This window comes from Catharus ustulatus, chromosome 4 (assembly GCF_009819885.2).
Source record: "Catharus ustulatus isolate bCatUst1 chromosome 4, bCatUst1.pri.v2, whole genome shotgun sequence".
NCBI classification, from domain to species: domain Eukaryota; kingdom Metazoa; phylum Chordata; class Aves; order Passeriformes; family Turdidae; genus Catharus; species Catharus ustulatus.
Genome location: NC_046224.1, coordinates 6,323,855 through 6,588,721, shown reverse-complemented (window position 1 = coordinate 6,588,721; position 264,867 = coordinate 6,323,855). Strand labels below are relative to the sequence as shown.

The 264,867-nt window shown below is 40.3% G+C and overlaps 5 protein-coding genes across 11 annotated transcripts in view; 2 read left to right on the top strand and 3 right to left on the bottom strand.

Moving 5' to 3' along the window:
- LOC116995170 (probable 2-oxoglutarate dehydrogenase E1 component DHKTD1, mitochondrial) overlaps positions 1–11,570 on the bottom strand; it is a 13,326-nt gene extending 1,756 nt beyond the window's left edge. The window contains 11 exon segments of the mRNA XM_033057566.1: positions 16–172; positions 175–326; positions 1,588–1,786; positions 3,321–3,492; positions 6,540–6,809; positions 7,111–7,305; positions 8,881–9,092; positions 9,566–9,586; positions 9,589–9,720; positions 11,412–11,519; positions 11,522–11,570. Coding sequence (XP_032913457.1) covers positions 16–172; positions 175–326; positions 1,588–1,786; positions 3,321–3,492; positions 6,540–6,809; positions 7,111–7,305; positions 8,881–9,092; positions 9,566–9,586; positions 9,589–9,720; positions 11,412–11,519; positions 11,522–11,570 — 1,667 coding nt within the window.
- Positions 11,571–21,342: 9,772 nt separating this feature from the next.
- LOC116995871 (regulator of nonsense transcripts 2-like) lies at positions 21,343–67,608 on the top strand. Its single transcript, XM_033058948.2, is given in 24 exon segments — positions 21,343–21,704; positions 23,352–24,131; positions 27,949–28,109; positions 29,081–29,278; positions 30,433–30,582; positions 30,979–31,029; positions 31,032–31,081; positions 31,395–31,480; positions 36,609–36,717; positions 37,794–37,907; positions 39,131–39,247; positions 44,047–44,188; positions 44,191–44,231; positions 44,764–44,967; positions 45,496–45,715; positions 45,718–45,770; positions 47,149–47,332; positions 49,798–49,937; positions 50,953–51,057; positions 51,958–52,056; positions 52,733–52,900; positions 57,339–57,480; positions 61,106–61,226; positions 67,221–67,608. Coding segments are annotated over 24 exon segments (3,807 nt in total). The 3' UTR covers positions 67,231–67,608.
- A 10,429-nt stretch (positions 67,609–78,037) lies between these two features.
- Positions 78,038–101,428, bottom strand: LOC116995892 (proline and serine-rich protein 2-like). Its single transcript, XM_033058983.2, is given in 5 exon segments — positions 78,038–80,897; positions 80,900–81,012; positions 81,842–82,094; positions 91,942–92,139; positions 101,315–101,428. Coding segments are annotated over 4 exon segments (1,398 nt in total). The 5' UTR covers positions 92,104–92,139; positions 101,315–101,428; the 3' UTR covers positions 78,038–80,027.
- A 19,499-nt stretch (positions 101,429–120,927) lies between these two features.
- LOC116994888 (enoyl-CoA hydratase domain-containing protein 3, mitochondrial-like) lies at positions 120,928–126,522 on the bottom strand. Its single transcript, XM_033056843.1, has 5 exons — positions 126,321–126,522; positions 126,113–126,234; positions 123,919–124,016; positions 122,891–123,091; positions 120,928–121,412 (listed from the first exon to the last, which is right to left on the bottom strand). Exons 1-5 carry the CDS (start codon positions 126,446–126,448, stop codon positions 121,083–121,085), a joined length of 879 nt encoding a protein of 292 aa, XP_032912734.1. The 5' UTR covers positions 126,449–126,522; the 3' UTR covers positions 120,928–121,082.
- A 19,402-nt stretch (positions 126,523–145,924) lies between these two features.
- Positions 145,925–257,625, top strand: USP6NL (USP6 N-terminal like). Of its 7 annotated transcripts, none has more exons than XM_033058087.1 (16): positions 145,925–146,031; positions 147,217–147,352; positions 151,032–151,121; positions 197,391–197,464; positions 199,498–199,580; positions 216,986–217,025; positions 221,624–221,704; positions 230,026–230,133; positions 232,025–232,134; positions 234,282–234,330; positions 235,937–236,057; positions 239,157–239,251; positions 240,817–240,882; positions 240,969–241,068; positions 243,166–243,318; positions 254,083–257,625. In XM_033058087.1, exons 3-16 carry the CDS (start codon positions 151,118–151,120, stop codon positions 255,504–255,506), a joined length of 2,508 nt encoding a protein of 835 aa, XP_032913978.1. In that variant the 5' UTR covers positions 145,925–146,031; positions 147,217–147,352; positions 151,032–151,117; the 3' UTR covers positions 255,507–257,625. The 7 variants fall into 7 exon arrangements, with proteins under 7 accessions (XP_032913978.1, XP_032913977.1, XP_032913979.1 ...); XM_033058088.1 differs by lacking the exon at positions 145,925–146,031 and adding an exon at positions 146,633–146,732; XM_033058086.1 differs by lacking the exon at positions 147,217–147,352.
- Positions 257,626–264,867: the final 7,242 nt, after the last annotated feature.

The following is a 264,867-nucleotide window of genomic DNA, read 5'->3' as shown; positions in this document are numbered from 1 at the left end:
TGATGCTCTACTCACCTGTGCATAGGTTTCAGGAGATGGCTGTGCATCTGGAGCTCTTCGGGCACCTCCACGGACTTGACTCCAATGAACTGCAGGAGAGGCACAGGCATCCCCGTGTCCCAGGTGGTGATTCTGGCAGAAGGCTCCACAAGGCCTTGCCAGTGACCCTGCAGTTGGTAGGAGGTGGATTGTACGAAGTCATGTTGGCAAGGTGATCATTCAGCTTAGAATAGTACGTGGTCTTTATCTCAGCCACTTCAGCCTCAGTCATGAGCCCAGCAGCCATGAGGTGTTCTGCATACGTGTCCGGGATACTCTTACGGGATCTGCCAGGGAGGGAATCAAACCACATAGATAATCAAGCCTAAAAACAGTGACACAGTGATGCCTTGGGGTTTAGCTTTTATATTTTTCAGAATCCCTTTTGCTTATAGCTCCCAAACTTATATTAGGTGTTAGTAAGGTCTCTTCACAGGGTATTTAGACAAAACAATTCTTTTCTAGCTAGAGAATCAAGGACAACTGTACCCAAAAAGCATAAAAATTGGGGAAGGAAAGGGGGTGAGCCAGGGGCTGAGACTTCATAGCCTGGGGCTGTGGTTGGAAAATTGACCCCAATGTGTAGATGAACCAAAACTTATAAAAGTGTAAAAACTCGTGACCTGGATCCATCTTGATTTGGGTGTAGCCCCAGCCGGGCTCTTGCACTACCCAAAGTGTATCATTTCAATAAATACCTATTTTATTCCTTTTGCCCTGTCTAGTCTCTGTTCCAGGTCAGCCTTTCCAGGCAACAATAGGAGAACAAGGAAATACCACCTTACTATAATCAGGTACCACGGAAAACTCATATAAACGGTGTCCTGGTGCATAATCCTTATTAGCATGAAAGTTCACTTTCCTGGCATTTTCAGAAAGATAATAGTTCTTTTAGAGATGTGTCTTTAGTCCTTTATTAAAAAAGTTAAAGTGCTATAGTTAAAAAAGTTAAAGTGCTATATTTGGCAGTTACAAGTAAAAACAAGTCAAAATCCCCTCCATGCTACCATGCATATTTTCTTCAGAGAAATTCACAGTAGGATTTCTGCATTGGAGAGAATCAAAGCAACCATTCCATAAATGCTTCACCTAAAATACCAGAATTCACTGGCAAGTGAGTTTTTGTGTGTTTTACTTAAGGGATAAGGATGAACTCTGAATACATTTAAAAGCTTTATAAAGATGAGTCCCCACTGGAAACAGTAGAACAGGCAAAGACAAGACCAACATCATGCTGGCTTCCTGCCCCTACTCCCACATCATGCACACTTCCCCTTGGCACACAGAAGGCAATTTTGCCCTCTGATTACCAGTGGTCACAAATTTGAAATCCAAGAGCTGTGTCCAAGATTGCTCTCCAAAAAGCACCAAGCCACACATTCAAGAGCCAACAGTAATGATTGCTCATTAACATCTTATTATCACTCATACTGTAGTCAAGGGCTGCTGACAGTGTAGCTGCACCTATGTAAACCTGTGGATATGTCAAAGGATCTCACACAGAGACTTCTGTTGCAGCAGCAAGACTTGAGGTGGTGCCACCCTCACCTGATGATTTTGTACATGCTAGGGTTGGTGAAGAAGGGCTCATCAAGCTCATTGTGGCCCCACTGCCTGTAGCACAGCAAGTCCACAATGACATCCCTGCGGAACTGGCGCTGGTACTCCACAGCCAGTCGTGTGGCACGGACAACTTCCTCAGGATCATCCCCATTCACATGGATAACTGCACAGCCAACGATTTTACCTGCCCAGGGGTTCAAAACACAACAGAAATCACACTTCCAAGAAAGCAGACACACACTGCTCTGCTGAAACTACAGACAGCCCATGTGAAGTAAGTGTAATAAAAACAAATTAAAAAAAATCTTCTTTGCCATGAGAGCTGGTGTAAGAAGAGGAGTCTTGCCTGAGAGAACATGAAATTAGCCCAACCATTATATTTGCCACTTGGAGCACAACTTCTTTACAAGCACTTTGTTTCCAGAGGACTTTTTATATACAGTTCCTGCATCATATTAATCTGGTAGTGTACAAGAACTGGGAGAGAACTATTTGATTGCTTCTCTTTCAAACAGAAATTGAATTTTATTTCTTTTATCCTAAGCTATCACTACTATGAATTCATATAGACCAAAAGTAACTTTCTCCCTTATTAGCAGGGAGTATCATTCTGTCCACTGCTCCTCCAGGCAGAAAAATCTCTTCATTAAGGAGAATGCTGTAAAATTTCAATATTTAACACCCTCTCCAGTATGACAATTTGGCTGCAAGGCAACAGTGCTCCTTTTGTACTTTATGTATCCAAATTCTGGGAAACTAAGATACTTCAGCCATTCCTGGCTCATGTCAAGTTTTCCTCCCAGCAAAATACTAAAGCTCAGCTACATAACATAATACTAAAGCCCTTCTCACTGACAGGTAAGAAGAAAGGAAAACTAAGGGTGCAGGCAAAAACCAAACCCACAAAAAAACAATCATAACACAAAACCAGCCCAGAGAAACAGTAAAAACATATGCTATCTACCTTATCAGATATAATGAATCTACTTGCTTGGTTTGATGAAACCATAAGACAAACACTTGATGTTAGGTCAAAAGCATACAAAAGTATATTTTTACTTATAGGAAGACATATACAAGAATATACAAGAACTAACTGCTATGTTCTGATCTTACTGATAATACATCTGTTTATCACTAAGAAAGATCAGTCCAAAACAAAGCTTCCAGTTCAGGCACAGAAAAGTCTTGAGCTTAATCTTTAAACTGAAAGCTCAACAGGCTCACATGATGACAAACGAAACAGCAAAAATGGAGGAGTATCTGACCTAAAAATCTGCTCAGAAAACATACTGTGATGATTTTTATGAAATTTAACAAGATATATTTAAAACAAATCTGTTATATACTCCATTGCACTACCTTTTTAAAAGCTGTCAATAATATGACAGAAACTGAGTTTTAAAGACTTCACAGAAAACTTGCAATTATTTTATCACATCCTGAAAAATGTGACAAGATTTTCCCTTGATATGTAGTCTTTGCCATAAAGCAGATAGGGGAGGGCATATTTTTAGCATGTGAATTGTTGCTAGTAGGAGGGAATAATAATAATAATCATTTTAATTCCTACTCTACCATGAAACTGGAGTTATAATAATCTCTCCCTAGAACTGACAGGCACTTGCTATAAAAAGTCCATTGCAGAGCTTACACTGGAGTTAAAAATCCTTTCTGACATAACAAGCAATCTTCCTTGTGATTCAACCCCTACCTACCAATGTCACTGCAGTACAGAGATGACCTTCCTCGCTCTGGAGGAGTTGTATAGCCCAGCTGGTTATTAACAATCAAATGGATGCTCCCACCAACTCTGAAATGTGGTAGATTAGAGAGGGTCAGCGTTTCTGGAACAATCCCTTGCCCAGAGAAAGCAGCATCGCCATGAACCTGTAGCAGGGAAGAAGATGGAAAAGTCTCATTAGGAAACACTGGAGAACAGCAAAATCAAAACCATACTCATTAAGTAAGACCTTCTCAATTGGGTACCTGGAACAGACACAGTTCCAGCTGGACCTACTTTCAGAATACTGTTTCCATGACTTGAGAATTTACGTAGCCTTATCACTAACACAAGGTCACAGCAGCCAAAATATGTACATGAATGTGTGATGTAATCCCTACCTGGAACTGACCTATAATCTCTTAAAAGTGATCACCAGTATCCAGGTGATGCAAGTGTCCTGGCTATGGCAAAGCTGCAGCAGTCAGAGGCAAGCTACTGACCCCTGAACAAAGGGAGCCACTCACCACAGCATTCACTACACCTTTGCTGAAGCTGAATGCTGGTGAACTGGGACTTATGCCCATTTCCATCTTATCAAACAGATAAGAACAAAAAACAAGTGGAAAATGAACCAAATGGAAGCACTCAAAAGCAAAGAAAAACTTTCAGAAGGAAATAAAATCTAAGTTAACTTCTTAGTTACATTTCAAAATAGCAATAGCAAATAAATGTTGCAAATTAAAAAAACAGCTTTGAAGGGAGAATACTGTGATATCCAGCCCAGGTTTCCAAAAAAGACTAGAGATACTGGAATGAATACCATCTAACATTTCAATGTTTTGAAATTGGAGACAGTTCTCCAATGAATATGACCAGAGCTTTCTCAGAATGCAGACTCAATCATTTGCAGATCAAAGACACTATGCAGATTGATGCACTTCCTTATTGAAACCAGATGACAGTTCTACTGTCTAGCTATGGCAAAGTGGTTTCAAGCCTTAGACTTTTGCAAGTACACCAAGATAACAGAGGTGCCATCAACCAGTGAAACGGCAGCACTGGGTTTTATACCATTCTAATACAGATTTTTTAAGAGGTCTCACAGCCAAACAAAGGAACTACTGCAAGAGAGACAAGCCAGCATTTCCACTCTCTCCCTTACCATGCTACACTTGTTCCTGAAGTGTTGAGTTTTCACTTTTCCCTCCTGGTTTCTTCTGCTGCCTAAGAAGGCTACATATCTCGGTGAGAGCATTTGAGTGAAGACCCTAAAACATCTGAGAAAACTTTATGGCCTTTAGCACATCCCAAAGCATTAAAGCCTAAAGACAGCGTGACTATCAACTACACAAAACTGTTCATATGTATCTCAAACCCCAGAGGATTCAATTCCTGTGGTGCAGGTAGGATTTTACCCATTCTACCAAAAAAATGAAGACAGTTTCTGCTAGGGCATGTTTTCCTCTGGGCTGCATTAGCAAAAAGCTAAAAGCAAGGTCATCATCAAGTTTAATTCACCAGAGACCCAGAGGGTGGAATTTATTTCTGGGAGATCTTATGCTCAGATTTCATTTCAATTCATAAACATCAGTATTTGTGTGATGTCCAGGAACCAGAGTTAAGGTATGTGAGAAGGTGAAAAATAAACCACTGTCCATGAGAGATGGACAATTAAATACTGCAGAGATGTCCATCTCCTTGGTAGTTAACCAAGAAGAGTTTCATAATCCTTATAAATTCTGAGCACACTGAAGTTCCAGAAAAGAAGACCTTCAGACCCTGGACAATGAAGTTCACCACTGACAATGGCACCTTAATTCATCTTTACTCATTCTCCCCTCAAGTTCTGGCACCGAGGCTTGTGCAAGAAAAGAAAAATTGCCAGTATAAACCTCAATTCAGAGTGCCTACACTGACATTTCTCAAGAGAAAGCACTCCAAAAACAGAAAGTTCAAAGACAAGCTCCCAAGCCAAGATTCTGAAACACAAAGTGCCTGCTTTCATCTCTTTCTTCTCAATTAGCAGAATGAGAGCAGTTAACAATTTTAGTTTAGTTACAACTAAAAATTTGCTGTTTTCAATCTCACCTGTGTACCTCCTAAGGACACAGTCACAAGTAATGACAGTAAGGTTACATTATACATCTTCTTCCTTTTAGGAATACTTTGAATGAGTTTACTAACAAGGAGGTGTTTAGGACAGAATCAAATGTTTCTTTTCTCTGCTATGCAATCTTCCCTACCACTTATCCACAAAAATCCTAAGAAGTGAATTTTTTCTTGGATAGGAAGAGTCCATTTATCCTGAAGAATCTTTGTGTAAAGTCATAGAAAATTCATTACTACATGGTGAAGATCTACTATTACGAGAAAGACACAATAGTATCTTCTCAAATTAAGATAACTGCTCTGAAAAGTGGAGACGCACTGGGCAGCAAAAGTTGGCTGCACTTGCAAGCTCTGCAGACTTTTTAAAATAAAAAATTAAGAAACCCAACTTGCCCAGAATATTTTGTATTCTCATGTCTGCTTTTTCACAATATCCACACCCTTCCAGAAGAAAGCAAAACATTTTTTTAACTGAAATACATTTTCACTTCTACATGTAACTTCCTCCCTGTTTGTTACACTTTGCAGAACATTTCTGCCCAACTTGTTTTTACTCCTGGCTTTAAAATGTTAAGAGTTCAACTCACTTGTTTTCCAAGTTGAAGTCAACGCAAGAGAAGAAAATTTATCAAGGAACTATTTAGGATTGCCTCTACAGCTATCTAAACAAGTCAGTTAAGGAGTAAAAACTAATCCAGCAGAGTCTTCAACAGTACCATGACAAAATTCTAAATCCTCCTGAACATTTTGCAGTCTTGTTGATAGCTTTTATCCAAACCCATTAATTTGAAAGAAGGATTCCGGTGGCAGTATAAATGCAAAAGTGAAAGGCACACATGGCTCTCAATGCAGAATATTATTCAAATAAAGGGAGGTATCAAAATCAGTTATTCAGAAATCTTACAAGTGCAATTATTTAAATGCCAAATCATCACAAATGCTACCTGGAAATCTTCCTTGCCCTCCTCTTTTCCCATAAAGAGATCTCAGTTCTTGACATCATACATTAACTCAGTTTTGTTTGATATTTCTATGTACACTCCTGTTCACATTCTATCAAGCAAGTCTTACAAATATAAATTATAATATGTGAGCATAATACCTGCAGGCAAATAACTTTGTCCCCAGGCTGTGCAGAACTCTCTGGGGAGTAATCACCATCGAGCAGAGTCTGTTGCCTGGCTCGTGTCTTGCCCACAGCCACTGGGTTGATGGCTTCTAAGTGGGAGGGGTTGGGGAGCAAGGTGACATGCACAGGTCTGTGGGAGCCAAAGTCCAGATCTACAGAAGATGTCAGGTGGGAGAGGACATCCCCAATGGCTGCTGAATTCTCTGGAAATTCACTCAAACCACGCATCTTGCGGAACATGAGCTGCATGGAAATACAGATTTGGTTAAAACCCTTTTCTGATTCACTGACATGTTGAAAGAAAAACACTCTCCCACTCCTGAAATTGCAAGGATGCTTCTAAGTAACAGCACATAAAACCCTTCATTAGAGCTCTTTTAACAGTCTCCTACAGACAGTTCACTGAGTGCTGACAGGAAAGGAGAACACTCTCACACAGGTAATATTTTATTACTCCAGCATTTACAACACGGCAAACTTTAGAGTTTGTTTTTTTTACTGCAAATACACCAGGCAACTGCCCATGAGATTATAAATGCCTTACCTCAGGAGGAAGCTGAAGCAAGCCTGCAAGCAGATTAAGCCTTCCCCGATGAGGCATTCCGATGATGATATCTGTGACCCCGCTGTACGCACACATCTTGAACAGCTCGTGGAAGAAGCCCATCATGCTCTCTGCTCCCTCACCACCATATCGCTTCACTGTGGCAAACTTGGTGGCCAAGAAGTGATCAAACTCCTATTAAAAACAGGACAACTTCAGTATTGTGCTATTTTAAGCAGCAGCCCTCTGTTTATAAAATTGAAATACAATTTTGTTTATACCCTTGAGGTATAAACAAATCTAAATCTAAACATACCCCTGGAAAGTCTCAGCTCACTCTCCACCCACACAGTCTGAGAACAGAAGCTATGATGGCTATAAAAAAATCAGCTCTAAGCAGAAAAACTTGCATTGAGGACCAAACTTTGTCTCACATGAAAGGTGCTTCAAGAACTATAAGACCAGACTAATTTACAAATTCCTTGGTAGTTTACCTGTTTTAGGTGGAAATTTAGGAATGGTGCTCTTTTACAGTATAAACCATAATGATCTTGAGATACAAAGTGCTAGCAGAGCAGTGATTCATTCTGATTTACATTAGGCACAGTCCTTTACATAGATAGAATGCTTGAGAGAAGAAAAAATAAATGAATCTGTATTTACTTTATTTTCTTCTCACTTCCCTCCATTCACCTCCTCCTAGAAAGTTCTAACAAGTGACCAAGTTTTGGAAGCACTGGAAATTTCTTCAGATTTTGCAACTGAAGACAGAAACTAAATGAAGTCTGTAACTGAGAAGGGAAGACTAAGACACACCCAAAGATCTGAGGCAACTGCTAGCTGAGCTATATTCAGTTCTAATCAATAATCTATACAAAACTAATCACATATAAAAGAAGTTTTATTCTGTCAGGGTTACAGTCTATACTCTTAGTAATAAATTACTGAAACTAAAGTAGAGCACCCCAGGGTCCCAATATCAACCTCCTGTATCACCTTCAAGTTCCTCAAACTGCCAAAGAGGCAACAAAAAATATGAAGTGGCCATATACTTCCGTTTAGTCACTGGTAAATATTACATTTAACACTCCTTCCACTTGGAAAACTGGAAACAGGGACACTTTCAAGAGATCCTGCTCTTCTACCTTTCCAACCTTCACAGATTCTGCTCTTCTACCTTTCAATCCTTCTGGATAACGTGGGAAGAAAAGGGGAAAAAATTAAAACTTTTCACAGTACAGAAGTATTGGAATCACTTTTCTCTATATATTTAAAAAGTGCATAAATATTTCACTTGCTTATAAAAAAGGTTCTTGCTGAAAAGTACCATATTTGCCAGCGCTATAAGATAATAGTTGAACTCTGATTTGCTCTTCCAAAACCTTGAGGGACAGCATATTTTAAGGAGAATAAAACAGACCAGCATGAGGGTGAGAGGAAAACACAGAACAGCTAAGCCAGAGCACAAGATTTCACAGAGCTCTGCTCAACCTTGTTCTCCTATCAGTAACATTTAATATGAGCTGTCAGATCATTAATCTAACACTATCTCACTTTTGATGACTGATTATTCATGGGTTTATAGCTTCATTATTTCAGTAATGGCTGGTAAGTAAATTCAGCATCAAACTGCAATGAGAATCCTGCATTGCACTGCTTCAGGTTCAGGACAGTGATTGTTCTTTTTCTGCTTGCATCATGTCCAGAATAGTAAAGGATCAAATGACAGACTCCATGATTATTCCAATCCAGTAACAGGCAATAAAGTACCTGGGACTCCAGCATCAGTTTGCACAAGTGTTTTTTCTCTTCAGGTGTAAATGCTTCTTGCTTTAGCTCTTCAAACCTTTTAGCAAACCATTCTCTCTCCTCCAAAGTTGGAAGCTGGCTTGTTTCTATGGAAATATGCCCGCAGTATATATGGTCAAGATAAGCCATCACATCCTCTACAGAAGCCTCCTCCTTTCCCATGTTTAGAAGTCCTGGTGGGAAATAAATGTTATTAGTCACTTTGGGGGAAAAGGGGGTAGCACTAAGGCCTGTTTTGGAGAAAATAAAGCAATGAGAGAGACCCCCTTCCTTTGTTTAAGGCTGCATCAAGGCTCTTAAGAGAGCCAAGAAAAGACAATCCTTGACTTCTGCCCCTGTACTTTCAAACCTTCATGACCGTGTTAAGCATTATGGTAAATCATAGAATGCTACAGTAACACATGAAATTAATGTTTAACCTCAGTAGTTCTAAGAACAAGTACAAATTTTCATGATTTCTGAAGATGCTAGAAGGCAGCCTCTCACTGCACTATGACTTCTAACAGACTGAAGTTGACAATTTTCTATCCAACAGTTTTCATCACTGATTGAGCCACCACTCAATATCTGACTCTTCCACAGAAGCCACAGCCCCTCAATAAGTCATCCATGAACAGAATTTGCTGTGATAAGGCCGTGGACTCACCTGTAGTAACAAGAGGACCTGAAGAACTTCAGCCAGCTCTTGGATTTCAGGTACCATGTTCATAACAGCTCGGCCAGCAAACAGTGGGTTTATCTTGGCTGCTTTGTGGCCATGTTCAGCATAGGCCGTTATTAAACGAGCAAGTCCATGGTCAACTAAAACCAAAAAGAAAACAGATCAGTATCAAACACATGCTCAGATTAAATCCACTTACAGCATCAACACAGGAATATTTTGTCTGCTGGCAACCATCAAGGTTCTGACTGGAAAGAGAGCTTTTCTATGCAGTTGTTTCTACCTTATTACCCCACAACAGCCCCATCAGCAAACTGCTACATCTGCTCCCCTATGCAATTTTCAAGCAAGTACACTCTAGATTTCCCCCACAGCTCCCCTCATAGGTTAGCTCCTGTAAACATAGACAAAGTTACTTCATTTTACTTTGAATCTCTTTACAACAGTGGTGAGTCAAAACCACTACAAATAGGTACATCCAAGTTGAGATCAGCACATTACCAGGTCATAGTCTTACTTCCTAAGCCAAGTGAATCCTATCACTTATGCTTCCTTGTTCCTTGCTGGAATGACAGGAGGATTGGGTTTTAACAATAATTCAGGTCCCGTGACTTCAAAAAAAACAAAGTCTGTCTGTGGGAGCCAAGAGCATGTGCTGAGCCAAAAATTATTGACATGGGCAGAAATGACCAGGTGAGAGGTCACTGAGCACAGCCACAGACCAGGCTGATACACTGCAAACAATAAAACATACTGCAGGCACAACCTGCTACAAATCAATGACGTGAACCAGCTTATAAAGCATTCCTAACGTGGAGGGGTTTTTCATCCTGGTAAAAACCCAGCAATTATGACAGTAGCCAGGTCTGAAGGCTTTTGTTTTCCGAAACAATGCAATTTTCAGACCATATCACAAAAGATATTTCTCTGACACTTGTATTTCTATTGCTGACACTCTGTTCCAGCCATTACAATCACACAGCTATTTAAAACAGTCCCTTTTCTCTACTGGGTTCTACAGCAGAGGGGCATAATCCAGACATAAGGCTAACACTGCCCACAGGGCTCTCAGCAAGAAGGCCATTTAAAGGCAATTTTTAAATGTTACATAAAAATAAGTTGATCATTAACAAGGAGGCTACTTTGTGATGGGCCTCGATGTCCAGGAGCTGCAAACTGGTTTAACTGCTGCTTCTGGGCAAAGGGTTTATTTCTACCAGAGTAAAGCTAATGCAAGGACCACACTCTTACCTAGAAGAGTTTTCTACTTGAAATCACATTTCTGCACTATGAAATGGAGCTAAAAGCAACACAGGATTGCTACAGGAGAGAGTTACCTATACGTAATCCTAGACTGTTAAGGGGTTGGAAGTTTGAAAGGGACCTTACAGACCGCCCTGCCTTGGGCAGGGACACCTCCCACTAAACCAGGGTGCTCTAAGTTTTATCCCATCCGGCTTCGAACACCGTCAGGCATCCACAACCTCCCTGGACAGCCTGTCAGTGTCTCACCACCCTCAGTTCGGCTGGTCCAAGCACCGTGATATAAACGGAAAGTGAGAAGCGCGTGGCAGAGCTATCAGCAGCAGAACTCTCCAAGAGCCCAGCGCTGAGGAAACTCCAGCAGCCGGTGCTCTCACAGCCGGTGCTCTCACAGCTGCTTCAGCCCGTGGAGCGGGGCCAGGCACCCCAGGCTTGCACAAACCACAGCCAAGAGCACTTGGAGCGGGTCTGCTCCGCGCTCTGTCCCGCCGGGAACAACACACGCAGCCCGCTCCGTCCCCGGGCCCGCTCCGGGGCAGCCCCCGCTCCGTCCCCGGGGGTGTCCGACCTGCTCTGCCGGCGCCGCGCTGCTCCTCCGCCCGCCCGCCCGCCGCCTTCCGCGGGTTGTAGCCGTAGACGCCGCGCTCGGTGCGGTACCAGCGCCTCGGGCCGCCCGGCAGAGCGCGCAGCGCACGGCCCGAGCCCCCGCCGCGGCCGCCATGGCCATGGCCGCGCTGCCCCCGCCACCGCCCCCGGACCCGCCCCGAGCCCGGGGGCGGCGCCCGCAGCGGGGCCCTCAGCGGCTCCTCGGGGGCGGACGGAGCGAGAAGCATCTGATGTTCTGGGCTCCGGCCAGGTAATCCGGAGTGCTGTGCCCAGTTCTGGGCTGCTCAGTGCAAGGGAGACAAGGAGCTGCTGCGGAGGGTCCAGCGGAGCCACAGAGATGAGGAGGGCTCTGGGGCATCTCTGCTGTGAGGAGAGACTGCGGAAGCTGGGCCTGCTCTGTCTGCAGAAGATGGGTACCAAGAAGTTGGTGCCGGAGTCTTTTCGGTAGTGCCCAACGACAGGACCAGGAGCAATGGCCATAAAATAAAACTCAGGAAGTTCCACCTCAACACGAGGAAGAACTTTTCCTTGAGAGAGGCACAGCACTGGGACAGGCTGCTCAGGGATGTTGTGGGGTCTCCCTCTCTGGAGACATTCACAACCCACCTGGATGTGCTCCTGTGTCAGCTGCTCCAGGTGACCCTGCCTTGGCAGGGGGTTGGACTGGATCATCTCCAGAGATCCCTTCCAACTCCAGCCTGGTGAGACCCCATCTGCAGTGCTGCACCCAGCTCTGGGGTCCTCAGCACAGGAGGGACATGGAGTGAATCCAGAGGAGACCACCAGGATGATGAGAGATGGAACACCATTCCTATGAGGAAAGGCTGAGAGAATTGGGATTGTTCAGCCTGCAGAGAAGGCTTCTGGGTCACTTAACTGTCGACTTCTAGTACATGAAGGGAGCCTGCAAGAATAAAAGAGATGGATTTTTTTACAAGAGCATGTAGTGACAGGACAAGGAGGAAAGTGTAGTTTGGATTAGGTGTTAGGAGGATGTTCTCTGCTGTGAGCATGGTAAGGTACTAGAACAGGCTGCACAGAGAAGTTGTTGCACAGAAGTTGCACAGGGATGCCCCACCTGTGGATGTGTCCCAGGACAGGTTGGATAGAGCTCTGGTCAACCTGGAATAGTGGAAGGTTGATGGCAGGGAGTTGCACCAGATGTTCTTTAAATGTCTCTTCCAATCTCAGCTCTTCTGTGATTCTGTAAACTTTGTGTGAATGCAGGCCTGGGGTACTGGCAAATTCCCTTTCCATAGGCTTGGTTGTGCTCCTGTTACCTTCACAATGAGGGAATCAAAGAGCATTTTTTGTCCAGATCAAACCATGGTATTTGCCTTTGGAACAGGTGGAACTGGATTTCAGAACTGAATCAGTTCCAACACTCCAGTTGGTCTGGGATTTTATGATATTCACAGTTCTTGCAGAGGGGCCACTTGTGTTCCTTGAGGCCTGTATGGTTGGGTTTATGCATATTTATAAAACTCAATTTGGGAGAAAAAAATAAAAATAAATGACCTTTAATGCTGCACGGAGGGCAAAAAGATAAAAGGAAAAAGGGATAGAAGAACAGTGGATGTGTGGCCCATACAATAAAGTGTAGTAGAAATGTGGCTGTGAATATTCATATTTTTTAAAATTAGAATGAAGGAACCTTGAATGTAATCCTGCAAGATTATGGGACTTTTTGAAGCTGACAGTGGAGAGGGAGAAAACACTGATATAGTTAAAAATTTCCATTCTATGCTTGGGGAAAAAGACAAATGTTGCAGGCAGATCACAGAATGATGAAATACTTGTCCACAGTTCTTAAGCAAATACCAGTCAAACAGCAGATATCAATGTGGTTTTGAATCAAATAGGCACTTAGTTGAATATTTCCCAATTAGCACTGATAGGAATAGGCTTGAACATTTAAAATTTTCCATTTTCTCCAATGAGATGTTTCAGTTACCCAATGTGGATCTTAGAGAACTAACTGAATATTTGTATGTATAAGTTCACTTCATAAAGGTTTAATAAAGTCTAAGCAGGTGTTTATGAAATACATCTCATCACCTTGTTATGATTTTTATGTGACTCAAAATCCAGTTGATAAACATGTAAAGTAATTCACAGATTTGCCAGCACAATCATCTTGAGTAGCACACAATAACATGTGGCAAAAGCATTGCTGTGGCTATATCTAGGTCAAGGAAATGTTTTGTTGACTTTGGTTGATGTCTAAATGTGAGAAGGTGGTGCCTGTGCCAGCAGAAACACCATTGCTGAGGGTGTAGGCAAAGTGCCTCTCCCAGCCTGACTCTTCTGGCACAAAGCCTGTCCTAGAGAAGGCTCCTGAGTGAGGCTGATTCGGTATTACATGATGCTCTCACTAAAAAAACTAGAAATGCTCCAAAACCAAGGCTGTACATTACACATTGAGTGTCTGACTACCTGGCAGAATAGAAAATCAGCAGCACTGGGAATATTTCTAAAGGAATCATCCCCCTTGCCACTTCAGTAGTTAGATCAACCCAAAAAGCTGCCCACACCTTGAGTGATGATGAAGTTTGTCAGCTGAAGGTAAGTGGTGAAGAGAGGTTACCTGAATGAGTCAAGATGGAGATAAGCAAACACAACACAGGATGAGGTGAAAGTATGTGCACTAAAATGTAGCTCTTTTCCAGGAAATGGTGGCTACAGGTAATCTTCAAAAATCATGAGAAGAAAAGCAGATGGGTCTAAAAAAATTTTCTGAAAATCCAGTCACTCAGAGAAGAAGATAATTTGCTGGATTTGCCTACAAGGAAATATAGAGGACACCTACAGATTCTACATTAGGCCAGTATTTGGCACAATTTGAATATTGTGTGCAAGTTTGGTGCCAGCAATTGAGGAAACATAAAAAAAATGGGAAGAAAGCTTCATGAATTAAAAAATAAAATATATATATATCTGAGAGTCAGGAAACAACATCTACCTGGTTTTGGTAAATCAGTACAAAAGCTTGATTAGTATGTGCACAAATGAAACAGGTACTTTAGGAGGAAAAGTTTTCTGAGGTACCAAAGATAAAACAAAATTTGCTTGCATGACCTTTACAAGAGAGAACTCCAACATAATTATAGATGTGGGAGTGTGGTATAAACACAGGAGCTTTTGCTTTCCTTTCAAAACTGTAGTGATCATGCTTTTTATTCATGTTGGAAAGGGCAGCAACAATGTGCTTCAAAGGAAAATAAGCCAACATCTCTTGATGTAATGCCAGTGTCACTGATACTTAACCCAAGTATAACCCAATTCCCCCTAAAAAATGTAATCCAAAGGTACCCATTGACAGGCCTTTGGAAAATAAAGTGCCAACACTAACATGGATTTTCTCTCCCCTTTTTTACTATGTTCTGCCATGGATCTTCTCTACTCCAGTGAATTAGTTAATCCAGCTTGGTAGTTTAAGATATTTTGGCAACAAATGAGATCTTTGTGAGCAGGGAATGATCTGTGCCAATAACAAGCACAACTCCATCCTTTCAAACTTGTCCAGAAAGAGATTTTTAAACACGTCTGCAAAATGAGCAATGAAGTTAAACGGCAGGGAGGAGAGCTCTTCCCTGGAAAAAAAACCCCAAACCTGTCTAGTCCTGTACCAGCTGGCAGAACACACCTAAAGCTCTGCATCAGTAAACAGTGTCTTCTGTTGGGGCCAACTCTTGCCTCTGAATAAAAAGCAACTTTAACAGCTGAATAACCTCATTATGTTCACCCAGGCCTTTGCCTGCTGTCACAGTCCAATATTGCTGAAGGCTTGTTCTAAGCCTGGAGGGGTGTAAAGGCTTTCCCAACCTAAACAAAAACTTCTGTCAGAACCTGGATTCAAAATGTAGAATAAACAGCAGATTCTCACTCTGCAGCTCTGGGCTGTGCCAGCTTTTTCCAGCTTAGGCAGCTTTAGAGTTGCCCAAGAGGTGATGCCGTGCCCAGACACGCTGGCAGAAAGCGTTTCCAACAAATCTGGGAGATTTGTGCCACTAAATTCACCCCTGTAAAGTATCCTCGGATGTCCAGGTAGGAACAGTGATGGGACAGGAGGACAGAGCCAAATTTAGACTAGAAAACACACCCAGTAACACAATCACAGAATGAGTGCCTTTGGAAGGGATCTCTGGAGATCATCCAGTCCAGCCTCCCTGCCAAGGCAGGGTCACCCACAGCAGGTGACACAGAAACACATCCAGGTGGGTCATGAATGTCTCCAAGAGGGAGACTCCACAGCAGCCTGTCCCAGTGCTTTGCCACCCCCAATATAAGCAAGTTATTCCTCATTTGAGGTGAAATCTTGTCCATTTTATTTTATGGGCATTGGTCTGTTGCTCAGCAGCACTGAGATGAGCCTGGCACCATCCTCTTGGCACCTGCCTTGGAGATATTTACTTGCATTCATGAAATCCCCTCTCATTCTTCTCTCCTCCAGACTGAGCAGGCCCAGCTCCCGCAGTCTCTCCTTATAGGAGAGACGCACCAGAGCCCTCCTCATCCTCCACGGCCTCCGCTGGACCCTCCGCAGCAGCTCCTTGTCTCCCGCGTACGGAGGAGAGCAGACTGCGCACAGTAACGGACGCCCATTAAAGCAGCACCCTTCAGGCCGTTAATTCGGGGTTCAGACACTGCCACCCCAACGTTTTATCGCGGTGACGCCTGAGGGCCCCACCCGCGCCATGACGGCCGCCGTGACGCCCGGCGGGCGCAGACACGTCACTGCAGTGACGTCACGCGGGGCCACAAGCCGAGTCGTACGCTGGGGCCACCAAGGGAGCGACATTCAGAGGCTATTCCGCCCTTCCCCGCCGCTGTGAGGGACGTGGGCCGAACCCTTTTCCTCTTCCATTCCCATTCCCATCCTCGTTCCCGTTCCTCTTCCCCTTCCGCCTCCGCACTCCCGGTAACCCGTCCGCCGCCAGGACCCCGCGCGGGGCTGCCCTCTGCGCTGCCTAACCCCCGCCCGTCGGAAGCGCCGCTCCGCGCCGCCCGCAGCCGCAGCTCCGCCGCCGTGAAGCGGCGCCGCTCCTCCCTTCGCGCCCGGGCGTGGCGGGGCGGGCGCGGCGGGCTCGGCCGGGGTGGTGCCGTGGGTCAGGCAGCGCGGCGGCGGCCCGGTCGCCGTGAGGGCAGAAGCGCTCGGGGGCCTCCGAGGGGCGGAGGAGGAGGCGGCGGCGGCGGCGCCGGGCGGGCCCATGTCGGCACCGGGCACAGGTACAGCGGGCACCGACGGGACGGGAGGGCGGTGCGGGGCGTGTGTGAGGAAGGGGTCTCGGGGATGGCCGGAGGAGGGCACAGGGGCCTGGCGGGGGCACGGGGGGAGGGGGTTCTGCTGGCGGAAGGGCCGTGGGGCTCGGAGTGGGGAAGGCTCGGGTGGCGGTGCCTGAGAGCGCGGGAGAGGGAGGCCGGGACGGGAGCGGAAGCTGCTGTGCCCGAGCTGCTGCTCCCATCCGGGAAAGGGCCTGGGCTGCGGAAGAGCTGCGAGCGGGACTGGGTGCTAGCGAAAGAGTCTTTTTATACTTAGTGCCTTGTCTATAGGCCTCTGTTTCACGGTGGAAAGCGCGTTCATGCATGTTCCGCAGCAAAACATTCTCCCGAGAGGTACAGAAGCGAAAGTAAAAGTGCCCGGCTGTTGGACAGGCCGGCCAGATGTGTCAGTGGCCTGAAGTTCTGTCAGGGGAAGTTTAGGTTGGATAGCAGGAAAAGGTTTCTGCACCCAGAGGGTGGCTGGGCACTGGAACACTCCCCAGGGCAGTGGTCACAGCACAGAGCCTGACAGAGCTCAGGAAGTGTTTGGACAGTGCTCTCAGGGACAGGGTGTGACTCATGGGGTGTCCTGTGCAGGGACAGCAGTTGGACTTTGATGATCCTTGTGAATCCTTTCCAAGTCAGGATATTCTGTGAGTCTGTGAAACTTCCCTGCCACTGTGTGGGGGACTCCTCTCTCTCTGCACTACGTTTTTTTCCTGTGTGCTGTATCTCATCTTCCAAAATCTCTACGTTTATTTTCTCTTCACTGACTGGGTATTTTTCTTATGCACCTTCCCTTGCATTAGGAGAACCTTAATTACATTTCAGTTCTTGAAACGTTCAACCTTCTAGTGGTGTGATAACTAGTGATGGCGTAGTTTGTTGCTCTTTTGAGGTTTTTCAGTCAAAGGTAGCACATCTTGCCTACATTTGTTATCTCCCATATCTCTTTTGTAACAGAGTAGCTGCAGAAAGGACTGTTTATATAATCCATTTAACTTCTAGTGAAAAATCTCATTGTGTTTAGTTTAATGGAACTGTATTTCCTTCCCTCATACCTGTGTTTGTAAGCATGGGGATTCTGGATCATGTTACTGCAGGCTTTATTGACTTGAGAGGATTGCTTTGAGGGCCAAAGTGTTGATGTTTATTCTTTTATTCTGAATTGTGTGTAGGTTCATGATACTGAATGTTACTCTGTTTTCCTCAAGACAAACATAAATGGTTTTTCTTAAATGCTACTGCTGTATTTCAAGGCTATTTCTTTAGTCTCCAAGCTCTGGGTATCACAAACCCAGTCCTGTTCTTTCAAATTCCAAGATTATTGTTTAAAAAAAAGTAGAAACCTAAGTACAATAAAAATTGACTTAACTACAATGAGTCAATGTATGTCAAATATTGAAAAATTAGGAGAAATAGTTCCCTCTAAAAACATATTATCTGTTGGTGCTGAAACTGAGAAGGAGTGTTAGTGTAAGTGTCACTACAGAAATGGGCTGCCAAGAGCCCAAAGAGATTTTGTGTCTGTTTTCTCTGTCTTCCTAATTTTCCAGTGTGAGTGCTGGTTCGTCCTGTCTGTTGGCTTATGGAGTTCATGTCATTATTATACCTTTCATCAGTACATTCATGTAAATGTGAGATAATAAATAGAATAAAGTTTCTCTTGATGTTTCCATGCCATCTTCAGCCTTGTTTCCTACGGAAATGGGGCCCAGGTGAGCCAGCAGTCTGTTTCCGCTTTTCCCTGCTTCCCACAGCTTTTGGGAAAGTTGCTTGTGGGACAGTTCTCTGTGCCTGTCACGGGGGCTGTGCGCGGCTGGGAGCTGAGCCCGTGCGGAGCTGTAGCTTGGAGGCAGCCCCGCACCGCCTCCTCCTGCCCCGGGCGTTTGGTGTCGGCATAAACGAGCTGGCAGAGCCATCGGAAAGGTTTGGGAGATAAGGAGCTGTACACGTAGCAGGTACTGAGAAGTATTGCAGCATACCTGTTCTGGGATACAGAACAGAAACCTACAGTAAACGAGATTTTTTGGGGTTTTTTGGACTCCAGTGTTCACTGGGAAAAAGCAGATAATACTGTCTTGTGGTTGAAACCATAATGTGCCCAATTATGCTCCATCCTTTTCTTTTTTTTCTCATCTTCTCTGGTTTGCTCTTATAGAAGCAAACATCAGATCTTTAAAACAGAATTCTGAGTTCCTAAATTTAGTAAGAGCTCAAGTACCATAATGTTGTGGTAAAAGACCATGTTGTTAAAAGTTACATGTGTAGCTGGATATTTTGTTCAGAGAATTGGAATTGTGACATGCTGTTCCAGCATTTCCTTAAATATAGGCAACCCCTTCCCTCTTTGGTTAAGTACTGATTTTATAATAATACTGTTTTAAGATCAGTGTTTTTGAAATTGAAGTAGTTCTTGAGGTCTGAAATTTTATAGTTGTAGACATGCATTAGGGAGCCACATGTGCTACTGCTTGTTTAAGCAATGCTGCTTTGATTGCCATAAATCAGTGTCAGAGACATTTCTCCATTGGTGCTTTTGCCAGTTGCTGCCAGAGGCCAAGTCATGAGTAGGTTCCCTGTTGGTAAGTTGTCACTGCCCATGTGTGAATACTGATACTGTAAATTTTTGCAGACCATTTTTTCTTCAGAAACCCCAGATGAGCACCTTAAATATTGTAATATTTATGTAGCGTTTCATCTGGGTGGGATAGACAGTAATCTGTCATTTTATTGTTTGGGAGATGGCAGAGGGAATGTGCAATGCTTTTTAAGAAACATGTCTTCTTTATCTTATTTATAAACATATTTCAAAATAGTTAAAATTAATACCATAAACACTCTGCATTAGATTGGAATGCAAGTGTCTCATTATGCACTCTGAATAGATGCAGGAAATTGGTGAATCTAGCATGTTTTCATCATTCAGAGTAAAAAGTTAGAAAGACAAAAGTAGGGGTGGCTATTGGGAATCAAACTGGTGTTCTAATGAAAACAAGTGATGGCTCTTCAGAAGGAATCACTTGCAATGGTATCCCATCAGTCCCACCTATGCATGCATTTAATTTGAAGCTTGTAAATATGTGAAGATTATTTTAGGTTTTAAGAAATAGATGTAGCCTGAAGTAAAAGCCTAGGTGGTTCTAATTGCCTCTTGTGGTCCTGCCTGGCCCACCTGACCCTGACATGAGTCAGCAGAATGCCCTTGCATTCTAGGCTGTAGTACCAGGAGTTAACTGTAAGGCTGAAGAAGGTGAGTCTTCCCCTCTGCCCAGTACTTACCACATCCAGCTGTGGGTTCTCTGGTTCCAAGAAAGCCATTGGCACACTGAAATAGGTCCATTGGAAGATCACCAAGAACACAGGGAGGCTGGAGAACATATCTGAAGAGAAACAGAGAGAACTGGGTTCGTGATCTGTAAGAAGAGAGGGGGAACTCTTATTGCCATCTTAGAGCAATCTAATGGGAGACCATAGTGAAGATGAAGCTTCTCTAAGCTGTGCAGGGATGCGATGAAAAAAGCCACAGTATGGAGCATGGCAATTTCCAAGTTGGTATTTGGGAAAGTTTTTGTCAGTGTGCCCAGAAGGGACCATTGCTTCTCTGTTCCTGGAGATACTAAAGCCTTAGCCAAGCCTCTGATCTGCTTGGAGCAGGGGGCTGAATTAGGTGCTCATCACAGTTTCTTCCTAATCAAAATTGTACCGTGATTTTACCCTTTTGTGTTCAGTATGTGTTACCTTTTCCATCCTTAGCAAGTGAAACCAAAGCTTAGAGGGCTGGAAACCCCACAGAGGCTAAAGCTCCTACAAAAACGTTGGTTGAGTAGAAGGAGAGAGAAATTGTAGCCTTTGATAAGTCTTGATAATTGCAGCCTTTCTGGTATTATTTCCATTTGCTCTGCTGACAGGGAAGTTTGTGTGTACAACTTAGTCAGCACTGCTTGCTCTTCAGCTGCTACTTGTGCTGAGTGCTGGAGATTCTGGGGGAATCTGGGAAGGGGTGAGGAAAGAAGGAAGCAAGTTGTGCCTTTTCACAGTGAGGATAATCAAGCATTGGAGCAGGTTGACCAGAGAGGAGCAGTTTCTTTCCTTGACGCTTTTCAAGACTGGAACAGTCTTGTCTGAACTCATTACTGACCCTACTTTGAGCAGGAGGCTGAATCACTTGAGGTCCCATCTAACCATTGTCCTGTGAGCCTAAGTAGTGGTAGTGGAAGGGGGAATATTCTTGGGAGATGTGTGGAAAGGTCAGTGAGGTGCAGATGTATCAAGCATGTACTTATTTGTAAGTTGAGGCTGCTTTGTTTTCATCAGTCTTGAATTATTTTCTTTCAGATGGACTTGTTTATGTTCAAGATCTTAAATTCCTTGTGTTGTAGAAACTTCACAATGCTTTTATTTCACAGTTCGTGCTGAAGACAGCTTTGCAGAACAACATGCTTACAAAAGGATTCATTTTTACCTGTCAGGTCTATTCTTTAGTTCAAGAAAACATAACCTTTATTCTGATGAGTCACACGTTTGTGAGTTAAGGGAGTATGGGTGGGCTGTAAAAAATGACTGAAATATCAACAGCAATTTAAAAGTAATTGTTTTCCTGTGGTTCTGCAGGTTTGCCTGGGTACACAATGCCAGCTGAGCGCAAGAAGTCAGCAAATATGGAAGAAAAAGAATCTCAGTTAAATAACAAAGAAAAAGAATTTAGTGAAAGGCGACCGGTGAGCAGCAGGGAGAAGCCAAAAGATGATGTGAAGGTTGGCATGAAGAGAGAGACTTTAAAGGTTCCTGAAGATAAAAAGAAAAAAATGGAAGAGGATAAAAGAAAGAAGGAAGACAAGGAGCGGAAGAAAAAAGAGGAGGATAAAGTAAAGGCAGAAGAGGAGCAAAAGAAGAAAGAAGAAGAAGAAAAAAAGAAACTTGAAGAAGAGGAGAAAAAGAAACAAGAGGAGGAAGAGAAAAAGAAACAAGAAGAAGAAGCTGCTCAACTGAAGTAAGTTATCTTTTAAAGGTTTAATTGCGCCAAATGCTGCAGTTCCGTTATCAGGAATGTGGTCAGAGTTACAAAAGATGAAGTGCTGGAGCTACTTTTAAGAAGCTGCATGTAGTGTTAGCAGTCACATTTTATGTGGCTGTCTGTGTTTTATGACTTCTAAGAGGTTTTGAGTTTTCACTTGTAATCTTCTGTTACTTTGGTCTCTGTTATGGGGGTTTGATAGTGTTCAGCATGTGATGACCATGGAGACCACAATTATGCTTGAGTAAATGTTATCATTTAACCCCAGCTGGCATCAGCCCCACACAGCCACTCCCTCCCCTCAAAAGGATGGGGAGGAGAATCAGAAGAATAAAAGTGAGAAATCTCATGAGTTGACATAAAGACAGTTCATTGGGTAAAGTAGAAGCTGTGCAGGGAAGCAAACCAAAACAAGGAATTCATTCCCCACTTCCCCAGCAATCCCCAGGACAGCAGGGCTCTGTCAAATGTAGCAGTGACTTGGAAAGACAAACATTATCACTCCTATCATGCCTCCCCTTCCTTTTTCTCAGATTTACATGTTGACCATGATGTCATATGAACTGGGATATTCCCTTGGGTCAGTTGGGATCACCTGTCCTGGCTGTGTTTCTTCCCAGTTCCTTGTGCAACCCCTGACTCTTCCATGATGGGGTGAGGAGCAGAAAAGGCCTTGACTGTGTGTAAGCCCTGCCCAGCAATAGTGAAAAACACCTGTGTTATCAGCACTGATTCCAGCACAAATCCAAAACACAGCCCCATACAGGGAAACTCTGAAGAAAATTAACTCTGTTCCAGCCAAACCAGAACAATAAAGAAGCACAAATGCATTTAAGATGAAGTGTTATTGTCCAAAAATTGGGAATATAGACTTAACAGATCTACAGACTGTACATAACAGGAGTAAATCTGACGTGAGAAATGGACTGTCATTTCTTTAATCAGTCACAGACTGATTAAATATTTCAAAAATAGATACCTGGATGGCAAACTCAGAATAGAAACTGGCAGTTTAATATGTGATATTACCAAGACCACATTTCTTAGTATGCTATCCAACGGTAGTACAGTGTTGAAGATGGATCTTTAGACCAGTAAAGCTGAGATTCTGGCCATTCTGAGGTCTGAAATATTTCACTTTTAAGATTGAGGCAATGTCATAGCCAAATTCTATCTGGGACAGATGTATTTCACCTATTCCAAATTTTCTGTGTAATTTCAGTAGTCTGGCAATAAAAGGTTTTCCTTAAAGTGTAATGCAGTAACCTGTTGAAAGGCTGTTTCCTCTTCCTCTGTCAGACTTTCATCTCTATCTGTAGTAAGTGGAGTTTTGTGTTTATATTTTCAAAGTCTGTTCGGATTAATATGTTCAGCATATTAATCCCAACAAATATTTGAGAAATTTTGTTTTGTAACAAGTAGTACTTGCCTTTGCAACACAAAACTTAAACAGAGTTTCTGAAGCAGTTGCTTTAGCTTTCTAGGATTAACTTGGTAGATATTTAAGAAGAGAGTAAGGTGTTAGAACTCCTGAAGATTTTCCAACTGTGACCTTTTTCCTTTGAACTGCTACTCTGAGATTAAGGCTCCATAACAAAAATGACTAATTTTTGTGTCATGCAGGGAGAAAGAGGAAGCACATCAGCTCCATCAGGAGGCTTGGGAACGCCATCAGGCAAGAAAAGAACTCCGCAGCAAAAACCAGAACGCACCGGAGAGCCGTCCAGAGGAAAACTTCTTCAGCAGACTGGACTCCAGTCTGAAGAAGAACACAGCTTTTGTTAAGAAGCTAAAAACCATTACAGAGCAACAAAGGGACTCCTTGTCCCATGACTTTAATAGCCTGAATTTAAGCAAATACATTGCAGAAGCAGTAGCTTCCATTGTGGAGGCCAAACTGAAAATATCGGATGTGAACTGCGCTGTGCACTTGTGTTCCCTCTTTCACCAGCGATACGCTGATTTTGCTCCTTCATTGCTTCAGGCTTGGAAGAAACATTTTGAAGCAAGGAAAGAAGAGAAGACTCCCAACATTACCAAGTTAAGAACTGATCTGCGTTTCATTGCAGAATTGACAATAGTTGGGATTTTCACTGACAAGGAAGGTTTGTCTTTAATCTATGAGCAGCTTAAAAATATTATTAACGCTGATCGAGAGTCCCACACTCATGTTTCTGTGGTTATCAGCTTTTGTCGGCACTGTGGAGATGACATTGCTGGTTTGGTACCAAGGAAAGTAAAAACTGTGGCAGAGAAGTTTAACTTGAGCTTTCCTCCTAGTGAGATAATTAGCCCAGAGAAACAACAGCCCTTCCAGAATTTGTTGAAGGAATACTTTACATCTTTGACCAAACACCTGAAAAGGGACCACAGGGAGCTACAAAATATTGAAAGACAAAACAGGTGACAATTGAAAGTTGCTTTCTACTTATGAATAAAAATTAGTTTCTTTATGAAATGCCTAGATTTTTTGCAGTATTTATAAACAAAGTCTGTTAGCAGTGTGTAGAAAATAAGTGTGTTCTGCAGTGTTTCTAAAAAAAATCTAAATTTGTTCTGAATACTTAAAAAGTAGAGACAAAACAAACTCTTTGAATATCTTTTAAAGGAAAAGGAGGTTGACCTTTAGCTGTAATTCTCTTCACTCTGTTTGGTGCTGTTTCCTTTATCAGCATGAGAGCAATGCTGCTTTCCCAGCTGGTACTGTCCTTTTCCAGTTGGCACAATCTGATTTCTCCCTTTTCCACCCACACTATCGTATCTAACGAAGCATATGCCACAATTGCTTTGGCTTGTTTACTTTTTTTAGTGTACCAGGATGAAGGAAAACATAGGTTAAATTAAGAAGGTATCTGTTACATTCCAAGGTGGCAAATATATATTAAATAAATGTATTAAAATGTTGGAGAGCATAGACAATTTGAGGAAAGTCCTTCTGAATATTTATATGTAGTACTAATGTTGCAGGGTATGAATATGCAGACCTTGAGATCTGAATAATTTTATTTCTGCCATGTTCACATTGTTTAATACTTGTTGGCTTTAAAGCATCCTGAATTCTCATTATTGGAGCCAGCCTAAACCCAAATGCTATTCTTAAAATTGTCATGCTTAATTTCTTCTGGAAGCATTCCAGTCAGATAGAAACGAGCATGATACTGTGTATAAACACATATTTTGGCTGAAAGGCTGGACATCCATCCAGAACCAAATGTATGCTTGGAATGCATTAAATTTTTATGTTTCCTAAGCAAGAACTCATTGTGCTGATGAGTTTTGTGCTGCAGTCCTATCTGGTCTCAGCCAAGTGTTGAATTTCACAGGATCATAAACTGACTTTTGAGGTACTGTTATTTCTACAAGTACCTTACTAGTTCAAAGTGCATTACTGACTTAGGTGTAATTTTTTCAAAGTGAATGAACATGAACCTTTATACTTTCACAATTGTCATTGGTTCTGGGCACATTGGTTCTAGCTGGTATTTCAATGAGTGGGTGTTACAAAGCCTGTATGATAGGAAATGGAGTGAAAAAAGTTCATGAGAGGTATAAAATATGTTAAGAAACCAAGAAGAAGAAAGAATGTAAACGATCTGTGACAGAGAATTATACTTTAATATTTATTATATACTTTAATATTTTTACAGCTGGATAAAAATGACTGGACAGGGCCTGAGCAGCCTGGTCTGACCTCATCACTGAGCCTGCTTTGAGTAGGGCAGATGAGGCACCTCTTTGAGCACCTTGTCATGTGAATTATCCCTGTGAACTTGGGTGCAAAGCTTTGTTAAGGGGAAGGAAAGGGAAGAGCTATAATTTATCACTGGATTAAGAGAACTCCGTTATTTCTGTCTGTGGACTTTGAGGTGTTTACTTGAACTCCTTAACAGAAGCTTTGTTAAGGAATAGGTTTTGTTAAGTAAGACATCAAAAAACTTTCCTACCAGATTTTGTTTACAACATCTAGAACAGATTTGTAGCATTTGATTGCTTTGGAAGTGCAAGGCATGAGGACGGCAAGACAGAAATTTGCTGTGTAAGAGATCTATGAGTATTATAGAAATCGTCCTAAACTGTGGATTTTGGAAAAATGATTGTGCAGTTGATTCCTTACTTGCTTTTGATTTTTTTTTTTTTTGTGGGTGGCAGTTTTTTGGGGTGTTTTTGTTTGATTGGGTTGGTTTTGATTTTTTTTTTTTAAAAACAGTAATCTTACTGGTTAAAGGAGTTCTCTGTATTAAAAATCAGATCAATTTTGCTGCAGTTTTTATTTATAGTGTATTCCATAATCAATGAAGTGAATAGAGTGAACTGTTTCCTTTTGTTCATCAACTGCATCACATGTTTAGGTTATTATATTTTGTCAGGTAAATAACTCATCAATTTATCTCTGTCAGGAGAATGACAGTGAAATAATTTAAGCTGTAGAGTTCGGTTGAATTAATTGAAAATTACTATGCTAAATTAACAAGGCTTTAGTGCTGTGTCACCTGTGGAATCATTTAGGTAAAATTAAAACAGACTCAAGCATTGCTGGTTAAATGGATATTTAGGAAAAAGTACCTTGAGTTATGCTTTGACTTTTCTATAGACTTTAACACCGAACCTGGTGGTCATTTGGTTACACAGCTGAGGGCACAACAGAACTTGCCAGGTGGTGTTGTTGGAAGGGAACACCTTGATTCACAATTTCTGGAGAGTTTTCAAAAATAAGTGTTAGCTATGGAAGAAGCTTCTTTTGTCTAAAAAAAGATGTGCTGAACTTGCCTTGTGCTTTGAAGAGACATAAAGTAAGACAAGTACTGTGTGCTGTACTTGTAATTGTATTCAGAGGTGAACTCTGCTTTTTGAAGTTTGCTTCATTTGCTTTAGATTCTTTGAATTTGCTAGCACTTGTCTTCTTGGAACTGAAATTGAAAACTGAAAGTATTGTACTATTGTTACAGCACTTCGCTTTTTTTGTTTTTTAATAATAGCACAGAGCTTCAATGCTCATGTTTATCAAACTGAAAGTATAAATGCAGTGGACAGCTGTCTCCATGGAAAAACTATGAATTGTCACTTAATGTGTTTCCTGAATCCAAACTGATCTACTGCACTTCACAAATAGGCAGTGGTTATTTAATTTGGTAATTTTTCTTTGCTGTACTTTGCAGGAGCAGGCAATACATGATAAATAAGTGTGTTTTGTCAGAGAAATAGAAGTTTTGCCAGCATTAATACTTCTTGCTCTCTAGCCAGACACTTGTGTCCACTTCTGGTTCTGGGCAGGGATAAGGGATTTTGTTGCTCACCCTGTGAGTGTGCAATTACTTTTGTTTTACAATTAACCTGGAACAAGAAGACTGACATCCCTCAATTTACATTGCCTTAGCTATTTCAGAATTCTTATACCACAGAATGCTTGTGTCTTTTGGCAAGACTGTGGCTGTTTGCCAATTGCATAATAAAAGCCTAATGGTAATGGAATCCTACAGATGATAATGTAATGATACAGCCTGCTTTGGGAATTGTGGCATTTGCACCTTTTTTCAGACTTCTGATGCTTTCATTTCAGTACAGGTTGTCTGATCAGTGGTTCCAGCACTTGTAAGCAGTGATTAGGGTCCTTCAAATGCAATACTTTTGACAACAAATTTAAATTTTAAAAATTATTATTTGAAACAAATATGAATATTTTTGTAAAAGGAAATAAAGAGCAACTGAAGAAACAAATGTAACTGCTCATGATTTGGACTGATAGCCTTGAAATATCTTGGTTTGTTGGAAAATCAGTGGGCTGCTTGCAAATTTTTTGACTCTCCTGTTGATAATAGCTCATGTAATCATTTAAACAATATGGCAATGAATTGTTACAGGTGCAAAGCAACTTTTATCCAGTTTGTTGATAAAGTTGAACATTTTATTTTACTCTGTAAGTCTTTTTAGGACTATTACAGCCTAATTGTGGCAGAGAGTAAGTGGACCTTTCTCTTTGGACATGGAAGCTGGAGCTTCTGTGACTGTACTGCCCTCAGTGGGATTGAAGTTGGAACTTCAGTGTGGTTTGGAAAAAGAATAGTGTCACTTAAATGTTTGCTATTGTGATCTAAACTAGAATTGTTACAGTTCCCTCAAAGAGGGCAAGTTAGCTTTGCTGAGAGAAATTTCTAATGGTTCAGCATAGCTCAGAAACATTTTAAGGGAAAAGGTGGTCTTACTGCAAGTTTGGTTTTTGTAGGCGCATTCTCCACTCCAAGGGAGAGCTAAGTGAAGACCGACACAAGCAATATGAGGAATTTGCAATGTCCTATCAGAAGCTATTGGCAAATTCTCAGTCTCTGGCTGATCTTTTGGATGAGAACATGCCTGACCTCCCCCAGGAGAAACCAACGCCAGAGGGTAAGCCAGATTCTAAAGCAGGTCAACAGAACCCTGGACTTGGGTTGGATGTGGTGGAAAAACTAACCAAACCCTTTGTCAGTGTGTTCTTTCTGCTGATTTCATTTCATTCAGCCTTTCCCCCTGAAGGATAGCAGCTAATGAATAGTACTTTTTTTTTTTAATTAAAGTAATTATGTCTAATATGTAACCATAACTATTGTATATTCCATGTAGTTATGGAAATGTAAATAATATCTCTATAGATTTGTTTCTGGGGATAGAATAATAAATGGAAAATTAAAAATGTTTTTAACCTGATCCTTTCCTTTAATACTATGCAATTTTTAGTATTTTAAAAGCTGGTACTGTTAAAAAATGCATTTGAAGTGTATTTTGGGTCATGATGTTATGGGCAGGAACATATTGTTGAGCCAGGTAAGTCACTAGGTGTGACTGTCTGGCCTCCTGAGCAGAGGTGCAGCTTTCAATGCCTCTAAATCTAAACTTTGAGATGTTGTTGAAACCATGAGTATCTTTTGCCTTTAATTATCTTGAACTTTAAAAATTTGTATTTCTTGAATGCTTCTAAATACTAAATTCTTCTTTTTAAACTTAATTCTTAAAACTCAGTGGGGTACAGTTCATTATACCCAAAGTGTAATTACTTTTAGTGCTAATGTTATTAAAGTGTGTTATAATTTCTAATACCACATAATGTGCTGCATAGTTTTTCTTGATTTGACTTCCTCTGATTCTGTCTGTATTTTCAATCAAAATGAAATTTATGATTTTAAGATAATTTCTTGATGTTTAATACTAAGATTGAATTGTTAAAAACACTTTCAAGTATGTGTTGAAATATTTAGGTTAAAACAGAGGGAGCAATAAATAGTTTAATACTTTCCTAAAAGTTAATCTCTAATGTGCCTCCTCATAGAAGATTGTAAATTTGTGTAAATAACTTTCTTATGGTTTCACTGTTTTTGCAGAACATGGACCTGGTATTGATATTTTCACACCAGGAAAGCCTGGAGAATATGACCTGGAGGGGGGTATCTGGGAAGATGAAGATGCCAGAAACTTCTATGAGAATCTCATTGACTTGAAGGCTTTTGTGCCAGCAATTTTGTTTAAAGATAATGAAAAATATTCCCAGAGCAAGGATTCCAGCAAAGATGAATCAAGAGGTAGGATGCTTAGATTTTCTTCAACATCTCTTGTCCAACAGATAAACAAACTTGATGAAAGTAATGAGCCTTTAATGAAATAATTTGTGGTAATTAGGACAGTACACCAGTTTGGATGAATTTTTAGGGAATAAACTAGGTGGGGTAGGGATTATATCTGGTTATTAAGGAAAGAGAGAAGTAAATGCATTTTTATATGGTTAGAATTGTAAGTTTCAAGAAATTGGAACTTAACTGGTGTGAGTAAATACTTTTCTGTGAGAAATGAGAAGAGTTTTCCTTTTTTTTGCAGATTTTAGTGGGGTTTTTTCCACTGTTACTTTCTTATTAAATTATTAATGGTGACTTTTTAGGCATAAAATTTCACTAGATTAGAAGACCTGGGTGGTTCCTCACTTCTGACACATCTCTCAGTTCACAACCAGGTAGAATGGGATAAAAAGTTGTCATCCCTGCCTCAAAGTGTAACAGAAGATGCATGTTTGGAGAATTCTGACGTTTCCCTGGAAGGATCTTTAGGTGTAGCAGCAGCTTGCCCAGGGAGACTGGAATCTCTGTCTTACTATTTTAAAACAACGATAAAAATACCTGAGAAATCTGGTGTGGATAGTGTTCATCCACTTTGAACAGGAGGTTGAACTGGGGATATCACCAAAGTGCATTCCAGACTAATTTTGTCTGTGATTGTAACCATGTTATTTGTGAGTCTATATTTCCATATGATGTCTGCACTGTTTGGAAGTTGTCACACTTGACTTTGAAAAATTATAGAATTTTAATTAGATTATCTGCCTTGAAATTTATTTTTTTTAAATTAAGCATAATCTCTTGGAAGAATGCTCGGTGTTGGACCAGTTTTGTGGTCCAAGAAAAATATTAACTATTCTTTTCTGCATCTTATCAGATTCAGGTATTTTGTTCAAGGAAACTAATAATCTTTATTTGACTTTTTATATAGCATGTTATTTCATCAACACCTTCCTCCTGTTCTGCTTTTTCCTTTTTTTTTCCTACATCTGTGTAGAAGATTTTCTTTTTAGACACTAAAGAGATGTGGGTTTAGCAGCATTAATCTTTCTGTATTCTAATAATGACTGTGTATATTTAACAATTTATTAGTATTTATTTGGTATTTCTATATAACTTGTAAATAGATTCAAAAGATGCCAAAGATAATAAGGAAGCAGCTGGGAATGAGGATCTGGAATTGGAACTGGAGAACCTGGATATTAATGATGATGCACTGGAGTTGGACTGTGGAGATGAGGCAGAAGATCTTACCAAGAAGCTTCTTGATGAGCAAGGTAAAAAGAATTAATTTTAAGAATTCTTTTCCTTCCTGATTTTTTTTTTTTAACTTGTTTTAGTTTGTGGATTTGTAGAGTGCATTCAGGACAATTTATTTCTTTATGAAACTAGTAGCTAGAAACTTTTATGATAGTGATCAATGTTTTTGTGGCAAGTCATTCAGATACAAGTGAAAATTATTTTAAAGGTGTTTATGTAGTGAAAGTTACCAATTCCTTCACACAGCTTTTAAAAGTAAGAAGATGTAAAGGCAGTTGCCTGAAAAGTGACTACAAAGAGTAATGAATACTTAACAACTAAGCATTACAAATGCACTGCTTGGGAAATGTGTTTGTAAATTATTGTATTTCCTAGCTTAAAATGTCTACTGCTTGTTTATTTCCCTCTGTTAGAACAAGAGGATGAAGAAGCCAGTACTGGATCTCATTTAAAACTCATAGTAGATGCTTTCTTCAGCAGCTTCCAAATTGTGTCAACAGAGACCTCATAGACAAGGTATGGTCATAGTTTCAACTTTTTGCACTCTTAAAAGCCATAATGCTAGATCAGATAGATAGAAATAAAGATTTCAAGCTTTGGAGTCTGACAGTAGCTGAACTAATTTTTAATCATTCTGTATTCCTCTCAGTGGACATGTTTTCTATGCCAGTTCAGCCAAAACTGAAGATTTTTCTTTATGGTTGTTTTAAAGCAGTTGCATGTAGTAGGAATAGCTCTGTAAATGCCATGTTTAAACACCATTCTCTATTGCTTTCTTGAAAACCCACTGCATTTAAGTGAAGTATTGCATTAACTTTCCTCTTTACAGGCAGCAATGGATTTTTGCATGAATATGAATACAAAAGCCAACAGAAAAAAACTGGTACGAGCACTTTTCATAGTTCCTAGACAAAGGTAAGAACAGAACCAAGCTGGATCCACCCATTTATGATTTAATTTATGATGTGTCTGTATGTTTTAAAAGCAGTGTATATTCCTTTTGTTTATTCCTGAAGTGCACTTTTGGAGTGGCTTATGCTGAAGCACCAAAGAAATATTTATAATCAATGATCCAGCCTGCTGGTAATCATGAACTTCATCAAAACACAATGTGAGAAGAATTTCTTTTTCACAGCTTAGAGCATCTACAGCAATGTAAATCAGCAGGGACACTTAGACTTTTTTCTTCAGCTCTGCCATAATAGAGAACTTTCTGTAGTTGTAAAATGGAAGTGGCTTTTTGGCTGGTCTGTGACCATACAGTGATGTTTGAACCACTGCCCTGTATTGTTTCCTGCTGCTGTAGGTTCCAAATTACTGAAATTGATTAACTCTTTGAAAATCTTTTATTCTCTTTGCATAGTATGCTAAGTTGTGCTAGATGACAGTGATGTGGAGGAACTTGTAGATGTGCACAGTGAAAGGAGGTACTTTCAAATAGGAGTAGCATGATAAGGCTTGTAAATTCAGCAGTGTGATTTCACAGATGGCATGAAAGCAGAAGTTAAATTCCTGATACATGGCACTGTTAAAAAATGTGTCTGTGATCAGGCTGTACTGTGAACAGAGTTAAGAAATTCCTAGAGCATACACAGTTTCCTCATTGCCATTGATTTGTCATCTTCCCAGTGGTAATTCCATTGCCCTAAAGATTTGTATTAAAATTAATAGTAATTTTTAAATATTAACTTTTCTCACAGACCTCAACAGAGCAGGATAGGTGGTGGGATATCCTCCAGGAGCTGCTACTTTTGTGATGGTTCTGGTCTCCAGTAGTTGGAATTAACACTGAAGTGAATGGCTCAGCTGATCTCACTGTTGGTCTTTGATTATAAATATGAAGGACTCCTAATATAAAGAAATATTAACATTTGATGTACAATTCTTTTTAATTCCTTTTCCTGCTGTCTGTTTTTGGACATTCTTGACTTATAAGAACTCAAACCACCTTGATTATTTTAAGAACTTAAGTTCAGTTGTGTTTATGTGCCTGCCTTGGTGACCCCATCTCTGGGCTACTCAGCTGAAGAAACAGGATGTTGCCTGAGCTGCTTGTTCTGAACAAGCAATTGGAATGTAAATACCAGCTGAAGATAGATGCAGACAGCTACCCATAGATGCAGGCAATTTGAAAGGGCAACCTATCCCAATATTTAAGTAAACTCTATTGCTGTGGTTAGTAAAAGAGCAGTTCTGCTGTGTGTCTTCAAATCAACATCATAATCCTTTCTGATGTAGAAAATTCTGCATATTCTGTAACACACTGCTTCAAGGCTTTGTGCACTGTCCATTAACAATGATTTTTTTTCTGTGTATCACTTCACTGAGCCATAATGATATGGTTTTACCTTCCATTATTGTTGTTCCATGCTTGTTTTTACTAAACCAGGAATTTTTGCAATATTCCTGTGATACTGTTATGCTAATGTTTTTGAGGAAGGTTTTTTTGTGCACGTTTCAGAGGAGTGGTGTCCTTAAGGATGGAGATAAAGCAGTATGTTTTCCAAAAGCATTTAGTTTCCAAGCGTATCAGTTAATGTTGTTTTAGTTTTGCTGCTTTATTTCCAACCATAATGAGGTATTTCAAGGACAGAATAAGCTCGCTTTCTTCTTCTGAGATCACTTTTGGGAAATGTGCAGGCACAAGAGTTTCATCAAAAAAGTGTAAAACTGGTTTTTTGTTAGAGGTGTGAAACAGACACTGTGAAATCAAAGTCATTATGTGGTGTTGCCAGGGAGCTTTCTTGCTACCACTAGGGTTGGATAGATTGGGACAAATCAGGATTCTTCAGGACAGAAAACTTAATTTGACAAAAGAGGCCATTTCTTCCTCAACTAACTGTAAATCAGTGTTAGAATACATCTTTGCCCTGCTCTGTTGAATACTGATGAATGGATCACATTTACATTTTCAGCTGTGATTTGAAGCTCCAACCCAACAGAACAGAAGGCCTTTTAAAAAGATTTTTCAATGCCAGTATACAAGTGGCTTTCACATTTGCATTGGAGGATTGATTTAAAGCTAAATATTAGCCTTTTCATCCAGAACTGCAGACTGTGATTTAACCCATACTGCTCGCAACTTTAGGACTTTTGTGTGGTTTTTGCTGTTTAACTGAATTAGCTTCCTGTATGCAGAATGATTTAGGTTTACCAGAATACTGCAATTCTATACATTATTTTCTTTTACTTCAATATGAGAAGTTTGAAATCTTTTCTTAGGCTTTAAATTCCAAACAATTCTAGATAAATGTTAAGCAGTATATAGGGGCTGTTGTGGCTTATGATATTTTTTGATGTTCCCATCTATGGTGATCTGTGAAGTTGCAAGTTTACCTGCAGTTGTTCATGTGGAGGTTTTTAGTGTTATTATTGGATGTTCTTAATTCAGAAGTTAGCTGCTTCTTAAGTGTTAAATAGTAGTGCACATTTTAGCTCAAAAGCTACAAGCCTCCAGTGTATTTACTGTCATCTTTTCATCCTGAGCCTTCTCTGTACCAAGGTCCTTTTTGTTCAGTTGAACTTGACTCATTGGTGTTTCAGTGGCCTGTTTCAGCTGAGGGTAAAATTGAGGGATGTGCTTGAGATCAAGGAGTTTTGTGTCCTTGCAAAGAAATAAAAGCCAAAAGTGCTTCCCTGGTAACATTCCAATTCCACATCATCCTTCTCTTCCCACTGAGCAGTGTGGGTGGCACTTAGTACCTGTTCAGGTCTCTGAATGCACTGCTTTTATCCATTATGATTATGCTTGTGAGGCAGAAGTTCTGGCTCCATTGCTTCATTCTTTAACTGTCTTGTAGAATCACAGAAATTAAGAAATGTACAAAATGCCCTCTTTGCTCTTCCTGGGCATAAAATTTTGAATGCATCTATTTTAGAGAGATTGCAATTAGGACTTTGAGAAAAGTTTTTCTGTAAGTTAGTTTATGATGGGTTTTGTTTGTTTGGGCTTTTTTTAATAAACTCACATTTGGAAAGGTAGGAAAAAAGATGTGCTCTTAGCTGTTTTACTGACATGTAGCTCATGTGAGCCTGAGATCCACAGGCTAGATTTCAGTCCATGGTATGTGGTCTAGATGACAGTGGTCAGAAATGGTGCTTTTTGCTACTCAGCATGCTTAACATGGACTTCAGAGAGCAACTCACTCATCCCTGATGCCAGATCTTGCTTCATAATCAGAACAGTAGGAAGATAAACAATACTGTGGGGTTTGTGGGGGTTTAGCTAAGTTATTCCCCCTTCTCAAGAGAAGGAAATTATTTTTGAGAGAAGAAAACAGTACATGTACCAGTAGATGGTGCCACTGATACTGGAATGTCTCCACTGCTGAACATGAATTTTTGTCTCCCCTGAGAGGGAACTAACTCAATCTCTGATTGCCAGTTTCAACATAATTAACCCAAGGCTTTTCCTTATTATATTTCACCTATTTAGAAATACCCAGTCTTAGAATGCTTCCCCATGAAGAAACCTTTTGTATCCTGCAAGGGAATAACAACAATGTGCTCTAAGACTTTAATTTTCCCCCAGGTATACTCAGTTTACAGAGATGAAATTATTAGCTCTCAGCAGGCAGGTACTTGTTGACACCAGAATAAAACTTTCTGGTATTTGTCTTAAAAGAATTGCCGAATAGAAATCCCCTCAGCTAAATGCACCCTCTAGTTCAGCCACAGTCCTCTCTTAGTTTAGCTTTTGTGGGTGAGTGTGAAGTAGTGAGACTTTCACTTCTCTCAAAGTTAATGGCTAAATGCTTAATAACATGGTAGTAATTTGCTGTGGTGTGTTCCAACCAGCTTGAAAAATGTAAATACTGCTCCAGTTATTGATTAACAAAAGAGATAAAAACTGTTAAATAGGTAACTGAGGTAACCACAATGTTTCACCAGGAGTCTGCCTGGTTATGCTTTTTGAGGGGAGTATATTCTGCTGCTTCTAACCCACAATTTAAAGACATAATTGTTTTTTTTATCTCTAAGTGGGTATTAAATGTCTTGGAAATGGGCTCCAGTGACACAGAAGCAGAAAGGAGAAAGGAGGCAGTTGTGATGGCTTTGTTTGGGGTTTTGGTCTTGATGCTTTGTGCCAGGACATGCTCTGTGTATCAGCTGTGCTGTTGGATTTTTTTTTGTCAGGGTATTTTTCTTTTTATTTCCTGAACAGGGAAAACCTTAATCCTTCATAAAGTGTAAACTCAAGATGCATTTTTCCTTACAGGCAATTTCTCACTAGAAGCATGCAAATTTAGGATGTTCCTCTCCACTTACTTTGGCTTGTTCTAGAGTTCATCTGTTTACTGCATTAACTCAACATTCTGAAAATAAACTGAAAATACTTCCTTCAGCTTGTTAAATGATATTATGAGGCCTCAGAGTGCAGTTAGTTTCTCTGCATTTAAAACTGATATATACACAGCTGGTTTGCATAAATGTGCAAAGGAAATGGGTGTGAAGGCATGTAATTAAGGCAAGAGAGAAGGAAATAAGGAAATTCTGTAGAAAACTTGGACATATTAGCATTTGTGGGAGTGCTGGCAGAGTTTTTGGCAAAAGGGTGGCCACATTACATCTGCTCAGCTTTGCTTTGTTAAATAACTACTACATTCATTCAGAATTCCCACCTTACAAGTAAAGATATTCTCTACCTTCCTGGCTATGTCTACTGCTTTTCAAAAAAAATTGTAATACCTTGCCATAACCCATGACCTTGTCTGTAAGAACCCTTTTTGCATGTTGAGATGGATCTGAATTTTCTTTCTGTTTGGTAATTTATTGAAGGTCAAATTCTGTAGTTGATGGTATTCAAGTTATTTTTCTTTTTAACTTCTACCATAGTAAATGCTGAAATATCCAACAGGATATGGTGGTTACTTTTTGTATTATTTTTAAATGATACTGCATTCTGAAGTGGCCAAAAAAATTGCATGTATGTAGTTCTGTCAGTGCACTGACTCTTTTCACAAGTAAAATGGTACCCATATTTGTACACATAAATACATTTTTGTCTATAAATTGTCTATTTTATCCTCTCCTTTGTTTGCAGATTGGATTTGCTACCATTTTATGCAAGACTGGTTGCCACATTGCATCCCTGTATGTCTGATGTAGCAGAGGATCTCTGTTCCATGCTGAGAGCAGATTTCAGATTCCATGTATGTTTTGGTGAATTAGTTTTTTACTAAAACCAGGTTAACCAATCTCATAAGTCGTCCCTTGTGGTAAAAAAATATTGTGTTGTGTAGCTACTACTTCAGTGAATATTTTTCTGTCAGTTCAGCAGTTCTAGAAAAAAAAGAAGAAATTTTTGTAACTTTTAAAGTCCTTGTAAAAGAGAAGTTTTGCTTTTGCAACTTTCCATATATGCTTACATATTTTTATAAATGAACTATACAACAGTTACAACAGAAGTTACAAAAATTAGAAATTCTGCTCCATCTGTTTTAAGGGTTTTCTATAAATTAATAATTTGCTTTTAAAATGAGACATTTCCCACTACAAGGCTACTATTGTAGTGATCATTATTATCATATAGTATTTACTTCAAATTAGATTTTAGAATTTTCTTCTATCAAAATTTTCCACAGAAATGTATTTTTCAGTGTTGTTTCACTTTCAAGTGTTGTAATCAAACTTGTTATGGTGCACAGTGATAATTCCTTCACCATTTTCTGATTTTGTGGCACAGATTTCAATTTCTTTTTTTTCTGATATTGACATTAAAAATGTAGAAATTGCTCAGACTTACTTAAATCTCAACTATGTTAACTTTCTCAGAAAAACCTCTTTCTGTTGGGGAAATACAATTTTCTATTTAGCAGATTATGTTTAGACATATATTTGTGTTTTGTTCCTAAATTTATGCTAAATGCCAGCAATTTTAAAAGTCTGCAAGTGACCCTATTCACACAGAGACTTCTTACTGATTCTGAAAATATAGAATCTGAATAATTTATCACTACTTCATTGTGGTAAAGGAGGAAGATCTTTGGCTCTAGGTATGTAGAGGAATTATTGTTTTGGGGTGGGAGATTGGGAAAAGAATTGAAAATCTGAAGAAACAAGGTCATAGGAGAGTTTTAGGAAACCCAGTGAGAGGTAAAGGTGGAGCTGGAGAAAGCAAACCAATACCAAAGCTGAATTCCTAAGTATTTTATACATGTTCAGATCAAAGTAATTTAGAAGAAGTGGTATTTTTGAGGGCCTACAATCAATTTTGGTTGTTTTTTAGGTAAGAAAAAAGGACCAGATCAACATTGAAACAAAGAATAAAACTGTGAGGTTTATTGGTGAGCTTACCAAGTTTAAGATGTACTCCAAGAACGACACTCTCCACTGTTTAAAGGTTGGTGTTGATAGTCCTGTCTCCTTTGTATGCTGATACTGCATCCCCATCCTATTCCCCTTCACTTCCTGCTGCTGATGTTACCTGAATTCATTACATGGGATGTTTGAAACCTGGTGTCTGTGGCTGCTGTGTATGAGGAGACTTTTACAGCTGCTATAGAAGTTAGAATGTTTTACCTCTTCTACCTTTTAAAATAAACTTCTACGTTTGGACATAACCAAACTGCTGATCATTTTCTTTGTCAGTATGGCAGTATTGCTGCTTATTAATCTGCTGTACATTGCAAAACTTCCATACATTGATTTCAATTAGTGTTTTTGTGGAAAATAACAGTAAGGGAGAAGGACTGGAGGGAAAAGCATTTCAGTGATGCAAGGAGAGGCTTTTATGCCATTTTGGCAGGTGCTTTGGTTTATTGAGGACAAAACATTTCTGGAAAGCATTAATTTCTAGGCACATCATCTCACTTTGCATGCTGATAAACATTCAAACCTTGATATCAATCCCAAATCAAAAATAGGTTTAAAAAATAAAAGTGTCTTAATAAAAGGTGCTTGAGACTCACAGCTTAACCTCACTTTCTATAGTGGTTTCTGTTAATTGACTTGTTAGATATCAAGCTGATTCCTAAAGAAATCATAATCCTCATAATTTCACCTCTCCTGTCTATAAAATGCTGTAAAATGTAAAACTGTATTAATTATAGTTATTGCTTAACTTGATGTAGTTAGGTGTGCTCTGAGGTTACTGTGCCTTTGTGCAGTATTATTGGGTGGTTTGGGTGGGGTTTTTAGGCTGGTCTTTCTAAACATCCTGTTCTTCAAGCCTAAATTTAGGGTCTGTAGACTGTTCTTAGAAGAATTTTAAAATGAGATTAATCTTTGGAATATTCATAGAATGTTTTGGGTTGGATGAGGCTTTAAGATCATCTGGTTCCAACCCCCTGTCTTGGACAGGGACACCTTCCTTCTCCTAGACCTGGTTGCTCAGAGCTCCATCCACCTGGCCTTGAACACTTCCAGGGATGGGCATCCACTTCTTTGGGCAACCTGTGCCAGGGCCTTGCCATCCTGACATCTGATCAGTGAAGTCCATTTGCATTTATTCCATAAAGATTTTAGAACACCAGCATGATGTCCAGTCTGGTAGATATAACTTAATGCTTTCTGCAGCTGAAAATGATGTTTAACAAGGTGTGCTTTTCTATAAATACATACCAGATGCTTCTGTCAGACTTCTCTCATCACCATATTGAAATGGCATGTACCTTGCTGGAAACCTGTGGAAGATTCCTCTTCAGATCTCCAGAATCTCACTTAAGAACCAATGTTCTTTTGGTAAGAGAAAACTTGTCTTACGGGGAGGTTGTGTGTCCTGACTTAAACCAATTACTCCTTTTGAAACTATTTTATAAACTCCAGTTGCTGAACAATCTCTTCATGACTTGAAAGAAAATGTAAAAAAGAGAATTCAATTTCTGAAGTTAAAAAGCAATTACTTTTGAACTACCAGTAATTCAGCTACAGGGCAAACCCAGAGGATTAGATTGAAAGAATATTGTAGCTGTACTGAACATGGCTGAAATAGTGTTTGAGAGGAAAAATAGCAGTGAATGGAACCAGGCATGATTTCAGTTGGGAGTGAAGACATTTGTGCAAGAGGTGGTTTCTATGCCCTGTATAATGATTGGAATTCTAAATGTGAAAAAAAGTTTATGAAGCAGTTTTAGAAATACAGATTGGGAATTAAGATTAGAATTGGGATATGTAAGTCTGAAGAAGTACTGTCAAAGACTTAAAAATAACAAGAACTGATAAAAAATAACAAGAACTGACTTGGGAGGCAATCCTAAAGAGACAGTCAGGCATGATTGAAGAAGACCTTCAAAGATAGATTCACTAAACCAGTAGTCTCTCTCTTCTCATGCTCTAGTTAATGGAGGTGCAGTTACATATTTGGGTATATTGTTGACTAATTTCTTTTCCACAAAATACTGTTTTTTTCTGAACCTCTTTGAATGTCAGAACATCTGTTGAGGTGGTACAGTCATGAGAGGAAAGAGACAGTCAAATTAACTGCCAATTCTTTGGCTCTTGCTTTTTGTAGCAGTGTACTTTGTATCCTGAAAGGTTTGAATCTCAATTTTCTAAAGGGTTGACAGCTGATTGGTTGTATTGTGAAATATATTCCTTTCCATAATCAAATATTTTTCCCTTGAAAAGCCCTTTCCATTATCTTGAAAAGACATTTTACTCGTTACTATCACTTTTTGATAGTTAGTAAAAATTTTAGAGATCAGGAAAAATTAAATACTTATACCAGAGCTGGTTTTTGTAACTGACTACTTTTAGTGTTATGCACTACAAAAATGCTGACTGTTAGCTGGATTGCTGGAATCTGCTGAATGAATGCTAAACGTGGCTTAACTGTGAAGTGCAAGACAAACCACAAACACTGTGTGAATTACTGAGGCTTAAAGCCACACAAGGTTTTGGATAAGTAGTCTTTTCTATGCACTGAGGAACCAGGAGAGGTGGAAGATGGCAAATAAGTTTGGAATATCTATTTATTAAGATGTAAAATAGGCTAAATAGATTTATAATCTACATCCATCTTAATAGCTGTATCTTCTAACATTCCCCTAAAAAACCTACTGAGATTAATTTTGACTTAAATAGTTTTATACAAATTGGATCATGGTCTTATGGCACAAGTTACTGTGAACTGTGGAAAAGATTTCTCCCAAAGCAAGCTGATCACAATCTTGTGGTAAAAATGTAAGCAATTGTAAAGCTGATCTACTCTCATGGGTAGAATTAAGGCCTGTTGATCCTCTAAATAATTATTGGTTTTAGTCTTTACTGCTGAGGATGTATTTTGTAATAAGATTCCAAGCAGGCTGTGTGCTACTACTATTAGAGACAATGTTACTTTGTTCTGGTGTGGAAGAAAGTCATAGTTAAGAATGGATTTTTAAAAGTAATTAAGGAAAAATTATTTATTGAGAAGTGTTCTATAAGGACATTGCAAATTTAGTGGCATTAAGGAACTTACTCTAGAGAAACATTTTGTGATCATATCCTGGTTTTGTGGAACTACTTCATGTTTTGCAAATTATTTAGAGATTCTTCTTTTATTAGGACAATGTTTATTTCTAGTAATGGTCTTCTTGGCAAATCTTTCAATTCAATGTCCTTTATGTAATTTAAAACACTAATGTAAAACTAGATTGACTTTAGGATTGATCAGTTGATAAATGAATTATTTGAATTGGATTATTTGAATTGGAGTTTTGAAAGGAAGATCAGCTTCATCTTGATCTATGTTCCTGTAACATAATCAAGTTAAAATGTCAAATTCTTGTATTATACTGTTGTGGTCTTGCTGAAAGAATATTTGAAATTCTGGTATTAAAAGCTTCCTGATGCATTTTTAATCATTTAACTTAGACAATTGCCTTAAGCCTTAGGGCCAGATCACTTGTGTTGATAAATATACAGAATTAAACTACACGGTGGCTTCCTTCTTGATGTGACTGCTTTTACTGGTGTATTGAAACTGGGAGATGTTGTTTGTGAGGCAGAGGCTGTGACAAAGTAAATGCAGTTCATGCAGAACTGTGTTAATTCACTACAACAATAATGTGCTTCCAGGAAATTAAAAATTTCCATTTGAGCTGTTGGAATGAGTAGCAGGGCACAGGAGTGCAGATGTTAAAGGGAAGGAGGAACTGAACAGGTTTCAGTATCTTGCTATAATCTGATGTTTAAATGTCAGTCATGCTGAAACTTTCTAAAATTGGAATTCTTATGATGCTTAGGTTTTGATTAGTTGCTTCTTTTTTTTTTCCTAATAGTACGAGATTTTCTTTTGAAATGCTTCTGCAATATATGCTACATGCAGAGAGATTTTACTACTCACCAAGAAAACCCAAACAGTTTTAATATTTTAACATGGTACTTTAATGCTTGTGGTCTGTTTTAAAAACATAAACTGATCTTCAGATGTAATGCTTTACCTTTGTAGTTCTTCATTTTAGCCTGGTAAAACGTGCACCCAAAGTAGCTGATGAGCTTAAAGCATTTCGGACTGCAGGTCTTGCTTTTTTCTTCTGAATTGTGTCAAGGTTTTTGCTACTACAAACAATGTAGTGTTATGATTATCTTTCCTGCCTATCCATCTGATGCCTTAGCTGAAAAAGAATTGGAACAGTTTCTTGAAATACTGAAGATTTTTAATAAGTAGAGATTAAGACTAATGCAATCCACTTACAGTTAGAACACACACTCAGGGCTGCTTGAAACCCATTACATTACAGTGATGTTGAGAGTTCAGGTAGTGCATATTGTCTCTTCTGGGAAGAAACATTTTAATCATGAACTGTTATTTAGAGTATAATATAAAACTTTTTGTAACAGGAAAATACACAAATTGCATAGATTTAGGGTTTTAAAGTTTTATTTGCAAGTCCTTCAGCCATTTTCTCTGTTCTGCTTCATTTTGACCCACTTTATTTTTCAGTTTATAGTATAGCATGATAAATCCCTTTAAGGCAGCAAAGTTGTATTTTCTCTGGATCTATCTAGAAAAGGTAAAAAATTTTCAAAGGTAACATTAACATGTATGACATGGTAAAGTTTGGGAATTCTCTAATCTATTTTTTCCCCCACATAAACCATTTATGTAGTCAGTTGTTAAGTGCTGTGTGTCTGTTAGGTGCCTGTAGGAAAGTGTGCTGCTACTGAGAGAAATTTCCCATTTGGAAAGGAACAGTCTCACAAGGAACCAAAGGAAAGAGCATTTGTGTGTGGAAAAGGTTAAGAATGAAATGCCTTAGGGTTGGTGTCAGATGGAGACCTTCCTGGTGATGACTAAAATCCAGGAGGAAACTTGAATTATTTGTTGGGTTACTATGTTACACAAAGCTACCCTTCCTCATTGAATTAGCAGCTGAAACTCAGGGTTCAGGAGCTGTTGAGTACATTGACATTTCACTGAATGGAAATGTCTGCCTTGTAAAAGAAATTCTAAATTATTCAGGTTTAGTGGAAAGGACTTCAGCATGAAAAATAGTTCTTTCTCACCAAGAATCAAAGAAGTTTAAACTCTTGGTTAGTTGACTGGGCTGCATGAATGGATATACTGACATTTGTGTGTAGGTATGAAACAGAAGTTACATGTTTATCATTTTGCCAACCTCCAGCAGATAATGAAGTTTCAACAGGTCCAGTTTCCTGGTGACCCACTACAAGTGATTTAGAATATATAGGATCACTTACAGGATTACACCTATATCCATATAATTACACAGATGCATACTTGTAAGTATTTAATAATGGAATTAAGCTCATCCTCAACTGTAAAATCAGCAGCTTAGAACTGCTATTTTTGTTCTTGTACAGAATTTTTAGATAAAAGAAAATTTTAAACCCCACAAAATAACCCTAACTTACATGTATAAAAGAAGTAGGGAGAAAAGATTGTATTAAGTGAGGAAAATCAGGACAATCCTGAAAATCAAGCACAGTAATTAGTGCTGAGTTTTACTTGTCTGATTTTTCCTGAAACATTACTTTATGGTAGGTACTGTTTTTCTTGCAGTCAGTTCTGCTTGGGTAAACAGCAGTAATGGACATGGAATAAGGAAAATTCTGTTGTCTAAACCTTTGGAAGTTCATGTGAAGTCATCAAAAAATCAGTGGAGTTACATGCTGATGTAAAAGTAGATTGCCAGTCTTATGATGATTCACTGTGTTTGTGCCAAGATATCAGTATTTCAGCTAGTTAAATAAAATCTAGTTAAATAATGTTTTAAACAGAGTTGCTGGTAGTCTTATGAACCATTTATCTGTACAGTAACATTAAGATTTTGAGTTAAAGCTTAAATACTTCTCCAAAACCTTTTTTACCACAGGTGAAGTATTATAAAAACAGGGATCAAAAGAAAAATGACCATGGAAAGAGAAACACAGAACCATATATATGTACTTTGTCTTTTTTTCTCTCTACCCAAGGTTTCAACTTACTTTTCTGCAACCTTTCATATTTACTGTATCCCAAATGTAACTCTAAAAGCCTTTGACTTGAAAATGTGGTATGTCAGCATCTCTAACTGGTCGTTTGCATTTGTTTCCAGGAACAAATGATGAGGAAAAAACAAGCAATGCATCTTGATGCACGCTATGTTACAATGGTAGAAAATGCCTATTACTACTGTAATCCCCCTCCAGCTGAAAAAACTGTGAAGAAAAAGCGTCCTCCTTTGCAGGAATATATCCGTAACTTCTTTACAAGGATCTCTCCAAGGTCACCACAGAGAAGGTAAATCCTTTCAAAACCTTTAATGTAGTTTTTTTTACTGAAAGTGGGGTAGTAGTAGCTTTGGAAAAGGTTTGGGAAGGGCTGTGGTTTTGTCAGTTGCAAGGAAGAGGGATCATTTTTTGTATTCATGAATAAAGAGTTTATTTTCTTTTATTGAAACGCCAGTTGAGGACCTGTTGTGTTCTCAACAGCATCAAATGTTGAACAAAGGGAGATGAGATGAGAATGTGGTGTTCTGTACATTGTGTTGGGAGAATAAGGGCAAAAGCCTTCAGTTAAATACAGACTGTAAGAGCAAGGAAATTATGGAACAGCCTTGGACTGCTTGATCAGTAGCTCAAGGACAGCAGTTGGGTTATGTACATAAAGTCTTCCATTGCTACTGCAGGTCTGGAGGATGCCTGGAAGTGAGAACTAGGGTGTTTGCAGGTGCTAACAGGATTTCATCCCAGCTAGAAGAGAGGGGGATGACAGGGAGCATCTTGATATTTTACCTGCTAAAATGTGAAGCTTGTCTTAAAATTTGGTTTAGGTCCTGAGACAGATGCGCAAGCTGCCTTGGCAGGATGCAGAAGTTAAGGACTATGTTATATGCTGTATGATCAACATCTGGAATGTGAAATATAATAGTATTCACTGTGTAGCCAACCTCTTAGCAGGGTTGGTCCTTTACCAGGAAGATGTCGGAATTCATGTTGTGGATGGAGTGCTAGAGGATATTCGACTAGGAATGGAGGTAAACAAACAGTGTTCTTGCTAAGCTATGCTCATCTACTTACCTTGAAAGGAAAACTCAAATAATTGTGCTTAAGGAAAGGAATCCTTGGAGTCTTTTTTTTTTTTTTATTACGTACCAAGAAAAACCCCAACAAAACCAAACTAACAACATTACTTAAGACAATTGTTTTACCTCCTTTATCATAGTAAGACCATAGAATTTATTTGACATTGTAGAATTTTATACAACTTCAAGTAACCTTGGAGATGAGTCAATATTTTAAGAGCTGTTATAATTACAAGAATTCTCTGGGTGATGAAAAGTCATCATACATTTAAGATGGAGTGTATGCTAAATGTATTGGAACTTAAATATCAGCTTTCATAACTATTTAATGTTTATTTTTTTATAATGTATGTAGCCATAAATAACCATTCTGTCAACTTTTTATGCACTTTTTTGTAAAAGATTCGTTGGGTTTGGGGTTTTTCAAGTTCTGTTGTGTCTGCATGATAGAGTGAATTTTCTTGTTCTTTTTTGATAAAGGTTAATCAACCAAAGTTCAACCAACGGCGGATCAGCAGTGCCAAGTTTTTGGGGGAGCTTTACAATTATCGAATGGTGGAGTCAGCTGTAATATTTAGAACTCTGTATTCCTTCACCTCATTTGGTGTGAACCCTGATGGCAGTCCTAGTCCACTGGACCCTCCAGAACACCTTTTCAGAATCAGACTTCGTCTGTACTATCCTGATACCTGTGGGCAGTATTTGACAGAGGATCCAGCAAGCGAAAACTTGATTGCTTCCTTGTATATTTTCAGGTATTCTAAATTTTATGCAGATCTGAAGTTCTTTAACAAGCTAATGTAGTTAGTCTGGTATGTATTCATCTCATTGTTCTCTAGCACTGCAATTTGTAAATCTTGTCTGTCTGGTAGCAGTTTCAGTTTCAAGTGATATGTTACGTTGAGTTATGCCAAAGTGATCAGGAGGTGCTCAGTGCTCACATTAGGGCTTGCTGAACTTGAAGAAGAGAAATTATTTATTTAGGCTGCTGCCTCAGCTAATGATTTTTGTAGAGAGAGAGGAGTCATACTTCTCAGGCATGCATGGTGAAAGCTGAAAGGCAATGGACACAGTTGCAAAAAAAAAAGTTCTGACTCAATAAATGTCATGAAGTGGGGAAAAGATTTCATAATGAGTGTTTAAACACTGAAATGAAGAATTCTAGACCATGGAATTCATGCTAAAACTTGCTGGATTTAATTTCTCTTTCTTTCTGCTGTTCTCTATAATTTATGCTAAAATAAGGGTATTTAAAAAGTAAAATTAAGGTGATTACTTATTTCAACCTTAAGGATATAAATCACTCATCTGCATACAAGGTGTAAAATGATGTTTTGAAGTATAGAATCTCAGAATGTTTTGGGTTGGAGGGCACCTCAAGGATCACCTTGTTAACCCCCTGCCATGGGCAGGGACACCTCCCACTATACCAGACTGCTCACAGTATGATATGTCTGATTTTTAAATGCAAAGTAAATGTTTTGGAGATGATATCATTATATTTGTGTTACACAAAATTTCAGCAAACCTTCCTCTTGAGCATGTCATCTTTTAAGTAAGATTCTTTTACTCATACTTCACTTTCAGATCAGATTTTGCGGCACTTAGTTCTCAAGTTCTACTGTTAGCGTCACTTAAAATGAGCATTTATTTTTTACAACATCACTGTAAGAGGTATATGTGAATTTGTTGTAAAGCAAACTGGATAAGGCACTTGAAGCTGGCTGCAGTCTAAAGATTTTCTTATGATGTTTTCCCCACTTTCCCCATAATATGCCTTTGGGGAAATTAATTTTCTTGAAATATTTAGGGGAAGGAATCAAAGGCTGGCTGGTTGTTAAGGGTCATCTCTTGTAGAAAGAGTTTACCCTGAGAAGCCACTTTCTTGTCAGGGCTTTTTTGTTCATCTTCATACTTATAACAGTAGTTATGATTCTAATGTTTGTAATATCCAGTGTTATCAGACAAGTTTTAGTGATATCAAAATATATAATAGTTGTGTGAAACAGGAGAGTAGTGACATGAAAGCTTCTGCATTTTTTACTGTACAAACATGGCATTTTAAACTTCGTAACTTAAATGGTTTATAAACATCAGTGTGCATATAATTGATTTCAATATTTGGTATTCTAGCGCTATGTGTGGTGGAAAAAAAGTCTGGATGTTTGGACAAAAGACCACCCTTTTCCTATAGACATAGACTATATGATCAGTGATACACTGGAACTGCTGAGACCAAAGATAAAGCTCTGCAATTCTCTGGAAGAAGCTGTCAGACAGGTGCAAGACTTGGAACGAGAATTCTTAATAAAATTGGGTAAGAAAATGTGCAAAGGACATTTTTGCCAACTTCTGTAGTTCTTAAAGTTGTCTCTTTATGATGGTAATAGGTGACTATTGCTATTGTTATGATCATTTATTCTCATGATAGAGATATTTTTGTAACTTTTTGCATGTTTCTTTCTAATCATCATCGATACCACACAGAATCTTTGTAACTCTGAAATAATAGCTGTTGTAAAAAATTGTCATTATGAATAGTCTTAATGTAATAGTATTTGGAGAGCAGTGTGTGTGTGAATTAAATTATGGAGTCACATGATGCAAGTGATGAGGAAAAAAATAGTTAATTTTATCCAAAAAATGTAGGAATCACACTAATATCAGGAGAAAACAGTTGGGCTGGCAGCATAGCTCAGTTGAAAATAGACTGATTGGTGAGTATCTAAAACTTGTCGTCATATTAACCTTTAAACCTCTTGGACATATTTGTTCTTAGAAAACACTGGATACTACCGTGCTCATTACTTGTTAAATGGAGTTGTTTTCTCATCTTCCATTTTTTATTTGAAAACAAGCTTGTCCGTTGTAAGATTTTATATGAAAATATTAGTTAACACTTTATCTACTTGGAGACCTTCAATTTTTAAGAATAATCCTTTAATTCAGTGGGTTGAATATGTCTAATAGCCACATAAAAGGCTGCAACTTCTGTTTTAGGAGGAACTTTTTTTTTAATATGCGGTTTATTTAATTGATATGCCCTGAAATTCTCTATATAGTAACTGAAAAGCAGATTAGATCCCCTGTGGTGTGATCTAAACTCCTGATTTTCATGCTCTCAAAATCATAACCAAGAAGAAATATGTGAGTTACATAAACTGTAATATTCTTTTGAAAAGTGAATTCTTTCTTTCCTACAAATAACAGGAGCTTCACAAAACTTTACACTAATGACTGACCCAAAGTGCAGCTGGTCTGATGTCAAAAAAGGAGTAACAACCTGAATAGTGACTGTGTTGACTCCTCAGTAAATTCCTAGAAAAACCAGTGGCCTAGAAGTCTGACATCAGCAACCCCCTGGAGGATTAAGTGGCTTTGTAAATTATGAAAAGAAATAAAGAGAATGTGTGAGAACAATAGTGTATGCTGGAAGTTCAAGGGGTTTGCATTGGATGTCTTAAATATTACAATAGTCATTCTCTAAAAGCAGATCTTAATTTTTTTTCCTGAATCAGCACCATGCTCAGTTCTTAATAACATTCTGATTGAAATCTGTATCTAAGACTAAACTGGCACTGAAAACTGGAAAAAGCTAAAACTAATTTTTCAGTTCTGTGGAAATGGTACAAATAATGGTGTTAGATTGAAGGATGCCTTACTGAAGAAAGGAGATCTTTATGTTTGATGTTTTACACACAGAGTAAAACTAAAACATCTTGAGAGACAGAAGGCAGGCAGGTCAGCAAGAGAAACAGCAAGATGAGCTAAACACAGTGTAAGAATTGTCAGACCTGTCTGCAAGGAGAATGAGCACACCATTAGTTCTTGAGGAATAGACTTTGCTTTCCCAGAGATTTCCTAGAGGCACCTGCATCCTCATAGGTTCAATTACAGCCTCAGAGCATTAGGAGAGATTCATAAAGGTTTATTACAGGCTGAGAAAATTGTGTTTCAAAACTGTTAATTGACAGTAAAAGGAAGTACTGCAGCAAAGACTGCAGGGCCTTCATGTCTCTGGGTTCTGCTGGATTTGTGCAGTCTGTAGTTTGGTACTCAGATTATCCTAGACAGATAAATTATAAAAGAAAGGCCTCATAAAATCAGGCCTGCTCTGCTAAATTAAAGCTAACCTCTCTTCTAAATGCAGTTTGCAAGTTCCCATGTGAAAAGTCTTGGTATGAAAGGTTTATAACACAACACCTATTCCTGGGTGCAAAACAAGTGCACTTGCATAAGGAATAAGGTTTGCCCATGAGAACCACACAAAGAAAAATGTAAAAACTTGTGTAAATACAAAATCACCTTCTGACCAATAAATTAAGTAGTAAGAAAACTTAACAGCCAACTGGAGTCAAACATGAGATCTGTAAAAACTGTATAAAAAGGCATTATGTGAATAAAGAATTGGCTTTTCCTGCATGAAGAAAATTAATTTATTACAACACTGTGATTTATTTACAATCACGTGATTTATTACAGCACTCATATTTTGTTGCATGTTTAAGGTCCACATTTAGTTTGAGGATGTTTTGAGGCAATTTGCACAACTACTTCTGTTCTCTGGGAGATTTTAAACATTCTCTCCAATGTTTTCCTCCTTTACTGACAGGTCATTATTACCTTTTATGCCTAAGTTAAGTATATAGAAAATGTTTCCTTCAAAAGTCAAATATTATAACCAATGGGAAGTTTTAATGCTCAGTAACAATGGACTTTTGAAGTGGTCTTCCACTTATGTGTTCTAATGATCTAAATCTTTCTCTTTTTTCCAAATTTCAGGAATTGTGAATGACAAAGATTCCAAGGAATCCATTACGGAAGGAGAGAATCTGGAAGAGGATGAAGAAGAGGAGGAAGGTGGAGCAGAGACAGAGGAACAATCTGGAAATGAAAGTGAAGTAAATGAGCCAGAAGAAGAGGTGAACTTAGTAATTTCCCTTGCTTCATGTAAAAGAAATGATTTTGATTGCTTGTTACTTTCTGAAGCCCTTCTAAGTCAGAGTCAGAGGTGAAATCTGGGTGTGCACAGCCCAGTCAGTACTGTGAGGATATTCCCAGTTCCATGTATGTGGAAAACTGAGTGTCTGAGCTTAGTCCTTATTTTGACAGAAATTTGAACCTTACAGCTTTGCTCAGGGTATGTGCTGCTTCTCAACAAGAAGATGCCTTCAGTTTTTGGCATAAAAAAAACTCACTTTCAGATGACTTTTGCTATCTGTTGTAGAAGCAAATGTATTGACTAAATGTCAGAGCAGTCATTAGGAAAAAAATAACAGGTGTTCAGAGTATGCCTATGCAATGTGAATAAATAAAAGATTTATGGAGCATAAAAACCTTCCTTGTTTACTGTGCTAATATATTTTCAATCAAAAATGGTGGAGCCAATAAAAAACCCACAACTACGTAGAAATTCTGAGTTGTCACTATGACACAGCAAAGTTGATGTGGTAAAAGTATTGTTACAAGAAAATGAGTTCATAAAGGAAATAGAGAACAGTTTTTCTCCATATACTTGGGCTGGTTGATTTACTAGTAAACTTCCTTTCAATAGATGTCTCTCAGCATAAAGGTCCTGAAGTTTGGCTGGGTTTGTGCCTTCACCCATAAATTAGTATCAATAGAATCAGAAACTGTTGCAGGGTGGGGAAAGCACTTCTGGAGATTTTTGTATTTCCTTTCTTGAACTTCATGAGTTCTTGCCAATCCATTTCCTCCAGCTTCTGGAGTTCCCTCTGAGTGCAGCGTGTATTGCCACTACTCCCAGTTTTCTGCTGTACATTTGTGAAATTAGTAAAAAACTGAGTGAGTTCAGACTGAAACATTAAATAAAAACCAAACAAATTTACAAAGACTTAACTAAGTAACATGAAGAGTTTGGAAATGAGGAGTCTGTTCTTGTTTTAAAATAGTCAGCAGTTAAAATTGACTATTCAGGAGGGCTCTGACAATGAGGAAGAGGAAGGTGAAGAAGAGGAGGAAGAAAACACCGATTATCTTACAGACTCCAATAAGGAAAATGAAACCGATGAGGAGAATACAGTATGTATTGAGATGGAGATAAGTGAATTGAATTTGCATCTTTGGTTTCCTTTACTCAATGGTTTTTGTGAGTGCTGCTCGTAACATACCTGGGAAAATACAGCAAGGACACTTCCTGTTGTTTTCAAATACATTTTATAGCTTATTTTCATGTTTGCAAACTTTGGTTATTATACCTTTTGAAAATTTTATGCTGTCAAATTTACTGCAACATGTTTGCACAAGACTGTGAGCTTTCACAGGTAGCTGCATTGGAAAATAGTATGTAAATGATGGTTTTGCAATGCCAGCAATGGTAGCAAACTGACAGGATACAACAAGGTAAACTGATTACACTCCACTAGATCTCAAAACAGAAAAGGAGAACCAAGAAGTGCGAAATTCTACAATACAATTTGGAATTGACAGATTTATAACATTTGCAGCTAAAGAGCCCATCTGGTTGAGCCTGAATTGCAGTTACATAGTAAGAAAATAATGAACATTATGGAGCAATGTGTTGGTGCTGACTTCTGACATTTTTGTTGTCATGTTGTGCTTTCCAAATAATTGAAGGGTAGTTTTTGTCTTGAAAATACCATGTAACTTTATAGACTTATGGAAAATTGAATTAAATAGGTGTGTTAAGGATAGAGATTTGTTTTATTGTTACCACATCTTGAGTGTGTCCAGCACCTGCACGCACACACATGTGAGTCTGTCAGAATGAATGACCATAATCAGGAAATATGCCTTCCAAGAAAATAATCAAAGCTGAAAACTTTCTTGAACAATTTGGTTCTGTAAACCTTTTGATTGTGTATGATATAGAAGCAATAAGGATATTTTCCACTTATTTCTAGACTGACTATTCATATTTCTGAAACTTATGCTGTGGATGATTTTTTCCCATTGCAACAGGAAGTAATGATTAAAGGAGGAGGACTGAAGCATGTCCCTTGTGCAGAGGATGAGGACTTCATTCAGGCCTTGGATAAAATGATGCTGGAAAATCTTCAGGTATAAAGTTATTTTCTTAATTTAATGTACAGCTAACTGGTTGACTTTTTTCTTAAAGTAGATAAGTGATTAATGCTTAGGTTACCATATTAAAGGAACAAAGATTTTTTTTTTCCCTTTGTTTTGGACTGGTCTCTGCAGTTGACTTGTTTGGCTTTTAGTGAAATAGCTGTTAATTGTATTGGTTTGCCCAGGGAATACATGGCATACTGACATATATTTTACAGAATCAATAATGAATGCAGCAGATACTGTGCAACACTTCTGACTTTATCTTAGGTTTTAATAGGCTTAAAATGCATTTAAATTTACATCAGCTTTTAGTACTTTGTTTTCTTAGTCACATCTGCTAAGTATTTCAGTATTGAATATAGCAAACCCTGTATAATATATATATTGATCAGATGTACAAAAAACCTCTTTAATTAAGAATGTACATTCTGCAGTGTGTCCCATCAGGTCTCTAGATTTCTTTCCCTAGGAGATTGCTGTAACTTTCTTCTTCACAAGTAAGGAAAACAAAAGGAAAAAGCAGTAAAGCCTAATAAATGTATTTCTAGATTTATTCATTTTCCTGGAAGGTTAAGCCTTTTCTCAGTTGTGAAAATCTGAATGTTGCCAGCCTGACTGACTGTGTCAGCATCTGATCATTTACAGAATTTACTTTTTTTTGTAGCAACGGAGTGGTGAATCTGTTAAAGTGCATCAGTTGGATGTTGCTATTCCTCTGCATCTCAAAAGTCAGCTGAAGAAGGGCCCCCCACTTGGAGGTGGGGAGGGAGAGTCAGAGTCTGGGGACACGATGCCATTTGTCATGTTAACAAGAAAAGGCAACAAACAGCAGGTAAGGTACAGATGCTGTTTAAATAAGTAAAGGCCTTTCACTTCAAAAAAAGTAACTCAGAATTTATTTCTTCTTTCATTTCTGAAAATGAGATACAGACAACTTCATTTTGACACATGGAAAATACCATATATAATTCTTGGAATTCTCAGTTGTTAATAGAAATGACATAGAAAAATTCTATGGTCAGATTATACCATTACTATTTACATTTGGTGATTCTACCAGTAGGTCAGTGGTATGTCTTACATGTTTTTAGATATAGTTGTGGAAGGTGAAGAGATGTGGTTGGTGGACTGCCACTGAACACTGAAAGGAGTAGAAATAAAAAGGAATATTCCAGAATCTTTAAGATTGTATAGCTTTTCCTGAAAACACTTTAGCTTCAAATCAGGATATATGGTCATTGTTAAATTCTATTTCTTAAGTAACTGCCACTTGGCTGAATTTATTCAAATTGCAAACTGGAAAAAAGTCATTATCCCTGAAGACACTGTTAGGGAAATATTCCAGAATGCATGGAATGAATCTTTTGAAGAAACTTAAATGGAAATCAGGTTGATAAAGCAAACTAACCCTTTGCTTCATACAGCTAAGCTGTATGTTAGTTGGCTCTTTTCTCCAGTGTACGTTTGAATTTTTCCTAGCTCAGCAAATGCACAGTACACAAATCTCTACCTAACACATTCCACATGTATTTTTTGTCATGGTTTAGGGCTTATAAAGAAACCTTTTCATTTTGGTTGTATAATTTGATAAAAATAAATTACTCTGAATTGATACAGAAAGCATATCCAAGGAGTTGTTTCATGCCATGTAACTGAGCCTTTCAAGTGTTTAGATCAATGTCATTACTTGGTTTTTACATTTTTTACCTAAATTGTGACAGTAGTGTAGCTATTGGGGTGTATAAACCTAAAGTATGCTCCTTCTCTTCCTTCATATGAAACACATTTCAGAAATCCATGTAGGATGTGGTGTGCAAAGTTCTACAAAAGCTCTGAGTGGGAGATTTTTAACTGTGGTCATTGGTCTGAGAAGAGGTTTAAGAGAACTCCATTTTTAAAAAAATGTTGTTTAACTTTTTCAGGATAATTTACTAGGAGTTATCTGTAGTCACAAGGAATTTTGGGATCTTCATATTCCATGTAAAAGGGAAAATGTTGCAGAAATGTGACTTTGAAAGAAAGCAGAACTTGTTCAGGAGTTTTCCCTGCTCCTCCCCCAATATTTGGTTTTGGGAGTAGGCTCTTCCTGCCAAAACTCCTCTCAGTGTTTCTAGAAATGTAGAAAACAGTTGCTTTATAGACTACTTCAGCTCTTGAATTAATGAAAGGCTTCTTTGTCCATAGTTCTGTATTCAGAAAAAAAATGGTTTAGTACAGAGTTTTAATAGAAAAATAAGCAGGAAAGAAGAGGTGGAGTTGAAAAGAAAATAATTATTCCTTCTTACGGTGCTTTATTTTAAATCTGCATGAGCAGAATGTGCAATGAGTTTTGAAGTGATGGAGGCATAGTTCACTGTTAAGTTATAGCTAAACTTTCACTTTTAAAAACAGTCAGAAAAAGTTGGCAGCAACCTGGGAGGCTGGAAGTAACTTCATCTGCACAGTCACCAGAGTGATAAATGACATCAGCCTACTTGCTTGCTGTTAGTAATGATTTCAGTCTCTGTTCTTTGTCAGTGGTGCTCCTGAAACAAGAAATGTTAGGAAAATGGATTGTGCTGTGCTTCCCTCCCAAGGGTGACATTTAGTAGTGGAGGTCCAGTTGGCAAACACTCAGTTTACATGTCTGTGTCCACCCATTTTAGTGGACACTGAGAATAGTTTTTTTTAATACAAGAGCAACTGACTGGTATTTACCAGCTGCATATATCCAAATCAATGGTCATTGCAGGCTCTTAGTCACAAGGACACCATATTTTATTTTAGCATCAAAACTTAGAAACTAGTAGCAATAGAACCTAATATGGTTATTTGAAGTTAAGATGATGGCATTGTAATTTATCCCTAAGTCATGAGGGAGCAAGGAGAAATACTGTTGGCATCATAGGGGATCAGAGCTGAGCTGTATCTAGTACCATTTGGTTTTTCTAAATCAAGAAGTTTTATGCCAGGTAGATATGAACTAAAATGAAATACAGACAGTAAAAAGAAAGTAAAGAAATTTGGTTACTACCTAAGACAAAAGATTTTCTTCCCTTTGAAAGATTTTTACAAGGCTCCAGAAAAGAATGAATATCCATGGAATGGTCAAATCTGTCCTTCAATGTGAATTTTTTAATCTCATTTATATCTTCATGTCTTTATCTCATGGCATTTTTAAACTCTTTAGTCTAGTCTTCTGAATAATGATTTTTGATCTTCCTTCAGTTTGACATCTTTAAAGAAAATCCTCCATCCTGCCCCATGTCACAGATTTGAGAAGAGGTTTTTGATACACCTCTTCACTGTTTGCAAATTGGAAACGTTTCAGTTGCTCACTAATCATCATATCCTGTAGTAATTGTCATCAGTGACTTGATTTCAGGTGGCAGCTGATTGCCTTGAGATAGTGACTCAGTGGTATTTTGTTAATTGCCGGGCTGTTGTTTTTTCTGTATCTGTTTCTCTCATTTGCACCCTTCTGTAGTTCAGTTTTCTTTTCCGACTTTAGGCATTCTGTCTGAAAACACAACTCCCATTTAGCTGATACATCCATAGAACAGAGAAAATATAAATTAAGAAAATATATTAAAATGGGTGAGGAGCTTAATGGTGAAGATTAGGAATGATTTTTATCATTAAATGCTGCTAATACATTAGATATTTGTATAGTTTACGTAAAGTTCATTTGATGATATCTTGGAACCTGCACAGCCTGCTCAGCAATAGATAAATAGAGCTTACTTTGCTCTTGGAATTTCAACTTTCATTTCTTTTCTTCCCTGCACACCATAATAACAAGCTCATATTTATATTCAGTATAATATGCTATTCTCTTCACCCTCAGCCCCAAAAAAATGTCATCTGAATGCATCTTGTAGTTGGTAGGGTTTAGGGATTTACTGTACCCAAGTTCTCCTTGGGTTTTTGCAAGAGTCTGTCTTAGCTGTTTCAAAAACAGTTTATTTTCAAGTGCTTAACCTGAGTCTTCTCATGCTCACTCACCACCCTGCTGCTAGTGGGGCATTACTCTGAGATACCTTGAGACTGTTTATGATTATTGCATTAAATACTAACCACAGGTGGTGAGGATTTGCTTTTACTCTAAAGCTTCTCAGCAGAGGTGTTGATAATTTATCTCTCTCTGCAGCTTTTGACAGTGTAACAGAAAAGAGCATTTAGGAATTTACTTCTGTTTCTTTGGAAATACATCTCCCATGATGAGTAACAATGAGCAGGACTCAGAGTAGTTCGTGGAATATTGAGAGTGATTATCCTTAAATGCATTACCCTTCTTATGGCACAGAAATACTTATTTCTAATGGACATGGAGCTGAAGGAGGAAGTGAGATTTTTCTAAAAGTTTGCAAACTTTAGCATTAAGGATTTTCTGAGAACTGTTTTTTCAGTTGTGGATAAGGTTAAGAATTATTTCTCTGTTCTGGAACAATTGTAAAACAAATTGATATATAGAAGTAACAGATTGGATTTTCTGAGTCTGGAGAAAAAGAAATCACCTTCCCTACACCTTCCTGAAAATACCAGCTGGATTTCCAGAGAGAGGGTGTTTCTGTGGGAGTGCCAGGCTTACCTGGTGTGCCTTATGGCAAATCAAATAATGGGTGTGTGCATCAGAATGTGTGGTGGGCACATTCCTCCTCCACTATGGGGGAGGAGGAAAAGATCCATCTGACACTGAGGTTATCTCTAGACTAAGAGCAGCACAGGAGCCGAATTATTCTCAAAAAGAAAAGTACTGGCCAAGGAATTCCAGGGAATGTCCAAAATGCTTGAAATTTTTCCTCTGTTATATCACAAGAGATAGTAGTAAATTCTGCTCAGGGGCTTCATCTCTTTGGGGGGGAGACCTGAAGAGGGAGATGCAGCTTTCTGAGCCAGCTGTGGTACTTTTACCTCAAGACCAGGGTGATTACCTGTGGGCAAATCAACTGGTATGAAAATAAGAAGTAATAGATATGGCTATGCCTTCCTAGGGAAAGACAGTTTTGTTCACATGAATACTGTGTGTAATAGGCTTTGGATTCAGCCTTTTTTTATGTTCCCTGTGTCTTTAACAGGTCTTGCATTTTCTCATGTTGCTTTATGTGAAATAGAGGTTCAAAACAAACCAAACCAACAACACACTTCACAGTAGAAACTTCTCTGGAAAGTACCTAATTTAAATAACCTAGGAATAACCATAGCATTTCTGTGTTTTGGATTGTTTTGTATTGGTTGGGGGTTTTTTTTTTGCTCTCATGGGGAACTTAAAAGCTGATTTTCATTTGCAGTTTAAGATCCTAAACGTGCCGATGTCTTCCCAACTTGCTGCAAACCATTGGAACCAACAGCAAGCGGAACAGGAGGAGAGGATGAGGATGAAAAAGCTCACTTTGGATATCAATGAACGGCAGGAACAAGAGGATTATCAGGGTAAGAAAATCAAGTGTTTAGTTTTTATTTTCAGCCTTTGTGGATCTACAGAAAGCATTACTTGTGATGATTAGCAGCTGAAGCTCTAAATATTGATTTGCAGTACTTATGGGAAACCTGTATTTTGGTTTTAGTCATTCATTGTTTCCTCCCTGGTGTATATACTTGAAGAAGTTTTTGTAGCTGTTCCATGAAAAGGAATTTTCAAGTGGGTCTCAAATTTCAGCATTTCATTTATTTTGGGAAATGAGAAGAACTGAGATTGTTCTTTTAAAATTAAGATAATACAAAATCAATGTGATGTTTACAGTAAGACAGTTGAGTTGGATACAAGATAATTATGTGAAATTTAGACTCTGCTTTTAATCTATTAATAGGTGATTTAGATATTAATAATATTTAGATGCTTAGTCTTGCTGAGACTTGCAAGTCCTGAGGTAACCTTCACCTGAGAAATACAAACTGTTACCTCAGCTACATATTGTAAAGTTCTAGGAGTCCGCAAATCTGGAGCATAAGAATCTGTTAACAAAATTAGGGTTTCATACAGATTACATGATTCATTGGTATTTTGAAGACATGCGAGTCGGCATTTTGGAACCTGGACAGGTTAAACAAACAATTAATGCAGCAGATCATACAGTCCCCAAACAGGTGCATTTGAAGTGTTCAGTTGTTGGGTGGTTTGTTTTGGGTTGTGGTTTTTTTAGATTCACTTCTCTTGGCTTACTCAGAGAGTAAACAAAGCCAGACCAATAAAACTGATGTCTTATGTTACTGTTTCCATTTAACATCTCAAAAGTTTTTGCTCTGCTTTTTTTTTTTGTAAAGATGTTGTAGTCTGGTGGTAATCACAGTGTAAGTAGTTAATTAGCAGGAAATCTCATTTAAGGTATTTAGTGAAAGGTCATTGTTCATCAAGTAATGGGAAATTAAAACAGTTCTGATTTTAAAACACTGTGGAATCCAGTACTTCTTGCAGAACTTCAATAGTACCCGAACTAAACTTGTAATTGTAAAAAGGAGTATCTTCCAAAGTGGGTGTCTGCAGAGCTCTGAAGTGGTAACACAACATATTCTTAGTGTTAAACATGGTAATTAGCTCAGAAACTTTCTGAGACACTCAGCTCTTACAAAGCCCACTTGTGAAAGGAAGAGAGGGACTCTAGAATTAGTCATTTTCGTCCTTCTTCAGAGTTTTTGCAGGTTTTTCCTCATTAGATACTTCTGATACTTCTACTGGTCAAGGCATTTGGTTTTTACCCTGTTGTGTGACTTTAGTGATAATGAACCTGTTTAAGATTTTATTGTGAGCAATTGTGCTTTTTATCCAAAAAAGGATCATATTGATTTCTTTCTGTTGGACAAAATCAGACAGCTGATATGATTGATAACTGGAAATAGGCTTTTTAAAATTTTCTTATAGATTCTTATGTTAATTATTTATTTAGATTATTTTTTTATTTTATTTTTATATAGTTCCTGTGTATGAAACATATAGGAAGGAAATAGACACAAAAAAACATTTTTCCATCATTTACATCCCTTTTCAAAACTGCTCTTGATGCATCTTGTTAACCTGGGTAATATACAGAGTAAAACCAAACTAAAAGACCTTTTAATCAGGCTAAATTAAACAGGCCAAATTACATTTGCCTTTGGAATAATTTTTATTTAGATTTTGTGCAGTTGATTGTTACTTTTGAAGAGTCATCCTGTCTGTGACAAGTTGGTACCTACCCATTGAATGAAAGTATTGGGTTTAAATTTCTGTTTCAAGCTTTGAAGTTACCGAGGGAGAAGAATTCTCAATTTCTGGAAGAATGCCTCAGGGTTGTCCCAACGTTTCACATGCACTTGTTCTTTTCATCTGCACAGGGTAGCTAATAGATGGAAATTCACAGTGTACTTCAAAGTAGTATCAGATAAAGATTTAAAGTTTCAGCAATGCTTAGTATATTACAAACATTTTTTAATTTAAAGAACTATTAGGAACTTGGGTGGTTCTCTAGTTTAGACTGGTATTTTTCTGTGCAGATGATTTTTTCTTCACTAAAACAGCAAAGAGGTTTGGTGATGTGCCTTCAGCCTAAGAAAACACACTGTGCTCCCCTGCCTCTCTGCCTTCTGTTACCTTCTCCAGTACAAAACTTTCCAGTCCCGTATTTGCTTTCACCTGCTGTGTGCAAACAGAAGAGGCAGATTTGCACATCCTTGTTCATTCACTGCTTGCTGCTCACACCTGGCTGGCAGGGTACCCAGTCTGGTTTTCCTCCTGAGTCTCCTCATTGCCCCCAGAGCTCTCTCGTGGCTCACAGGAACAACACTGGTTGTTGGGAAGGCTGATGATTCTGTCTGATGTTTCATGATGTTTACAAAACACGTGCTGTCAATGTGTTCAGTGCTGCCTTTGCCACTGCTGAATGAGTGTCCAGAACATGAATTCAAGGGTCACTGACTGCTGATACAGATATGGAATATTAAATCAGTCACAGATTCCCTGTTTCTCTGAGACTGAGTGAATAACTTTACTGAACGTTTCACCTGCACTTTGTAAATGTTGAGGGAACCTCATCAGTCTCCAGTTTGGCCCCACTGAGAGCAGCAGGTGATGGGTGTGTGTCTCCAATGAGATTAGCAGAGATTGGAGAACCAGACAGAGCAGACTTTCAACCATAATCTGTTTAACAGCTTATTCCACTTTTCCCCTTCATTTATCCCATCTGTCTGTTTGCTGAGTAATGTAGATCCCTGCTCAGGTGGACTGTAGGAATACTTTCCATTAGATGAATTAACAGATTGGCAGAGGTTACCTGCTATGATGTATCTGTAATTGTATTGGCTATGTAATAAGCATTAACTTAGCCTGGTAAAGAACATTTTTTTTATCATTGAGAAAATGAAATAAAGTTTTTAGAAACTAAATTTTACCCAATGTCAAAATACAGTACTATCCTAGTTTAAATTGCCTAAAAATTGGCTATCCAGGGCTAAACTGGATAGTGTGGCTGCTTTCTGCACCCAAATTATTCCCACTGACGATAAAATTAAAATCTCCATCCGTGGGACAGCTGGTGCAATGTAGGTCAGCTGAGTCACCTTCTTCAGGTGCCTGGCTTCCCTGGAAAAGGATCCAATTATGCCAAGCTTAGACTTAAATACCTGAGTGGCAATACCTAATTTTAGGACAGGTTTCTTGCTGAGTCTTTTAATTGGCAGCAGCCTTGTCCAGTTGTTACTATTCTGGGGTGATTTGATGTTGAAGCTACTCATGCTGCTGTGAGTCTTTGTTCCCAATCATTGATGGAGAAAGTGGTGGCTGATGTGTTTAGAAAGAAAAGGGCAGGCCTCTTGAGCATCTGTGATGAAAACTGCTGGCAGTTCCTTCTGCAGGAACATCTGGAAATGCAAGTTCCTATTGTGGGTAGCTCGGTTTATCAAAGGTGTGGATGCAATCTGTAACTTTTTGTAATTAACTTCTGTGAATAATTTAAGTATTAACTCTACAGCAAAGTATAAGTGTAAATGACAGTGAGATGTGCATATGTAAATTCCTGTGTAAAATGATGCATAGAAAATGTATTTAACTTTCTTGTGTTTACTTTTCCTCTGCCTGAAATCCCAGAAATGTTGCAATCTCTGGCCCAGCGTCCAGCTCCAGCAAATACTAATCGTGAGCGGCGGCCTCGTTACCAGCATCCGAAGGGAGCACCTAATGCAGATCTAATCTTTAAAACCGGTGGGAGGTAGGACAATCTTCCTTTAAATGTGGTAATTCTGGTTCTAGGAAAGTAATTAACTTCATAATTGAAACAGATAATGATCTCTGTAGTGAGTGTTTGGCAGTCGTTTCTATTCTAAAGCATTCTCTTAAAATGCCAAGCAGTGTTTTGTGCTTCTAATGCGGTGTCTGTCCTCCTGAAGCCAAAAGATTGTTTTTCAGTTATGAAGTGGCTGCTAGAATCTGAGCCTCTTTTTGTAGGGGAAAAGATACAAGCTTTCTCCATGAGAGGAGGAGAGGATTTTTTTTTTTTTTTTTTTTTTTTAGTATCTGCAGAAATTCTCATTATGGTCTTTCTGTGAAGTGAATTTGACAGCTATTCCTCTGTATTTGATGCCCTGAATGGAAAGTAAATAGTAAAGGTGGGAAGACAGAGGAGAGCTTTCAATTTATGGTGTGCAAGAGCCTATCAAAACTAGCATTTAACATGACAAGTGTCCCAATTGCTTAATAGTTGTTCTGAGTCCTCAGTATGTGTCTTTTCTCACTCAGAGTAACTGGCAAATAAACCATTAAATGTGTGCTGCAGGGCTAATTTAAATAGAGTTTTGGGTGAAATGCAGTCTTGCTTTCATGTTCCTCTTTTCTTTGCAAGTCGATTTTGAAGGTGGATCGATGGGAGTAGCAACCGGGAAGGGAACAGTTTACCTCCTAATGGTGGATCTGTCTTTGTAAACTGCAAATAAGTTAATGTAATGTACTATTTCTGTGTTCCAGTAGTATTTCCAACCTCTTCAAGGTATATTTATGATCATTTGATAATGTCCTGATGATCACTCACTCCATTGAGACCTCATACAGACACTGCTTGTACAAAAAAGAATTTTTTAAAAGATTACGTTTATTTTAAATGTTTATAAAAAATGAACCAGATGTAACTCAAAATGACAGTGCTTTCCATTTAGCTTTTTCATATCGCTGTGACCTGCTGTTTTAGGAATACAAAGTGTTCAGTTACACTGAATTGCCACAATACTTGCAGGTGTTTCATGAACAGCTGCAGCCTTCTGTTCTTTCAGGCACGAGCTGCATGCTGCAGTTATTCTTTAAATACACAGCCAGACCAGTAGATGTTGCTATCTGTAGATTTCTTTTAAATTATTTTCTTTAGAAAACTTTTTGTATTCTGATGTTCTAGGGAAAGCATCATTTAGGACTTCACTGTGAAGTAGGTCAGATGTTATCCAGCAGTCTGAGTAGTGTTTGCTTATTCAAGTGCCATGCACTTGCAGTTCTAATGTAGTTTTGTATTATGGAGTTTACTGTTTGTTCCTTTTAATCCATAAACTCCTTGGAGCAGAGACCAGGATGTTTGTTTGAGCAGGTATATTTTATTTGTTGTGCTCTGCAGTGCTCTGCCTGGCAGTCATGCCTCGGTTGAGCCACCTCAGCCTGCAGTAAGGCACCAGTACTTTTCCTAACACATTTATTTATTGGACACTGTGGGCCCACCAATAGATTCCACTGGCACAGTGTTACCTACATTCTTAGACCCTCTGATTTGTAGGATATATTAAAATTGTCTTCTGACTTTAAAGGTCGCACTACAGTCTCTGCCCAGATCCCCCTCCTGCTTTGTTAAAAAGTTACCCTGTGGTTTCTGAGGATGCTGGAGATCTCACTGAGCAAATAGGACTGAGCTGTTAATTTTAATATCTGTGTAGGAAGGTTTCACATTCCTACCTGGTAGAATGTTGTAACACAGATATTATCACTTCCATAAGGACACTGTGTTGTGTTGCTGCTCTTTGTACAGGAGCACAACTGAAATGTTATTTTCTTGCAAAATAACTCAAACTTACTAGAAATAATAGTTTGCTGCTTTCTTCAAGGTATACACTTTTTATTTTAAAATTATTGAGGTTAGGGATAAACTAAGCAAATAATCTCCTGGTTGATTCCACTGTAATGTACAATGACAGGTTCTGATGGCTGGTAGGAATGAGGCCTTTCTTGCATTTCAGGGAGTGTTGAGAGTAGAGAAATTGATTTGTTGTTTTTACCTTTGCATTTGTTTTGTTAAACATGCCCTAAGCACTGTGTTTCAAACACCTTTTAGGAAGCTGTATCAGAATCTTCCTATTGTAACAGTTCATTTCAGAAGTTAATGAAGGTAGCATTAGGTTCTACCATATGTTTTTGGCCTTGAACAGCTGGATCTCACTCAGCAATTAGCCCTCTATATGTTTTTTAAAAAAGAGAAATCTTCTGCAGTTTTTACTTTCTCCTCTGTTAATGTCCTTGTTCAGTGCTAAAGTAAATGCAGTGAGATTTGCAAGCTTCGTCAGATTTCTTATTATTTCGTATGTGCAAAATGCTGAAACAAAAATTGGGGTTTATTCCTGTTTGTTTGGAATTGCCTACTTGTATTGCCTCAGGTTTTGATACCTGCTTATCCTGTAAGGAGGAGATTCTTTGGGACTCATACAATTAAGGCTGACTGCCTTAAAGATAATTACTGTGACTCCATTGAAAGTAGGATTCCTTGATTTGCTTCAGCAGAACTGGGAAGAAAACAATTTTCTCTCTTGCCTCTAGTTCTGTAACCTTTGTGTGTTAAGAGAGGCCTTTGGCTCTTCAGGCTATTAAACGATTACCTTCAAGAAACACAAAATTTACTAAAGTAATTTATTTTTGGTGATGGGATCATCATAAAAATAGACTTTTACCATTAGGAACAGCTTCTTAAAATATAAAGTAGTTTTCCTTTGTTTAAGAGGATTGAGATCCACTGAATGCTTGGTTTTAAAAGTGAAATGAAAATAACCACATTATATAAAATCATTTTAAAAACATTGATTACCAGGGAAGTGAAATTTCTCCCTGTAATTCTTCTGTTGAGAAGCAGGGCCTTATCAAGGATTTTATCTCATTAAACCTCTCCTTATTAAAAGAAGTAGCCTCAAAATCTGTTGCTGTTTTGAAAGTATAGTACAGGACCTGCCTGTGTCCAGAGTTCCCCTGCAGATGCAGGTATAGGCTGGCAAACCAAATCATATTCAAGTTAAATGGTGATCTCAGGTCTCCTGTTTACATCTGACTCTTATTTCTCATTAACCCATTTAATAAAGAAAAATGAAGCATAACAGTAATAACAGGATGCTGGGATTTTATTAGCTAAATATTTTTATCATCAAGAACATTGCATTAATGCTGAAAAATCAGAGTTTGGATAATAGAAGAAATGTGAATTTAACATGATTTCCTGTTTCAGCTGGACCAACACAGTTCATGCATCACCTGTCATGAAGTTGATGCATTGACAACACTGCTTTATGAAGCTTTGAATTCACTTCTCACTGAGATGAACCTTTCAAACACAGCTAAGAAATGCCAGACCCCTTTTCAGCTATTTCATGGGAGGGAAGCAAAGGGAGGAATATGGGAGGAGGGCTCCAAATCCTGCAGCTGCTTCTGGTGGACAGCACTGGAGCTGAAAAAAAGGATAGAAAAGCTTCAGGCACTTGCCTTGGCAGGATGGTGCTTGTTGAGCTCTGAAAGCTGGATGTGAGTTTGACTCAGACACCAAGTTGGAGAGACACCTGATCACAGTTCAGTTCAGGGGGAATGGAAGGCAAAATTGTATTTATAAGCCATGCTCAGTTAGAAAGACTCCTATATTTGAAAAGGCTCTTTCAATATAAATAATAACAACTACCTACCAAAAACCCCTGCAACTTTGTGGCCTCTGGAAACCAGCTATCAATCCCCAAACATCTCCCTGCTCCCAACCCACTACACACACTGACTTTGATTTCACTTTGTCAGAGCATTTTATTTTTGATGGATAATGAGAATATAAAATAACTTCCAGAAGTTAAGATTGTCTTACCTAGGCAAGTCCAGCTTTTGTGGTTTATTTGAATTTTGATGTTCACATATAGAATATGATAAGTCAGATGTGATTGATTTTTAATGAGCACCTTGGTGTTTTCTGTTTCTTTTTTGTGGTTTTGGGTGATTAGGGGAAAGAGAACAAAGAACATGGAAGCTAAGATTACTGAGAAGAGCAAAGGCAGGGAGTGAGGTGGGAGAGGAGGTGTTTGGAGCTGGAAGTTTGTGAAGAAATGCAGCACTGCAGAAATGCACAGTGTTGTGGATTGGAGGACACCAGGGGATTAGGGATAAGTGTGAAATCCAACTTCAAAGGTCTCACATGTCAAGAAATAAAGAGATTTTTGTGATCTTGTGATGTCAGCAGCATGCAGAAAGGAGTTGATTATTGATATTATGCTGGGCACTCTCAGTTTAAGCTGTGAAGTTGTGTTGCTGACTGAGCTCTCCCAGCTTCACCCGTGCCATGGCTTTGTGATCATTTCATAGCCTGGTGTGATGTTTGTGTGTTTTCATGGCTTCCAGTTTTCTCCTCCTGCCATGGTTTGTTGCAGAGGTTCTGCGTATTTCCTGTCAGTCACGGGTAGGCAGTGTTATGTTCAGCATGGCGTGAGAAGCTGACTGTATGAATTTCATACAAATTAATAATGTGTCAGTGGCAGGAAGGGGAGTGTGGGAGGAGACTGCAAAGAACTGATTCATTTTACACAATGAGCTCTAGATGGTTTTAATCACATCTGTGTGCCGAGTTTGACCTGCCAAATACAGGTTTGGATCAAGTTTACTAGGACGGACACAAATGTGAAATACCTGGTTTGGGGAAAACACTGCTGCTATTTTTGGCAGCAGCACATGTCTGTAATCGCCTGAAACAGGGATCTCTACCAGCTTGTACTGGTAGCTGCTGGTTTGGGTGAGAGTCATTTTGACCAAGTTGGCGACATGCAGCCAGTCCCAGCATTTTTCCTTCCCTCCCCATCAGGAGTAGAATTATTTTTTAAGGGGAGATGGAGAGTTAAAAGCAGGTCCTGCAATTCAGTGATGTCTGCAAGTGAGATGTCAGTCTACTAAATAAATAAAAATTAAAGTTCTTTTCTATTGAAAGCACATAGCCAGTATTCTGATGTTGACAAAGAATTGGAATATTACATTATGTAACACTAAAAGGTGGTTAGAACCAAATAATAGAACAGTGATGCAGTGAGTTCTAATGATGCATCACTCAGGACTTCCTGGCAAAAATGCACAGCATTTTTATATAAACAAATACTGGACATTAGAACATAGAAACGCATACAAATACAAAATTAGTGTGAGAGCTTCATCTGGTACAAGAGATGCAAAATTACTATGTCCAGTTAAGTACCTGTAACATTTTTCTTGCAAGATCTTCAGTAAAAACCAGGTTTAGATCAAATGACTGTTGAACAAGCACTGGAGGATTATGCACTGATGTAAAAAAATATGAACTGTTGTGTTTACATGGAAAAAAACCTGCGTGTGTAACCCTGGAGCTTTCTTGGAATTGCTAATGTTGAAGTTTTATTTTGCTGTCTAAAATCAGCTGAAAAGGAGCCCAGATGCAGTAACTGCATTGTGCTGAAGTTAGTGACACTGGGGTGGCTTTACTCTGCTGCCTGTCTTGCTGAATCCCCTGCCTACAACCTGGTGTCATTCTTCAATGCATTTGTATGTTAAGAGAATTAAATGTGACTTTTTGTGGTAGGGGTGTGTTTCATGAACAACAGATGGTGGAAGATTTAAATGCACCTGTTGACTCTAAAAAAGGCTCTAACCAATAATTTGCCTATAGAAAGCCCTTTGTAACATTTCTGCAGAGCTTCTGCTGCACAGAAAGATGAAAACATTTACAAACTGTTTTTTCAGCAAATTCACAACTGTGCTTCAGCAGTTCAGCACCTCATCTGGGATGATCAGGTGCAGGTTATCCCCTGCTTTTGTCTTGTGTGTTCTTTTGAAATAGTTGTGCAGAAAAGAGAAATGTGTAACTTTCTGTTAGAGGGTGAAAGAGTATCAGAATGAGTGGCACTGCTCTGGGGGCTGCTCACCCCAGAGTTCTGGGCACCTCAGACTGATGTGATTCCTCTCTCTGCTCTTCCTGCAGGAGACGCTGATCCACCGCCAGTGTCATTTCATTAGGTCCTGTATCTCTGGTGTTGTGGAGTCCTCCAGCGATTCAACGAGAGCAGTGGACACATCTCAGCATGTCAGTCTAGAGCGTTCAGAAGCGAAACCTGGGACAGGCTGGGGCCGTGGGGCACGAAGAGCAGCCTCCCCTCTCCCCCCCCACCCCCCCAAAAAAAGTTTTTTGTTATGGGAACCACGTTGAGGGTCAATCTTCTTATAGGAGCAGAAGCAAACGAGCGAGATGGGGAACTTGACCTGCGAGCAGCTCGGTGAGAGCCGGCAGCAGCCTGGAGTTTGGATGGTTACACTGGAATGGGAAAGGCCTTTGGCAGCTCAGCCTGCAGGGAAATAAAGCTCTGAACGTGGCCACAAGTTACGTTGTCTCCTACTTGAGCACTTGGTGTTGGAAGGATGTTCTTGGGGGCTGCAAATCTACAGTAGAAAAACATAGAGCAAACGGCAAAATGCAGAAGAAAACCTGCCGAGTAGGATAACTTCTCAAACACTCCTCAGCGAGGATGCTCTTGGTAAGGAAGAGCCTTTTGCTGCCAGATGTGCCAGAAAGGGGGTGGGGAGGGGTGAAAAACTGAAGAGCCAAGGACGGTAAAATGTTTGTTAAGGTTTAAATAGAAAGTGAAGTTGATGAACACGGGGTGTTGACTCGTACTGCTTGGAACAGCCTGACACCAGCCTAAGGACAGGGATATAGTTGAGCCCATTGTATGTATCATTGAAAACCAAAATGTGCCAGTCAGCATAACAGGAGGATGTCAAGGAGCGGATCCAAATATTTTGTTGATCTTCATGGGTTGATAAGCCTCTGGGTCTATTGAAACAAACAAAAAGTTAAAAAAAAAAAGATTTAAGTCTGGAAACAAGTAGAATTTTTATTTTTTTTCTAAGTAGAAATGAGGTTTCTTGGTCTGTTTCTGACAATCTGTTATTTATTAGCATAGGGTTTTTGTTTGCTTTCAGGTAGAGATAGTTCATTGAGTTAAAGAGCCCATCTGTATGGTTACTACTAATTCTTTTTTCTAGTTCTTTTAAAATCCTTTTTACCACTGGTTTTGGTTTCTGCATGTAGGAAGAGAGACTTGTAAAATTGTAACATTTCATACAGAAATGCCGCCCGATCTTCACCAGCTTCAGAAATCTGACCTTTGCCAATGCTGCAATAAAGTGTTGTAATTTAGTCGGTGTCTGCCTCTTGACATTCACTTTGTTCTTTGGAAATGATGTTTTGAAGGGTTTGTGGTGTATTGTGGACTGTAGGTTTTGTACAGGAATCCCAGGTCTTTGTGATTTTTTTTTGTATTGTTTTCTTTCCACATGAAATTCATGGGTGCGTTTATTAATCACGTTTGTAACTCTGGGCTCCTCCAGGAACGTCTCCTACACCAATATGACCATATCCACTGGTCAGGTGTAACTTCCACTTCCCCAAAGAACAATGCCTACCAATTCCTAATAGCAAATTAAGCATCTAATTGTGGTTCAGACTAGACTCCGCTTCCTTTTCTCAACATGTTGCTTAGTTTCAAAAGCATTTACTTTATCCAGATTGAGTAACTGCGTAAAAATTAAATGTTAGCTCTGTGTTCTATGTGTCAATCCCATGCCTTGGATAGAATTGGATCAATGGAAATGTCTTTATAAAATTATTTGCTAAAAATAGTTTAGGGTCAGCTGGGGATTTTCCTGACTTCAGACTGAAATCAAAAAACAGTTCAGTGAAACCTTCTGAAGCTTAATTGTAAAATTAATTTTTCTAATGCTGTGCTGAGTAAAACCTCAAAGATTGTTGTGAGTGAAATAATCAGGGTTGAATGCACAGGGACAAATGTTTTAGCAGGGCCTGTTGCAGTAGGACCAGGAGTGATGGTTGTAAACAAAAGAGGGTTGACCTAAATTAGATATAAGGAAGAAAATTTTTACAGTGAGGGTGATGAGACTGAGATTTCCCGGAGGTGGTGGGTGCCCTGTCCCTGGAAACATGCAAGATTTCAACCTGATGTATTTGAAGCTGTCCCTGCTCATTGCAGGGGTGTTGAACTGGCTGACTTGTGGAGTCCCTTCCCTTCCAACCCCAACCATTCCATGATACACAGAAAAAAACCCAGTTTGCATCCACTTTATTCCTTGCCTTTCCCATGCACACCATCTCTGGATGTGGCTGGATGCTGCTCCTGCTGCTGGCACAGCAGTTTCACTGCCTGATCCATGTTGCAGGTTCTTGCTGCAGGAATTGCATGGCTCCCTCTCATATCTTTAGGATCCTTTGCCTTCCTTTAGAGGGTGTTTAATTTAAATTGTCATGTGTACAGCCTGGGGATTGATACAGAATGGAGAATGGCCTCTATTTTGCTCAGTGTCTGCCACCTATGAATATTGCTGCTTTACCAAGATTACATGATGTTTATTTTGATGTCATTGCTTCTCTTTCCCTGCAGTGCAGTGACCCATCCCACATCCAACCTGTGGCACTGTTGGATGGGGCAGAGGATGTTCCCTGGGAACCTTTCTCGTGGGATGCTGGTTGAAGGTGCCCTTGCAAAGAGCATTTCTGCAGCAGTGTTCCTGACCCTGCAAGCAAGGAGTTAAGTCTGGGAAAACATATGTAGATGAAGGAGAAACTGTTTCATGTCCTTGGTTACGTAAAAGATTTTTGTTATCTTATCTTTCTGTGGAAAGAACTTGGGCTAAAGTCAGGCCCTGGCATTCAGGGTTGTCTTCACTGATGTGAGTGAAGCTCCTTGAGCTGACAAAGCGTGCTGTAGGTTTGTACTCAACAACTGTGCAGTTGTTGATGGTAACTTCTCCCCTATCTCTTCAGCCTCCGAAGCTCAAGGCAGGGCCTTGGGGGAATGAAATCCTTCCTGTCATAGGAGACAGGTTTGTGACCACCTGAGTACCCTGAATGTGCCTGAGTCCACCTGACCTGCCAAGATGGGTCTGGGGCCATCCCAGGCTGCTGTGAGGGGGCTCTGAGCAGCCTGCTCTGGTGGAAGGGGTCCCTGCCCATGGCAGGGGGTGGAACTGGATGAGCTTTAAGGTCCCTTCCAACCCAAACAAGTCCATGATTTATGATGCATCACTTGAAAGCCTGTTGAAGCTGAGGTGCTGTGTTGACTCGAGGATGGAGTCAGGGTGTCTGGGAAGCTCTGGAATTGGAATTTGACCCAGGAATGTCAGTACTTGCAGGCAACACCTTGAACTCCAGCTGCTGCTATTGGGCATCTTTCTCAACCCACAATGATGTAATGTGATAAAAAAGGTATACATCTTTTTTTCATGAATTGCTGAGTTTGCAGACTTGCTGTAATCTCAACTTCCCAGGCCTTCAGCATAAGAAATCTCTTGGGCTGTTTCTGTTATGTCAATTAAATACAAAGCAAATCCATGCACATGTACCACAGCACACATACTTTTATGTATATTCAGGCTTAGAAAACCACCTCTATTGTGGAGTCTGTGTTTTCCTCAAGCTCAGCATTTTCCCTTTGGCCGTTGCAGCAGAGCAGTCACTGTGTGCTTGGCAGGGCAGCAGGATGGGCTGTGAGGAGCTGCTGTATCCGGCTCAGGCCCCGTGTGTCCTCACCAGCCTGAGTGAATGTTTTCAAATCCAATCCATCCATAATGATGCCACGAGCCTGCTGTTTCCCCCTGATAAATACATCAATTTTTTTCTTCGTTTTTCCCTTCTTTGAGCTTCACTGATTTGCTCGACACTGATGTTTTCCTCAGCTTTGTACCCTTCTGCCCTGCTGAAGGTGCTCCTCTGAGGTGACACTTTGCTGCCTCTTCTCAGAGCTCCACTATAAACAGGGCTTTTTTCCAGCTACTCCTAAGGAAATCCCAGTGTACTGGGAATAGGAAACTAATTGAGCAGGAATCAAACAAATGAGCAAATGTCAAAATATTTACTTGCATTGTTTGAACTATAAACTTTGCTTTAAAGTTATTATTGTCAGGGTGTGATTGTGCTCTTAAAACACTCTGTGTTTATGATCCTTGTTAGAAGAGCTGTGTTCTCTAAGAAGCCTCTTGCCCTCTCTTCTCCTTTCCTTCCCTCTATTACCTGGATCCAAGTTGTCAGGCAAATGAAAAAATGGCTGAGACACTTAAAAATGAGGAAGACATTTAGCTATTGCTAATGTTAATTTGTTCTTTGACATTACCTGCATAAAGAAAGTTTCTGTTGTGCAGGGGATAAAGGGGAGTGATGTTTGCTGCTGAGAATGACTCATAGTCAACAGCCCAAGAGCTTGAAAACTTTGCTGTAATTACCCCTTAATTGTTTTGGGATTTTAAAAGTATTTTTAAAGTATTTACACTATATATATATTACATAGATATGCAGACACATGGTGAACTAAAAATCAGAAGTTCTCTCCTGGGAAGCAAGATTTGAATATGTCAGTGAGACTTTCAGAACCCAGCTGGAGGGAGGTTTGGGCTCACTGCTGTATTAATCCCAAATTGAATTTCTACAAGTTGCTGGAAGTTTCCTCCCTGGAGTGATGGCAGTGAAGATAACCAAGGGATGAGAGGGAGCTCAGAGGCAGCTTTGGCTGTTCTTTATCTGTGCTCTGAGCAGCTTTTAAGTGGTGATGGGAGCTCTGGCTTCCTCCTTGGGCTCAGGGCAGGAAGAGCCTTTTCCTGGGAGGAAGACACAGCTTCAGTCCACTTCTGTCTGGGAATCCATGAACTGTTCCTGGCAGACACTGGCTCCTCATCCCTCCTGTGCAGACTTTCTTTTCCAGTACCAAGATGGACACAGCAGCAGGACTTACACAGTGTAACTCTGCCTTTCCTACTGAAATGTCCAAGAGGGGTAAATAAACAAAGTTTATTATTCAGGTTGGTCCCAAATCCCACACCCATGAAAACCAGGGGTTTATTACTGGCTGTGAATCTTAGCTAACACAAAATCAGAGCAGCTTTTGGGTTCACAGCAGGCCTCACTGTTGGTGCAGGGTGACAAACTGCAGAGAAAAGTCTCTGCTCTCAGCATGGCCAGCACAGAGCAGAGGGCTTTGTTACAGGATGCACCAGGAATTGCACACAGTGCCCATTTTCTGGGCTTGAGCTCACTGGAAAACTCATGCCATAAATAAAAATTAAACCTGATCAGGCAAACTAAAATCCATTTAGGAGGCAGGAAATGTTCCACAGTAATGAAGTTTGTGTCATGAAGCCTGAAGACCCTTTAGATCCTCTGCTCTTGTGCTGACAACTGTTTCCTAGTAGATTTTAAGTATGAAGAAACAGTCTCCCCTCCTGCCACAATAGCTTGTAGGGATACTGTTTTCCTTCTGGTGTCATTCCACCCTCTGAGCATCAGTACAATGGGTGGCTTATCTTCATTAATTAGAGTACGAACAACTCCTGGCACATGTGAGTCTGAAGTTCCAGGCTGCTGGATTTTTCTCCTGGGCTGGGAAGGGAAAGCTACCAAAGGGACAGGTGTGGTGGTGGGAGAGGAAGGGTGATTCAGGATTACTCCATAAGCCTGGAAACTCAAAGGTCAAGCTCATCTCTCCTCTTTTTCCTTGGCTTAACGTCACTGCCCTTGTTTCCCAGCTGGGAAACGCAGCCCTTGCCCTTCCTTGTGGGAATGGATAAGCAAGCACAGGACAGATAAAAAAGTTACACAATTTTCTGATGCTGACAATAACAGAATCTCAGGGAATTAAGAGCTTCCTTTGAAATGATGGGAAAAAGTACATCATGAGCATTTGAGGGTGCAGTTGACCTCCCCAGCCCTGTGAGGAAATGAGCAATCCCATCCTACCAGAGCAGGGAAGGGACTTGCACGGAAGCCCGAGCCAGCAGTGAGGGGGGGATGCTGTGACAGCTTCCCTGGGCACGAGCTGGGGCTTTGGCAGGGAGTGTGGGGACACTGGGAGAGGAGTGTGCACTTACTGGGAGAGCAGGGACACGATTTTGTGCATCACCTCAGAAAGAGAAGGGTGATGTGCAGCTGTAACCACTGAAGCAGTCATACCCCAACTCTGGTGTCTGAAACTTCCCTCGGCTGCCCCAGCCCCTGTGCCCAGATGCTTTTCCAGTAACTCCTGTAATCTTCCATTTGCAAAGCAGGAAAGGGAGAGGAAGGATGTCCTGGCTCCTCTGCTCCAGCCCTGGGGATTCTCTGTTCAGTGGGATCAAAGGCACTGCTGAGCTGCACTTCCCAGCCCCACCTGCTCCAGGCGCCTCCGAGCTGCACACGGGACTGACAGCAAACAACTCAGGAGAGCTCTGCAGTAGGTAAGGTGAGCCAGCCCTTTCCTTCTGCCTGCTGCAGGTTCCAGTGCTCAGGTGGCTGCTGGAGCACGTGGAAGGGCGAGTTTAGGGTGCACAGGGTGACACTGCTGTGGGGTCAGTGTGGACATTGAACCAGGGGAGCACTAAGGCCAGAATCTGACAGACCTGGAGTCAGGCTGGCTGTAGCACAGGTGGGGCATTGGAGCTGCTCCCTGACTCAGTAGTCAAGTAAAGGATTTTATGTATTTATTTTCTTTCCAATTCATACCTTCAACATAATTTTTTTTTTTTAATAGGATGGGGGAAATTTCCCCAAACCCAAAAACTTTGCCCTTCAGGTGAGGACACTGTAACAGCTGCATTTCTTTATGATATACAGACACCCCCCTGAGAAGAAAATAATGGTCCTAGGTAAGAGTGCCTCAGCAGCTTTGGGAATTAGTTTGTGATTCCTGGGGCTCTGTGAAACATTCATTAAAGCTCAGGGGCAGGTGCAAAGACCCATGAACAAAAGAGAAATTGAAGCTGAGTCGCTCCTTCAAGGCTGCCAGCTGGTTTATCTACCACTTCTTGTGCTTGCTCAGTTTAATCCCAAAGTTACTGAAGCCTCTCCTGGTGTTCTTTTTTTGGCCAGTTGGAAGTAGCAGCAGGTAATTAAGGCCCAGTGGAAAATAATCTTTCCTGGCAGTTCCTTTGAGGTAAGAACACATCTGAACCTTTGGTGATGTAGTCAGGGATGCACTGAGGACTTTTCAGGGAAGGCATTTCCTCATCTGGGAGGAGTCACCTAACATGGGAAGAGAAGCCCCATTCTGGGGAAGAAAAAAGGACCAAATAAAAACAAAACACACAAGACAAGGGTGTGTTCCCTTGGAAGGGTTTGGCTCCATCTAGTCTAAGGACCCTCCTTACCACAGAGGAAAAGGTATTTATAGTTAGGAAGTCAGCACTGGGATGAAGACTTGTCTCCCTTTGCCTCTATGAGATGCAGGAATTATCTGAAAGCAAGAGCAGGTGGAAGAGGGCTGATGAATTAAAGGCCTCCTCTCCATTGAGAAGGGTGTCAGACTCTCTTGGGAGGTAACACTGGAAGGCAAAGGAGTGCTGGATGTGCTTGTAAGAAGGAAATTTTAAAGGCACAGAGGCAGATGATCCCACATGCTGGAAAACATTCCAGCAGGGAAGGAGGACCAGCCTGTCTAGCAGGGAGCTTTGTCTGGAAGAAAAAGGAGTGTATGACCTTTGGAAGAAGGGATTCAAGGGTATCAGGGTTAGGCAGGGCTAAAGCTTAACTGGAACTGAATCTGGCTATTGCTGTAAAAGAAAAAAAAAATTCTATAAATACATCAGCAACAACAGCAGGGCTGAGAAAAATCTTCATCCTTTATTGGATGCAGGACAAAACACAGTGACAAAGGATGAGGAGAAGGCTGAGGTCCTTCCTGCCCTTTTTGCCTTAGTGCATAATATCAAGAGCAGGTGTTCTCTAGGTATTCATCTCTTGAGACGGTGATAGGGAGCAGAAGGAAGGCTCATAATCCAAGTGGAAATGGTCAGTGAGCTGCTACAGCACTTGGACACACACACCAGGCCCTGGGGCTGGTGGGAACCAGTGAAAACTCCCTGAGCCCCCTTCCATGATTTACCAGCAGCCCTGGCCAGATAGTCTGGGCTGTAAACTGGCAAGTGTGACACCCCTCTGGAAGAAGGGCTGGAAGCAAAATCCACGGAACTACAGGCTGGTCAGCCTGACCTCAGTGCCAGGGAAGGTCATGGAGCAGAGCAGCCCCAGTGCCACAGCATCAGTTCCTGCCAGCAGCACCTTGTGAAAGGGAAACGCTGCCTGAGCAACCTGAGCTCCTTCTAGGGCCCGCCCTGGGGATGAGGGGAAGGCTGTGCCTGTGGCACCCTGGACCTCAGCAAAGCCTTTGACACCACCTCCCACATCACTCCCCTGGAAAAGGTGTCAGCCCAGAGCTTATGGCTGGGTTAATCCTGCCTGGATGGCCAGTCCCAGGGAGTTGTGGGGAATGCTGCTGGACCCAGGTGGCATCCAGTCACTGTGGTGTCCCCCAGGGCTCAGTGCTGGGCCAGCCCTGGTTAACATCATTATTGATGAACAGAGGGACCGAGGGAGTGTGCTGCTGCCATGGAGCTGGGCAGGAGTGCTGGACAGCAGGAGGGCTCTGCAGAGGGATTGGGACAGGCTGGAGCAATGGGCCAAGGCAATGCAGTTCAACACCAGCAAGTGCCAGGTCCTGCCCTTGAGTCACAACAGCGTGGATCCCTCCAGGCTGGGGGATGAGTGGCTGGAAAAGTGACCAGTGGAAAGGGAGCTGGGGGTGCCCAGAATGGGCCACTGCTGTCCCTGAGCCGTCCCAGAGCTGCTTCCCTGCTCCAAGGCCCTTCCTTTGTAGCTGCCTCCAGAGCAATCCCACTGGAGCAGGTGCTGCTGTGCCTGAGCTTGTCTGGCTCCCTTCTGCCAGGAAGGACAGTGAGTAGCCAGCTAAGGAAGGGCTGTGATTTTCACTTCAGTGAGTTCAGCTACACAACACTTTGAGCTTGTTCAGCAGAGCTGTAAGTTACTCTCTGCTGAGGCACAAACAAGACTGAAAACCTGCCCAAGTTGCTGGGTTAAAACTATCACCTCCCTTCAGCCTCCTGCCCTCCCTGATCCCTCTATGGATAACACCTTCTGAAGTCTAGAGTCTAAAGGGAAAAACCAAATTCCATATGTATGTGTATAAAACAGGAGTCAAAACATCAAAAGCTTCTTCCTCAAGCTGCAGCTACTTGAAAGGCTGCAGGTGCTGGGGCAGCTGTGAGGCTTCACCTCGAGCACAGACGGGGCACTGGAACCTCCTTTAAGTTTCACTGCAGATTGAGCCAAGTTAAATTCTCTCCCTCTGGCTCCTGGCTGGAGCTGGACACAATTACAAAAGGCCACCTGCCCTGCCATGGCTGAGACATAGCTGAGCCCTGAGGCAGCCCTGGAGAGCTTGGAGACAAGGCTGCTGCACCTGCTGCTGCTTTTTGGCCACCACCACATCCAGCCTCAGGGATAAAAAAGTAGCTCAAGCAAATGGGAAGTATTTCTTTTTTCTAGAGAGATTTCTCTTCTCTCTTTTATGACACATGATGTTTGGACAAATGCTCAACAACACCTGAATACTTAGAAAGAAGTCCTCCTTCAAAAGACAAACAAGTAACAAACACAGATGTAGAAGGGATGGGCAGGAATGTTCTCTGACGGGAACTTTGACCTGTGCAACAAGGAAAACTTCCACACTCAGCAGGACCACGCTCACTTATGGTAACAGCCTTGGAAACAAAGATGTTATTCTTCTTTCACATATAAAAAAAAATCTTCTTTCCTCTTGGAAAGGTCATTTTAATAATGCAAAACACTGTGAGAGAGGGGCTTTTGTCTAATTCAAACACTGTTCAGGATGAAATTCATTCCTGCAAGGACCCTGATCACAGCTGCTGAAGCCCAGCTGTAAGAATACACATCTTGTCAGACATAGCCTTTTTTTGTTTTGTCCCTCCTCCAGCACCTGACAAGACAGGGCTGGGCTCTGGCTCACACACACATCTACAGTTGCAAAATGAAAGGTTATTAAATCAGTATTAGCCATTAAGAAAAGTCATCTCCCTCCTCCAAGAAAGAGTCATGCTACTGGGTGGCAAAGAACACAGTGGCACCTCCCATCAGCCATCATTTCATTTGGTTTATTCTAATTTAATAGATGATTTATCAGATTTGTGCAAGACATTTCCTCCAGCACAAAGGGGAAGAAAGTAAAATCACAGCAACATATACACACAAAACAAGATACACAAAATAGAGCTAAATTTATATACAGGTTATTAGCAGCTAGACTTAACTTCATTTAGTACATGGCTTTACTTACTACAGTTTTAGGCACAGAGAAGAATTTATCTGCTATGATGAAGGGCCACAATGAATACCTCGTTCCAAGTCCTCCCTGGGCAGAAACTGCTTTACCTAATGAAGATCTTACTCTCACTTCCCACCAGTTGAGGACACAGCCCTGCACAAAGGATGAGAGAACATGATCCAGCTAATTCAGCATACAGCAACTTTAGATATTTAATAACTGGGGTATTTTTAAGTGGGGTGACATTACAGAGTTATTGAACTGGACTGAATTTCAATGAAACAGTGCCAGGGATTTTTTCCCCCCTATTTGCTTAGCAAGGACTCTCAGCTGTAAACAACTCAAAGAAGAGCTGGCAAGAAATGATTAGATGTGGAGATTGCTTCATATGCACTTCACATTCATAATGAAGAATTTGCTTTATCAGGATCTAAAAGCACAAAGGCCATGAAACATTTAAATTTACTTAGCAGGTTATGTTAATAAATTTTGATTTATCATCCACATGTCAGCCTCCATTCCAGCCTGCACTGCAGCACGTGCTTGGGTGTATTTTCTGTGCTCTCTTGTCTTTCTGATTTAGGACTACAGACTCAGAGCCAGCAGAACAAGCCTGTGCTTTACTCGCAGCACACAAGCAGCCTTTTTTGTTTCAGCAGCACCTCTCACGTTTGATTATGCATGCCCAAGTGCTCTGCCAGCCCAGGAATGGCCACATATTTTAATTACTGATTGCTTATGTATAGCAAGTCTGTCACCATGAGGAACATGATCGCTTACCCAGGGAAAACGCTGAAAAGAATAACTACATAACAGACCCAGCCAGATACCATACGAACATAATTAAAAATTCAAACACAAGCAGATAATGAAAACGAAACAAAAAAACCCTTAACTTATGAGGCAGATTGAGAATGACACAAAGGTTTTTCCTTCACAACAGCTTCGTTTACAAGCACAGCTCAGCAAGTTTGAAATACTTTATCACAAGAACTACAAACTTGTTTATCACAGTTATGTCAGAGCTCCTCACCAAAGGGTGTGTCAGTTTCTGCTGTAGCCACCCCTCCTCTTCTCCAAGGTTTATTGCTAAGTACTGGAGAAGGAGTGGGTTGGTCGAGGCTTTACAAAGTGCAGTCAGTCAGTTTTTCCCTTTAGAAAAAAAATCCAAAACACCGAGAAATCAAATGTGGAGTAACAAAAAAACAAAACAAAACCCCCCCAAAAAAACCAAAAAAACCCCCACACACAAAAAAATCAAGAGTTTGGCATTTGATTTTAAAGTGGCTATTTGTGATGTTTTCAGGTAATACAAAATGGGAAGGAGTTTCAATGTAGAAGGGCAGCTTTGCCATATTAAAAAAAAAAACAGACCCAAAAACATACCAACACAAGCACATTTTGGGACCGTCTTTACAAACTTGTCTATTGAACAAAGGCAAAACACCACCAACTTGGACCATTCAGGAATGATGTGCTCCTACATGCAGCTCTCCTGAAACTCCACATAGCCTGCAAGAATTTTGGCTGTAACTTCTGTTATGCATTGGCAGGGCAGAATCAAATAAGGTTGTGAACAGAGGATTATTAGGGCTGTCAAACTACAGGAAGACCAAATGACAGTTTTAGAAGTAACAGAATTTATAATTTGCGTAGTGCAGTTACTGTTCAAAAAGTAGCAGTTCTTTCCCAAGAACCCCAATGCAAAAGAAGACTTTTGACATACAGGTCTCACTTTGGGTACAAAGTTAACTTGCTCCAATGGCTGCTCTGCTGCGAGAGCCTCCCTGGGACAGAGCAGTTGGGGTCACAGATTGTCAGGGACTCTTTGGCTGTCAGTGTGAAATCCGGTGCTCGGTGCATATCCTTGAGGCCTTCCTGGTGCCTTTCCCTGGACACTTGGGTCGCTCAGGCGTGACAGAAGCAGGTGGCTGGGAAGGGAGGGAGACTCCAGGTGCAGCAGCAGAGTGAGGCAGTCACGCATTCAAAGCTTGGGCTGCTCTGTCCAGGAGAAGGTCGAAGCAGAAGCCACCCTGTGCACAGTTTTGAAGTCAAAGGCAGAGTGAGGGAGCAGAAGACTCCACTGCTGGCAGGGAAAGAAGCCAAGCCAGATAACACAGACAACAAAAAGTCACAGAAGGGTGTCACAGAGGCAGAAATTTCAGCTGTGACATTATCTCGAGCTCCCATGGACAGACATGTGGGCAGGACAGACGGAGCTCTTTGTTTTGGCTTCAGAAAGAGCAAAAGCAAGACTTGCCATTCAGTTTGCTATGTACAACAATACTGCACTGTACACTTCATTAACGAGATGCTGCCTGCTACGGTCCAGCATTAATTAAATAAAATTCCTCTTAGTCACAAAGAGCAACAGATGAGTATCTCTGTAGGAAGGAGAGCCAAACCCCACTGCTGTACATGACCCTATGTGGTGCCAGTCCTTCTGGGATAAACATAAGTGGCCATTCCACAGTGTCTACGACCTTCCTGGCTTGCCTGAAGCAGGGAACTTTCCCTTCTTTCTTCCAATCCACTTGATCCCAATCCTGTTGGGACTGTTCTAGCACAAAGCCATGCTATGACTTTCCCTCCACTGCTACAACATTCCCATCCAGTTATGCAGTCTCTTTCAGCAGTCCCAGTTTCCGGAGTGCCTCTCTCCTGGCCTCTTCAGTTGAGCCACGTCCGGAAAACTTCACCGTTATCCCTTGGGATCGAAATCCTGAAGGTCTAGGCAGTGAACCCGACCTCCTCCTCATGTCCAGGCTTACACCAGCTTGTTTATAATCATTACAGCTTTTTTCTGTGCTCTGCTGTGCGCTGCTGACTTTGTTAGTGGCAAGAGCCACCTCTGGTCTGATTGTTACAGTTTTGCCCATAGGAAGGAAAGGGCTGGGCTCACTTTTTAAAACCTCATGGATGTTTTGGTATCCATTGGTAACAGCCTGTGACTGCTTGGGCTGCACATCAAGCTGCTGAGTGCTTGGGGCATGGTCCACTTGGTCCTGAGCTGGCTTTCCCTTAACTAGACCAAGTTTTGTCAGGGCTTCATAGCGTGTTTGCTCGGAGGAGAGATCCCGTAAGGAAGAACTTCTGTTCCGTGACAAGAAATCGTTTTTGTGCAGCTTCTCCTCCAGTTCAGCTGCCAGAAGAGCTCCCCCATTGATGTTGGCCAGCACCTGAGCCCGCCGCTCCTGGACGTTAACCGCTGCTTTGGAAATGGTCTCGCTGAATTCCTTGCCACTGACATTTGTTATGTTGATGTTGCTTGGGAACCGGGGCAGTTTGGGGGCGGGGGCAGGAGGGTGCTTGGGTGCTGTGGAATGATCACCGTTGGCTACCGGGGCTTTCTTCCTGTCAGAATTCCCTTCCTTGAGGGCGCCGGGGAAGCGCGCCCGGCTCTCCACCTGCTGCTCACAGATCTTCTGGGCCATGATGAGAGGAGTGGGGACGGAACGGAGCAGCTTGGGATGCTGCACTGGAGGGGTGGAGGAGGAAGAGGCAGGGCCTCAGACACGCTTGGCAGTGCAGGGGGGTGCGGGCGAAGCTCAGCAGGTACAGCTGGCTGAGGGCTCTCAGCTTGCCGAGTGGCATCCAACACTAAAAGGCAAAGCAGCAGAGACATCATTAACTCCTCACACAGAGCAGAACTCAAGCTAAAATGCTTCTTTTAGCAGCATTTTCCTCTTTCCCTACCTTTCCAACTCAGCCCATGTAACCAGAAGAAACTATAACTGAAGCCTCAGCTCAAATCACCACGTTCACCAAGTGTCACTGTCACAGCCCTCCCTCTGCCTTTCACTCATAGGCTGCATGTTGCTTCACTGTGCTTCAATGGCTGCTCTTCCATAAGAGTTTTGTAGTTCTTATTTCTTATTAAAACAATCAAGAGAGGATGCATTACATCCCACTGTGTGTACTAGCTGATAGATTCATTGTCCAAACACAGAGAGAACACACTCTACAGGGTGACAAAAACAACATGCCACGTGCTATCTTGTCACAAACTCACTGATAGGATCGTGTGCCTTTCAGTCTCACACAGAGCAACACTAAAAACAATCTGCTATCTTAAAACTCTTGGAGAAAGAGCAGAGCATGAACAGGTTGACGAATACAGTCTGCCTTGTTTGCAATAACTGTGCCCAACAGTGACAACTCTGTGTTCAGACAAACCAGCAACTTCACTAGCTGCATGACCCCCAGGGGGAAAAAGGAAAAATTAGAAAAAAGTTACAGTAGCAGCAAGAATTTCAAACCCCCCCAAGGCAATTTAAAATCCTGAGGCAAACCAGAGCTCCTGATGAGTAACAGATTTATCTTGAGGTAGTAAGGAAGATACAGAATTTCTTTAGCTGTATCTATGGAGAACTGGAATAATTCAGGACAGGATCAAAGGAAAATCCACACTTGCAAGAAACACAACTACCTGGTTCTGTATCTTTGCTGGAAGGGCCTTCATGGTCACTGCTCTCAGGTGTTGACTGCACCAAGTCAATGATATCTTCAGTCTCTGAATGGCTGGACACATTTTCTTCTGTTGACCTTGGGGACTGACAGTGAATGCCACTGTCACGTAGGGCCATCTCCTCCAAGTCATCTTCTAAGGCATCTATGGTTTCCTCAAAGAACATGAGAACATCCTGTTCTTCATGAGTTAAGTATTTCATACTTTCATCATCCTATGGGGAAAAAGAAAACCAGGAAAACTGACACCTTCCCAAAGACATTTAGACATTACAATGCTAGAGTACAAAAAAAATTTAAAAACCAAAAGAGCAGCAATTGATATTACATAATTTAGTTTAGCAAAGAAGTCTTCATTTGAGTTCTACAGAATAAATTACTAAAAGACCATAAAAGCCATAAGAGCTACTAAAAAAAAAAAAAAAAAAAAAAAAGAAAAAAACAAGTACACCCTACTCTCACCTGTGCCTTTGCAAGGGTTCAGATGGCTTCTTCTGATTCCAAACTGGGGCAAAATGTGTTCTCTGTCAGATTCAGGGACAAGGCTTGGGGAACAACATGGGAGGGAAAGGGTGCACTCAGGACAGTCCCAGAAATGGATTGATTCCCGTTTTTGCTCAAGTCCAAAGGATGACTTGGATTCTAGAGGCAAAGCTGAAGCTGAGAAGTGTCCCTGTCACTACAAACTAGAAATTATCCAGAGGTACACAAGAAATTACCAAGAGATAATAGTAGTAATAGTAAGGAGGGAGAGGGTTTCTAAAGATTTTACCTTAGAGTTACAGAAAGGAAAACCCCAGAATAAATATGAAGACCTGTTCCCCTAGCAGTATAGTGCCTCAAGCTATTTTCTTCAGTAGGAAATAATCCTGTAGACCACAGAAGTGATAAATACTCGCTTGGATTATCCAGTCTTCATTTTCTCTGAGTCACTGCTCCTAATTAACTTGATTAGCACATCATCACTATGCAAAGCTGGGCAGTAATGCACTAACTCTTTTTCCTCCACCCTGAGAAACACTCACTTTTCCAGAAACTTGGAAATGACAAAGAATGATTAAGAAAGGCACTGCATTAAGACAATGGATACAGGAAAGACATTTCCCAAGAGACCTGTGTAAGTTCTGGAATGCAAGTATATATTGTTGAAAAGTAAGTGAGGTTTTTGCTTTTCTGGACTGAATTTCTCCCCTGCCAAGCATATACTGGAAACTTTGCTGTCAATAACTCAACGAGAAGCAGCAAGGACACCTCACTGCATGTGCAGACTGGGTAAAAAGGCTACTTCTCAGTGGAGGGCTGGGAGAGTTTAGGTAAATACATAAAGGTATGCAGTGCAAATATCCAAGAGGTAGCACGTTCTTGCTAGGGCAGCACAACTTGCTTCAAACTCACCATGCCTGTTCAGATCATCTTACATTAGATTAGACTAAAAAAAAAAAAAAAACAAAAACTGTGTGCAGCTCTACCTGTTAACTCCTTGCACAAAGCTTTTATCCCCATTCTCAGCATTAAAAATAAGAACAACATAGCTCTGTAGCAAAGTATGCCCATAGATTAAGAAATATAATGTGCTGCATTGTACCCAGTGGCAATTGATCTCCAAGCACTCAGTGTTACAGATGAGAAAATAAATACTTTGAGACTCTTAGCTGCCTTTGCCTGTGTGGCCAATAGAACATTTGGTGGGTGGGAAAGATGCACAGAGGTGTGGTTATTTCTAACTTAGTCTTACTGTCCACAGTGTACTGTCAGAATAAGTAACTTATTCCAGCTTGCAGCAAAACTGCTACAAAAGCTAAAATTTGGATGCCATTTGCCACTGCCGGTTTAAAAGATGAACTTCAAAGGCTGACGCAGTCCACAGCTTGCACCCACCACATGACAGTTTTCAAAGGCCAAGGAAAGTTTTACAGCTGCACTTGAAAAGCAAGAGACAGACAAGCCTTCCTTTTCTGTTTTTTGGTTGTTTTTTTAATGTGTGTGTGTGGGTTTTTTTTCCTTAATGGATGTTGCAATCTCCTTCCTTCCCCACCCAAATACTCATAGGGCTGCTATGTCTAGTAGGCGAGAGAATGACAGGAAAGGAGCCCTTGTTAGGTAGCCCTGAGCTGGAGCTGAACAGGGCTCCAAGAACTTTTTGTTGAGAGTGAGCTCATTGCAAGAGCCAGACTTACACAGGCAAAGAAAAAGAAGAGAGGGTTGTGTTTAAGAAGTTCAGTGGCAACAAATCCAGAGCATGGTACAGGAATTACTGTGTGCAGCTAAAAAAATTGCTCCTACACGAGCTTAACTTGTTTGATCAAGAGCTGAACAAAGAAAAAAGCAAGGAAGCAAAGACTTCCAAAAGCACTTCCTTTCATCCTTTTCTGTGCTGCAAGACTGAACATTTTTCCACACCAGGTAAGATTTGCAGGAGAGCTTTGCCTGATTTAACCATCCCTCATAGATCTTGCTGAAATGAGCAGTGTCCCTTTAGGTAAAGAATCTAAATTGAGTAACCATCCCTTTGCTAACACATTTGTAATAAATAGCATACCAAGATGTGAAAGGCCAACTTCATCTCTGTTAGCACTTGGATCTGTTTCCTCATGCAGTTTCCCTTCAAGATGATCAATGACACATTTCATCAGAAAAACAAACAAAAAAAACAAAACTAAAACCAACAGCTCTGGAGAACAGGCAGTGTTAAGCCAGGGCACTGTACTGAGATGCAAGGCATCCAGTCTGGATAGAAACTCCCTCAGGCAAGGCATGTTTCAGTTTGCCAGCCAAGGAAACAATCCCAATTTAGACACACAATCACAGTGGAAAATAAAAACCTACTCAGGCTGGTCAAACCAAAGGAGCTCAGAGATGTAAAGCAAGCAGTGACTTGCTTTATTCCCACCTGTATTACTTGTATTATAGTAAAGCCTTCAGAAACATGGGAGGAATTCTTGTAACTTAAAGATGCCAGTTTTAATGAAGGTTACCAAGTCTATTTGCAATTAGTTCATTTTCCATATATTCCAAGTACTGGAACAGGTCATATTCTTTCCAGGCTGGTTTTCCAGGTCTCCCTTTTTCTTGATGAATCTGTGCTTTTTAACAGTCAAAGAAAAGTCTTTTCAGCTACTCGAGTTATTCACCTCATAGTTTCCATCTGCTCCCTACTCTTGATACACAAACACAGCTCCCTAAACTAAACCTCACACACACCTAACACTACAAACTTTAAAACTACTGTCCAAAGACAGCCTGAACTTGAAACTTGAATATTGTGCCTCAGCTTAAAATTACATTAAATTGGGAGGATGAAAAAGACTGCTTGGACAGAAGAAATTTGGGATGCAAACAGCTGAAATAGCTGAGTATGCTCAGCTGGCATTAATATTTTAGTTCTCTGTGCAGCCAAACATTTCCTGCTTACGCCAAACAGGAAAGAGTCTGTTATAACAGTGTTTGGTATAAAAGAGGAAAAAGAAGAAATAAGAGAAAGGAAAGAAGCATAGAATCTATTTCATAGAAAAGATTTGTTGATTCCTTTCCTACCTGTTCAAAACAATAACTTAATATCCAGAGGCCCACAGTTTTATACACATCTGAAGAAATTCTGAACATCACATCCAGATCTAAAATCCTAAGACCAGCACAGCTTTGACAGAAACAGAACACCACAGGAAATCCCAAGACACCTGCAGTGCTTAAAAAAATCTTCTAAAACCTGCTAAGGAACCAAGCTTCAATTAGCAAAATACCAGGAGAATGCCAGATTCAACTGATTTATCAATCACTTGACAGCACTGAAGAATTAATGGGGACAATTCCATGGGAAAGAAGTGACTGGATGCTTCTCAAAAGAACCATGAAGAGAGAAACCATTCTAATGTGTAGCACAAAGGCCAGTGTAGCATCACTTGGGCCACAGTCTGTTAACAACAAGGCAGCTCTACTTTAACACAGAAGAAGTCAAGTACCTCTGACTAGATTTACAGGAAAGGGAAATGGAATGGATTGTAATGCTGTGTTACTGAAGCTGGAACCAAGTGAATTATAGCTAAGAACATGAACTACTACACAGGATCAGACCAAAAAGCCCATTCAGCTCAGCAGTCTTCAGCAGCTCTGAACACACAGGATTAGGGAGGGAGGTTGGGGGGGTGTTGCTGTATATTGGATGGATATAGTTTTTTCCTCCTCTAAATCCTTCCAGTTTCCAGCCATACATGGCTTAAAGACTTCCCCACATCTGTGTATTTAATAGCCCTTAATGAGCTTTTCTAGCATGAATTCATCTTATTGTTTGAGCCATGGAAATGACTGGCATTCACAGCATTCTGTGGCAGGGAGTTCCAGAGTATAATTGTGTGCTGTGTCAAAAAGTGCTTCCTCTACAACCCACTATCTGATGGTTTTGATAATACCATTCATTTGGTGAAGAAGACTATAATACTGAGTGTTGTTTTCTTCAGTTTACAAGCATAATTGTACCCGTGTTCTTCGTAAGAGGTAGCAAAGCATATAATCAATAGGTCCTAAGTGAGGAAACAAATTATCTACAAGTACTTAAAAGATAATCTAGATGAGTTGAAGTCATAAACTGACAAAATTAGTGCTAACCTACTTTTAAAGAAAGCAAGCTGAATATCTGCTTAAATTCTGAAGGCCTCTTTGATAAACAAAATTAGGCTGATCAGCCCATAGACATTAAAGGGAAAAAGAAATTGTGTTAGAACAACATTGAGAAAAATGGGGAGACATTTCAGGCAAAAGTCACCAAAAATTTTTCATTAAAAAAAAAAAAATCAAATAATTTCACACCAAGCTCATTTCTCATGAGAGGATTATTGACTTGACCAATAGGTGCAAGCACAAGATGTCACATACCTTGATGTGAAATCTTTATGACACAGCCCCGAATAATGGACTCACAGATGAGCAAAAAAATGATGCTGTGATGAAGTTACCGCAAGGTACTGGCAATCTGTGATTCTGTCAGTTTAAATGCCATAAAGAGGGGAAAAATCTGCTGTTCAGGGATGCAGATCTCATTCTGGGATATATTAACCAGGGTGATGACATGACAGCACATCCTTATTCGGAACACAGAGTTCAGGTTCAGATTGCTGAACTTTGGAAAGGATGCAGCCAGGCTGGACAGGGTCCAGAACAGAGCACGGAGTGCTGTGAGCTTAACTGCACAGGAAGGCTCAGATAATGGAGCATTTACATTTAGAACAGGGGAGGATGAATGGGTGGTGGGCAGATGCAGCCCTGAGTCACTGCGTGTATTTTAATACATAAAAAGTTGACCACCCATATAATCAGAACAAATCTTCTCTACATTCACTGAAGGTGAGACAAGTAGATGATAGCTTTCACATTACAGAAACTTTAATGCAAGTATTCCATGAAAAGTAGTGGAATATAGCAAAACACTCTGGAAGTTCAGGAATGCCTGTCAGCACAGTTTAAAAAGCAGATTTGCCCACCTGCTGGAATAAACTCTATCTACCAGATCCTGCTTTGAAGCACAATGATACAGTTTGTGCACAGAGCCCAAACTGCCTTCAGGATCTATATTCTCACTAGCACATTTTACAACAAGACCATGCCTAGCTGAGAGTCAGGCTCTTATTTTTCCAAGGCACACTGCTTCCAGGTCATACTAAGATCAGTTTAAAGTGGATGAAGCATAGCACAGCTCTCCCCACACCCTGTAAGGAATGGCTTCCACCTGCCCCAAGGCAGCTGTATCCATACAAAGCAAACAGTAAAAAATTCTTCTCATTTTTTGTGTATTGTTATTTGGCAAAGTCCCTGGACACAGTGAAAGGTCTTGTAGCACAGTAAAGCCTGTGGAGTATCAGTGTCAAGGGGGAAAAACACATTAATTTTATTAAAGGAGTCTCTCAGGACTTTCCCTTGAATGTACCTGAAGTGCAGCTCAGCATCACAAAACTCATTCAAATTGTGAGGAAAAAAGGTGGCAGTGGGCTAGCAGACACATGATCTGTCCTTTTCCAGAACCCCTAAATCCACACTGGATTCCCAGTGGATTCTCTTCAGGGAGGTTGAGGTAAAGAGATGTCAAGAAGGTGCACTCAGAATGCCAGGTCTGTTGTATCTGAATTATCTGTACTGATCCAAAACAGGATAAAGATCATAACAATGAATTTTTAGGCTACAAGAGACACCATAACTACAAAACAAACAGATCACCCCTGAGACAAAAGGCTGAGTGTGTGAACTACTCAAAGCATAGTTGCTCTTCACGTCTATGTAACCAATGTCAGCTGTACCATACAAGGGATCCAGGAGTGACAAACCATCTCCAGTGCCTGGCTATGAAGTCTTGTTAGAGCCAGAGAGGAAGCTTGTGAAAAAATAACAATCAGTACAAACAAAAATCTCTTTTTAGAGTCATGGTCTCTCCCAGTTTAAGCCATTTGATTAGTGATCAAATGAAACAGTCACTTGAACAAGTTCTAGAGGTCACCACTGTCCCAAGAAGAGTGGTGGTGAACTGTAGCATTAACCAAGGATCTGTCTGATCCAAAGGCAAAAAATAAAATACAAAACAAGATCCACCAAGAATAACAAGAACTCACTATCACTCAAAGCTATCATTCAGTAAGATGTTCAGATACAGAAGGTAAAGTACTGAAGTTGTAGCAACAGATCCAAAGCACTGACACAGCTCATTAGTGCAGCTCCAACTAACACAGCTCACCTCAGGTACAACCAGCACCTCTGCCATGGTTTTCACAGGTAGCACAATTGTCCTAGCACATTATTCACACTTAGGAACTAAAGCAGTTACTCATGGCTGAGAATAGATACCCAGTCCAATTATCAGAGAGAAGCACTGGAAGAAGAACTGGCTTTAAGAAGCTGGTCTGTGCCTATTCAGTCAGTGGAACAAGACAAATTGCTTCAAAAAAACCCAAGACCTAGTTTTATCTTCAAATTAAGTGTCCTTAAATTGCTGCAACTGTATTTCATGGCAAGTTAATTCTTATACCACATGTCAGGCAGTGTCATTACAGACTGGGTTCTGGAAGCTAGAATTGCCAAGAACAGAGTGCTTCTGTTTGCTCTCATCCTTGGATAAGTGCAACTGATTCCGTGCAGCGAGAAAATTCACTTCTGTCAAACAGATGTATGGATACCTCTTCTTAAAAAAGAAACCAAAATATATGTGCAAATTAATGTCCTCATATAGAACAGCTTTTATGGTTACTAACATTCATGTGAGATGAACATATCAAGGCATACATTCCTCCCATCTTAACTCAACCTCCTGCGACAGATTTGGCAGAATAAATCCAGACCTGAACATCTATAATCCCTATGGAAATACTCTTAAAATCAAGGCAGCATCTTGCTTTCCATTAAAAAAAAAAATAAAGTTGGCTTAGAGGCCTGCAGTTGTCAAAGATTATCTGAAAGCATCACTAATTATAGGTAAGAGAAGCTGAGAAATCTGGCAAAATAAAACTGAAGTGACAAGAGCTGAGTGGGAAGGATCCCACAAACAGGATTTTAAGACCTTTTTAGCACATGGCAATTGATGTCCATCTCCTAGCCATTCCTAAACTGACAACCAGTTTCCAGCAAGCAATGCCTGCACAGACACACAGGATGCAGGACCAGCCAGGAGTCAGCCAGACCAGCTGTGAGCAGTCAGCAAAGGCTAAAGCCAGTCCAAGTATTTGTCCCTATTATCACATCCCTGGGTTTGTTTAAATTCCACAGATGCAATACAAAGGTTATATTTAGTGACTAAAGCAGTTTGACACTGAGAAGCTTAAGAGCCTGTTTTTTTACAATCAAGTAGGATGAAACCTGCAGCAGTACAGGCCTGTCATAAGGAGCATTATCACACTTCTTTCCTTTGCAATGCCATTATAAAGACCCAAAAAATCAAAGCCAACCCTGACCTTTCTTGCCCTGTCTCTAGGTGAACAGAGTCAGGAAAGTGATAAATGAAGAGGCAGTTAGGTCTTTAGCTGCATCTGCTTCAGGGTCCAGTGAAGGTCCAGTGTACCTGAAAATACATCCCCTCCTTTCTCAGAACTGGCATAACAGAAATTCTTTCTCTACACAAAGTTACCTATCCCTTTCTTCTTATTAGGCCATCAAAGCTTCTGCATCTTCTGAACTTTTATAACAAAAGTACTGAAGCAAGAACATAATGTCTCTAGGATCATGTTCTAGCAATTAGCAGAACAGGCAGAATTTTCTTCATGTTCAGTTTAACACAGACCTCTTCTCAAATTCAGAAACTGAAATTACGCCTGTATTGAGAAGAATTGATGTTGTCCAGCCTGTTACTCCACACATGCAGGTTGCCAGCCTTATTGGACATGCTGCCTACTACACTGCTGGAAGAAAAAGAATGGAGAGGGATCTGTGACATCACAAATTTGTTGATAAACAATTCCCTGTCTTTATGCCAAACTCCAACAAGACAAACAAAAGGCTCTGAACTGCTAATTCACAGGGCTGATGGGAATTGCCTAAGCCTGCAGCCAACTTTTACTCCATCTATAAATTACTGCATTACACAGTAGGAAGGGATTCCAATTCTAGCTGATGCATCATCATATGGGCTATCACATGGCAGGATCTAGTTGGACCAAGGGGATTTACGTCATTTTCTGACACAGCAGACCCAGGATGAGACTGTACAAACAGGCTGATTTATACATAGCTTTCTTATTCAATACTGATTTTTTCAAATGTCTAGTCTCATGCCTGCTACTGCAGCTAAGAATAAAACCCAAGGAAACATGATTGACTATTACAGTGTTAACCTGGAAATAGTGATAGAGTAATAAGTAAAATTAATTTGCAATTCTGTGTGAAATTAAATTGCAATTCTCTAGCACAGTACTACTTCCACCATAATTCTCTAAAATTCAACTAGCTTTCATAAAATAAACATACACTAACTTCCTGAGTCCAAATGATATATTTAACCTCCCCCACCCTGACCCTTCATGACTTTTTTTCTAGAACAGATCAGAAACAGTTAAGGAACTGAATTTTTTCATACTTGTTTAGTGTGTGTGCTTTTGTTATTTTGTGTTTTGTGCTTGTTTTAACTAGCAACACAGCTGAAGGATACAGTGTCATTTTAACAGTAAGTATTTTCAGTAGAAACAACAAAAAAAGGAACTGCATTCAAATTGCCTCCAGGTGCCAGAAAGCTCACAAAGTAGCACAAAACCATGAGTGTGTCAGAGGTACACAGGTAAATACAGGTTTTGTAACTTTTTCACAGAAAACTACCACACTGAAAGGAAACTATTAGGGAGGGCAGAGGGAAAGAGACAGAAAGCTTAATTCCATGTTTAAAGCAAGACAGAGATTCAGATTTCCATTTAGAGCAAGCATGTTTACCAGAATGCTCTCTTCTCAATTAAAAATGGATGCTTTTCAAATGGTCGGGATGATAAAAATTCAGAAAGAACCATACCTGCTTTCTAGGCTTAGCCTGTCACAGTACAAAGTCTACTGTTGAGTTCACTGCCTGATTCACCCTGCTAATTGGGAAAAATGCAGAAGTGCATCCTACTCCCTCAGTTACTCACTCACAATTTAAATGGCCACACACTCATACACACCAATGTGAGCACAGCTTTGTTTATGGTGACATATTTGTTACTCATCTAATTAAGGTGGAATAAGCTGAGACCTTTATTCAGGAGTGTCAACAAAGAGATTAAGCAAAGAGCAGTGTGTAGAACACACTTATCCTTAAGTTTCTTTATGAGCTATTTAAGAAAGCCAGGGCAGAGCAGCACTTGCTGCCATTCCTGGTTCTCTGGGAGGAAGGGCTGGAGAGCAGCACTCTCCAAGCTCTCAGAGACAATCAGGCCAGAATAACAAGCTGTTATACCAAAGCTGAGAAGTTATTTCTGGCCTTTGAGTTTAACAAGCGAGACAACACCAGCAACCACTCAGGATTAGAAATGGCAAGAATCAACCTTAATAAAACAAAAATTGTGTGATGTGGGACAGAGCTGTTAATGTAATCTGTATCGCTAAGCACAAGGCTCATTAAATACTTACCAAAGCAAGATTTCTGCATCTAGCTTGGCTGCCATGATTCTCCACGCTCCCATGTGTGTGCTCTGGAGAGATTTCAGATGCCATTTCAGGAGAATCCACCAGGAGGTTCCTAGGCATCACACCTTCTTGACTTACTGATCCCGACGCAGCACAGGATGCCATCAGTGTGTTACGTCAGGCTGCTCGTTTTATTCATGTCTGGAAACAGAACAACGTGCTATGGGGTTAAATCTGCTTGTTAAAACACTTGGAAAGGAATGGAAAATAAATGGCAGAAAAAGATCCCACACAAGTTAATAAGGGGAATATCTTTATGCTCTGAAACACATCTACCGCTTTACAGGCATCTTTTTAAAAAGTGGCTTTGTTCAGAAAGATGACTGAAAATCCAACCAAGAAAGGTTCTGCACCCCATCTGTCACGCTTCCAAACCAGACATCAATGGACAGGTAGAAGCAAGGACCCTGCATATATGCTTATCCTACAAATTCAGTTTGTGTTTTCCATTATGGCACATCATTAAGAGTAATAAAATCCCACTGGCTGAGATACCAGCTGGCCCAGCTCAAGTACCTTTATCTTCATTTGGTTTTAAACAAGAATTCTATTTATGGGATCACATGAGGAAATGAACAGAACCCCGTTCATTTCCTAACAACTGCTGCAGTTAACTTGTGCTACTGAAGCAGCTCTATGCCACCTGCTTCTGGTGAAAGATCCACGAGCAGAACTTGGTGCCATTTTTGCACCAGCGCATTACAAATTGCATTTTAAAGCTTCAAGAGCTTTTATTTCACTCAGCCATGAAGAAACAGTACTTGTACATTTGGAAGACACTTACTGAAATAGACATATGCACCAACACTCCCTGGAGCAAAAGCCCCCAGTTTTTTAAGCTTTCCCAATGCCCAGGACTGTAAAACTTCTGAATTGTCATCATCTCCCAAAACACTCTGGCAGAACTTTCTTTTATTCTCAAGGACATAAACACAAAAGTCATCTTAGTGCACTAACAGCATGAGCAGGGGATAGGCAAAATGTAGAACCTGTCTCATTTCTCACTCTGATACATTAAACCACCCTTTGCCACGGGAAATTGCCTTGCTTGCTAACAGTCCATCCTTTCACCCACCCTGCCTGTGACCCGTGAACAGCAGTGACACACTCCTCAAAACAGCTGGTTCTGAGGTGCCACATTATATGCAACCAGCTGGGAAATGGACACCATTCCCCTGACACTGCACAAATTAAATGAGATGCTCCTGCTTCCCAAGCGCTTCTCCCTTTATTATGGCTCAAGAGGCGACACGAGAAGCAAAGTCAAGCCTGCATTTCCAATTCAATCAGATTACTTCTTGCACCCCACAGCTGTGGGCTGAGGGCTGAGAAACCAGAGCCTTCTGGTAAGCTGATTAGTGTTTCATAGCAGTGAGATAACATCTGCCAATACAGAGCAACAATTCCATCCCGCTGCTCCCTCCTCCCAGGAGAGGGCTATGACATTACCAGAGGTGCGTCCCTGTGCCGCAGCTCCAGCACGTCCTGTGGGAAAGCTCCCACACAATGCAGCTAGGCTGCAGTCCAGCAAGTCTTGGAAGCACATCCACAATCCAGAGCACTGGGTTGCCACAACAAAAACATCTCATAGCCCTCCTTATGAGCATTAGGTCTAACGATCAAATTGAGCCTTACCTGTATATAAAAAGAACATTCTTTTTTTTTTCTATTAAGAACTTTAGCTATCAATGATACAATGCATCCTCAGGATAATGGACTTAAAGTGATGCCCAGAGAGGTAGAAACATGCTCATGGTCCCGGTTTTCAAATTCTCAGGGCAGGCAGACACAGGAGCACTGAGGCAGCTGCTGTACCTTTGGTTGTTGCAGAAAGTTAAACAAGAAAACAGCAGCCCAGGCATGGAACATATCCTGCAACAGCAGTTCCATCTACAACAAACCTCTTGGTGCTGAAAAGCCACACACAAACATCCACACAAGAAAATCTATGCAATTTTTGGAAGTCAACATTATCAGTGAAAATCTTGACTCCTCTGAAATCCTACACGTGAACAAGCACATAAATACATGTATAATTATTAGAAGGCAAGACTATCAGAGAATCATGACACCTCTCAAATTCACAGAAAACTCCCACTGACTGCAGATTCCATCCTATGACTGTCAAGGTGATGTTCAGATGGAAAAGAGACCAGCAAGAGGGAAGTACTTCTACTGACATTCAACACAAGCTAAGTATTATTTCTCTTCAGCACTTTTAAGTTGCAGTATCAAATTTTTATCCAGGTGTCCCTAATATAAACTGAATATGGCTTGTTTGTTCAGTCCCTCAGTGGTGCTAGAGGCACCTAAGAGATTTCTACAATTACACTCAAAACTATGAACGTTTTATGGACTGCATTATGAGAGGTCACTGCTGCAGATTACAATAGATATCATAAATAAAACCTACATTTAAAGACTAACCAGGAGAATATATTAATTGATGTTACCAAGAAACAAATCAAGAGGCCCAGATTTTGAGGGAGAAGTATTTATGAGTATTGTCCTGCTTTCTCCAACAGCAATACCTCAGCTTAACCAGGACTAAGTTCATGGTAGGCTATCTGCATTCATGGCAGCAGGAACACTCAGATTCACCAGCAATAAACATTAAAGGCATGAATTCTAAATACCAACAAATAACTCTGCTCCCAGCAAGCTGCCATTACTCATTCTGGAGCTCCAGTTCAGATGTTTCACAAAGCTCCTGAACAATGACTAAAGGCAGTGAGGGTGACTGGTTCAGAGAGCCGCCCACACAAGAGCCAGTATCAAACATTACAGCACCAGTCCTGCTTTTGTGTTGGGAGCTGTGACTTCTTTGGGAGTTTTACTCATTTCAGAAAAGCTTGGGAGTTGTACAATGGCCTGTGAGCCTGCAGAAAAGGTTGGGGGAAGATTTTTTCCCCTTCTATCTTTTGCATCATCTTTAACCCATCAAAGGTACACTTCAATAAAATCTCAATCCATTCATATTATTTCTTCTGCCCTTAGCTGAGGTTTTTATGCTTTGAGAAACTTCTACACCTTTGTACAGTGTCTAGAGCTGAAGCTGACATGAGGCTGCCCAGCACTGCTGCAATACATACAGCATGTTTTACAGACACATTCCTCTCCTAACCATGGTTAACACTCAAGTCCCTTCACCCTCTTTATGTCATCTCTATCAAGTGGAAGTCTTTATAGGTTTAAGATAGAAATAGTCAAGAATCTAATGCATTTCCAGACCCTATGGTTGGTTTCAGTAGGATTGCCAAGGTAACAATCAAGGTTCAAAAATAAGGCAACCTTGCTCAGAGAGCAGGAGCAGCAGGACGACAAGCAGCTGTTCCTCCTGACCTTCAGACATTCATTAAATATGAAAGTTGTTCACAATGGGATTTGTTGTTCAGTCATTGTAGCTGGGTATTTTTTAGCTTGGCTTAAGAGATGTGTGCCTATACCACTAGGGATTAATAATAAAAAAATATCAGACTATGACACAGGAGCACACAAGTGTGACAGGAACAGTACTATTTGGAGAGAAGATCCCAGATATTAAACCAGAAATGCATCTTAGGGCAGATGTGATTCTATCATCTAAAGTGATCACTTCTTGGTTACACTAGAGATAGCCTTCATGAGATATTTAAAACAACACAAGTCACATATCATGCATGTTTTTCAGAGAGTAGAAGGAGGAAATTGAAAGATTCTGAAGTTAGCACTGACTTTCACCTCCAAAGATTTAATTTTGCTTTGACAGAGGCAAAGAATTCAGAGAGAATGTATTAAGTTGCCATCAAAGATAAGGTGCGGTCTGTCCTTTCAAAAAGGATTTTTTTATAGTTTTGCTGACTAAGGTTACTTCTTCACTGAAGCTCAATGTTAGCATTTACAAGGGACTGTTTCTATAGTAGCAGGAGATTGAAAGATTTTTTTTTATTAACAATCCTGTTTGAAGACTAGCTTAATAGGCAAAAAGATCAATCCCACAAAAGTGCAAGACATTTAAATGCTAAAAATCAACTGCTACGTAAGCCAGGAGCCAGAAGTCAGCAGACAGCACCAGGCCATTAACTGCACAATATACTTAAGGTGAGTTGACAATTTTTAGAAAATTATCATGCATTTTTAAAAGGGCACAAGATCAGTCTGTCCCTTTCACTATATGTACAATTTCTAGAACACTCTTTGCATGAAACATTTCAAGATAGATTTCTAAGCCTCATTGTACTCTGAGCATCACACAGACTTTGCCTTTGTTCTTAACCAGCTCTTTCTCAGGGATTCAACTGAAACAAGAAGTGGAAATGAACTTCAAGGTTGGTTTAATCTGTCAGCTGTGCACAGACATAGCAATGCACACGCTCAGCTCTGCACACACTGTCAGTCACTGGTGGTTGAGTTTGGAGAGTTAAGCATCCGGAAACACTCTGTGGTCGTTAAAAGTGTTACCATGGGATGGGTTTTACAAAAATGATGGTAGAGGGGCAGACTGGAGACCTTTATCAGCCTCTGACAGTTGGCAGCAGAGCAGTAAAACAAGGCAAAGGAGAGCAGGAATTAATTCAGATTCCTGCGTGCTGTGGTCAGGAGACCACAGGGCTTCCCTAAACAGGCCAGGTATTTGTGTCTAATAACCTCATGAATTTTTCCTTGTATTAAGTGCTCCTGCAACATACCTTTGAACCAGCTGTACATGACCAGAGCTGAACAAAACTAGCTGGCCCATGACATGCCTTCACCGAGCCACTGCTGTTCCAAGCTCCTCAAAACTAACTGATGGTTACTTACAGTGGGCACATTTCCTCCTTTTAAACAGGGCTATTAGCAGCTGAATTCTTACCTCCTCCAGTATGTGAAATACTGAGTAAATCCTTGACCTTCAGGGGTAACCCTACTCTTGTGATATACAGTAAGATTGAAACTTTCTGGTAAAGAACAGACAAATTAACAGTACTGACTACAGGGGCCAAACCTCACAGGCAAGTTGACTAATTCCAGGAGTACAGAGGATAAACTGATGAGGTTTTGCTGAATTACATAAAAACCCCACAGAATCAGACAGTAAATTTACAAGCTGTTCTTACAGAAAGAAACAAAACAAAAGTAACAACAGACAACAGCTGATGTTTAGGAACCAAGGTAAACCAAAACTTACCAATGTGGTTAAATTCTGACTTTTCATCTCTACATTATAAATGTAGAAGCTTGTGATAACATTTAGTATGATTCACAGTCTTTATCTGCTCATGAAAAACCTTGAGTATTCAAAACAGTCATGGCTATTTAATATTTAATAACCCAGAAACGTTCCTGCCCTTGTTTAGAGAGGCATTGTCCCCACAGTATGGCCAGACAAACAGAAATGCTGAGCATTAATGGAAAAAGAACAACAACAAAAAAAATACACAGACAGAACCCACAACAGTAAGATCTGCTAAATGAGAGCCAAGCCAACAGCATTTTTATAGACACTTCCTTGGACATCAATATTGATTTGCAGAACAGGTGACTGGTAGGACTGAACAATGTTTAGCCAAGTGTGCACTCGGGGGGCTCTCATGGCAGATATGCAACTACATCAAAGTAATTAAAGAACAACAACAACAACCATACAAGTCTCCCAGAATTCAATGTATGTAACCTCAGTATTTTGTTTTAAACTTTCTGGGTTTTGTGGCACACTTCTGACAATTCAAACTTTCCTCTAAGGCTGGGGAGGTACAAAATCCGTTAGTTTTAGAGCTAAAAACAAAGATTCTCTCAGTCCTCTAAAGCTGGAAGCTGGACCCTCAAGAAACACACTGAATGTCATTCATACAACTTGCACTAGAATTTGTGAGAGCTGCCAACAGTGAAATAACTAATCCTGTGTACATACATTTTTAAAAAAAACTAGATGGGCAAAGCAGCAATTCAGTGAAACTTAAATCTGTCTGACTTCACTAGGACATTCCATCAAACGTTTAAATGATTCTGTGAATTGGGTCTCAAATGTAGCAACCACTTTAAAAGAAAGGAAACAATCACAAACTAACATTTTCATCGCCTAAGTAATAATTCAGTTACTACACTGAATTCTCCAAATCATGCTTTGCTCAGAAAAAATGCCTAAGGTCACACCTTTGACCATGTTTGACATCCAAGCCTGATGATACCAGAAAATGAGGATTCCATACTGTGCTTCATTCTTAACCGGTCTTTCCAGATTTTCAAGAACATCCTTTCCATTGTTTTGAGACCCAATGCTTTGGAGACTTTGTTACATACGACCAAGCCAGCATGAGAGCATAGCTTATCACTGCCTCATACTCCTTCCCCTCTGCAGTGTTCGGGAAGTGCTCCTTCTTTTAAGGCAGTGCAGGATTTGATGATGGTCCATCCTCAAGACAGAATTTATCAGGGTAAAAAAAAAAAAATCTGTGATGCATGTGCCCACACATCTTTGCCTTTTCCCTTGCAAATAAACTCTGATCCCAGTTCACTACATCAGCAACAGCACCAGCTGAACCTTGCTGCCCAAAATGAAGGCCAGTGGCAAAGGTTCCTATACAACATTGTGGATAAAACCACCAAAGACCCCTGAAGTGCTCACATTTCCCACTCATTTACAGTGACAGAATCCCTTCCTGCCCCAACTAAAAATAAAACTACAAGTAGTTACTTTCCTGTAGATTAAGGTCTTACCTAGGGATAACAATAAGGGTCTCACTGGTACTGTGCAGGAGCTGCTCAGTGGGAAAACCAGCTGTGATACCCAGAGCTGCCTCATCCAGTCCTAGATGGGGTTTTAAACACATCCCAGAGATGGCTGAGCTCTCCTCTGACTTTAAATGTCCCTATGCAAATTTCAACAAGGAAAGCATCCCATTCTTTTCAAGTTACTCTTTTTAAAATCTCCCCTGTTAACATCAGGGTGGTGCTATCTGTGACAGCCAACACTTTAGAACCATGAAGTGTACATAAACAATTTCAGGCACAGACGCCTCTGTAATTAGCCAACTTCTGTCTTGTTACAGGTGCAGCATTGCTGGGGTTTAGGGTTTCATTATGTAACTGCTGCTACAGTCATAGCAATGGTGAGCCAAATCCTGTTTTACACAGTATTTAGGATAGCAAGACAATTTTCAGCCCCAGTACAGCTGCGTTGCAGTCTCATAGCTGGATTTTAAGCTGCTCTCCTGTGTTTCTTTTTGTGACTGCTGTGCTGGTGTGAGGAAGAAAGCAAGGACGTCTGAAGCACAAAGCATGAGTGTTTACTTTAAAAATTAACTAATTTTGGACATTTCATTCCTATGTAAGTACATAAAGGTCTTCCTGCCCAAGGTAAACAAAGCTGAAAACAGCACTGGCAAAACAGAGCAGTAGAGTCTTGGCCCTGGACTTTACTTGATACAGGGATAATCCATACACACCCCATTGAAAAGAATATACTTAAGCAGTTAGTTATACTGGAAATTAAAATCACTTGCTTTTATTCTTTAATTAAAAAAAAAAAAAAAAAGGAGGAGGGAGGATTTGGTAACAGTAACAGCCTGGCTGGCTGGCTTTGAAAGCCACATTCATATGCTCATTTCTTTTCATGCTCCAGTATTTCAGAAGGTCAGTCAGCCTGAGACTTGTCAACTGCTCAGGAGTTAAGTTGTTCCAGTTACTATATCCAACCAGCAATCGTCTGCCAACATTCTTGGTTAATATTTCTCTCAGAGGCATGCAGAGAATAAGCAGCTATAACTAGTAGGGTGAGAAGAGTTTTACTACTGACAAAACAGAGGTGCAATATAGAAATCTCCCTGTTCCTTTCTAATGCCAGGCATTACTTGTACTTAGTCATAAAACTTCATTCTACTCATTCACTCTCTATAGTAAAACCTCCAAATAAATCCTTGATAAGAAAGACACTGCTGAGAAAACCTATTCAATAACTAATATCTTCATTTATTAGAGACCCAAGAAAGCAACATCTTTTTCCCCCCTTTTATTCTTTAAGCATCAGCTCCTCCCTTATACAACAATAATTCCTGCAAAGGAAGGAGAAAAGCCACTATCATAATTCTTTAAAGCAGAATTTGTATAAGGAAGGCTATCTACAATGCTGTATAAGTCAAGGATCTGTGTCAAACTCTTAAAATAATACTTTTTTATTAGTATAAGCCAGCGACTGCAAAAGCTTTTAAAGCCAAGACTTATGCTTTAGGGTTTGGAAAGAAGTCTTTCCTTCTGTGTCTTTCCTATAAAGGAGGAGAAAGGAAATAACTGTTACATTTCTGATACTTGTTGTAGCTTAAAATCCTTGGAAAATGTTTAGAAAGATACAGAAGAGGCTGTCTTATCTCTCTGCTATTTCAGCTGCATGCTTGTTACCACAGGAATCATCTCTTGCTACACCCATACACAGGACCGAGCACAAGAGAGCTCCACTTCCAGCAACCTCCTCTCACTGCCACACTAGAACAAAAACTACTCAGGAAACATGCCCTTGAGATCCCGGATTAATGAAAATCCCGGGAGTGTTTTTAAGGCTGTGCTTTTTCTTCACAAGCACTACACCTCGCCTGAACCACCTAAGAAGCACCAGCCATCCCACGCTTACCACCTCCAGACGGAAAAGGCACCTGACAGGGGGAAGGGGAAGAAAGTATCCTGAGCTAGAATCTGCGGTTTACACCAAGAGCTTTTCCAAAGGAAACCCGACATTGCAGACAGTCGGAAAGCAAAGAGGAGGCACAAAGCAGCTGCTCCTCATCACCCTTAGTCAGGCAGCAACAGCACACATCAAAGTTTCACCGGTACGAAACCTTTACTTAAATTTATTTTCTTGAAGTTGCTGGTTAGCAGAAGCGAATTTTAGGTTATGCTAGGGAAGAACAAGAAATCCACAGGGGTAAAAAAATCCTTAACAGCTCAGCAGTGGGAACCAAGCCTCACACACGGCAGGGCACAGTTCGCTGATAGTTTTTCTCCTCCCCGCCTGCGAACCAAAGCTAACCCGAGCCCAAAGCCGCTCTAGGGGCTGTGCCGCTCTCTGTGCCGGTCTCGCCCGCCGCCCAGAGCCCGCGCAGCGCACCGAGCACCCGGCGTCCCGGCCGCCGCTGCTCCCAGAACAGGAGGGAAGAATAATTAAAAACCTATTAGTGAGTAATAAGAGCAACGCCGAGCCGTTTCCTTGGCGGGCTGGCAGGGGCGCGCAGCTCCGCGGCCTCTCCCCACAGCGAGAGCGAGCCGGGGGCAGGCAGAGCGGAGCGAGCTCGCCCCTCACGCCAGCGGAGACCCCTCAGGCGGGGGAGCGCAGGGCGAGGGGAGCCCCCCGAGGAAGGGCGGCACTCACCGGCTCTGGGGTCCGCGCCTCTCCCAGCCGAGGGCGGAAAGAGCCCGGGCGGAGAGCGGGCAGGTGGCCGGAGCGGCTCCGCCGAGCTGCCGCTCCGAACTCATGCGCACTGCGCCGGCCGCCACCCACGGCGGGCGGATAAAGCGGCCGGGCGGTGGCTCAGCCCGACCCGGCTCCGCCTCGCCCGGGCGGGACCGCGCCTTTGTCCCGGCGCTTGGGGCAGGGCGTGAGGGAGGGCTGTGCCCTCAGCTGTCGGGGCTGAGGGGTTGTGCTGCCCCAAGAGCGGAGCCCGGTGTGTTGGAGCTACGAAGTTCGTCAAGGGTCTGGAGAATGTCACTTGTGAGGGACATGGGCCTGATCAGCCTCGAGAAGGGGTGGCTGACATGGGACCTCACCAATGTCTGTCACTATCTAAAGGGCGGGTGCCAGAGGATGGATCAGGCTCTGCTCAGTGATGCCACTCAAGAGGCAAAGGGCAAAACTGACGGCCAGGCAGTTCCACCTGAACATGAGGAAGAACTTCTGTCCTGAGCAGTGACTGTGGAGTCTCCCTCACCGGGGATACTCCAGGACTGTCGGGACACAACCCTGTGCTTCACCACTGTGATCCCTTCTGACCGATTGTGTGATTCTGTGTCCCTCCACTGTGTGGGGAACATGGGTCTCCACAGCCACCTGTGAGGGCAGAGAGCTGGGTGCCGTGGTGGGCACAGTGCAGGAGGGGACAGTGACACCTTTGGCTGCTTCAGAGAACCCTGAGGTAAAACCTGCCCCGATCATACCCAGGGAAGCTGTGAGTGCCCCATCCCTGGAAGTGTTCAAGGCCAGGCTGGATGAGCTCTGAACCTGGTCTAGTTTAAGGTGTCCCTGCCTGTTGCAGGGGGTTGGAACTGGATGATTTTCAAGGCTTCCTTCCAACCCACACCATTCTATGGCTCTATGATTTTGTGAGGCATAACTTGTGTTGGTTCTAGTGTCTGATGGGCTTGTCCCTCCACTAAACTACTGAGAAAAGGTGAAGGAAAAAGAGAAAATCACAGTCACAACTGTCTGTCTGCTTCCTCAATGGGGAAAAGGTTTACATGCCTTGTTAATCTGTGCCACCCATATACTTAAGAGCTCAATAACAAATATTGCCTATTTGTACTCTTATTTATTACTAATATATTGTCACAGTCACAGGTATTTATCAGGTGACTGTGTCCTCTCCCTTCTTCATTGTGCAAGGCCATGACAGCCAGCAAATTATCCATTTGGCTTATATTGCACTGTAAAAATTTCAAGCTGCTCCCAGAAATCATTATTTTTCACCCATGCTGTGGTGGCTGAAATATTCCTAACGCAAGAAGTACCTCAAAGTGTGGAAGATGGGAATGTTTCAAAAAGATGTGGCCCTACCCAAATAAATGGCGTGGCAGAACAGGGAAGGGGAGCTGTACAATGTGGGTCAGTGAGGGTTGACAAGGTAAGACCATTCCCAGTCTGTAAATGTTTTTTTCAAGGGTTGTCTGAAGCTACAGGAGCAGTGTCCAGGAGGAAAGCAAATGATTAAGACTCCAGTTATGTAATTTTTGGTTATGTTAAAGCTGGTGCCTAATCTAAACTGTTTGGTCATTCTACAGCCAAGGGAGAGAGGGACTCTCCACCAGCTTCAGAGAGGCTGGGCAAATCACATTGTGAGGAAACCTGTTTCTAGTGGATTTAGTGGTGAAGCCTGACCTGAGTCCTGTGTGTCTCTCTTGACTAGGGGCTTGGTTTAGACCTTGCTGATGTTAGGTTAAATGAATCCCATCTTTCTCTTTTATTCTTGACTCTGGTACTCTGGTAACAACCTGGTACAGGATCATATGCCTGTCCTGTGTAACAACTCTTACACAACAGCACAGGAGAGGAAAGCTCCTTATTTCATCAAGGAGCAAAGTGGGAGTGGTGTCTATTGCATATAGCATGGACATCTCAGCTAAGGAGAGCATCTCTATTCTGGGAACATTTAATTCAAGAATATACTTAAAAGCAAGCATGTACGTTACAGAATTCCAGAGTGGGACTATCAATACACAGAGGAGGAGTGCTTTGAGATTAATCAAGGTGGAATGTTAGATAACGTCAATGTATTATTTTTACAATGTATTATATGCTAATTCAACCTGCCTGAACTAAAGTTCCCCTTACTAAGTAGGACATCATTCTGAGGAACATTTTACAGTTCCAGAGCTTTATCAGTCCACAGTATTGTTTTCTTTATTTCTTGATTTCTCTCATCACCTTGTAATACCAGGTGTAGTCTCACATTAAAAATGTTCCCTGTCAACATTTTTCTACCCCAGGTGAGTCCAAAGGAGTTTTTTGTCCTTTTGATCATAATTTGTATGTTTTTCCCCCCGCTTTCCTCAGCATTACTGATTACTAATCCTGGCACAGAGTTTATTCGAGGAGACCAACTGTGTGTTGACACATTCTGTCCTGAAGGTGGGGAAATTTATGGAGCACAGTTCCAAGTACACAGCCCATTACTGAGTATTATAGAGAACTTCCCTCCTCTGCTCGGGGAAAACTCGTTATACCAGTTTAAAAATATGTCAGGTATGCATCTCCTTCCTCCAGCATTAATCATTAATTAACATGTGATACTGACATTTCTGGTTGCTACTTAATGTAGCAAAACAATATTTTATGTGCATTTCTAATTTCTTCTATCATCCTCCTGCATCAGTGGAGGGTGACACATCCAGCTGTCAGTGTCAGTACACTGGTAATGCTACCCAAAACAAGCCACAAGAACAAACCCATGTTTGTAAAACTCCTCTTACCAATCTGACTCCTTTGCCTTGTCACAGGTCAAAATTCATTTTTCTTCTCACAGAATGTGCTTATGTATTTGCTACTGCAAATAGCTGAGAGTAGACACACTGAACTAAGCAACTGTGATCAAAGAGGTTCTTATTCACCTGGTTTGGACTTTTTTTCACAAACAGTTTTCATTTTGGGTCTGTCTTTTCTTTTTCTCTATGGGTCCTGGATTTGATAAGAATTGGTAGAACTCAGCAGTCAGAAAGAAAAGATAGACTGATGGGAAACTATCTATTATTTACTTGAATTTCAGTAGGCTTAGAAAGCCCCTTGCGTGAGGCAGTGTGTGTAAAGTAAAAGAACAGGCAACAGACAAAATAGGGAAATAAATGTGTACTGAGATAGGAGATAACCATGAAAGAAAGAAGGTTTAGCCAAAGTGAAGGTCAGGTTACATTTACAGTCATTATGGTTGACTTAGTGTTGTGATAAATATGGTATTATCATGACTTGTTATTTGTATTACAGTGGCCGTAGGAAGCCTCCAGACAAGAGCCTGGCTTGTTGTACAAAGTACTGTGCCAACAGCAGGTCACTATAATTGTTTACAATCAGTAATCCCACATGAAACGTGCTCTGGGACTGATTCATACAACTTTTCCCCATGATTGACCACTTCTGGTTTTTTGGCAGGGGACTTACAGCCAGAGCCAAAGGAAAGCTTCAGTGTCACTCCTTGCTTTTCAGTGCCCAGCTGGCAGAATGCATTTCCAAGCAATGAGATAAACTTGCAGTAACCAAAACTTGGGGCTTTGCCTGTGACTCAGTAGCAGTTAAGTATCCCAGCCCAGATGTCACTGCTGCCTCCCTCCTGCCAACTCTGTGGCTTTTGTTTTGTGGTCAGGCAGGTTTGTGTAGTGAAACAGTTTAAAACCAACAAGACAAGATTGAAAGCTCCCTCCCCAAGTTTGCTGATGAAACTAAACTGGGTGGTGAGGTGGACGTGTGAGAAGTGACAGCAATCTTGCAGGCACCTGGAAGGGCTGGAAGAGTGGACTAGCAAGAACTGTTTATTTAACAAGAGGCAAGGTCCTCCACCTGGGACAACATAACCCAAGAACCCATTAGAGGCCAGGCCACACCTGGAGTATTGTGTTTGGTCCTGGTCTGTACAATTCAAGACACAGTCAGATGGGAAGGGTCACCATGATCAAAAGGCAGGAAAGCTTACCCTGTGAAGAAAGACAGAACCAAATAGGTCTTTTCTGCCTGGAGAAGACTTTGGGAAGACCTCAGAGTATTCCAGCACTTAAAGGGTCACTACAAAGAGAGTGGAGGCTCTCTCTTCTCGAGGAGCCACAAGGAGAAGGCAAGTGACAATGAGTACAAACTGCTCAAGGAGAGGTTTCATTTTCATATGAAAAACATTTTTTATGGTGAGAACAGCCACTCACTGGAACAACTCCCCAAGGATCCAGGAAGAGCTGGAGCTTTTCAAGATGTGACTGAACAGGTGCTACATAATCTCATCAAGGCTCCATGAAAAACTGGACTTGATGATGTTTTGAGGTCACTTCCAGCCTGGGCTGTTCTATGATTCAGTGATTATTTTTGGGAGATGCTAGTATCTTTTTTTTTTTTTTTTACCCAGATGTTTTTGCATTTTGTTTGGACTGACTGCTGTGGGACAAAAACTTTAGGTTGAGGGAGACAGATCTAAAACCAGATCCACTGTTTTAAGCACAGGAATATCTTTGAGCTGCAGAAAGCAACTTCCATCCCTGCCCTGGGTACAGGGTAGGTGTGTGGAGAGTGAGAGATGAGTTTGAATAGTCTGGTGGTTCAGAGACAATGGAGTCTTCTAGATGAGCATTTCCTAGGCCAGCACTTGAGATACCATCACTTGCTGTGAAAAACAGTCAAGATAGGATCTGTGGAGAGCAGAGACAGTCAAGTATTTATTTGGTGCTCTTTAGGAACACCTTTAGTGTTTAGCCCTGTTTGTGATTAAGCCACAAGAATATCTAATTTCCAGGTTATGTTAGAAATTAATTGAGAAATGGCCCTGAGGTGCTGTGGTTCTTTGCCTGTACAGAAGCAGAGCTGGAGGCGCTGTGAGCTGTATTTATTAACATCTCTCCAGCCAACCTTCACAGTCTTCCTTCTGCCCTCTGGATATGCAGATTCCCTGCTGTCCCTTCCCTCTTCAGTACCTTTTCTCCTCCCTGCACTGCAGAGCCCAGCTCACTGTCCCCCATCCCTTCTACCTCCTCCAGCAGCACCTCCACCCCACTCATGCCTCAGGACCTACCCTCATTCCCCAGAACTCTCACTATTGCCTCTGTGTTTTTTCTGCTTCTCTCTCCATGAAGCCATGTCCCTCCTTCTTCCTTGCCTGATCTCACAGGCATACCAGGGAGTTGTCTAGGAAGTCAGACCTAATTTCACCCCTCTCCTTACTTCTGGTGTTAGTGCACCTCACCGGTGAGACAAGATTTGCAGGTATGAGGAGAGGGCTGCAGAGGAAGAGTAAGTTCCCTAATGAGTTGTGCTGCCTTCAGGCTTTGCAGTTCACCTGGGGGGAGAGAAAGGGGACCTGGAGTGTACAGTAATTTCACGAATACAAGCCGCACCAATTTGACCAAAATTTTGGTGGAAACCCGGAAGTGCGGCTAATATTCCGGGGCGGCTAATCTATTAACAAAATTCTAAAAGCTGCCAACATGGAAGTGAGAGCCCGCGGCAGCCCCAAGCCAAGCTGGAGCCCGGCCGGCCCCGGCTGAGGTGGGAAAGCCTGGCAGAGGCGGGGCCTGCAGTGTGGGGGGCGGGCGGCAGAGCCTGAGCCAGCATGGCGGGGGAGCCCGGGAGAACTGGGGCTAGCAGTGCAGGGGAGCATGGCAGAAGCAGGAAGGCCGGCGGGTGGGGCTGCCTGGCAGCGGGGGAAGCCCAGCATAATCGGGGCCAGCAGCGTGGGGGAGCCCGGCGGTGCGGGGGCCTGCAGTGCCGGCCAGGGCGAGGAAACGCGGCGGCGGTGCAGACGGGAGGGGGCGGCCGGCGAGCCTGGTGGCGGCGGCGGCAGCCCTGCCGGCGGGGCGAGCGAAAGCGCCGCTCGGCGAGCCGAAGCGGCGCTCGCGAAAGAAGTGCCGCTCGGCGAGCCGAAGCGCCGCTCGCGAAAGAAGCGCCGCTCGGCGAGCCGAAGCGCCGCTCGCGAAAGAAGCGCCGCTCGCGAAAGCGCCGCGGGGCGGGGCGGGTGCGGCGCGGGGCGGGCGCGGCGCTCGCGAGGCGCGGCGCAGGGCGAGCGAAAGCGGCAGCGGGGTGAGCGAAAGCGGCAGCGGGGCGAGCGGCGAGCCCGGCGGCGGCAGCCCTGCCAGCCGGGCGAGCGAACGCGGCAGCGGGGCGGTGCTGACGGGAGAGGGGGGCCAGCGAGCCCGGCGGCGGCGGCAGCACCACCCGGCCAGCCCCGCCGAGCCGTGGCGCTGAGCTGGGCCACCCGGCCCCGTCGGCAACCATGAGCGGGCCGAGCCTTCCTGGCCCCGCCCCGAGCCAGTAAAGCCCGCTATGCCGCGATCCTGTTACTAATTGGCCAATTTGTGAAAGCTGCGCACGGATTCTCGCGACGAATGAAAGTGCGGCTAATATTCGGGGTGCGGCTTATCTATTGACAAAGACAGCAACATTGTCGAGGCACCGGGGGTGCGGCTTATAATCCGTGCGGCTTGTATTCGTGAAACTACTGTATTTTTGGCACTTAGTATCTCACTTTCATTTGAATTCTAGTTTCGGATCTTAAATCCTCTACTAGATCTAATCGTTCATCTTTTCCTTCAGCAGATCCTACTCTGGGAGCAAACACTTCCCTTTTCCTGTGTTTTATTTAGAGGGGGGTGGGACAGCTTTCTACTGGTGTTGCAGTATCTGGTTAAGTGGCCTGATTTTAATAGCTGTTGATTGGCTTCTGCTATTTAAAACATATGTTTTCTGACATTTAATGATAAGTTTGTTCTCCCATATGTCCCAAAGAGTATAAACAACTGGTTATTTTCCAGTGTCAGTGAGTTTGAAATTAATGCAACTTTTTTTCCTGTGGGGAATGGAGACATATGTCACTGAATTGAATTAAATATTTATTGCATTATTTCCAAAGGGGAGAAGTGCAACTAAAATCAAAGAAATGCAGAAAATTATTTATTCTGAAACAGCATAAAATACATATACTTGGAAATATACCTGTCTTTTAAAATTGCTGTGGGGTTTTGTAGTTTGTGCTTTTTTATTTTATTTACCCTTTGTGTTTATTTTTTTCTTTATTTTTAAAATTTTGTGGTTTGATTCCTCAGAACAGAAAGTTAATTCTTCTAATGGTATTCCATTGGCCATGATATGTGCCTGGATGATCTTAATTCCAATTCCCAAGGACAGAGTGTCCTGTGATACAGCAAGCTGTGTTTCGCATTTGAGCTGTATTTTCTGTTTCAGCAGGACTGAATGGTTTATGGAGGAGGATAGCAGGATGGAGGGGTTCCCTGTAGATCATGTTTGAGGGAAGGACTTGACATTATCATTCAGGATGTTCTGGAAAGGAATTCTGGTGGGGCTGGGGGCTCTGCGCAGGGTCAACTTCAAGTCAGCGGAACAAATCCCAGTAATTTCATTAGGAGCTGAATCAGGCCTTTACTAGATCAGAAAAGGGGTTTAGACTTCTGTAGCAGAATGTAGATGGACTTTAGACATTTAAATTTCATCTGCAATCCAAACAGTCTTTGCTTATCAGCCATCGAAACCCGGTTCTGCCTTATCTCTTCAGGAGCCTCTCAGTTTCCGTGAAGTCCATTGGCTACATGTGCTCTATGAGGTGAACACTTCAGCACAAACTTAACCTTGTCCAACAGAGTGGCTCACATTTTCCATCCTCAGTGTCCCTCAACTCAGAGTGTCCACAGTGTGTTTGGGGACACTCAGGGATATTTACTTGTGAACTTGGGTTTCTGTGACTGTGCCTCCATAAAAACTGGATTGGGGGATACCCTTCATGGTTCAGAAAGTGAAAGCAGAGATAAAAGCTTCTACTCAAGGCACTACAACAAGAAGATGAAAGGAGGAAAGAGGGATGGAAAGCCTCACCTGCAGATCTTCAGGGACAAATCATGTATTTTACATTGCTATTGATGGATAAAATAATTCCCCATTGTGGCAAGCCCCTAATCCCATAGGACAAGGCTATTAGAGGATAATCCTAACCTAAATTGCAACCCTGTGTTTGAGCAGTGGTTCTCCTAATGCTCCAGGATACAATTACAGAACAAGGGCCTGGAAACCACAGCCTTTGTTCTGCCTTATTGCTTAATTGTTTAATGAAGTATTCACTTCATCTAAGTGAGTGCTTTGTAATTTTGTGCTTGCCTGCAGCTGGCAGAGGCAAAGAACTGGCTTTTTTACAGAATAACTTGTTCTTTTGGTGGAAGAAGGTACCATTAAAAATATCAGGCTCCAATAGTAAATAATTTGAGCAATCTCTCCATAAAAAGGAAATCTCACCCATGAAAGCGAGGAATGAAAGCACATTTGTTACTGCTGGGTTTTTATCCCTTTTCCTCCTTGATGCTGTGCAAAAACAGATGGAAGAGGCAGTGAGACAACCAGTACCAGATCTTGAATTAACAGCTGTGTTCTGAGGTCAGGACAGTGCTACCATGTGCATCTCTCAAACTGGAATGGGACAGGCCTTCCCAAATTAGGAAGAAACGAAGTAACCAAATAAGCCTTATATCAAGATAAAAGCAATACTTGGGCCATTAAATAAGTGCAAAGTCACTACATATAAGTGCAAATAGCATGAAAAAAGATTTCTAAAAACTTCTGTGGCTTTCAACAGTCTCCCTGTTCTACTCTTGAAAATATTCCTGGGCTCAGGACAACATGCCAGGCTCCAGCTCCTGAGTAGCTTCCTGATGAAGGTCAAATGCTCTGAGGCATCCATTCCCTAGCTGAGCTGTGGGGAGGCAGCTTTGTACCTCCCAGCATTTCGGGTATTTTGATCTTTTGAAGCTTTTCTTCCTCTTTATAACTGTAGAAGGAGCTTAGACAATTAGCTCTGGGCTTGGATATCATTTTTGGCTGGCGACCTGAGCTTCAGACACAGGATATCAAGAGATTTGCAACAGGGTAGTGAGAGAGAATGACCCTGGGAACAGGAGAAAATAATTTGAATGTTGAAGGCTTTTTTGAGTTCCAGCCATGCAGGGTCCCTTGCAAATGCTAAATACCAAAGAAACATTGCCAGTCTGTAATACCAAATTCTTCTTCAATAGCTATGAAAGCTAACATCAGCACAGACAGAAGAGGTGAGGTCACCTGTGCATTAATCCCTTCCTCTCGGGTGGTAGTGCCTATGGATTCTTTCAGGTGGCTCACAGTGGTGCTTGGTGCTTTCCATGCAGACTCCACTGCAGGTGCTGTTCTTGTCAAGTCCATGCAATGCAGATGATGGGAAGGAAACCATCACCAACAGAACAGTATAGGGCACCTGGATGTGTATGGTAGATGCAAATGTATATAGTTAATACATTGTTCTTGGCCCCCCAGAAGTGACAAATGGATTACTTTTAACTGCTATGTTCCATTTGAAAGCAAGTACAGGGCAAACATTTTGTTTGTCAGGACACTTTGTAACTTGTTTTCACAGAACTACCATTTTCAACATCATTTAACAAGTCATTATAGACCTTTTAATAAATTATAGTCATTAACCTTGCCTAGGGTAACTGAGGGCAAGATTTTAATTCAGGCAGTGAAGAGTCTGTCCTCTAGGCCTGTGTTCAAGATCACAAGAGTGTCAGAGCCAACATCAATTCAGGGACCAACAGGAACACACCTGGCTCACAGCCATCTGTTGTACCTTTACAGTGCTGCTGGTTCCTGCTCATGCCAGTGCACAGAGACTTCTCAGGCTGCTGTTATCCACACGTACTCCAAGCTGCCTCTGTGACCTGTTCTTGCAGTTGGAAGTGCTAAAGCCTGAGAAGATCCTGGTTCCTTTGCCTTTAAGGACATACTTGGCAGCTCCTCTGCAGGGAGTTTCCTGCAGAGGCAGGGATCTGACTCATGGCTGCTGGAGACACCTCCTGGAAGAGCTGTCATGGAATAGCCACAGGCAGTTGTGATTCAGGCCCGAGTAGTCTCATTAGCACCTGATTTCTTAATGGCATCCCTTATACACTTATATTACCAGCTATTTTTGTATCCTCCATGGAACCAACCACTGCCTAAACAGGAATGCTCTGTCCACATGAATGTTTTGGTTTGTTTTTTTTTTAATTTATATGGAAATACTTACATAAACTTTCATTTAAACCTTTCAAAATTTGTTTGTAGTTAAGAAGAAAAAACCCCTTTGCTTAAAACTGATTTTCTGAATGTTTTTTCCTAAAACCAACACTTTAACTTTGTTGAAGGAAATATTCAAAACAGGCTGCAAAAGTATTCATTCAGCATATTTTTGGCTTAAAATATTGTCTTGCCAGGTCTGTTGTTACTGTTACTTATCACTCTGAGGTAACATTTGCTTTTTGTTCCAAAATTTCAGTTGTTTGCTTTTAGAGATGTTGCTGCTGGTGGCTCAATATCTGTGGCTACAGATGGCCACAGTCTGAAATGGCTCCTGCCTGAACCAGCTTGTCCCAGTCAGGGAAAGCTCAAAAGTGGCAGGGAGGAAAACAAATCCAAGAGTACAGGTCACCCCTGCCGTGGCTCTGTGGGAGCACACCTGCGCAGCAGGGCTGACTCTGTCTGGTGGAAAAGGTGTTGAATCACGTCTGACTGGTCTGAGTGGAGCCTTTGTAGTGAAAACTGGCAAAGCAGTTAAATTACATCTTCCACTCAGTCCACTGGTGAGAGTTGTCCAGAAGCTGCTGGGCACAAAGCTGGCATAACCTGCAGCTCATTGCCATGGCTTGGCCGGGGCTGGACCCCACTTGCCACATTATCGGTGTTCTTGTTGACCTGGCTGGGTTCACTGCATTCCAGAGCTGGTAGTTCAATGTTGTTTGTTTGAATTCCTCTGCTGCTCCAGCATAGCCCACTGTACTGGCTCTTTTGGTGTTTGAAGTTGTATATTTCCCTCACTGTGGTGCCTTGAACAGTGAATGTGCTCCCCATCCTTCTTCTACCGTATGGGAATCTCGGGAGAATTGACTGATAACCAGTGTTCCCTGAAATTACAGCTACTAAAAGTATCATCTCTTACTTTTTATGAAGCCAGGAGTAAAACTGAGGCTCAGATAGAGGCACTTGACATTTGTATTTGTTCATATTTACAACAGTGTAATGATTACCTTCACAGACTAGCAGAGTGCTCACCTGGCCTGAGGGATGGAATGACTTGGTAGGGTAACTGCATTACAATTGGAATATTGTTCCTGCTGGGAGAGGACTTGAGAGAATTTTTTTGTTTTTCAACAGCTCCTCCTGTGCCTTGGCATTTACAGTCCATCTGGACTAACACCTTCAGCAGTTTTTTCTCTGCCCAGCAGACTCTGGGGCAGCAGTGACAAGAACATTAGTTCATCACCAAGCTGTGAGTAGCACAGTTGATTAATTCTTATCATTCACTGCTTTTAGTGTGTCACACAGAACTTTAGAACTCCCTTTACAGCTGGAGAAACTGAGTCACAGAGAGAAGAGATGGTGCCACTTAGTTCACCTGTTAAGGTGGGTGGAAGAGGCAGCATTGAGATTTTGGCAGGCTGAGCTCTGGCTGGGAGGCTCATGCTCTGGATCCTATTCCTGAAAGCCTGAGGCATGAAGGCATCATTGTCGCACTTCACTCACCTCTTCCACCTGGCTTGCTGACACAGCCTCCTTGGGAGGTCTTTCTGAATCACTTATTCCATCCAGAACCTCTTACCATTCTTTCTACACAGACCCATTTGGATCTAAAATTAAGACTCCTCAGGAAAGCCAGAACAAGACAGTCTTTCCCGAACTGTGCTCAGCTGAATGGTCCAGCTGCCCAGACACAGCTGTTTTGCTCACAGATGTGTTCCTTAAAGCAGAACAGGGTCTCCTCTTGCTTCCAAAGATCTCCCTCGGATTTTTTACCGAGTTGTCTGTCTTGAATCAGATTGCAACCACTCCTCCAGTGTAATCAGTGGGGAAAAGTGGGAGAAGAAAGCTTGGACCCCTGACTCACGGGGCTGCCGGGGGTGCTTTCTGACACGTGCTGTTCAGAATAAAGCCGGGGCTCATTCCCTGGGAGCAGTCCATTATAAAACAAGGCTGGCACCGGCCTGGCGCAGGTCCGGGAGCCGCTGCGAGCTGCGAGCTGCCATTGCCCTCTGCCGACAGCTCGGGTACGGTGTCCTCACTGCAGAGCGACTGTCTTCTGTTCCACGGCAAACAACGAGGTCTGGGGATCTGCAGAAACTGAAAGATCTTCCTTCAGACACAGATTTTTGGGGTTTATTGCTTGATTTTTTAATGTCCTTTCTCACTGTCGTAACTTAGCTGCTACACATGTCAGTCAATCAATCAATCAATTACATATCAATCATTCTGCATCAAAGGCAAGTCCTGTATAAGCTGTTATACAAGGAATGGAGTGTACAGGGAGTGAGATCCAGATTTCCCGTGTAGAGGTTATGGTGTACAGGGACAACTCAAATAAAACACAGTGAAAAAACCCAGTGATCAGCCCCATCTTACCTGTAAGTCACTGAGATACTGAAAGGTCTCTACCTGAGCCCACAAAAAGGCAGCTCTGGTTCCCTGCTGGAAGTCAGGTTAATTAAAAGCAGAAGTAAAGCACAAGTCCTGACTGCAAGGAGAATGGATCACTGTTGGAATCTTCTTTTATTTTGCTTTTCAATTTTTTTCATCATGAGTTTAGATATTTCCTTAGCTCACTCAAAGCTACAATTCAAATGTTGTCTGGGGGTAAAGCAGGCAGAGGCAATGACTTGTGATAAACAGAAGTTTGGACTGGATAGTCACATTTCTTTTCTGCCTCTCTCAGTTTGCCCAAGGTCAAGAGTGCTCAAAGAGTGGAGTTTTGTGAGAAAGCCAGGAAGTGAATCAGAGTTTTTTATTTGTTTTGGTTTTGTTTTGTCTGAAGTTTGTTTTGTCCAGGGCTTTAAAATTATCTAACAAATTATGTACAGAAATATATTTAAATATTATAGTGAATGGGTCAGAAAGGTCTAGGACAGGTGGGTTTTTCGCCCATGAACTTCCACTGAGGTCTTTCCCAACTTTTCCCGTGGTAAATTCACTGTTTGTGTTTGTTATGAGTGCTGAATAAATTGGTGTTGCATTTCAACCATCCAGTACCTCATAAAGATTTCAGGCTGTCAATGGAAATATTCTTGGGCTGCTTGCTCTGAATAAATGCTCATGTGGAAAAAGACTAAAAGCCTACAGGAACATCCACAGACAGCAAAGAAAAAGGACTTTTATCTTTGACAACTTCCATTTTACTGTGATGAGTACATAGTTGGGACTAAGTGTTTTTTCATATGCACTATAAAAGGATGAAGTCTTCTCTTGCTGCTAGATAAATGTAATTCCCCATTTCAAGCAGAAAAGGCTTCTGATTTCAGTGATTCAGATAAATTTCCAAGCCCATTCGTGGGGAGGAAATATCAAAATCTAAATTCCTGAACTTTAGAGCTGTCATTTTATTAAATAGATTATAGCATGAATTAGAGCAACTGTAAAAATAATTAATGGTATTGATAATTAATAATAGTCTTGGGCTAATGAATAAGGGGCTGATCATCCTTGCATGGTCCTAATGAAAAAGGAGTAAATTAGGTCAGTTTTCCAGTCCTCTGTGTGGGTGCACTGGAGAGCACCTCAGTGTTTCTCCTGCTGGGCCTTCTTTCAGAGAGCCAAATTCTCTCATTACCCTGCTCTTCTATCTGTTATGTCTCAGATTTATGGACCCATGTAAATGATTACTTTGGTCATGTAAGAATCTCAGCATTCATTAAAACAAAATTAAACCCCAAGGAGGGACAGAAAAAAACAAAGTAAGAGTTCTGACTTCACACTGAGGTCTCAAAACCAAACCAACAAACAAACAAAGAAAAAGCACACTAGTGAGGTCCTAAAAGAGAAGGGAAATTAACTCAGAATTATTCACCATGTCTATATTTATACAATATCCTATTCATTGGATATTCAGAAAGGGGATTTTTAAAATAGGATTGACTCTCTTAAACAAACAGATGATAAAGTTGTATTGGCATGAAGGGTGTATTTCATCAAACAGGTACAAGAAACAAAATATTCGTATCGAGACTGAAGACCACATTAGGAGAATGACTTCATGTGTTCATTTCCTTTTTTCCTTTCCCCGAGTTCTATATATGATTTACTAATTCTTTATTGTTTCTTTCCAGAAGCATCACTCACTGTCTACACTGAGAATGATTTTGGGTCAGGAAGTGGAGAAGACCAAAGCAGGTACATATATCACTTTATCCTTGATGCTGACAGGGCAGAGTGGACAGGGAAAACATCACTCATCTTTCCAAACATGATTTCATCCACTGTAATTGTTTATAGGAGGACAGGTCTGGAATAAAACCTGAGTGCCACTTTGGAAGACCTCACGCCTTCTCTGTCATCAGCAGCTGAGGCAGCCTGAATGTCAACATTCCCTTATTGCAGGGAATGTGTCCTTAAAAACTCCTTCAGGAAGCAGAGCTGCTTCTGCTCCCTCAGACAGGCCATTACATCAGAGCTCCTGACAGGGCTCTAACGAGCCGAGTGACAGACTCAGACACTGCCATCCATACCTGTGCTGCACTTCTGGGAGGGGATCTTCCCTCAGCAGGACTGCTGGATGAGACTGAGACCTAAATCTGTGTTAAATCAAACAGGTTAATTTGCACTGCCATGAAAGTGAGGCTAAAGGGTTGGTGGGAAAGTTTATTTTTAGTTAGAGTCCACAGCATTGTAAGTCTTGGTTTTTTCAGGCTGAAAACACCACCCTGCCTCTAGGAGGGAAAATTAGTCTCTCATATTAAGTAGCTTATGAACATTAGTCATGAGTCAAACCCATTTTAGTAGTAGAAATGCCATTAATTATCATCTGGTTCTGTTTTAATTTCTTTGTCTATAACAACCATAATCAATGAAATACACAATAGCCCTATGATGTTCCCACTGTCATGACTCCAGGATACAAATATTTAAAATAAGTGTTAATGCTTTAAAACTCATAGCATGAAAATTACTACAGTTGGGCACATCAAAGTTGAATGAACTCTTTCCCCCTTTCCAAATACACAGTGGTATTAGGGGTGTATTTATACTATTTTCTTTTTAGAAGATCTGTGGTTTTGACAAAAATAATTCCTAATATTGACCATAAGCAGCCAGGAGATGACACATCATACTGTGGAGAGGATCCCATACACTAAAGCAGGATGAGAATGCATTATTCAGCAGTGAAATTCAGAATTAGTATAATTGAGGTGCAATGCCAGTGGAATCAAGAGAAATGAATCCTACTCATTGCAGTATGAAATTTGTTCTATAGCTTTAGGTCCTGATGGAAATTTAACCATTTGTCTAGTCTCCTTATTGCTCAGATACAGCAGCCAGCTTTTCCATGAGATTATTTAAATGTAGAATTATTAGGAAAGTTTGCAGCTACAGAGATAGATGGGTTTGACATAAAATCCCTGCTCTTTGTAGCAACCCAGTGTGATATTGAGAAAGATAATGGTCAGAAAGTACATTGCCAGGCTCCTAATGAGAAACTGTTGACAGTAGAATTACCCCAACATTCATCAAAAAGCCAATAAATGTCAAGCAAGAGGCCTTTGATGCAGTGGCTCATAATTCCTGTTCAGAAGCCTTTGCAGTCACTTCAGGGCATGCTGTCGTCCTGCATTTCTGCTGATTTTACTGAAAACTTTGTTGCTGAAGAAATACAGGGAGCAGGTGTCAGCATTCCAAGTGCTACTGCCACAGTGCCACAGGCTCACCACGAGACCTCAGGCACGACACATTTGGCCTCAATTTCCCCATCTGCAATACAGGAATGACAACACAGGAATTACCCAGAGGCAATTCTGTGAAGGACACGGTGCTGCCATCCAAATGCTCAGAAATCATGAGCTAGGTGGTAAAAACTCTGATGCTGACTCCTGCCAATGAGATAGCCATGTATTTTTAATATTAGCTAAATGGTTAGTTTAGTCCAGCTTTTTGGGGCTTTGTAGGACATTATTTCAAGCTCTCTCCTCCACAGCTACAGGAGATTACTTCAAACTAACCCCAAACTAATTCTTATCCAGGCTGCTGAATTCTAGGTTGGATGGCCTTAAGGAAACTCCATGAAGTTTATATAAAAGCTTATATAAACTGTTCTTGGGCTCTGTGGAGCACACAGGGTATAAATACCTTGTCCATTACCCAAGTCCTCTATTTAACTCTACTTTCAGTACATATTCCCCAAGTGATGTGGTGAGGCAGGTCATTGCTTGGTCCATGAATTAGGAATAATCTTGTGCCATGTGTTATTTGTCACTGCTCACTGGCTTTTCATTTGCCTTGTTCATAAGGGGCTGAAGCTACATCACAAGTGATATGATCATACCCTCTAGATTTTGCCTTTGTATCTTTTCTAAAATTTCCAGGTAAAGGCTCAAAGCTTTCCTGTGAGGCAGTTTGTTGCATTTGTGCTGGCAGTTCCTTCCTTGCATATCATGACTGGTTTCCATTCCAGCTGTTCCTGTATATATGGATAGCAAATGTGTCCCTCTTGGTCATTTCCAAGGATAAGCTGCATCCTAGAGGCTCTGTGCAGATGGAGTTGCACTTAGTTTCCAGAGCCACATGCTGGTAGGTTGACTTGAAACTAGGCTAATTACCTGGCAGCCTTTGCTGCAGAGAGATTCTTTAATAAAAATGGAGGGGGTGACAAGGGATAGGCTCCTTGCTATTTTGGGACAAACTCTTCCCTCAGGCAGCAGATAACCATGGTGGTAAGGCTCCCAATCTATCATTTGGTTTGCTGTTTCTTGGCTGTAGTACTTAATTAACAGTTCTGGAACTGCTCTGTTTCCCAGGAATAGACTGTAAATCCATTAAATTAAACAATAAGGGCAGATGTGGGCAAAAATAAAAAGCCCATGCAAGTCAGAAATGAAAAATTAAGTTGTTTTGTCAGTCTTCAGGGGCCAGTGTGAGAATGTTATAAAACCTTCTGAAGCTTTTCTGTCTAGTGTTCAAGCAAGAGGGAAATGTTCCCATGGATGCCAACATTTTTAGAACTGATGATTGCTAATTACAAAAGCACCACTGACAGGACAAAGCAGAGTGGTTTGAAACTGAAAGAGGGTAGGTTTAGATAGGGAATTAGGAAGAAATTCTTTTATTTGAGGGTGATGAGATACTGGAACAGGTTTCCCAGAGAAGCTGTGGATGCCCCATCCCTGGAAGTATTCAAAGGCAGCCTGAATGGGGCTCTGAGCAGCCTGGGATAGTGGAAGGTATCTCTGCCATGGGGTTGGAATCAGATGGCCTTTAAGGTCCCTTCCAACCCAACCCATTGTAGGAGGGTTCTATGATTCTATAATTACATTATTACTTTACTACATGAAATAGTACAAATACTGTGGAAACTGAGTTAAAACAAAAATATATTTTCTCTTGAAGATCTGAATGGAGTTAATAATAATGTGAAGATGGCAATCAACTGCAGAAGAATTTCTGAATATCTGAATATCTGAAAGAGTGTGCTCATCTAAACTGTCACTCATGCTTTAAGATGGCCAGTGAAACCATTTTATTATTGCAGTTAGCTGGAAAGGGCACTGTTCTGCAAAAATCAGATAATGTACTTATTTCTAAAAGCCTGGAACAAAAGAGCCAGTTGAGATTTGCTGAGTAGTTGCAAGATAGCCATTAAATATAAATATTTTTAAAAACAATTTACTCTTTCCTAATGCTTTTAGAGCAGCGTGTGGGAACAGAGTCTAAGTGCAGCATCTTACTGCATTGGAAAGGACATGATGAAGGTTATTGGGCTCCAGATTTAACTCTTCCATCTCATAATTGTTCATAACAGTTTCTAACCTATATAAACCATGTAAGTTTGTAAGAAACTTACCCATCTTTCCTGGTGATAACAATAAAAAATTGTATTTTTAAAACAGCTAGTACCAACAATGCACATTTTTCACATTTAATGTGAAATAGTTTAATGGTGAATTTAAGTTTTCACTCTTAAAATGAAAACTTGCAGCAGAAATGAAAATCTTGTTTTTTGAAACTGTAGATGGAAAAGGGACTTACTTTGTGGGGCTGTATATGTATAATTGATATTTCCACATTTTAGTAGCCATAGGTAGGATTAATTTGATCTAATTTAAGACATCCAAGTCTGCACCAAGCCCTTTAGGCTGCTTCTACTCTCAACAGAGAAAAAAGGCCCATCCATACTGTGATTCACATGGTCTTGCTTAGATGTCTATTTAAGGATGAGATGGATGAGCCCTCATGATTTGGCTACATGGAACTTCAGGAAAAATGTGTTTGCTGGGAGGTCATCCCATACTGATCACCATGGATTGATACCAAGGCTCCTTTCATCCAGTACTGCCATCAATAACACATCCTAAGCAAATCTGCAGATTCTGCAAAACTGGGGCAATGGCTGACACTCCAAATGGCTTCAATCCAAACCAAGCCTGATCCAAAGGAGAAATGCAGGTTTTTTCATCTGGGAAGAATTACCAGTACAGGATACCAGAGAGGTGAGGAGTGGACTGGCAGGGCAGAGTCCTGCTGGAAATGGGCTCCCAGGGGATTGGAATCCAAGCACTCTCATCACAGAGCAGACAAAACACACTGAGCACTGCTCACAGACCAACTCATGGAGGGCCTATTTGCTCTGTGCTCAAATCTGCTGAGGCCATATTTAGGATACAGCCCAGATTTGGCACAACCAGTACAAAAGGGATTTGGAGAAACTGGAACTGATCCAGCGGAGGGGTGCCAAACTGGTTACCCAGAGAACATGACCTACAGGGAGGGTGGAGGAAGCAGGGCTTGCCAGTCTGGCACAGAGGAATCTAAGTGTGGTCTACATGCAGCCTGTGACTGCTTAAAGAGAGTTACACAGATAATGGAACTAAACTTGCTCAATAATGCCAAATAATGCAACAAGAGGGAATGGCCAGAAAATGCTGCTTCAAGGCTCAGGCTGGACATTAATAAAAAATTCACCTGGAGGGTTGCAACTGATTACCCAGGGGAGCACCTGAACCCCTATTTTTGGAAGTTGTCAAGTCTTTAAATCCATGTCTGAACTGCTGGTAAAAGCCCAGCTTTGAGCACAAGGATGGACTTCCCAACTAACACACCAGCTTGAAAAGTACACTGCCTTTCACCCCACCCCATGCTCATCCTCCCTGGGGTCAACAAAACTCTCTAGAGCTGGGACAAGTGCTTGAACTGATGGTGGGAAATCAGGATTTGTGGGGGACAAACTGCTGACACATACAGTTCACAGGAAGATATGAACTGTGTTACAGGCTTCTGTCTGTAACACTCAAACAGTCCTGGGATCCTTTATTATACCTACTAGCATCATCTCTGGAATGTGTCCAAGCCCTTCAATTATCTATTAATAAATAGCAATTCTGATCCAGAACTATGGAGGGGAGGCTCTGAACAAGGTATTCTGGGCTCTCTCTCAGTCCCTGTGACTCCCTATGTAACCTGAGACATGTTAAACTGGTTTTTGCAGCACAGTTACTTCTAAAACCACAGATTAAATCCACTGCTAAGAAAACCCATTTTCTTTCATTTTTCTTAACATTTATTACATACTTAGAGTAAATTTATTGTGTCTGGCATTTGTAAGAAGAGAAATTTAACTTTCAGTAAGAATAAAAATATAGTTCCCAAAGGCAACTGCGTGAAGAATCATAAAGCACAGTTTAGGTTTGTTAAGAGACAGGACTCATTTCTTCTCCTCCTGAGAGTGTGACCAGACAGGCTTACGCTTCTGAACAAAGGCTTCGATGCCTTCCTGCCCATCTCTCAAAGTCAAATTATCTACCATGACCTTAGTAGTTATTTTGTAAGCAGTGTCAAGGTCCTGGGTTATCTGTCTGTAAAAGGTGGCTTTCCCCAAGGCCAGGACAGATTTGCTGCTTTCACATATCTTCTGAGAGATTTTCATGGTCTCTTCTTCCAGCTTGTCTTCTGGTACCACCTTGCTGACGAGCCCGTGCATTAACGCCTCGTGGGCAGAGAGAGGTTCACCCGTGAAAAGCATCTCCAGTGCCACCTGAACAAGGAAAAATGCTGTATTAAGTCCACCCAACTGCCTCAGTGCTTTGCTTTGTTTGGGGAATTTCAGCCTCTTCCTTCAAGTACAAGTTATTTTTTTCACAAATGTTTTAAATCTTTTGGTCTTTTAAACTGCCAAGGACCTGTTGAGGTCTCAGCAAAGAGAAGGACAGGGTCTAAAGCTGGTCTCTTCCAACCTGCCCGCTGATGCCAGCTCTCCTAGGCTGACACCCCTGGGTTTCTCTTCAAAAGCTCACAATCTCTAGTGATTGCTGTAGGAATTAAAAGAGAGGTTTATCCTCTACAAAGTCAAATGACTGAACTTGGTATTTTAAGTTGGGCATATATACAGTTTTTGAAAACACCTGTCCCAGTTTTAAGTTTAGTATGAGTGGTTTTAAATATAGATTTTTTAGAGCCACATTATTTCAGTCTCCTGCTGCTTCCAGCAGCTGGTGCTTGAGGTTTGAGACTAAAAAATCCCCCAAATACTCAGTGACTATCCAGTGTTATGTATCAATAAAGATTGTTTTCCAAGACTCCTGGGCAACTGACTAATGCCCAAATCATGAGAGCTGATTACCCTCATTAGCATCTTTGTTCTGGTAGCTACAAATGGCAACTTCTTTGGTTAAAATGTAAAAATCAGCAATGCTGGGAACTGTAGAGAATGTTCTTATTGCTTTGAAAAGTGGCACAGAAAGAAGCATTTCCCACACATTTTAAAAAGGTAATCCTACAGCCCAGAAATACTAATTCAGAAACAGCTACAACTGCACACAAGAGCAGACTTGGAAAAATCCCCCACGGACACTATTTGAACAGGATGTCCCTGCAGATGGGAAATTTCAAGCTGAAGCTCTTATCCAGCAATGGGATGTGTGCAGTTCAGTCACTGCATCTCAGCAGAGCCCTGCTGGGCTTGGACCGTCTGCCTGCATGAATCCAATTGGCTTTACAGATTGTACTATTTTTTATGCAGTGAGAGATGTGCAGCCACAATCAGTAGGAAATAAAACAGAAAGACAGTATAGGAGGGTTTTAGATGCTATTTAAAGCATCTTGATCTACAGCCAGGCAGATCCTGCTGGCAGTGAAATGTCATTGCCTGGCAAGAATTGATGCCTCGGTGGGATTGTTATCCTGAACTTGCAGGGGTTTCCTCCTCAGGGGAGAACATCATTGGCTAAAGGCCTTGAGCTGTCTGTTGGAAAGGAAAGGGATTGCTGAGACTGTGGGCTGCTGGGACGAGCTCGTGCTGGTTGGAGTCACATCAGTAGGAAGCTGCCTTTCCTAAGCAAGAGTTCACCCTTTATTATTTTTCCCAGTCCAAAGAGTTATGAAGATGCCTTTTGAAATGAAGTATTTTGAATGTTGCACTATAGGAAAATAAAGTTCAGGGAGTGAAACTAAAACTCCTAAGATGGGAACCAACTTTCTGCAAAATTATGAAGAATATCTGGAAAGGAAGCTTACCTTTCTTGGAAGAGATCTGCCCAAGGCCACAGCTGGTGTGGAGCAGAACAGCCCAATGTTTACTCCAGGAGTAGCAAACTGAGATTTCTCACTTGCCACTGCAATGTCACAGCTTGCCACGAGCTGGCAGCCGGCTGCTGTAGCCAAGCCGTTTACTTTGGCAATCACTGGCACTGGAAGTTTCTGGATTAAAGTCATAACCTGCATGCAAAAAAGACAGGGGTCAGTGTGGAAATTCAGGAATCCTGTTTTGGAAGCCATCAAAAGTACCTTCCTCTCTATTTACCAAAAAACCCCCAAACTGTTGGATCTCGGCTCCTTTCTGATGAAAGGATGATGAAGGGCCTGGAGCTTTCACACCTGGCTTTTTCAGCATTCCTTACATATGGGCTTGGCAATGCCTCAGAGATCCTTAGTACTGGAGGATCTAGAACCGAAGATTTCAAAGTTCTCACTGTTGTCACATTGAAGAGGATTAGGGGTCAAATTCTAGCTCCACCGGTATCAAAGGGGAATTTGGTGTTCTCTCCAAAGGCTCCAGGATTCACTTTAAATTCCCCACCTCCCTGACCTGTGCCTTTAACAAGAACTTGGACAAGCAGTGAGTCAGATCTTACTTCCACATTGTCTACTTGATGTTTAAGCTGATCCTGGACTTTTAACTAAATAAACGCTGGGAAGGAACATTTGACCACAAGTGATTTGAAGGTGGTTATCCTAGACTTTTAGAAAATATGTTGCCCAAATACTCATCTGCAAGGAACAGTGGCTAAACTAAGGAACACACCCTGACTGTGCCCATTGTTGGAGACATGCACATTCTAGCCCTTCTGTTTACATATAGAGAAGTCCAGGGAAAAAATAATTTCACCAGGATCAGGCATTAAAATAACAGAGCAGCAAAAAACAAGGAATCTGAAGGAATAATCTGTGCTTTAGCAAGCAGATGACCAATGCTGTCCCTCCTTAAACCAAAGCTTGCTCTTAACACCAGGCAAAGGAAGAGGCACTCAAGAAGAAGTGCTTACCTCTGCACATAATTCAAATACTTGGGAATGATGCTTCACATCATCTTCACTTGACAGTTCCTTTAAGTCATGGCCAGAACAAAATACAGGTCCTTCAGCTGCAAAGAATTTCAGGGAAAGTCAGTCTGAATTAATAAAGAAATCAGGGGTTGCAACATATCAATGTCCCAGGTATAGGGGTGTCAATAACATGTCAATGTTCAAAAAGGAGTTTGAGGAGGTTGTTTTGAACAGAATTCCAAAATACTGCTTTCAGGGCTTTGTGATAACCTTAAATTGCTGCACTGCAATATTTAAGCACAGTAACACCCATTATCACTTTTCAAGGTCTCATTTTACTTACATTGCACTTAATTCAGTCAGAAAGAATGCACTTCACACCTCTGAGCCCAATCTTGTGTAAGGATGTTCAAAACTGCTCCTTGGTACAACACAAACTTATCAGCTGGAGTGCTTTGCTGTCAGACTGATAAATATACTTAGTCTCTATTTATTGTACTGAGAATTAATTATTAACTTCTGCTAAATAAGCATCAATATTTTTTTCTGTCATGGTGTTGAAGGTCAATGGAAAAAGAAAGAAAAAGGTTATTCTGCTACAGGAGGATCAGATGGGTTGTTGGAGTGTCTTCTCCACTAAAATGTCATCTAGAGAACCCCCAAAAGCATATTCAGGGTTTGTGCAGCAAAAGAGGAGGCTTCTGAGGAACTAAACTTTGGATTTGCTAAGATTAAAACTGTTTACAGGTACACAGTCTTTACAATGGTTTTGTCATACAACCTGCCATTAGAATGAACCAATGTGATGCTTTCCAATCCTTCAGAACTTCTCAGATATTTTTATGGATGTGACATTTCCACTACACCTGTGCAGACCAAACCTAACCTATGGATTTGTTTCTTTTGACTCAGATTATTGAGACACAATCTATCCAGAAATAACCACGCAATTGTCAGTCAACTCATGGGGTTGGCAGTATATATCTGGAGATTAATTACATCTGCATTTGAATCTCATTGCAAATTCTGTGTGAAAAGCCCAAAGCATTCTCCGAGGAATCTTTTATTTCCTTGAAATTTCTTCTTTTGTGTTTTATTCAGCAGAGGAATTAGAAATAAATAGGAACATGCAATTTCTAAAAAAACCAAACGCAATTGTGCTCACAAACTCCCAGAGCACTGTACTCCCAAAGAAGAGCCTTCTGTGTTTCTCAGAATTTTTAACTGCTGTTTGAAATGAGGAATATGTATATTTAAACTCACCCCTGTGAAATCAGCTCTCTTCCACTCTTGTGTGTGCCCTAATACACAGAACTTTCCCCTATGCATCAGAAACAGCATGATCCTAAAGTAATAAACCAATTTATCTGAGATGTTTGGAAGGGGGACAGAGGAAGGCTGTCTTAAAATAGCAGAGCAAAAAAAGATGGGTTAAGTACGGCTCAAGTTTCATTATCTTTATGAATTTTACAGCTTAATATACAAACGGAATGAAACTGTAACAGGCTCTGAGGGAGACTGTTTTACTTCCATGGGTCATGGGTGTCCGTGGTATTGATACTGTCGTCTCTCCTTTACTGGAATATTTTTGAAATAGTTCTGACAAACCACTGGCAACGACGAGGCTGATCCTGGCTCAGAGCAGGGAAGCTGAGCACTTGATTTGCAGAAACCCTGTTTTTTACCACAGTCTATACCTGTCAACAGGGCAACAAGTGCCATCCTAGCTTTGCCCGCTCCTGCACAGAACCCCTATGTGAGGATGTTAATGTTTTACTTTGAAAACTCTTAGAACTCTTTTGTTTGTTTGTTTGTTTAAAGTGTTCTTTACATACAATCTTAAAACCTATTACCCTAACTGCCGAGTGTAAACATCCTCATACCCCGACTGAAATGCTGACATTTTGAAGCGTGTTCGTGCTTGGACATGTTGGCTAAAACCTAAAGCGTAACAAAACCCCAGTCAGTCGTCAATGCCGAGTTAGGAATGAGTAACAGAGTACGGGAGAGGGGAAGCTGCGGTGAGTGTACAGGAAGAGCGTGTCAGGGAAGTCTGCGGGGCGCAGGCAGCTCGGGAGCCCACGGCAGCATTAGGGGAACACAGAGCCCTCCCGGCCCCGTTCGCTGCTGTTCCCAGCGCGGTTTGGGTTCCAGCTCCGCGCTCCCCGGTGCGCCCCTGCCCGCCCCGCGGTACCCGCGATGACGATGACGCGGAGCTCCCGGCTCTTGACGTCGTGCAGCAGGTCCCGCCGCAGGCTCTGCAGCATGGGCAGCGACAGCGCGTTCCGCCGCCGCGGGTTGTTCAGGACGATGGTGCTGCAAAACCCGTGAAACACAGCGGGGTTACGGTCAGCGAGCTCCGAGCGCGGCCGCGTCCCGCAGCCCCCGGCGCCCCCGCTCACCGCACGCCCCCCGCCTGCCGCCGCTCCGTCAGCGGCTCCGCCGGCGGGGCCTGCCCGGCTCCCGCGGCCGCGGCGCTGCTGAAGGCGGCCGTGAGGGGCCTCCGCAGCCGGCACAGCTGGGCCGCCATGGCTGCGGGCTCGGGACGGGGCGGAGCGGGCCGGGCCGGGCGGGCGGAGCGCGGACCGGGCTTGGCAGCGCGGACCGAGCCTGACCCGGCCCGAGCCTGACCCGGCCCGAGCCTGACCCGGCCTGGCGCTGCTTGCCGGGGCACAGGATCGCTGGAAAAGACCGCTGAGATCATCGAGTCCATCCTATGACCAAACACCACCAGACCATGGCACTGAGTGCCACCTCCAGGCTTTCCTTAAGCAGCTCCAGGGACGGTGACACCACCTCCCCGGGCAGCCCTAATGTCCAGTCACTCTGTGAAGAAATTCTTCCCAATGTGCAACCCAAGCCTCTCCTGTCACAGCTTAAGATCATGTTCTCTCGTCCTGTCGCTGGTTGCATGGGAGAGGAGCCCGACACTCAGGGAGTTGTAGAGTGAAAAAGTGCCCCTTTAACCTCCTTTTCTCCAGGCTGAGCCCCCCAGCTCCCTCAGCTGTTCCTCTTCAGACTTGTACTCCAGCCCCTTCCCCAGCTCCATTGCCTTTCTCTGGACATAATCCAGCACCTCAATGCCCTTCCTGAGCTGAGGGGCCAGAGCTGGGCACAGCACTCGAGGTGTGGCTCCCCAGTGCCCACACCCTGGTGCTGCTGGACACATTATTCCTGGTACAGACCATCCACACAAAGCCTCCCTCGGTCCTGCTCTCAGACCTGACTCCTGCACTGGAAGGCCTGGGTGGGCAGTAGTATAACTGATGAGTAGCTGAGGTGTTGGGGAGCACTCAGAAATGTGATAATTTCTTCAGATTCCACGGGCACTTTCATCTGTGACCGTGGGATGGAGATTGGGGCTGTGCTGAGCAAACTTGTCAGTGGCACTTGGGTGGGATCTGTCATGACAGAGGACAGTGGCGTCATGCAGAGAAAATGGCATTGTTTTGAGCCCCAGAGTAACTGGCATGAGATGAAATTCAGTTCTGCAGGGCTACTTGGGAGCTAAGAAGATCCTAATTTATTCACTGGGAACTCATCATCTAGAAATTGTCATGGGAAAGGTGTTGGGTTCTAATTGGTTCAACAAAGTCAGTCTGTAGTCCATATGATGCATTCAAGAAGAGAAAAAAAGGCAAATGTGATTTTAAGAGGTGGTTTGATGATTTTAAACTTCAAATGTAATTTTAAAATTCAGAGCATTTTAGGGACTTACAGGTACATTCACAGCTCATCTTGAATATTGCTTATGCTTTTAGTCACCTGTGTTCCAGAAGTCAAGCTAAACGAGGGGCAGCCATGTGGCTGTGGCAGCTGAGGAACAATCTCATCTGTCAGGAGATGCTGACAGGCCAAAAGACCAAGCAGCCTTTTTCCACATGATATAGGTACCCTAAAATGGAATAGATATATGTCCAGCATATGCTCCTTGTAAATGTAAATCTGTGCTTCTGCTTCCTGATCTCCCTGTTCTTGTGAGTTGTTGCAAAGTACTTGTAGGTTCCCAGATGTGTCTCCAGTTTTCATCAGTGTCTGTTAAACCCCTGCAGCTTTTTTGAGTGGCAGTTGAGGATTCTCAGTTGTGAGCATCAGACTCATAAGAGAACCATTTGAATTTTGTGTTTAGTAATATATTTACTTACACAGATATGAACAGCTTAGTGTAGGAATGCACTTACTGCTTATTGATTTTGTTGCCTAACACACAATGACCCCTCAGATCCCTGGGCTTTGTGGCTCTACAGTAAGAGGCACAGTGGGTTTATGTACATTTATGTACATTTTTCAGTGTTGAAAGTCACTGTGAGACCTGAGACCTAATTCTGCTCTGGGTTTTCCCCACGCAACCATTTTCTTTTTCTCAGGGTTGTTTGTACCTCATGGTCATTTACTGAAAAGCTCTTCCAAAATTTACTTTTAATATGCAGTAGAAATTTGCAGGAAAAAAAAAATCCTGTTCAGAAGCAAATGAGATTATCTTATATAGACCTCAGCAGTTTCAAAGTCCCTGCTTGGTTTGACAAAGGCCAGCACACCGAGAACACAACATATGTGTTTGCTTTGGGAGGAGTTCCCAATCCCCTGAAACTCTGACCACTGACCTCTTTCAAACTTGTGAAAATCACCTGTTTTTTTTCTTCCAGTTCCTTCTCTTTCTCCATCTGCTTGTCCTTTTTCTGTCCATCTCAACGGAAAGAGTATTTTTGTGGTCTTCTCCAAAAAGCTTATTTTTTATATAGTGTTTCCAGCTCTCTGGAAATTCAGTTCTTTTTAACTTTGATTGACAACCTCAGGTTTCCTTTCACACCCACCCCCATTACAGATTGTTTTTTGGCTGCAGCTTCCCCAATGCACTTAGCAGACCTGCTGCTGCCTTCTCTGAGAAAGTACTGAAAAAACTTTCTGATTTCAGGCAGATTTCCTTTTCATAGCATTTGCCAGCAGCATTGTGGTTATGGCTGAGCTCAGCTTCAGCTGGAGACAGCCAGAAGCCAGGACTGCAAGTACCAGACAGGGCTTTTCCAACCTTCAGCTGTATTGATCTCCATAAAAAATAAAAAGGGAAATGACAAAGGACATGATGTGACTTCATCCTTAGATAATTCCAGAAACTATCAGGGTATCACACTGTGAAGGAAAAGATGTTTTGAGATTCAAGTGTGTTTAGCTGCTATAAAGCCCTCTGTGCTCTCCATTGTGAGGTTATTACATAGCATACATGAAGAATAAAGATACAGGATCCCTTCCTTTATGAAGCACAGGTGTTTATTTGGGCCTTTATTTCCTTGGCTTTCAGCAAGCCCAGATGGGATATGAATCTTGCAGGAGCACCTGCTGCTATAAATAGCAGGTCCACCCAGGGCAAAGGCAGACCTTGTTGGGATGCAGCTGAAATGTAAAATACATCCACACACCATGTATGTAAATTAGTAACTTTATCCATAAAGACATTTCTATTAATTGGAATGCTATGATGGAAACTTGGGACTATTTTATGGAACATGAGGCAGACATATCCTTAGTAGAGTTTCATGCAAATTATCCCTTGTCAAACGTTGGCATTCCCGGAGGATCTTGTGACCTGATTTTCAACACTGCTGAAGGCATTCAAATCCCACTGGGAGCCAGAGGGGTTTGGCACCTTAGGAACTCAAAGACTGCTTAATTCTGCTCAGGTGTGTAGTAGTTCCAGGATAACAGGGAGAGCAGGGTCTTGTTCTTGCACCCAGGCCAAGGAAAATCATTTATTTCCCTGCTTTGTAAATTCTGCTAGCAGAGAGATAGACTAGTGCATCTTGGTTTCTCTGATGTGGAACCCTCCAGGACTGACTAAAGAAAAGATGAAAAAAGATTTTGCATTTTTGTTTCCATTTAGCAAGGATTCCGAGTTGAATCATAGCACCACAGGGTGGGTGCTGTCTGTGTAACAATTTTATTGTGTCCTTAGACAATTTATGTTTTCTATATTGCTGTTAGGATAGAAATAGCAGAGAAACATCAGGAAAATACTTAATTGTGCTGGGGTTTTCTAGGGGCATGAAAGTCCTTTACTCTGTCCACACCTCAAATTCCCATGAATCTGCTACCAAACCTCCTTTAAATCCTAGCCCTGGGTTTTTTTCTTTGAAAAGTCTGAGAAAGGTAAATTTATGTATCAGCCTTCTCTTTATAGAGGCTCTACTTACTAATTATGAAGTAGTAATTAAAAATCAGTTAAAGGATTAATTAATGTATGACTATCAGAAATTTTAGCATCTACTTCAAGAGAAAATTATATTTTTTAAAAAAAATACTGATTATTCTGCTAAAAGAAAGGATTTGAACTCAGTTTTAAGTCCATGAGTGCCACTGAGAATTTGCAGCAGCCTGTAAACCAGGCTAATCACCTGCAGTCAGGCCCAGATCAGGTCCTTCCCTGGCAGTACTGCTGCCTCCTGCCTTTACATTTAGCATTCCTTCAGCAAACAGTCCAGTGTCCTGTTTGCTCTTGACATTAAACATAAAGCTCCCAGAGTCACTTCTGCAATGTTTTGCAGTTACTGCTCAGAGCAGTTTCCTGTGTTTCCTTTTTCCACTGTGTGGCAGCACTGCTCCATGTAATGGGTGCTGATTATTTTCCCTCCTGCTTGTGAACCAGGTGATCAACCAAAGCCCTTTTGTCACTACACCCATTCCTGCTCCTCTTCATTTGCTGTCATTCTCTTGCCCTCCCACACTCATCTTTTATCCTATATTGTCCTCACTGTTAAAGTGATTTATATTTCCCTGGTGTTAACATTAGATATTTTTAATTTTTTGTATGTGAGAGTCTTAGATGTGAACAACTGGAATTATAAAATATGTGAGGCTGTAGCTGTCTTGGGAAAAAGGTGATGTTCATTCCTTCCCTCAGAGGAGCTAACCTTAGGTCCCCAATTTAGATACTTAATCCTGCAAGGTTCCCTACACAATCAATAGAGACATTCTTTCCCCTGCAGGGTCAGCAGTGTCTAAATTAGCTGCCTGCTCCCAGTCCAGGCTCCTCCTTGCACCAGGGTCAGGATCTATCCCCAGCTGGCAGCTCAACCCCACGCAGCTTACTTCCCCAACAGGAGCAGGGAGAGAGTCAGAAGAGTGAAACTGAGGAAAGTCATGGGTTAACATAAAGACAGTTCAAGTGATAAAGCAAAAATGGTGCAGACAGGTAAAGCCAAACAAGGAATTCGTTCTTCACTTCCCATGGGCAGACGGGTGTTCAGCCATCCCCAGGATAGCAGGGCTCTGCCAAATGTAACAGTGACTTGGGAAGGCAAACCATCAATCAGAATGTGCCCCCCTTCCTTCCCCCAGTTCTACGTGCTAGTCATGACCCCATATGGTCTGGGATATCTCTGGGGTCAGTTGGGGTGAGAAGTCCTGGCTGTGTCCCCCTGTGCACCCCTGGCCTCCTCACTGCTGGGGTGAGGAGCACAAAAGGCCTTCACTGTGTGTTGGCCTTGCCCAACACCAGCAAAAACATCGCTGATCTATCAGCACTGATTCCAACACAAATCCAAACCAGCCCCATACAGGGTACTGTGAGGAAAACCAGCTGTGTCCCAGCCCAAACCAACAGCAGGGAACCAAGGCAGACTGGTCTGACACGTCTTGCAGGGCATGCGAGCTTTCTCCTCACCCACATGAAAGGTGCAAATACTGACCTAAGCCCAGGGACTTCAATGGAAGAAGGGAGAACCAGAATCCTCTCAGCCTGTTGATTCTCTGACTGTATCCTAGGATTCACTTCCAGACGTCAGTGCCTCTCACCTGTGGTTACAGACAAAAACATTGCTGTGAATGGAGAGGTAAAGTGTAGCTACTGTTTGGGGCCAAGAGCAAAAATTTTCCTGAAGTTGTCCGTACTTGGGGACACCCTCTATTGTGGCCTGATTTTGCTCCAAGCCCCTTCTGCAACTGACAGTTCTCACCACAGAATTGCACCTTGTACCCAGCTTATCCCTGCCTCTGCTAGTAACTACTTTACTGTAGCAAAATACATTGAATTTTCTGGACTCTTCAAGTTCACCTGTTTCCTCCCCCTTGGCCAATTTTCAACCAGTTTCATTTTCTTTCGATCCTTCTCATCTCATTACAACCATCATATTAGAACCAGGGAAAATATTTGTTTTTCAATTGAATTGGATTTTTATCCAATAAGAATACCAGACTCTTACAAATGACCACGAGAATGACAGAATCCCAATTGTTAATGGTTCCTTGGCACCACCAACATCAGAAGCTGCACAGGGATAACACAGACTACATCCACCTTGGGTAGAAAAGTTTATGAAGTCCCAGAAAAAATGAGTTCAGTCAAGAGCTGAAGTCATGTCCACACCACACAGGGACAGGAGGAGGAGAAAGGGGGAGGTTTTTATGTGTCCTTGCAACATTTCTTCCAAGAGGCTTGACACAGAACGCTGCTCATTAGTGGGTTGGTGATGACTTACATATCTCAATGGTGTGTATTTTACCTTATCTTACATCTTATCTCTGCAGTGCTGTGTCAGACGTGGCAGCCAGGAGGCAGACATGGAGCCACCAGGGAAGCTGCCAACTGCTCGTGTGCATTTTCTTTATGGAGGAAATGCTGAGCTGCAGGTTGGGCTCAGATCATCCAGTTGGCCCTGATATTCTCACCACACACTTTCATCTTATTAAGGCCACACATGTTAAATTCACAGTGTGTTGGCACAAAGGAAGGGGTGATGGCCTGATCCAACACAGCTGTCTGATATTGTGGAGAAACATCCTGTAACTTTCTGTGTCAAAGTGCTCTTGGTTCCTGCTTCCAAGCAGAGGAAGCAGTAATACATAATGAGCAAATAAAATTATTCTGTGTTTAGGAAGTACTAACCCACAAATTAAAAGGGGATTTTTATAATCAAGAATTATTTTAGTTTCAAAGGAAAAAGGAAAAGCTTCAGGAAATTATGTCCCAGTCACCTGGATCTGTCAAGGAGATTGGAAGAGATGTTAAAAGCTGCAGAAAAATTATTGCTGAACACACAGGCAGAAATGAATGCTTGCCCTGAGGAAAAGCTGCAGCACAGGCTCAGTGATGCTGTCTCTGGTGTGACTCCCGAGCAGTCCATGGGTGTGCCAGCTGACACACAGTGCTCAGAGCCAGCCCTGCTCTCCCCCAGCCAGGAGCTATGGGCTGTGGAAGGGAGCTGAGACACGGGGAGTTTGTGTTTGTGCCACACAGACACACTGGAGAGAGGATTTAATTCCTGGGGAACTTCAGGTTACTGTGACAGTGCATGACAGAATTAAAATGAGCTGTAAACAGTGTTTACTAGTCCTGTATCTGAAGACAGAACCTGACTTGATTGGATAAAAATCCCTAGCACTCTGTATCACTTGCCCTTCTGCTTTCCCCCCCATTCCTTCAGTCCTCCCAACCATTCCCTGAGCAAATGTGCTGTGGTGGGAAGACTTTTAGCAGGTCAAACACAGCAGTGCCCAGTGAAGTTTGTGGCTCTTCTCTAATTTGAGGTGGCAATTTGGGTCTCCAGTCTCTGTCTGGCCTTCAGTGTTCTTAGGAGAGGTGAATACTTAAGATCACTGAGAATCCCAGCCTGCTGTTAAGTGTAGAGGAGACAGACAGTCTGATCCTACTTCCACAGGAAACCAGGCTAAAATAACCTTCACAATCTTGTTAAACTCCTACATTTAAAATGACACTGTTGATTTCATGAACAGCCTCCTGCACAACAGCAACACTACAGTGAACTAGAGATTTTCATCATTATCCATCTGTTTTATTGAGAGCTGAACCAATTAGTACTGGAAAGATTCTTAATATGGCACTAGACTTATCAATTATCAATGAACATTTTAATGAACTAATCCCATTAGTAATTTTTTAGAGTTTCATTTATTTTAAACAGCTGACTGATTAGTTTATCTTTGTTTTTATTTTCACTTTTTCATTCCACTTGTATGAGAAATTTGGGTTTGGCCTTCACAAGACAGCGGGAGAGACATACAAGCTGATTTTTCCCTCTCTTCTCATCAGAGGCAAGGAAATCAAATGCTTCCTTGATTTACATCCTGCTTAATCCCACTGACATTAATTTACTTAAATCTGGGTACATGATTTGTTCAATTAGATCTGTACAGTATGCAAAACATGAGGGTTTGGCTAGGTCTCTTTGAAATAATGTAGTTACATTTATCACTTATTTTTAAACATGGCCACCTGCTTTTCTGCTTCATCAGTGTTTATATGTGTAGTTCTGGAGGAGGCAAAAGAAGACCATTCCTAAGTAGTAAATTTATTTAAATTTGGACTTCAGTGATCCTTGTGGGTCCCTTTGAACGCTGGATATTCTATGATTCTACGAATTTTTTTATTATTATTTCTTCTTGTTTCAGGAGTACCTTTTGTGCTTGGCACATTCAGCTCTAGGAATCTAGGTGCCTCTGCTGACACTACTATTCCCAGCAGGAAACCCTCAGGAAGATGAACAGAACATATTTGGACATCTGAAACAAATTAAATAGGTTTATGTGAATTCATTGCAGCTGTGGAGTTTTTCAAGTTCTTCACGTTTTTCATGAAAATACAGATTTGGCTGTTGACAGTGGCACAAGGTTTCATTTGAATTGCTGAGGGGTAGAAGAGTTTCTGACTTTGCAAGGCAGCTGAATCCCAGTTCAGTTTGAAGCTGGTGGCTGGATTCTTACAGATTTCACTGCCATCAGGTTTCCATCTGCTGGTTTGTTGGACCTGGCACAGCAATTTCCAAGCATTGACACTACTGGCAACTCATGACAGTTCAAGTAAGACCTACTTTCAGCTTTGGGATATGCAGTGCCATCCAGACTGGGTGATCTTTAAGGTCCTTTCAACCAACTGATTCTGTGACTCTGTGATAATATAATCTGTGCAGTCTCAGAGCCACAACAGTACTAAAAAGAATTTAGACAGCACCTTGAATCCCCAGTGCTCCCAAAATGACAGAGGTACATAATTGCACAGCTTTTTGATACTGGAAGACCAACTACAGTGCACATTAGGCACTAATCAGTTGTCTAGATCTGGACCAATCTATAGAAGTAAAATTACAGGGACATTAGGAAGGCAAGTCATTAGGAAGGTAAGTTATTACACCAGTGCCTAAGGCTGAGAAAGTACAAAGCTCTGCCCAGAAGACACTGTACTCCCTGCTCCAAAAAAGCTCAGAGACAGAGAAAAGGAGTTGAATGTGTTTGTAAAGGGAAGGTTGCAATTTGAGAGCAAGCACGTAGTACCTTGGTGATGTAAAAGTCATTTTGAGAATACAAACAGAAAGAGGAGAGAAAGGAGAAGAGACACTGAAAAGAGGATTGTTGGAGTAACAGTCCCAGGAGTGGAATGAAGCTGATGTAAGAGATTTTAAGCACAGGGGCTGGAACAAACAACTAGTGAATGTGGGTGAATGTTGAGCCAGTACTGCAGAGTGGCTCTGGGGGTGGCTGTCACTCCTGCCTTGACAGCTGATCTCATGGCTTGTTTCTTCCCCATCTGAGAGCTGGTTCCCTCAGAAACGGGGATTGTTCTCAGTATAGGTGTGTGCCAGAGTATCTATAGTTAATTTCTTTTTTTTCCCCCTGAACTTCCTTTTTAAGCAGATTTAAGGAGTGAAACACACAGAGTACAGAGGGACATTTGCAATATTATGTTGAAAATACTGTCCCACATCTCAAGTTTAGGAACCAAAGGTGGGCATCCACATACTGAATTGGAGCAACTCTAAAGCTGGTTTGAAATGAGATCTGGCTGCTCACAGCCTCATTGAGGAGATGTTTTGATGCCCCCTTGTTTCTTTACTGTCTCAGCTCTGGGCCACCTCAGGATGTGACCTGTGCTGAGGAATTCTCCTATAACACACTGAGCTGTCAGTTTCTTCCATCTGCTCAAGCAGGCATTAGAATTTGTCTTAAGGAATCCCCATTGTCTTTTTACAGCTTCACACTGATTCACCATGGGAAGGGGTTCACTTATGAGGAATGTTGCAGGCTCTGAACTACATCCTGCTCAGTTGCACACCTACAGCCTCCACTCATTTGTAAAAAAAGACTAACATGCATCCAAGAGGGTAATTTGGTTCTGTTCCTGTTATTGGACCTGCATGACTTGATATTACTCCAAAATAGTTTCTGGGTTTTGGATGCCTGTTATTATCATCAGAAGTCTTTATTATTCTTTGTAGGAAGAGGAAGGCTTTAGATGAAGAATAATTCTCCGTATCTCCAAGTACTACTGATCCCTTTCCAGTTATGTCCAAACACGACAGCTGGAACAAAAAAGACAGTCTCCTCTTTGTATGTGCAGGTAATTTGTAGCTGCATTCTGTCCAAGATTACAAATACACCAAAAATGTGGAGTTTTTTTGACCTATTTCTTTGATCCAATTCCCATCCCCCAAAAGGAAATCAAGCAATGTCCAATCCTGCAATAAAAGCCATAAAAAATGAAGTATTATTTTAATGTATTTTTTTAAAGTATATTTTCTTAAAAACTTTAGGTGCAGTTGATCCAGCTGGGGGTAGGAGAATGCAGTGGATGAGCCCATCTCAGTGTCCTTTCCAGTTCTGTTTTCTATGATAATATGTTTGTGAAGAGGATAATTATCAGCAATATCCAGTGTGAATACAGGAGTGCTGCCTGATTGCAAGGTATTTGTCTGACACTCATTGTCATTGCATGAGAATGCTTTAATAAGCATTGAAAACATTCAGTTACATGGACCATCTCTGGCAAAAATTGACTGTCTGATGTTTGTGCTCTGTATAAATGCCAAGATTTTAACATGTGGACATCCAATGCTACCAGCTGAAAACACTAAAACTTGTAAATCCTTGATTCTTATTTGCAACAGAAATACCAAGAATCTTTCAATTTTAAGATTCTTTAAGAATCTTTAATGCAAGCACTTTATTTTCAGTATGGATGAACAATGACAAAGGGTGTTTTTTTCTATTCAAAAATAGGTAACAACCTTATAATCATGAACAGGACTAATGAGTCTGATCTTTTTCTACACATGCAGATCCTGTTTTGGCACTTGAACAGCTGAGTAGGAGGTAAGTGTATATTTAAAAACTGGATACCACACAGAGCAGATTCCTGTTTGATTCTTGTACTGGTTTATACTCAGTTCTCAGCAATTCAGATTGTATTCTCCAAACACTTTACTTCTCTCCATTTACTTCATCAAAGTCATTCAAAACTGGATTTTAAACCTGTGTTTCTACCAAGTTGTCTGGAAGCAGATTCATTTACCTAAAGTAAAGGTTGGACTCAGCACACAGATTAAGACACCTAAATTTAGGTGTCTGCACGTAGGTACTGACCTGTGAGGTGGCTGCAGAAGCCAAGGGGGCACCGGGGCTCATTAGATTGAGAGGGCTCCAGACTCATCACTGCTTATCACACCTGAGCAAGCACTTATGGAGCAATTTCCCAGTGTAATCATTGAAAGTCTGGCAGTGGGGCTTAGAGTGGTATCAATCCAGTCTGCTGTAAATGTTGTATAATGAGCTGCCTCATGCCCTCAAGCCCTTTTTAGTGATCCTCCAGAATGGGAGCCCTGACACCTGGTTTACACACAGGCACTGTGGACATAAGGACCTTAACCTAAGGTTAAGTGAGATCCATCCCACCCTAAGGGGCTACCAGAGGAAGGGATCCTCTCAGCTGACTTCTTGCAGGAACCAGGTTGTAGAACAGAGCTCAGAACTCTGGATAAGTGGTTTCACAAAAACAGTGGTTAGATTACACCTATGGCCCCGTTCATCTACGGCTTGCCTGGAGCCTCTGCACATACCAGGCTTTTCCCAGCTCTCCCACAAAGTCTAGACAAGAAGAAAAAAGTATTTTTTTATGGACAATAAGGGTGTGGGGGTGTGACCAATAATTCCTTCTTCCCATGGAAAAGACCTGGGGGTGACTGATGCAGGACACAACATAATTGTCCTTTTCTATCTCAATGCAGCTGTTTCAGAACAAAATTATCAAGAAAAGGCTGATGCAGCTTGTGTGACAGATTTTCCTGACTCTGTGGAAAGCCCAGGATGTATTTTAGGTGACGCATTTTGTGTCATTTAATTAACTGATACTGTAGCTATGTTTGGCCTGCCAGAGGATTTCCAAACTCTGTACCAACTAATTTTAGTTGAGAAACAGTACAATGAACTTACTCCATTTTTTGCATTTTCCCAAACTTAGATTTCACCCTTTATCTCGACTGCAGCAGCAGCAGCACTGTGTATTTTCCATTACCTCCTCCCCTGCTTCTAATAAAAATTCAGCTATGGGTCAAATCCTTGGCTGGAAAGAGCCTATACAGTCCAGGATCTGCTTTGTATAAAAAAGTTAGAAAAACAGGATGTGTTTTATTTGACTGAAGTGAACTTAATGGTCATGGGTCGTTTTCATTTAAGACACATTTTTTTTCTCATGGTTTTCAAATGTATTTTGTTTCTTAAATGACAGCAAGAATAAAATGCATTTTTCTCAGCATTTTTTCTTAAGGATCTTAAGGCACTTTGCTGGCAGTGACTTGCTAAATATTGCAGCTTCCCTATATAGTGAATATGTCACTACTGGCCTTATCTGCTTTCTCAGCTTTCAAGCTTATTTCCCTCCAGTGGGAGGGAAAACCTGGGTACTTTCCAATCTGTAATTATTAAGAGGACAGAAACACCATATATTTTTATGTATCTTTTTCTCCTTTTTTTTTTTTTTTAATATCACTCGTATTTTTCTTCGCTTGTCTTCCCAAACTGAAAGCTTGGTAATGAATTTTTCCTTTATTTCACTGGCATACTATTCTTTTCCTTTGTGTAACTACTCCCCAGCAAGTCTCCGGTTTGCCCTGTTCCATTCATTCCCTCTGGAAGGGTTTTCAAATTTTGAAAGTTCACCTCAGGAAGATTTCATAATAAGAACTCAAGGAAAATAATATAATCTTGCTTTAAAACACTTCCTTCCTCTGTTTTGCTGATGAATTACAACAATTCACAATACCATCTGGCCAGCAAGTGGTACAGAACTTATTTCATTGTTTTAACTGTATTTGTTTCTTTTGGTCATAGAGCCCATAACATGAGGATTCCCCTGTTGCTGTTCTGTGATCAGACCCAGAGTACAACATGAGATCAAGATGTGCCCAAATGTCTAGAATTAGATGGAATTAGAATGTGAGTGCTGTGGTGGGAGGGTACAACTCATGTCTGAATTTTCCAGCTTGATCCATTTTCTAAAATCAGAGGAAAATCTGAAGAGAAATCTGACCTTCTCTTTCCTAGGGGGATTTTGTAGAAACTTCTTAAGCTCATAGATTGAATTCAAGAGGAGAAAGGAACCTGTTTATTGAATTCAGTTTTGACATAACTCAGAATAATGGAGATAGAACTGGACAAGACATGTTGAAGAACTTTCTGCAATCTCAGTTTTGAGAAATCTCACAGAACAGTTCATGTTGTTGAGTAGTGCTCAAGTTCAAGTCTAGGAAGAACAGCCTCCATCCCAAAACCTAACTGACAAACAAAACATATTCCAGCTCTAAATTTGAACACACATGGATTGGGAGCATTAGAGATGATACAGAGGGGAAGTTCCACACTTGAGCCTCCCCCAAGATCACCTGCAGTACATCAGAGCATGAGGGGAATGAGATCTCAGGGTTTCCAGGTCCTCCCTCCAAGCACATTTGGAGCACTTGTGAGTATCAGACTTTCAATACATAATTTGAAGCCTAATTCAGTATGGATCACAAGGTGGTGCAATTTCAGTGAAACAACTGCTTCTTATCCCGCAGCTGTTAATTTAATTCACTTGTGTGATTTTGAAAGACTGTGAAAATCAAGAATTACTTAGAACAATCTCTAGTGACTATCAGTGTTCTTACAGCCCTTACCAGAAGGTGAATGTTATGGTGTAAAGGTACAGAGCATCCAGCAACAGGAATTCACTGTCTGTCCCATGAGCAGGTGCCAATCCTCGGGGTCAGTGCTGCTCCAGGCACAACCTTGCTGAGCAGTGCCATGCTTGGTGTTGATTGTTTGATGTAGATCTCTTGATTACCAGCTTCTCCATATAAGCTGTGGCCAGACAATAAAAGGCAAAGGCCAGTGCCACATTAATGACAGAGGGCATAAAGTTCTTAGAATTTATTTTTAGTTCACCAAACCATTCTAGTCCTGAGGTTTAGATTGTTTAAAGCAAATGTTGCTGTATACCCAACAAATGATATTTCTCCCATGTTGCCTCAGTTGCATTTGCTCATGTCACTTCCATGTGAACCACAGCATATTGCAGAGCTGTGTCGTATTCTTTTAATTTTTACACTGAAGGATTTCAAATGGAACCTAACATAATTAGATTACATGTAATCTCTTCCCATTTTGATCCTATTCTCAAGAGTGTTTGCAAAGGAGCTTACTTGAGTCTTAAATGCACAACTTGAAATCACTCTGACGGAGATGAATAAGAGCAGCACGCTCTTAGGAAAACATCCTGTCCTGATGTGCAGGACAAAGCCTCATGGGTTTATTCAGTGAAATAGATGTCTCCAAGGGCAGTGTCCACTTTAAAATCCCCGACACACAAAACCTATAGCAAGTTGATTCAGAGTCTTTCCTTATCCTTTTGTCTCCTGAATCAACATGGACTCTTATTAATTCCTGCCTGTCCCAGGGCTTCCACAGAGCTGTGTGGTTTCTATTCTAGTGCCAGCCATCAAGATAAACTGCAGTTCAGAAAGGTTTTCAAACAGCCATCACCTTCCTGGGAGTACATTAACAGAGATTATGCATTGCCAGACAGCAAGTCTTGTCAGGTCAGGGCAAAACAACATTTTAAGCCGATTGGCTCATATATCTCAAGGTATGGGTGTCCTTGCACAAATTCACTTTCCCCTCAACCCAGTATTTAAGAAAATCCACTTTTTGTGATGTTGATCGATCTGAAGTGTGGTCAGATTGAATCCTGCTTGTTATCTTGAGGTTACCAAAGGAGAAATATCTCTGGATGTGATAACAAATGACTGGATTGTAAGGAAACTTTGAGGAAAACAGCCTGTTATTTGGTAGTAGGTGTCTCACCTTTCAGAAAGCTCTTCCTTGCATAAGAAAGATACAGCACGTTTACACTTCAGAGGTATTTACTGAAAGTTTGGGAAGCTTCATCCTGCCTTACAGCTGATTTTGTTTGCCAAAGGTGAGGGATGCCTTTATTAGTGATGGTGGCTGTGTGCAGGGAGCTTGGCTTCCCTACAGGATGGAACAGGGTACCTGGAGTAAACATCAGCCTCAGCAAGATCTGGGAACACACCTTCTTCACCAGCCAGGAACCTGAGTAACCTCAAGTCCCTGTGTTTGAGCAGCCTGACCCTGGGAAATGCAGCAGTGACCCTTCCTAGGGAAACGAACTCTGTTCCTTATGGGTGTGAAACAGCTTGAGAGAGCATGCCCACCCTCTCGCTGGCTTGTTTCACTCTACAGTTGGCATATGGGCTTAGTTAGGGAAAAGATATGTGTGACAGGACTTCCACTTCCCTGGCAAGCTATTCCTGCAGTTAAGGATTCGTAGGAAACCTTCACACTGCTTTACCCTGAACAGGAGGGTGACCGAACACAGATGGCTCAAGGCAGAGGGAGAAGAATGTGTTTAAATGCAAAGCCCAACTTGCATCCCCCACTTCACGTTGTGCTTCATAAATTCTACATGAAGCGGAGCTGGGAAAAGACTCTAAATACCACATTGCTGGAAAAAAATTATTTTGGTCTTTCACAAGGAGCTTTACCTGAACAAACTGAATATATTTCTGCTCCATCAGTCATTCACATTTGTCTTTCTGCTGGTTTCAGCAGCAAATGGAAAAGGTCATAGAGATTTAACTTTTGTGCTACATTAGACAAGTAATTGCACCTTTATTCAGGATACACTATCACAGCGCAGAATATCGACACATTTTATTACAGGCTCCCGTTTTCATTCACTTGTAACTTCATGAAAATGGCTCCCTTTGAGGCTTTTAGATTTGTTGGTGTCTAAGAAATGATTCTGTTTCTGTTAACTTTGAGTTGCTTTTGACATTCTGGTGGTTATGAGTGAGTGATAATAAACTTTAATAGTGACTGTGCTCTGAACGCTGACTCTATAAATACTGTCATGAGATTCCTGGTTCCTTGTCTTACTGTAACTCTACATCAGAGCTGCACTTTACACAAATGTATCTTTCAGCTACTCTCCTGGAAAAATCACAATAAGGCACACAGAAGATGAAGCTGATGTTTTGTTTTCCTGTGCATCATTGCCAATAAAACCTAATCTTCTGACTTATCTCTTCTTTTTCTTCCTCTGTTTCATGTTCTACTTTTCTTTGATTTGAAAGATGTATGATTTGATTATAGCTTTCCCTCTCTTTCACCAAACCCCTTCACCTTCTTCTGTGGGAGCAGGATGAAATCCTGTTAACAAGAATCTAAAACTCAAGTTCAGGCAAATATCCTGACTTGTGTTTTAAAGCCCACCCTGTGCTTCAGTTCAGATACAGCCACACATCTTCTTCAGCCAGGCTTTCTGGGTTTTGCATTTGCTGTGCACAGCCAGTTGTGCACTGTCTGTGTACTCAATGTAGAAAAGGATCTCTGGGAAGTTCCAAAACATAGGATGTACAGGTAAGTGACACATTTTTAGTGTTGTGATGCTTCTCAGGGCACTCAAAAACTACTTGGTACTATTATTTTTAAAAGGGTTTGTACTGTGCAAGTGTATTAAATGTTGTTCTGTGTGTAGTTTTCATAAAAAAATTTGAAAGCTAAGTCAACATATGAAAGAAGAGAGAGAAGGAAATGAGAGAATATTGAAATAACAGAATAAGACAGGAGGTGAATGGGAAAAGGCAAGAAAATGCTAGAGGAGACAGGAAATTTGGGAAAAAAGGAAGGAGAATTAAGAAAATCTGTCTTGACAGAAAGAGGGGACAGAAATAGCCCCTTTCATCAGGCATCAAGCACATAACACATTCAAATCTGATTCCCATGGCAGGAGCCACCAAAAACAGGAAGAGAGGCCTGAATGGGTGAAACCTGAACCTCAACAAATCAGCAGAGCCTGTGGACAAGGGCAAAATGAACAATCCCAACCTAAAGGAAAACAGTCCTTTAGGCAGCCAGAAATATTGAAGCAAAGGATAAACCCTCCTACTCCAAGTCCCACCTGACTCCTGCTTTTAACACAGCCCTTCCTGTGTAATGCAGCGTCTCCATGTGGGCTGATGCTCCCGTGTACAGGCAAACCTCTGCCTAAATCATCAGTTCTGCAGAGCTCCTGGAAATGGCAGGGACACGAGCAGGCAAGGGATGGGCTGGAAATAACACCTGCAACCCACCCCTTTCATTTTTGGGAAAATAAACAAAAGCAAACCCAGCAGGTGGTATAGCAGCTGAGTGCATTTAAGCTTATAAAATATTGACGTTTTGGAGCAGCTTTTTTGGGAATAAAGAAGGGGCAGGGCCACTCTGAGCTATTAAAAAAAAAAGGCTTGTGGTCTCCCTGAAGAGATTGATAAAAGATTTAATCACTCTGGATCTGCTGTAAATTGTGCTGAGTTCTATCTGATTTGTGTCTAATAAATGAAAATGAGATGAATTTATTACTCATATTGCAAATTTACTCCTGGTTGTAATGTTGATCCCTCCTTCTGCACCTTTTGTACAGCTTCAGGGCCTGGAGTTGTTACTCAGAGGCACATGGCCCTAAGTGGGTGCCTTATCCAGCTTGTGGGATGCCATGTCAGAGCTCCTGGTACCCCTTGGAGCTCTCTGTTCCCCACAGGCACCAGGGACTCTCCTCCTCTCATGTGGCTGCAGGTGTAGCCCTGGAGTTGTACCCAGCTCCTTCATGTTCAAGTCATGATGTTCTCCTGCTGTGTTGTCCCAAAGACTCCAAAAATAGCTTTTCTTGCAGGAAGAAGGAACAATTAAATGTTTTCTCTTCCTTCACTTCCCTTGGCTGGAGCATGGAGGGAATTCAGAGCAGAAGGAAAGGGCCTGACTGGGAACTGTGCTGGTGGGAAGCATCTGGGCAGCCTCTCTCTTGCCTTGGGGAGCACAGAGAGACTTTGGGGTCATCATCTGTCCTCACCCAGGACTGGGATGGCCCCTACTCCAGGAGAAACAGGAGAGGTTCTCCACTCCCATTCTATGATCCATTTCCATTTCTAAATCCTGCTTGTTTTCCAGGTTCCTGATCTTCTTACACCACGGCTGTGTTGTGCATGGAGGACGGGGAGCTGTACGTGATCTGCTGGCTGCGTGAGTGATCTCTGTCCCTCCTGGCCTGGAGAGGTTTGGACATAACATCACCTCTTCTACTGTGCCTACGGGCTTTCCCAGGCGGCATTTATCTTCCAAGAACTTCCCGTGGTGGTCATTCCTCCTCTCAACTCACATACCTGTGCTGCTAGGGCAGAGGTGGGTTTTCTGTCCCAGCCCCTCATGCCTTCTCTGTGCAGGTAAAACCACAGGTTGCCTTGTGGAGTGTCCCCTCTCTTTGAGTAGGGGGATGCCTGCTCCCAATAGCAGACTCTGGTCTGTACTGGTAGGGCATGGAAAATTTCCTCTTTAAACTCCTCTAAAAGTTTCTGGTGGCCTTCTTTAACTTCCTCTCTTAAATTCCAGAAGTCCTCTGCCAGTCTTTCCATGGATGAGATATAAGCTCATAATAGGGTGGAGATAGTTTTTTCATGTGTCTGGAGTCTGCCAAACCAGAAGGCCCACTTCTTCTTCTCCCTCCTTCCATGCCAACACTCCCAATGACTTGGCACATGACCACATGTTTTGTACACACTGGATGCTATCTGGATTATTAGGGAATTGCTTGTTATCTGAAAATATTATCTCCAGCACAGCTAATTCTCTCAGGCACCAGGTACCTTCCAAGTGTTCCACTTGTCTTGGTGCACGGAAAAGTCTTCCTTGCAAAAGTACCTTTTCCTCACACTTGACAAGAGTTGCCTCCAGAGGCTGAGGAGTTCTGCTCTTTTCCTGATCCTCTGGTCCATACCCACATCCCAGGACAGGGATCCCAGTTTCTTGGCTTCATTACCATCCAGTGCTGCACTGTTGGTTGTGGTGTCTTGCTAAATATTCAATTATGTAAGTGGAAATAATCTTAAAAGAAATAATTTAAATCACTTCCAAAGGGACAAATTGTTGGAAATTATATCACTTCCCTAATTAATTTTTTAAAAAGTAATTGTTTTAATTAATCAAAAGCAGTGTATTAGTCTTAAGCAGTGTAATTTTCCACTTTAGCCAGCATGTTGCTAAGTTTCTTTTGACAAGCTTATTAGATAACCAAAACTTTCAGTTTTGCTAAACCAACCCTGATAAGCTTCAGTGAACAAACGAAAGCTGGACACCAAGGATCCGAAATTTATAGCCCTCCAAGGACATATTGGAGTAACCAGAAGAGATTAACAAACACATTACTGTAAATGTCAGGGAAAAATTGAAAAAAAAAAAAAAAGTGGACTAATTAGCACAAGAAGCAAGAAACCAATAACTAATAGAACAGTAATTAATGAAGAGAAATACGCAATTTAGAAATGTGTGAGTGAAAAGTTTTGGAAATGGAGTGGATGTAGCTGGAGTTACCTGCTATGCACTCCAGCTGGGAATAAGGTAATGCCTACTCCCCAATACTACAAAATGAGTTTGGGAGTTTAATGTTTTTGGTGTCATGCTCCAGAACTGGACCCAGGAGAATGGGTGTCCACACTGAGGCCCCTGGTAGCTCCTGCAGCACAGCCAAGCAGTTTCTGAGGGCACCAGGCCGGTTTTGTGTTTTCCCCCGTTCCTCCCCTCCGCAGCCCGCGGCCCCGGGCAGCCGCCTCGTCCCGAGCCCAAGATGGCGGGCGCGGCGGGTCAGCCCTGTGGGAGGGACGGGGGCGGGGAGGGTTTCCATAGCGGCGGTGTCACATCGGGGCACTTCCTGGTCGGAGGCTGCCGGTCCCGGGGCAGCGAGCAGGGACGCGCCGCTGGGGAAGGCGGCGGAGGGAGGCCCCGGGAAGAGGAGGAAGCCGAGCAAAGGTAGGGACAAGCCGGCATTTGCTCCGGCCATTGTGCGGGCACGGGGTGGCCAGCTGGACCCGTCCACTGCGGGGGTGCGGGGGGAGGGGGCGCACGCGTGTGTGTGTAAAGGTGCCGCGCCGGACCCTCCATTGAAGCGGGCGGGTTCCTCCCGGCTGAGGGGGGGCGGGCGCTACCATCCTCCCCCGGGGGGAGCGGGCACCTCCCGCGGGGCCGGGAGGTGGAAGTGGCGGGAGCCGTCTCCCGCAGGGTACTGGGGTACTCGGACTGTTCCATTCCCAGCGGAGGGGTGTGTGTGTTCCCTGCTCTTCTGCTGGGAACCGGGCGGCGCATGGGGGGCTGCGGGGGCTGCGGGACGCGGCGGAGCCGCGCGGGCTGGGGGAACCCGGGGGAACCCCGGGGGAAGCCCTGTGGAGATGCCCCTGGTCCCATTGTAAGGTTGGAGCGAGGTGTGGCGGCGTGAGGAGCCGCAGTCAGAGCGGAGCTGGGGGCCTGTGTGTGGGTGTGCTCTTGAGGGAGTCACGGCTGTAGGTCGGATACCTGGGGCCTCCTTGAGGCCCCCCTTTCCTGGCCATGTGGGAGGCGACAGTGCCGCCCTGGTCGGGAATAGGGAGGATTTCGATGGCTGAACCCTTTAATGTGACTTTCTGGCACCGCCGCTCTCTCTGTACCTGCTCCCTCTGCTTTTTGTAATGCTTCAGGTATGTGGTGGGAAGTGCCAGGCTGGGAACCGGGGCCGTCCCCCAGGCTGTGCTCAGCCCTGGCTCTCCATGGCCCTCTCCCAGCCCTCAGCCTCCGCCGGGACTGCCAGCAAAGAGCCAATTATTATCAGGTGTTTCAGGTTCTTTCCGTGGCGTGGATGGCTGCCTGTAGAAATCCACCCAAGCCACTGAACTGCCTGCTGAACGAGAGTCAAGTGGTGATTTAAAAGCCACTGCTCCAAACTCCTGTAGCAGTTGTTCGCCCGCATATGCTGGAGAATAACTTTCTTTATGCCATTCGCTGCTTGGAGGAGGCAGCTGCACTGAATGCTGGCTGTGACGGGAGCTGGTTTTCAGCTTTCCCTGAATTACCGTGGAGTGAAAACAAATCCACATCTGCCCTGTTCACAACAAATGTATCTTGTTGGAGGCTCATTTCAGTTAGGATAATTGTATTAAATAATTGTTTTCTATGGTTTTCTAGCTTGCTGCGTGCCCTGCAATCTAGAGCTGCTGTGTGACAGTCGAAACTCCAACTCTACCAGGCGTGTGTGTATTAAACGCAGCGGCCAATCAGCAGTGCCTGAAACTAAAGGCGATTTGCCTCAACGCTTTGTAGTGTAAATATTCCTGCTATGAACAAAGGAGGGTGTGTCGTTTGGCGTGTTTCATTTGTACTTCCATGTGCTTCCTCATCTGTGGCCAGTCAGTGTTTCTGTGTAGGTTCTGAAACAGTAGCAATTTCACTTTGTTGTGAATTGTGCATTTGTGCTGTCTTGGGCATTTTACTGAGCTGGGGTGCTCCGAGGCTTGGTGCTATTTTAGGCATTTTTGTTGTGTTCTTTTTAATAACTGTGCTCTGAAGTGACTTAGTTTTGCTCCTTTTTAACTTTTGTTGTTTCTGATTATAACTTTTAAGTTAATTCAGCTGAGATGCAATGTGAAATAAGTACTTAGTGGAACTGCCTTTTAACCAGCTGTTCCTCTGCCCTCTGATTATACAGCACAGAAACCATCAATTTCAGACTTAATGTTTTGCCATCCAGCTATCTGTGCAACTCTGAAACATAGTGCTTCTGAAGTCTGTCTGTTTTGTGTGAGGGGCCATAACGTTTGGCTTAAATAATATGGTAAATGACACTAAAATACTGATTTGTGCAAGGCAGGCTCTCTTTAGCCTGTTTTGTCTTTGTGTGTTTAAGCAGTTCAGTTGTGTGCTGCTCCTGTGGTTCCTGGTCCTCGGGAACTGGGGGTATAAATTCTTAATGTTAACTCCTTAGTATTGAAGTTAAACAGATACTGCAGTAACACACAGGTTAGACCTGAGTCTTTAATTGCCAACTTAAAGGAAAATCTCTTCTCTGAGTAGAGTCATGCTGCATAGAATTACAATATGCTGTGATTTGCTTGCAATCTGCTTCCTGCTAATTATTCTGAAACAGAGTATTGGGTAAAAAAAGAGACCTGGCACCAGCTATGGAAACAGAGAATTGAATGTATTATGAGTGTATGTGAATTTGAAGTTGCAAAGAGCTTCACTCACTGCAGGTATTCCTTTCAAATCTCAGCTAAAGTCCCGGTAGTTTCACAGTTACTGAAGGTGATACTCCCAGGAGTGAGTAGATGTGTGTCACTAGAGGAAACATGGGGTGGAATACAAGGGTTAGTTCTTCAGGAAAAGGCAAAGATCAAAGGTATTTGTGCATGGGTGTTTTTTTAAAATTTGTTTTTATTATAGCCTTGTTGATTGCAAGGAAAAGCAGAAAGAGTGTCAGGCACTGTTTTCAATTAAAAGTTTTTCCAAGATGGTGTCTTTCAGAAAGACTCTGAACATGTAATAGACTCCTTTCTGTTTTGTAGTAGTTGGTACAGGGAGAGAGTAGTTGGTTGCAGGGAGAGAACCCTGCAAGTGTCAAAATAAACCAGGTTGGCTGAGAAAGCAAAGTGAAAACAGTTTAGTTTCTAACACACGTCCCTAGGAAAAGGTGCTGCTATTGCAGTGCAATAGAAAGCAGGGACTCTCTGCTTTTTGGTAGACTTTCAATGCTGCTTGCTATTGCTGTACTCAGAATTACAGATGAAATAACAAAATTTTCCTTTTTAAAAAAAGTTACTTACAAGGGAAATGATATAAAACACACACATAGTGTTATTACAGAGAATAACAACTGAATTTACCAGAAGTCTGCATTATTTGCTAAACAGATGCTAGCACTAGCTAAAGAAAATATTTAGACACTGAAGGCAATGGAGGAGTAGCACTTTACAGCTGGGAGTTGGAGGTCAGGTTGCTCTGGTGCACTGGAGCATTCACTTTTCACACATTTATGTAGAACAGAGTTTCTGTATCATCCCCGTCTCATTTCCTCAGTGATACGTGACAAGGGTTTTATAAGCGATGAGGGTGCATAATTAAGCTATTATTAGCCTTAAGTGGTTTTCAGAGCTGCTGTTTTGTTTTTTCCTAATGAACAGCCTTTTCCTGTACATACACACAATAAAATGTCGTGTAACACGATGTCTCAGAGGCAAAGTATTGTTAGTTCATATTTACAAAACTAAGGTGAGATAAGGCCTTTGGAAAAAGTTGAATGGGACGCTCTGGTCTTCCAGTTGATGCGTAAGATTCAAAAAGCATTTGGTCCCAAAGGTAGTGTGAAACTGGTCAGAAGTGCTTTGGGCCTGGTTTGAGGGCTGTCTGATCCATTGTGTTCTTAACACAGTAGGTGTTATTAGCCCAGTAAATAATTAAATGTCAGGGAAGTTATATTTGCTAATTTTAACACCAGTAATCAAGAGGAAGCTGACAAGGCTGCAGTTCTAATGATATGTTTTAACACATTCTTAATTTTTGATTGGGCTGTGTGTGCTTAAATATTTAATGTAGCAGACATGCAAAGTTGACAGGGCCTGCAGGTCTCAAACTGCTCTTCACTGATTGTAGCATCTCATGCCTTTGTGTTCATCTCTGCTTACTTAGAATGTTTGTGTGTGGATTTTTCAGCTGCTTTATTTCCCTACTGAGTCTCTTCCCTGTGTTATTTTTTCAGTGTGAAAAAGTTGGTTGTAATTTTCAGTCTGGAGCTTTACCAAAGGCTTCCTTTTGGCAGCTGGATTTCTTTTTTTCATGGTGTGTGTGGCTTTGATGTTTTTTGTTTTTTCTTAATTGTTTTAGCAGTTGATAAAGAAACCCTCTTGTGATGTCCTGTGGTAGTTCCTGTACTACTTTGCAGTGTGCTGTAGATCTGTAAATGTTATGGGAATTCGTTTTAAGAAAAGTTACATCTCATGTCTTTTTGCATTTTACTTTGTTTTTTGAGCATGAAGAGATCAGGAGAGTTGAGACTTGAAATCTGAGTCAGCACAAGATATCTGTCTGGATTAGCACAGGTGGTGAGGTTCAGCAGGTTCTAATTGGTTTTGAAAAGAGGAAATACATGACATAATATTCCTTAATTTACAGACAGTCTGTACTTGTGCAGGTATTAGAAGAAAACTGTATAGCTTAGTAGATATGTTGGATTTCTTCTTTTCGTCTCAACTGTGAGGTGAAGTTTCTTTCATTTAACTGTTCTATCAGACTTGTATAAACTTGCTTTTAGCAGCAGGAGGGAGATTATATAATAAATTTTTCAAAATGTACTTGCTGTGCTGTCACTGTTGGAGATTAAGACCTCTATATTTGGCTTCAGGGAGGGCCAGGCTTATTGTTGGTGAATCCATATCTGCCCTACTTGAGTATCTTTTTTTGAAATCAGTGAGGAATTGATGGAACTGTAGGTTTATAGTTGCTAGAAATGGTAACTTTTCCAGGTTTTGTTTCTGAGAAGGAACTGTTGGATGTCATTGCCAACCTGTGCATGTTTAGTGCTCTTAATTGCATTTCTTGTGTTTCAAAAAGTGGGTTTTCTGCATCATTTTACCAGCTGAGGTTGCTGAAGGAAAACACTGCTTTGGCATTTTCAGTTACTATATCCATGTTGTAGTCATGTACTTTTAACTTTTTAACTGCTCCCAAGAGATAACAAACATTATACTTTATAGTACCTTTTTTTAGTACACATATGCAGGTTTTTAATTAGATTGTTAGTAGAAGGTGCAGGTTTTGAGTCAATAAACTGCTGAATATAAGCATAAAGCAGTAAAGCTCCCCAGTCACAACAAACACATCTTTTGTGTTCCTTTTTTTTTTAACAAAAAGGATGAAAAGAGTAGGAAAGACTGTTTATATGTAAACATATACTCTAATGATTTGAAGTTGAAAAAATTATTTGTATTTTTTTTCCCTCCCTCCTACAGGACATGTATACCTCTGAGAAACCTTCTCCAACAAGATACCTTGCTTCAAGACCTGTCTTGGATTATATACAAAGAAGTTTCCAGTCATGAGTAAGTAGATTTCTTTCTTTCACTAAAAAAGAAACCCTTGGTTTGTAGTTTAGAAGAACTGCACTTCTGTAGTAGGTTTTGGGAGGTGGCAATCCTCAAAAATATTCATACAGAGTGTTATGACTTCAGTCCTGTAAAAATAACCAAATAAAGCTGAGATTTGGCAGATACCATTTTTAATCTGCAAATTTTTGATCAATGTGTGCTCTGTAAGACTTCTCTGTAGTCTGGTCTCATTTTCAAGAAGCTGAGTTCTGTAACAAGATGATATTTGTTTTATTCAGTATAAATAAAACATGTAACTCTGAGGGGAAAATGCCTTGGGTTTGCTAAGAATTCCAAAATTTGTGGCTGCCTAGTGCATTAAAATAACTGGTAAAAATCCAGCATAAAATGAATGGACTTCATTTTATAGGAAAAAATAAATACATTACTCAAAATCCAGTATAGAGGGTTGATCCCAAAGGAATTCTGGCATGTATTGGAATGATCTGAACCGTAGAAAACTGTGACTTAATATCTGTTATGGTGAAAAAAAACCAGATGAAAGACACCGGAAGTTTTGGTTTAAGTCATATCTGATGGGTAAGATAACCTCTTTATAGTGAACTCTTTTGAGTATTTAAAGGTCTCATAAGTTTTGCAGATGTGAGACTACTTCATGCAGCGTTTGTCAACAGTGTTGCTTGGCCTTGCCTGATGTAGAAATAAGGATAAAACTTTGTTTGCATAGGAACTGTATTTATAATGTAGCTCAGCTTCAACACAACTGTACTGAACGTGCTGAAGGAAAAGCATCTCATGGGATAATTATATCCTTTGTTTGTAAAATAAAACCATTTGAGTTTCTGGGAGGAAGTGAGTAAAGAAAATTGTTGGTTAAATTTCTTGTCAAAATAAATGAAAAATGATTGCTCTTGACATCTGGAAATAAAAAAGAATGATGAAGGAAATGCTTGCTAAATGCAGCAGAGGAAAAATTACACCAAAAAAAGGCCTGGAAGAATTGCTGAACTATAGGGTTTATGCTGGTGTAGATAGAACTGTTTTAGTTTTAATATAGATTTATTTCTATTCTTTCATATTACTGTTCACACTTGTTTACTTTCTGATGTTTAAAGTATTTGCTGTATTGCACAGAGGACAATTTCCTAGGCAGTTATTCAAGGACCGGGATATCCTGATTTGTCAAACACTGTATGTGAATCTTCATTTGTTTTATAGAGCTTTTCATGGGCAGTCCTTGCCTTATGTACAGTCTTACACATAACAAATAACTGACTCACAGCTGCTGTGTTAAGTGTGACTTCCAGGATGCTGCTGTGATGATGTTGGTTTGGGTGCAGCACATACAGACAGTGCTAGAGCAAAACACGCGTGATTTTGGTCTGGTTTTGAGCTGGTTCCAGACTGGTTCAGCTGTTCATTAGGAAGAATGAAGACCCTTATTGAAATGCAAGGCAACATTTTGGCAGTACTTTTTTGTGATGGTCTTCAATGCTGGATGCTGCATTCTTGTGGTAGAGTGGGGGCTTAAACCTGTGCTGTGATGGGCTTCAAGGGCACAACACAAAGTGCCACTCATGGTTTAGAGAAGGTGAGATGTTTTATATTTGGTTGATGTTGAATTTCTTAGTTTATGGTTTACTTCAGAGAAACTTGAACTATAAGCACAGTCCTTAGTTGTATGCTCCTCTTTCCTAAATGTGTCAGTCAATAAGGTAAGTATCATATCTTATGAAGCTGCATTTATTTGCATAGTTCTGTATATGTGTGCTTGTTCACAAAATCTGTGGACACCTAGAATAGCTAGATGTAATAAAAATTATAGGAGTAGTATTCCTAAACTGTGCATCACCTAGTGTCATTAAAAAAAATCTGTCTAAAATGAGGTAATCTCAGCCTTCAGAAGGCCACTAAAAACTCCAGAATGCTGTTATGTGCAGGCTACATGATTTAATCCTACTTGTTATTTGCTTGTGATGTACTTGATTCAATATATAGTTCTGTTGCTCTTTGTGAAGGGCTGTGTTAGATGCTATCTAAGTCCTAAAATGATTAAATCCTTTTTCTAATATCCGTCCTAAATTTCTTCACAGACAGATAATATCTGGATATTTGGATTTTCTGCCAACTTTATTCACTAGCTTAAGTAATTTTTACAATATAATATTTGTTGTTTACCATATAAAATTTGTTACATAAAGCTTATTATTTTATTTAAATACCTTGTAGAAGTAAATCTGTTAATATCCTGATACTTATGAAGCACACACATGCTTATTTTTAAGCCAATGATCAGTTAATTTTTTTTGAAAGTGAATGAGAGAACTAGTTTTTTGTTTAATTGTTTTTATAGTTACCAGGTGTGTAAGTGCATGGTTTGGATCCTGTGCACTGGATCTTCCCGTGTTAGGGAAGAGCATTGACAGAATTACGAAGTTCACCACTCATGGTGGTGGTTAGTTGTTGGACAATTCAAAAAGTCTTTTAAAACTAAGGCAGCCCCTCCCAGTTAAAGTTTTTATTTCTGTGGAATAGCTTTGTAAATGCCTGTTTTCATAAATAAGGGTAAGACAGATTTATATTTGAAATTATGCTTTTCCATTGTATGCCGTATAGAACACTGAAATAATATCCTTAAAGGGTTTGTAATAGCATCAAGTGTAGCTAAATGCAGTTGATTATTGATTTGTTTTGTATTTAAAATAACTTTTTGGAGAAATCCTGGTGGATGCAACCTGCCTAGAATGTTCCATCACAGAAAGAGTTGATTCAATCTACATTTTCTACAGATATTTAATGGCCAGAAAATATGTAGTGTAGTGATAAATTCTTAATATTATTAACTCTGCTCTTCAGTTTTGGAGATTTTCCTGTGCTTTCCTCCTTTGAGGAAAGATCACTACAATGAAATTATTTGAGCTGCTGCAGTGAAATTTAAGATTACTGCACACTATTGCAACAAGCTGCTGACATCTTCATTTTCCCCCCTTAAATATATAAGATGCAGTGCCAGCTTATAATGCAGAATATGTTTTTCCTGACTTTGTCTTTCTGCTTTTAGTTTTATTTCTAACACACTAAAAACCTAATGCTGCCTGCAGTTGGGAAGGTCAGGTGCTTCCTTGTGCTTCACTCCCATCCATTCAGGTTTTCTTTTTGTTCGACTGGGGTAGGAACACATTTTGTGTGAGAGAACACATTTTGAGAGATGCTGTGCAATGTAATCTTACATTCTGCACATGGCTGGTGTGGCCTGGTAATGATGGGGGCAGTTTGTGCCTCCCCAGTTCAAATCCAGCCCACAGTGGTGTGATTAAAGGCTGCTTCTCTTTGATGGTTGGTTACATACCTTGACCTCTCATTACAGCTTTGGCTTTCTAGTCTATGTTCATAGAGGAACCTTGTGGTTTTGGGATTTCTAAAAACATAATTTTTCTTTTCTTCTGTGTTCATGTAGTGTATGTAAAGAAACAATTTTGGCTGTCAATTTCCTTGTTCATGAACAATGAACTTGGGAATTAAAACAAATGTTAAGATCAGCCACAACAGATCAAGATGCATTGCTGCAGTGAGTCCCTCTAGGCCAGGTTTGATGGGGCTTGGAGCAGCCTGGTCTAGTGGTAGGTGTCCCTGTCCATGGCACGAGGATTGGAAATGGATGATCTTAAGGTCCCTTCCAACCCAAACCATCCTAAACATTATTGTCTATGTGCTTGCAGCTGAGGAAAGTGTTCTGGGCATCTGTAGAGCTCCCTGTCCTAAGGAAAGTTTGTGTGTTAAGGCTGGCTTATTTTCCCCCCTCACCCCCAGTGTCCCCTCCTGGTGTGTCAGAGTCAATCTGTACTGAGCAAGTCAAAATGTTCATAAAATAAATACTGGAGACAGACTTGTTTGTTTTACCCGAGGTGTAGGTGGCTGTGCAGTTTATGTATTGTGGGTAAAGTGTTGCAAATCATTTTAAAGCTGAATGATTTGGTGGAAGAGGATTTGTAGTCATCACTTCTTTGCAGTGAGCTGATATTGAATGAAAGAAAGGAAAAAGTCTAGGTTGTGACTCTCTGAGACAACTGTATGCTGGGGAAGGAAAGCTTACAAGTAAACTAAAATACTTTTAAAATATATGATAATGAATAGTGAAAGGATGTCAGATTGTTATGTTATGTGCTAGGTTTTTGTTTTATTTTTGAACCATGAACTCTGAAAGCCTAGTCATGAGATTAAAGTTTGAAACTACAATTAGTGTTTTCACAATTCTTGGGATTTCACAGCACAGTTTTCTTCTAATATTTTTAACTACTGTGACTTGAGAAAAAGAGAAGAAGCTCTAGTGTCCCCTGAGTTATCTTTCCTGAAACTTGAAATAGTAATTCTCTATGAAAAACTGATGCTTTGCATAATAAAGAATTGTTGGATACAGGGACAAAGAGCCATAATGCAAGTGGCTTTGAAGACTTGTGATGTGTTTGTAAAAGTTTTTAAGAGTTAAATAATAGTACCCCCCTGCAACTCAGCTATGAGAAAAAGGAAATCCATAAGACTCTTAAAGACTAAACTACTGTATTAGTGACCCCCTAAAAATTGCTTCATTGATAATATCAGTATTTATTTAATTTTTCCTCTTTTTTTATTGAAGCTGTCAAGGGAATTCACCAGTGTAACTGTAGTTACACATGAGGATTTGAATCAGTAGTAATATACTTTTAATTTTTTATAGTGAAAAAGATGTTTGGCTCTGGAATCTTGTAGTAGGAGAGCTTGTCACTCGGTCTTAACTTCACTGTTACTCTTCTGTGTTTTCTTAACATTTCAGATATGTTTTCTTGGGGTACTGCTACTTGCCACTCTATCTTCTTTTTATTGCAGCTTGTTCCTGGTGAGACTATCAGCAACTGGGCTGGAGATAATTTTCTGACCCAAAATACAGATTCAGAGATCACAATTAATGAATTACAGGAACCTGTGAGGTCTTGACAAGGAAGTTTTGAATGAAGTTTCATTAGAAAGGTCTGGGCTTCAGGAGCCAAGGCTGAACTCAGGGTCTTAAAATTTCATGACCTCTTTAAAATGTTGCCCATGCCAGTAATGGCTCAATGTCCTTCATCTGCCCAAATTCCTGCATTTTTCCTTGTTCCAGGAGCATTGATGAGGCTGACTGGAATTGGGTGGGCTCCCTAAGCTCTTGCCTAGGCAGCTGCATCCATGGCAGCGCTGCTGCCCTGCAGGGAGAGCAGTGCAGGGGTGGGGATCAGTGATCCCTGGCTGAGATTCTGGTAAAAGCTGCTTTTCCCTTGCTGGAAGTGTGCATGGAGCTGTAGCTTAAGTTGTTCAGGAATGTGGTAATCTTGGGCTTCCTCTATGCTAAGCAAGGAGAGGCATCTCCTGAGGGCTAATCAGATCTTGGATGACCCAGTTTCTCACCAATACTGTAATTAAACTGCTCCTCTGAATACACAGAGTGCATGAATAGCAATAAAATACAAACCCAAATACTTTGCACAAAACTGATGCCTCACATGGGGGAAATGCAGGGATGCTACTAGAAACTTACTTGTTGTTTTAGCATTTGCCTTTTATTATGATGGATTTTTATTTATTCAATTGACATAATAATGCAGCTTCTCAGACCTTGTGGATTTTTTCTCCTCATAGTACAGTTATTTAAGTAAATCAGAATACAAATGCAAACTTTTTGAAATTTGTCTGTATTTAAACAGATTTCAAGTTAATTTTAAAATGTGTTTTCATAATCCTTCCTTTATTTTTGGTAATTTTTTAGGATATTTATGGCTGGTAAGTTGTTGCTTCTCTTGCACTTAAAATTTATTTTTAGGTCAGAGAGGAAGATAAACAGTTTTTGAATTTTATTTTGTCACATACTTACTTGAACAAAGTAAGTCTTCAATCTCCATAGTCTGAAATGAAGTTGCATCTTTGCAGGAGGTTTCAGTTACCAGAAATGTATTCATCACATCCAGAAGCTGTGTTTACCAGTTCAGTAATGTCACTTTTATAGGGCTTTGCTAACACAGAGTTATTGTATAATACTTACTCTTTAATTTAGTTTAATTAATATGTAGTCAAGTGAAATTTGTAAAACCCCTTACATACCTTTCAGATACATTGACTGAATATTTTAAAAAGATATTATATTTATTTTTAAATTTGTTTTTCCATAAAGGGAACTTCAAATCTATCTTCCTTTGGGCTTTTCGCTGACAGGTTCTTAGGGCTTCTCTAAATAAATTAGTGGACCATGACACCTACTTTTAAATAGATGTAATTTCTGTTTGTAAGCCAAAAAGTTGACATTGGCAGGAAACTATTGGTAGTTTTGAGCTGACAGGGAACTGTGGCAGGAAAATGACCATCATTAATATTGTTGGAGTTTCAGTGTTTTTGTATACACACACTGTTCCCCAAATGTGTCTTTTTTAGGCATTTGCACTTCACATTTATTCTGCTGTGTTTGTACTGGAAATTAAGGTTGGTTTGTTTACAAATTATTTACTATGGTACTCCAGCTGTGTGTGTCTCTAAAACAAGAAGGATGATAGAAAGATGGTTATGAGAGTAATTTATGTATATTTAAACATTCATTGCATGCTTTATTCATCATATATATTTAATGTAATTACTTTCTCTTTACAATATAAAACTATATTCCTGCATAAGATATATTACAATTATTTTATGTGTTTATAAATAAAGGAGAGTCATCTTTTAACGTTTGTTTGCCTCAGTGTTTGATTGATGGCCAGTAAGGAGTGCTGAATTATTACGACTAATTGGCATACACACGAGTACATGCCTTTGGCATGATAATATTCTCCCATTACATAGTTTTTTATTTAAATCTTAGTCTTTGGACCCCTCTCTGTGCTCCTTTAGAAGACCATTGCACAATGACGCCTTTATCGTAGGTCTTTGGTGCTCCTGCAACAGAAGGAGCGAGTAGCACAAGAACACTGTAACCTTGTTCTGTGGAGTGAGTATCAAGTATCTGCCACTATGTAAGCAATTCATATTTCTAGGATCCTATTCATCCTGTGATAAGTTGAGGGTGGTGTTCAAGTACATTCCAAAGGGGGAAGGATGCAGAAATTCCCAACTAAAGTACAGATGAAAAGCAACATTTATAAATGCAGATGTTTGGGTGGGCACCCCTTCTCTAAATAAGGCGTTGTGTAATCGCAGAACAGCGTTGTAGTTACTGCAGAAGGATTTTAAGCTCCCTAATGATAGTGTTATTTCCTTTTGAATCAAAGAATTCACAAAACAGCTGAATGGGATGAAGGATTAGAAATGGACTAAAGAAGAACTTTCCCAACAGCAGTGTTAAATGAGGTGTTCACAGGACTTGCCTGTCGTGAGTCATGTTGATTCTCACTCTCCATGCAAATGATTGAATAATATGCAGCACTGTGGAGGAAAAGTGAAGTACTGCTGCTTAGTGGTAGAACTTTATCATAGATAAGAAAAATAATTGAGCTGCAGTCTCATTTTATTTTATTCATATTCAAGAAACAATGCACCTGAGATGAAAGATGTGTGGTTATTTTAGGTTTAATTGATTGTGTTTCAAGAAAAACTATTTTGACATACTTTACCCAACTACTGATAGGAAGCAACTTCTTTGATTTTTAACACAGTTGGAAAATATTTGGGGTTGTTGCCAGAAATGAGGTTATGTAAGTAAGTCAGTGAGATTATTGGCTCCATATTTGTTTAAGTTTAGGATAAACTATCCAGCCTGTTATCCTTTCACTGTTTATGAAGATGGTTGCAGGTGTTTGTGGTAACAAAGTAGCTGCACTTAGGTGATATCCTATCAATTGACTAATTGTAAGGCGTGTTTAAGCTCTAATTGCAACGACCCTCTCCCCTGTAATTAAGATACTTTGATTTCTAAAAGTATGTGGGAGATTGGCAAGATAGCACTGGAATTTTTTCAATGCTATTGGTAAACCTGGACCTATGCTGCTTAAAATTTCTGAAGCAACCACAAAGTTGTATAGAACTCCCAAGTTCTCCTGTTTGGGAAGCTGGTGTGATGTGTTGTTTTCTTTCTTCTCTTCCTTTTTTTCCTCAGTTTCATTTTATGTAACATAATAGTCTCCAGAATGGAAGGCATACCAACACGCTGTAGAACCTCAGTGCTTTTGGCCAGAGCAGTCATTAATCTAACAGATCACTAGTGTAAAAGGGCACTTTGTTTTAATAAAGCACTTTGGTTTGCCATAGGAGAGTAGTCTTGAATGTGGTCTTTCTGTTTTAGCCTTGAAAAGCTCTTTGAAAACCTGCCTAATTCTGTGGTGGAGTGCTGAAAGCCTTACTCAGAACTCTTTTGAGCACAACTCACACTTGCCAGAATTTTTAGGGACATCGGGAAGTAAGTCTGTCACCAGAATGTTCTGTTTCATTCAATATAAAGCCTTCCTTCTCTTTTTTCTTTGTAGTAGAATTTTGTACAGTATTATATGAGGAATTTTATTTTGTGGTGTTACTGTGTCTGAGTTATACAATCAGTGCAATGACATAACATTCCTTTCCTGCATTGCCCCAAATTCAGCTTTGGAGGTGACGCTTGTGGGCTGCAGCTCTGAGTTCTTGGATGCTGTGCTACAGCCATGCTTGTGGCCAGGCTGCTCTGCAGACCCTGTTTGCCTTGGGAGCTTCAGTGCAGTTGCAGCTCATATTATTTTGTATCTTGCTGCAAGTAACAGATAGGCTTTTAGCTTCCTCTCTTCTAGCATCAGATTTCTGTAAGAATGTTTGAAGGATGTCATGGTTGGTCTTGGAAAGCAGGAGAGAAAAAATTTGGTCTGTTGCTGTAAAGAGATGAGGTACAAATTGAAAAGTGTCAATTTTGCTTTTTATTTCCTCTTCACTTGCTTCCCTGCCCCCACCCCTATTTTCTATGTCAGAAGCAGTGACAAAAATATTTGTACATTTTGCTCTAAGTATGTGGTAGGAAAGTTTTCTTTTTAGGGCAGAGGCTAATGAGTCACTTTTAGTGACATTTCAGTATTTGTTTATTCCTTGTGCATTAAAACAAACTAAAAGAAGTAATATTTATATGAAGCTCAAGGCTCTTGAGTGTTTTTTTTTCCCCTCTTTTTAAGTCATTAAGTGGAACATCAATTTGGGAGAACTAACACAATTTGTGTTTTTGTTTAACACTATATCTTCAGTGGACTTACAGGATGATATAGCAAGGCCTGGTTACCTGGGTGTTATTCAGTGAAATGTAACAAGATAAATGCACTGCAAGGGGGGGATGATGGCATTTCTGTGCCTTTAGCACTGGTGTAGTGCCAGTGGGAGTTAAAATGCTAGGTTGCAGTGCATGAATGCAATACTGGGTAAAGTGATGACCTTTCTTGTCTGGACCATGGCAGTTGTTGGCTGAAACTTGGCATGATTTTAAATTCTTCACAGCTGCAGAGAACATAGAGAACAGTAAATATGCTGCAGTTTTCCATCTGCCAAAAACGGGATGGTGTTAGTTTGGTTTCTCTGTTCTTGTTCATGCAATAACTAGGTAAGATATTTTTCATTTGGATAAATTGATTGTCTTAAGGTGAAGCTGACTAAAGAAGTCTCAGATGCCCAAATGTTTCCATCATTTTTTCACTGATGAGGGAAAAGGAGAACTCTTCAACAGAGGAAGCATTTATATGTTTTTATGGGAAATAGGATTGGATATGAAGGAAGTGGGGCTTGCTCATTACAGCACACTAAATAAATCCAGATGTAAGAACAGAGGCAAAACAGAGATAACCATTAAGGTAGCCACAAGCAGCCAGAAAACATCTCAAATATAGTTCTAGCATTAACCTTAAGTAGTCACAGTTAACATGATTGCCACGTTCAAGTGCTAAGCCTGGATTTTTAAACCATGTTAGTTAAAATCTGCTCTGAAAGCCTGCATTTCTGAGGGAACATAGAAGGAGAGCAGGAGGCAGAAGTCTGAACAGGTGATGATGTCTGCCATTAGAACACAACTGCAGGAAGCAAACAGACCCAGGTACGCTTCCTTGTGAAGGAGGGTGGTTCCCTTCTGCTCTGTGACCTTTGGGTTATTTCCATTGGCTGCTTTTGAAATGTTGAGTTTGTTCTTCCTTTGAATGTGTCTCTTTGTAATAGTTTTTTCATCACTAAGGTAGGTTGCATTTGTGGGATTAGATGCCAATTTAATGTTAGATTAGCCTATTACAGAGTATTCAAAAATTTACTTTAAAAGTTTTGATTTTTCCTGCAAAGACAGAAAGCCACAGCGTGTGCTATGTGCTGCACAAGCCATGGCTGCAAATACATGGGCTTAATAAAAGTAGTGTGTATTTTGCAGTGGACTAGTAAGATTTGATGTTCTTCCTGGTGCCTCTCTACAGCTGCATTTTATTAAATGGATTAAATATCAGAAAGAAATGTACATGCAGTGAAGGATGTAATCACGCTAACAAATAGCAGTGCATAGAATTTTCTAGTTTTTCTTTGCCTCGGGGAGGTACAAGATTATTAGTCTCATTCATATCCTCAAAAGGAAACCAAGTAAGAATTTAAATTAAAAGCAAAGTTTTTATTTTTCTTCTTTCTTTGACTTGAACACGCATTCACTTTTATCAGTCTATGCCTGATTAAACTAATGAATGTACTTTGACTTCAGTATTAGCACATGTAAGATAGTAATAGTTTTGGTTTTTGTTTAATATTGCAAAACTGAATAAAGTCTTTAATGACTAGTGTGTCTTTTTTCTGTGTGCTTTGGTTTGACAGAGCATTTAATGATATCCTTTAACTTAAGATAAACTTGTTGATTAGCCATGACCCAAATCCAGGCAGTGTAAAATTGCTGCATATTCTGTTTGAAATACTGTAAATGCAGAAAATACTGCATATTATTGGGGAATATATTTTAAATAGTTTTTATTGTAATTTCAACTTCATTAATGTCTGATTTATTTTTGAGACTTCTAGTATGGAGCTACTTTTTTCTCAGAAGAATCTTCATTTGCAGCTAAAGTTACATGAAAACTTACCATCTAATATGAGGAAGACTGAGAAATCCTCATTCAGTGAGATGAGATCTTGTACTACCATCCTCTTTCTTCCTCCTGTTTAAAAAAAGCCCCACCAAACATAATTTTATCCCTCATTTAAAATGGACTGCTTAGATACAACCATTTTTTTTTTTCAGGGGGAGGGGGCTGGGAGGTGGTGGTGGAATTCCATTTACTTTGTTATTGCTTCCTTGACCATTTCATGAGCCTTATAAAGTGACCATTTGGCCTTTGAAGGGCATGGTGTGAAGGTGAGGAGAAAGAAGTGTAATTAATTTGAAGATTCATAGTGAGAGCTATTATTTTCTAGTCTATTCTTTCTCCTTTTCATAATGCTTGTTAGCTTGCTTAACACAGTCTTAATCACATAGACCCAAAAGACCCGAGTACCTCTGTATCTAAGGAATTCTGCCCTGCAGCCTGAGCTATTCTTTTTGCCAGGATTAAATATATAGGAGCTTTTGGAACCCTTTGAACTATGGCTAAATGGTGCAGTTTAGATGGACTTGTATGTTTAAATCTACACTTCTACAGAAAATACATGAACAAAGAAGAAGCAGTACCCTTTTCAGGGTGTAACAGGTGTAAAACAGGTAACAGGTAGGTAACAGGTATGGAGGTAACAGGTATAAAACACATTTATTGGGAGGAAAAAATAAATTGTACATCTATACATGCTTTTTTCCTTTTTGTAATTTGGTTGGTGGTTTTTTTTTTTTTTTTTGAAGAGTGCATCAAGACTTCCATGAGCGCAAACTTTTGATGCTGATCTCCTGATCTCCATTAGTGTCTGGTGTATCTGGTATCAGGGTGATAAAAGTGAGCTACACAGGCAGTTCCCTTGGCTTCACTGTGGCTCTCTGGGACACTCACTGTCTGTCTTCTTGTAGTCTAGAGCCACTTGCAGAATGTGTTGAAGCAAGAACTGAGGAGGTGAAAACTGATGCAAGAGGGGTGACAGTGAGAGCACTGAGCAGGGATGGGGTTGTGCAATGTGCAGTGTTCCTTCACTCTGGGCAGTAAGGAATGTGGCTCTGTGTTTTTCTGCCTTCCCTTTTCCCCCAGTTATAGTATTTATTTTTCTATTTTGGGTTTATCAGGTTTTTTTCCTGGAATGGGTAGAATTACTTTCATTGACCACTTATTGAAGTTTTCCATCATGTGAATTTAATGAACAGCTTTCTTGCATGTTTAAAACGTAAAGAAAAACAGACTTCAAAAAAATAGCTTTCTCTTGAAATTATTACTTTTCCAGCCTGTAGATCAAGCTATTTTCTCTTCCCAAGAAGATGCCTTTTAAATAAGGCTCCTAGATCTTCATCAGTTTATTTTAAAAACTGCAGCTGTAGTTTCATGCTTTAAAATTGGTAGCAAACCTGCTAGAAATGAAGAAATATTTCTAAGTGGATGCAAATTCCATTGGATTAAGCAGTTACTGACTCTGAAGCACCATTGAGAAGACTGTGAAGATGTTTATTTATTTTTATGGATGCTTTGCAAAATGCATAGCCAAAAGCAGTCATTTCTGAAAAATGAGCTCCTGAATAATAAATGGAGTTGTGTCACTGGTGCAAACATTTTTACAAGAAAGAAAGGCTACCAGAATTTCACATAGCACTTCTTGAGAGCATTAGGTTTTCTTCTTTTTGCCTCTTTCATGCTTCAAAGAATGATCTGTAGAAAATAATGAAGATTAAGAATTTAAAGTTTCAGAGATTTATGGGGGCAGTTAATTATTGATCTGGAACTCTAGAATTCTCATCCAACTATGATATATTATTGAGAACAGTAAAAAACTGTAGGCTTCAGTTCAGAGATTGGAAAATTAATTCAAAATATTAGTGAGAAACAATAGATAACCTACTTCATAGCAACTGTAGTAATAATTTGTATTATGATATATTGCCTGTCTTAGAGCTCAATGCCTAATTGTTTTGAGATAATAATTTGAAGACCAGTTTTGACAGGAGAAGGCAGAGAGGAGTATCATAAACCAAAATGTTCCTGTGGATAGTTAAGGTATTTGCCTTAGCTGCTGGATAGACTTTATCTGAATTCATTGTTCTTGCAAGGAATAAGCAGTGTTTTTGTGAAGGGTCTGTGCAACTGTTCTTAAAATATACTCTTCCTTTTATTTGATATTTAAAGAATCTTTTCCCTGATGCCTGACTTGAATTTCCTTAATCCTTTTATCTATTCTTAAAAACTTTTATCCTGTATATGAGATAGTGATTCCCGATGGGAAAATAATTTTCATTTTCTGAGCCCCTTTGCTAAGATGGGAGGGAGGTTGAAGCAGTTGTACAACATGCAGCTTTTAAAGCAAACATTCCGATGGGTCATTAAGAGCAGGTGCCCTCACCTCCGATAGCAGGGGAGTTTTTACAGCCCCTGTTGCAGACAGCCCTGCTGGGACAGCCCAGCTGACTCACACCTTCTGGGTGAGACAGCCTAGGAAAGGAGGGTCCAAAGAGCAAATGCACCCTGTTCTCTTGTACATCCTCTTCTCCTGCCTCTAACGTCAGACTTTGCTCTATTGCAGAACTAGTGTCACCAGGAGTGTTTTGTGTATTTATTTGCTTTCAATAGGACTTAAGGTTTGATCCTGCTGCCATTGAAACATCAGTGACAGAATTGCCCTGGGCTGGGACCTTCCTGCCCATTTTGTTGTGGGCTCTCCATTCCCTGGGATGTCAGGCCTGAAAGCTTGGCATGTTAACCATGTGTGGAGTGCAGCAGGTAGAGAAAAGGACATAATTCTGCCAGTGGGGAACACAGGGGAGGATGATGAAACCAGACCTACACAGGTTTCTGCAGAGATGTTGGGGATAATCAATATGCAGAATATCTGAATCCTGGACAGTTCAGGTTGATAAGAGGTGGAAAAAGAACAGTGACAGTAACTTTGCATCTCAGCTCAAATGTGTGCAGGGCTGTTGTTCCTATGAATGGAAGGCCTCAAGCCATTGCAGTGGGTTGGGTTTTATTCTGTTAGTTGCTTGTACATCTTTCTGTAAACGAGAACACAAGCAGGCTCTTTTTGGGTAGCTGCAGTGCTGCCTGGGAAAACTCTGAGGGTTCTTGATAGTTTTTTAATAACCTAGACAGAATGCTGTGAATATATAAACATTACAGATTCGAAGAAGAGAGTGGAAGAGACAATATTAAGATCTTCCCCACCCCCTGTCAAATACCTTTGACAAATACCCACTGAGCCATCCTTCTGCAGCATCATTTGTGCTGTAAATGTGTTACCTCCTGGCAATATGCTACATTAAAAAGAACTGCTTCCAAAGATCAGTTAATTATAATTATGTTAACGGAAGCATTTTTATTCTGAATTATGATAGCTGACTAATCAGGATGCAGGTCATTTTTTTATTATGCTTGGGAGAGATCAAGGGCTGTACACAGCAATCAATAAAATCCCACCCTGGTTAACTGTTCCTTCCAATACCAATGTATTTCATCAGGTTGATAACATGCATGGTTTCTGTATTCCCTACAGTTTTGAAGTCAAGGAAGTAAAAAAAAATCCAAGAACATCATCAAGCACATATTGCTTAGCAAGCTCTCTTTTGAAGAGGAAGAATGCTTGGCAGAGATCTGTGGTCTATGCATGGAATATTTAGCACTACTTTTTTCCTCCAACGGAATCTACTCAAATTGTTGCAATAAATTTATGATGCAGTTTCTTTGTGGTTCATCTTGTGTGTCTGTGTCAGAATTGCTGTGAACTTCCATCTGGTGTGTCCTTGCCCACAGTGGGAGTTTTGTCAGGATGTGTGGTCTGAGAGGTGGCAGTTGTAGTGACAGATTGTATGGAAGTATCAGTTGGTTCAGTATCAGTCAAAGATAAGAGTGAACTATAACCAAGTTCTGACTCATGAGTAGCAGATGAAATGATACAATTTAACTAGTTAGTGTGCTTCATTTCTGGAAGTCTTTTTGGTATTGCCTCTATACTAAAGCATGTTTAGTGTTGCTATCTTGGTGTACAAATTGATTTGAGGAAAGACAAATAGCAGCCACCAAGCTTACTGTGTAATTCAAAGTTTCAGTGATTTGTTGAAATTTCTTATTTTTCTCTTGAAATTTCTTATTTATCATGCCTGTTTCAGACTTGCATTGTTTTCTATACATTGCATATAGAATGTTGTTTACATTTTCCTAGATTATTTTAAAGCTTTGCAAGTTTTTTCAGTTTTTTTTTCTACATGCCAATTGTCGCAATAAAGAAAAGAGGGAAACTACTGTGCATACCAACTTTGGAAACTCTTTCACGTTGAGGAAGGCAGGCATGTGTGAAAATGACTTCCAGTCTTGAAGTTTTGTGTCTCTCTTTAAAAGGGAGGATGGAGACCTGTACCAACAAGGCAAGGGACAGTTTGGAAGAAAAAGGAATGACTTCTTTTTTACACTTGGAAATAGGTACTGAGGTGCTTAACTTCTTCCTTTAAAAATAATTTTTCACAAAAGTAGGTACAAGTCATACCTTCCAGTTCTTTCTTCTTCTGCTTCCCCTTCCCAACTGTTAATCTTTATCAGTCCACCATCTTCTCCATGCTCTAGGACTTGGGAATATTTCTGTAGCAATGAGACAATCAAGTTCATTTAAAAATCAGCTGTAGGATCTTCAAGATGTATTCTTGCTTTGGAAGGACAAGTGGATGTTATTACTGAATGTTATTCAACCTTAATCTCTTTTTTTCTTCCTTTCTCCTCCTATCCATATTATGTTAACATCAAAAGTTTAGTAGTCTGGTAGTAGTTAGGTTTTGTGTACCATGAACTTAGAATTCAGTTTTTTAGATAAAATTTGCACTGTAGAATAGGCGCAAGTAATGATATTCCTTTGGGTTTATATCTTTGACTTGAAGATAAGTTGTTTGATTACCCAACTAAAGATAAAACAAATGCATCTTGGTGAGATAATCACAGAGGAAGTTCTTCCAACAGCAGTTTTGAATACTGAATTATTAAATAATGGACCTCCAGGTAAACCTTACTGCACAGCCCTGCATTTTACATCTTACTTAAATGTTCTGAAGTTATAGTTGTTCTGGAAGGGTCTGCTTGTAGTGGTCTTCTGCAAACATTTCTTGGTACAAGGTCATTGGTCTTAAACCAATTTAACTTTAGTTCCAGGAGTTAGAAATTATTCATAATATAGAAAAGTTGAGGATTCTGTTTGTAACATTGAAGAATCATTTTTCAGGAAGGGGTAAGTCATAGCTGCACAGTGGTCTACAAGCTTCCTCTTGGGTGGTTGCTTGAATGTTTGCAGAGTGGGAGAAGAAATCAGCCTGGCAGGTGGAGGGATTTTACTTCTCTTTGTTTTGCCTAACCAAATAGGATGTAACTTTGGGTTGTTCTTCCTTCTGGCAGACATTAATGGGCAGGCTGTGAATGAGACTGACATAACAGACATAGTTTGTCATTCCTGTGCTCTCTGTGATTCAAGAGACTGACATGGATGTGGATAAATATGCCAGTAAATCTTAAAATCTGAAATGCTTGTGATGAGCAGCTGGAAATGGAAAAAGGGAAAGAGATGACCTCTTCTCCCCTGCTCCCCCATCTAAGACTTAAGCAATGGGAACAGAAGGTCTAAAGGCCAGAGAATGTTTTCTGTGGCCTGTGGTTTGTTTTCATGGTGTGGGTTTCAAACATGTAGTTGGCTTCTTAAGTTGATTTCTGTGTGTGCAAGGCCTCGCAGTGCTGGGTAGGAATTTGGTTTTCTGAAGTGTTCACAGAGCCTCTTCAGGCCTGACAGTTATTTAAAGTGATCACATAAAACATGATTGCTCACGACTTTTCTTTGGGTTAGCTCTGCAGAGGCTTTGACAAAACACTTCTGAAGGGCCTTTGTACATTTTCCAAATGTCATTAAAAATGTTGCAGGGCACATACAGCAATCTGTCTGCCTAAAATTACCTGACAAAAGTAATGACAATACCTTTGCTGAAATAGTTCTCTGGGCCTCTGGTGGTGGGTGAGAGAATGCCTGAAATACTCCCAGGATTTCCAGCGTGCCTCCCGGTATGTGAGAATTCTTGTCACGTACAGGGTGTCAGAGGTTTCTGTTTGTGGGGGGGAGAAAAGGAACCCAATGAATGTCTTTAGCAGGAGCTTGCCTGTGCCTGATGGAGTTTTTGCAGGCTGGGTTTAATTTTAGTTCTGTTGGTGGGTCTGATGCTGGCTCTGCACTGCTCTGGAGTCTTTCTTTAAGCATTACGTGAAATTTCATGAATTGAGACTGACTTGAAAAGAGGATGCAGCCACACTTGTTAGTTCCTGAGCCTAGGGGAGCACGCTGCATCTGCCTGCAGTCCTTCCAAGGGTTTTTTCCTTTAGCTACTCTGTGAACGTTTCCTTTAAACTTTATTAGAGAAATCAGTATGTGTTCTCTGCAGTAAATAATTCTAAAATGTTCTGTAGAAATACATTTAGGACCGCTTGCGATTTTTTGTCTCCTTGTGCTGAAGTCACTTTAAATCCATCACCCCAGCCTGTAGAATCGTCAGGCAGAAATCTTCCTGGGAAGGTAGATGAGTTCTTCCTGCATCAGTTTTGCTTGAGCATACTGAAGACAGCCATGTAAAAAGGTGTAGTAATGAAACCTGTTGGAATTTTAGAGGAGCACCTCGTTCCTTTGATCTTGCTAACGAGCAATGATTCAAGTGCTACAGATTGTAAAGGATCTGGTGTCGCCAGCAAGACGGAGAACAGAGGCTGCCAGGAAAGGTAAGAGCAGCTCTGGGATACACTCAGTGTTCTCTGTAACTTGCTGTGAATCAGAAATATTTTGGAGTTTGGTTGTAGTTAAATTGCATACTTGATACTTAAAAATACTCTTTGTTGTGGCATGTACAGCTGCCATAATTTGGCTTAGATCTATATTAAGCCTAATTGTTATCGTTTCTGCAACTGCTGCTTTCCCAGAGAGAATCCCAGTGACGTTTATTATGCTGAAAATTGAGTTTGTCAGCATCTGTAACTGTTACTGTTGTACTAAAGATTTTCTTTCTTTTTTGTTGTTGTGGTAACAACATTTTTGTTGTTATGAGAGCTCAGGTTGTGAAAATAGCAGTTGTATTCTGTGTAATCCCATCAAAATAGTTTTTAGAGTATTTATGTTCTAAATGAGAGTAAGAGCAAAAACAGGCTTATGGAAATGAGAGACGGGGGAAGTACACAGCTGCACTGCTGGCTAGGTTTTACAATTAGATTATTTCTAGATTACAACCAGCTTCAAAATCCAAAATGCCTCTTGCAAGGGTATGAAAAAGTACTTGAAATAATCAATGATTGTTTGAATTTAATTGATGTTAAATGCTGTTCTCATTTACTTCAGTGTGTCGAACATTTGTTTTTTCTTTGCTAAAGTAGTGCCATCTTTTGTGGTATCTGGCACGCATATCTAATGAGGAACTGATTAAACACTTATTTTGTCTTTTACATCTTAATTATTTGCAACTGCTAAATATTTGGTTTGTAGAGGAACTAAATAATTTGTAGGGATAACTTAAAAATTTAATTCCTTTCTTACTAGAATTAATTTTCTAGGACCAGTTTATTTTGTATTGAATAGGTTGTGAATAATTTAGGATTTACAGCATCTGCCTGTTACTGTGTCATTTTTCTGTTCCGCCCTTGTGTGTAATGTGTGGCTATAGGCAAGTACCTTTATTTCAAACCAAATAACATCAGGCTGCTGTAATTGTAACAAGTCAGTTAATGAAACACCTCTGTAAGTAAACAAAAGGTGTGAAGGTAGAACTGGGCTCAGCTGTTACCCTCTTGTTCTGAAAGAAAAAAACCAAGGTTAAATTCTGAATTACTTCCTTAGGTTTTGCAGAAGTTGGTTGAACATCCCCCCAGGAGTTGTATAATTTCATCCCAGAAATACTCGACTTCAGCACTGTTCACTGTTCATTTTTGATTTGTGCAACTTCCAGAGAACGACGAAGAGGCAGAAGTTCTGCTTGTCTGTTCTGCACGTACCTCACTCTGGTCAGGCAGGATTTTTATACAACTACTGGGAGAACTGTTTAAAACACCAAAACCCCTAAAAATACTTATTTATAGGAACAGATTCAATGGAATTGAAAGAGAAAGCTTTGAAAAACATGAGGAAATGCTCTTTCTCAATTCTAAACCTTTCAGGGTTTTTTTTCTGTTTGTTTTACTCCCTTGGTGAAGGATATTAATTTTGATCATTGTTTGGGTGGTATTCTCCAGCTGCTACTAACTGAGCTAATTGGATGTTAGCTGTTACAGAAGCTGGTGGTACATTTTGACAAAGAATATTAAGAAAGTAACGTTAAAAAACAATCAAGTATTCTGAAGAAAACATTTACAAAAGATGCAAAATGCTGACAGGCTCTGGTGATCGATACAGTAATTTGAGTAGACATTAGGTTTTTTTCTTCACAGCATGCAACATTAGGCATCTGGTGTACATGAAGGGTTGTATTCTGCAGAAATGACTCACTCTCAGCATTGTTCTCAGTAAATGGAAAAATGGACTTGTAAAGAAAGAGTTGCTAGGAAGCCCACTGTGAATGTGAGGTGAATCCATTGAGACATGGGGGTTGATGTGTGAAGTGTTTACCACAGTGCTTTCAAATTGGTGTTACTAAACTGTAAAGATTTTTAAATCTCACTCCTCAGGTGCATCCTCTTTCCCTTTAATAAGTGTTTTCATTAGAATATAATTTATTGGGAGGTGAATGTTACAAAAGAGCACACTGTGTTAATTGCATATTTCATGTAGTATCAAGTTAAAAACTTCTTTAAGACTGAAGTTCCTAACCAAGTAGCTGTTTTTATAAATAGTACATAAAGTCAGGGAGGAAAGGATTCCTCTGCCCTTCAATTTTCCCAAGATATATTTTCAGACTGAGGCTTATAAGCACAGTTAATAGCCAAGAGAATGTCTTTTTGCATCCATCATTCAATATCAGAAACTTGTTATAAGGTCTGCAGTAAGCACAGCTACTATGGAGATGAAAATTCAATCCCTGCAGAAGAAATTCCTGCAGAATGCCATTTAAAAAGAACCCCATTACTAATGCTTCATGAGTTGAAATATGGATTTAATGGGGTAGCTGAAGAGCCTGAGTTGTAGAGTCTAATTTTGGGTTTTTTTATGGGCCAGTCTATTTTCATTGTGGCTGTGACCTATGCCACAGGTTAAATTAAATTTAATTTTCTGTGTCATAAGAGGTTGATAAATAGGTGGTTTACAGGACTAAATCCCATGAAGAGTCAGGCACTGTGAGCATGAGTGTCTACCTTGTCTCTCAGTGCAAGACCTGCAGTTCTGGTTTTCTCATCAGAAAATCCTTCAGTAAGCCTGGGAGCCTTGCTTAGTGAATACATTAAGTGAGCTAAACAGTCAGTTTTGATTTATAATGTCTCACATTCCCATACTTTTGTAAATCTTGTGCTGTTTAAAAATTGTATTATTCAATTTTTTTTAGGAAAAAATAATTTATAATTACTTTCCATAGTCTTCCAATTGCAGTGAAGGTGAATACGTAGAGTTTGTTGTTTGTTTTTTATGAGTTTAGTTTTTGGGAAACTCCAGACCCATACCATATTTAGCTAATATCAGATTTGTTTGAAGAAAAAATAGTCATTTATTGTCAGAGGGGTAACACTTTACATGTCCTGTAAGTCTGAAGGTGGACATGAAGTTGTGAAGAAATTTGAGATATTGCCATTATTTTATTTATGAAATTGAATGTCTGCTTTGAATAAAATGATAAATCATGACAGTATAAAATTCTCTTGACAAGTGTTCTAATTCAAAACAAAACATTTTACGAGATCTGAAACCTTTCTGAATTAAAAAAAAAAATCAAATGTTACTTGTCCTAGAGAAATCCATGTAGAATATAAATCTACTAATTATTTTCTTCTTTTCCATCACTAAAATCCTGGTTGAAATCCAGGTTGTTTAGAATTACTGAAGAAATACTCATGTTTACTTCTTTCTTCCCTTCTTCCTCTTGCAGATGGCTACAGCAGAACGTAATTGGCAACATCACCTTGATGTTAGGCTATAAAAAGAGACGTTGTATTAAAACACTTCTAGCAGATGGGACAACTAAATTGAAATCACAGAAGTAGAAAGGGTTGCGGTATTTCAGTGTGAGAGGGAGAAACCTGAGAGAAAAATTCAGTTTGATACTATTTTTTCTATGAAATGCAAGAGGAAGCACATATTTGGTCACTGCACTGCTCAGGCCTATGAGATATGTAAATGTTGGGCCAGCCAAGGGTAACTGTGTTTAAATTCTGTGGCAGTAAATGATGCTTGGGAAGTGCAGGCAGTGCTGTGGTGGTACCTTGTGTTTCAGACCTAGACTTGACAAGAAATGAGCAGTGTTTTTTTGGTTTGTTTCTCTGGGCTTGGGCTAAGTTGATTAGTTGCAAGATGGAGAAAATAGAGTAAAGGTCCCACATTAAGTAGTTGGGGTGTTTCCTCTTTACCTTTGATGATAGTAGGAAAAAAGTACTCAAATCAAATGGATTCCGTTGAGGCATCTACTGAAATATGGGAAACTTTCTTCAATCCCTTGGTTTTTCTGTTTGTGGTAGCATCTTTGTGAGGAAGACTGAGAGTTTTGCCTCTTATGGGAGGTTCCAGAGTTATATGAATTTCTTATTTTATTTCTTTGTATAATACTGTTGTAATCCAGGTTGAGTATTTTAACTGATAAATGCTGGATTAGAAGTAAAAGTTTCTCTGGACTTCTATACCTATCCTTGAATTACTTCATTTTTTAAAGGAGACTAGCCAGAGCCAAGTTAATAAAAAATTAATGAGCTCTTCAGGGAGCTGCAAGCAGAGAGTTACATCTTTCTTTCTTTTTTCCTTTGTTTTTTTTGTCATTAAATATGAAATTCTGCCCACAGCAGTCAAGATAATGTATTATAGTCTGTAGCTCATCAGTACAGGTACACAGCTTCAATTCACAATTTATTGTGGCAGAGTTTCTACCAGTGTGACAGAATTTAACTGTATTTGTGACAGAATTTAACTGTATTTCAACAGTTCTCAACAATTCTTCTGACATTATTTGTGCTGAAGTTTCAGCTGTGGTTTCACAAATAAAGAATGCTGGCAGAAATGACTCCTGCCTTGCTCTGCTGCTGACTTGGGCTCTTCATCCCAGTTGAAATCCCCACAGTGCTTCACCTGTGATGCAGTGTTTGGAGTGGGACCTGTGCTTTTCATTCTTGCTGAGCCACTCTGCCCCTGATCAGTTTGACTAATCCACCTGGTGCAGTTCCACAGAGGTGCTTGGGAGTCCAAGGAGGAGCCAGCAGTGGGATGTGAGTGAATCCATGGGGACAGCCTTCCTTCAGTGATGCTAATGGGAAATGCTGGTGGGACTTCCTTCTGCTGGAGTGCAAGGAATTCACCTCAGGGTGACAGCTGGACACACAGTGACTAATCCAGGGTGTTTTTACCTAATATACTCTATTTCTGTGGCTGGCATTTGCTTTGTCTCACTTTAAATAGTAGTAACTTTCATGGGTTGCACATACATTGTGGCTTTTCTATTCCATTTCTTATCCTGACATTTTATTACCTTTTTACTTAATTTGGAATTTTATTCTTCTCCTTTGTGTGATGCCAGCTGCAGTGATTAAGAAAGGTCCTGGTGCTGCTTCACCATATGTAGCTGTTAATGACTTACTTTAGTGTCTGTGTATTTGGTTATTAGGTAGGTAGCATCATTAAACAAAGTCTGTAGATGTTGTATCTTGGGAATTGGTCTGTGGCATAACAAAATTAATACAGACAGCTAGAATTCATTTAGCTATGGAGGAACTCCAGAGAAAAGGAGCACTACTTATTCTCTGTGCAGTAATGTTAGTCACCTGAAATGAGCTCATTTACAAGCAGGTTAGCACAGCAAAGGCAACTCATCTTCAGCTTTCTACTGTGATTTGTTATTCTAGTACATTTTGGGATTATTTTTGGGAAGGTGTCAGCCTAAACCCATGAACTGTCAAATGTAATGTTCTCAATAATCCTGAAATACGATTTTAGTGTTCTTATTTGTGGCATGTGGGAGCTTAACATAAAATATTCCTATACAAGAAGGCTTGCAAAAGAAGGAAGAGTTGGGAACATTGCAGTAGCGTAATAGGGAAGAGCACAACGGTTTGGCAGTGATGTATCTTCTAGATGGGACAGAAATTCAGGTCTCTGTCCATCAGCACAGCTGTTTTTGGCATCAGTAAAGCTGATCTGACTTGCTTGGTGTGGGGATCTGCAAACCCTGTCCTGGTTTCACTGCAGCAGGGTGAAAAAACCAACTGAAAACAAAGTGCATTTGCCGAGTTCCTTGAAAGAAGATGACAACTAATGATTCATTCAAGTTTTTGCTTTACATTTGGGAAGATTAATGAGTTACAGGTTTTGAGGTCAAGCTGATAGGATGAATATATTTGGCTTTTTGGTTTCAGTGATACTCCAGCTGAGACCAAGATTCTGTGTTGCCTGAGGCATTTGTCCACTGTGTTTGCAGTAGAGCCAAGGTCTCAAGCCTGGATCTGAATGTGGTGAAAAGGTGTTTTTATCTTGTGCCTTTCCTTCTCTACTGGCTCTTGTGCTTCTATCAATATGTGAATTTTACAAGTAAGACCTTTTAGTTTTGGTTTGGAGACCTTTGAGAGAAGGCTGGGAAGTTCTGCCTGAAGGATCAGAAAAACAAGCCTCATTCTAAATCTTGCATTTTCATAGTTCAGGTGAACATATTTTTCTCATCTTGATTTTGGTGGGATGGCAGTTATGCATATGCTGTTTTCAAGCATGTAGAACTTTTTTCTTCTTGCTGACTGTCAAAGGGTAATGCTGATGTTATTTTACATGAGCAGGTGTATTCCTTGAAGAAAAACTTGTGCTTGTTGAGATGTACACACTTCAAGCAATTATGGATCATCTGATTATTTTTTTAAAATGTGTTAAGTTCTTAAGTTTTCAGTATTTTACCCTCATGCTTATGGAATTTGGAATCCAATCTTAATTATGAATGCTGATGTCCATGTTTGTTAATGGGGAAGCTGAAGAACTTATTTAAAAAGCCTGACAAGGTGACAGGTTTTTTGTTAAATTGCAGTGGATACTACTAAGCAGTGGTGCAGAGATAAATGCCAATATGTTTGCCTGTTTGTTTTCAATAACTTAAAATGTGATGAATATTTCAAAGTGACAGGGTCCCAGCTGGACGTTTTCTACAGAAGATAATTATAGCAGTTGGATGGCTTAGGCAGTGCTTTGGTGTATATTGACATTCACAACTTCCCTGGACATCTTATCTGGCTTCTTCAAAGTATTTTTGTCCTGTTGAGCTTCTAGATCTTTTGGTATAGCTTGTAACTATAACTTCTCCAATCAGCTATCAAAGCAAATTTTTTTTAGTTAATCCTAACAGCAAATAAAAATATTGGTTTTTCAGTGGATTCCACTATTTCATCCTTTTCTTTGCAAATCCAAGTAGTTTATTCTAAACGAAATTATCTGTCAGCATTGGTGTTAAACTATCCATAAAAATGTTAATTTGAACTGAATTTCCAGATCAAACAGAAAACTTAATTCATGTCAGTTAATTAAATTCTTGGTGGAAATGAGAAAATAAGTACACAGATGCCTGAGACTGCTGCTGTCTCCTTGCTAATAAAGCAGCTAACGAAGCATTTTTAGCAGTACCTGAAGGATGCAGGTCCTTGGTGAAAATAATTTCCTCAAGGAACATATTCTGCTCCATTCTGCTTCATGTCCCAGGTGATGCAGGCTTTTTCCCCTACTGTTATTTTCTGTAGCACACAAACAAATAAAAGGAAATAGATGTGCAGGCACTTCATTGCACACTCTTCTCTCTAGGAGAAAAGCACAACCTCTGTGTCAGGTGTCACGGTCACCTAACTCTGCAACTCAAGCCTGGGTAAAAATCTTTGGACCTGCCACAAGGGCTCCATGTGTGCAAGTGGGCTTTGGTGTAAAATGAGTCTGGGCTGACCGGCCACAGCTCCCAGGAGCAGATTGTGTCCATGTGGAGAAGCTCATGGATATTCAGCTTGTGGACTTCAGATACTCCTGTTTGCCCAATACCACTGCTGGGTTGAAGGTGTGCTCTGCTGCCACTGGGAACAACCCAAGTGCACACTTCAGATGGAACTGGTGGTTTGAGCAGTAACTGCAAGGTAGGAGTTCCCTGTTCCTTTAGTCTCAGAGTGTTCTGAAGACCTTGGGGCTTTGTAGCTTTTAAGCCAGGTAGCACCATGATGCACATGGTGAAACTTTACATCTTTGTGGAGTGAAAGTTGTGAGCTGCAATTGATATTTTTCCCTCCCTACCCACTGCGTGTGTGGTAGTTGGTTTTGTTATTTGTTTGGTGTGTTGTTTTTTCTTGGTTTAACAGTAATTTTTTGTCTGGCGCGGTTGTGCTTTCTGAACAACACATTATCACAATCTGGATGTTCCAATCCTATGGAACATTAGCCACAGGACTATTATAGTCTAATGCAGGTATTAATGAAATCTAAGTGGAATTAGGAAAAGCAGTCTCCTTATTTCCCTATGATTTAATTAATCTTCATCATTGAAAAATAGATTTCTATTAAAGGATCTAAAAATCAAATGTCTTTTTCTTAATGTTCATGTTATAGTGGTGTAAGTGATGGCTGCACCCTCCCTTCCTTGCATCACTGCAGGCACCAGTTATATCTGAATGTGATGTGTTCAAATGTAACCTTCCTGCCTATTGTTTTTCCAAAATCAAATAGCAAAGTCCTGTAAATTTTGTGGGCAAATCAGACTGACACTTTCTGCATTTATCGACTGACAAATATTTTATTCACTGGAAACTGAAGGGGAAATTGGTTGTTTTTTTCTTTTCCTTGTTTTAAGACGAGACATTTTTCTTTTGAGATATACCTAATACACCAAGCAAGGTGATTATGTAAGCATTTGGAGAGGAGCTGAGTGTGAACAGGCAAGTTTCACCATATCACTACGTGCTAATTGTCCCCCGAAGTATTTTGACTACGGGGCACTCCAAGCCCTTTTTTTGTCTCCACTTAGTCAGAAGTATCTTACAGAGGTTAAGGCTGAGTTTCAGGCTTATTTTTTTAGAAATAAATCCTTCAAAGTTTTAATTAATAATTTTGGTTTACTGATTCCTGTCACACTTAGAATGAAAATGACACTTTTGTTACTAAACCTCATTTTTGAGTGGGAAATAGCAGGAGTCTGAAGGACATGGTTGTAATATAGTTCACAGGTCTCAACTGGAATGTGAGAAGTTGCCTTGATCTGAGATTTCCTCTTGCTGATAGAAAAGGAAATACTGTTTGTGCTAATGAAGGGACTTTGGTAACTTGAATATGCTGTGATCTCTCCTAGAGAAATATTTTCTGTTTCATTTAAAGTCACATTGTTTGGATTGGTGGAACAATTCTTCATCACTTTCAAGAGTTGGGTGTTCCTGGGTTGCTTCCAGGGCTCCCCAGTGTGCAGTATACTGCTGATTTCAGACATTGCACTTGCTGTGTGATGTATAAATGGCTGCACCATTGCTCTGTGTCCTAATTTTTCTCCTTCTATAAAGAAAAAAACCTGACTAATCCTTTCCTTTTTCTGATGACAGCTGTACATTGAAAAGACTTTTAGATGTTTGGAAAAATTTCCCTATCTATGCTGCAGCTGCATCAAGTCTTGAAGCCACCATGTCACATCACTGGGTAAAAGAAAATGTTGTGTTCACAGACTCTAGTGTGGATCACACATTGCACAAATCAAAGATATGTTTTTGTCAATTCTGTGCCGTGAATTAGTACCCTGGCTCGGTTTTGAAATATGTGGGATGAATGCTAGTCTGGAGCTTGCCAAATCTATAGATGAAAAAGCAAATAAGCTACACAGACTCCAGTTCCCACTACTGTTTAGTTTATAGGCATTGGAATGACCTTCTAATCTGTGCAGTGATAATTGCCTGTTTTACATAATATGTAAAGCTTTGCAGAGGAGTGTTTGTAGTGATGGAACATGTATTAAAAATCATTGTCTGGCAACTAATAAGAATGTAAAGCCTTTCTATAAATAGTGCAGATAAGCTCTAAAAGGAGGAATGAGCAAATATACTTAGGCAAATCAAAGGACAACTGTGCTGGGGCCCAGGCTGGGCATTTAACATATCAGTAGCTCATGAACTGTGTCCATGCTGGCATTGGAGGCAGAGATGGAGAGAGGAGAGCTGGGAGTTTAACATTCCTCTGTGTTTCAGCAGTTCTTTCCAGGCTGGATCAAACCTTGGCCTATCCCTTGGGTAGAACATGACTTGGAGGTAGGAGTGCATCTCCCAGATAGTTGAACCTGGAAGGAATCCAGCTTTGCATACTTCCAAGTCTCTTCCCAGCACAAAGTGGAGAACAGTAAATAAAGATGATGTGGAGCTTTGCTCCAAAGCACTCTTCCAATTTAGACTAAAATGCTATTTATAGAATTGCGTGGAACATCAGCAGTCTTTTATCCTAGATTTATGATCTTGGCATTGGTTAGAATAGCCTAATGAAGTTTTTCTTGGAAATAAGTGGAACTTCTGGTAGGCTTGATATTTCAGGGGCAGAAAAGGGATCAAGAGATTATGCACTAAAGCATTGAAGACTGACATTTATGACTTGGGCTTTTATACGGTCTCCATCTTGAGATTAAGTGCTAACTTAATGGCAGAGTTTCTATTTGGCCACTTTTGGTAAGGTTTTGGTACCTGGGGCTGTAGAGGTGGCCCAGAAGTGTGAAAAGAGGCCAGGGTGTGCCCCTGGGTTGGACAAAGCCAGACATAGCTTGTTCCAAAACAGGCCCATCCTTGGCCAAAGCTGAGCTCATCAGTGAAACTGGTGACACCTCTGAGATAAGATAGTGTTGAAATGCTAAAAACCACAGTGCAGCAGTTGTGAGAGGAGAGAGAGAAAAAAATATTTGGGAATCAGCTGTGTAGACCTCAAGGTCAGTGGAGGAGCAGGAGGAATAAGCACCAGAGCAGAGAGTCACTGGCAGCTCTGGAGAAGACCATGGTGGGGCAGCCCATGGAGGGAGCAGAGATCCACCTGCAGCCCCTGCAGAGCCCATGCTGAAGCAGGCTCCTGGCAGAAAGGATGGCCCTGGAAGAGGAGCCCACACCAGGAACAGGTTTTCTGGCAGGAACAGCAGCTCGTGGGAAAGGGCCCTGCTGGAACAGTTTCCAGGGATGTATCCCTTTGGAGGGACCCTGTGCTGGAGCATGGGAAGTGTCAGGATTAAGGAGCAGCAAAACTCAAGTGTTATGGGCTGACCTATACTATTTTTAATTGCCACAAATTAGTTTTCCCAAGCCAAGTAGGTTTTTCTCATGAGTGTAATTGGTGAGTGACCTCCCTGTTTCTCTTGATCCATGAGCTTTTTCTTCTTTTCTTCTCCCCCAGTCGAGTAGGACGAGTGAGAGCAGGTCGGTGGGCACATGGCAGCCAGCCAAGGGTCAACCCACTGCAGCAAAGCTGAGATGTGGACAGACTTAAACTTTGCAGGCCTCTGTTCCTGTGAGTTCTCCCCAGCCCAGGTTCTCTGAAGCTGCCAGTGAGGGCAGCAGGAGCAAATTCAGCAGTTGGGCTTTGCTGTCATGGGTTGCAGTGCACTCACATGATTCTGTTTACCAGCTCTGCCCAGAGCAGTAACTTCCAGCAGAGTGGGAGACAAAGAGCAGTGATGTGGTCAACAAGCCCTGTAAATCCAGGACTGGATGTCTGAGTGATGTCCTCCTGCCTTTCCCTTTATGCTCTCTTAATGTACTCCTAGGTAAAATCTGTCTGTGTTTAAAAAAAATGTTAATAAGCTTCATAAGCTACTGGTGTGTAATAGTTGGTTTTGAAACAGTATTTACTGGTATGCCAGCAGACATTTTTGAGCAATTTTGGCTGGTAAGTGTAAGAAATTCTAAAGTCATTGCTGCCATTAGGAACAAATTATCCCTTGCATCCTAGCTGTGATATAATTTCATAATATGAGAAGCTTGGAGAAGAGATAATCAAATTAGGGCTAATGAGAATACATTTGAACATGAGGTGGTTGCAGGGGGCAGGTGGACAAGAGAACACAACATTTATTTGATAGATCTGAATCATTCCTGCTACTGTCAGATTGCTATTTAATAGTGTGGTCTGGGCTTTGTTTATTTGACTAAGCTGCCTTGGCAATTTCTGATTCCTTTTTAATTTAAAACATCTGCTCTGCAGTATTTTTTATTTTTCCTCTCAAACCTATTTTTACCTGCCTTTTATCTGTCATGTAGCTTTCATCAGCTGAGTTCATAGATTTCTGATTAGTGGGAAAATCTTTGTTTCCAATTAAAAACAAAAAAACCCACCCTAAACAACTTAGAGCTTCATATTGGGGAATAATTAATTTTGATAAAAAGACATTAAAAATGACTCTAATGTGAAATCTATTGCAGCTCTTTTATAATTTTAAATTTTTTTTTCTTCCACAATTAAAAAATACTCTGCAGATGAGCTTGTTTCCCAAGCTCTTTTTTTTTTTCTTTCATTCTGAGTGAAATGTGAAAAGTCCTTCTATTGAAATTTGGGCTAAATCCTACAGTCCCATGTGAAAGGCTGTAAGTATTTGGTATTCTATTTATATGAGCTAAGAAGCTTGAACTTAAAATACTGATGGCTAAATGATGTTTCAGGGAACTGTCTGATATTGGAGTAGTAATGACGTACCAGTTTCACTGAGGAATAGTTACCTCTGGGATGTAAAAATAAGAAATTTGCCTTGCTTGCCCTGAAGTGGCCACAAAGCAGATGTATCTGATAGTCACATTGTGTCAGTGGCTTATAAATATGGCAGTTCCCTGTGTCATATCCTTATAGCCTTAAAACTTGGAGCTATCTAAAAGGTGCTTATAAAATTTTAAAAAATAAGTTAATTTATACCTTATTTATGTTCTTTTTTGTGCTGGTAAATCTCAGTTGTGTGTTGGAGAAAACTCTGCTTTTCAAAGTTATTTACAGTTCATAGACCCTTCACACTAACTTGTGCCATAGCCTATTCTTCTCCAATTTTTTCTATTTCTTCTTCTTATTATTAAGAATGTGCAGTTGTTTGGCATCTGTATTTTGCCTCCATGAGTCTTCCTCCAGGCTTTTGGTTTTTAAATTATTTTTTCTTTCATTTCAGCACTGCTTGTGTAAGCAGAGAGATACCAAATAGTGCTGATGTAGTATACAGGTTTGAAGGAGGAAAACAGGTGCAAGATGGTGGGAAAATTGTACTCAGATTTGATGGAATGTTGTAATCCCATACCCCTTCCTGTGATGACCTCTGCATACTTTTAACTTGACAGCAAATTATATTCCAGCAATTTGGTACATCATCCTCTTAAAGTGTCATTCCTTACCTAAAACATCACACTTCCTTCCCCCTGCTTTCTGTATCCTCCTTTCTTATTGTTTGCATTTGTACTGTCATTAGGTGGGACTTGTAAATTCTCACTACCGTGCTTCTCAAGTCTCAGAAGGTGTTACATTACCAGAAGACAGTGGCACAGGTCACTGCCCCGCTGTGGGCTTGTGTTAGGGTAAAGGTTGCAGTGTCCCAGCAGAGCAGCAGTGCTCAGGCTGTGCTTCCATCAGCCCTGGAGCTCTGAGTGCTGCAGCCTTCACCTGCATCCACAGCAGCTGAATAGATCTGGACCTCTCAAACAGGAGGAGAGCCTCTCATTTTATTCCCACCAAAGATATTTTATTTAATAAAGCCTGATTAGCTGAGTTTCAAATTCATGGGTTTGTCTTGTGCCTTTGCTTAAAATCCTGTTTATCTGTGAAAAAGTGACTTAGTCTTTGTTGAAGCTGGTGATTCAGTGCAACACCACCTGGGCTCAATAGCACCTGAATAATAATGGCTGTTTGGAATATTGTTTTAATTGAGAGGGAACTTCCCCAGGGTGTGCAGCTGACTCATTTTTCAGAGAAACCTGTCATCACTGTCTGAGGTGGCCTGACTGTTACCCTGGGATTAAGCAGCCTCTTGTACCTCAGATACAAAGCACTCTCTGATGCTTTTGTTTTTCTGCATTTATAGCACATGTTATCATAATAATGTGAACCACTGGTTCCTGTTGTCAATGCTTAGGTTTTGTGTGCTCTTCCAAAACAGTGGGTGGTGGCAAATTAGAGTATGTATGAGTAATTTTATAGTGTTTCATAGTACACCCCTGGATTTTCCTTTGCCAGGGAATAAACTGAGCTAGAGAAGGAGACAGTGTAGACATTCTGCTCACTATTTAAGTGGAGTAAAGTTTATACTGATGACTAATGTACCCTAAAAGCTGTTGTCCTTAGTATGGATTATAGTAAAACAAATTTAAGTTGAAAATTATATTTCTTCTTTTTTCCCAGCTTTAAGGGAGACTGAGTTGTTTGTAAATTCTTCCAAAAACTTGCTGTCATAACAAGAAGTTTGTTGTTAAATTTAACACTTTCAGAAAACTCTAAAACAGGAAAAATATTTGGTATTTTTCGTTCACTTTCAGAGTTGAGTGATAGCAGATGACAGCTGTACGTCTGCTGAAGAGGGAAGAATTGATGAGAGGCTGTTGGATTTTTCATCCAGTTTGAAGCCCTTGGAGTGACAGCTCCTTATCCTTCCAAAATGTTGTAATTGAAAGAACATTCGTTATGTTCATCCTCTTCATTTCCCACCTGATTGCTAGGCCTTTCAGGAATATGTTTGCAGAGATGGTTTTGGTTTACTGCATTACAGTTCTTGCTTCAAGTAGAGACTTTGGCTTTGTTTGTAGTAATATCAGAAATGCAAAGTTGTCATTTTAACATGTACTGAAGAAATGTCTTCAGTGGTATGAGGGAACCACAATTCATAACCAAAAAATATTTTTCCATTGCAAATAACTTTGAGTTTAACTTCACTGATGAGAATTTCGCTGATGAATTTGCTGAATTGCCGTGTGAGGTTGGTGGATTTCAGAATGAGTGTTGCCCCTCATGGGAAGGTTTCCTGCCTGACCACTGTGTCTACCTCTCCAAGTCAAGAAAATTATTTGAAGGCCATATAGGCTCATGTAGAGCTTTGACCTCTAAGTTTTGTCTCTGCAGCTGGTTTTAGTTGGAGCTCGAAGCTTTTGTCTGGTGAAGGTTGGGTTGTTTGGTTCATGCCTGGGTAACCAGTCAGCCCTGTTGCTCCTGGTCTGTCTGAGCTGCACAAATGAGAACTTGAACCCTCCCCAGAGTGCTGAATATCTTAATTGCATGTCTACAGGCACAGCAGACAGTGGGTGGATGTGTGTTTAAATCCCAGCTGGTGCTGTTCCTCCTTCTCTCTGGTGGAGAGAACAGCTCATGCCTGCCCCAGGGGAGGGTTCTGCAGTGGGTCTGCTTTTCCCAGGGAACAGGATCTTGTTTGCCAGGTGCAGCTCCACAGGCTCAACCAAGTTGTGACTCTCTACCTGTGGATTTTGATTCTGTGGGGAATATGACATTCACAGAGGTTGAGAGAGATCTGTTGGGAATGAAATAGGTTATATGGGCTGGACAAGAATCCATAAAAGGCTTTATTTGTGTATTGTCTTAGAGCTAATGCTTGTAATTTGGAATAGGGATTTCCAAATTACTGCATTGGTGTTTGCATTAGATGAAGTAGGCTTTCTCAGTTTACTGAGTTTGAAACTGCTTTTTAAAGTTTCAGCTGATTTTCTGCTGAGATATAAGAATCTGTGACAAATAGCCAGAGTTTTCTGGGTTATGGGTGGTTTTGTTTGGCTTTTTTCTTTAACAGAGTGTAGTGGTTTTAAAGCAGATCATTATTAGGTTCAGTGCATTATTGACTTCAGCATAAACAAATGGATTTTTTTCTTGATGCTTGTGTATAAGGCTTAGACTAGAGTTAACATGTTTGTTTTGCAGTAGGAACTTGTTAAGGTGTTCACAGCATGTGTTTGTAGTTTTTCATTTTGCATTGGTACTGGAATGAAAGTACTGATTTTGAGAGGAGCACTGAAAACTTGGTGGTGGGTTTGTGTTCCTGAAGTACCTCAGTGCTTATCTTCTTCTAAGCCAATAAAAAGAAATTGTCTGTTCATGCACTGATGATTAAAGTTATTCTTTCTCTGCAACAGCAGTATAAATTAATAATTGTCATCTTATACCAACACTGGATATTTGTAAAATATTTTCAGAGTATCCAAAGAATGAGCCAGATAGTGCCTCTTGCTGTGATCTCTTACTTGAAAGAGATTTATAACCTCTTTGGAAAATTCTGTTCTGATCCTGTACTGTCCTTTAAAATCAAAGATTCAAATAAATGCCTTTTCATTTTTGTTTTGTGGTCTTTTTCAACTACAACTTTGTGCCTGCCTCTCAGTGGTGCTGACATCTCAGTGTTGTCTGTATTTAACTGGAGTCAAAGTTTGGGGAAAAAGACTAAGACCTTTTTTGGCACACACTCCTAAGTTTTTGGGATAGGTTACACCTAAAATCTAATTTGGTGCTTCCTCTAGCAAAAAATAAATAATTAAAAAAAAAAAAAAAGGTGATGGATATAATGTAGGCAGAAGGCTTTTATTTACTGGTACAGTGTTCTGTAGATGCACAGCCAGAAAGTTTGTGATCTTTTTTTCTCCTCCCTTTCTCTCCGCCTTTGGTTTTTTTGTCCAAACTCTGTTTTATATTGACAAAGGTTTTAACCAATGCAAACTAGGCAGAGGCAAACAAATTCATACTGGTGTTGCTAGTTAGCAGTATGAATGCAGACTGATTGTGATTTGGTGGGTATGGCACTGGGATTTATTGCAGCTGCTCTGCTGGGTTTTCCCTCAGCTTGGGGCTGGGACCAGGCACACAGGACAGCCTTGGAGGCCCTAATTCCTGTTTCACATGGGAAATGCCATGGCTGTTTACTTTGTTTTGTTTACCAGCCCTCAGTCAGTGAAACTGAAAACAACAGAACCTTCTTGTCTACCACTCACTTCCTTTTCTCGTAGCGAAGATGAAGAAACTTCCCCCGTTTCTGCTGCCATTTGACAAACTTGTTTACCTTTCATCTGGTTGTCTCACTCCTCCAGCTTTTCCTATAACTGCTTTATAAACATAAAAAATGTGAATCTACTGCTGCGTGACACTTAAGATGATTTGAAATGTTCAGAGGGGATTTCAGCGTTTTTCTCCTCTCTTAAATGTCGTTTTAGTTTTTAATTAGATGAATGACAGACATTGTAAGTAGGCAGTTATTCAGCTCTGTGCTGTGTAGACATGACTGACACAAGCAGGCAGGTATCTAAATTTGCCTTGATGTCTTTCTGTGGGCTTACTCAAACCTATCACAGAGCCACCAAGAGGAGGTTTAGTGTCACACAAGCTTCTTGGTGTCATTCAGACTTTTCAGAGGATTCCCTTAGAGGATCCTATTTGTACTTAAGGTATTATTACTGCAGTTAAAATGTTTATCTGCTCCAAGATGAATAGCTCAGAGACAGTAATTGAAGAAAGCTGTTCAGCTGTGGTGAACTGAGTTGTAGTGTGTAACTCGGTTTGGGTTTCTTTTGTGAAATGCTTTAAGTATGTGAAGATTAAAGTTGAACAGAGAAGGGCCTTGCAGCTTCTCTCACTGTTCCTGTGGTTTTTGGTGGTTCCTTCAGTGTATCCCAGTGGTAGATGGAGGGATGCCTGAGGTCCATGCTCTGGTGTGGATCACAAGTCTGTCTAGCAGCCTGTAGTAGCTGGTGTAACTCGTGTAACATGCTGTTGCTGGAATAGAGTGAGAAATGTTTTTTTCATCCTGCCACAACTTTCACAATATTTAAGGTTTATTTTCTTGTTGTGTATTGGGCTGAAACTGAATTTAAAGCTTGAAAATGGATGCTGAGGTCTGCCCATGCAGAGGCTGTGCCCACAGAGGCAGAGCAGTAGCTCAGTACCTGGGAGGCTCAAGTTCAGGTGTGAACAGGGAGGTTTTCTCACACTTTTGGGCAAGGATTTATCCCTGTCGCTTCCAGGAGAAGGCATGAAAGTCAACGGCTGGTGGGCCAACAGAGGGCCAGGGAAGTTTGGGCAGTGGCTGTTGAGCTGGGCAGCAGCTCAGTGCCAGCCCTGAGCCTGTGGGCACTGGGCAGGTTCAGGGAGCTGCTGCGTCCCCATGGTGCTGTTCCAGTTCTACTTCTGCCACTTTGTCAGAGCCAGTGTTTTTCTGAGCTGGCTTGGAGCTCTTTAGTCTTGTTAAGTGGCAGAATAGCATCTATTACAAAAACAAACCCTCCTTTTCTTCCCGTTGTAATCAGTTAAATCGGCTGTGTAATTAAATGATGAGCTGGACTGTGGGTATGTCAGTGTATTCAAAGCTCTTCTGTGTAGAAGAACAAATCTCCTCATTTGAACCAGTATAAAATGATAACAACATAGATAAAATTTTGTAACTAGAGACCTGTTGTGTAGCTTCTCTAGCCCTACAGAAGAAATAAAGCAGCTTCCTCAAAAATTAAGAACCACTCTCTTTTAAAAAACTTCACCCAGAGTTGGTATGAGTGTTGTCTTGGTGATGTTTTAAACTGGGAATAGACTTCACATAATTAACACTGAATTTAAAAATATAATTATTGTTTGCTTCATTAATTTTGACTAATGCAGAGAGAAAAATGATTAATCAGGAGACTTACCATAATTAGTGCAGTGTTGCAACTGACTACTTAAATATAATCTGTTAACGTGGGAAGCGTAGTTCTTGTTATGAAACGTTCTACTTTGTGTCAGAATTCAAAGTACTAGAACCATTTTACTCTTTAAATTGATACTGCAAATCTTAGTGCTGTGAAAACATTAATATTCTATCACTAATTATGATGTTCAAAACAGGAAATCTGAAATTATGTTGGAAATAATGTCAATGTTTCAGAGTATTTTTTAACTTTCTTTTGATTTATGTTACTGGTAGATCCTGATATATGGCATTGGGAAAGCGAAGAAGAAATTTATTGCAGAGAACTGCTATGTTCAGTTTTGATGAAAGATGGTTTTGGTTGTGTGTTTAGTAGCCTGTCATGGTTAAAAGAAGAATGAGCAGCGTCAGTATACAGAAGGGATATTTTAGTTCTCAAAAGCCTCTGGGAACTGCAGGCATAATATACTTTTAAAGCACAAGGGATCAAAAGAAAATAAAAAGGCATTTTCAGCTAAATTTGCCTATAAAATCATAACCAGTACCTGAAAAGCCCCTGGTGTAAAAGGATGCCTTGACTGATATTAGGTGGAGGGTAAAATTCCTGAAATATTTCTGCTTTTCATCTGTCAATACTGCTTTTGAGGTCAAGTGTCTGATCTTACCATATAACGCAGCAGATGATTTGCGGCATATTTTATTAAGACATAATTGTAAAGGCTAGGGCTAGTGCTGGGAAAGGTCATGGATTTCAGGGGGAGTGTGGGAGTAATACTCATGAGCTGTAGATGAAACAGATTATATGTTACAGTGGGATCAGTTCTAGCCACAGTAGGGGTTCTAAGAAATGTAGTCTTTTGGTGGAAGACTGTAAAATGATTTGTATGTAGTAGAAAACCTCCTGTATTTTCCATGAAGGCTGTGTCTCTGTTGTTCCATGGCTGCTGGGTTATACCATGTTCCACACACAAGGCTCTCTGTGTCCCCTGAACAGTGGGATGCAGATCTGCTCCCATCACCTCTGGAACAGGTGCTTGGAGGGCTGGCATGGCTGAGCTCAGCAGTGTCTGCACCTCCTCAAAGACAAACGTGTAGGTGAGTGACCTCTTCTTCATAGCCACAGTGCTTCTCTTTTCATAGCACTGAGGAAAGAGAAAATCTGTGATGCCAAGGCCAGATACCAACTACACCCTTGGGAAGAGAAGAACAAAGGATGAGTTAAGCTTAGACATAAGACATTAGCTGGTTGTGGCACAAGTCAGACCAGTCTTTACATACTGGCAAGCCCCAATTATACCCAGCTTGAGTTTTAAAATTTAAGTCTATTAAGAGCTGCCGTAAATGTTTCAGGTTGTGTTGACAGAGGTCTGGGCAGGAGGGTGGCTTGTGTGTTTTTGTCCCCTTTTTCTTTCAAGAAAGGAGCATTGTTCAAAATTGGGCCTTCTCTTTCCAGTGTAGCTTGATGAAAATTGGCAAGCGTGGTTTCTTCTGGCTTTGCAACTGATTGTGTTAACCTTCAGCAAATTAATTATCTTCTGGCTCATGACTGCACACAACACTTTGTAAAATGGAATTACAGCAGAACCCTGCCAGATCTTGTCACTCTGCTTTGTAACCCTTGTGGGAATTTTCATAAGACTCGGTAGAGAGGTGATGACATGAGCATTCCAACGGCAGTTTCCAGCTGGTTAGGTGTAGGCATTGCTGATGGAGTGATCTCATTTTAAGGTGTAGTTATTTACCACACAGAAAAACAAATTGCAAATTAGAACTAATTGAATGGCCAAATTATATTTTATTAGAGTATATTCTTTTTCTGTTTTATTTCTGTTTTATTCTGAGTTTTGTGCTTTCATTGGTTCATTAACTGAAAGTGTAAGGCAATGTTATTAAAAATGATAGGCATATTGCAGTAATTGATTAATATTGGTAGAGTTTCTATAAGCCATTTAATCCATTCTTGCTTAAAAGCAAGAAAGAGTATTTGGTTTAAATTCTATGCAATACATAGACTCCTAAATTCACATTTCATGTTTTTGACACAGGCTTCCTCTGTGGAATATCACTTAGCAGGGCTGCCTTGATTTTCCTACTCTTGCTTTGAATCCTTTGGGGATCACTTTAAAATTGATTTGAGAGGGTTTTTAGCAGCAGTTAATTCTACTAATTTCCAAAGTGACCATTTTCCATTGGTGATTGTGCAGTGTCTCACAGGGGATGTTGCAAAGCTGCAAGAGCTCTACCATAGTGAAACTTGACTTTTTTTTTTTAAATGAGAGTTCAGGCCCATTTCTTCAGGCAGGTTAAATCTTTACTTTCGTACTTCTCACTCATTACTCCTCATGCACTAAAACTACAATAGTGTCTACTCTGAGTGCTGATTATTAAGAGGGGGAGGGTGCATGTGTTTTGCTGTTGCAATGGGCTTTTTTTAGTGCAGAGCATAATGCAATGTATTGATTTTACAAAGAGTTTTACTCTTTTAGATTTTCTTTTCTTTGGAATAGAGAGAAATTTCAGTTAAGCCAGAATCTTACCCTTTCTGTGTGTAAGTCTATTTGACAAACCAGAATGCTAAACTTGAGAGACATGAGGGCAGTATCAGTATAGAGATCTCTAGTATATCTATTATATATATCTGTGTGTGTGTGAGTAATATGGCTTATTGGTGCCTGCGATTAGTGTGTGGTAGAACAGCAGTGATGTTAAAAAGCAAGTTGTTTTCAAGTGGTGAAGGGTGAGAAAGTTAACCTGGGACAAATGCTTGTGTTCTTTGTTGTGTGAGTTCTTTTCATCCCACCACAAATATGCTCACAGATAAGGAAACAGAAAGTAGCTGGTTTCAGTTCGGTGGTTCTGTTACGAGCAAAGTGGAAGATTATTTCTGTGTAGCAAGAGGATTGCTGTTGTGTGTGTCAGCAGTAAGAAAATGCGGCTTTTGCAGGAAATGTGCCTGGTAGTGGACATGGCACTGGCTTAGTCTAAGCTCATACTGATTCCAGAGACTAAACTATTGACACCTGGGCTTGGGTGGGATCCACGAGCAGTAATCAGTGGTGAAGACAAAGGAGCTGCTGCTCATTTGCAGGCGCGGTGCTCTGCCAGACGGTATGGGGAGGAAGGTTAAAACAATAGAAGGAACTGTTCCTTTTTCAGTCTCTGGGGAAAAAAGAATAGTCCAACGTGCTTGATCAGATCTCCTGTTCCTGGCATTTTAACACTTCTCTGAGTGTTAAAACCACAAGAAAAACACAAAAGGGTTGAGGCTGGAAGAGACCTCTGCAAGTTGTCTGGTCCAACCCTGTGCTCAAGCAGGGCTGTGCAGAGCTGGTTGCCCAGGACCATGACAGCTTATGAACATTTCCAAGGATGGACAGAGATTCCACAGCCCCCTGGGTACCCTGTGCTGGTGGCACTGATCATCTTTCAGCTGGTTTCACAAAGTGTCTGGCAGTGTGTGTGCCCTGTATGGAATTGGCTGATTCCTGGCTGCAGGCATCACACAGCAGCAGAACGGCTGTGAGAGAGCGTGTGGGGGCTAAAGTCTGGGCAGGAGAATGACTTCGTGTGTTCCTGATGGGATATTTGGTATGGAGGTCTGGTTTTCAGGGTTTACTCCTGAATTTCTGCACTTTTATCAACAAAAATGTTGTTGCCAACTCCTGACGTCCTAGGTGTTTCAAGTCCCCAAGTTTTTCTTAAACAGTAAAGGAGTTTTGATCAGAAAATGTGTAAAATATCCCTCCTTTAAGAAGGGATGCCAGTTGTGCAAATCTAAACTGTATTTTTAGAGTTACCTAATTTTGTGGTTTCTTAGGTAATAAGCCAGAAAGAGGGTACTTTAAGCCCCATTTCTGTTAAGTCCTTTCAGTAAGATGATTTTCCAGCATTTGGAAAACACCAGTAAGAATTTTTGCCCAAGAGTATAACAGTGATGTGTTACAGGAGCCCTGGCCTCTGAGGCTGTTTGTTCAAATTCTTTTGTTTATTATGAGCTGGAATGCAGGGCTGTGGGCTGGGCTGGAGAACACCAGCGTGGTGCCTTCGTGACACTTGGCATTAACAAATGGCATCTTTGTTCCAGCCTCTGCAGCTCCTGGAGCTGTAGAGAGGCTGTGTCTGGAAAAAGGAGCACGTGTCAAGTGGCTCAGTTGCGTGGAGCAAATGCAGCAAGTGGAGGAGGAGAACTTTTCTCCTGGTCATTTTTGATAAACACTGATTTAGAATATGGTCTAGAAGCAAACAGATTTACTTCATGAAGACTAAAACAGAGCTCTGCAAGGATTGGGAAGAAAATGAAAATGACAGTCTAAAGATTGGTAAAGTGTTATATAAAATTTTATGTACTGGTCTTTGTTTATATGGTACTGTTTCAATTCTCTCTCATTTCAAATTAGTGATAACTGAGTTTTAAATACTTAAGAATATTTAAGGGATATAATGGTGGAAGGGTTTAATGGTGGAAGAAATGTAGCTCAGTTAACTTCTGGAAATATGTATTTCAGAGAAAGTGTTGCTATGCCAAAAGGATTGTTTTTCTAACTAACTAGTTAATTTTATGTTAAAAGTTGTTCTCTCTGTTAAAAGTTCTCCCTGCATGAAGAGAAAGTATAATAAATGACGTTTAATCCTTTTGTTCAGAGCAGGTTTAGTACTGATGTGCAGGTATTTACTAAGATTCTTCCTTTTGAACATCGTGTACCCAAAACAAAATATTATGAAGTGTACGTCATGGCTTTTATTTTGTTGTTGATGGGAATGAACTGGAAGGAAAATAAACAGCCTGAGTATTTAAGGGACTTGCTGCTATGACCAGAGACTTTGTTTATTGCTCTGATATGTGCTTTGAATGTGTAGATGTGTAGCAGCTGGTGGTGGTGCCTCCAGACAGGAATTTGTGCCAGTGCAGCTCTTTGAGCAGTGGGATGTGTAATGTGCAAACAAGCAAGAATTTTAGTAAAGTCATGGGAAACAAATTAACATTTTCAATTCTTCTGGGGTTTTCAGAGTGCTCTGCTGTTGGAGAGACAATGAAGAAATCACTTTTCAGAATCTGGGATAAGGTTACACAGGGTGCTCTGAGTATATTGAGCCTAAGCCCCATGGAGAGAGGCATCACTCCTGAGGGTGCTGGTCCACGGTGGGTAAGCCTGAGCCAGTGTGTGCCCAGGAAGGCCAATGGCATCCTGGCCTGTACCAGAAATGGTGTGGCCAACAGGAGCAGGGCTGTGAATGTCCCTCTGTACTCAACATGAGGCCACACCTCAAATCGTGGGATCAGTTTTGGCCCCCTTGTGACAAGAAGGACATTGAGATGCTGGAGTGTGTCCTGAGAAGGAAATGGAACTATGGAGCACAGGTCCTATGAGTAGTGAGTCAGGGAGCTGGGGGTGTTTGTCCTGGAGAAAAAGAGACTGAAGGGGGAAACTTTTCACTCTCTGCAACTCCCTGACAGGAGGGTGTAGCCAGGTGGGGACTGGGCTCTTCTTGCAGGTAACAAATGACATAATGAGATGAAATGACTTCAAGGTGCATTGGGGTGGTTTAGATTGGATATTACGAAAAATTTCATTCCCAAATGGGTTGTTGGAAATAGGCTGCCTAGGGAAGTGGTGGAGTCACCATCCCTTGAGGTATTTAAAAGCACTTGGGAGCATGGTTTAGTGGTGGGCTGTCTGTGATGAGTTAATGGTTGGACTTGGCAATCTTATAGTCTTTTCCAACCTAAACCTGTGATTCTTCTTAAATTTGTGGCACATCTGTAAGAGGCAATTTATTATACTGCTGCTGCTGCATGAACCCTGTAGTGCATCTTGTACCTACTACTCCTTCTGTGTGAGGAACTCACTGAGGCTGTTGGTGGTACTCATTTCAGAGTACTTCATGAGGGAGCTACTCCATGGTTGTTACCTTTGACAAGTGAGGTACAGCCTAGTAATTTTTAGGCTCTTTCAGAGAGAACAGCACTAGTGAATTTGTGTAACCCCAGAAACCATTCCTGTAAATTGTATGACTACTTTTGTAGGGACTAGAGATGCATGCTCAGTGGATTGCACATGGAGATCACTTTAAAAAAGGCTGTGCCTCACTGGTTTGCAGTTCTGTAGAAGCCATGCAGGATTAGACAATTCAAAATCCAGGTACTTAGTAAACCTTGTAGAGCAGCAGCTTTTCTTCTTGTGGGAAAGACCAGTGTTTTACTGTCTTCTGGTCATTCCTCTCTCAGCAGCAGCTCAGCTCTGTAGGCTGTGATGAAAGCCAGGTGTAACTGTGGGCTCTGTGTTAGTCACCCCAACCAGGAGCAGCTGAGCTGTTCACAGGCTGTTCTGCAGGTTCTTGACTGCTGGAAACAAGGGATGGTGCTGCCAGTTCCCTCTCTTTATCCTGGAAAACTGAGCTACTGCAGGGTCTGCAAGAGGGATCCTCAGTGTTTAGCTCAGTGATTTAAATTAAAACAAAATTACATTATTGTAAATTCTTTTCCCCCTACTTCTCCCTACCCCCACCTTACAATACATGTTTAGGTGAATTATAGACGGTTCTGGGATCAAGATTCTCTGGTGTCTGTAGATGACTACATCTACAGCTACTCTTCCTCCATGTGAAACCAAAGAGAGAAGATGGCATGAAAGCAAAGCAAGAGTAAGACAGGACCTTTTTTTTTTATTTTATCTTTTCAGTTTCATCAGATCATCAAACCATAGCTCTGTTTTTTGCAAAACTTTCTATCCTTGAGAAGTTTTAGTAGAATTCAGAGTCTAATTTTTACATGTTTGTAGACCACAATCTTATTTTTTCTTTACTAGTGTTTATTTTCACTTGGATCTGTTGTTTGCTGTTACATGTCACTTATGGCAGGTAGTTTAGCATTCATTAATAGAGCATAATGTTATATATTTTTAGTTTGCATTATGTCTGTTACTCCTGAGGAGATTCAGGACACTTGGAAATTTTCACAGTGAGAACAGCCATTGGAATAATATTCCAATAATAATTGGAATAATAAGGGCAGTGGTGGATTCCCCAAGACTGGACACTTCTAGGATTCAGCTGAACAGGGTGCTGGACTGTCTTGTCTAGACTGTGCTTTTGCCAGGAAAGCTTGGACTGGATGGTCCTTGAGGTCCCTCCCAACCTGTCCTTCTGTGATTGATGCTGGGCAGGATTTTAGTCTTGTAAGCCTGACTGATTTTGGGGAGACTTGAAAGTGCTTTAGCATGCCATCATGGACAGAATGTATCATCAGGTCATTGCTGATATATTTCCCATTTTTTAGTTCGAATCAATTGACTATATCTTGTCAAACTTATTTGAGATGGCATTGTTTCCTGTATAACCTGTAATGCTAACTTTTAATTAGTAAATTTAATCATACTTGTATCATATCTTTTAACTGCTTTCACTGAACAAAACTGATAAGACTTTAGAATACCAGTTATTTGTTTTCAATTTCATAGTGATGTATTTTTGTGCTGAAGAATTTTTTTATTCCCATATTTAGCTTTTACGTTATCAGGAATCAGTGTGTAATTTCTGAGTTGGAGATATTTACATATTTCCTCTTATAAGAAAAATCATGTTTAATGCTTATCTCCCAAAATAAAACCTCTTGTCCCCATCTCAAGCTGTTTTCAGAGTTTTCAATATTGACAGATTAATGAAATATTGAACTATCTCAGTGCAGCTGGAAGGTTAAGATGATTCTGGCAGAAAGCAAAGAGGATTACTTTAAAGGCAATGAATATGATAATTTACACACTAAAAGTAATTCAATTGTCATGAGACACAGAACATGCCAAACTTTGATTCACACATTGCTTATGCAGAGGAAGGGGATGGTAAGCCATGGTCACGTTTTCAACATAAATCAGGAACTTGCTTTCTGGTGCAAATACAGCTTAGCATTCTTTTAAATAAAAATTTAAACCTTTTTTCAGCTTACACTGTTATTCTTTCTGTATTTTTGAAGATCTATGTCCTTTTGAGCACATTTTAAAATAAAAATAGAAACCATTTAAAGTTCTGTTTAAACAATGTATCAACGACATACTGACTACTGTGTATTACAGTATTGTCTGCTTATGTTTAGCCACATGCTTTCACTCTTTTCAAATTAAATCTAATCTCTTCTACTTGGAAATTAGTGATAGGACTTTTTACCTATTTCTTGAAGCTCAGCAGCAGGTGTACATTAAACAAGGGAGCTTTTCCCCACAGCTGTCCATTGGAGAAGTGGAGATTAGGGTCATCAGTACTTGAAGTTCCTGAAGGAATGTAGGTTTCTAAAGAGGTTAAAAGTTTACTTTTTGAAAATCCATAATTTGTCTTCTGTAAAGACTTGCTGTAAGCACAGATCTGTCAGAGAGAAGGAAACACAATTTAATTTTAGTTACAATTCCTTTTTCTCCTCATTTTGAAAGTAAAACCAGGATTCATCCACTGCTTTTTGTCAGTGTTGATTTGGTAGCTTCAGTGGACATGGTCTGTTCAGCAGACATGCTATGTCAGCTAGTAAAGATCAGGAAGCAGATAGCTGTAATTGTGCTGGGGGAGTAGATGGTGCTGGAATGCCCTGGCAGTGCTGTGGAGTTGTCTGTGCCCTTGGTGTGACAAAGCTGGGGAGGAGCTCTGGAGGGCTGTGGGAGATGTGTCTTGCTCAGAGCTCACATGGGCCGCCAGAGCCCTGCAATGGCTGTAGAACTGTGCCAGAGAAAAGCAAACCTGAGGCCCAGCTGCTTTGAGTCTTGAGTCCTCTTTCAGTTTAGGAATGAAGGTGGATCCAGCACCTGGAAGCTCAGGAGGAGCAGTGGCCTGCTGGGACACACCAAAGTCTGAGCAATGTGAAATGATTCTACTTACCCCTTATCTTACAGGGAGGAAACAATTTGTCAGTGTTGTAGCTTAGAGATGTGAAGCTTCCAAATATAGCAGAACATTTATTATAGAATTATTTTTTTTTTCTTAAAAAACTGTAAATACATGTGTACTGGTTCTGCTGCACGCTGGAAAAAATGACAGAGCTCCATGTATTCTTAATAAACAGAAGTAACATGATTAGCAAATGATGGTGACAAAGGGGGCCAGGTGAGGGTAACCAAGTGTGACTTCTGGGGATCATAAATGAAAGCTTTGAAGAAGCAGCCAGACTTTCCCTTAGGGGAAGCTTGGGACAAGCAGTGCTGTTGTCTGAATGCTGGTGTTTGTGTCTGGGCTGGGTCAAACTGAGGTTCTCTTAGCATTCCCCTGAAGAAAGGTGGACTGAAAACAAGCAGAGACCATGTTAAATCTCTAACAGATGGCTTACAAAGCCACCTTGGCACAACTTCTTGTCTAAATGTTAAAAAATATGTAGGTAACCTTTATTAAAGAAACACTAGGTTTGAACAAATAATTGTGTTAATGTCATATGATAGAAAACTGTAATATCTGATCTGTTTTCTATTTCATGGCCCAGATGGTTGGTATGTACGATTCCTGAAGTTCATTATGTTGCCATGAACAAGATAGTGAAAAAACCCCACATGCTTGAAGTTATTTTTATAACAGTGTTAGACTGAAATATGTTTTAAACCTTTTTCAAGCTTTGCTTTATTCAGAATTCATTGCTTCTTAATAATCAAAAAAAAATCAACTCTTGAATCTTTCACAACCTTATTAATCAAGGCTGTTTTACCTCATTGGTTTGATATAATTGTATTTGGGATACTGAAGTATGTTCTGTTGTTGGATATTCAAAACAGCAACTTTTCCTTTCTTGGTACTCTCTGTTCCTGTCCGTGTCCTAGAGGTGGTTTCTGCTCAGGGAACAGGACTGAGCAAAACTTGAACTCCACTCATGTAGTAAATGCTGCATCTGCAGTATCTTTATGTCCAATGCTTACTCACTCACTGGTTTTTGGGTTTTTTTCTTGCTGTCGACCTTCCTGTTGTCATATCCTTACACGTATTCCAGCTCTGCCTGAGTTGCAGTTCTGACACTGTAAACAACATCCTTCCCTGTTTTCTGAGAAATACGTTTTAGGCAATTTCTAAGAAACCATGAAGTATTTCCTCAGTATTCCAATATCTCTACAAATCCTGTAAATACTTCACAATTTTGTTTTAATCCAGTACTGTATGCTTCAACTTTCTTTGGCTATTAGAATGTTTGTGGAATTGCCAATTAGTGGCCTTTCAAACTTGCTTCAGCCTTTCAGTTAGTGGGTTGTGCAGAATTATTTTATTACTGTATTTAATGTCTTCATTGGTGGAAAATCAGAAAAATTCTAAACTCAGCAATTAAGGTAGTGTGCAGTAACTGTACTTGGCTTTGAGCAGTATTCAAGACATACACCAAGGTCATATTTTGCTTTGACACAATAGTTTTGGCATTTCTCCATTGAACTAGTCTCCCTGCAGTTGATTTTCCAAGTATTTGGCTGCAGTTCTTTTTTCACAAGGGAGAAAATCTGAACAGCATTATTTTAATTCCTCTACAGGTGCAGATGCTGAGCAGGATGCTGCTATCAAACTTGCCCAGGAACGAGCTGAGATAGTTGCCAAGTATGACAGAGTAAGTGAACTTTTTAGTAATTTAAAAGACATTTTATAATGAATCTTAGTAATATGTCTGTTTATAAACTGAATCATGATCCCAGCTAGCTGTTGTTTAAAACACTCTGTTGAGTACTAATCTGATGTTCAGTGATACAGTGGCCTCTAGGTGAATTAAACTCTCCCTCCACAGGGGTTTTTCTGGATAATGACTCAATCAGTTCATTTTTCAGGTGCATAGCAAGTTACTTTGGGACTATTTCAGGGAGTATATTGTATTAGAGTTAGTGAAAGTGGGGTGTTTAAGGATGCTCAGTGTGACTATGAGATCAGAAGGACTCTCATTATACTTTTTATTTATTTAATCTTGGGTTATGGTAGTACAAACACTGAAATCATAGCAAAAAAAGTGAAAGATGAGTGAGCTGTATTGTTTCTGATATTGTTGTGGGAAACTAAAGAAATGCCCTGGTCTTACCATGTTTATTCTTGGACCCCTTGGCAGGAAAAGTCTGGCACAGAGTATGCCTAGAATGCTTACACAGTAGTCAAGTATTTTTGTAACACTTAAGGTCTTTTTAAATGTCACTGGAGTACAGAGCAATGGCCTTGTTTGTAGAGTTCATGAAATGTTTTATGTCCCAGACTTACTGGTGGGTTGCACAGTGTGCAGTAAATGAGTGGCTCACCCTGGAATAAGGAAAACCTGTTTGTGTGTGGCAGGCTGTCACCAGGTTCTCTGCAAAGCTGCTCAGTCACTTCCATCCTCAGCTGGGCAGGGGAGAGAAAATAGAACCAAAGACTCATGGGCAGGGAGAGATCCTTCCCCAATGACTGTCAAAGCAGACCTGAGTTGAGGAACTCTGTATAATTTATTACCAATCAAATCAGAGTAGGACAATAAGAAAATAAAAACCAGATCTGAATCTTTTCTCCCCCAACCTTCCCGTTTTCCTGGGCTTAGCTTTGCTCCCAGTTTTCTCTACCTCCTCCACCTGATCAGAGCAGGAGGATGGGGAATGGGAGCTGTGGTCAGTTCATCCCATGCTGTTTGTGACTCCTTCCTGCTTGGCGGCTTGACTCCTCAACTCTTCCTTTTTTCCAGTGTGGGGTCCCTCCCGCACGCTGAAGTTCTCCATAAACAACTTCATTGTCGGTCCTTCCCATGGGCTGCAGCTCTTCATGGGCTGCTCCAGCGTTGCTCCCTCCATCAGGGTCAGTCCTTCAGGCTCCAGCATGGGTCCCCCATAGGGTCACAAGTCCTGCCACCACACCTGCTCTGTGTGGCCTGGGCCATGGCCAATGGCAGGTCCTTATTGGAGCTGGCTGACTTTGTTGGATATGGGAGAAGCTTCCAGCAACTCCTCAGAGAAACCACCCCTGGAGCCCCCTGCTACTAAACCCAGGCCACACAAACCCAGTAGACTTCATGTTCTGAGTGGTGGCATGATTTCACAGCCAGTAACCTGTGCACAGCCCTTACCAGAAGTGCTTAGAGCTGAAATGTAGCTCAACTTCTGCAAGCCTTCTGCAAGACTGGCAGTTGGAGAGGAAGAATGGGATGTGGATGAATGCATAATCGAGGGAAAGCTCAGTGCTGCATTGCTTGACAGCTGCTGCAAGTCAGCATGGACATTAACTCAGGACTGTCTGCAGGATGGGCTCTTGCAGATGATTGTTCAGGAAGGATGGACTTGGGAAATTAAACAAGTAGAGGCCACTCTGGGGACCTTGATGGATTATTGTGGAGTTTAACAAAAGGTGTGGGATTACTTTGTCTCTGGTTGAAATGTATTTTGTGTATAGCAGTGACCAAAAGATATTTCCTGTGATGAAAATATTTTTGGCAAAAGCTGGGATAGGTGTCTACTCTCCTTTTTCTTGGCTGGTTAGTTTAGGACTGGTGTTCTCCTCCCCTTCATCTAATCTTCTGCCACCATGTCCAAAGTGTCCCAAAGGTTATGCTTTCAGTGGTTGAATGCTCTCTTATGTGTCTTTATTTATTGTGTCATAAAATATAATTTAGCTTTTTGTATTTTCCTTTCCCCTTAGGGACGTGAGGGTGCTCAGATTGAACCGTGGGAAGATGCTGACTACCATCTTTACAAAGTCACAGATAGATTTGGGTTTTTACAGTAAGTAGCGAGATTGTAAAGAAAATAAGATTAAAAGTTTGCTACTATTAATATTCAGGCTCTTTATTGTATTACCTATTTGGTGAAAGTATTATTATGCCTTTAATAGATATTTTGGAAACTGCTGTGTAAGTGTTACTGCTGGCAAATCTTTCACTGTGCTTTTCAATTCAGTTTCTGTCTGGGTTTTTATTTCTGTAATTTGATCTTGCATAGGGAGTGAAATGTTTTAAAATATTTTATTGGGAAATTAAAATTGATAGTCTACCAAAACATATTTCAAACTGAATTGCAGATAAATTTTTGTTGTGAATAACTTAGTTGGATGTAAACAAACTTGAAGTTCTTGGAAGGATTTATAAAAATTTTGTTAAAATGTTTAGTTTTAAAAAGATCTCAACACATGAAGGTTACTCAGTGGTTGTATACGAGCAGCAGTGTATCTCAGTCTATCAAAGATTAGTATCTTTTGGCTTAATATTTTTTTTAACCTTTCTGGAATCTTTGCTGATTTGGGACCTAATGTTGAATCAGCTTTAAGTCAGAAAATGCCAGAGTCCAGATGCAGTTCCCCTACAGGTGCCTCCTTTGTAACATAATCTGTTCCTTTTTGGCAAATGGAAGATTGAATTGTATTAGGACTTTTGTGGTTGGCAGATGTAAATATCCAGTTTGCAGAAACTGAACACAAGCTGATTTGCTACTTTTGATGATATTAGGACTCTCTGAGGTCCTTGGTGTTTGGCATTTTTGTTTGAATACATGAAATGCAGTTTAAATCCAGAAGAATTGGTGATGTACATTGCCTGTGTGATTCATAGTACTGGGAAGGGGGATGTGTATGTTCTGTTTTTTGGGGGACTTTTTTTCTTCCTTTCCCTTCCTTTTTGCAATGTTACTGTTTTTACAAGCTGTCAGTGAAAAGTCATCTTTACCTGCAGACTGTTTGTGCTTCGTTGGGCTGAGTTAATTTGATGTGTGACATTCAAAGAGATCTGTTGTACACAAAGAGGTCCTTGTGTTGGTAAACCCCAGCTGCAGCACCACGTGCCTGCAGTTGTAGCATTCCTAATGGAGAATGGATGTCAGAATTATTTTATTTCTGGGGCAGAAGTAATGGAAACCAGTGCAGGGTTCACCTCTGACTTCAGTATCCTTGTGAACTCCTGAATTTTTCCTGTTACTTGTATTGTGATACTTTCATTTTTATGTGTTAGAGTAGAAGATTGTTACTCAAGTCCTCTCCCCTTGCTGCTGCTCTTCAGTCGTTACCCCAGACCTCCTGCCCAGGAACATCTTTACTCACCAACACAGAATTAATTCTCTATACAGTCAACTTCAAGGGATGAAAGCTGAAAGATTTACATTACATAAAGACTGCACAGGTTAACAGTGTGTGCAGATAATCTCTTCACTAATTGTGCCTATTTGTAGCTTATCCATGTCTTGTTACAGGGCAGATTTCACCTGGGGGTGCTCTCAAGGCTGCCTTATGATTCTTTAAGATAAATTCCATGTCTTGCAAATTATGTTTTTATTTTCCTGAGAAGCAAAATCTCTTTTAATAGAAGAAATACAATTAGGATAAACATATCAAATGTCTTGCCCCAAAATGACAATTTATATTGCACTGTAGATTTTAACTGTGGTCTGGGTCGTATGTGCTGTCATGCTGGGTCTGCTGTGTCTGAAAGAAACTCCTGTTCTATGAGGGTTTGAAATGCAATAACGTCCAAAGTTTATCATCCCTGAGAGCCATAATTCCCCATGACCTCTCAGGTGTTTACAGTGTCAATTAGCAAGCAGGCTGATGCACATTGAAGACAAAATCTAAGGGCAGCACCGAACTTAGTGTCCTAGTTAAGGTCTACAGGGATTTGTAATCTTGTTTATACTGACATGTTAAAACACTAACAGAGGTGTCTTTTGTATCAGAAGGGTGCTCGGTGTGAGGAACCTGATACAAAATAAGGGTTTGTTTTCTCAAGTACAAGAGGCTTTGATTACTATCAGTAGTTTTCTCTTTTTCCTTGTCTGTGTCCTGTTTGCAGCTTTCCTGGTCTCTGTGAAGGGGCATTCAGTTCTGCTGATTGCTGATAGGGCAGAAAAGATAATTTTGAGGGAATGAAGCACTCAGGCTGCATGTGTAACTTGCCACCGGGTAGAAGATGGGAGAATGTAAAGGCTAGAGACATTTCAAGAGTAGTTTTGGGCTTGATCTGCAATTCTTTTGGTGTCCCAGTGTCCTTATTTGTGTGTTAAACTGGGAATTTGTAAACTTGAGGGAGCTGAAGACTTAACACTTTTATTGTCTTCCTGCCATACCTGTAGAAGTGGGCACAGGTTTTCCTCAGAGAGGACTGAGAGGTAAAGTGCCTTTTTATTTAACAGTGGAGAAATCAGATTGTGATTGGGAACAGATGCAAGATTTCCCTTCAAGTAAAATATGTCACTTTAACCTATTTATAAGACCCTCAGTTGATGTATCTGGCATCCTTACTCAGTTCTAAGTGATGTAGTATTTATTGTTTACAAGAGTTAGGTCCATCTTTACCCAATATTGTCTTAAATTTTTAGTAGCTGCTGCCTTCAGAACACAATTTAATTTGTTTGCTTCAGTGCATTATGTTGCAGTTCAGCAAATGAATGTGAATGTTCTAGTTAACTTTGGATATTAAAAGCAAGGTGGTGTGGACAGGTTATTAAACAGCTGTTTAAAACAACAAAATAACTGGGTTAATAATGAATTTAGGGAACAAGAAAGTGTGTTCAGTGAGAAGTACCAGAGCATTATAATAATGAGACTTATTTGAAATGAATAAAGGGAAGTTTTTAGAGGGAAGTTGGATGTGGGAAGAAGGTTTCCAGCAAAGCTAAGCTGTGAAACAACCTTGGGGAGCCCAAGGGGACTGTCTCTTGAGGTATTTAACACCAGAATGTACAGAACAAAATGCAGCTAGGAGGAGTTTGTTCAGTGGCACTGACTAAATTGTAGCAGCTAAGAGCAACTCTACTGAAAACATAAATTGTACAATAGAGACATGGAGGAACCAGGAAGAGTGAAACTCTCATTATTAGCTAAATTGTAGAAAAATTTGCCTTAGCAGCTACTCTTGTTGCAAGGCTATAAGGAAGTGGTGGGTTGTGGTTTATTTAAGCCATGTAGTGTTGCAGGCAAACCAGACTCAACTTGGAGAATTTTTTTCATAATTTACTGCCAGATAACATGACATTCTGACAGCTGACTTGGATGCTGGGTAGGAACACTCCACACCACAACACTTGACAGGCACCTAGAGGAAACTCCTGTCTCCTCTGCCTCCAGAGCACACTTCCCTTGGTTTTTGTTGTGGGTTAGCCTTGGATCACCCCAGTTCCTTGGTGAGGTGACAGGCAGTGCAGGAGCTCCTGCACATGATGTCTTCTTTCTGCTGCTCCTGGTTTCTTAATTATTTTCTCCTTCTGTTCCTTGTGTCTTACATGTCTTCCCCCACCCTGACATGGTGTTCCTCTCACTGGGGGTACATCTCTAGCCATGTTCTCAGCATCCCCTTCCACCTGTCTCTTCTGTCTTTCCAATTAGTATTGTTCCTCTTAATTAACACAGGCTTGTTTATACCAAGTGCTGTTGATCTTCCTCAGTGTCACCTGATATACATGGAATAGTATATTGAATTAATACATGAATTAAATATTCCTATAACATGAAATAACCTATTAAAAAACAACTCTTAGCTTTTGTAATGTTTCTTTCAGAGAATCCCATATCAGGGAGCTTGTCTTAGTCATGAACATGAGTATTGACCTATATATTCTATACAATTTTACACAATTTTAAGTTTTTCAAACCTAAAAATGTTTAAAGAAAAAAAAAAAAAAGGGAGCAATATCCTTTTCTAGAAAAACCTCAGGCAAGCTCCTTATTCAACGCAATTTGTTTTCCAGTAAAAATCCTGCTGGTGATTTCATGATAATTCAGGAATGCTGAGCAGTCTGGCTGATGTGAACAGTGCCATTCAATTTTAAAATGAACATTTTTTCCTCTGAAGTCTAGCACCAGTGTCTGTATACACAATCTGCCAGTGTTTTGGTAAGATTGGATATTCTTTTCTAGAAAGTGCAGGAGATGGAGATGCAGGAGCTGTGCCTGCAGCTGATGGAAGTGCAGCAGCCCATCTCTGGGCTCAGATAAGGCTTAGCCTGTAATAGATGACTTCTGCTATCAAGTATTTTAGGAATGGGAGAAATGCCTGAGATCTCTTCACAGATAGTCACAACAAAAACTGTTTGAGCTGTTTTTGGAAATGAAAAAGGCAGAATGTGTTTGGTATTCATAAAAAAATCAGGGGTTTGTTTGCTCAGTTTTTCCTTTTTTTCTTTTGTTACCCTCTTGTTGGATATGTTGTATCTTTTTGGTCAGTATTGTGGGAATGTTGACTCTGCACCTTGCAAAAAAGCAGTTCCTCTCTGTCCTATCTTGTTACCTGGCTAAATTTTAAATTAAATGTCCTCATTGGTTTTGGTGTGGACTGTTCTTTCTTCAACCCTTTTCTTTACCTTGTAGATAACTTCTATTTGCATTTTTTCTATCAGCAGTCATTGATAAGGGAATAACTTCAGGGATGAAAAAAGCCCTAAAGGAGTGTCTGAGTGTCTTGAAGCTCATAGCAGGCATTCCAGTAATGCCTCAGGATCTGGCATTCCCCTCTTCCCCCTCCTCGAATTATTTAGTTGATTTGGTGCTTTGGAATGGTTAAGAAAGCTGCTGAAATAAGTACCTCATTCCTTGGGTGGTGACAAGTTCCCTACTACAACTTTGAATGTTTTAAAAGCTATTTTATTTCTTTAAACTGACAATTTATGTAATGTCTATATTGATTTGTCTATTTAGAAGTGACAATTTTATGAGTTATATTTATAACTAAAAATTATTAAAGGTCTTAAGATAATAAAAGCAAGCAAGAAATTCAAATGACAGTAGTTTTGTAAGTAAATAAGAATTTAAACTTGAATTGATTGTTGTTGAAGCACATACTAAAAGATGTATTTTTCATAAATATATCCTTGTATTTATTTTTTATGAAACTCTCCAGTTAACTACCAGGACAAAATAACTTGATTCCCTCCCCTTCCTCCCTGCCCCACATCATGTTAAGGTTGAATGGTCACAAGAGCTGATTGAAGTTTGCAAAACAGCCCAAACTTTGTACGTGATCCTGAAGTAGGGGAGAAGCTGAGAACAGCATTTTGCAACTGTAAAGGTCAACACCAGTTTAAAGAGCTGATCCTCTTTGGAGCCTTTCAACACCAGGCCAAAAGTCAGAGCAGGATAAGCCAAATGGCCTCGGTGTCTTTCTAAAATGGCACAGGAAGCTGAAATTCGAGCAATTCTGAACAGCATCTTCTGCCACACCAACATGGCCCTGTCAATGCCCTCCAGGTGCTGAGGGGCTTTGCACTGAGAGTTGGAAAGCTTTGAACAACATCCCCCTGAAGATGAAACATCAGCCAAGTTCATTTGTTTTGGTACCTGTTGCTACTACAGATTGCAGTCTTTCAATCGTTTGAGGACCAAGCAAAAATATTTTTAAAAAATAAAATGTCCCACACTTTTCATTTTTAGCTAAATTAGGATTTATGTTATGTGGTCTTTTAACACATCCTTGTGTGTGTGTGTTCTTGATGATTCTTTTGTTCCTTTCTCTGTATATCACCCAGCTGAGAGGGACATACTGTGTTTTCTTTTATAAGAAAACTGTTCAAGACCATAGTTCTGCTTTTCTAAGTAGGGAAAAAAAAAAAAGTTTTTGGAATTTGGGAGGTTTTTGGAATTTGGGGTAGGTACAGCTGAAGTCCAAATTTTACTACTCCTCATTGGGAGATACAGATTCTGACAAATACTCTAATATATTGTGGAAAGTGTTTTAAGTGTTAAGACCTTTAATAACTATGAAGTAGAAATAACACAAGAAAGTGCAATTTATTTAGTGCAACTTTCCAAAAGCTTTTTTTCTTTCCCTTGTTGCCTGATGAATGCCAGTAACAGAATTGTTCTGGTAGCTTTTAGTGATGAGCTGTGAAAGTAATAGCAGACATGACATCATTCAAAAAATTAAAAAGTACTTTTATTTCTTCACCCTGCACTGTATGAATTCTTTATAGAACTACTTGTTATTATCAGGTTTGTGTTAACTTTATGTTAGTAATTGTTATCTTATAGCAATAACCTATGTTGTCACAATTTGTGGTCTGACTTGGGTGATTCATTTTAAACATGTTTTTCCTTTTACTACCTGCTCAGTAAATGGAAACTGGGGATGTATATTTACTGTGGCAGATGCTGTTATAGTGATGAATATTCCAGGAGCAGCATAGTGAGACTGGGCAGCTTGGAGGTTTATTTTGCACGGTTGTTCATGTGGGTTTTTATCCCCTGGAGAGTAAAGAGTGGTACAATACAAGCGCTAATGGTAGAAAATATGGATGTGGTCTGCCCCTCACCCCATTCATGAGGCTCTCTCCAAAATTTGGGTTAGATTCTTGTGCTACTCTTACAGTAGCTCTGTGCTGATCCTGATGGAATTGTACCAATTCACAGCAGCTGGGAATGTGACTCATACCCTTAGTCTTTATCCCATGAGCCTGTTAAAGCAGAGAACATGCTTTGAGAATAGTCTGCTAATGATGGAGATTATCACATTGGGAGAGGTGCTTTTCAAGAAGCAGAATTCATTCTTTCTTCTGCTGAGATGAGACCTACCTGCTCTTCATCTTCTTCTTCACTCTTAAAAGAAACATAGTGCATTTTTATTAGCTCCAATGCATTTCTGCAGCATGCTCCAAAAACAAGTTAGGAGAGCAAAGAAATGGGGAGTTCAGTCAGGGATTGAGACATTCCATTAAATGTCTCCAAATTAAATTATTGATTTTTTTTTTTTGCTTCCTCCAGTATTAATATTTTACCCTGAACTTCTTGATAGGGAGCAATATGACGAGCAACCAGTTACCCCCTCTTGGATTCTATTTCCTCTTAATTTGTATTTAGCCTTGCTGGAAAATAGTCCTTGTCTCTGAAGTGTTCTGTGTGCATTCCTTAGTATTTTCTCCCATGTGCCTGTTGAACCATATGTCCAAGGGCAATAACTCTTTTTCAGCTCTCCCTGCTGATTTGGGTGGGTACATGAGTGAGTTCTCTCCAGATAAGAGCTGTAAGGACAGGTCTCTGGGGGTTCTTGGCAGAAAAAGAAGTTATGCTGAGATTTTGGGTAATGGCAGTTAAAGAAAGAAAGAAGCAAGATTGATGTAATTTGGTAATAATCAAAGTAGCGTTCCAAAAAAATAGGGATTTTATATAATTTTAATTTCGAATTTTTAGTAGGAGAGTCATAGAATTGGGATTGGAAGAGAATTAGGATTGACTCCAGCAGTAAACCCAGCACCATCACTGTAACTCCATAACCACTAAACCACATCACCCAGTGCCAGATCCAGAAACCACTTAAACACCTCCAGGGATGGTGACTCCACCACCTCCCTGGGCAACCTGTTCCAGATTTCCAGCAAAGAGTTTCAAGGCTACTAGAAGCAAAGTTACTGTTCACAATGACATGAAGCCATGATTCTTAATTTTCTAGGCACGTGTTAAGTGATGTGGTGATCTGCTAAAATAGCAATGAAATGTTTATTCTTAACAGTTCAATTATAAATGTCAATCTTACTGCATTTCATTTGTGCTGGTCATTCAGCAGGGACTTGTCATTTTCCTCTTCTCAGCTTTGTGAGACAGGGTCAGACACTCTTATCAGGAGAGTGGCTAAACTCTTCCTTCCCTTGGGAAGAAGTGTACCAAGTTCAGCCTCTCTCAGCTGCCAAAGTCAAATCTTTATTAAAAAAAAGGTTCAGATCTCTCTTATTAGAGAAAACCTGTATTTCTCTTCCCTTTCTGCTAAGTATACAAATATGCCTCGTTTTGATTGTCTAGAATTTTTCATGAGGTGTTATAAAGATTTTTCCATGAGAACTCTACTGAATTCTCCTCTCTCTATTGGAAACTTAGGTGCCACAGATTCTGCCTTCTCCTATGTGATACACTTGCCTTGACTGATTCTCCTGCAGAATATTCATTGCTAATGATACTGAGGAACTGCTGTTAAAAAAAACCCAACCACAAATTTCAGCTCTATTTAACATTCTTCCCTTTGCCTTAATACACCCTGAGGATGTTATCTTTATATAAGGAGAGAAGTGGTAGTTTTCTTGGGTTAGTTATTGAGATTCAAAAATTCTTTTTTTAGGTTCATCTTCCTAGCATTAGACAAATCCTTTTTTATTTTTTTTCCTCTTTGCATGCTTCCACAGGGAACTGCTTTTCAGGCAATATTTTAATTGCATTTCTGTATGACAAAATCTGTTCCAAACACATAATTCCTGATAAGTTGAAATGACTCCTTGCTTACTATGCACTTGTGGTGAGGTTGGTTCAGAGGCCAGGATAAATAGGTAATTTTATTTAAACATCCCTGACAATGGAAGAGGACATTGGAGCTGCTGTAAAATTTGCTTCATCCTGTCCATTCTTCTGCCATGATGGACAGTGAACACTGTGTGAATTTGTCTGCAGTGGTGGTGGTGGTTGTGTTGTGAGTCTTTGCATTCATGCATTTGAACCTGTGTCCAAAAACATGAGCTGTGTGTAGCAATTTGCAGTATTTGCTTCCTTAAAGTGAGGTCTTATTTTGCAAGAGCATGTGGTCAGAAGTGTTGCTTTAGAAGGTGTTCTGGTTATTATGAGGAACTCTTCAGTGCATTTGTTGTTCACTTTTTCTCACACTTTTTATTTTAACAAATATTCATTTGCAGCCTGATGGGGAAAAGTGGTTGTTTATTCAGAGCTGTTTCATGAAAATTGTCCAAACCAGACCTTCTCTCTGGTGGTCACCTGGGAGCTTTACAATTGCATGTATTTGCACATCACTTGTGTATTTAGTAGTAGGACCACCAGGAGAAGGAGGAAGTGCCAAAGCTACATGTCTAAAGTTACCAATGAATTTTTCTGTGTCTTGGACTGTGCATTTCATTTCTTTTGCGACATGTATTTAAGATGCTCTTTTAATTTTTTTTTGTCTTCCCTTTCCCCTTGTGTTGCTGTCATGATCTAGTGTGTTGTTCTTCTCTTACTTTCCTTTCATGCATGTTCTTCCTGTGGAAGGAAGAAGTGTTCTGTTATTTGCTGTAATTCAGAATAGTATGGTCTTTTTTTTTTTTCCTTCCAAAATCTTTGTCACAGTGTTACCCCTTGCTTTGGCTTAGCTTTATTCTAAGCTTATTCTTAGGACTAGAGTTGAAATTTGAATTTTAAATCCATTATTTCAGCTGAGTTAGTCCAGGCTGTCACTTCAGCAATCCCCTGCAGATACAGAAGGAAATGAGATGAATGCAATCCTGCAGATTTGATGGCAAACACAAAAATAAGCTGCAGGGTAATTCTGCCAACTAAGGACAAATAACGTGGTTTTTTTGTTAACAGCTGCTGCTACTTGATTTGAGTAAAAGATCACCCAGTGTGTACTAGGAATTCATGAAGTACTTCCTTGTATGAAAAGAGCCATTAGGTAGCAGAGCTGAAAAAATTGATTGACTATGTTAATATGGTTTAATTTATACAACATTCATAAAGCAATATGCAGTGGTTCTGAGTTACTGCTTAAGCTCTAAAACGTAAGTAGCATAATCATTATTACCTCATATTTCCTACTAAATCTAGCATTTATAGAAGAGTAAAGCAACTGAATGTGGGGAGTGGCCAGTGTTTCACTGGCAGAAGTTGTAAAAGATGCTAAAAGGGGGAACAGTTTTTAGAGGTGTAAAGATGCTGCTTCACTTGACCCAGTGAAGGACCCAGCAGAATGAGATTTGAGACCACTGCAGTTTATTTCCTCAAAGAAGCAAGTGTAGGTCCATAATGCTTTGAGCTTCACCAGTGAACAAGTGTATATTGCTGGAACAATACCATCCTAGTTAATTTATGTTGAAATATGCTTTGCATAACATGTGAATTTTAATGCAGGTGAAGCTGCCAACATGCAAACCATGGATCACTGTTAATTTATGGTGTAAGTGATCGGCACAGGAAGTAATCTTTGAGCAGAACTTCAAAACAGGAGATATGTGTTTAAGGAGAAAATCCTAGGTATTTTAGACATTCAGCAAATGTAAATTAGAAGCAAGGCATTCTCTTTCATTTGCCTTTTAGACTCTTGGGAATTTTAAGGTAGCTTAGACTAATTTTTATCTTGCTATAAAAACATGATTCTGAGAAGATATTTTTAACCTCTGTGTTAATTTATGTGCAATTAAAGTGACATCAAAAATCATCAGAAATGCTGATGTGCTCAATTTAAGCAGATTGTAGATTTTCTCAAAGGTATTCTGATTCCATGCTGGTGAAACTTTCAAGTTTGCATGTAGAACGTGTCTTTTCACTAAAAAGAGAGGAAAGCACGTATTTTTAGCAATTGGCAGTGAAAACACAATTCTATGTTTTTTACTATGAATTTCTTGATAATTTTCCTATAGGCAATAAAAACTTAACGGTAAAGTCTCTTTCAAGCAGCAAAGTACTTTACTAAAAAGTCACCATTTTGAGATTTAGTTGACTTTGATAAAACTTTGATTTTATATTATCTCATCTCTCACAGTGCACATTGCTTGAGACTTTCTGGACACGAGCTTGCATGTTCGTGGCACTGTACTATGCAAATTGGCAGCAGCATCCACAGAATCCACAAATAATAATTGCAAATAAAACCTAGTCACAAAATCACATGTGGTCCAACCTTTTGCCAGCATTAAATTCTTTCTTGCAGCATGTTTCCTGGTAATTATATTGTGGAATGTCACACTGGCTTATCCCATATGTTAATTAATTGCTTTGGCTTGCTTACGAGTTTTAACAAAACTTCTGAAAGCTGTTTTTTAATCTACTGTAGTCACTACCCCCATACTGTGCAGAGATTGTTTGGTGAAAATTCCAAGTGGATGATTACAGTAGCAGAGCTCCAATTATTTTGAGGAACAGACTCAATCAAAATTATGAGTTTATAAGTCAATTGTGAGGTAGAAAGAAGGAAACGAGCCATATAATTTGATCTGTGAAAAACAAAAGCTTTCTTACCTTCTCCTTAATATTTTCAGAAATCTTTTCCATATATTATTGATTTTGAAAATAACACTTCTGCTTTCATTCCCTTTGAAAAGCTGGAAGATTAAAGCAGTATTCATAGTCAGGGTTCCTCTGAAAATGACCTGTTGCAAAGCGCTGTTGTACATATCCATAATACCCCATATTGCCCTGACAGCTTTATGTACCATGTATCAGACTCTGGAGGGGAGGCAGACCTAACAGAACACCTCATTAGTGTGTTTATTGCTGTAGAATTGGTTTCCCAGTATGAATATACTCATTTTTTGTGTCCAGTAGAGCCATAGACTCCTACAACTCACTCCTGACAAACCACGCAATTTAAAACTGTACCTGTTTGGGCAGATTTACTTTTTCCTAATATATCTGGATACTGTAATGGTGCAAGTTGTTACTTCAGCAATCTGAGTTTCATATTGTACAGCAAGACAATTCCATTTGTACTAAAGCTCTTTGTGTTCAGACACCTGTCAAGTGAATTGTTCCCTTCTCATACCTTACCTGGGCATGATCGCTCTTACAAATTTATTTCACGTCACTTTTGTGTTTTATACCTTACTAATATTTTTGTAGATGTTTCCTCACAAATTTCTTGATCATGAAGGTTTCAAAATGATACACATGACTGTTTTAAAAATCTTTTAAAAATACTTCCTTCAAGATAAGTCTCCTGGGTAATGTTTTCCTTGTGGATTTAAACACTTAGAAGTGCACTTAGAAGTGCATCACAAATGACAAGCTGAATGCACAGCATTTGTTTCTTCATGATTAACTCAATGAGACCATGAAGATCAGTGTTTTGCAAGAAACTTCTCCCACTTTATATTTAAAATATGACACCAGATATGATTTCAAATTACTTTTCCTTTAAAATGGAACTGTGCAGTGGTACAAGGTGATGCTATTACTCTTAGAGGGGAGCATGAGAAAATAATTGAGTAATAGTTTGAGAAAACCTTTTGCATAGCTACTGCTTTGCAGGCTTTATGAGGATTAAGCTTTTTTAATGTCTCTGTTACACTGGGTTCAGTAATATAGAAATATTGAATGTAATTGACTTTTTAATTAGATCACTTGTGTGTGTCACAGTTTTTCCCACAAATGTTTCATGATATGCCCCAAAGTTCTTCACAGTGCCCTGGCCAGTTCTGAAATAGAAATTGATAAATAAAAATACAGCATACCAAAAGATTTTGAACATTAAATTATTTAGGCAATTGAGCTTTGTAGTGTTTTTGGTCTTACTGTATTCAATTTTTGCCACTTTTTTTTCTCACAATGAAAATTTTGTTGTTAGGCCTTGTCCAGCTTGTAACTGTGAAGTAGTGAATTGATCCTCTGGAATTCAGAGTTCTGGGATAACTGGTGTACCAGGGTTGATTATTGCACTAAGTATCTTACATCTTTAACTGAAGCTGCAAAGGAGGATGTTTTACATTTTTTAAACTTAAGCCAAACCAGAAACAGGAAAATGCTGTGATTTGAGTCAGCGGGAAGCATACTTGGGATTTAAATGTATAGGAAAAGAACAAATCTTTTGAGTGTCTAATATAATAAAGTCTTTCCCTGTGTTTGTATTGAACAAATCCATCAAAGTGCTATTTAAAGATTACTGATTGAAACAGTAGCAGTGGGTAGGGGTCTGTAAGCTTGTTAAGCCTTAGACTTTTCAATTTATTTCAGTGACCACTGTTACTCAAGGAGTCTAATTACAGCACATGCTGTCGTGTTCAAAACCATAGATCTGCATATTTAATATTCTGAAGTGACAGATGTTCATGCATTTGACATAATTTAAAAAAAAAAATTCTTAAAAGATTCATGAAAAGCTGCATTAAGCCAGCATGGTGGATTTAAAGAATTAAGACCCATTCATCCCTTATGACCTAATAAAGACACTTTCAATCAGGTCTAATAAATGAAGTTTTGTCTTTGACCTTAGAGACCTTCTCACCAGAAGGTGGAAGTAGTCCAGACTGAAAGATGGGAAGATGGCTTTGGGCTGGCACTGCAGCTCACCACCAGTGAGGACCATGGATAGAGATCCTAAGTTCCAGTCAGACCTTGGAATCCCGTTTATAGATATATATATTTATATTTCTTCCAGTGAGATGTGTTTGAGAAGCCTCATAGTAGGATGGCCATCAGGCACCTTACGGTAGTTGGGGTGTGATTTGCAGTGATTTGGAGCTCCCAGACCTGCAGACAAGCTCTTCATCCCTTTCTCTTAGTGCTGTAACTCCCGAGGTGCTTGGCAGTGGCAGGCAGAGCCCTGAGCTGCTGTTGGGCTCCTGTGTGGCTGCAGCTGGGAGCTCTTGTCTTCATGGCAAGGCACAGACCAGGTGTAGTGATTGTTAATTCCTGGCTCATTCAAAAGCTGACTTTACCTATTCAGATTTTATTTTAGTGGGGACAGCAGAGTGTTAAGATCTCATTTCTGCTAAGTGAGACCTTATTTTCATGACTTCAGTTAAAAGCATCCCTGTGACTCCTCTTTACAATCCAGGATTGTATGGTTCCAAGCTAATTATGTTAATCAGTTCTGTTCTCTCTGGATCCCCTAAATGAATATTACTTGAACTGTTAAAGGAAAACAGTTATCTTAGGGCAGGCTATAGCTATATTATGTTAACACTGTTTACTATTTCCCATTCTTATTTGGTGAAGTATGCAGATAAAAGCCATGGAGAAAAGCAAGTTAAATAGACTGGGAATGGTTGGAGAAGATTAATTTTTAAAAGAAGTAATTAAGGTGTAACAATATTTGGTTGGCTTGGCTGGGGAAGGAAGGGAAAGATGCATCGTTATAAAGACAAAATAGAGGGTACAATAAAAACAACAGATTGACAGCCATTAATTGATTTTGTGTCTGATCCTTCCTAGTAAAAGAAAATCTCTCAGGTTCTTCTGCATAGAAAACACACTAAATGGAAATATATTTATTTAAAATACCATTAGGGGCTTGAGAGAATTTGTGTGCCTGCACTGCCTTTCCTTCAGTCCTTGCAGGGTAGATTTTAGTATTTACTATATACTATATTCAGTATATACTATATACTGTATTTGAGTATAGGGGCACAGCTGATGCCATGTTGTTAGTGGAGAGGGAGATCTCCAGGAACTCCTGCATGTCCAGTGAGTTACTGAGCAGCCCCAGGCAATTCATTTGAGCTTCTGTGCTTTTGCCAGGTGCTCAGCAATGATTTGGGGAATAAAAACAGAGGCTACCTTAATGTGCTGCTGTGGAATGTCAGTGTAGCTCTGTGGTAGTGGAGCAGAGCTGTGCAGCTCAAAATATAATGCGCAATCTGGGCATAAATTTGATGTTGGATTAATTTAGTGTGTACTTCCCAGGACATGGGGACTGCCTTTTCTTACTCAGGAGATTCAACCATGCCTTTTCTTTGTACGTTGATGATAACTCACAAAATCAGCAATTCCTTAATAAATTACTAAAACTCATTCTCCCTTTGTGGAAAAATAAGATTTGATTAATCATTCATGTGGTCAGCTTCCATGCCAGTGTGAAGATGAGCTGTCAAGGGGTCCCAGTTCAGCAGAGGAGCTGCTGTGGCCGGTGTGAGTCCACAGGGATGCAGAGCTGTCAGATCCTTGCCTTGCACAGTGCAGGCAGCACTGGAGGAAGAAGAGTTTGCTGTGTGTTGTGTGCACAGCCAGCTGCTGGTGTGACCTCGTAGGGCTCTGAAGAATGAGGCTGTTGTGGGAGGCTCGTGGAGGGCCTGCAACTGTCACTGAAGAGCTGGGAATTTGAAGTGATGTGAGAAGGCCAAGCAGTCTTTGTGCATCAAACCAAGCAACAGCCACCCCAAGCAGATTGTGTTAAATTAAACTTTCTTCCCCTTTACTTTTTCTTTCCACTTCAAATAAAGTGAATTTCTAGGAGATATTTGATGTACAAAGGGCCTGTTTTCAGCTGATTTAGTTATATAAGAGTGTACACAATACTATAATTTGTTAACATTTACAGTAATTGCACGATTATAAGCCGCACCATTTTGACTGAAATTTTGGTCTGAACCCGGAAGTGCGGCTTATAATCAGGTGCGGCTTATATATGGACAAAGAACAAAAAGTTGCTGTTTTAGTTTGGAGGACAGGTGTCTGCTGAGAAAGGCAGGAGCTTCTCTTTGAAATGGAGAATGTAAACCCCCTCCTTCCAAATTATTATAATTTTGAAATCAAGGGGCTTTCAGGCAAAGATATGGGAATTAGGAATAACAGTTCTTTACTAGGGAAATTAAAATAGAAAAACAGTACTACAAAGAAACAAACTCCAAAGCCTGACAAAGTCAGAGTACAACCTGACACCCTGTCAGGCAGGGTGTTGGCAGCAGTCCCATTCCATGGTGGCTGCATCCTCCAGCAGTAACAGATGTTGAGGCAGTGCTCCTGTAGAAGGTGCAGTTTCCCTCTGGAGTCCAGTGGAGAAAGGGGCTCCCTTAGTGTCCCAAAACCTCTGTTTTTATCTTGGTAAGAAATGTTGGGCTCTTCCCCCTGGCTGGAGCAACTCCCAATGGGTTGCAGTAATTTTATCAGTCCCACAGTGGGACTCAATGGCCATGAGCAGAAAATGACTGGCTGGAGGAAGGATGGGTTGTGAAAAGATAAAGAACAATACCCTGCCTGGTTTCAATGGATGGCCCATTAGCAGAGTATCTCCTGTGGAGATAAGGATCACTGCCCCCACCCTCAACAGATGGTGATAGAACAGATACCTTTTATCACATTCTGTATTGCTGACACCCAGATGTGCGGCTTATAATCATGAAATTACTGACTGGAGGTTGTTTCTAGTGCAGTAGATGTTGATCAAGAGTTTTTTTTATTATGTTGTTGTTCAGGAAGAAAAATTTCAGGTATTTGTTAAGTGCTTCTAAATGAATGAATTATACTTTTTGTAATTCTTCTCAAAAGCAACAGTCTTGGTTTTAAAATTAGTTTCTGAGCCATGGACTTTGACTTGTTTGTGGTCTCTGTGAAGGTGTTGATGGGAGCAAGTTTTTCCATTAGATGAAGTGGTTCAAAGGTATTTCTTTATTCAAATAAAACTTCTGAATCTGAAACAGCATCTTATAATTGAAATGAGATTGAATATAATTCAAGTGTTTTGCATCAGTGTTCTTACACTTACTGCAGGCTTAACTTCTGTGGCCTTCCCCAAGGTCACCCTTGCACAGAGTGGATACAGGTCTAAAATACTGGTGTTTAATAACTGCTCTGTAGAAAGTTATAATGATGTAGGTAGGAGGGGTTTTTTTTCATAATATCAAGACTCAGTAGGAATTTTTAAAAGTATTTCACATATTTCCTGTGTTTTAATCCCTTTTAAACATGGTTTTGTTGGGTGTGTTATTTATCTGACCTGTAGAGCAGAAGGGAGTTGCTTTTTACAGCTGAGCTGCTGTGTTTTCAGAAGCTGCAGGGGAAGGCAGGCTCACTTGGCATCAAGGTGGTCCAGTTATTTTTGAGAGGAAAAGCACAAATTTCTTTGCTAAGTAAAACAGAAGTCAGGGGCCTCAGAATGAAATTAAATTAGTATAAAATCTGAAGATATATCAGGTCAAAGGTTGCTTTTCAAGCTTTCAATTCTTAAACTGCCTTTTTAGGCTCAGGGTGAGAAGTGAAAAGACTTTAATTTTTACCGTTACTTAGGTACCTAGTAACAAAACATTTTTTTTTTCCCTTCTACTTCCTGCTTGTTAGTTGGAGTGAGATTTGTAGTTTTGAGAACTCATAAGTTAGCTCTCCCAAATCAAGCAAAGTCTCAATGTCTTTCCTTGAGCACAGTAGTAAAGGAGGATTTTTTTTTTGTTGGTAAACTTTTGTTGGTAAATCAACTAACAATAATATGGTCAAAGAAAACGAAATAAAAATCATTTGGGTTTCAATTCAATAATATAGCATGGAGTGCTTTCACAGAAGAAAAAAAAAGTTTCCTTAAGCTATGCAATATTTGTCTTAAGTTACACAGCTACTTTGATTTAAAATCCTAGTTCTGTATTTAAAATATTCTATTAAGCTATTATTGTATTCTCTACTTAATGTTGGTTCTTCTTTGTTCAGAATTCTCATTCACTTGTTAGTGCAAATTACTGATGTAAGTGCTGATTTGCAAGAGCCTATACAGAAGTGATTTTGTGCCAAGATCAACCAAGACTAACATAAAGTTTGTCTTTGTCTTTAGTCCAGAGGAGCTTCCGGCCCATGATGTGATGATAGAAAAGGTAAGTCCACTGTCCTGGTTTTTTTTTAATTTTTACTAGTAAGTAAGCATTTACAGATGTACAGTTTTAAAAAATAGAAATGACTGTGAAGTGAGTTGATGAAAGATTTTAGTGATTTGCATTTCCAAAGAAGCACATTCTAAGTCCCTGGGTGCCCACTTGTCCTTACATTTGCTCCTGTCAATGACAGTGAATATTCCTGGCCAGTTTTGTGGCCTAGAGAAGGAAATGGAGCTCCTTAAGAGTTCACACCCAGCTGTGCCCTGAAGGAGGGAAAGCTGTGGTCCTGTGCCAGGAGCTGCCATCAGCTGTGCAGGGGGATGGATGATGTGAGAGAGGTGGTGGCAGCAGCACTGACGTGTGTGCTGTGTCCTGAGGAGTGTGGGCTGCTCTGCTCCTTTGGGAAGTGGTGACAAATGTCCTGCTGCCACTGTGGTGTGGTGACCTCCCTTGTAATGCTGAGCTGGATGTATTCTGGACATGCAGGTTCTGTTGGCAGCTGCTGTGAGTCCTGGTCAAAAAATCCTTCTGCTGGTGGAGGGTTCTGGAGGAGGAGTAGTTCGTGGAAGAATAATGGGGAACTGAATTTCTGCTTGTCTGGGCCTAATTACTGTTGGTATTTCCCCTTGGTCAGTCAGGTCTGTTGTTACCTCCAAGACCAAATCAAACCAGAAAGATCAAGATAGAGTATTTAAAGCTGTAGGTTTAAGTTAACCCTCTTGGCTGCACCAATCAGTAGAATACACGGAAAAAGAATGGAATGAGTTATTTCAAGGCAGCTCAGCTCCTTGAGTGTTAAGAGCAGCAGTGCTTCTGAAAATTAATTATTTTGTGTTTCAATTATATGCTGAAGCTAGTAAGAGATGCTTACTGTAAAAGAATAGAAGTTGTCTCTTTTGTTGGTTCATGTGTGGTTTTGCATACACAGCCTGAAATAGCTGCATTTTCCTGCCATGTTTCATTATATTTAATAGCACAGTGAGTGTAATGTATAATTTCATTTCCATCAGAAGGACACAGCAGAGGGGTGAGTCTCTGAGCAGAAATATTAGGCAGCTTGCAGCTACTGTGGTAGATGGGTTTTGAAGCTCTGATTCACTGTGGCTTTGTAGTTAGCCTTAAATTATTTGGGGGAAATAGTCCCTCGGTTCTGTGTCCCAAATTGTATTCGTGCTGTCTCAGAGTGTCAGCACAGGAACTGTATTTATGGAGTCAGTGTTAAATTGCAAGTCCAGTGTGTTTGTATAATCATCCAGTGATGCTCCTGCATTCAGCTCCTGGTTACACTCCTGATGGTATCCTGACCTCTGCTGGTCTGAGCTTTATCTGGCTCCTGTCAGCAGGGTTTGAATCTTTGCAATTTTCAAGACACCATTCATAAGGCTTACTGTGTTATGTTAATGTAGGCTAAGATTAAAAACTTTCTATACAATATCCTTTGAAGTCACTTACTTGGCAGAACTATTTATGCTTTCCTTTTGCCTTGTGAATTTAAAAAAATATTCCAAATTCAAGTTTTCATTTCATTTGCAACTTATGTAAAAGGTTGATATCCTTGTAAATTTAGAATCTGTTCTTCAGATACAAAAAAACCCTTAGGCTGGGATTTCTGTGTTGGTATTTCTGGGTATTTTTGGTCATAACAGTTTTACTCTGCATTAGTAGTAATAATTACTAATTTTGGTGCTTCATTACTTTGCTGCACATTTGATGCCTTAAATTCATCAAATCATTGTCCTATGCTATGAACTACTTAACCTTGAGTTGAATCATCAGCACAATTCAGACAAAACAAGTGGAGGAAAGATTTTCTGGAAGAGGAAAGGAGAAGTGACCTCAGTAAATCTGTAGTCTGTGTCTTACTCTGATTTTGAAGTTCTATGAAATGTTTTGTAAGTAATTTTCAGTTAGGTTTTATCTTTGGTGTACTTGATTATAACTTCCCTGGGGAGCAGTTCACCAAGTTTTGGTTTTGTCTGAGGCTTTTGCTGCAGTGTTGCTTTAAGCCTCAGCTCTCTGGGAAGGTGAAGTGCTGCACACGAAGGGATGCTTGCTAACTTAATGACTTTTTTTTGCTTTCACTAGTGCATTGTTTACTGACATGAGAGTAGAAAACCAGCTCTGCTTCAATTAGGGATTCTGTTACACCCCAATGGCAAAAATACTTCAAAGTGTAAAATGTACTCAGAAGACAGATAAATGGATTTCTTTTTCTTTTTTTTTGGTGACAACTACATGGAACTTGTCTGAAAGAGCAGCAGCAGCATCCCTATGCTCTGCAATGAGCTGCCTCAGATCTGTGTTTTCAGTGTTGTACCTGTTAGACATAAAAGTGAACATAATTCAGATAGGGAAAGAAATAACTGAAAGTTTTCAACAACTGAACACAAAAATAATTGCTATTTTGACTGCAATAGCATCACTTGAGAATGGGTAAATTGACACAAAGACATAAAAGCTTGAACAAATACACAATTGAAGTGAGCTTTTGACTCAAAAGACCAAAAATCTTGAAAGCAGATCAAACATACAAACAAAAAGTCTGTGGAAGCAGATAGGGTTTTATTTTTCTGACCAATTACATGAAAAACCTGTTGAGGGCAGAGACCTCTCCTGACTTCCTGTTATTCCTGCAGCATAAACTATGCCTAAAGAGCAGCTTCTGTAACACATTCTGGAAATACTTATTTCTTTAAAGGGGTTACAAGTGTGAAGGAGAATCAGAAACATTGTTGTGAAATCTTGGAAGCAATAGTTTTTTTTCTAGCCTTCCCCTCTAACGTAAGTCTTAAGAAATGTCTTTTAAAAATTTTTAAAGGCAAGTATTTGAGATATTACCCAATACAGCCAGAACCTGAACAGGAATGTGGGCAGTTGATTGCAACATGAGTAGGTAGAGAAGGTCGAAAGAGTAGAGGCACTTCTTTTCCCCATAACATTTTTATACTTTTGTCAGGCTTACCGCATTTCAATTAAAACAAAAATAACTTGAAAACCCAAACCAACTTATTTCCAGGATATTTTGTGGACCTATCATAGTTGGGATGGACCTAATCTTCTTCTAACCTTCTGCTAATGCAAGGCTTTGGAATCCTGAATTAAAGGTCAGGAAGTTAAGGAAGCCCATTTTATTGCAATGATAACCAAGAAAGAATGCACGAATTCTGATGGGTAAAAGCTAGAAGTAAAATTAGGATTTTATTGGGACAATAAGTAATAATTTTCTTTTATATTTCCCCCCACATTTTGGATGCAATTGACTTTATAAATACTTAATGAAAGTGTTAATAACTTTTCAGTATCCTGTGGAGCTTTAAAATTAAAGTTTTACATTGTTATCAGATTGAATCACTAACTATATGAATATCCTTCCTGTCTTTATTAATCCCTGGATTTGAAGTTACAGGTAGAGGGGCTGTCCTTTACAGTAAAACAAAATACTTGTTTATATTCAACTCTGAAGAGAAAGCAGTGGCCACACACTTACATTTTTCTGCTTTAACCTTTCCAGTCTGGATCTTCTGCTTTAAAGCTTTATTAAGAGAGTTGAAATAGTCTCGTTAAGAACATGTAAAACCACACAGCTGGCTATTAATTTTGTAGTATTATCAGAGACAGTTTGCAAAATATAAAAGTGAGCTGTAAAAATAAGTGCTGAAAGTCTTATTGTTGGAGCTAACAAAATACAGATTTTTGGTTGTGTAGTGCCAAAGTGCCTTGAAATTCCACGGACTAAGATGGCAGATTCCAGGTGCTTGTTTGGTTCTCAAATTCAAGGAGTTGATGGCAACTCTCAATATTGTCATAGACAGAAGGGCATTTTGTAAGCTAGTAGGGCTGTACTTGCTAAACTACTTATTATAGCTATTTATTTTGAGAAGATGGGATTGGTTTTAGTTTGGATTCTCATTCTATCACCTTGTTACTGAAATATTCTTGTCAGTAATAAAATTTAGGCAAATAGATTTTCAGAAGAAATCTTTGATGTTAAGTTACAGACTAATTCAGGTGAAAATGTGCCATGCCAATGCAGAGAATTCTGGCAAGAATTTATAGCTTTTAATATGTAAAAATTAAAGCTTATTCCCAATTCTCCTCCTGTGCTGACACTCTTGCATGCATTTATTTTTGTTCAAGTCTGTGCTTTTTAAGAAGGGATGGTTTGTGTGCTCTCTTGCAAACAGGAGCTAATTATGTTTAGGGCAAGTCTTGGGAAGGAAAATCACTTCAGAGACAACTAACTTTTAAGTGGCTTGCAGCAGAAATTATTTGCCTGAAAACTGAGTATAGAAACAAATGGAAGTTGTTGGTGTTTTTGGTTTTTCCTATCTTGCCAAATAAGTAAAAAAGAAACTTCTAGAAATCTTGCACTTAACCTCCCCTTACAAAATACAATTTGTCCATAGTGTTGCTTGGTTTTTGGTTGGCTATTTATTTGGGATGTTTTAAATGAACTGATGTTACTCTGCTGTTCTCAGATGACTGAGTAAAAAGTTCATAATGCTCTCTTCAACTTTTTCTTGTTACTTTTAAAAAAACATAAGCAACCTTAAATACATTTGTTTTAGAGATACTAAAAATATCTAATTCCTTTTCAGCAAAAGCACCTTGAAATTGAAAGAACTACAAAATGGCTTAAGATGCTGAAAAGCTGGGAAAAATACAAGAATAGTGAAAAGGTAAAATTCTATATGCTTTTTTCGTTGGCTGTCACTACAGAAAGAATGTATATCCTGAAAATAGATTGTCTGTGTTTGATATCTGAAAAAAAAAAAAAGCCACACTGAAAGAAAAGGTTTTTTGTTCTTCCAAAATGCAATGATACCTAATAACCCAGTAGTAATTACCCAACAAAATTGGTGATCAAATGTGAGAAATTGTGTTCAGTGTGTTCATGTGTGCAGAATCAACTGTGGACAGAATGGTTGTGTCAGGTGTGCCATTAAGTCCTAAATACTTTTACTTGCTTTAAAAGCTAGGTGGGGACTTCCGTGTGAACAGTTTATTTGCTGGAATTGTGGTCTTGGTCATCTTAAAATTACAGAAGAATTTCAGCTGGGAAAAAACTTGCTGGACAGACCATATTGCCAGCACTGGCTTCTGGGAGGCTTTCATATCTGGTCTTGTGGCTGTTTGGTGGGTAATGCACAGAATCCTGAATTCAGGATTTTCCTAAGTTCAGATTCCTTCTTTTTGACACAGCTTAAGAGTTGCATTTTCTGTTGGCATTTTTTGATGCTGCTGATACACCTGTACTGTGCGGAGGACCTAGGGCAGCTGTTACATATCCCAGGTTCCTGCCCCAATGGCCTGGAATGACCTTACTCCTTTACTGGTCTTCTGATTAAGTAAATTATCTATGCAATGTTGAGACCTTAGAAGAGAGAGATTGAGACTAGAATTCTTGTTAGCCCAATGAGCAGAGAGCTGAGATGCTACAAGTAGAGGGACAGAGATACTCAGCATGTCCCTTGCTCATCCTGTCTGCTCACTACATCTGTTTTTGAGACTTTTATTGTGGTTGATCTCTTACAGGGTATAGCTCAGAATCTAGAAAGCTCATTTCCTTAAAATTTGATGTGAATGCATGAAAAATAATTATTTGTTCTCAAAGTTTTTCTTATAATCCTCCTTTCTGTCCTGCCATTTTCTCTGGGAGGAGGAAGTAGAGGTCTCAACTGTTGTCAGTTTGTTTTGTTAATGTGGCAGTAAGGAGATTTTAAGATCAAATATGTTCCCAAGACAAAGGGACAACAGCTACTTTGTTTGCAAAGAGAATGTTAAGTATGACCTTTCAGGTGACACAATAACCACGTGTCATCTAAGCTGCAGTGGTTGTGCTCGTCAACCATTGGTGACATCAGTCCACGAGACACTGACTTAAATAAATAATCCTCTCTTCACCAGGCATGCAGAAGGTCTAGCAGATCAGCTGAGCAGAAAGAGTTTCAGTTCATGTAACAAATTATAGGATGAACTATAAATAGTGGCCAGAATAATTCAATATGTTCATAAAGGGATGAACTTCACTTGAGGCTAGGAAAAACTTTCACTCATTGTTGAACTCTAGTGAAGCACGAGATTTAAAAAGCAAGGGTGTTTTCCTTATTCTATCTCACATCTTATGTGCTAAGTGAACCAGAAGACACAGAGTAAACTATCAGCTACCTCCTCCTCCTGAGCATCCAGTGGAAAGCCAGACATTATTTGTCACTGCTCTGTGGAAAACCTGGCCATGTTCTAAAAGTTGTGCAAAACTCACAATTAAATGCAGTTTTTATCTGGAAGTGTGTGGGAAGGATCCACCACCTTTCCAAGCTTACATTTTTGAAGCATGGAAGGGATAGTTGCAGGAACAGTTCCTGAGTCTTGTTTTCTGTCTTCACTTGTCTGGATAAAGTGATTAATGCTAGAGGAACAAATTCTAAAGAAAATGAGCAACCTGTGTGTTGCAAGGCACAAATCACCTGACACTGCCATGGTTTCTGTGCAGTGAGGCTGCTCCTGAAATGAGTGCTCTTTAGAAACAGCACTGAAGGGAACATTGCAGCAACAACAGCAGTAATAATGTTACAGGATTATAATTGTAGTGCTGGCTTGGTTTTGGAAAATGGCATATTTGAGACACGCTTGTGCTCTTAAATTGGTAGGAAGGGAGACTCAGATAAAGTGATGGTTCCAGGTGTACATCAGGGATATATGTGCAAAATACAGGACTTTGGACAGCCTGTGATGAGACTTCATAATTTACAGCTAAGAGAGCTTTGCCTTGAAAGAATCTGTCCATACTGTACACATACTGTAAATGAATCCATATATTTGATTCCATTATCCCAAACTGTCATATGCTTGATTGCAAACTACAGTTTACATTCAGTACTCTTGCAGAACTGCCTATAGGCTGCTTCTCACCCTTTTTTTTTCTGTCATAACTTCATAAAGAAAATGAATGAGACAACATTAACACACTGGTGGGTGTGTGCTTGCATTTGAGATGCTTCAGTTTACATCTCCTCCCAGTCTTGACTGCTAAAGAATATCTCAAGAAATAAATGAGGCACCTGGGAACTTCATACTGTTTTCCCATTAGAACTCTTGTACTAGATTTTGCAAAAAGGATAGGGTGAGGAATAGAGATTAGGAATGTATAACCACGAGGAACTGGAAAAAGATGGAAGAATTGTCATATTGAGACCAGAAATGTGCCAGGCTCTACCATATTTGGATAATAGTTTAGAGGTGGTGAAGTATGATGTAACAAAGTGAACCCATGTACAGCCCCATAACAGTGCAGAATCACAGAATGACCTGGGGTGGAAGGGACTTTATTAATTATGGAGTTCCAGCCCCCTGCCATGGGCACAGCCACCTTCCTCAGAGCCCTGTCCAGCCTGGCCTTGGACACTTCCTGGGATGGGGCAGCCACAGCTTCCCTGGGAACCTGTGCCAGGGTCTCACCACCCACACAGGGAAGAATTTCTTCCTTATGTGGGAGGTTTTCTTGTTGCCTTTATGTCCCTGGCCAGATTTGATCTCACCAAGGTTTTAGTTCTCTAACCTGGTCCCTGGCTGCTCAGACAGTCTCTGTATTCCTCCAAACTGCCTGTCCTTGCTTCCCCCCAACAGACTTCCTTTTTTTGTTTGATATTGTCCATGCACTCCTGTTCATTCATAAAGGCCTCCTGGTGCTTTTGTCTGTCTTGCTCTTTGTGTATAAAACTCCTTGGTTCCTGTGTGGTTATTTAGGCATCTCTTTCAGTGGAGTTGTCATGGTTCTTACAGATACCACTCTGAAGTGTGTAGCTGCCCTTGTGTCTTTGCTTGATTGATATTTGTCAAAATAAAGCTTTCATCTCCCCATCAGTCATTTCTTATGCAGGAAGTGTCACAGAGCAGCAAAGTTTGTGTTTCATTGTGGTCCTTCTCTAGTTTGTGCTTTTATTTCCTATTTGTATTCTACTGCTTAGTAGTTCAGGGTACAATCAACCACCCACAGATAGTAAATCCTTCCTGGCTTGGTATGATCATAACTTTCAGGAAAGATTAAATAAAACTGTTATATGTTGTATTCCCATTTGAGTATTTCCACCAAAGTATTTCTGTCTTTCCCTGTCTGCCTTCATCTATCTGTGATTGAAGTTGCCTAAATTGAAGGGGAAAGGAAGAAGAGAAACAATCAGGGTAGCTGCCATTTCCAGCTGCTCTGGCATTCACACACAGTATAATAATCAAGTCCCCAGTTCGTTTGGAGTCTGAACACAGAGCCTTAATGAAGAACCCTCTTTGCATTCCTGAGATTTTTGAATGAGATGGAGCAACTCTTCTATTTGCACTTTTTCTTCCTTTTATGCAACCCACAGAAGATGAAGAACCTCTAAAGGCAGCAGCCTTTATAAATATATTTCCTTTTCATTATAAATATGCTTTCTTGTGAGACTTCAGATTTTAATTCTTAGGCTTCTCATCACTGATTCTTTTTGAGGTGGCCGAGTCCCTTTGCTACTTGTGCAGCTCTTCCTGACAGCTGAGAACATTTTATTTTCAAGAAAATCAGCTTTGTATCTTGCAGGAGCAATGGTGCCAGTTGCCACTCTCCAGGCCAGTGCTGAGTGACAGTGGTCTTGTTTCTTGTCCAGAAACCAGATGGGTTTATGAGCTGGAGAGATGGGGGCCAGGCAAGGAAGGGGAAGTTTGGAGGTTGGATGTTTTCCAGGTGTTTTTTCATGTTGAACATTATGGCCTTCATTGAGGTGATAGCTAATTTTTTTTTTTTTTTGCCTTCCTGCTTTATAAGGGTTTTAGTTCATTCTATATATTCAGTGTATTTATAGGTCCAATTTATTTTTGCATGAGAAGCTCCTTTGAATTCCTGAGGGCCAGGGCCTCATTTAGTGTCAGTTTCTCCTACCTACTTCAGGATCAACAATCTTATTAATAATTGCAAGAGTTTTACTGCAGTCCTTGGCTGAATATCAGCACAAATGTGCTACAGAACTTAAACCTGTATTTTTTATGTATCCTGTATATCTTGTGTTCATATAATTATATGTATTGAGGATCGCTTTCTTTTTTTTTGTCCTGTACTGATGGAAACACCCCAGATCCCATAACCCCATTCTTTGAATGATGAATGTTTTCATAGATGTGTGTTTTTATCTGAACTCTGAGTTTATATATTTGTGTTTTGTTTTGAGCAATTATCTTAAGAATGCCTTAATCTTCACAAATTATTTAAAATTAACTCAGTATTTCATCTTCTCAGAAGCAGAAAAATAACTTCCTGAATTTTCTGCTTTCTGTTTTAATTATTAATGTAGAGAGAGCAAAAAAGTAGATGAGAGTTCTGCAAGTATGGAGGTACAAGCAGCATTTCTCAGCAAATTTTTTACCTCGTATTACATAAGGAGATAGAAGACAGCAGAGGGCACTAGCATGGTACTTATGGTAAAGACAGTCAGCTAGCTAATAATCAGTGTGCTCATTTATATTTTCTTTAACTGCTTGGTGACTGAATGATTATCAGAAATGAATTTTGCAGTGAAGTGTGTGCGAGTTCCCCCCACCAGTTCCCAAGATGCAGCACTGCTGTGTCATTTCACAAAACTGCAGCATTGCACAGGGTCACAGAAAGCTTGGGCTTGGAAGGGACCTCTGGAGGTCACCTGGTCCATCCCCCTCCTCAAGCAGGACCACCTCCAACTGCCCAGAACCATGTCCTGATGGCTTTGAGATTTCCAAGGGTGGAGGCACACAGCCTGACTGGGTGATCTGTGCTAGTGCTCTGTCACCCTCACAGTGAAAAAATGCTTCCTGCTGCTCAAAGGGAATCTCCAGTGTTTCAGTTTGTGCCCATTGCTTCTGGTTGTGTGACTGGGCACCAGTGTACAGAGCCTGGCTCTGTCCTTTTTACACCCTCCCTTCAGGGTGGTGCAAAACCCAAATTGATAAGATCCCCCTGAGCCTTCTTCACTCCCAGCTGAAAAGCCCCAACCCTCTCAGCCTCTCCTCATGGCAGAGATGGTCAAGTCTCATCATCTCTGTACCCTTTGCAATGTGTCCATGTCTGTCCTGTGCTGGGGAGCCCAGAACTGGACTCAGCATGCTGAGCAGAGGGAAAGATCACCTCCCTCAGCGTGCTGGGAATACTTTTGTCTGATGCATCAGTACACCATTGGTCACCTTTGCTTCATAGTGTGCCCTGTGCTGGCTCCTGCTCGACTTGGTGTCCACCAGGACCCCCAGGTCCTTTTCTTCTGAGCTGTTTTCTGGCTGGTGACCCCTAGAATGTTCTGGTGCTTGGGGTTGTTTCTTCCCAAGTGCAGGACTTTGCACCTCTCCTTGTTGAACTCTGTGAGGCTCCTGGCAGCTCATTTCTCCAGCTTGTTAACATCACTCTGGATGGCAGCACAGCCCTCTTGGTGTATCAGCCACTCCTCTCAGTTTTCCATTTCATTCCGTGAAATTTTTCACACTCCTTTCTGTGTTCTTGTTTGTGCAGTGGAGCCATGACTGAGTGATGTTTCTTTGTTCTGTATCAGATAGTGAAAGTCTTTGCTCTTGTGTTCTGCTGAGTCTGGAGGCAGGATCTGGTAATGACTTGGGATGACTGAGAGCTTTTTCTCTGCCTCAATAAAAGAATAGATGGAACAGCAGAGTCAGCTGAACACAGATCTAAAATGGTTTGCAAGAAGCTGTGAATGTTATTTGGGTTTATTCTGTCAGGTAGTGCAACAATTCAGAACTTAGCTACTAAAAATGTTTTCTTTCCTCCTGTGTTTTTTTTCTTTTTTTTGGCATAGCTGTAGTGGGCTGATGAAACTGTTCACCTCTCTGTCCTTTCTGCTCTTTTTAAAGTTGTATTTGCAACTCACTTTTCAAACTTTTCTGTGAAGAGCACTTCCACAGTTTCCTGTCTCAGTTTTTACTTACTGCTTTAAGTACTCTTCTAGCATTTTGCTGTTTCAATCTAGGCAGTGCAGAAGATGGGAAAATTATGAATGCCAGGGTGTCCTCTGGAACTGGAGGTTCTTCTCCTTCAGTTTTATTTTCCAAAAAACCCCTGAACAGCTCCACACTTTGGATGGATGGTTTGAATTGTTTTAATTCTGTTTGGATAAGAAGCTATTATTATAAAACCTTATTTCTGGCCTTTTATATCCACCTGACCTTCTACCAAAATATTAATTTATACAACAACAGTAGACTTGAGAATTTATTCTTCAACCAGTTGTCTTCATTAATAACCTTTTGTTCTTGTAGACATTTGAAAATTAGCTTTAAAATTATAATTAGCTGACAGAAATGTTTGTTGTGAAGGTACTCTGTTGCTGGTCATGGATATAGAACATGGGAATGAAACTATCTGTCACTGAGGACATACACTACTGCATTTTTCCCCATAGTTTTCTTCCAAATTTCCAGAAAAGATACTGCAAATTTGTCTCATTCTGCTTTCCAGTACCAGGCTAATCTCTTCCTAGGATGACTCCACTGCAGTTGGGATGTTTGGCTTTCAAAAGACTGAATTTTCTTCTCTCCCACAAGCAAGTACCCTTGTGTCTGGCTTGACACACACTGAAATCCTGTGTGACCTGAGCTCAGGGTATCCATCTGTAGAGAAGGCTGCTTTGGAGCTCTGTATTTTGTTTTTCATTTTTCTTGTTTTTTACAAGAAACTGTACTGGCACAGCTGTGCTCACACTGCAAGTGTTGCTGCTTTAGCATTCTTAGTATTAATGCAGCAAAGTTTTCTTTATGAAGCACAACAGTTTTTTTGTGGGCAGCCTCCAGGATGGCTGTTGAATCTTTATGTTTTTCATTTGAAAAAGGAACAAGGGAAGAAACTCATAACCTTACTTGTACAAGAGTTGCAGATTCTACAATCCAGACACAAATCCTTGCTGGCATTAAAGGCACCTTTAAAGAAGCAATATATTCCAAATGGCAGGAGGTTTGGAAATGCACTGCAAGGAGGAGTTCATTCATTTTCCAAAACTGGAGATGGGAAATACGTGAAAAGAAAAACAATCCTGACTTTGAGGAGGACGTTGCTTCTGAAATATTTCTTACTGCAAACATAACTTTTATAAAAATGTTTAAAGGAAGTGGTAACTTTATCAACTGAAATTTTTAAGGTCTAACTTCCATTGTAGGATAAACATGAAGAAGAGATTGGAGAGCAGTTGTGTGTGGTTTGTTCTCTTTTAAACCTAATTGTCTCCCTGTGTAGTCATTAAAATAATGATAAAAACATAACTTCAGAAGGGTTCATTTTCTGTGTCAGGTTGTCTTTTTAATTTTCCTTGTCTTAGATATGTCTTCAAAAGATGGTAACACCTTTTTGTGTTCTTTTGTTGGTTTCTTTTGCAAATGTTTTAATATAGGAGACAGATTATTAGTTTACAAATAGAATGTGAGATCTGTTAGCTTTAGAAAGGGCACATTCTGGTTTTTTGTGATCTCTGTTTATTTCCTTGCATACATACGTTTTAGCATACTGTCACAGTTTTAGAAGAATTCAAAAGTCAGTTCTGCTTTTGGATTTTTACTGATAATTTTTAAAGCTTTGTGATTTTGCTGCTTGCATTTTGCTATTTCTATTTATAAACTAATTGCAGTGAGTTATTTGTGGCTTATCCTGAAACAGTGTTGCTAAGAATCTGATTTTTGGGATCTAAATTACAAAATTTGCTGAGGAAAGGTGATGCAATTTTGATAGACCTTCTTGCATGTGAAAGTCCTGGCTTGAAAACATCACCTGAGATGGTTTGGCCTGTGTGTCTGCTTTGTCCCTGTGCCTCTGGATTCTGTCAGGAGGTCCCAAATTGCTGGACATGTTCCTCAAAACACACTGGAACACTTTGACCCCAGCAGGTCATCCCTTTCCTGGGGTGCCTGGTGTAATTCCACTTTTCTCTTTAGCGTGTTGTGCATCACTGTTCCTTTTATTCAAAGCATTGTAAATTGTGCTACATTTTTACCTTCTTTTCTTCTTTTACAGTTTCATAGGAGAATTTATAAAGGGATCCCACGGCAGTTCAGAGGGCAAGTCTGGTCTTTGTTGCTTGATGTTCCTAAGATGAAAGAAGAAATGAAAGACTTTTATAATGTGAGTTTGTCGAATTTCTACTTAATATTAATTTAAAAATATCAGATGCTAAAGCTACAGGCTTTATTAAGCCTTTGCTGTTATGCAGTGTTAAAAAAATAAATTAGAAATTACATTGCACTCTATTGCTTGTTTTAGCTAGGAAAAAGGCTGTGTATTCAAAAGCTGAGCTGAGATTGAGTCTGAGTAGATAAGGAGTCTTATGAAAGAAAATTGATGTTGGTATTGATGTTATCTAAATTTTGGTGTCTGTTAACTTCCTCATATTTCTTGCTCTTTAGTCTAACAGGCTGTTTTTTCTGACTATTATATTGTGTTTAAGCTCCTCAGTAAGATTAGTGGGAGATCCAAAGGAGGTGAAACAGAGGTAATGCTGAATAATGTAGTTGTGGGAAGGAATGCTGAGTAAAATTAGAAGCATTTAAAAATAGGTGAAATAATCTTTGGGAATTATTAATGTCATCTAATGCTTAATGCAAAACAAAAAAAGTTTGTGGTTCAGATACACAAGTAGGAATAGTTTCTTCTCTCATTATCAGATTTATTTGTGATATACTCATCTTGCTGCTCTCTATTTTCCTATTTCCTGAATGATATTAACACTGCTCACTGCAAGTGTTACTTGCAAACTTCACACCTTAGAGTCAGAAGGGTAATACATGTTTATTGTAGATTAAACAACTTCTTTCAGTTCTCTTTGCAGGGGAAAGACCAGTTCTTAACCTTCTGTCCTTCCTGTCTCTCAAACTTTTGGTACCTTTCTGTTCTCTCACTTGTGAAGCTGCCATGATTGCAAGGGCTCAGGGTGCTTCTTTTCCTATAATAGGTGTTTAAAGCTAGAATTTTTCCCTTTGCTGCTTTTCTGTCTGTTTGGGGGACAAATCATTCTGGGTGTTTAATTTAAATTGTACTGAAAGGTGCACATAGCTGTTGTTAGTGTTGTGTTGATTCAGTGACTTACAAGTAATTCCTCATGTGCCTAAAGCTTCTGGTTGTGTTCAACAGACTTGATGCATGTTATTGTTCCCTTTGTTATTATCATTTTTTACTTCACTCTTAATTTCTTGCAACCAAAGTCCATAGTTTTGCCTTTTGACTGTCTGTGGTATTCTCTAATAGTCAGAAGTAATGTTTTAAAAATACCATATTGAATCCAGGGTCTTGCAAACTCAAGTTTTATGGACAGAAGTGAGAATAAATTAATGAGAGTCAGGAGAAAATTATTGTAAGTGCAAAAAATAAGGTGTCAGTCTAAACCTGTACAGGTTTCATAAGTATTCAATTACAGAAATGGATTTAATTATAAAACACTAAAGCAAGTGCTAAAGTAGTCATATTCTACAACTAAATTAGATTAGAACAGAAAGACAGAAGAAATTATTAGAGAAATGTCCATTATCTATATTTAGATAATAACTGGCAGCTATGTAGCTATTACTTCTGCTAGAGAAAAAGACAGGAAAAGTATGAAAACCACACTAAATCATTTGCTTAAAGCCTAGTCCAGAGCACCTGCATCTCAGGTTCTTGTTCCTGAGTGGCAGAATTAATTTTCTGTCTTTCTCTAGTGCTGTGCCTGCCTGAGAAATGGCAGTAAGAAATTTGAAATGCTGAAACAGCCTTAAATATGGGTAGTAAATGATATGTCAAAAAAATGTGTATTATGGAATTGGTCTTTCTGCATCTTTACTGTGTGGCTGTTTCTGACTCACAGAATTTTTACGTGTATATGCTGATTTTGGAAGTTAAAACTGTTAATATTGTGAGTTGCTATTCTGTATTGCTTTAAATCACATGATGGCAATTAATTCAATACATCTGTATAGTCAAGCAGGTTTCTGCTTTCTTAGAGTTCACAGTTTTGAACTTCTGTTCTTTACTGTACTCCCAGAAATTGAAGTATCAAGCACGAGGGTCTTCGCCAGACATTCGGCAAATTGACCTTGATGTGAACCGGACGTACAGAGACCACATCATGTTTCGGGACAGATATGGTGTAAAGTAAGCAAACCTTATTCCCAGAGATTTTAGCCTTCCTCTGTGTTCTTCTTCTCCCAGTACCCAATTCAAAATAAAGCATTATTTTTGTACGTGAGCGTTTAATTTACAACTGTAAGCCATAATGGTTTTGGATTTCTTCGAAATGTTTTTTTTTCGTTATTTTTTACTGCCACTAGATGAGCAATATTAGGCAGTTGTCATCCTTAAAAATGTTTAATAGTGAAAAAAGTGGGGATGCAAACATCAGTATTACTGCTCACTTGCAGCATTGGTACCCTGCTGAGAAGAAGAGGGTATTTTTCCCCTTCTTTGCCTCTGTATTAGTTAATTTTTTACTCTCCTTTTCTTGCAAAGGTAGATTTAATGGTAGTCTGCTGTTATCGAAAAGTGGTACTCAAGAGCTGTGGCTTCAATGTGATAATAAAATAAAATTTTTCTTACATTATTATTCTGGATATTTTGTGGAAAAATCCTAAATCAGGGGGAATTTCTCTGAAGGTTGTGAGAAAGGAGCACAGAGCAGAGATTCCCAGGCTGAGATGGTTCCGTGCAACCAGTGCAGTTCAGACCCATTTGTGCAGGACTGGCAGTGCCTGTGCTGCTCAGGCCTCTCTTTGTCCTGTGCACACATTTTAGATGTCAGCAGAAGCTCGCTGCCTTGTCAGTTTGGGGTTAACAAAAGCAGAGCCAGCTCCAGTCCCTGTGGCTGTTGTAACCATGCCCTCAGAGTCCACAGGAAAGCCTTTGGCTGCCTAAAGCAATTTCACACTTGGAATAGATCTCAGAATTACTGTACATATATTATGCATTTCCAGCAATGCCTCAGTGAAAAATTCGGCAATCATTTCACATAGCAATGAAATAAAAATCTCCATGGTAAGTCAATTGCTTGATTGACTTTTAAGTGGACTGTATGTCTTTGGAGGTTCATTCTTTTACAGGTCTTCAGTGCTACCATCTAGTGTAAATAACACTAAAATCATCTTTGTTCTGTGTGTGGAACTGTGACTGAGATTGAGCTCTTACACTCAGTTTCATATGGGCAGCTGAGAGTACATGAGGTTCCTGTGTACCCTGGGGACCTGTTTGTTTGTCATTGTAAAATGAGGCTCCAGCCTAATGTCTAGTACCTTGTTACACTTTTCTTTGATTATTGAAGAGTGGCTGAAGTTCAACTCTGCAAGAGGGTAAAAAAGATGTTTTGATAAAATTCTCCAAGTATAAATCCTCTTCCCAAAAGAAAACAAGCACCTTCCGTCTTATGGTTTTTTTTTTTTTTTTTTAATTAGCCTGCTAATATTTCTTTCCATTTATTGATTAGTAACAGGGAGAAAATTTTACTGGACAGAAAAAGGACAATATGCAGAACTCTGCTGTTAATTTTATCAGTTTTACTTAAAAGTTTAAAAGTTGATTTCAGAACTCTCCACCGTTACTTTCAGTACAGCTTGGAAAGAGCAGAGCTGTGCTGGTTTGGTGTTGTTTGGGGTTTTTTATCTGCCTACTTTCACAAGTTACATTGTTTTACAGAAAGCAAGGGACCTCTACAAAGCTGTTTGTGATTCTAGCTCTGAAGTACCCAGAGAGCAACAGAGGGCTGAGCACAGGATGCTGAGCCAGAGTTAATAATGTTTTTCTTCAGTTTGACAGTAGCAGTCACTAGAGCAGACTTTAATTTTGGTGCCAAGATTAAGACACCTTTGTGGCTACTTTGTGTATTTCACATCTTCACTTCTACATCTCTGTTTGGAATCAGTAACAGCTGTTAGTGTTCTGCAAGCACAGAAATCAGGTTTGGGGAGTTTAACTTTTGGCATTCAGAATAAATCAGTGTTTGAAATGTCAGCCATGCAATGTTTCACTTTACTTGTCTGTAAAAATGATGATGTGCCACCACTCTCTTCTAAAGTACGTTGATACTTTTTGAAACATTTCAACATGTAAAACATCATAAAGATGCTAATTACAAAATAGGCTTGAAAAGCAGAAGCACTTATCTTTGTGAAGTGTGGTTTATCCTGTTCTTTAGTGCTAGACAAGTTATATTGGGAAAACATTTCCAAAATCTAGTTCATTACTTCTATGTTTTTCTGTTTTTACAAAAGATAATACTATTTTTTTAAAAAATTCTGCTTTTATTTCTCCAGGCAACAATCTTTGTTCCATGTTTTAGCTGCATATTCCATATATAATACGGTAAGCTGTGTTCCTTCACACTTCAGTCTGGTTTCTCTGAATGTGCTGTAAGATAATAACTTGCATCTCTTTCTCCCTAAAAAAAACCAACAGACATTTCAGAGACCTTTGCAAGTACATAGAAATAAATTATTTGTTGACATATTTTGAACTGAAGTTAAAACATCTGAATTATGAGTTTTGTTGGACAGACTGAACTATGCTTACAATTTGGCTGAAGCTAAGAATTGTGACTAGTAAGAATAATGAATTTGTATTGTGCTGGAGTGTTATGTGACTGATATTTCCCCCCATTATATTATCTGCCTCTCATTTCAGTGGGGAAGAAAATACTGCAGAAAGATGCATGTTGGAGTCTCCAGGTGTATTTCATAACCTGAAAAGTTCTAAAAATTTGAAATTAGTTTAAAAGGTTGCATCTTCTTTACATAAACCCCTGGTCTTGGCTGCAGTCCTGAATGGGATTTATTAGAGTGGAGTTTCCAGACTCTATATAAGGGTTAGAAGCTTATGTATTTTGTAATGTCTTTTGGCTGTATGCTAAAAATAGAAGAAAAAGAAATGTCTTCATGTCCACGTTTAGCTGTGGTCCCTTCATTCCTTAGGCCCATTTTGAGCACTTCTGTACATCCTCCATTCTATATCCATCAGCAGCTCCCTAGAAGTCAATATAAAATATGTTAACTGTAGAGGAGGAAAGAGAAATTAAAGAAGTTACTTGAATTAAATACTGGTTTGTTTGGATGTTTTCAAAGTTCTTGGAAATGTAACCTTTCTGTCTGGCCTTTTATATCTCCTATAAAACATTGGACTGGTATTTTCAAGTTGCATGAATATTTATGTGTAAAATCAATCATCAAAGTGTAATGATGAGAATATTACAGTGAAGTTTTTATTTTGCACTTCTGTTGTTTTATTTTTGCTCTTAATGTGTAACAGTTCTTATGCTTTGGTTTTATCTCTCAAAGTTGTGCAAAGAAATTATAAACCTGAAAGAACTTACTCAACAATTAATTGTCCTCACAAATACTTCATTGATGGGGTTATCTTTGCAGCTGAATGATAGTGACAGCTGGTTCCTGCCATAAAATTCAAAATTAATAGCAGAGGAAGTACTCAAGTTCTATTTTGGGACAATAAATCTTTTCTTTGGATTTATTACAGTTGCTTGCTATTGGGCTGATAAACTTGAGCAAGTTTATAATTACAGGTCACTCTTGAAAAATCCCGTGTTTATCAGATGGTGCCCTGAACAAAGCCAGATACTCTCACCCTCCATAAACCCCACCCCAAATTACAACTAAATGGGAATTGCATCCATTGGACAAAAAGATGATACAGCTGCTTAAAAATATTAGTACTGACCAAGGATTTTGTTCATCAGTAGTGAGTTCTAGGGAACAGTCAATACTTCCAGGTTACTTTTCAGTTGAAGGTGTGTGCCTCATTCCTTCTATCTATCAATATTTTTAATGTTTAAATATGAAATGTGTTTGGTGGGAAGCTTTGCCTTTAGGACAGACATCATCTTTCCTCTACTAACTCAAGGAAAAGCTAAAAGCTCATGACTATGAGCATTTTAATATTTCCACTGTGTGATTTTCAGGAAGTTGGATACTGTCAGGGCATGAGCCAGATCACAGCTTTGCTCCTGATGTTCATGAATGAAGAAGATGCCTTCTGGGCCTTGGTGAAGCTTCTCTCTGGTCCAAAGCATGCTATGCACGGTATGGAGTTTCATGTCAGTTTACTTAGGTTTCAGCCTGTCCTATTTAAGCTGTAAATTATTTGAAAATGAAACTATGCTGTTCTGATTGGTCAAAAATCAAGCATAATGGGAGCTTTATACCTGGGGGAGGTATTGGATGTTACTGGAGCTCTCATCCATAAGAGAGAGTAATGTTTTTTATATGTGATATTTTTCAAATAGTTCTTAATGAAAATCAGATGGTTTCCTCTTCTCTTCTTCTCTCAGGGGATGTAACCAATTGAAACTGGTTATGTAGACATCTATATAGTAATAAAATAGTAGTGGAAACCTGATACAGAATGCGTTAAGTAATATTGCAGCTGTGCTATCGTTTGGCAGGACAGAAATTTAGAGTAAAAAATGGACTTGTGTCTAGGCATGGACTGGAGGCTTCTCAGTTTTATCTCTACCTCACACAGAATTTCCTGCTACCATGGTATTGTTGCTCTTATGTAATTGGTAGTTCTTTCTTCCCATATCAGATTTAGCATGATCTATGCATATTCCATGGCTATTGGTATGGAACAACTCCAGGAATTCCAAAACCTTTGTGATGTTGCAGTTCTGGTGATTCAAAAAAGCTGTGGTTCTTGGAAGCCTGCAAAAATGAATGTCACCCAGAACCTGGGCTTTTTAGCAAATGTCCAACAAGCTCTAGGTGCTTTTCGCTGCTGAAGAATTTCTCATCCTGTGACATGAATCTTTCTCATGCTTCCTTCCCAGGCTTTTCATTGTCCTGGATGTTCTCCACCTCCAAAGCAAAGGGATAGTTTGTTATTTTGCTCTTTACAGTTTTGGAAAGCTATGGGCCCAGGGAGAGGGAAAAAATGTGTGATCTGATGTCAGTGTCATAACTGAAATTTTGAATTCATCAAATTTAAAAAGATTTTCGTGGAGCTTTACACAATGATAACACAGACTAAAAGCATCTTACAAAAAAATCTATAGATTTCATAATAATCCAAACCTATGCAACTGCAGCCCTGTAGAATAACAAGCTCCTCAAAGCTCACAGAAAATTGTAGATATTTTGGGGGAAGCAAGTCAAAATCAGCTCCTTATTTACCAAATCATATGCATGATAAACAAGAGGATAAACAGAGGCAAATTCATTGCTTGAGATGTTGCAGACCTCCATCCTTCCCTCCTTTATTCCTGTCACACACCTGTCAAGTGATGTGAGAGGGAAGGAGGGAGCTTTGAGTAGCCCAAGGTGCGATGAGCTTCTCATCACATGAACCATTGTGCCACAGCTTTATTATACACACTGAAACTGTCTTGGCAGTGCCTGTTAGGCAAGTTTGCATTTATATGTATGTTGATAAAATTTTAATTTTAACTCATATGTTCCCAATTTATCATTTATTAAATGTTGCCAACTAGTCTGAGGTTCTGCTTTCAGCAGGTTGGAGCAGATAATCTCCAGAAGTCCCGTCCAACCTGGATTTCCTGTGATTCCTTGAATGGCATGGTTTTAAATGTCACTGTGCATCTGTAAATATCACTGTAGATTCTGGAAAGGAAACTTAAAAACTGACTTAACTGATGACATATTACAGTTTGCACTTTCTGTGTTCTTTGGGCAAAGTAGCTTAAAGCAGGGTTTGTCAACTCTTCAAAGCTTAAGTGATTTCAATTCCAAATCACCAATATCCATGGAGGAAAACTTTTATACTTGCACTTGATGTCACTGACCATCAGATAGTTCTCTGAAATGGGCATCTCCCTATGGAAATCATAGGGGTGGGCTGAATAATTCAATTAGAATCATATTGGCAAGATTATGATGTTAAAAAAGCTCCCCACAGATAAGGTTTTTCATGTGTTTTTCACTTTTACCTGTGATAGGGCAACCTGGAATACTTTTTGGGTACAACCCATTAGCCAGACTAATTTCTAGTATAAAACTACTTGAAATCAAGAGATGAATTTGGCCTCTGGGATTTCATATTGTATGGATGATGTGAAGGCTCTAAACGATGAAATACAGACACCTGACCCTGAAAATCATCCGCTTTTTTGGAAACTCTTTCCATTGATCTTTCTGTAGACTTAAAAATTCAAGATAATGAGTTGGTGTATGTAAATGTGGAAGAGCAACCTTCCATGGAAAAAGAACTTTTATTGTTATTGTTGATGGCTAATTAGCTTTGATGTAGTCACTGTTTACAGTAAGAAAAAACCAAATGCCTTATGTGTATTATTGAAATTTCCTATTATGCAACCTGACATTTAAGGATTGTAGAATTTGCATTTGTATCTATGAAATACTAAACCTAAGTGAATCTGAGGTAGTAAATCTTGTGTCTTAGTGACTGTGCACTGAATTGAACAATTGGTAACTAGAAAGACTTTTCTTTTTGGTTTGGGACTTTAGTAATATATATATATATTTTAAGTTGCATAGCTAGTATGGGTCTGTACTTGTTCTTCCAGTTTTCATGCTGCTTAAAATATATTGGAGTTTTTTTATAACTGAACTCTGCTGATATCTCAACTGGAAGGTGGTCTTAGAGCTTTCCTTTTCCTTATGTAATCACTAAAACAGTTAGATGAGGTTTTTTATGCCCTTTGTTTCAGTTGTGTGAGCTCACAGCCTTTCCTATAGGATATATTAATGATATTGCTAAAATATCCCTCTTGTCTTTTTTATGGTCTTTTCTTCAATGCAGACAGTAGTAGTAGTACCTATGCTGTTTGCCCTTCTATCATGAATTTTCTGGGCAATAATTTCAATTTTAGTGGGTGAGGGTTGTGATTGTTTTGGTTTTCTTTTAAAGAATAGTTATAAATGTGGTTTTCACATGATCTTATATTGGTTTGACTAATGAAGGACTGATGGATCTGCTGTCATTTGTTATTCTGATCTGATAATTGTCACTAAGGGAATGTATTGATTGTAGCTATTTAGGCAGGAGTAGATGCATGTCTGTATAGAGACATCAAAATGTTGTTAGGAATATCTGTTCAGATCCAGTGGTCTTATAGAAGGATAATGTTCTTGGAGCCTTAATGTCTCTTTTTAATGTCATTTTATAGTACAAACACCTGTTAAATGGTCAACTTCTTTTCTTAGGATTTTTCATTCCTGGTTTTCCAAAACTGTTGAGGTTTCAGGAACATCATGACAAAATACTGAAGAAATTTTTGTCCAAACTTAAGCAGCATTTGGTAAGTATTTGTTTCACTATACAAACAATGCTAATTTACAGCTTTCTACCTTGTTTCAGTTCAGGTCAACCCACTAGATCAAGAATACTCAAACCTCAGGGAAATGCAAAGTTTTAAGAAGCAGAAGTGCTGTTGTTTACATTATAGAAAAAAGTATGGTGCATCTTGACACAGTTATGATAAAATTGGATCCTAAGAGTGATTAATTTGGGTGTCTGTCTCACTTGGGACCTCTGAGTTAAGGATGATGTGTGATTCTTCTATTTGGCCTTGTGTGAGCTTCTGTAAGCAAACTGATACTAGAACATTTTATCAGGGGTTATTTGTATGTTTAGGTTTGTGGTTTGTCTCTGGACAGAGGTGACTTTAGGACCAACCAGTTTTAATCTCTGCTTTAAAAAAAACCTTTATAAGAGGGGTTAATGGTCCTTTTAAAATACTTCTATTTTCATGAAGCTACATGTAGAGTTTTATCTCTTCTAATGTTTTTAAATAGAAAATAATATGCCATTTTTTAATATTGGCTATATTTATTCTAAGATGTAAATTAATTTTCTAATGGGAGAAGAATGCCCTTCCAGTGAGCATCAAGAATTTCCTTTTACAGTACATTCTGGTACTACCAGAATCCATCTCTAGTTCTTAAGAGATGGTGTAAGAGTGCTCACTTGTTAGTAGCATCTTTTTCCTCATCTCTTCTTGTGCTCACTAAAATGGCCCAATGTTAACTCCTGAAAGACAAAAGTAAAACCTGCACATAAACTAAAGGGATTTGACCCATTGTTTATTCATTGTTTATATAACTAACTTCTGGAATTTGGTCCATAATTTTTGGAAAAGCTGAATCTGGCAAGCATAGAATATGATGTTATCCCACAGTTAAAATTCAGGATTTCTTAACTTTTCAGCTTTTACTTCAGCTTTTCTTCTTACTGTGCAAAGGACTTTGAAGAGTTCCATGAAGCTGCAAAGAAGCTTTAGCAATCTTTGACTGGGTGTCATACCTCATGGATTATCTGTGCTGTAGTGGAAATTAGGCCCCTTAATCAAGTAATAAAATTCTTTATCAGCCTACATCCTGTTTGAGGCCCAGTGGTCAAAGAAATTGGTTGTTTTACAATCATTTCTGGTGGATATGTATTTTTGTAAGAAACTCCTTTCATCCTTGGGCATGAATTGTTATCCTTGCTACAGAGGAATGAAAGACTTAATGGATCCAGTGCCTGAACCTGGGTTGCTCCAGAATATTGATTTATTTTCTTGAGAGAGGATTTTATCCTCTGCTACCTCTGTCCCAAGAACATGATAAAAGTCTAGGATGTATTAATACTTCAGCACCTCCAAGTGTGTGTTCTTCAGGCAGTGAAATTGATGAAGAAAAGTTTTAAAAACCAGAAATTCCATCTGTTGGATTGAAGTAACACTGTCTTATATAGTTAACTTAATTATTTACAGCAACTATAGAGTATATGAGTCTCGAGGGGAAATTTTTTTTTTTCTCATGGAGAGTGCAAGGCATTACTTGAATTTTTGGAAGTATTTTTAAACTTCTTTGTTGTTTGCAGGACTCCCAGGATATGCCCACCAGCTTTTACACAACCAAGTGGTTTTTCCAGTGTTTTCTTGATCGTGTGAGTATGTTTTTCTTTCTGTTGCTGTTTTTAATTGTGACTTGGGGCAGACTGTTTTCACAGCATTGCTGATTCTGTCATTGCAGACTCCCTTTACATTAAGCCTCAGGATATGGGATATCTACATACTTGAAGGAGAGCGGATTCTCACTGCTATGTCTTACACAATTCTGAAACTGCACAGAAGTAAGAAATCTGTCAAACATTTGAAACCTAAACAGAGGTTCAGCTAGTTTTGTTCTCATTTTGTGTAGTTTGACCTTAATACGTGAAAATCTTAGGTTCCCATACGCCTTATAGTGCTTCTGACAGATGTTTTTCATTCCTTATGCACAAAAAGTTAAAAATATTTGCTTTATTAATGTGTCTTTTTTATGGGTTGATCTTGGCTGGATCCTGGTGTCTACCAAGCTGCTCTGTCCCTCCCCTGCTCAGCAGGACTGGGGGAAGGAGAAAACAAGATGGACCTTTCACAGCACTGTGAGCACAGTTGTGGGGAAAATGAACTCCATCTCAGCTGGGCCCAGTGCAGTGTGATTGTCAAACAGAAGTGTTTATTAGAGTAAGAAAGTTATTTGCACCTGAAGTCAGTTGTATTACTGCCTAAACAATGGGGTAAAGTGTGGTAGTTTCATGGTCTGGAAATGACTTCTTAACCCCCACAGGGTTTAAATTAATCAAAAAAGCACACAAAGAATCAAATTTGCAAACCAGTAAATACCTCAGCAACAAGGAATCAGCAGTCTGTGTCACTTTATACCACTGTTTGTCAAGAATGTGATGAAAATCCAGAATTTCTCTAACCTTCCTATGTGACCTTCTCCTTCATCTCTTGAGTTTGGGTGAAGCAAAATTTGAGATTTTGAACAGAACTGTCTAAAGCATCTATGCCTGGTTCCCCAAAGTGACTTGTCATCCTAAATTCAAAGGACCCAAAAAGCTTTCGAGGGTGGATGTTGTCTTCTAAATAGATTTGAGTATTTCTAAGGATGATACCTTGTAGCTTGACTCTGAGACATTCCTGCTGTGGGACTTTGGCTTTCTGAGTGAAGTCATTTGACTCTCTGTAAATGCTGATGTCTGTGTGGGGCCCATAGAATCAATGTTGTAATTTCCTTGCTAGTTTATCCTTCTTGAACTGTGGTGATGCTACCTCACTGTCTCACTGAGATGTTTTCATTAGCTTGTTCATAAACAACTCTGAAAAATGGAATAGGTTACCTCTACATTACTGCACTTCAGAAAGCTAAACATTTAGAGGCAAATCATTAGGCTTAACATTTTGGTTTCTTTATTTGCAAATATATATCCACTTGATTTTTTTTTTTTTAATTCACCACTCTTTTAATGGGAATACCTGAGGAAAAATTCTGAGTGTGGATTTGCTTGCTTAGCAAGTACACAGCAACTTCCTCCATGATCAAACACTGAGAGAACCTCACGGCAACAGAGGAGATGAGAGGGATGGCAGAAAACAGATTCTGATTTGTTTTCCAATTTCTTGTCTACCCTCAAAAACATGCACAGTATAGCTATTCAGTCAGTGTCATTGTGGAATACATGCCAATACCTTTTTTATTACAGCACCACAACTTTTTTTAATGGTTTCCATATAGAAATTATACATCCTAAACTTTTGATGATGTACAAATGATGAAAAGAGACATAGGTATGCAGTTACAGCCTTGCAACATGGCCTTACTGCTGTGTAAAAAGGGAAAGAAAAATAATCTGAAAACTGTAAAATGACTTTGAAAATATGACCTGAATTTTCAGAGAGCCTGAAGCAGCAGTTCTGAAGTGTGAACTTTCATCATCATTTCATTGGGAGTTAATTCAGTTGTGAATGAGGGTGCTGTAAATAGCAATTTTTAAAATGTTTTCCTGCTTTTCAGAGCTCCTAATAAGAGAGATGATATATGTTGTACAGATCCACTGCAGTGGTTGTAAGTTGAGGATGCAGGCTGACAAATAAAGACCTGAAGCTGTTGGACAAGGAAGGCTGAAGGAGGGTGACTTGTAGTTAGTTTTCTGAAGATGCCCTTTTTGTAAAACACCATCCTAAGTAAAGAATAATGTGTAGAAAGGATTTCCATGGTGACTTGCAAGTGAATTTTTAATGTATTTTTAGACCTCTGGTTTTAGAAATCTGTTATCTGCCTAATAAACAAGTGTTTTTCATTCTATGTTGAAAACAAAAGCACCTCATGACTAAAGTACGTTTTTGAGTGTTCATTATCAAGATATCTTAATGTATAATGTAATATTTTTCTCCTTATATAGAGCATCTGATGAAATTACAAATGGAAGAGCTTGTAGAATTTCTGCAGGAGACTTTAGCCAAGGATTTCTTCTATGAAGATGACTTTGTAATAGAGCAGCTCCAAAATTCTATATCAGAATTGAAACGAGCGAAGCTGGATTTACCAGTAGCTGGTAAGAAACTTGTACATATGCAGAGCTAGATATTTGGAGTTAGTAATTTTTAAAATGTTAATTAATGCTGTTGAAATCTGTGCAAATATTTTCTTCTTCATCACTGCATAGATTTGAGGAGTTTTTACCCTAAAATATTTCACAGTGCAAAATCACCACTTTTCCTTTCGTTAATTTAATCTTCTTTTGGTGTTTTGCTTACAGTTTTTAAGGTAATGGCAAAGCACTGTGAAAAATACCATGTTCTGGTAATTTTGTTAACTTGAATTTATAAAACCTTTCAGATAGAGGATCAAATGCCAGGGTTTCAAAGTGTCTGAAACACTACATTGTCTGAGAATCGAGACTGTTTTGTAGATTAATTAGATGTGGACCAAACTTCAGGTCAAATAACTGCTTCTGTTTGTCAAATCCAGATTTTTAATTTTTCACAAGTGACAACTGCTGGGTATTTAATGGCATAGTTTTCATTATTTCCTTTTAGCCTTTGTGCTTTTTGGTTGCAGATAAGAGATGGTTTCATGTGACCTTATGAAATGTAGAGGATCTCTTCTTTCTCTTAAAATTCTATTATCTTTTCTACCCCTATCTCCATAGTCTTTAATTAGAATTTTTCTTATGATTACTCAGAGTCCTTTTACTTTATCCTTGATAATTGTAGAAAAGTATGTGAGAAAATGATTTTTTAAAAATTACAAACCTTGCAGAATTTACCTTGAAGTAACTTTACTAAGTTGCTATGGTTAACTTTCAGAAGTTAAGAAGTGTCAGAATAAAGGTTGCCTGTGTGTAGCATTGTTGTGATAATTTGTTCTTTCATTAATGAATCAGTTCTTTCTGTTCCTGTTGACATTATTTATTGCATGCAGTATTGGGCTGTGTCAGAACTCCTCATCACAAGTAAATACCTGTTTTACCTGGTTCTTCAGATCTGATTCTATGGAGTGCAAACACTTTCTGTATGTTTGTTTTTTATTTTGGCTCTTCTCAGAGTTCCTATTTCTCTTCCTCCATATTCCTGTATTTTGCCCCAATCCTGAATTTCTCTACAATCTGTCCAGCAGAAGTCTGCTTTCTGTCCTTACCTTTTCATCTGTTGCTTCCCCTTTCTCACCACAGCATTCCCATTTTACCATCTTTTCATCCTTTTTCCCCAAGCTGAGTTTCAGTCTTGACTTTCTCTTCAGAATAAGTTGCTCTTTGTCCTTACACTTCAGCCAGGTGCTGTCTCAGGCATCTTGTGCAGTGGGGGACAAATATGAGCAGCTGTGTCCTTTAGCATCAGTTCCACACCAGGATGTTACAAGGAGATAGATCATAGGAGTCCTGTCTGTTCAATCCCAAATGCAGAGTTCTCTGTGGTTATGTTTGAACTGTGAGGAGGTTACCCCAACAACTTCAGTTCTTTGTACACACATAGATTCGTTAATGGATGTGGTAAAGTAAATTCCATCAGTGAAAAGTTCCACTTGAAATTGTGGTAGGGGAAGAATTGGGAAACATTTTTGTAGTTGGAGGTAGTGTATCTTCCAGCCTAAAAATCACATGCATGTAAGTAATATTGAGATTTGCTGTGGAAAATACAGAGTTTACTGGAAATTTTCTTGATGCAGACGGCAGAAAGTCTGTTCCTAACTTGTGTCACGGCCTAGAACATAAAATACCTTCAAGTGAACCTTTGAGAATACTCTGGATTTTCATAGAAAACCCAAGGAGGATTTAGGTGACATAAGAGTCACCCCTCTTGTGGCAGAATGGTGACTGTGTCTTCTTCCTGAGCCACTTTGACAGTGGGATGCAGATGTTTGATTTCACACCGTGCACACTTAGGTGTAACTTCTGATACAGTGAGCTGACAGCATGCTTTGTGTTTTGGGCAACATTGGGTCTTAATTTTGGTAGCTAAAGAAAAATCAGCAACAAAATGTCTTCTGTGTGTTTTTTTTTCCCCTGAACATGAATGGGAAGGTTTAATTTTAAAACAGGAAGAACAAAGCCAAAGTGCAGTGTATTTTGGTGCTGGAATTGAGCTTTTTTCCTTTTTGATTTCAGATTAACCTGGGCAAACCTTTCTGTGTGGTATGTTTTTGCTATGGGTAGAAGGGAACATTATTTAACCTTTCACAGACTAAAAATAAAATGCCTTCATCTTAATCCTTGGGAATCTTGCTGATTTGTCTGCTCTTAGCTCTACTTGAGTGAGGCTGCCTCATTTATTCTTCGTATGAATTTCCTAAGCCCTTGATTTTATTTTTTAAAATTTTCTGCATTCTCCTAATTTTGGTTTTATTAATCACTGTCTTCAAGCAGTATTCTTTTTCAGATTCTGAACATTTTCTAGACATTCAGCTTTGCTCATGTGTTGTGGCAGGTTGATTCTGGTTGGATGCCGGGTGCCTTCCTCAGCTGGGCAGAGGAGAGAAAACAAGACTTCTGGATAAGGACAGGCAGAGATCTCACATCAATTGCCATCATGTGCAGAACAGACTAGACTTGAGGAAATTAACTGAATTTATTATCAATTAAATCAGAGTAGGACAGTGAGAAATAAAGTCTTAATAAAAACCTTCCCCCATTCTTCCTTCCTTCGCAGGTTCAACTTCACTCCCATTTTTTTTCTCCTCCTCCCCAGCAACACAGGGAATTAGGGTTGTGCTCAGTTAATCATACATTTGTTCTGCTCTTTCTTTCTCCTGAGGTGAGGACTCTTCACACACTTCCCTTTCTCCAGGGTGGGGTCCCTCTCACAGGCTGCCAAAACCTGGCCATGCAACCCCCATGCAAATGTCTGTCTGGCCCTACTCTCTTTACTGCCTTGAATTTCACTGTTTGTCTTCTAATTTCATCTAAAACACATGAAACTATTATATGTGATACAACCACAAAAAATACCAGCCTGCTCATTTCAGTATTCACTGTAGCCTGAGAAAATAATATTTATTTTAGTTTTCTCAGCTGAAATCAAAGCACTGCTTCCTAGGTTGTACTTTTTTTTTTTTTTTTACTGAGCAAAAAATTACACCTTAAAGAACTAAAGTAAAAATGTGTGTTTGGAAAAAAGAAAAAAAAAATCTTCATCTTGCAGTTGCATCAGTATCAGTCATCCAGGAATAGCAGTGAGCTAATTAAGCTCAGTGGAATTTTCCATCTGGCATCCTTTGTTAGGCTGTATAGATTTTCCTGCCCTAGTAGGGTAAGCTGCAGTAGGATATTAAAAGAGGTAATAACTTTTGTGTTACTTTAAAGTGGATGTCTATTTATGTCTGATGTAACTTTCTCTGGCTCACTTCTTCCATGGCTTCTCTCACTGAATTAAGGAGCTCCTTGTTCCCCTTCAGAGCAGAAAATGAAGGGACTTGTTTAACATTTTCTCACTGTCAAAGCCCTTAAAATGTCCAGCCAGAAGACATGGATGTTAAGAGGATCTTGCTAATTTTGGATGTCAGTGATTGGCACTGTTTTTGCCAATAGCAGAACTGTTTTGCATAAAGAAGGCCATGGATTTTTCTTCTTTTCTTTACTGATTTCTAGTTGAGTGCTGATCAGTGTAGAGTAGTCCATATTTAGCAGCTACAACCTCCAGAGGGTGGTTTGCAACTCCAGTGCTGTTCTACAACCCAGGATGGGCATCCCTCTCTTCCCATGGCTCTGGAGACAGGGGCCTGTGTGATGGGCACACCTCTTACTGGGAGCTGTGGCTTCTGAGACCTTGGAAAAGGGAGGCTGTGACAGCTGAACAGAGAACCTTGAAGGGTACCTCTCTGACACAACCTCAAAAAGAAGAAAAGGCATTTGCTGTTTTCTGGATTGGCTGGAATGTGATGAAGGATGTCCACACCACAGCTGGTTCTTGAAGAGCACTCTCACCTAAGTCTGTGTGACTTTATATTCACCTGGAGCCAGATCCAATGTAAATTCAACAATTTCTTCCTTAATTCAAGGGCGATATTAAGACTATGATGAGAAAAATTTTCTTGGTACACACCATTGATTTCCAAAATTCCTAGATGCAAATTCTTTCCTTGTTTGTTATTTAAAACAGCAGCTAAATTCTATAAATACTCACAAGATATGGATAGAATTTCTAGCTTTACTGTAATATTTTCCTGTAGGACTACATGAATAATGCAATGCTTAATAAACAATATTTATATATGGATAGATTTTTATAGTGTCTGACTTTAATAAACAGAAGTGCTTACCAGTGAAAGTTTCATATTAAAAATATGTTGCTGAAAATAGTTTATTAATCCAATGTTTTGTGAACAAGATAGCCAGGTCCACCTTCAAGGTGTGAAGCCCTCAGGTCTGTTCTTGAGACAGCTTCTCACCTGTGTTTTAATATAAGGGTGGGCAGGGGGGTCCTGGGTTGGAATTTTATGACTGAAAATTTAATAGACTTGGCAGCAGCTGAAGGCCTTAAAGCAAAGAAAAAGGTCTAGTACCTTAATTTGAAAGCAGTATTGGCAAATTTGGTATCTACCTGTGTCATTGTGTAACACCAGCTTCAAACTGCAGTTCTAGTTTTCCAAATCTTTTCTGTGTTCCGGGAAGACTAGCAAAGTTTGAATCTTGCATTTCCCTTAAATTTTAAAATGTTTGTCTGATATTTATCTTTGAAGTTATATGTTATTAAATTTATTATTAGTCTATTTTATTCAATGATCTATTTTACACAGTAATCAGTGATAGTTCAGAAATGTATTCTACCTCAGTAATCTATTAAATAATGTCTGTTTTCTCCTATTAATGAACCTTCTGACAACCAAAACAATAGAAATATGTGAATCAGCTTGACTTTCCTGTTTCTGATGGTGACTTTCTTTTGGTTGTGTTTTGTTTCAGAGGAATTTTGGATTTTTCTCTTGCACTTCAAGAATACACAAGTAGCTATTTCAGACAATGCACTTCATGCTTTAATTAACTAAACTATTTTTTCTGCCTTGTTTCTTGTGTGATGCAACTACTTTGCAATACTATGAATTGAAATAATATGTGGAGTTATACTAATATAGTTAGTATATATCCTTAGCAGTTTTAAACTTTGGCTTTGCATCATTTAAAAATCTTTAGTTTTTAAAATTTGCATGATCTTTAAACACATGATTCAGATAATTGTGTTGGTCATTGTTCATATTGCTGTTTAAAACTGACTTTCCAAGGAAGTATGTTTTTCTGGAAGAAATGTGGAATTAGGAACGTAAAGCAGTGGTTAATTTTAGAAATGTCGTTTTTGCAAGGGCACCTTACAGACCTGCAGCTGGTCACCTGTATCTTCTGGGTAATTACCAAATCTGTTAAGATTTCTGTTGTTTATCTAAATGCAGATGTTTACTGTCCAAGTACTATAAAAGTACAAGAGAGCTGCAAGAGAGGCAAACAGTGCTTTCAGTTCTTCCTTCAAGTTGTCCAGCAGTATTTCATTTAGCAGCTCCTTTGCCAATGATGGTATATAAAGGAAGGAGGAGCAGAGGTTGACTTTCAGACAGCAACTTGAGCTTCTAGTGCAGGCACTTACATTTTTTTAAAATTCTCTTGGACTTGTAAACTGAAGAAGATGGGATGTCACTGATGGAAAATAAACACAAAATTTCAAGATGTCATTTTAAGAGTTGTTTTTATGACCATTACCATCCTTGAAAATTGTGTTAGAACAGTCAAAGTGCATGTATTCTGGTGCTGAAATTAAGGACTAGACTGTTATTCACCGGAGAGAGCACTTAAAGCACTTTACTCCAATTATATGTCTGCTACTCGATGCACGAGGCTGTTAGTGCCTCCTGAAGCAATTATCTGTAAAAGTCTTGCAGTGGAGATCGACTTCCACTGGGTGGTGGCCAAGGCTTGTTTGAGCAGGAGGAAGTCAAGAGGCAAACTTTAATATGGCTTGTATTTCTCTTTTGGGGAACAGTCAGATCTGCTCATATTTGCTTTGCTCCTTTTCGTGTCAGGGAATATGTTTGCCAACAACAAACAAGCACCTGATTGTTCTTGTTTTGCTTAAATTGTCTCCCTCTACTTCCATTGCTCTCCTTCCTCACCCATCTTTCACCCTATTTCCTTTGTTGTTTGCCTATTTTATTCTATACTGCATAGAAGCCAACTAAATCACTATCTTTCTTTTAAAGGAAAAATAGAAAATCTATAGTTCCTGCTCTGTAAACTCTGATAGAAGCTATTATAGTGCTTGTTTTTGGGAAAAACCAGTAACTAAACTGTCTAGAAACTTACTCTGTTGAAGGAAGGAAGGAGAGAAGGATGAAAGAGATATCCATATTTCACAGGAATACTGGCAACTTGGGGGAAAAAAAATCTCATTGCCCAGATTGCTTCAGAGGACAAAGGGACATTTCTATGATTGTACAGGTCAAAACAGTCACAGCTGAACTGGAAGCTTTGTCTTAACTTCTAGTTTCAAAATGCTTTCAATTCTTGACTGTAAACATCACTGATTGTATAGAAAAGTGCTTGTCCCAAAATTACTTTGTGTAGAATTCCACAGTTTCTCCATTTTATGTCCAGACAGTGAACTAACTCAGATCTTGGATCAACAACACAGATACTCAACTGAATTTCCTTTAAAACATACAAATAAAATTTCTTCGTGCTCAAATCTGAGGAGTTTGAACAATGAGTGCAGTTGAAGTAGTGAAGGAGCTGGTTGAGAGCTGTGTGTGGGGCTTTAGGCAGGTTTGGAGTGGAACAATGGTAGACAAAAGAAATGGGGCTTGAAGGAATTGGTGCTTTTGCATGCTTGTCTGGTGAGCTGTTTGTGTACCTCTCGAGCTAGAGATGTTTGTTGTGACTTATTTTCTTTTGTTTACTTTTGCATTATGATTTCTCTTCCTCAACTTTTTGCTTTTATTCCATTTTTTTCTTTCTTTCTTGCTGAAGCATGCAACATCATGGGTTTCCTGCTGTTATTGCTGATGGTGGACTGGTTAAAGCCTTCCCAAACACAGTTGGCATGCTCTCTGTGCATTTGAAGAGTGTCCCATTGTGGTCATGGTGGTAGTGCATGTAGTGCATGCTGGTAATTTGGTTATCTTCTATTTGTTTATTTTGTAAACTTTTTTGGAACCTCAGGAGTTTTTATTTGTTGGGGTTTTTTTTAAGTTCTTGTTTCACTGGAGGTGGCAGCTCTGTGTGTGTGTATGGGCATTTATGTATCATCTGTACACTTCAGTTAGAATTAAGTAGTCATTTTGCAGTTTCAAAAATTTTCGTTTAGAAGGTGATTGGTTTGCAAGATATCTTTTTCCTGCAACACCATAGATCCTTACACAATTCCTTTCCTCCCTGATTTTTATGGCTAGAGGTGATCAGTGCTGGAGCACCTTTGAACCAGAACAAGGCCTGTTCTGGCAGCCTTGATTCCTGAGCTGGTACCTCCAGCTATGTTGCCTTGCTTAATTCCACAAGCAGAATTGGGTGACTGAGCAACCAATGCCACTTGTTGTGTCCTAGGTCAAGTTAAAGCAAGTGTTGTGGATGTCCTGTGGCTGAGGTTCAACCTGTATTTTTTCTTTTCCCCACTGAGCTTTCTTGCACGTTCTCATTGTTCTGTGCTTTGTTTTCCCTGACAGCACTAAGCTCTGGTGTTACCAGCCTATAAACACGGTCTCATGCTGTTAAAATGCAGAGGTTTTCTTCCAAATGTTGTCTTGCAACACTTTCCTTGTTACTCAGGATGTGAATTAATGTTGAATTCTAACAGTTTCACTGCAGACATGGCAAGATTTTTCTGATAGTCATTTTACAGCTGGGATTCATGTTACAGGATACATCATCTAGACCATGCAGCCCACATGTGCCTGGTTGTAGGGTGTTCCTTTACCCTGAATGAGAAGGAAAGGTGACACAAAGCAGCCTCAATAGAATTCAATAAAAATGTCTGCAGTATTCTCACTTGGGTTTATTAGAGCTTAATGGTGATTAGGAAACCTTAAGTGTGTGAAATTAAAAACCAAAAACTCACCCAAACTCCACCTTTATTGTGCAACCAAGTATATTTAAAGGATCTCCTATTGCTCTATAGGCATTTCTTAGAGTAAAAACTGGGAGAAAATAAATCAGTTCATGCTTTTGATGACCCTCGGCAAATGAAGGAAGCATTGCAGCTGCCAGAGGAACTGGTCTTCAGATTTTTATATATATGATTAGAATATTTTAACTTCAAGTGTGGAAGAAAGTAAACACTCTTTCTAAAACATGTCTTCCATACAAGGACAGAAATTAAATAATTTAGTGATGTTGCAGAGCTGTTTTCTTATTCCATATATTCCATAACTATTCCATAACGACTTTGGATTTCCTAGAGACTATAAATAGATTAGCAGCCCATAAAGATCAGTTCAGTGGGATTTAGATGGCAGGTTTTTGGTATGTATTTTGTACATACCAAAGTATTGGTTCTTAATGCAGACTTCATGCTATTTTCCTATTCAAGATTAGTAAGACTGAAAGCACTGCAATCTGTGGTTTAAGTATCAGGAATATTTATTATGTGTAAAATTCACTTTTATTCAGGAGACAAGATCTTCAGCTTTGCCTAACAGTGTATTTGAAGATGCAGATGGAATTAGGTGATACAAATGCCTCTTGCCAAACAGAAGCAAGTTCAGAAAGTGAACTCGTGTTTATAAAGACTAAAGGGCAGTTTTGGAGAGGCTGGTGCAGCAGTCAGTGTATTGCAGAGCTGTTAAATCACCTCTTTTACAGCATCTGTGCAACTCCTTCCTTTGTCCCTTCATCTGTTCTCCCAGTGGTGGAACCCCCCTTGGGGGGTGCAGGTCTGAGAGCCCTGTTCCACATTTTATTTGGGAATAGTGGGGGCCTATATGGAAAGAGACCAAACATCAGACTTGTAATTCCAGGAGCCACTCACTGGAGCCTAGTGCTGAGTCCTGGCCCCACAGTGTGTGCTATATGTGAAGTGAGGTTTCTGAAGTTATTTCTGAAGCAAAGGGTATGTTTCTGGCCCTTAGGAAGAAAAATCAAGAAAACACTAGTTTAATTGTTTGGCAAATCTGGGCTGTTTCTATTAAGTGCATTTATTTAGTTACCTTGTTGTGATGGCACCATTGTGTTCTTCTCTGCTGTCCTCCTGCAATGGCCTGGCTGCCTCAAACTCTGAGTTTTCTTTTTGTTTATATAGCAACTGATCCGTGCTGGTAGTTTGTTATGCTGTTATAACAAATAGCAGTGACCTTGGCTGCTGGCTTTCCTCAGTGTATCTGTATCATGAACCACTCATCAAAGACTGAGCTCCTGCTCATGCCTGTATAAATGAACATAGCTCACTTGTAACTACAGCACTTGTCAGGGAGAGGCATTTGTGTGTATTCACTCCTGTGAACCCTTATTGACAAACAAAAAGAATTTAAATTACAAATAGCTAGAAAGTGAGGTGCTAACTCTCTGATCTCTGGTGGGAAGAGATTCTACAATCCTTGCCTTAGGAAGAAGGAGGGATTAGACAAAATTGTTTTACCAACAGCCATTTTATATAATTTACTTTGAATAGCATTTAAGCAAGGGTAGCCATTTCTTTTTTCCTCCTTACAAAAATCTTCTGATTATATATACACAGTGAGTAGGACTTGTTTGGTAATGCTGACTTCAAAACTTTTGTGTTTTGTTTTATTTTTTTTAAATGCTGAACATCAAATGAATTAAATCTAGATTAATGCATCTAATGAGAAGTGCATGACCTTTTCTTCTTATAATGGGAAAGTAATGGATTACACAATTAAATAAGTTATATGCAAGTAGATATGATAAAATACTTTGGCTGTGATTATGAAGGGTGTTGACTGCTAAGGAGGAGGATTGCATTAGAAAATTTGTTGTGAATTGTTCTGTGAGCAGCATCTAGCCATGAAAAACTTCTTTATTGTTTCTGTATGTCAGTGTGGGTTGCTGTGGGTCCCCACACAGTTGATGTTTACCACTGGCTGTTGCAATGAGTTGAGCTTCAGGATGGGAGAAGTTTCCATTCATGTCCTTGTTCTGTAAATGCTGCCCTTGTGTCCTGCAAAACTCCTCCATGGAACACTCAATTGAAACCATGACGTAGCCAGGATTGGTGTCAGCTGTTCCAGCTGTTCTGTGTTGATGAAAAGCTGAACTGAAAAAAAAGATTCTGTGTATAGAGCTTTTACTGGAGGTTTTTAATACTGAGGGTGAAATTTCTAGGCAGGAAAGGGTTTAGGGGGAATAAGTTCTTAATTGTGTGGCTGTTAGTGAGGAGCTCCACCCAAAAACTGGAGTGAGAGTTCAAAGATGTCATCTGAGAACTTCTTGCAAGTGAGGGAGGAGCTGATGGTGTGGCTTGCTGGAGGTGAACATTAAAGGATGAATGAATGGAAAACAGTCAATGGGGAGAGTGATACTGGGAAAGATTTTTAAAGTGTGCAATGTAGTTTGTTTTTATGTAACAATGTGAGGAGGGTTCCATGCAGAGTGGATATTGTAACCAACATGTCATCTAGGAAAATGTTTTATTTTTAGCAGTGTCATGATAGAGCAAAAGCTTGGCAAGATTGCATCTGCTTTAGGAAGGAATAAACTGGTTGGTATGAGAAGCTAAAGAAAATCTGTCAGTTTGCTGTCAGTGTATGGAAGAACCTTTGAGGTGTTCAGCAGAATGGTGACCCAGAGAGAGGCCCAGTTAATTTCTAACTATTTGTGCTTGCATGATGAACAGATCAAAGAAGGCTTCTGCATAAAGGTGAATTTATGTTGTTCCTGTTCTTGTTTTAGGTAAAGAAGATGAATTTCCAAAGAAGCCATTGGGGCAGATTCCATCAGGACCTCTGCCTTCTGTGCTTAACTCCACTCCAATGCTTAATGGACAGAACAGTACTGGTACTCAAGCAGCAAGGACAGAGAGAAGACCATCCACAGAAGAAGAACCAGAAAGTTCACCAAATGACCGAAAACGAATTAATTCTGTGGAAAAGAAACCTTCCTTAAAACAGCAAAAGATTCGACCAACAGAGACACAAAACAGTTTGCCTAAGAATGAGGTAGATACCAGAAAAAAGCCTCAGCCAACAGAGCAAGACAACTCGAGTCTATACAATAATGCAGCTGCTAATCAAAATTCTAATGCTACTTCCAATACAAGAAGGGAATTTGTACCTAAGTGGAATAAACCATCTGATATCAAAATAATGGAAAAGACAATGATACTCACTGCAGAGGTGAAAGGGAGGCCAGTAAACCATTCTGTTTTGGGCCCACCACCAAGTCCTGGAGAAATGCAGCCTTTGAATGTAAAGCAAAAAGTAAGGGTTTTGGATGCTGATGAAGGTAAGAGAGGGTCTAATGCATCTCAGTATGACAATGTTTCAGAAGATGAAACTGAGAATGAGAATCTTGTTGAAGATATGCTTGAGAGAGCTCATCCAGAAAGTCCTAGGCATGTAGCATTTTCTAACAGTCCAAGAAAGCAAATGGAAAAAATACCAGCTCCATTGAAAATACCCAATAATTACACCTTCACTTCACAACCCAGATCTCCAAAATACCCATCTCAGTCTGATGGTCCATCTCATGGCCTGAATGTAAAACAACCGCTGCCAGGTTATAGTAATCCCCCTACTTACTATGGGAATTCTCCAAAGCATGTTTCCAGTATAGGTAATACCAGTTCTGCACCTCTGCATTACCACGGGAATCGAATCCCACCATACCCTGCTTTTATGTCAGATTATCCCCCAAATAAACTGCAAATGAATTCCTATCCTGCCAGCCGCCAAAATCCTCTCTCACCAGCCCCTGCTCAGACAGAAGTCATTCCTGTTGATGCTTACACCAGCAACTCGAGGTCCTCTCCAGGTGTCAAGTTCATCATCCCTCCAGCAGATTATTTAGCAGAGGAGAGAAAGTGGCCGGACGCCGCCTACATCTACAGACACGAACCCTACAGGCAGCCCTGGAGCCAAGACCTCAACAAAGGCCACTTGGATAACTTCCAGAAACACCAGCATTTTCAGCCAACACCTTTACAAGACCGCAGTCTTCCTGCTGTTTCTGTGGATAGTCCAGTGAGATACAGGACTTCCCCAACCTTTGAAGAGAATGGCTCCCCACAGTACCAATACCCAAACCCATCAGCTCAAGCCCAACACTATCGGAACAGAACTGATGGATTGTCTATGCATGAATCTGTGCTTCTCTGAGAATCTGGCTCTGCTTAGTAAAATGGCAAGAACAAAAGCCAGTTGAACAGTACTGTGTCAGAAGTAGTCCACCTCAGTTCTCTGAAATGTGAACGGTCCACGTGAGTTCAAAAATAATGACGCTGTTTCAGAGATGTTTCAGACTTTGGTTGAAAGCTGGTGGAGTTCTTGGACTTGCATGGAAGCTACTGGAAGTGATCTAATGCACATAGACATAGCAATAAGCTCATATACATCATGTGGTTCATGCTGTTATTGCTCTTTACATATTTGAATAACTTGTGTTACAATCCTTCTGCCTAAAACCTGTAACACACTGAAAAGTTTTATTTTGACTGACATTGTTAATGCACTGTACAGATGTGTGTGTGTGTGCACCTGTGTGAGTGTGCACTTACACAAACTCATATGGAAAAGAGCTAAAGAGTTTAAATGCATTTAACTTTGGGCAAAGCTTGTGAAATACTTTTATTTCATATTAATTTTTCTTTGTAATTTATTTGAGAAGCCATTCATTTTGAATGGGAATTTCCGTCATTTTTATACAGCTGCCTCAGCATCCCAGTATCTGTTCTGGGCAGGAGAGATGCTTTGGGATTATTAATTTAATCATATGTGAGAGTTAATTTCCTCTCCTTTGACTACTGTTTGTCATTTTCCTCAGCAGGAAGGAGCAGGCAGGCAAAAGCAGAAAGCCAAAAATGTCTCTCTAATCTGGATAAGAAATGGTGCTTAAATTCAGGGCAGTGTTTAGGGGTTTTGTAAGTGCATCAAAAGGGGAGAATTTATACCTTCTCACCCAAATCTACCTTCAGAATGTTGTTCTATATGCAAAAGACTGGAGCACAGTGAGACTGATGCCAGATACAGAAATGGTGCTGCACCCTTCACTTTTTGCCATGCTGTGCTGTCAGACTAAATCTGGTTGCAGGGCCAAATCTCACAGGTATCAGAAAATTGCACAGCTTGTTGACATCTCTGTGAAGTGCATGCAGGAGTTTGAGCTTTGCTCCAATATTGATACTCCCTGAGCTATGTGAGTATGCAGTGTCCCTTCTCTTAAGCTTTGTTGAGTGGATTCTGTTGTGTTTTGCCCTTTCTGCCCCCAAATTGCTGGTGGGTTCCTGTCTGTGATGAGGGGCGTGCTGCTGTGCTGTCGGGCTTGCAATGCACGGTGTTTCACACTAAAATGACCCTGACTGTTGTTAACAGGAACCTTAAACTCCTGCTGATGAAAGTAATTCTAATTAGTGTTTGCAGCCTTTTCTCCTTTGTGTTTTCCTTTTTTTGACTGTGAATTGGGGGTGGAATTAAAAGCAGGTGAAGTGGCACATGTGGGATGGAGTCCTGCGAAGTGCAGGATGTGCTGACCTCTCGCTGGGAGCTGAGACAGAGGAGGGTCTTGCCAGGAGAGGTCCTTGGAGTGCTAAACAGAGAGATTTCTCTAATACTGAAGTACTAAACATTGGTATCAATACCAGTTTGGAAGGTTGTCCTGTTTCCTTTTGTTAACTGAAAACATAGAAAAGGATATTATTTTTTTTTTCCTTTAAAGAATGAGCTTTAGTGCCTATTATTGCTGCAGGTTGGCTCTGTAAGTTTTAAGGTACAGAAGTAAAACAATTTTTTTTACAAATGGAAGTAACATTTACTTAGTATGTTTCAAAACATTTTTTTGTGTATATAACGTGTCTGATGTAATTTTTAATAACTGGGCAATTTTGTATTTTGAAAATTGCAAACTGCAGCAAAGTAACTGTAGCCAAGCACTACACTGAAATCATAAACTAAAATTGTGAAGAAAACTATGACTTGGGCTTACTTTAGTTCTGATTGCTTACAGCAGCTTAGAAATGTATGTATATAATATTGTGGCTATGTGTAATAATCTCAGTGTTTAATGATGGTTCTGTAATTCATAACGAAGCTGTACAATTTATTTGTGCAAACAACATGAGGCTCCAAAATATGTATCAGCATTAGTAAATACTGTAGATTTTTATATATAAAATATATACACACTATTTTCTTATTTCATCTGCAACAGTTTTATAACTGTGTACCCTATTTTGATGTGACTGTATTTTTAACATGTTAAAAATAATAATAATTAAGCTTACGTTGTTTTGTCTTTCTTCATTATTTGATTAGCTCCAAACTGGACTCTTGCTATTCTTGGCACAAATAACTGCTTTTCATAAATGAATCATGTGTATATATATGATGTATCCTGTTTAATTTGTATATGTTTATTTTTAGGCTAAGCAATGTGGGTACAATCTTTTTGCATTATTGCAGAAGTGGCAAGATTATTGATTATAGTTTATTACAGTGATAAACCTTTGCCTATCGTATGCAAAAGCTAGGAGCATAAACTGTAATCCAAATTTTCTGGTTTTCTTCTCATAATCTCACCCAATACCAGTTTAAAAGAGAATTGTTGGCATAAGGAATTTGAAAAGTTACATTGATCAAAGTGCAAAACAATAGTCTGACTGTGGCTTCTGTCTCTCACATGTTTGGAGGGTGCTATTGATTTTTTTGTTTTTAAAAAGCAACCCAGCATTGTATCATCTGACTGTAGTACAAAATACATTTTTATTTTCATTTAAGTGGACAAACCAGACTCAAGGTACAGCCAGATTTGAGTTTGTCATTTGTACCAGAAACAAAACCCACTTGATGCAGAGTGAAGTGAGACACAGCTGTGCTAGTGCCTTGCTAGTGGAGGGGCTCATCTCAGTGTCAAGGATTAGATATCCTCATAAGAGCTTTGCTGTCAGTTTTCTTTGATCTGAAAACAGTGGAGTGGTAAGTAGCGACATAAAATATTTGAGACTTTTTTTTCCTTCCTATGGTTTTATAATTTTCCAAGATCTCTGCCTGGAACTGTAGGTTTCTTGTTCAAGTTAGTTATCACAGCTCTCCTTGTGGTTGGTGAGACAAATTCAGCATAGAGATTTGGAAAATTAACACAGGCAAACATAGAAGACTAAGTAAGGAGACATGTCTAACTCCCATATGGCAAAAATTTAGTGAAATTAAACTAATTAGGATTTAAAGGGAAAAGAAAGGACCTTGAGTATATGCTGTGGTTGCTTTTCCTTTCACTTGGATGCTCTGCTAGGGTAGGTCTAATGACTTCAGTGTGGTACTGAAGCATTTCAGTGTTGTGCAGTTCAAATTGTTGTGGCCATGGAAGGAGGACAGGAAGGATCACTGGTACTCAGCCTTTTTGGTGAGTGGGATGGGATTGCAAGGTCCAGGTGCTTGCTTACCTGTATAACCAAGATATGCAAGTGAAGACAGAAGGCATCCCTGCTCCTCCTTCCAGGGGAAGATTCTGGTGTCAGATTTGGTGATGAATCTTAATCTAAACATCCACTTGCCCAGGCAGCTAAGGATGAGAACCTGACCTCAGGAAAATTCTTTCCCCAGATCCATCTGTAATGCTTTAGGGGAAGCAACACCAAGGAAAGAAAAAGCCTGTGTAGGCAGAAGTCTCCTAAGGAGAGCATTCCCTCCTGCATGTGTTGGTGACTACCTAAAGCCTTAAAAAGCATGATGTTATTTGCAATTGTTTCAAAATTGTCAGGCTGGAGTGGACAATCCTGTTTTTCACAGGGCTGGGATGTGCAAATGCCAGTTACCTCTGTAATATCTGTCATCAGGATGAATCCCTTGTAAAAGTAACTGCTCTATCTCACTATCAGTAAATTTACAAGACAAAGAGCAAGAGACTTTTAGAAATCATGGAGGATGCAGAAGAGAATTACCTTATTGCTAGTCAATGATACACCATTGTAATAAACCGCAGAATAATTCCAAAATTAGATGCAAACAGTAAACAACATTGGAATGTCAAAAGACAGAACAGCCTTCCAGTGTGGGGAAGCAAATCCAAAGCTTCCCTGAGGTACATACACATTTTCCAGGGAGATTTTTCTCAAGAATCCTATCCTGAATTTCACATCATCCTCAATATGACTTTGAAATGGACTTGCAAATTGCAGACTTTTTTTTTAATCTCCCCCTTGGGTGGCATTACACTGCATGCACAAAGAAGAATACTATTTAAAATATGCCATCAAACGCCCACCGTTTCATTTCCAGCAGAGAACATTCCACTTTCAATACTTCAGTGAGAGGAAAATATAATCTTTTTTTGTAGTCCTTTAAATACTGCATTTTTGTAAAGTTCTGTAAATGTAGCATAGTTACAGTTTAGCAGCTACTTAACTAAGTATCATCCTTTAGATGGCATGAAGCTACTGCATAATTTGCTGCAGTTTCTTTTTTCTTTTGGGCAATATTAAGACAATCCAAATGCTTTTAGTGGCAGAGATGCAATGAGGAGATGACTGGGCCAACGATTGGAATTGGAAATATAATTGCAGTCATTTTGGAATGGCCTTTAAGTGGTTGCCAAATCGTGGGAAAGACACCATTTTCTGGATTCTTTGTGCCAAGAGAACTTCTTACTGCAGCAGGGAACACGTAGGTCCCTCTCCTGAGTGATTTGATTCTCTCTGCTCACACCAACTGTTTTTCTTTGTGCTTATGGAGTTAATATGTTAGTAGAAAAATCAATGGAACATCTAGAATGAATAATCAGGAAAAAAAGCTATCTTGTTCTGACTTTTCTTTCTTCCTTTGTTTGTTTGTTTTACTGATTTTATTGTCAACCTTGTCAAGGTGAGCTGTGTGTGATGTGATTTTCTGTCTTCTTTCTCTAATAATGTGCCAGTGTGTTTTTCAGAGGCTTTGTGATGCCTTTTTGCTGCTGCTTCTGCTGTCTATCAGAGGATATTGTTTGCCTCTTGAGCTTTTCCTTTCTAGATTATGTGTAAATTAAGGGAACAAAAATTGTATTCTCAGTATTGCAGTTGGTCAGAAGTCCTCCAGGAAGGGTAATTCCTGAGAGAAAGCAATTTAATTTGGCAGTTGGTGTAGGATGCTCTAGGGTGAAGAGTTTTGTACAAGTCTGTGGAATCCAAAGTCTAAGGCTGCTTCTACTTGGGGTCAAGCACCATTTCCTCATGCAGCCTCCAAACCCTTCACCATCCTTGTTGCCCTCCTTTGGATGCTCTCCAGTAGTTGAATACCTCCTCACATTGTGGTGCCCAACTCTGCACACAGTACTCGAGGCCAGCAGTGTCCTGGCTGAAGCACATCACGGAGAACCCGAGCTCTCAGAGGAGGAGGGGTTGGGTCCTACTGGAAGTCAGCACTTTCAAATTCCTGGACACAAACACCATGATGGTAGCCTAGAACAAACTGGGTATTGTGTTTGTATTAAAGTGTTTTTAAAACAGTCCTCTTGGCCTCAGTGTTCCTTGGAGACAACTCACCCAATCAGCCCTTCAGTCTCCAAAGAGAGTGACTGTGTCAGAAGATCTTTCTTTGATGTCATTTGTTCAGACTTTGTGTCTGGAACTCCTGATACCCTTCAGAGTGCTCTCCCTTTTTGTTCCCCGGGTTTTACTGTGTCAAATTTTTTTCTGTCTGAGTTTTTCAATTCCAGTAGAGATATCCACCTGTTTGCTTCTCCAGTGAATGAGTTTTCTTTCAATTCTTGTGTCAGCCTGTCATGAGCTTCATGCTTTGTGTCAGTTCACTGCATTCTCCAATCTGTCTCAAATTCTGTCTGCGAGTTGCAGTGCTGTCACTTTGCTTTGGAGAAAACACTGAAAAAGGGACAAAGTACATGACTTGGAGCTCATAAAACAGAAATTATGAGTGTAAAAGCCAATCATAAGCACTTTAGGAAGGTCTGTCTGGTGGTTGTGCTGTGGGCAGCACCTCTATCATCATGAGGGATAGAGGTGCTTATCTATTACCCCGTTAATTGGAAGGGCTGGGATCATCAGTGGCTTTGCTGAGTATTTTTCCCCAGTGATAGCTGGCTTGTGTGGGAGGTTGTATCCATGATTTGACAATTTGATGCTGGTCAGCACAAGGGAGCAAGTCAGCCTTTATTAAATGGCTGAGCACAGAATTCTCTGTAAATATTTCATCACATATAGTGAATAAAGGAGGCATAGTCTCTCCTTGCCATAGAATGAGTTTGCTCACAGCTACAGAAAGTAATTTGTGGCTGCTGGAGTTGTACAGAGCTATACCCCAACTTTTTTGATGCTGTACATTGTGATTTTGATGTGTAATGTGTAAAAGTGCAGCACTTACCTCTGGTGTGATTTTTGCCATGCAGTTGTGCATCCAGGTGGGCAGTGTCCTGCCTGCTCCCATTGTTTTCTTGATGGGCTCAGTTTGTTTGGCACACCAGGTCTGGCAGGGGAAGAAATTAGTCCCTTGTCTGCTCTAAGTATTCATGACTCTTCCTGGGTGCTGCTTGTGGAGTTTATTGGTTTTGTGACAAAGCTTTAGAATATATTCAGTTTTCACATCTCCTGGTCCTCCAAGCTCCATCCAAATTATGCCAAATACTAAAGGAGAGGGAAAAATCATGAATTCTGGAGTTAAAATCTGTGGACTTGACCTGCTGGAAGTTGTGCAGCTTTGTCTGTTCCCCACAGAGAAAAGTTCTGGTAGCCGAACTTCAGAAAGGAACAAAATAGTTTTGCTCTTTAAATGCCATTATAAAACCCCACGATTTCTGTGACTGGGTGGGGTGTCCTGCTGGGCACACATTTATCATTGTAAATGTTACGTCTCAAAGGCTTTAAAGTGCTTTTCAGAACGTGTGATTTTGGGCACATAAGCAGATCACTTTTATTATAACCTTCATGTTACACTCAATAGGGTTGGTCAGGTGATGTTTTTCCCTGTTCATTTAAGTGGTTTCTTACAGAGGCCTTTGAGTTCCAGAATAATGTTCTGTGCAACCCTGATAATTACTTTATTATTAACTGGAAGGCCAGACTCCCTTGTCTACCTCCCCTTTTAGAAGTGAATCATGTTCTGATATTAAAATGACCCTGAGCTGAGATCTCAAGTTCCTTTCCAGCTGGACTAATGGAGCTTGTAGGAGGGAAGCCAAACTTCCATGACTGCTAATTATCCTCAGATTGGATTAATAAAGGAAAATTACTTAACTACCCATCCAATGATGGAGAGTTAGCTGTACCTTTGAAAAGACTTGCCAGCTGCTAACAAGGTAGTTGAACTGGATTTGCCTTTTTTAAAGATACCTTGGGTATATCCCCTGAGTACTGCATGCAGGAGGATTCATCCTTATGTGCAGTTTGCTGGAAGGGCTCAGCAAAATCTTAGCTGGCAAGTTGGCCACCTCAGTAGGTGTCTTAGGAGCTAAACCAAGGACTGTGTTTCCATCTACGAGCCTAATCCATGACCTGTGGAGGTCACTGGGGGTTTATAAGTATTTTTTAAGGGGTTTATCTTCAGAAAAGGAAAGTGAGCTGTCTGAACTTCTGTCTTGCAGTTCTTTTCTCTTTAAGCAATACAGTAGGAGTGAATTGCTGTGGAGTTGGAATTGTTTCCATCCATAAGAGCAAACAGTGCTCAGACCGTGCTGAAGGAGCACTTTCCATCATGGTGCTCCTGTGAGGGAATTGCATTTAATTATTTTAAATTATTGAAGCAGGCCAAAGAGTTGTGTCCAACCTCTCAAGTAACTTAGTACCCATTGTTCTTTGTGTAATTTGAGGAGCCAATGTCCATGTTGCTTAGGAAGGCAAGTAAGAACTCCTGTCTTTGTATCCTTGGCATCTAACAGATGCTCAGTTTTACCATTAGCATAGCTGAGCTACTTTATAAAACTTTTCCAGCCTGCATCTTCTGTCTGACACTTCCTTGATAGTGTTGTTCATATGAAAAACCTGCAGTCCTTTTATTTTTAACTCCTGTGTTAATGATGGGGATGCTTAGGGAGAAATTCCCTCTTTGCTTTTTTGCCTTTGCTGTGAAAAAATAATAAATGCTTGTCAGCCTAACAAGATTTAAAGTGCCTCCCCTGCTCGGCAATATTTAATTCCTGAGGTGTCTTTGTAACTGCACTTTGTTGTGCTGAACAGAAAATTTCAAATATTTGCTATCACATCTACTTGTGATAAGTCTAGTCTGACCTTTTGGACTGATTTTTGGCTCGGGGCATTGTTTTTCAGCCACTGCCTGTTTCCTTTCTCTCCCAACTAGGAGCTGAATAGACCTAGAGGATGCTGGTGGTGCTTTGAGGTGGGTATACCTGAACCTCTCACTGCAGAGAGCTAACAAAAGAAAATGAAAATGGCTCTTTGAATTCGAAAAGCTTTATTAGAATGTCAGCTAGAATACTTAATTATCTTAATTAGAATTCAAAGCTATGAAGAACATTCTTAAATATTTAAGCGCTCTCTGCCCTTGTCCATTAAGTCTCTTCCTGTGCAGATCTTTTCTTCCCATTCTTAATTCAACCCAGCCATGTTTTTGGGGGTTATTGCAAGCTCTGAGCTGCTCCTTTCATTCAGAGAGTTGTCCCCATGGGATGTTCAATCCCTGCCCCTCTCAGCAGGTTTTAAACCTGTCTGATGAGTCTTTCATTGCCAAGTTTCTGCTCTTGGCCCTTTCTGCTGCTGGACCACCCTCTGCCCATGGAGCTCAGGCACAGCCAGCCCAGGAACCTTCATCCTCTGCTGGCTGAGCCCTGCCCACCCCAATCCTTGTCTCCTTGGCCATGGGAACTGAGAAACCACCTGGCACAGAGCCACAGCAAAGGCTGGGGCAGGTTTGGATGGGTCTTGCCCGCCCTTCCCTGCTTCTTGATTGCAGCTGGAGAGTTCCTTCTGTCCTCCAGAGGAAAGCCTTCCATGGCAGATCAGTCCTCCAGGACTGTAAATACAGAGTGCTTGGCTCAGCAGAGCTGGGATATTTATGTGTGAGAGAATTTTCTGTAAGCAAAGTGAAAAACCCATCAGTCTTTGCATGTTTGGTGCCTGAGATTAAAAATTTTGGGCAGATCTTCATAACTGTCATTGATACATTTCGTGCAGGGTTGGCACTGTGCAAACAGCTCTTTGTGTGACTGATTTCCATTTTTCTTTTAAATTACATTTCTTTAATCTTTAATTTCACTCAGAATTTGTTTTGATTTTTTTTTTTTTTTTTGCATCCACAGATGTGGAACAATGCTTTTATCTCTTCCCAGAAGTACTGAGGTAAGTTGGTTCTCTCTCAGTTTCTCTCTAGGATACCAAATATTTTCCTCTCTTCACTATAGATGAACCTGTTGCTTGGCAATACATTTATTAATTCACAACGAAAAACTTTTTTGTTGTTGTTTTAATGGGAGTCTTTTCTGCAAAGATGTTGTTTAAAAGCATGTATTTGAAATGAGACTTTTATGTAACTGCTCCAAGAGGACCCTCATAGCCTTGACATCTGAAGTCTTCCAGAAGAAGCTAAG

What these genes read in the sequence shown, in the direction of transcription:
- USP6NL (XM_033058084.2), top strand. Translation starts at nt 168,862, where the DNA reads ATGATTCAAGTGCTACAGATTGTAAAGGATCTGGTGTCGCCAGCAAGA. An exon ending in TAGTTGCCAAGTATGACAGA is followed by an intron (nt 197,465 to 199,497) that starts GTAAGTGAACTT and finishes CTTTCCCCTTAG; the next exon opens with GGACGTGAGGGTGCTCAGAT. An exon ending in AAATGAAAGACTTTTATAAT is followed by an intron (nt 230,134 to 232,024) that starts GTGAGTTTGTCG and finishes CTGTACTCCCAG; the next exon opens with AAATTGAAGTATCAAGCACG.
- LOC116994888 (XM_033056843.1), bottom strand. Translation starts at nt 126,448, where the DNA reads ATGGCGGCCCAGCTGTGCCGGCTGCGGAGGCCCCTCACGGCCGCCTTC. An exon ending in CGGCAGGCGGGGGGCGTGCG is followed by an intron (nt 126,235 to 126,320) that starts GTGAGCGGGGGC and finishes CGGGTTTTGCAG; the next exon opens with CACCATCGTCCTGAACAACC. An exon ending in CCGCGTCATCGTCATCGCGG is followed by an intron (nt 124,017 to 126,112) that starts GTACCGCGGGGC and finishes AATTCTTTGCAG; the next exon opens with CTGAAGGACCTGTATTTTGT.